Genomic DNA, 288,358 nt, shown 5'->3' with positions numbered 1-288,358 from the left:
ATTGTACCCCCATGATGTTCATACGCTTACTTATTACCAGAGTATAGGCACACAACCTGTGTGCCAGATGACATATGAGTCGCGAGCTGGATGGCCTAGGTATATACATATATATATATGTATGTGCCCTCTCCTCCCCCTTTTTCCTCTCTCTCCTTTCTTCCTTTTCCTCTTCTCCCCTTTAGTCTGTCTTCCCCTCCTCTATAGGGTTCCTTCTCACCCTGCAAATAGTAGGAACTCATTAAGCACATCTCATCACCCTGCCCAAATATGGTACCGTCCACTTGTGTCAATAGAAATGCCCACATGCCCACACCTTAGCACATCTGTCGGTGTGGGATATTTTTACCATCAGCTGCTGTCAATGGAATAGAGGTCCCAATTAAATGAGAGACGGATGTATGATCCCAATTGGGCTCCGTCTCTCCATTTAAGCACTTACCACAACTCCTCCGCTCCAGCGTTGACAACATACCCCTTTAGCCCCTTGTCAATTTCACATATCCCACACTGCGGTTATATTGCCCATTGGGCCTTACAACAATACCAGTCTTTGTATTGCTCTTTTTGGGGTGGAGCTGGCTTTCCACCCCATATATCTACATCCTTAAATATGCAAATAATTGTTGCAAGTTATACTATCTACATTTTTTCTATCACTTCTGTTGTGACCTTATCACTTATTCTCCAATTGTTATGTACCGCTTGTACTACTGTTTTTGAATCTTAAAACAAAATAAAAGAATCTTTAAAAAAAACGCACACTCACTGCAGTGCAACGCATATCAAAATGCATTAAAACGCATACAGCAAAACGTATGCTTTGAGTGTTCTCCAACGCAAGCTCTGATGTGAAAGAGCCCTAAATGTCCCTCTTTGTTTTTTGCTTCTGAATTCTTCCTGGTATCAGTGACAAGGGGTGTGGCAGGGTGCCTCTCTTAAAGTGTCTCTAAAGTGTCTCTCTTTCTTATCTCAAAAAGTCACAGAGGTGCTCTGCTTGCTGTAACTGAATTGCTGTTGTTTATCCCCTGCTTATTGCCTGAAGAAGTGGGCTGTGCTCGCGAAACGCGTTGCATCTTTGGGGTATTTTCAATAAATGTGTATATCTATATATTTACAGTCCTTGGTGTCTGCTTTAACGGAGGCGATTCCACCACTTCCTCCCAGCAATTTTTTTAAAATTTTATGTACTTTTATCCTTCTGGCGCCTCTGTTCACCTACCAATACAAAAAGTTAGGAGGTATGTGCTTATTACCCCCCCTCCCCCCAGCAGTAATCCTGAGTGTGACTCTCACTACCTATACTAAAGTGGGGGAGACTCTCTGGCTACCTATACAGGGGGGCAATCTATAGCTACTCATAATGTGGGTGGCAGTCTTTGGGTTATTGTACTGAAAGGGGGAGTGCAACTTCTTGCTACTTATAAAAATAGTAAAAAAATCATAGTAATACTTATAGGGAGGGGCACACTCCAGCTACTTATATTGCGTGGGGGCCTATGTGGATACCTATACTGGATATCTATACTGTGCAGAGGGACTAAAGACAAAGCAGAGAATCTCAATCGGTCATTAGTACATGCAGCTAAGAATCCCGACTGGTCAGTAAATCCAGGTGTGATAGAAGGTGCAGATCACTGCACCATGCTGCACTAACACTGGCCTCCACTGGCGTAACAATAGGGGAGGCAACCCCTGCCGTTGCGGGGGGGCCCAGGGCCCGCTCAGGGACTTTTGGGGGCAGGAGGGGTCGCAGCATAAGAGGAGAGTTTAGCAGATCGGTGGGGAGGGGGGAAATTCCCCCCCTCTCACCTCGGGCTCTCCTCTCAGCGCTCCCCCTCCTGCAATCATTGGTGGCAGCAGGCAGCGGCGGTGGCGGCAGGCAGGCTGAATACATTACCTCCTTCTCGCTGGAGGTCTTTCCATCGCTAAGAGCTTCATGCAACTTCCTGTGTAAACAGGAAGTTGCTCTTAGAGAACAGAAGAGCTCCGGCGAGAAGGAGGTAATGTATTCAGCCTGCCGCCGATGCTGCCGCTCGCTGCCACCAATGATTGCAGAAGGGGGAGCGCTGAGAGGAGAGCCCGAGGTGAGGGGGGGGGGGAATGTCCCCCCTCCCCACCGATCTGCCACACTCTCCTCTTATGCTGCGACCCCTCCTGCCCCCAAAAGTCCCTGAGCGAGGGCCCTGGGGGGGGGGGGGGAGGCCCGGATTTTTTTTTTTTGCAGGGGGGCCCGGGGATTTCTAGGTATGCTCCTGCTGGCCTCAATTATCCAGCATCTGCTGTGAGGGTTATTGTGTCCTGATGAAGTTCTGCAATGCACAGGGATACACAGGAGAATGTATGTATAAGAAGTAAATTATATTCTCTTATTAATATGTCACTAATATTCACTTCATTTTCCATTTCAGCAGATTACACTCCTACAAGCTCGGGTAAGGAAATTGAAGGGTTTTTCTTCATAAAAGCAGAATTGACATAATTTCTGTGTGTTGTGGAGACTTGTATGGATTGTGAACCTTTTCTAATGAGGCTGGTTGTAATAATGTGATCATGGAACCTGAAACAGCCCACCTGAAGGAGTTAGGAGCGGTTCACCTTTGTGCGGTCTGCTGACATCAATGGAAGGCAATCTGTCTCCTGCATTCCAGACCATTGCTTACGAGGTTCAGGGCATAACTACAATTTGGCGATCCCTCCAGCAAAACCATGTATACCCCCCTTCCCCCACCTCCCTGATATAGCAGAACAGAGGCGGAGTGGTGGAGCGTGAGACTTTACCTACTTCCAGCGGCAGGACAGGTCCACACTTTTCCCCTCAGTTCAGCTGCACATCATGCAGCCTATCTCCTTCTGGCTCCTATCTGTCAGGAACCTTGTGCTGGAGCTTCCTGCCTGCTGCTGGCAGCATGAATCGGGACTTTGATGAAATTACATCATTCCACCAGCAGAGGGCTCTGAGGACTTTGCATTGTCCTGAACCTTCATCATCCACCAGCAAGGGGCCTGTTAATGCTATTATAAGGACTTGCAGTTCCCTGTTTGGACTCCGGATAGCTTCAAGTGAACTCTCACCACAAGCTGCTTCCTGTGTTCAGCTAATTGCCAGAACTTTCTGTTTTGCAGTATACAGACACTGGAACCAGAGAATAAGGTGCAAAAATAAAGATTTATTGCAAATGCAGGCATACATACAAACGTGAATGCAAATCTCATGCAAACCTATCCACAGCACACAATATATATACAGAATATAACAACATACAAATATATACAATCACAAGGGATCAAGGGATCAGGCAGAGTATCAGAGTCAAACAGGAGTGCAAGGTCAGTAACACGTAATCATATAAAGCACAGTATCAGGGATAAGGCAAAATCAAGATCTCAGACAGAATAAACAGGGTTCGGCAACAGGAAGGCATATACAGAAATATAGGAACCGGAATCAGGAATCAGGGTGTCCAGAGGCTCAGGCCTGGAAGCTCACAGTTCTTGCAATTAGTTGTAGGAAGAGGCAGTCCTTAAAGCGGTATTGTCACCATAAAAATCAAATTTCAACAGCAACTGGTCTGAGTGTATTAAGACCATGCATGGCAGCTATCATACCTATTTAAACGCTGCAAGAAGGTCACTTGTGGCCTAGGTCATTTGGTGCCATTTAATTCCTAAGTGCCATTTATTACAAAGTGCTTTGCAACAACTTACCAAGAATTTACCAAGAATTGTAGTACTGCTATATCTACAAGCTGCTTCTTGCATCACCTAACCTGCATTATTTTCATCTTCCTCATCAGGTACGCTGGCTGATTCCTTGCAACAGTCTGCCTTACAATTTGTGACTGCAATCATTATCTTCACGTTTAATTGGTACGCTTGCTGATTCCTTGAAAAAGTCTGCCTTACAATTTGTGACTGCAATCATTATCTTCACGTTTAATCAGTACGCTTGCTGATTCCTTGGAAAAGTCTGCCTTACAATTTGTGACTGCAATCATTATCTTCACGTTTAATTGGTACGCTTGCTGATTCCTTGCAAAAGTCTGCCTTACAGTTTGTGACTGCAATCATTATCTTCACGTTTAATTGGTACGCTTGCTGATTCCTTGCAAAGGTCTGCCTTACAATTTGTGACTGCAATCATTATCTTCACGTTGAATTGGTACGCTTGCTGATTCCTTGCAAAAGTCTGCCTTACAATTAGTGACTGCAATCATTATCTTCACATTTAATTGGTACGCTTGCTGATTCCTTGCAAAAGTCTGCCTTACAATTTGTGACTGCAATCATTATCTTCACGTTTAATTGGTACGCTTGCTGATTCCTTGCAAAATCTACCTTACAATTTGTGACTGCAATCATTATCTTCACGTTTAATTGGTACGCTTGCTAATTCCTTGCAAAAGTCTGCCTTACAATTTGTGACTGCAATCATTATCTTCACGTTTAATTGGTACGCTTGCTGATTCCTTGCTAAAGTCTGCCTTACAATTTGTGACTGCAATCATTATCTTCACATTTAATCAGTACGCTTGCTGATTCCTTGCAAAAGTCTGCCTTACAATTTGTGACTGCAATCATTATCTTCACGTTTAATTGGTACGCTTGCTGATTCCTTGCAAAAGTCTGCCTTACAATTTGTGACTGCAATCATTATCTTCACGTTTAATTGGTACGCTTGCTGATTCCTTGCAAAAGTCTGCCTTATAATTTGTGACTGCAATCATTATCTTCACGTTTAATTGGTACGCTTGCTGATTCCTTGCTAAAGTCTGCCTTACAATTTGTGACTGCAATCATTATCTTCACATTTAATCAGTACGCTTGCTGATTCCTTGGAAAAGTCTGCCTTACAATTTGTGACTGCAATCATTATCTTCACGTTTAATTGGTACGCTTGCTGATTCCTTGTAAAAGTCTGCCTTACAATTTGTGACTGCAATCATTATCTTCACGTTTAATTGGTACTTTTGCTGATTCCTTGCAAAAGTCTGCCTTATAATTTGTGACTGCAATCATTATCTTCACGTTTAATTGGTACGCTTGCTGATTCCTTGCAAAAGTCTGCCTCACAATTTGTGACTGCAATCATTATTTTCACGTTTAATTGGTACGCTTGCTGCATACATTGCTACTAAGATTGTTTAATATAAATTTAAGTAGTTCAGGAATGTTTGTAAATTCCCATATTACATCCTGTGAATCCTTGTGTTCCAGCCCAGTGACCACTAATTATTTATTACAGGCTGTAACGATTGTGGAATTCTCTCCGAGATCAGCGCACAAGACGTGCGCTGACACTGCGGAAATCCTCCACAAGCGTATAATTTGAGGAAACCCAGCAGAAGGTGCAATGCACCTGTAGAGGGAAATTCCTGTCGACAGATGGAGCTGTGGAGTGCAGAGGAACAGCTCCTCTGCCCTACCACACACGCCAGACAGGAATTGCACGAGGGGCAGAAACGCAGGGCAAGATAGCCCTGAAAGGGAGATTGAGCAAAGGGACAGATTGTATGTGTGTGCACCAAACTAGTCGCCAACCCGCGACGGTGCATACACAACAGCGGATATGAAGCAGGAACGCAATCGCGAGAGAGGCGATTGCCAGAGGTGACACAAGGCTACAGCAAGGCAGAGCACGAGAGTAGCAAAGGCACAGCAATCATACAATGAGAAGATAAGGAAAATAACAAACGCTAGCTAAACGTGAACACCGCACTCATTCGCAACAGTGCACGCGTTTATGCGCGGTCTCCACGTGATAAGCACAATAGAGACAAGCACGCCTAACTAACCACCGACAGACAAACATGAAACAGAGGACGCGAGCGCTTGCTTAACGGTTACCTCACCGAGCCTCCAGCAAGCGTTCGTAGCGGACAAGACAGACACACGAAAACAGGAACAAGCGAGAGATAGGATCAACAGCACTAGCGAAAGGCGAGTGCGATCCAAGTATAGAAAGAAAGATGGAGATCAGACGGATCCACAGCACTAGCGCTAGGCGAGTGCGATCCAGGCAAAACAGATAGAGGAGATAGAACAGAAGGATCCACAGCACTAGCGAAAGAGGCTAGTGCGATCCAGGAAGACAGAACAGAAGGGGCTACCAGTAACAACCGCTGTTCAGGTTAGCACCCAGACACACAGGACGATTTCCTGTCGACCACCGCTGGGACAGGACAATCGCAACAGACAAACAAAACAGATAAACAATCCTAACTGCACTAGGGAAACCTGCCTAGTGCAGTCCCAGGAATTACTCTAAGCTAATCTTCAAACAATGAGCAAGGCTGACACTCTCCAGAGTGTTTCACAGGAACTAACGCTTATGACCAGCAACTTACTGTGGGAAACATAGCTCTTTATAGAGCAAGCTCACAAAGGATGTGGCTAGGCAATCTGCATGACAAACGTATGCAAATTCCTCAGCAGCAAGCTGCACAACTGACAAAAGGTCTCTCTTCCAGAGACCTGCAGAATGCAGACCTGAACAGTGGTCAAAAGGCTGCCTGCCTGCGCAGGCAGCCGCGCGGATCCTCACACAGGCCTGGTTTTTGGTAGCCACTCCCATCCCCAGCTGAACTGTTTTCTCAATTTCTAATTGAGAATCACTTCCATTCAGCCATGGCAGCTATCATACCTATTTAAACACTGCAAGAAGGTCACTTGTGGCCTAGGTCATTTGGTGCCATTTAATTCCTAAGTGCCATTTATTACAAAGTGCTTTGCAACAACTTACCAAGAATTTACCAAGAATTGTAGTACTGCTATATCTACAAGCTGCTTCTTGCATCACCTAACCTGCATTATTTTCATCTTCCTCATCAGGTACGCTTGCTGATTCCTTGCAAAAGTCTGCCTTACAATTTGTGACTGCAATCATTATCTTCACGTTTAATTGGTACGCTTGCTGATTCCTTGCAAAGTCTGCTTAACAATTTGTGACTGCTACACTGCAGCAAATACGCACCTGTGAGGACTGTCCACTTCCAGAGACTCTCCGCCCACATCCAGGATTGTACCTCCACAGATGAGGAGAGGAAACTCTACATCCTACTGGGGGAAGAGGAAAAAACTGTGCAAATAGCTGCCCGATATGTCACTGCCTGCCACCAACTGAGAGGACCATGATACCACATGGACTGTATTCCCCCAATACCCCCTATGGACTGTATATCCCAGTCCCCCATACTGTCCCTTACATCCTCCACACACCTATGGACTATATACCCCAACCCCCTATACCCTTCCCTTATTCCCACAATCCCCCCTCCCATGTTAAGTCTTTGTTTTGCTTTGGCAATGCTAATTGTATTTGGTCCTGCCAATAAAGCTTTTTTGGATTTGGATTTGGACTGCAATCATTATCTTCACGTTTAATTGGTACGTTTGCTGATTCCTTGCAAGAGTCTGCCTTACAATTTGTAACTGCAATCATTATCTTCACGTTTAATTGGTACGCTTGCTGATTCCTTGCAAAAGCCTGCCTTACAATTTGTGACTGCAATCATCTTCACGTTTAATTGGTACGCTTGCTGATTCCTTGCTAAAGTCTGCCTTACAATTTGTGACTGCAATCATTATCTTCACGTTTAATTGGTATGCTTGCTGATTCCTTGCAAAAGTCTGCCTTACAATTTGTGACTGCAATCATTATCTTCACGTTTAATTGGTACGCTTGCTGATTCCTTGCTAAAGTCTGCCTTACAATTTGTGACTGCAATCATTATCTTCACGTTTAATTGGTACGCTTGCTGATTCCTTGCAAAAGTCTGCCTTACAATTTGTGACTGCAATCATTACCTTCACGTTTAATTGGTACGCTTGCTGATTCCTTGCAAAAGTCTGCCTTACAATTTGTGACTGCAATCATTATCTTCACATTTAATTGGTACGCTTGCTGATTCCTTGCAAAAGTCTGCCTTACAATTTGTGACTGCAATCATTATCTTCACGTTTAATTGGTACGCTTGCTGATTCCTTGCAAAAGTCTGCCTTACAATTTGTGACTGCAATCATTATCTTCACGTTTAATTGGTACTTTTGCTGATTCCTTGCAAAAGTCTGCCTTACAATTTGTGACTGCAATCATTATCTTCACGTTTAATCAGTACGCTTGCTGATTCCTTGGAAAAGTCTGCCTTACAATTTGTGACTGCAATCATTATCTTCACGTTTAATTGGTACGCTTGCTGATTCCTTGCAAAAGTCTGCCTTACAATTTGTGACTGCAATCATTATCTTCACGTTTAATTGGTACGCTTGCTGATTCCTTGCAAAAGTCTGCCTTACAATATGTGACTGCAATCATTATCTTCACGTTGAATTGGTACGCTTGCTGATTCCTTGCAAAAGTCTGCCTTACAATTTGTGACTGCAATCATTATCTTCATGTTTAATTGGTACGCTTGCTGATTCCTTGCAAAAGTCTGCATCACAATTTGTGACTGCAATCATTATCTTGACGTTTAATTGGTACGCTTGCTGCATACATTGCTACTAAGATTGTTTAATATAAATTTAAGTTGTTCAGGAATGTTTGTAAATTCCCATATTACATCCTGTGAATCCTTGTGTTCCAGCCCAGTGACCACTAATTATTTATTACAGGCTGTAACGATTGTGGAATTCTCTCCGAGATCAGCGCACAAGACGTGCGCTGACACTGCGGAAATCCTCCACAAGCGTATAATTTGAGGAAACCCAGCAGAAGGTGCAATGCACCTGTAGAGGGAAATTCCTGTCGACAGGTGGAGCTGTGGAGTGCAGAGGAACAGCTCCTCTGCCCTACCACACACGCCAGACAGGAATTGCACGAGGGGCAGAAACGCAGGGCAAGATAGCCCTGAAAGGGAGATTGAGCAAAGGGACAGATTGTATGTGTGTGCACCAAACTAGTCGCCAACCCGCGACGGTGCATACACAACAGCGGATATGAAGCAGGAACGCAATCGCGAGAGAGGCGATTGCCAGAGGTGACACAAGGCTACAGCAAGGCAGAGCACGAGAGTAGCAAAGGCACAGCAATCATACAATGAGAAGATAAGGAAAATAACAAACGCTAGCTAAACGTGAACACCGCACTCATTCTCAACAGTGCACGCGTTTATGCGCGGTCTCCACGTGATAAGCACAATAGAGACAAGCACGCCTAACTAACCACCGACAGACAAACATGAAACAGAGGACGCGAGCGCTTGCTTAACGGTTACCTCACCGAGCCTCCAGCAAGCATTCGTAGCGGACAAGACAGACACACGAAAACAGGAACAAGCGAGAGATAGGATCCACAGCACTAGCGAAAGGCGAGTGCGATCCAAGTATAGAAAGAGAGATGGAGATCAGACGGATCCACAGCACTAGCACTAGGCGAGTGCGATCCAGGCAAAACAGATAGAGGAGATAGAACAGAAGGATCCACAGCACTAGCGAAAGAGGCTAGTGCGATCCAGGAAGACAGAACAGAAGGGGCTACCAGTAACAACCGCTGTTCAGGTTAGCACCCAGACACACAGGACGATTTCCTGTCGACCACCGCTGGGACAGGACAATCGCAACAGACAAACAAAACAGATAAACAATCCTAACTGCACTAGGAAAACCTGCCTAGTGCAGTCCCAGGAATTACTCTAAGCTAATCTTCAAACAATGAGTAAGGCTGACACTCTCCAGAGTGTTTCACAGGAACTAACCCTTATGACCAGCAACTTACTGTGGGAAACATAGCTCTTTATAGAGCAAGCTCACAAAGGATGTGGCTAGGCAATCTGCATGACAAACGTATGCAAATTCCTCAGCAGCAAGCTGCACAACTGACAAAAGGTCTCTCTTCCAGAGACCTGCAGAATGCAGACCTGAACAGTGGTCAAAAGGCTGCCTGCCTGCGCCGGCAGCCGCTCGGATCCTCACACAGGCCTGTTTTTTGGTAGCCACTCCCATCCCCAGCTGAACTGTTTTCTCAATTTCTAATTGAGAATCACTTCCATTCAGCCATGGCAGCTATCATACCTATTTAAACACTGCAAGAAGGTCACTTGTGGCCTAGGTCATTTGGTGCCATTTAATTCCTAAGTGCCATTTATTACAAAGTGCTTTGCAACAACTTACCAAGAATTTACCAAGAATTGTAGTACTGCTATATCTACAAGCTGCTTCTTGCATCACCTAACCTGCATTATTTTCATCTTCCTCATCAGGTACGCTTGCTGATTCCTTGCAAAAGTCTGCCTTACAATCTGTGACTGCAATCATTATCTTCACGTTTAATTGGTACGCTTGCTGATTCCTTGCAAAGTCTGCTTAACAATTTGTGACTGCTACACAGCAGCAAATACGCACCTGTGAGGACTGTCCACTTCCAGAGACTCTCCGCCCACATCCAGGATTGTACCTCCACAGATGAGGAGAGGAAACTCTACATTCTACTGGGGGAAGAGGAAAAAACTGTGCAAATAGCTGCCCGATATGTCACTGCCTGCCACCAACTGAGAGGAACATGATACCACGTGGACTGTATAACCCCAATACCCCCTATGGACTGTATATCCCAGTCCCCCATACTGTCCCTTACATCCTCCACACACCTATGGACTATATACCCCAACCTCCTATACTCTTCCCTTATTCCCACAATCCCCCTCCCATGTTAATTCTTTGTTTTGCTTTGGCAATGCTAAATGTATTTGGTCCTGCCAATAAAGCTTTTTTGGATTTGGATTTGGACTGCAATCATTATCTTCACGTTTAATTGGTTCGCTTGCTGATTCCTTGCAAAAGTCTGCCTTACAGTTTGTGACTGCAATCATTATCTTCACGTTTAATTGGTACGCTTGCTGATTCCTTGCAAAAGTCTGCCTTACAATTTGTGACTGCAATCATTATCTTCACGTTTAATTGGTGCGCTTGCTGATTCCTTGCAAAAGTCTGCCTTACAATTTGTGACTGCAATCATTATCTTCACGTTTAATTGGTACGCTGGCTGATTCCTTGCAAAAGTCTGCCTTACAATTTGTGACTGCAATCATTATCTTCACGTTGAATTGGTACGCTTGCTGATTCCTTGCTAAAGTCTGCCTTACAATTTGTGACTGCAATCATTATCTTCACGTTTAATTGGTACGCTTGCTGATTCCTTGCTAAAGTCTGCCTTACAATTTGTGACTGCAATCATTATCTTCATGTTTAATTGGTACGCTTGCTCATTCCTTGCAAAAGTCTGCCTTACAATTTGTGACTGCAATCATTATCTTCACATTTAATTGGTACGCTTGCTGATTCCTTGCAAAAGTCTGCCTTACAATTTGTGACTGCAATCATTATCTTCACATTTAATTGGTACGCTTGCTGATTCCTTGCAAAATCTTCCTTACAATTTGTGACTGCAATCATTATCTTCACGTTTAATTGGTACGCTTGCTAATTCCTTGCAAAAGTCTGCCTTACAATTTGTGACTGCAATCATTATCTTCACGTTTAATTGGTACGCTTGCTGATTCCTTGCTAAAGTCTGCCTTACAATTTGTGACTGCAATCATTATCTTCACGTTTAATTGGTACGCTTGCTGATTCCTTGCAAAAGTCTGCCTTACAATTTGTGACTGCAATCATTATCTTCACGTTTAATTGGTATGCTTGCTGATTCCTTGCAAAAGTCTGCCTTACAATTTGTGACTGCAATCATTATCTTCACGTTTAATCAGTACGCTTGCTGGTTCCTTGGAAAAGTCTGCCTTACAATTTGTGACTGCAATCATTATCTTCACGTTTAATTGGTACGCTTGCTGATTCCTTGCAAAAGTCTGCCTTACAATTTGTGACTGCAATCATTATCTTCACGTTTAATTGGTATGCTTGCTGATTCCTTGCAAAAGTCTGCCTTACAATTTGTGACTGCAATCATTATCTTCACGTTTAATTGGTATGCTTGCTGATTCCTTGCAAAAGTCTGCCTTACAATATGTGACTACAATCATTATCTTCACGTTGAATTAGTACGCTTGCTGATTCCTTGCAAAAGTCTGCCTTACAATTTGTGACTGCAATCATTATCTTCATGTTTAATTGGTACGCTTGCTGATTCCTTGCAAAAGTCTGCCTCACAATTTGTGACTGCAATCATTATCTTCACGTTTAATTGGTACGCTTGCTGCATACATTGCTACTAAGATTGTTTAATATAAATTTAAGTAGTTCAGGAATGTTTGTAAATTCCCATATTACATCCTGTGAATCCTTGTGTTCCAGCCCAGTGACCACTAATTATTTATTACAGGCTGTAACGATTGTGGAATTCTCTCCGAGATCAGCGCACAAGATGTGCGCTGACACTGCGGAAATCCTCCACAAGTGTATAATTTGAGGAAACCCAACAGAAGGTGCAATGCACCTGTAGAGGGAAATTCCTGTCGACAGGTGGAGCTGTGGAGTGCAGAGGAACAGCTCCTCTGCCCTACCACACACGCCAGACAGGAATTGCACGAGGGGCAGAAACACAGGGCAAGATAGCCCTGAAAGGGAGATTGAGCAAAGGGACAGATTGTATGTGTGTGCACCAAACTAGTCGCCAACCCGCGACGGTGCATACACAACAGCGGATATGAAGCAGGAACGCAATCGCGAGAGAGGCGATTGCCAGAGGTGACACAAGGCTACAGCAAGGCAGAGCACGAGAGTAGCAAAGGCACAGCAATCATACAATGAGAAGATAAGGAAAATAACAAACGCTAGCTAAACGTGAACACCGCACTCATTCGCAACAGTGCACGCATTTATGCGCGGTCTCCACGTGATAAGCACAATAGAGACAAGCACGCCTAACTAACCACCGACAGACAAACATGAAACAGAGGACGCGAGCGCTTGCTTAACGGTTACCTCACCGAGCCTCCAGCAAGCGTTCGTAGCGGACAAGACAGACACACGAAAACAGGAACAAGCGAGAGATAGGATCCACAGCACTAGCGAAAGGCGAGTGCGATCCAAGTATAGAAAGAGAGATGGAGATCAGACGGATCCACAGCACTAGCGCTAGGCGAGTGCGATCCAGGCAAAACAGATAGAGGAGATAGAACAGAAGGATCTACAGCACTAGCGAAAGAGGCTAGTGCGATCCAGGAAGACAGAACAGAAGGGGCTACCAGTAACAACCGCTGTTCAGGTTAGCACCCAGACACACAGGACGATTTCCTGTCAACCACCGCTGGGACAGGACAATCGCAACAGACAAACAAAACAGATAAACAATCCTAACTGTACTAGGGAAACCTGCCTAGTGCAGTCCCAGGAATTACTCTAAGCTAATCTTCAAACAATGAGCAAGGCTGACACTCTCCAGAGTGTTTCACAGGAACTAACCCTTATGACCAGCAACTTACTGTGGGAAACATAGCTCTTTATAGAGCAAGCTCACAAAAGATGTGGCTAGGCAATCTGCATGACAAACGTATGCAAATTCCTCAGCAGCAAGCTGCACAACTGACAAAAGGTCTCTCTTCCAGAGACCTGCAGAATGCAGACCTGAACAGTGGTCAAAAGGCTGCCTGCCTGCGCAGGCAGCTGCGCGGATCCTCACACAGGCCTGTTTTTTGGTAGCCACTCCCATCCCCAGCTGAACTGTTTTCTCAATTTCTAATTGAGAATCACTTCCATTCAGCCATGGCAGCTATCATACCTATTTAAACACTGCAAGAAGGTCACTTGTGGCCTAGGTCATTTGGTGCCATTTAATTCCTAAGTGCCATTTATTACAAAGTGCTTTGCAACAACTTACCAAGAATTTACCAAGAATTGTAGTACTGCTATATCTACAAGCTGCTTCTTGCATCACCTAACCTGCATTCTTTTCATCTTCCTCATCAGGTACGCTTGCTGATTCCTTGCAAAAGTCTGCCTTACAATTTGTAACTGCAATCATTATCTTCACGTTTAATTGGTACGCTTGCTGATTCCTTGCAACAGTCTGCCTTACAATTTGTGACTGCTACACTGCAGCAAATACGCACCTGTGAGTAGGGCTGAGCGGAACAGCTGAATTCCGATTTCGTCGAAATTTCGTGTACCGCATGCGAAAACCGAGTTTCGTGTTCCGAATTTTCGTGTTCCGAGTGCATTTCTATTGAATTAAATAGTGTTAACTTCTGCGGTTAATTGTAAAGCCTCCGTACATGCTATCATCACCATTTGGCATGTATATTAAGCAGATGAGTAGGAACATGGTAAAAAAAAAATTTGTGAAAAGAGCTTATAGTTTTTGAGCAAATCGATTTCAAAGTTTCATAAGAAAAATGTTTTTTAAACTGTGTAAAATGACACTGCTGCAGAACAGGTTACTACATTCCGAGTTCTGTATACATATTGTATACATTTCATGAAAACAGACAGCCTGGGGTCCCCCCTCCCAAGCCTCCTTAACCCCTTGTCCCCCATGCAGGCTGGGATAGCCAGAATGCGGAGCCCCGGCCACGTGGGGCTTCGCACCCTGAGCTATACCAGCCCGCATGGTCCATGGTATGGGGGGGCTCTGGAGGAGAGGGGCGGCCAACCTCCCCCTCTCCCCCAGAGCCCTTGTCCAATCCATGGACAAGGGGCTCTTCCCCACCTCCGGTGCCCCAGGAGGAGGTGGGGGCCGCCGACGTCCTGGGGGGTTCATGGTGCCATCCGGGGTTCCCCTTTAACAAGCGGACCCCGGAAGCCGCCCCCTCCCCAGGAGAAATGAGTATAGGGGTACACGGTACCCCTTACCCATTTCAGCAGAGTTAAAAAAAGAAATAAAAACACGACAACGAAAAAAGTCCTTTATTGTTCTAAATTAACCAGGGATACTTACCTTGGGATAATCTCATGCCAGTAACCTCAGGAGTCGCCAGTATCCTCTTAGGACATCTTCCCCCCCTCCCCGCCGCTCTGTGCCCACTTTCCCACCTTCCTGCGCTGTGCCCCCCTCTATTCTCTTAGGAGGTCCCGCGCACCTGCCGATCCTGCAGAACTCCTGGGGATGAATGGCTGTAGACAGCCTCTGCAATCTGTATTGCATAAACTAGAAACACGAAAATTGTTTGCTAAAACAACAATTTTCAACAAACAGTGTCATAAACAAAATGGCTGCTGGGGAATCCCCGTTCCCCGGAGGCCACCTCAGAGTGTCAGAATACGCGTTATTTCACATGAATGGGTGGGTCCAGGGGATTAGGGCACCTCCTGCTCTGGTCACCTGGACCCACCATCTATGTGAAAAATCACTGGTTTCGCCACTCTAGTGTGGCCTCCAGCGATCGGGGATTTCCCAGTGGCCATTTTGATTGCATCACTGTTTGCCGAAATTTCTTGTTTTAAAGGCAAAATTTTCGTGTTCTCAGCCTCTGCTATACAGATGCAGAGGCTGACTGTGACCATTCAGTGGTGGGAGTTAGTCAGTGTGGGAGGGTGGTGAGATGTCCTAAGAGGATACTGGCGACTCCTGAGGTTACTGGTGTGAGATTATCCCAAGGTAAGTATCCCTGGTTAATTTAGAACAATAAAGGACTTTTTTCGTTGTCGTGTTTTTATTTCTTTTTTTAACTCTGCTGAAATGGGTAAGGGGTACCGTGTACCCCTATACTCATTTCTCCTGGGGAGGGGGCGGCTTCCGGGGTCCGCTTGTTAAAGGGGAACCCCGGATGGCACCATGAACCCCCCAGGACGTCGGCGGCCCCCACCTCCTCCTGGGGCACCGGAGGTGGGGAAGAGCCCATTGTCCATGGAATGGACAAGGGCTCTGGGGGAGAGGGGGAGGTTGGCCGCCCCTCTCCTCCAGAGCCCCCCCCCATGCCATGGACCATGCGGGCTGGTATAGCTCAGGGTGCGAAGCCCCACGTGGCCGGGGCTCCGCATTCTGGCTATCCCAGCCTGCATGGGGGACAAGGGGTTAAGGAGGCTTGGGAGGGGGGACCCCAGGCTGTCTGTTTTCATGAAATGTATACAATATGTATACAGAACTCGGAATGCAGTAACCTGCTCTGCAGCAGTGTCATTTTACACAGTTTAAAAAACATTTTTCCTATGAAACTTTAAAATCGTTTATTTCAAAAACTATAAGCTCTTTTCACAAAATTTTTTTTTTACCATGTTCCTACTCATCTGCTTAATATACATGCCAAATGGTGATGATAGCATGTAAGGGGGCTTCACAATTCACCACGGAATTTAGCACAATTGACTTCAATGTAAACACGAAATCGGTACTCGGAATTGCAGAATTTTCGAGTTTCGAGTGCTTACTCGGAACTGCCAAATTCCGATGGCAAACTCGAAATTCGGAATCCGAGAGCTCAGCCCTGCCTGTGAGGACTGTCCACTTCCAGAGACTCTCCGCCCACATCCAGGATTTTACCTCCACAGATGAGGAGAGGAAACTCTACATCCTACTGGGGGAAGAGGAAAAAACTGTGCAAATAGCTGCCCAATATGTCACTGCCTGCCACCAACTGAGAGGAACATGATACCACATGGACTGTACACCCCCAATACCCCCTATGGACTGTATATCCCAGTCCCCCATACTGTCCCTTACATCCTCCACACACCTATGGAATATATACCCCAACCTCCTATACCCTTCCCTTATTCCCACAATCCCCCCTCCCATGTTAATTCTTTGTTTTGCTTTGGCAATGCTAAATGTATTTGGTCCTGCCAATAAAGCTTTTTTGGATTTGGATTTGGACTGCAATCATTATCTTTATGTTTAATTGGTACGCTTGTTGATTCTTTGCAAAAGTCTGCCTTACAATTTGTAACTGCAATCATTATCTTCACGTTTAATTGGTACGCTTGCTGATTCCTTGCAAAAGTCTGCCTTACAATTTGTGACTGCAATCATTATCTTCACGTTTAATTGGTACGCTTGCTGATTCCTTGCAAAAGTCTGCCTTACAATTTGTGACTGCAATCATTATCTTCACGTTTAATTGGTACGCTTGCTGATTCCTTGCTAAAGTCTGCCTTACAATTTGTGACTCCAATCATTATCTTCACGTTTAATTGGTATGCTTGCTGCTTCCTTGCAAAAGTCTTCCTTACAATTTGTGACTGCAATCATTATCTTCACGTTTAATTGATACGCTTGCTGATTCCTTGCAAAAGTCTGCCTTACAATTTGTAACTGCAATCATTATCTTCACGTTTAATTGGTACGCTTGCTGATTCCTTGCAAAAGTCTGCCTTACCATTTGTGACTGCAATCATTATCTTCACGTTTAATTGGTACGCTTGCTGATTCCTTGCAAAAGTCTGCCTTACAATTTGTGACTGCAATCATTATCTTCACGTTTAATTGGTACGCTTGCTGATTCCTTTCAAAAGTCTGTCTTACAATTTGTGACTGCAATCATTATCTTCACGTTTAATTGGTACGCTTGCTGATTCCTTGCAAAAGTCTGCCTTACAGTTTGTGACTGCAATCATTATCTTCACGTTTAATTGGTACGCTTGCTGATTCCTTGCAACAGTCTGCCTTACAATTTGTGACTGCAATCATTATCTTCACGTTTAATTGGTATGCTTGCTGCATACATTGCTACTAAGATTGTTTAATATAAATGTAAGTAGTTCAGGAATGTTTGTAAATTCCCATATTACATCCTGTGAATCCTTGTGTTCCAGCCCAGTGACCACCAATTATTTATTACAGGCCTGTTTTGTGGTAGCCACTCCCATCCCCAGCTGAACTGTTTTCTCAATTTCTAATAGAGAATCACTTCCATTTCAGCCATGGCAGCTATCATACCTATTTAAACCCTGCAAGAAGGTCACTTGTGGCCTAGGTCATTTGCTGCCATTTAATTCCTAAGTGCCATTTATTACAAAGTGCTTTGCAACAACTTACCAAGAATTTACCAAGAATTCAAACAGGATTCACCAGCCACAGGACTCTGCTGGAAACTACTACTCTGCATCCACAACTGCCTCCAATGCTGTTGCTCAAAATGCCACTGCTGGACATATGTTGCACTTCCAAGTAGACTCTTTATGTACACAGGTTTGCTTGCACTAACGGCATACTCATATAAACTGTTTAGGGGTTGGAAATTTCCTCATGATAATCATTGACACTTACCATGTTTACTGCACTTTTTCTTATGTTCTGCCTTTCTGCAAATATCTACAAGTTGCATTGCAATATGCATCCTCCCAGTGTACCTCACTCCATATTCATTTCACCTGCTCTGCTTTCCTCACCTTACTCAGCTTCTCATGAACTGTTAGCTCTCCTGAAATCTCTCTCTCCCTCCAGCAGCTCAAAAACCTCACAAACATTTAAATCCCATTCACATTTGCTCACTCTTTCCCTCCTACTCTTACTTGCTGCTGGTGATGTATCACCCAATCCTGGGCCACAGCCTGCTGCCAGACAAGGATCCCCTGCTGACCTGCTCCATACACTTCACAGCCCTCTGTCCACAAATAACCTCAACACCCATCCTCGCTCCAACCTTATTTCCATCCATCCCACCCACAAACACATACTCCCCCTACCCTGCGGTCTCTGGAATGCCAGATCCGTCCGCAACAAACTTACAGCAGTCCACGACCTCTTCCTCTCCAAATCCCTCACCATCCTTGCACTCACTGAGACATGGCTCACCCCCTCTGACTCACCCTCTCCTACGGGGGGGCTTCACCTCAGTCACACCCCCAGACCAGTCAACAGGCCAGGGGGAGGGGTGGGTCTGCTCCTCTCCCCATCCTGCACATTCCGTGTCCTCACTCCACCTTCCTCCCTACAATTCACATCATTGAGGCCCACACTATCCACCTCTAGAATCCCCTCCCAGTCATTGTTGCAGTCTTATACCGCCCTCCGGGCTCCACATGACAATTTCTCGATAACCTTTCCTCCTGGCTCCCACACATCCTCTCCTCTGACCTCCCCACCATCATCCTCTGGGATTTCAATATTCCCATCAATGAACCCAAGAACTCTGTTGTGACCCGGCTACTCACCATAGCCAACTCACATGGCCTAGTACAACACACCAACGCCCCCACTCTCACTGCACGTCACACTCTCGACCTTATATTCACTAAATCCACCACCATTGCAGACCTCGACATCGCACCATTTCCACCCTCAGACCATTACCTTCTCACCTTCAACCTCCTCACGGAAGGCACCTCCAAACTACCCGCCCACCCACCTGGTCGATGGCAGCGGGACCTACGCAAGCTCAACCCTGGCGTCCTTGCTGACTCCCTCCATGGCCTCTCCTCCACTCTCCCCACCCTAACCTGTCCTAATGTTGCTGCAGCTCAGTATCACCAAACTCTCTCATCAGCCCTAGAGAAAGCTGCTCCACCAATATTCCACCGCAACCGACCCCCTAACCCCCAGCCCTGGCGCACTACCCATACTCGCAACCTCCAGAGGGAAACACGTGCGAATGAACGAAAATGGAGGAAAACTTGACTAAACCAGGATTTCTTACAGTACAAGCCTAACCTGCTGCAGTTCCACACTGTTCTTACTCATGCGAAGCAGGAATACTTTACCAAGCTCATCGGAGCACAAGCTTCCAATCCCCGGCGTCTTTTTGGCACCTTCAACTCCCTGCCTAAACCCACCCCCCCCACACCTTCTGTTTCCTCCCTCTCTGCCACAGATTTAGCCACCCACTTCACCAACAAAATAGTCTCCATCCGTCAGGAAATATACAATCTTCAATCTTCACCTCCCACCCGCTCACAACCAACTCCTCCTCCACCCTATCCTCCCCTCGCCTCCTTCACTCCTACTACCACTGAGGAAGTCAACCACCTACTGCAGACTTACCATACCACTACCTCCCCCCTTGAACCTTTCCGTTCTGATCTACTTCAACCTCACTTCACGGATCTGGCCCCAGTCCTCACTACCCTGTTTAACCTCTCCCTATCCACAGGCACCTTCCCCTCAGACTTCAAGCAGGCCACAGTACTGCCCCTGCTCAAGAAACCCTCCCTCGACCCCTCGCTACCCTCCAACTACCGCCCGATCTCCCTCCTCCCCTTCGCCTCAAAATTCCTTGAGCGTCTGGTTCACAAACGCCTGACCCAGTACCTCAATGCCAACTCACTACTAGACCCACTGCAATCTGGATTTCGGCCTGCCCACTCAACCGAAACATCTCTTACCAAAGTGGTCAATGACCTTGCCTTAGCTAAAGCTGAAGGTAAATACTCCATTCTCCTCCTCCTTGACCTTTCAGCAGCTTTTAATACAGTAGATCATCCCCTACTCCTCCAGTCCCTCCAATCCATGGGCATTTACGATCTCGCCCTGACCTGGCTTTCATCCTACCTCTCCAACCGCTCCTTCACGACCTCCTTCAATGAGTCCTCATCCACCCCCAACCACCCCTCAGTGGGAGTCCCCCAAGGCTCGGTCCTTGGCCCCCTACTGTTCTCCCTATACACATCCTCCATTGGCAAGGTTATCTCCTCCATGGGTTTTAACTATCATCTGTATGCAGATGACACCCAAATCTGCATACCTCCACACCCCTGACATATCCACCACTACCATGGACAAGGTCTCCTCCTGCCTATCTGCCATCGCCTCCTGGATGTCCGCTTGGTTCCTGAAACTAAATCTAGACAAAACGGAATTGATGATCTTCCCACCCCAGTCATCCCTGGACCTCCCGGATGTGCAAGTCACTGTTAACCACACTACCACACTACACTACCACACTACCATTCGCCCTACCTCTCAAGCCCGCTGTCTCTGTGTCACCCTGGACTCCGCACTCTCCTTCACTCCCTACATTCAAAACCTCACAAAGTCCTGCAGCTTTCACCTTCGTAACATCTGTAAGATTTCGCCCTTTCCTGACCTCTGCCACCACCAAACTCCTCATCCCTGCCCTCATAATTTCCCGCCTCGACTACTGCAATGCCCTTCTGTCTGGTCTCCCTATGACCCGAATAGCCCCACTGCAGTCCATCATGAATGCGGCAGCCAGAATTATCCACTGCTCCCATCACTCCACCACGGCGGATCTCCTCCGTGAATCCCTCCACTGGCTTCCTATCCAGTCCAGAATCATATTCAAGATATTGTGTCTGACCTACAAATCCGTCCACAAAACCTGTCCAACCTACATTTCTGATCTTACTCAGAGATACACACCTAGCCGCTCACTCCGCTCCTCCAATGAACTTCGCCTGACCGTCCCTCGCATCACCCAGTCCCATGCACGCCTCCAAGACTTCTCAAGAGCCGCTCCAACACTATGGATCTCCCTACCTCCACCCATTAGAGCAGCCCCCTCCTTCAACACCTTCAAGAAGGCCTTCAAAACTCACCTTTTCACTCTGGCCTACCCACCCCTCACAATTGCTCTAAACCCACAGCTGAACTCTGGTCCCCTACCTCTCGTGTCCCTACCTCTCCCTCTAGATTGTAAGCCTTTTGGGCAGGGTCCTCCTCCTTTTGTGTCCTACCTGATCATGCACTTCCATTACTGTGCACCCATGCTATGCATTTGAGTGAACCTAACTTGCCTAATCTCCATGCTCCCCTCCAGTGACTGACTAAGCATTACCTTGTACTCATACTGTGCTGTGTGATCTCCATGCTCCCATCCAGTGACTAAGCATTACCCTGTACTCATACTGTGCTGTGTGATCTCCATGCTCCCATCCAGTGACTAAGCATTACCTTGTACTCATACTGTGCTGTGTGATCTCCATGCTCCATCCAGTGACTAAGCATTACCTTGTACTCATACTGTGCTGTGTGATCTCCATGCTCCATCCAGTGACTAAGCATTACCTTGTACTCATACTGTGCTGTGTGATCTCCATGCTGCATCCAGTGACTAAGCATTACCTTGTACTCATACTGTGCTGTGTGATCTCCATGCTCCATCCAGTGACTAAGCATTACCTTGTACTCATACTGTGCTGCGTGATCTCCATGCTCCCCTCCAGTGACTAAGCATTACCTTGTACTCATACTGTGCTGTGTGATCTCCATGCTCCCCTCCAGTGACTAAGCATTACCTTGTACTCATACTGTGCTGTGTGATCTCCATGCTCCATCCAGTGACTAAGCATTACCTTGTACTCATACTGTGCTGTGTGATCTCCATGCCCCATCCAGTGACTAAGCATTACCTTGTACTCATACTGTGCTGTGTGATCTCCATGCTCCATCCAGTGACTAAGCATTACCTTGTACTCATACTGTGCTGTGTGATCTCCATGCTCCCATCCAGTGACTGACTAAGCATTACCTGGTACTCATACTGTGCTGCGTGATCTGGTTTTCTTGTATTCCTGTATTGTCATATTGCTGTTTGTCACCCCTAAATATTGTCTGTAACCTAAATTAATGTCCAGCGCTGCGTAATATGTTGGCGCTTTATAAATACAATAAATAATATTAATAATAATAAAGATGCTAATCCTGCATTCAAAACTTTTTCTGCTGTTATGGTTTGGGGTTATCACATACTTTAGGAGCACTGGCCCTAGTGCCAAAGAGTTGAATGCTGGGAGTTCTTTTGAATGCTGGGAGTTCTTTTTATCTATAATATATTCCTCCTCTTCCAGTTTATTTCCCTGCCTAGCTGATCACTTGTGTTTACAAGCAAGGCTGAGGTGACTCAGTGATTGGATGTGTAAATAAAAAAAGACTCTGGGAGGAGGGCAGCTAATGAATACACAATGAGCAAGAGAAGGGGGCTTTTAGGACCATTGTAGTCCCTTACACACTCCAATGAGTTCTGAGTCACCATGAGCTTGCTGGTTAGTCTGTACCTCTCGGTGTTACAAGCCCTATTGCATAGAGCCAATTTAATCCATGCCATGCACTGATGAGGATCAAACAATCCAAACAGTCTGTATGCATGTTGGATTATTATGGCTCTGTACAAATGAACAAGCTGACACATCATTGCATTCCAGCGGTTCTGGAGGTGTGTTTAGCTTCTAAGGGTACAATGGTTAATTTGCATATATTCAGCAGTGGTGCTCTGGGAGACATCTCGAGCTCACTCCAACCGGAATTATCACAAATTCTTTCTGTTTTAGGAAAGCAAATTTTTGTTTTTCTTAGCAAGAGAAGGGAGGGGGGGAAACAAGAGTCAGGGAGGATATGATGTCAGCATTAGCTTGGCAATATGGCCACTGCCTACAATAGGATTCTCTGCTTTTCCTTTATAAAATTCACAGGAATCAGTATGTGGATAGCACAATACATCTGTTGTGTAAGTAGAAGTAGTATTTTCCGGCTCAAATTGGTATTAAATTGGGTCCCAAATTCATAGGGCCATACCCTGTGACCAAAAGGGTCAACAATGTTACCTATGTTGTCTCGCTCCCACCCAGCTTCAGGGGTGGTAGAACGTTTCATGTATCATTCTTGAAACCTGCTGTGCATGTGGATTCCTCTCCCCCCCAAGTGGTGATTGATGGAGAAGCAGAGTACGAGATAGAGCAGATCTTGGATTTTCGGGTGGTGCATAACTCCATACAGTACCCACTGGAGAGGGTATGGTGCAGAGGAGAGATCTTGGGTACCACTTTCTCGCATGCATGCAGAAACTCAGGGAGGAGTTTCATAGATTGCACCCTGATAGGCCAGGTGGATCATGTCCGGAGTCCACGTCTAGAGGGGGGGGTACTGTAACATCTGAAACTATGGCGGCTGCGGATACGCAGGCTATACCCACAGCCACCTTTGTTCCCTGTTCACAGGCCTTATCCGTCCCGGCGGCGTCCAGCACACCGGGAACGGCATTGTCTCTTGCTCATAGGGTCTGTGTATCGCGCGGGCGCGCGCAGAGACAGGACCTTTATGCTGGAAGAAGGCGCGTCAGCTGACCTGCCGGTCAGCTGATGTCAAGAGTGACTCTCGCCGCTTGGATTGGCTGATTGCATGGCGCTGGGCTTTCCTCGGCTTCTTAAGCCTTCACAGATCATTGGCAACTGGTCTGCTGTTGCGAATACACTAGTGTTAGCGCTCAGACCTACTGAGGTTCCTGTTGATGATAGATGTATATGCAGTGTTTGTGATATACATCTATCTATAGTTAGTTATTATTACATTGGATTCTAATAACCTGTGTATGATTCTGGCTACCGTCTGACCTTGCTATTGCTAAATGATTCTGTACCTCTGCCTTTCTGATTTAAGTTGCTGAACCTCTGCCTGATATTAACTACTCTCTCGCCTGCCGATTTTGTACTATCTCTGCCTGCCTGTTATCGAACCTTGCCTGTCTGACTACTCTACTCACCAGTGGGCCCTAGCCACTGGTAAGGGGCGCTAGCTATTAGAACCTACTAGAGATGTAGCGAACGGTTCCCGAACCGTTCGCCGGCGAACATCTCTGAATACATGGGGCATTTACTACTTCCGGGTCGCTCTGACGCCTGCGCTGCCCGGCAAAGCGCGTCCTAGATCGCGCTCCTGTTGCCGGGCACTCTCTGCGCATGTGCGTGACGTCATGAACGACGTCACGCACATGCGCAGAGAGTGCCCGGCAACAGGAGCGCGATCTAGGACGCGCTTCGCCGGGCAGCGCAGGCGTACTATTCCGGGTCAGAGCGACCTGGAAGTAGTAAAAGCCCCAGAGATGTTCGCCGAGCGAACAGTTCGCAACATCTCTAGAACCTACCAGCCCCTCTGGTGAGGTTCAGACTTACTTGCATAGCTCCAGTGACTGATAGTACCTTACCAGCTCCTGGCAAGGTCTAGTTAAACTATTCAGTCATTTGTGCTGTTAGTTCCTTACCACCTCCTCTGGCAAGGTCTAGTTAAACTATTCCGTCATTTGTGCTGTTAGTACCTTACCAGCTCCTCTGGCAAGGTCTAGTTAAACTATTCAGTCATTTGTGCTGTTAGTACCTTACAATACAATAACATTTGTAAAGCGCTTTTCTCCCATAGGACTCAAAGCGCAGCTACTCTGGTAAGGTTTAGCCATACTTCTTTAATTCTTTCATTATTAGTACTTTGCCAGCTCCTCGGAGAACGTGCTATCCTCGGAGAGTACCGCTATTCTGCTGGGAAATGGACCAATCAGATAATTAGTTACATAGTTATTTGGGTTGAAAAAAGACATACGTCCATCGAGTTCAACCAGAGAACAAAGCACAACTCCAACACCAGCCTGCTCCCTCACATATCCCTGTTGATCCAGAGGAAGGCGAAAAACCCTTAGGGCTCGTTTCCACTATCGCGAATCTGCATGCGTCCAACGCATGCAGATTCGCACATGTAATGCAAGTGGATGGGCCTGTTTCCACTGTAGCGTTGTTGAGGTGCGTTTTTTTCAGCGGTAAAAAAACGCACAAAAGAGCCAACGAATTCGCCTGCGAGTGGAATGCATGCGAATCGCCGCTAATGTATTTAATAGGAAATTCGCATGCGGCTATGGTATGCGAATTTTCATGCGAATTCGCATGCGAATTCGCATGCGAATTCGCATAGGTACCAATGTAATTCAAACAGGCAGTGACATGGTTAATTTCGCATATACCCTCACCTATGCGAATTCGCATGCGAATTCGCGGCAAAAGACGCGCACAAATTCGCATCCGCATGCTAATTCATGGAATTTCAACAGCGGTGGAATCCAGGCGATTCTGCACCGCAATAGTGGAAACGAGCCCTTACAAGGCATTGTCCAATTAGCCCCAAAAGGGAAAAAATTCCATCCCGACTACAGATGGCAATCAGATAAAATCCCTGGATCAACATCATTGGGCATTACCTAGTAATTGTAGCCATGGATGTCTTTCAACGCAAGAAAAGCATCTAAGCCCCCTTTAAATGCAGGTATAGAATTTGCCATAACTACTTACTGTGGCAATGCATTCCATATCTTAATCACTCTTACTGTAAAGAACCCTTTCCTAAATAAATGGCTAAAACACTTTTCCTCTATGCGCAGATCATGTCCTCTAGTCCTTTGAGAAGGCCTAGAGACAAAAAGCTCATCCGCCAAGCTTTTATATTGCCCTCTGATGTATTTATACATGTTAATTAGATCCCCTCTAAGGCGTCTTTTCTCTAGACTAAATAAACCCAGTTTGTCTAACCTTTCTTGGTAAGTGAGACCTTCCATCCCACGTATCAATTTTGTTGCTGGTCTCTGCACCTGCTCTAAAACTGCAATATCTTTCCTGTAATGTGGTGCCCAGAACTGAATTCCATATTCCACATGTGGCCTTACTAGAGAGTTAAACAGGGGCTGTAGTTTATTGGTCCATTGCCAAGCTGGAGGAAATTACATAAAATTAGCATTAGTATTGAGCTCAAATTTTGCATAATTGTCATTTTGCATCAAAATTCGCAACTAGGATGCCAAATTACTTTGCGAAATTTCTGGCAAATTTGTAATTAATTTTGTAATTACGGTCTATAATTTTGCAATTATACGAAAATGATTCAAAAAGTTATTGTAGTTTTTAAACATATTCATTTAATAAAATTCAAAGAAAACATGTAAAGGTAAAATGACGAAACGATCTACATCTTGTTTTTTTCACCACCAATCAGCCTTTCTTTGGGGGGTACTTTTTGCTAAGAATTATTTTATTCCAAATGCATTTTAACAGGAAAATAAGAAAAAAACTGGAAAAAATTCATTATTTCTCAGTTTTCGGTCAGTATAGTTTTAAAATAATAGATGCTACCATAATTAAAACCCACACGTATTTGCCCGTTGGTCCTGGTTATTAAAACAGTTAAAATATTTCCCTAGTACAATGTTGGGCGCCAATATTTTATTTGGAAATAAAGGTGCATTTTTTCAATTTTGTGTCCATGACTAATTACCGACCCATAATTTCATAAATAACAGTAATATACCCTTTTGACATACATATTAAAAAAATTAAGTCCCTAAGGTAACTATTTATGTATTTTTTTTAATTGTCATTTTTTATGTATCCATAAAATGTATTTAGGTAACTATGGGAGAGTGTGGGAAGTAAGGGGTTAATTTGAAATGTATGTGTGGGTCTTTTTATTAACATACTGTAAATGTATGTAGGTGTAATTTTACTATTTTGCCAGAAGATGTCCTCGCACATTATTTCCTACTCGTGTACTATAAGTACGTGAACAGGAAGTAATGCGTGGACATGTTACTTTGTTACAATGACCATCTCATTGATGCTGGCAATCATTGGCACGGTGTCTTAGATTAAGAATGGGAACTGCATTCATTTATCTCCCCTCCAACAGGCAGCAACGAGAGCGCGCTGGGAGCGATTGGCAGTCATACACCGAAATAGACGAATATCTAGGTCCCTTTGCAGGAACTGAAGTCCTGCGAGATCTAGATATATCATCTTCAACCACATAAGTGAATAATGGCAGTGGGACAGCAGCTGCATGCAGCTTAGTGGCGGTGTGACAGCAGCTACATGCAGCATCCGCAGCAAATAAAGTCCAGGACTTCCTTCCTGCATGACACGGAGATCACACAACTGTCTGACTGACTTTTCAGCAATTCACAGTCCCTGACTCCCCATTACGCAAGCCATTGGATGAACACGACAGCCAGGGCACCAGCAGCTTCTAACTACAAGTCATCATTAATGACATCTATATTTGTATGGTGACAGGTTCGCATTGAAATCTGGCACAGAAATCTAAAAGTGTAAAGTACTGAAGAAGACATTTGCACCACACACCTGCATAACTTTATATAACAGTTCTGAACTTACTTTCCAGGCCAGTTTTTCCATGGAATTGATTATGAAATTTCCAATATTCGCAAAACCAAAAATGCTGAGGAGCCGGATGCCACAATGAAGGTGAAAAATAGGCTGCTTACAGTGACAAGGTAAGGAAAGACTAGCACCAAAACTTGCCAAGGTCAGCCGCAGTGGCAGAGAGGTGTAAGCAGGGGAGGGAACAGCCGCAGTGTCAGAGAGGCATAAGCAGGGGAGGGTACAGCTGCAGTGTCAGAGAGGTGTAAGCAGGGGAGGGGACAACCGCAGTATCAGAGAGGTGTAAGCAGGGGAGGGGACAGCTGCAGTGGCAGAGAGGTGTAAGCAGGGGAGGGAACAACTGCAGTATCAGAGAGGTGTAAGCAGGGGAGGGGACAGCTGCAGTGTCAGAGAGGTGTAAGCAGGGGAGGGGACAGCTGCAGTGTCAGAGAGGTGTAAGCAGGGGAGGGGACAGCCACAGTGTCAGAGAGGCATAAGCAGAGGAGGGAACAGCCGCAGTGTCAGAGAGGTGTAAGCAGGGGAGGGGACAGCCACAGTGTCAGAGAGGCATAAGCAGAGGAGGGAACAGCCGCAGTGTCAGAGTGCCGGTGTACACCTAAAAGGGCTAGCATAATCGAAAACGCTCAGTGCTTTTAGAAGTGATTTTTCAAGTTGATTCTAGGCTTGTGCCTAGCGATTTTCTATTTATACCTAGCGATTTCTGGAGCGTTTTTGTGTAGTTTTTGGTGTTTTTTTTTAGGTACAGTACAACTGCTAGTGTTCTGGCTTTGTAACAAAATTACTTGGAAAATCGCTCTGATCTAGCACTTTTCAGATTGATTTTCCACTTTCCTATACTTAACATTGAGGCTGAATCTCCTCAGAAATTCTGCAGGACCCGCGTTTGCTTTTTGTGAAAAATCACGTTGCTCTGGTGTGATCCATCCCAAAGAGAAACATTAAGTTTAGTGAATCAAGCCCTAGGTGTGCACCAGCCCAGAGAGGGATAAGCGGGAAGGGGACAGCCGCAGTGTCAGAGCAATGTAAGCAGGGGAGGTCACAGCCGCAGTGTCCGAGAGGTGTAAGCAGGGGAGGGAACAGCCACAGTGTCACAGAGGTGTAAGCAGGGGAGGGGGCAGCTGCAGTGTCAGAGAGGTATAAGCTGGGGAGGGAACAGCCACAGTGTCACAGAGGTGTAAGCAGGGAAGGGGACAGCTGCAGTGTCAGAGAGGTGTAAGCAGGGGAGGGGACAGCTGCAGTGTCAGAGAGGTGTAAGCAGGGGAGGGTACAACTGCAGTGTCAGAGAGGTGTAAGCAGGGGAGGTCACAGCCGCAGTGTCAGAGAGGTGTAAGCAGGGGAGGGGGCAGCTGCAGTGTCAGAGAGGTATAAGCTGGGGAGGGAACAGCCACAGTGTCACAGAGGTGTAAGCAGGGAAGGGGACAGCCACAGTGTCTGAAAGGTGAAAGCAGGGGATGGGGCAGCAGCAGTGTCAGAGAGGTGTAAGCAGGGAAGAGCACAGCCACAGCATCAGAGAGGTGTAAACAGGGGAGGGTACAGCCACAGTGTCAGAGCAATGTAAGTGGGTAGGGTACAACAACAGCATCAGAAAGATGTAAGCAGGGGAGGTGACAGCTGCAGTGTCAGAGAGGTGTAAGCAAGGGAGGGGACAGCTGCAGTGTCAGAGAGGTGTAAGCAGAGGAGGGGGCAGCTGCAGTGTCAGAGAGGTGTAAGCAAGGGAGGGGACACCTGCAGTATCAGAGAGGTGTAAGCAGGGGAGGGGACAGCCGCAGTGTCAGAGAGGTGTAAGCAGGGGAGGTGACAGCTGCAGTGTCAGATAGGTGTAAGCAAGGGAGGTGACAGCTGCAGTGTCAGAGAGATGTATGTAGGGGAGGGGAAAGCCGCAGTGTCAGAGAGGTGTAAGCTGAGGAGAGCACAGCTAAAGCATCAGAGAGCTATAAGCAGAGGAGGGTACAGCTGTAGTGTCAGAGCGATGTAAGCTGGGGAGGGGACAGCCACAGTTGAGAGAGGTGTAAGCAGGGGAGGGAACAGCAGCAGCATCAGAGAGGTGTAAGCAAGGAAGGGAACAGCATCAGAGAGGTGGAGGAAAGGGGAGGGGACAACAGCAGCATCAGAGAGGTGTAAGCATGAGAGAGTGCAGCCGCAGTGTCAGAGTGATTTAAGCGGGGGAGGGTACAGCAATAGCATCAGAGCGGTGTAAGCAGGCGTGGTGACAGCTGTAGTGTCAGACAGGTGTATGCAGGGACACACCCCCTTACAATTACAGCTTCCCTGGTGGTCTAGGGCTAAACCCCATTCTCTTCCCCATTACAGCTCACCTGGTGGTGTGTCGGCCTGTTCTGTGCTCCCAACCCTTTATAAATGTAGAGTAATATAGAGCAGATGGAAGCTGTCCTGCTCTCTCCTCTCTCCTGGAGTCCAGCAATGTGCGTCTTCCTCTCACCCTCACTGAACGCTCTAGTGCCCGACTCTCCACACATTTTGTGCAATTACGCAATGTAGGAGAAACCGTCACTAGGGGAGAGGAGAGTAGACAGAATGGGTACACATTGCTGGAATCCAGCGGGGAGGTGAGAGCGTCGATGTGATACTCTACATTTATACTGGCCCGGGGGAAACACAGAATGGCGCCAGGACAGAGGACACAGGAGAGACTGCATGAGTCACGGGATCATACCTACTCACCCGGGACAGTCCCGGTGAAATCGGGACGGTTGGGAGGTGTGGATAAATGACAGCTAGGCTGACTTTGGTAAATGTTATTTCCATATCCTGGCTTATATAACATGCTGCGTTGTTGTATTGTAGGGGAGTACAGAGAGATTACCGGAGAGACCCCAGGAATGGTGGGAAGGTGGCCTGCTGGTTCGCACACAACAATGGAGAAGGGCTGATTGACGGCACACATGAAGACTACATTGTACCCGATATCTTCAGCATTGCCTAGGAGTACAGCCTACCTATTGCTGCTGTATTACTGGAGTCACTGATTATTCATTCTGTGTTATTGAGTGTCTTTTATCAAATAAATAAGTGTTAATTAATATACTGAGTGTTTGTGCACAACGTATAACATAAAAACAAATGAGCCATATCTTGAATACATAACATGTTACAGAAAGTCTAAAACAAGACAGGACAGCATTCTTTGTTAATATAGACAAACTAAAGAAAAGATAAACTTCAGAAAAGGAACAAAAATAAAGATTTCTCTCCCTCTGCTGTAGCACACTGCCGCATAGTGCGCAAACTACACAATGCAATAGAAGTCAATTGCAACGCAAACATTTTTAAAGATGTGGTGGGGATCAGGTGACACACTTCCTGTCCGGTAGTGGACTCATAGCTGAGCGGTAAGACAATTCTGACATCTTGGCGTCACTGGGTAAGACAGTCGGGGGATGTGGTCACTGCAGTTTTCCTGTTGGCGCAGTCTGCCACAGAGACCAAACACCATATAAAGGTCCTATGCTGCGCGCAAATCATACCGCACAATACTGTATGTCAAGGGAGCCTGTATAGTGCTTACCTGATATTGGCAACCCTTAAAGGATACCCGAAGTGACATGTGACATGATGAGATAGACATGTGTATGTACAGTGCCAAGCACACAGATAACTAGGCTGTGTTCCTTTTTTTCTCTCTCTGCCTGAAAGAGTTACATATCAGGTATGTAAGTGGCTGACTCAGTCCTGACTCAGACAGGAAGTGATTACAGTGTGACCCTCATTGATAAGAAATTCCAACTATAAAAAACTTTCCTAGCAGAAAATGGCTTCTGAGAGCAAGAGAGAGATAAAAAGAGGAATTTCTTATCTGTGAGGGTCATGCTGTAGTCACTTCCTGTCTGAGTCAGGACTGAGTCAGCCACTTACATACTTGATATTTAACTTTTTCAGGCAGAGAAAGAAAAAAGGAACACAGCCTAGTTATTTGTGTGCTGGGCACTATACATACACATGTCTATCTCATCATGTCACATGCCACTTTGGGTATCCTTTAAAGTGTGAGTATATTTTACACCTGTGTTTCCCCCCATTACCTAATGCTGTACAGCTCCCATGGGTGCCTGTCTGTCCATGTGGTGATATATTGGGGTGCTGATAATGTTAAGGATAATAACGGAACATATTTCTGTCTTTTTTCTGTCTACTGGGTAAAACCTCAGATGTGTATTGTGCTTGGTAGTAATTGGCCACCTGGCCAGAGTAATCTGAAGGATAATGTAAGTCTGCATGTAAATGTACATTACCTCTGCCCTCATTGTCCAGCCGGGGAAACTGTGTGTACTGCTAATTAGCGGCCAATTGAGGAAGAATAGGCTGGTCGGCATGGCTTTTGAACTGGAATCAGCCATTGTCCCATCATACAAAGCAAGCCTGCCAGAGTGTTGGGGATGGGAAGCGGACACCTGAAGGGGTTGGAAATTTCTACAGACTTTAAAAACGGAAGTGGAATTGCTTTGAAATCTGTAAGTGTAAACAGGATTACAGGCCAACTGCTACCTGTAACCAAAATTCGATCTTTTCATGGATGTGCTAAAATACACTTTAACCAAGGAAATAATGTGGAGGAAGCTTTTTGATGTCTGCAGAGTTCAATGGGTGAGATTGTATCCTGCCAAACTTCAAGAAGCTAAAACAGGAACCCCCTTTGAAGTGCATATCACAAGAAGGATTATGACAAGCGTTCGGTGATGTCACAAACGTGGAAACTGCATTAGTTCCTGGGGGCTGGACATTAAATGCCCCAGGGGACACTTCGGACTATTTAAGGTGGCCCAGGACAGCCACCGGGATCTTCTCTCGGAGGTAGCGAATAGCTAGGGAGGATCGCGACTCCTGGTCGAAACGGCGTCCTCCCGTCAAACAACGTTCTAACCTAAGCTGGTAACGTTCTTTTTTCCCCCGTTTATTTTTACGCAAATATCCGTGTGTGGTATCTTTGTAACCTCTTATTTTTGTAACTTTTATCTTGTAACATTTTTACTTTACTTTTTGTATATATTAAGTTCTGCATTGTTCTATGTTTTTCTAGAATATTAAATTATAATTTAATAAGCTTGACTTCTGCCGTACTAAACTAACACTCATAGCCTAGAAGAGACTGAAGTGTAACCGTGTATAAGTTTCATGCCTAATTGTACGCTTGAGCAACACTACCGTATGAAATTGTAATTGCATTGTGTGTGGGGGCGTTTGTCATACGTTGGCCTAAGCGCGCAGCTGACCCAACGTACGAACAACGCCAGTGCGAGTAGCGACAGCAGAGTGGCTAACAGTATCGTTCGGAATGACTGTTAGTGGGTCTTTGCTTCACGACAGAGTAAGATTGCAACTGTGTGTGTGTGTGTGTGTGTGGGTGCGTGGCGTTCCCGTATTTGGCCTAAGCGCAAAGCTGACCCAAATACGAAAACGCGGAGTGCGCGCTGAGGACTCGACAGCAGAGTGGAAGTGTCTAGCGAACCGCTAGTGGTGGCAGTGAGAGGTGTTCTGAGGGGTCCCAGCCTTGTTTTAGCTTGACTAAGGCTGCTTCCCCTCTCAATCTGGTCAAACCCGCAGTCGGGAACCGTATACGCAGGCGTGCCGCGGGCCGGTTCCTGACAGTCCACTCTCACAATAGCTGCATAATACTGAGGGGGCAAAAAGGAACCTTACCAAAAGATTGTTGTGGGGAGAAAAAAAAATCAAGACACTACATAAATGAGAAGTCAAAAAACAGAGGCTAGATCAAGAGATGATAATCACTGTGTAATTTGTTCTTCTTGTTTCATCTTTAGTGCTGGCGGACATGACGAGAAAATGGGCGGCACCAATTGGCATTGTATATAAACGCTGCCCAGTAAGACCCGGTTCACATTCGCTTTTAGCTGCGGATCCAGCCGTACGGTTCCGATTTCCGTTCCGCTGAATAGACAAAAAATGCTGCAGGCCCTAATTTTGCGGACCATGTTGCCCAGCGGACCGGAAACGGAAGGTTTTTCAGCACAATTGGAGCCGATGGAAAACGGACGTTTTACAGCACAGTTTTCCCGGATCCAGATGGCTGGATCCGTAAGGCCGGATCCGCGAAAAAACGCTAATGTGAACCGGCCTAACAATGCGATAGGCTGAAAGGTAACATTCCTTTCACACAACATAAATGTGTAAGTAAATATTACAGACAGTGTCTAACAAAGCATACAGTCATTTCAGGAAACAATAGGGAAGAGAGCCCTGCTGCCCGTCTATCATACCAGTAAAGTTTAATCTCTGTAATATTTTATAATTCGGAGGTGATTAAACTATCTCTGGTTTACGGAGTACAACCAATCCTAGCTCACGCAGCACACAGAAAGACAAGAAAACTGGCCTTATGCACAATTACTGGCAGCTCGAGACTCTCTCTCCCCTACAGACTGCCAGTGATTGCTGCTGGATTGTGTAAACATCTCTCCCCATACATGCGAGGTGTGGGAATTACAGGAAGCAAGTACATAGGAAACATTATACAACTGCTCTTTATTTCAGCAGGAGGGAAGCTGGGTGAGTTGCTGCCAATATTATGCAACAGGGAACCTCTGTGAGCGTTTATATAGGCATCTGTGGAACATAAAATGCCTTGTTTCATTAGAACAGGAATGATCCGGCGACAGCTAAAGTTCGCTGGTAACTGTGCAGAAGTATATCAGCGAAAGCAGCCAATCACCACCACGTCTGACTCCATACAATGCCCACTACACTATGTGCAGCATCCATCTCCTCTGAAAACATCAATATTTACTGCAAAGAGCTCATAATGGTGCAATTATTATTGTTTTTTTATTTAGTACTTATATAGCGCTGACCAGAGCTGGATTAAGGCTAAGTGGGGTCCTAAGCAAAGTAACTGATTTGGGCCCCCCCATCATAGAATCGGAAGATGCAGCTGCACAGCTGCACACACTGGGGCAGCCGAGCTACTGGTTGCTATGGGCAACAGCCCGCTTTCCTCTGTGGGTGCACAATGCAGGGAATAGCAGCAGCAAAATGCAGAGTGAGAGATGAATGGCTGGGACATTTGCACTCAGGGGCTGGGGCACCCCTGTGAAGAGGGCGCCAGATATCACAGCAGCAGCACTTTCCCCCTGCATCTCCAGCCTGGCAATAGCAGAAAGCTCTGGACACCGCCAACTCGGAAGCTGTTCCCCAGACAGAATTACATAACCACTCCCACCACTGAACAACCGATTTCCTCCCAAACTAGACAGCCACCATGCAGCCTCCATCCCAGTGAATACGATAGTCCAGCAGAGAAGGCAGCCGCAGTGGGGGAGAATGACAGCACCAGATGAATCACATTCACCTATGGCGATCCAAGCAATAGAGGTCCCGTCATCCGGAGCCCATCTGTTTCCTTGTAATGATTGCGGAACTATTTCCATGGTCAGCGCACAGGACGCGCGCTGCCGCTGACACTGCGGAAATCCTCCACAAGCATGTAATTTGATAGAACCCAGCTTGGGTGCGATGCACCTGTAGAGGGCAATTCCCACCGGCAGATGGAGCTGTGGAGTGCAGACGAGCAGAGCCTCTGCACGGCCACAGATGCCAGTTGGGAATTGTACGAGTTGAAGCAATGCAGGGCAAGATAGCCCTTAAAGAGAGAGAACACAGAGACAGAATGTATGTGTGTCCACCAATCTAGTCGCCACCCAGCGACGGTGAACACACAACAACGGAAACGAAGTGGGAACGCAATCGCAAGAGTAGCGATTGCCAATAGTGACACAAGACCGAACTAGACAGAGCACAAGTGTACAGAAAGAGCACAGAGACAGAATGAATGTGTGTCCACCAATCTAGTCGCCACCCAGCAACGGTGAACACACATCCGCAGAAACAAAGTACGAACGCAATCGCAAGACTGGCGATTGCCAACAGACACAAGACCGAGCAGGACAGAACACGAGAGTAGCAAAAGGCACAGCAAGCAAGAACAATCAGAACATCAAGGAAAATAACGAACGCTAGCTAAACGCGAACACCGCACTCATTCGCAACAGCGAACGCGTTTACGACACGATCACCGCGCGTTAGGCACCCACTGATAAGCGTGCCACCCTAACTAACCAATGAAACACAAACACGAAATAGAGAAAGCGAACGCTTGCTAAATGGTTACCTCACCGAGCCTACAGCAAGCATTTGTAACAGACAAGACAGACAGATGGGGCTACCAGTAGCACCCGCTGCTCTGGCTAGCACCCCTAAGGCAGAATACAGAAGGAACCACCGCTGCTACCGCTAGAGCGGATGCGATCCAAACAGACAAACAGATGGGGCTGTCAGTAGCAACCGCTGCTCTGGTTAGCACCCCTAAGGCAGAATACAGAAGGAAGCACTGCCACTACCACTAGGGCGAATGCAATCCAGACAGATGGAGCAGCCAGTAGCAACTGCAGCTCTGGCCTACACTCCCAGACAGACAGAACGATTTCCAGTCAACCGCCGCTGGCGATAAGACAATCGAGACAGAGAGACAGAACAAGGCAATACAGATAATACAACCTGACTGCACTAGAAGGGATGCCTAGTGCAGTCCCAAGGAATTACTTTAAGATAATCTTAGCAAACGACAGCAAGGCTGATACTCCAGGAGAGTTTGCAGGAACAAACCATCATGACCAGCAAGAGATTCTGGGAGAAAATGGTATTTATACTGCAAGCCATCAGAGGAGGCAGCTAGGCAATTTGCATGACAAGTGTATGCAAATTCCTCAGCAGAGCAACTCTGAAACTTGCAAAGCGAAGACAGGTCTCTTTTCCAGAGACCTGTAGCATTCAGACCTAAAGAATGGACAAACAGCTGTCTGCCCGTGCAGACAGCTGAGCAGATCGTTACACTCCTCTAGAGTGCTGCCGCTCTGTTACTACTACTATTACTACTTCCTACTTCCTGTCTGTTTTGAGAATCAGGAAGTTCAGAGCGAGCGGCTGCACTGTAGAAGAGACAGATGGGTTTCAGATGACGGGATCTCTATCGCTTGGATCATGGATAGGTGAGTGAGCGTTTGCCATCTGCTGCTATCATTGTTGCTGCAGCTGTGGTTCTCTGTGGTAAGGGAGGGAGGAGTGTGCAGCGGCAGAGCGCACAGTAGCAGGAGGGGGATCTAGGAGGAGAGCCTGGCTCTGAAGACAATCAGCAGCGCACGGCATCATTTGACAAGAGAAGACAAATAACATTTATATCGCGCTTTTCTCCTGGCGGACTCAAAGCGCCAGAGCTGCAGCCACTAGGACGTGCCCTATAGGCAGTAGCAGTGTTAGAGAGACTTGCCTAAGGTCTCCTACTGAATAGGTGCTGGCTTACTGAACAGGCAGAGCCAAGATTCGAACCCTGGTCTCCAGTGTCAGAGGCAGAGCCCTTAAAGGGACTCCGAGCAGTGCCTGTGGGTATGCCTTTAAGCATACCCACAACTAATTAATTACATCCTCACACCTACCAGCATGATGTTTGTAATTATATCCCCCTGGGTTCCTTATATTTCATTGCATTGTGCTGAATCGAGCTGCCGACGTTGGAGAAAAGTCGTCCTGTGTAATACAATGTAACTATGGAAAGATGCATATCATTTTGAAGCTCTCTTTCTCCTCTTTCCAATGATAGATAAACTACCACCCTATGCCTTTTAGTTTTCGCTATTTTCGCAATCGAAATTGCTGTGGCCGCGATTTGAATCGCGAAAATAGCTATGCATGTTTCCATAGTTACTGCACTACTCAGAGTCCCTTTAACCATTATACCATCCAGCCACTGCTGACAGGATGGCGAGGGCTGGTTTAGGTGCTGATGGGGCCCCTTTGACTCTGAATGGGGCCCCAAGCGACTGCTTTTGTTGCCTGGTTGGTAATCTGGCCCTGGCGCTGACATCTTCTGCAGCGCTGTACAGAGTATATTGTCTTGTCACTTAACTGTCCCTCAGAGGAGCTCACAATCTAATCCCTACCATAGTCGCATGTCTATGTCTGTATTGTGTAGTGTATGTATCGTAGTCTAGGGCCAGTTTAGGGGGAAGCCAATTAACTTACGTATCAGTACATTTTTGGGATGTGAGAGGAAACTGGAGTGCCAGGAGGAAATCCATGCCGGGGCAGGGAGAACATACAAACTCTGTGCAGGTAGTGCCCTGGCTGGGATCTGAACCGGGGACCCAGCGCTGCAAGGGAAGAGCGCTCTGCTATAGTAATAAAACAGTTTTTGAAATAACCATTTTTTATCCTAGATGCATTCCCTTGGGAGCAGGGATGGCACTTACATGGGGCAAACTTAGCAATCACTCAGGGCCACAGAGCCTATAGGGGTCCCCAAGTCTCCCACCTTAAAGGGGCGTCACTATGGGGGGTGCAGAGGTGTGGTGGACACCAGTTGTCACCTGCTATATGGGTCGTGAGGTGGGACAAAGGCCACCTAATGCTGCTATTTGGAGGTCATGTTCAGTTTTGCCCAAGGCCAAATTTCATCTGCTTGGAAGAGTGACATCATCGCCCATGTCATACTAACATACCTCCCAACTTTTTGAGATGAGAAAAGGGGACACTTAAGCCATGCCCCTGGCCACACCCTCACCACGCCTCTAGTCACGCACACCATAAATATTTCATAAGAAAAATATGTTGTTTTATAATTCAAACCACACTGATCCTTCCTATCCTGGTTCATTTTCCTTCATAGTAACATTTTAAAATTAGTAATATATCAATTTAAAGGTTGGGAATAACGTTTAGAGTCAATCAAACACATTTTTAGTATAGAAATATATGTATTTACATAGAAAGAGGGACAAAGTCCTGAAAGAGGGACAAATAAGGGTGAAAGAGGGACAGAGGGACAGGGCTCCCAAAGAGGGACTGTCCCTCCGAAAAAGGGACAGTTGGGAGCTATGATACTAATCAATGATGTCACACTTCACCCCTTAATTTTATTTTTTCATTTGAATAAGAACTATTTATATTTTAATTCAGGGAGACCACACCCCTCAAACACACAGGGGCAGAAGCTGGCCAGTTCCCAACAGACCTGCAAAATCATTTCTGTCTCTAATGCCTGGAGCAGACCATACAATTTCACGTCTGATAGATTGGTCTAATAGATTATTTCCGACAGGTCCGATCTGATTTCCGATCATTTTGCTGATTGATTTTGTATAGAAGGGATCGGAAAAACGATTGGAAATCAGATCAGACCTGTTGGAAATAATCGATTCGACCCATCTATCTGATTGGAAATTGCATAATGTGTACCAGGCATAACTGTCATTAAATAACTGGGTAAGTATCACCATGGGCGTAACTAGAAATCACCGGGGCCCCCTGCAAAAATTTGGATGCCCCCCCTGGGCCCACTCAGGGCCGTTTTGGGGGGCAGCAGGAGTCGCAGCATGAGGGGAAAGCGTGGACCCCCCCTCACCTCAGACTCTCCCCTCAGCACGCTCCCCTCAAGCATCTATCACTGGCAGGGGTGGAGGCATGCAGAACACACACCTCCATCCACCGCGGAGGCCCGATCTCTAACTGCTTCACGCTACTTCCTGTTTAAACAGGAAGTAGCATCAGACACTTAGAGAGTGGAACCTCCGGCGCGTGGAACGCATGAAGGTATGTGTTTCTGCCCGCCGCCTGCTGCCACTGATTGATGCTGGAGGGGAGAGCCCGAGGTGAGGGAGGGGGGGGGGGATTGTCCCCCTTTCCTGCCGATGTGTGGCCATGCTCTCCCCTCATGCTGCGACCCCTCCGGCCCTGAGCGGGCCCCAGAGGGGTTCCAGGCCTCCCCCGTGGGTGCATTGCTGCAGCTCCTATTGTTACACCACTGAGTATCACATATTTGCACAAACACAACAAGCCTCCTTTCCCACCCATGGGATCTGCTGTAATGTCTAGAAGCAGGCCACGCCTTGCAATAGATAAGCAAGCTATTTAGCTCCTCACTGGAAACTAGCACTGCCGCTGCTTGCCACAGAATCCAGGCCAGGTGCCATCCAGGCCCAATGACGTCAGAAACAAAACCTATGCTATTGTGAAGAGACACGTTTAATAATGCAAATTGGAGACAACATTGGCCACAATTCACTAAAATCATACTAGTGATAATAATAAGGCTGGTGAAAACGTATTACCACACATCCATCAGTATTTTAAGTGTTAATTCAGTAAAGAAGCTTGCCCTATTAACATGTAGTTATAAGCTTTCACGGTGAGAGTGTTGACTTATCACGCCAGTCCTTAAGTTATCACCTTTGTAGTTATTCTGACATGCAGTATATAGGGAGGGGAGAAGCACATGCAGGCAGGATGTAGCTCCACCCTTCCTGCTGCCAGGAAGAGGCCAATTCCTCCTACACCTTTATAGTTGTTATTACTTGCATTCCTCTCTGTGAATTAACATCTTGTCTTGATTCTTGATTGAAACCTTAACTTTAGAAATCACTCCTTAACTTAAGGACAGAATCCTTATTTTAAGGTTTGCCTGAGGTAAATTGCTTAGTGAATAATATAAATGTATTATTACTGATGATGTAATAAAAATGTAATAATCACTGATGATGTAATTTTCAACCATGAGGAGTCCATGAGGAGTCCCATCTCCAACAGTATCTAGAAGCTCGATAATGGTGGCTTCTGTAGCAAACTGAGATGACAGGCTGAGGTCAGGGCTAACATCTGGCAGGACATGGTCAGGGTAACAAAGGGAGCTTTATAGAGTAAACAGCAATGACACCAATCACTCACTTTCCAAACTTTCCATGTGGACCATTATTGTTAGGGACTTCTGCATGACCCAAGGTCAGCGAGGAAGCAATGTATACGCATGCTGAGAAGTCTTCTGCTGGATGACACCAACAAGATCCGTAAATGGAACAAGACAGCAATTAAAAAAAAAAACATCTTGATGTTGATGATTGCTGATAATTCAGGACCTTATGTGTAGCAGGGTAATCTACATGAAGCACTTTCCATGCGGATGGACTTCGTCTTGGTGGCTGACGATTCTGTGATGTTTTTCTGTTGAAGTTTTTCAGTACGAGTGCTCACTTGTGTCATCTACTCTGAAGACAGCTTGCTGACTGCTGTGACTCTGAGAAAAGTCACATGATCTGTTGAGCCACCACTAGAAACATTGAGGGAAGGGGCGGGGCCTTTACCTCAGACAGCAGAAAGTGGTTGTCATTTTGAAAAAGATGGTAGAATTACTCCTCTACAAACATCTGGACACCAGTTCCTAATTTGCCAAAAAGAAGATGTAGACCATGGAATGAGGTCCCTCTGGGTAGTGCAGATCTTGGTTCATTTTGGTAGATTTGTGGTCTGGTCTGTTTATCGTGGCCACTAATGATCCAATCTTTTTCATAAAATCTTACCATTTCTATGTAATATATGGAACTGCCGAAATTAACCATTTAATATATGCACTCGGTTTACCATTATACTGCATAGATTTGGTACAATTGGATTAAAAAGATTGGATCATTAGTGGCCACCTAAAGACAGATACTGACTGCTACCCCGGTGTTAAATCCACACCTCTGGAGGGAAAATGTTGGGCATAATGGGCAAACAATGATTGGGAGGAGTAAGTAAGTTGGACACAATGGGGGTACACATGACAAGGAGGGCACAGTAGGGGTACAATGACTGGAGGTAGCAAGTTTGACACAATGAGCATACAATGACAAGGTGGAGTAAATTGGGGGCAAAATGGGAGTACAATGCCTGTGGGAGGAAGTTGGGCACATTGAGTACATCATGACTGGGAGGAGAACACAAAGGAGAGGACAAATTACCTGGGAAGGAAATTGGGTACAGTAGGGATCCAATAATGTGGGTTGGGATAAGTTGGGAGGACACAGCGAGGGTACAATGAGAAGCAGCACACTGTGGTAAAGAGTCACCCAGGTTTAAACAAAACTAGGTTAAAAACATGAAGAAAATCTGAAGGAGGGGGTGAGGTGGCTTACAATGAGAAGGGGAGATCATGTGACTAAAGCTTGTCACATGTCACAGCCTCCTGACTTTACACTCATCGGTAAGAAAGTCTGCCAAGCTACTGCCAACGTTATGTAACAGGAACTCTCCGAAAGTTCAAAAAAAGTGCATCAACCGAAAAACAGCAATGATAAATCTCAGGATAAGCTTCCATATAACGGTATAATAAACCTGTATGTGGGATACAGAGGGGGGCTCTGGAGTCATTATATATCATTGTGACATCTGCACAACCATTTTTTATAGAGAAGTTTTCGTAGAACTGTACAACTCTTTTCTTATAAGGCTGTTATGGAAAAAGTCCCTGAAGGCTCAGAATGCAAAGAGCGTATTCATTCTGCCTCTCCGAATCATAAATCCCACATCTGTAAAGGTTTTATTCACCCTCCTGCTGCATTTATATCTCTCCGGTTTCTGTAACGTTTTCACCCTCCTCCCTCTCATACTTCTGCTCACAAAGCAGCCTTCACTGGGCCAGCAACAATCATTGGTCCAAGGAGGATTTGCCAGCATCCAATGGGAGGCATCGGTGACAATGCGACTGCTATCTTATTAATAGTGGAGACTGATAAATTATTTGCCACTGTTTGCCTGCAAGTCATCCAGGAGGACACCAAGGGGTGAGGGTAAGTGCGCATGATTGTTTTTCTAGATCAAATTTAAAGCAAAGCTGTAGCAAATATAAACGTATGATATTATAGATTGTATGTATAGTACAGCTAAGAAATAGAACATTAGTAGCAAAGAGAAGATTCTCATATTGTTTCCAGTACAGGAAGAGTTAAGAAACCTCAGTTGTTATCTATGCAAAAGAGCTTCTCTGAGCTCTCCACCCATCATGAGTCCAATGCAGTCCTGTTTTCTGAAGCACTTATCTCAATCTGTCTCTCCTGTTTTTTTCAAGGTTTTACCACAAGAAAGTTCAAAGGGATATTAGCTCTGCTCTGTTTGATAGTTTAAAATACAGAGTGTGCTTTGTAAACTGCTATGACGGAATGATGGTGCAATATTATACAAATGTTTTGTTGTTGAAGGTTGGAAATACGAGGGTTGTGACATTTAATGATGACGTCAAGGATGTTTACGGTGATACAAACTTGTACAATCTTACCACTACTATGTAACATGAGGGACTACCTCCAGTACCCATTGAAAGTCTATTCACTCAGTTTACCTTTCTACTACACAGATTTGGTAAGATTGAACAATCATGATTGTATCATTAGTGGGCACCTTTAGCCAGATGACTTTCAGACTTGTGTCTACTTTTGATTTTGTGTCATAGATAGCTTAGCTCATAGATGCCTCGTTTTAGTTTGAGGACATGGAGGCAAAGAGTCAAAGTTTTGGGGATATGCAAGGCATCACACCTCTATGAAAACTTCTGGTAGTTTGTTCTGGACTCTGGAGGGCTACGAAACAGCATGCGAAGCCCACCACATATCTGCGGACCATGCTGCTATTTAGAAGAAAGGAAGGGGGGAAGGGTAATGAGTAGAGAGGTGGTGAGGAGACATTTTTTGGGGTGTGAAGGGCAACATGGGAAATACACAAAATGTATTGAATACCATTGTTTGGACACAACATCAGAGCCACAGAAAAATCTAAGAAAAGTTTATAAAATTAATAAACTTTTCTCTTATAGTCCAAGACACAAGAGGTGGCAGTTAGCAGACAGTATTGCTCTGCTCCCCACAAGTTCCTGATTTCTAATTCAAACTTTTTAATGAAACTTTAGTTTTACATACAAAGTACAGTGCAGACTGCAAATAGTGAATATTGACATAGACAATCTATGTATCACAAAAACGATAGCCAAGCAACATACGTCATGGCCCACGCACTACCATCAATATCACAGTCTGTGACAGGATCAGTTTATATGTAACATAAAATGTAATGGTTGCCAAAGGCACTACAATATGCATAACCAGAGATCCACATTCCACCCATATCAATGTGAAAGGAGGAAGAGTTAAGAAAGAGAAAAGAAAAAGGGAAAATGGAAGAATAAAAGAAACCAAAAAGATGAAGCCTTCACCTGAGACCATTCACTCCAACTGGCCCCACACCCACCTCCCCCAAGTTCCTGATTTTAAAATGGGCTAGCGGATCCGCAAACGCTAGTGGTTTTTTGAAGCTGTTTTTCAGAGCGATTCTAGGGATGTTTGGAGAGATTTTCTAAACATGCCTAGCATTTTTTGGAGCGTTTTTGTGTAGCAGATTTCATATATTGTTACAGTAGAGTTGTTACTGAACAGCTTCTGTGACAAAACTGCCCGGAAAACCGCTCTGATGTAGCATTTCAGAGCATTTTCCACTTTCCTATACTTTACATTGAGGCAGAAACGCCTCCGAAATCTTAAAAATGCTACAAGACCCAAGTTTGCGTTTGGGGGAAAAACGAGCCGCTCTGGTGTGCACCAGCCCATTGAATAACATTAGCCAAGTGGTTTCCCCCCCCCCCCCAAAAGCGTTTAAAAAAATGCTCAGAACCGCTCTTGGTGTGCACCAGCTCTAGAAGGATAGCAAAGTTAAAGCTGAAATGAACTCTATTCTGGGCAGTTGTCGCAATAACCAGGAGTTGTTGATTTTGAGGTCATAAAAAGCATTGCATGACGTCCTACTTGCATGGATTGACATTTAAAAGCTCAATCCGCTGTCTTGGTAACAAAATAATCAATTAGGGCCCATTTCCACTATCGCGAATTCGCATGCATTTTTTCCGCATGCAAATTCGCATAGCAATACAAGTGAATGGGACTGTTTCAACTTGTCAGGATTCCTTTGCGTTTTTCTGTGCAGAACAAATTCGCATGGCAGAGCCATCAGAATTTGCATACCGCATACCGCTATGCGAATCGCATACAATGTATTTAATAGGAAATTCGAATGAGGTTTGGGTATGCGAACTTTCCTCGGATTTTTATGCGAATTCGCATAGAAACAATGGAAAAGCACACCAGCACTGCCATGGTTAAATTCGCATGCATCGTCATCCATGCGAATTCGCATGGGCCCGCTGGCGATTCGCACCGCACAAGTGGAAATGCAGCCTTAGAGTGTCAGCCCTTGTGTGTATTTGAGTATATATTTTTAATGGTACCATATATAGACTTCATCACCGCCAGTCCTGAAAGATCAGACATGAGAAACTTGGAGAGATAATGCTGAAATACAAATGAGTAAATTGGGGCATTAGCTCTTCCCTGGTATTTATGTATTTGTTTGTTTTTTGTGGGAGGGCTGGAAGGGTAGTGGGCTGGAATGGGGAGGTGCTATGATGATATGAACATTTTGCTGTCCGCCTGGTAAGCTTGGAGGGTGGATCTTCACAGGGCTACTGCAGAGCTCTAAACTGTCCTTCTTTTGGAGGGACAGTCCCTCTTTTGGAACCGTGTCCCTCTGTCCCTCTTTCTTCCTCATTTTATCCCTCTTTCAGGACTGATGTAAAAATCAATACAAATATGTGTTTTTTCTACTGATAAATGTGTTTAATTGACTCTAAACTTTATTCTCGTCTGTTAAATTGATAAATTTCTTTTTTTCAAATGTAAACATGAAGGAAAAGTAGTGATGATAAAAAGCACCAGAGTGGGTTGAATTATAAAATGTCATCTTTTGTTTATGAATTCTTTATTATATGCCTGTCGTGACTAGGGGATGTGGCAGGGGTGTCTTAAAGAGAACCCAAGGTGGGTTTTAATAATGCTATTAGGACACAGAGGCTGGTTGTGCATTCTATCACCAGCCTCTGTTACTATACCGTGCCCCCCCCCCCAGTCTCCCCCTGCGCCCTGCTGTCCCCCCAAAAAAAACCTGCCATGCTAGCGACATGCAGTGTGTCACTAGCAGGCTGTTTACATCCAGGATGTCACTCTCCGCCACTTCCCGCCTCCTCTATAGCGCTGCTCCCCGCCCGTGTCCCCTCCCCGCCTCTGTAAGCTGATTGGAGGGAAGGGACGCAGGCAGGGTGCGGCACTATAGAAGAGGCGGGGGAGCTGCGGTAAATGACAGCCTGGATGTAAACAGCCTGCTAGCGACACGCTGCGTGACACTAGCACAGCGGTTTTTTTCCCTGGGGGACAGCAGAGCGCAGGGGGGGCACTGTACAGACACAGAGGCTGGTGATAGTATGCACAACCAGCCTCTGTGTCCTAATAGCATTCTTAAAACCTACCTGGGGTTCTCTTTAAAGGTGTCCCTCTTTGTTACCTGAAAATGTTGGGAGGCACAGTTCCCAAACCCTGTCCTCAAGGCCCAACAACAGTACATAATTTGCAGGAAACCACAAATATGCACAGGTGAGATAATTAGCTTCTCAGCAGAGCTTATAAACTGCCTCTCTGGATTTCCACAAAACATGCATTGTTGGTGGGCCTTGAGGACAGGGTTGGGGAACACTGTTGGGAGGTATGCTTACTCATGTGTGGTGGTTAATACCTCTGCTAACCAATGAGCTAACGTGGGTATAAAGTGATGGTTGCTCGCTGCAGTGACATAGCAAAAGGGGATGTAAGGGCCCGTTCTCACCTGAGCGGGAATCGCGCGATTCCCGCTCACGGCAAACCGCTAGCGGTTTAGCAAAACCCGCTACACAATGTAGCGAGTAGCAGTGTTCTCACTGCCGCGGTTGCAGTTAGCGATAACTGCAACCGTGCTGCATGCAGCGGTTTGCCGGTGACGAGCGTTCCGCGATTAGCGATCGTGATTAGCGTGCAAAGCACGCTAATCGCGATAGTTCCAAAACCGCCGCAGTGTCCAGTGATTTTTCCGCGCTAATCACGGGAAAATCACTCCCGCAAAACGCCAGCGGTAATCGCCGGTGTTCTGCGATTCTAAGTGTGAATGGGCCCTAAAGCAGTGGAGGTGCCCAAAAGGTATAAATCAATTAAAACAATATTAAAAGGGGAGGTATGGTAATCTTACCTCTCATGTGGTGAAGTAGCACATGGAGCTATCAAAGACTCAAATGAAATTTTCAAGAGTTTACCTGATCTTTATTGACCTGATGAAGCGGGAGATACCTGTGAAACGTGTTGCCTGAACCTTTTGTGCAATTAACTCTTGAAAATATCAATTGGGTTTTGGATTGCTACTTTATCACAGGAGAGGTAAGCTTACCATGCTTCTCCTTTTTATAGTATTGTAATTATTTGATACCTTCTGAGCGCCTGCACCATTTTATGTCTATACTTACCAAACCTCTGTTTGGAGATTGTAGGTTTTGAGTAGCTCTTATCCATAGAAACTACCATATCTACCAGGAGGGCGAGCTCTGTAGAAGGTCGTGTAAAGGTGGGTTCTCCTCTGTAAGCCATATCCGTTGTTGCTTTTCCTGCAGCCCGAAATCTGTAAGTGTATTATTTTACACATATTTATCTTGGTGTGTAGACATATTATTATTATTTAGTATTTATATAGCGCCGACATATTACGCAGCGCTGTACAGTGCATATATATATATCTTGTCACTAACTGTCCCTCAAAGGAGCTCACAATCTAATCCCTACCATTGCCATATGTCTACACTATGTAGTGTAAGCACTGTAGTCTTGGGCCAATTTTTAGGGGGAGCCAATTAACTTATCCGTATGTTTTTGGAATGTGGGAGGAAACCGGAATGCCCTCCACTGCTTACACATCTCTGACACTGCAGCTGTCCCCTCCCCTGCTTACACCTCTCTGACACTGCAGCTGTCCCCTTCCCTGCTTACACCACTATGACACTGCAGCTGCCCCCTCCTCAGCTTACACCTCTCTGACACTGCAGCTGTCCCCTCCCCTGCTTACACCTCTCTGACACTGCACCTGTCCCCACCCCTGCTTACACCTCTCTGACACTGCAGCTGTCCCTCCGAACTGCTCTCACCTCTCTGACACCGCAGCTGTCCGCTCCCCTACTTACACCTCTCTGACACTGCACCTGTCCCCACCCCTGCTTACACCTCTCTGACACTGCAGCGGTTCCCTCCCCTGCTTACACCTCTCTGGCACTGCAGCTGTCCCTCCGAACTGCTCTCACCTCTCTGACACCGCAGCTGTACTTACACCTCTCTGACACTGCAGCTGTCCCCACCCCTGCTTACACCTCTCTGACACTGCAGCGGTTCCCTCCCCTGCTCACACCTCTCTGACACTGCAGCTGTCCCCTCCCCTGCTTACACCTCTCTGACACTGCAGCTGTACCCTCCCCTTGCTTATCCCTCTCTGACACTGCAACTGTACCCTCCACTGCTTACACCTCTCTGACACCGCAGCTGTCCCCTCCCCTGCTTATACCTCTCTGATACTACAGCTGTACGCTCCCCTGCTTACACCTCTCTGACACCGCAGCTGTACCCTCCCCTGCTTGCACCTCTCTGACACTACAGCTGTACCCTCCCCTGCTTACACCTCTCTGATACTGCGGCTGTCCGCTCCCCTGCTTACACCTCTCTGACACTGCAGCTGTCCCCTTCCCCTGCTTGCACCTCTCTGATACTGCAGCTGTCCCCTCCCCTGCTTATACCTCTCTGACACTGCAGCTGTCCCTTCCCCTGCTTACACCTCTCTGACACTACGGCTGTCCCCTCATCTGCTTACACCTCTCTGACACTGCAGCTGTCCCTTCCCATGCGTACATCCCTCTGACACTGGGCCTGTTCCCTCTCCTGCTTACACATCTCTGACACTGCAGCTGTCCCCTCCCCTGCTTACACCTCACTGACACTGCAGCTGTTCCCTCCCCTGCTTACACCTCTCTGACACTGCAGCTGTACCCTCCCCTGCTTACACCTCTCTGACACTGCAGCTGTCCCCTCCCCTGCTTACACCTCTCTGACACTGCAGCTGTCCCCTCCCCTGCTTACACGCAGCTGTCCCCTCCCCTGCATACACCTCTCTGACACTGCAGCTTTCCCCTCCCCTGCTTACACCTCTCTGACACTGCAGCTGTCCCCTCACCTGCTTACATCTCTCTGATACTGCAGCTGTCCCCTCACCTGCTTACACCTCTCTGACACTGCAGCTGTCCCCTCCCCTGCTTACACCTCTCTGACACTGCAGCTGTACCCTCCCCTGCTTACACCTCTCTGACACTGCAGCTTTCCCCTCCCCTACATACATCTCTCTGATACTGCAGCTTTCCCCTCCTCTGCTTACACCTCTCTGACACTGCAGCTGTCCCCTCCCCTGCTTACACCTCTATGACACTGCAGCTGTCCCCTCCCCTGCGTACATCCCTCTGACACTGGGCCTTTTCCCTCTCCTGCTTACACATCTCTGACAATGCAGCTGTCCTTGGCAAGTTTTGGTGCTCCATATCGATTGTTATGTACAAAATGCTTGTGGGGCCCCATGTAAAGTCTGCACTGAGGCCCATAGTTCACACAACACCACGGGGTTGCTGCATTCTGACTCTGACTCTGATGTTGTTTTTGGGCACACTGTTGCTGCTGTGCAATTTCCACCTTGTCCTCGTCCTGACCGTCAGTCGGCTGGTTACTAGCTTCAGCCCGTGTTGGGTAACACAGCCACCTCCTCTCAGTGACAGTTTCTCTCCGGTCAGGACTGTAAACCTCATTGAGATGGAATTTAAGCCATTAAACTCTTTCCTGAAGAGTGAAGACAACAGCTTCTGAGTGCAGGAGATAGATTAAAAAGGTCAATAGGTCATATATTGTAGCTCTGGGACACTGAAAGACTGTGTGGAAGCCTGTGCTATTCAGTTTAGACAATACAACATCAGAACCCTACAAATCTATAATATGATAAAACTGATCACATGCTTCTCCATGAGTTCTCCCAAGCATTGCCATCCCTATATACCCTCTAAGCCTTCTAGAAATTCTTTATATAACTAGCTCCTCAGCATTATTGATCTGGAGAGGTTTGGACAGTGTATGTACATGTTTTATGATGTGAAGATATTAAAAGCATTTTGATGAATTTTGTGTAGTTATGCGAGTCTGGGCAATGACTTCATACGGTTCAACCACTTCCCTTGCCCTCCATTGCCACCACCCTGCCTGTCCTAGAGACTGATTATTGAGGGGGGGGGGGGTTGTTAGTAACAATCAGATCTTATGATATGTAGCCTTGTAGGAATGCAGTAGATGGATGCTTTGATTGATTCAGTTTAATCCCTGTCCTGGGTGAGTAGGGAGCGTGTTTTGATATTACTACTACAGCTACCCTTGTGTTTCTGTTTCAGCCAGACATACGTCTTGGACCAGGTGATCCAGATATCCATTCCCAACATGGGACATCTCCTGCCGATCTCCATCTTGTTCTGTGTTCTGTCTGCCATAAATGGGGACTTCCTGATTGAAGGACTGAGAAACATTCAGGTCATTGTTTTTTTGCTTATTCGTACCTAAATACCAATATGATGAATCATGATGACATTTGGAGACCTGAACAATAATGTATGTATTAAAGTGTACCTGTGGCAGAGCAAGGGGCCTCTCAGTGCTGCTTTCTGTCACCCCCCACCCCCCCTACACACTCTACTGACAAGCAGCTAGTCGGTAGACGGAGATGGGAAGGGACGCCCCTTGCAGGAGAGGCACAACTGCAGAATGCCCCCTCTGGTATTAGGAATGCTGCTTTACCAGCTCTCAATAGCCCAGCTCTGCCACTCCTCCGCCCATTCCCCGCCTCTCCCCGCCTCTCCCCGCCTCCCTGCACAGGGATAAAAAGCGCAGAGCCAGAGCTGCAACGGCATGACATTTGTTTTTAACAAATCGAAACTCATCCATTGTGGGGCAGCAACGATAATGTACACCACCCGATCCGGCTAGCCCCCCCCATCAGGCAGTGTGGGTTTTTCATGAAAGTTTGCCGTCTCGGGTACACTTTAACCACTTGAGGACCTAGGGCTTTCTACCCCTTAAGGACCGGCCACTTTTTTTCCATTCAGACCACTGCAGCTTTCACGGTTTATTGCTCGCTCATACAACCTACCACCTAAATGAATTTTGGCTCCTTTTCTTGTCACTAATAAAGCTTTCTTTTGATGCTATTTGATTGCTCCTGCGATTTTTACTTTTTATTATATTCATCAAAAAAGACATGAATTTTGGCAAAAAAATGATTTTTTTAACTTTCTGTGCTGACATTTTTCAAATAAAGTAAAATTTCTGTATACATGCAGCGCGAAAAATGTGGACAAACATGTTTTTGATAAAAAAAAACCCATTCAGTGTATATTTATTGGTTTGGGTAAAAGTTATAGCGTTTACAAACTATGGTGCCAAAAGTGAATTTTCCCATTTTCAAGCATCTCTGACTTTTCTGACCCCCTGTCATGTTTCATGAGGGGCTAGAATTCCAGGATAGTATAAATACCCCCCAAATGACCCCATTTTGGAAAGAAGACATCCCAAAGTATTCACTGAGAGGCATAGTGAGTTCATAGAAGATATTATTTTTTGTCACAAGTAAGCGGAAAATGACACTTTGTGAGGAAAAAAAAAAAAAAAAAAAAGTTTCCATTTCTTCTAACTTGCGACAAAAAAAAATGAAATCTGCCACGGACTCACCATGCCCCTCTCTGAATACCTTGAAGGGTCTACTTTCCAAAATGGGATCATTTGTGGGGTGTGTTTACTGTCCTGACATTTTGGGGGGTGCTAAATTGTAAGCACCCCTGTAAAGCCTAAAGGTGCTCATTGGACTTTGGACCCCTTAGCGCAGTTAGGCTGCAAAAAAGTGCCACACATGTGGTATTGCCGTACTCAGGAGAAGTAGTATAATGTGTTTTGGGGTGTATTTTTACACATACCCATGCTGGGTGGGAGAAATATCTCTGTAAATGACAATTTGTTAATTTTTTTTACACACAATTGTCCATTTACAGAGATATTTCTCCCACTCAGCATGGGTATGTGTAAAAATACACCACAAAACACATTATACTACTTCTCCTGAGTACGGCGATACCACATGTGTGGCACTTTTTTGCACCCTAACTGCGCTAAAGGGCCCAAAGTCCAATGAGTACCTTTAGGATTTCACAGGTCATTTTGAGAAATTTCGTTTCAAGACTACTCCTCACGGTTTAGGGCCCCTAAAATGCCAGGGCAGTATAGGAACCCCACAAATGACCCCATTTTAGAAAGAAGACACCCCAAGGTATTCCGTTAGTAGTATGGTGAGTTCATAGAAGATTTTATTTTTTGTCACAAGTTAGCGGAAAATGACACTTTGTGAAAAAACACAATTAAAATCAATTTCCGCTAACTTTTGACAAAAAATAAAATCTTCTATGAACTCACCATACTCCTAACGGAATACCTTGGGGTGTCTTCTTTCTAAAATGGGGTCATTTGTGGGGTTCCTATACTGCCCTGGCATTTTAGGGGCCCTAAACCGTGAGGAGTAGTCTTGAAACGAAATTTCTCAAAATGACCTGTGAAATCCTAAAGGTACTCATTGGACTTTGGGCCCTTTAGCGCAGTTAGGGTGCAAAAAAGTGCCACACATGTGGTATCGCCATACTCGGGAGAAGTAGTACAATGTGTTTTGGGGTGTATTTTTACACATACCCATGCTGGGTGGGAGAAATACCTCTGTAAATGGACAATTGTGTGTAAAAAAATCAAAAGATTGTCATTTACAGAGGTATTTCTCCCACCCAGCATGGGTATGTGTAAAAATACACCCCAAAACACATTGTACTACTTCTCCCGAGTACGGCGATACCACATGTGTGGCACTTTTTTGCACCCTAACTGCACTAAGGGGCCCAAAGTCCAATGAGTACCTTTAGGATTTCACAGGTCATTTTTGTTTCAAGACTACTCCTCACGGTTTAGGGCCCCTAAAATGCCAGGGCAGTATAGGAACCCCACTAATGACCCCATTTTAGAAAGAAGACACCCCAAGGTATTCCGTTAGGAGTATGGTGAGTTCATAGAAGTTTTTATTTTTTTGTCACAAGTTAGCGGAAATTGATTTTAATAGTTTTTTTTCACAAAGTGTCATTTTCCGCTAACTTGTGACAAAAAATAAAATCTTCTATGAACTCACCATACTCCGTACGGAATACCTTTGGGTGTCTTCTTTCTAGAATGGGGTCATTTGTGGGGTTCCTATACTGCCCTGGCATTTTAGGGGCCCTAAACCGTGAGGAGTAGTCTTGAAACCAAATGTCGCAAAATGACCTGTGAAATCCTAAAGGTACTCATTGGACTTTGGGCCCCTTAGCGTACTTAGGGTGTAAAAAAGTGCCACACATGTGGTACCGCTGTACTCAGGAGAAGTAGTATAATGCGTTTTGGGGTGTATTTTTACACATACCCATGCTAAGTGGGAGAAATATCTCTGTAAATGACAATTGTTTGATTTTTTTACACACAATTGTCCATTTACATAGAAATTTCTCCCACCCAGCATGGGTATGTGTAAAAATACACCCCAAAACACATTATACTACTTTTCCTGAGTACGGCGGTACCACATGTGTGACACTTTTTTGCAGCCTAGGTGCGCTAAGGGGCCCAACGTCCTATTCACAGGTCATTTTGAAGCATTTGTTTTCTAGACTACTCCTCGCGGTTTAGGGCCCCTAAAATGCCAGGGCAGTATAGGAACCCCACAAGTGACCCCATTTTAGAAAGAAGACACCCCAAGGTATTCCGTTAGGTGTATGGCGAGTTCATAGAAGATTTTATTTTTTGTCACAAGTTAGTGAAAAATGACACTTTGTGAAAAAAAACCAATAAAAATTAATTTCCGCTAACTTTTGACAAAAAATTAAATCTTCTATGAACTCGTCATACACCTAACATAATACCTTGGGGTGTCTTTTTTTTCTAAAATGGGGTCACTTGTGGGGTTCCTATACCGCCCTGGCATTTTACAGGCCCAAAACCGTGAGTAGTCTGGAAACCAAATGTCTCAAAATGACTGTTCAGGGGTATAAGCATCTGCAAATTTTGATGACAGGTGGTCTATGAGGGGGCGAATTTTGTGGAACCGGTCATAAGCAGGGTGGCCTTTTAGATGACAGGTTGTATTGGGCCTGATCTGATGGATAGGAGTGCTAGGGGGGTGACAGGAGGTGATTGATGGGTGTCTCAGGGGGTGGTTAGAGGGGAAAATAGATGCAATCCATGCACTGGGGAGGTGATCGGAAGGGGGTCTGAGGGTTTGGCCGAGTGATCAGGAGCCCACACGGGGCAAATTGGGGCCTGATCTGATGGGTAGGTGTGCTAGGGGGTGACAGGAGGTGATTGATGGGTGTCTCAAGGTGTGATTAGAGGGGGGAATGGATGCAAGCAATGCACTATCGAGGTGATCAGGGCTGGGGTCTGAGGGCATTCTGAGGGTGTGGGCGGGTGATTGAGTGCCCTAGGGGCAGATAGGGGTCTAATCTGATAGGTAGCAGTGACAGGGGGTGATTGATGGGTAATTAGTGGGTGTTTAGGGTAGAGAATAGATGGAAACACTGCGCTTGGGTGGTGATCTGATGTCGGATCTGCGGGCGATCTATTGGTGTGGGTGGGTGATCAGTTTGCCCGCAAGGGGCAGGTTAGGGGCTGATTGATGGGTGGCAGTGACAGCGGGTGATTGATGGGTGGCAGTGACAGGGGGTGATTGATGGGTGGCAGTGACAGGGGGTGATTGATGGGTGATTGATAGGTGATTGACAGGTAATCAGTGGGTTATTACAGGGGAGAACAGATGTAAATATTGCACTGGCGAATTGATAAGGGGGGGTCTGAGGGCAATCTGAGCGTGTAGGCGGTCGATTGGGTGCCCGCAAGGGGCAGATTAGGGTCTGATCTGATAGGTAACAGTGACAGGTGGTGATAGGGAGTGATTGATGGGTGATTGATGGGTAATTAGTGGGTGTTTAGAGGAGAGAATAGATGGAAACACTGCGCTTGGGTGGTGATCTGATGTCGGATCTGCGGGCGATCTATTGGTGTGGGTGGGTGATCAGATTGCCCGCAAGGGGCAGGTTAGGGGCTGATTGTTGGGTGGCAGTGACAGGGGGTGATTGATGGGTGATAGGTGATTGGCAGGTGATTGACAGGTGATCAGTGGGTTATTACAGGGAAGGACAGATGTAATTAATGCACTGGCGAATTGATAAGGGGGGGGGGGGGGGGGTCTGAGGGCAATCTGAGCGTGTGGGCGGGTGATTGGGTGCCCGCAAGGGGCAGATTAGGGTCTGATCTGATAGGTAACAGTGACAGGTGGTGATAGGGGGTGATTGATGGGTAATTAGTGGGTGTTTAGAGAAGATAACAGATGTAAACGATACATTTGGGAGGTAATCTGACGGCGGGTTTGCGGGCGATCTAATGGTGTGGGTGGGTGATCAGATTGCCCGCAAGGGGCAGGTTAGGGGCTGATTGATGGGTGGCAGTGACAGGGGGTGATTGATGGGTGATAGGTGATTGGCAGGTGATTGACAGGTGATCAGTGGGTTATTACAGGGAAGAACAGATGTAATTAATGCACTGGTGAATTGATAAGGGGGGGGTCAGAGGGCAATCTGAGCGTGTGGGCGGGTGATTGGGTGCCCGCAAGGGGCAGATTAGGGTCTGATCTGATAGGTAACAGTGACAGGTGGTGATAGGGGGTGATTGATGGGTAATTAGTGGGTGTTTAGAGAAGATAACAGATGTAAACGATACATTTGGGAGGTAATCTGACGGCGGGTTTGCGGGCGATCTAATGGTGTGGGTGGGTGATCAGATTGCCCGCAAGGGGCAGGTTAGGGGCTGATTGATGGGTGGCAGTGACAGGGGGTGATTGATGGGTGATAGGTGATTGGCAGGTGATTGACAGGTGATCAGTGGGTTATTACAGGGAAGAACAGATGTAATTAATGCACTGGTGAATTGATAAGGGGGGGTCAGAGGGCAATCTGAGCGTGTGGGCGGGTGATTGGGTGCCCGCAAGGGGCAGATTAGGGTCTGATCTGATAGGTAAAAGTGACAAGTGGTGATAGGGGGTGATTGATGGGTGATTGATGGGTAATTAGTGGGTGTTTACAGGAGAGAATAGATGTAAACAATGGATTTGGGAGGTGATCTGATGTCGGATCTGTGGGCGATCTATTGGTGTGGGGGGGTGATCAGATTGCCCGCAAGGGGCAGGTTAGGGGCTGATTGATGGGTGGCAGTGACAGGGGGTGATTGACGGGCGATTGATGGGTGATTGACGGGTGATTGACAGGTGATTGACAGGTGATCAGGGGGATAGATGCATACAGTAAACAGGGGGGGGTGGTCTGGGGGGGGGGGTCTGGGGAGAATCTGAGGGGTGGGGGGTGATCAGGAGGGGGCAGGGAGCAGGGGGGGGGGGGATAAAAAAAAAATAGCGTTGACAGATAGTGACAGGGAGTGATTGATGGGTGATTAGGGGGGTGATTGGGTGCAAACAGGGGTCTGGGGGGTGGGCAGGGGGGGGTCTGATGGGTGCTGTGGGCGATCTGGGGCAGGGGGGGGAGAAATCAGTGTGCTTGGGTGCAGACTAGGGTGGCTGCAGCCTGCCCTGGTGGTCCCTCGGACACTGGGACCACCAGGGCAGGAGGCAGCCTGTATAATACACTTTGTAAACATTACAAAGTGTATTATACACTTTGTATGCGGCGATCGCGGGGTTAACATCCCGCCGGCGCTTCCGTATAGCCGGCGGGATGTTGCGGCGAGCGAGCGGTGACAGGCGCCGGCGGAGGATCGCGTCACGGATGACGCGATCGCTCCGCCCATGCCCTTAAATGGACCGCCGCCTCTGTGGGTGAGGCCGTCCTGCAGGGCTCCACTTCCCCGCCGCCCCTGTGTAGTGGGCGGTCAGGAAGTGGTTAAGCATCAGTATTCTGTGCGAAACCAAGTTTTTTTATATAAAGATTGTTTTTACTTTGGAGATCATTTTCGATGTGTTTAGCCAAGGCAATTGTTAAGTGCTCCTCCCACTCCTCGGGGGCTGTAGGGACTGACATCCCCCCCATGCTTGGGAATGATGTGTCTCAGAGGCCCTGGAGACCAGCTCTCTGTGATTGAGTTAGCAGGTCTATACATTTGTCCAGGCAGTTATGTTGGCAGTTAAGTAGTTATTTGATTTATGCCATATTAAGTAGAAGGCAACGGGAGATTCCATAACAATTAGGAATGCTTTTAATAAGCAAGAGGAAGGAGACTCTAGGGTAGCAGGTGGAGAGACGAGATACGTTTTGTGAATTAACCCCAAGCTGAGATAATTCATAAGACAAAACAATTAAAGCAAACCTGTATTGTGTTAAAAAAAATGATAGTAAACAGGGGCGTAACCAGAAATCACTGGGCCCTCCTGCAATACTTCGGATGAGGCCCCCTCCCCCTGCACACTGAATAGAGACTGTCTACAAATATTTGTCTACAAAACATTGTATAATTCCTTATCAGTGGCTGAGCAGATGCAGTCATTAGAACAACAGTGTGGAGAGCAGAAAGCTTTTAGTCTCCATGCCCTTAATTGTCAGTCTCTCAAGACGGGGCCCTCTGTGACTTCTGGGCCCCCCTGTGGATGCATCCCTTGCAGGGTCTGTTGTTACACCCCTGATAGTAAAGGCCCATACCCACCCCAAAGATTTTTCCAACAACGAGTGAGGGGTGGTCGTTTCTGCGATCTTACCGTGTGGGTACAAGCACAGGATCACGCAAATGATGTTAAGCGACACACGCCGATAACAACAGTCACGGTCAGATCTTAAAGTACCACGATTGCTCGACTTCCCATTCGTGCCCATTGTGTGATGTCGTGTAAGGTTATGTGATGTCACGAGCAGGAAGAGGAGTCACTGAACGCTCGTCCTCAAGGGGACGTCGCTGGACCCGTCAGATGGTGACTAGTCAGCTTTAGCAGAAAGCCTACAAGCTCCAGAGGATTTCCATGTCCTCGTCAACTCTAACGCCACTGGCCGGGACTCTCTTCTTCTTCCCGGCACCCTCCCCTTCGTGTACCACAAAGCCACTAATGAACAAGCGGCTTTGGCTTGCTGTACCCGTGTATGCACAATATGCCTTCACTCTTACATGGAGGGGAGTGCGCCTATGAGAACATGTCCCACAAGCTCTTGTGTGATATGTTCAGAGAGTCCCTGGGCTGCAACAGTGGGGTCAAGGAGAATCAGCTAGAGCAGTGGTCCTCAAACTAAGGCCCGCGAGCCGAATGTGGCCCCCTGAGGCTTTTTTACCGCCCCCCACACACACACAAAATGTATTACTTATAGATGCGGTCAGCTACATCTTTAAATATTGGTGGTCTGCATACAGAATAGCAGTGCTGGCACCACCCATCCACATGGAAGCAAGAAAGCAGTAATTCGCTGGTTTCCAATCAAATTCCACATCAGGTGACACTGCTGTCCACTGCCGGTTGTCATCTGGGTATGCTTCACTGTCTGGCCCGCAAAGACTTCTACATCATTTTATGTATACTCCGGACCCCCAGCAGTCTGAAGTATGTTGACCCGGCCCTCGACCCAAAACGTTTGGGGACCCCTGCCCTAGAGGCTTCCCTCTACTTACATAAGAATCTCATTTTTTTTTCCTAGGGGGGAGAGCGGGCTGTTATTTTTTTAAGAAGGGATAGTTTGTTAGAAGTTTTGTGAATCTGCTACATTGTTTTTCTTCTATAAAATTTCAGCAGATTGTGATCTCAGTCTGTTTTTGTTTTCCTACAGAAAAGAAGCCCAGCCACGGTAAGGAGTTCAACTCCTCGTTACAATATAAGTATTCTACTTCTATTATTATTATTACGTGTTTATATAGCACTGACATCTTCTGCAGCACATTACAGAGTACATAGTCATGTCACTGACTGTCCTCAGAGGAGCTCACAATCCAATCCTACCATAGTCATAGTCTAATGTGCTACCATATTATTATTATGTATTTATATAGCACTGACATCTCCTGCAGCACATTACAGAGTACATAGTCATGTCACTGACTGTCCTCAGAGGAGCTCACACTCTAATCCTACCATAGCCATAGTCTAATGTCCTACCATATTATTATTATGTATTTATATAGCACTGACATCTTCTGCAGCACATTACAGAGTACATAGTCATGTCACTGACTGTCCTCAGAGGAGCTCACACTCTAATCCTACCATAGTCATAGTCTAATGTCCTACCATATTATTATTATGTATTTATATAGCACTGACATCTCCTGCAGCACATTACAGAGTACATAGTCATGTCACTGACTGTCATCAGAGGAGCTCACACTCTAATCCTACCATAGTCATAGTCTAATGTCCTACCATATTATTATTATGTATTTATATAGCACTGACATCTTCTGCAGCACATTACAGAGTACATAGTCATGTCACTGACTGTCCTCAGAGGAGCTCACACTCTAATCTTACCATAGTCATAGTCTAATGTCCTACCATATTATTATTATGTATTTATATAGCACTGACATCTTCTGCAGCACATTACAGAGTACATAGTCATGTCACTGACTGTCCTCAGAGGAGCTCACACTCTAATCTTACCATAGTCATAGTCTAATGTCCTACCATATCATTACGTATTTATATAGCACTGACATCTTCTGCAGCACTTTACAGAGTACATAGTCATGTCACTGACTGTCCTCAGAGGAGCTCACACTCTAATCCTATCATAGTCATAATCTAATGTCCTACCGTATTATTATTCTGTATTTATATAGCACTGACATCTTCTGCAGCACATTACAGAGTACATAGTCATGTCACTGACTGTCCTCAGAGGAGCTTGCACTCTAATCCTACCATAGTCATAGTCTAATGTCCTACCATATTATTATTATGTATTTATAGCACTGACATCTTCTGCAGCACATTACAGAGTACATAGTCATGTCACTGACTGTCCTCAAAGGAGCTCACTATCTAATCCTACCATAGTCATAGTGTAATGTCCTACCATATTATTATTATGTATTTATATAGCACTGACATCTTCTGCAGCACATTACAGAGTGCATAGTCATGTCACTGACTGTCCTCAGAGGAGCTCACACTCTAACCCTACCATAGTCCTAGTCTAATGTCCTACCATATTATTATTATGTATTTATATAGCACTGACATCTTCTGCGGCACATTACAGAGTGCATAGTCATGTCACTGACTGTCCTCAAAGGAGCTCACTATCTAATCCTACCATACTCATAGTCTAATGTCCTACCATATTATTATTATGTATTTATATAGCACTGACATCTTCTGCAGCACTGTACAGAGTACATAGTCATGTCACTGACTGTCCTCAGAGGAGCTCACAATCTAATCCTTACCATAGTCATAGTCTAATGTCCTACCATATTATTATTATGTATTTATATAGCACTGACATCTTCTGCACCACATTACAGGGTACATAGTCATGTCACTGACTGTCCTCAGAGGAGCTTGCACTCTAATCCTACCATAGTCATAGTCTAATGTCCTACCATATTATTATTATGTATTTATATAGCACTGACATCTTCTGCAGCACATTACAGAGTACATAGTCATGTCACTGACTGTCCTCAGAGGAGCTTGCACTCTAATCCTACCATAGTCATAGTCTAATGTCCTACCATATTATTATTATGTATTTATAGCACTGACATCTTCTGCAGCACATTACAGAGTACATAGTCATGTCACTGACTGTCCTCAAAGGAGCTCACTATCTAATCCTACCATAGTCATAGTGTAATGTCCTACCATATTATTATTATGTATTTATATAGCACTGACATCTTCTGCGGCACATTACAGAGTGCATAGTCATGTCACTGACTGTCCTCAGAGGAGCTCACACTCTAACCCTACCATAGTCCTAGTCTAATGTCCTACCATATTATTATTATGTATTTATATAGCACTGACATCTTCTGCGGCACATTACAGAGTGCATAGTCATGTCACTGACTGTCCTCAAAGGAGCTCACTATCTAATCCTACCATAGTCATAGTGTAATGTCCTACCATATTATTATTATGTATTTATATAGCACTGACATCTTCTGCAGCACTGTACAGAGTACATAGTCATGTCACTGACTGTCCTCAGAGGAGCTCACAATCTAATCCTACCATAGTCATAGTCTAATGTCCTACCATATTATTATTATGTATTTATATAGCACTGACATCTTCTGCAGCACATTACAGAGCACATAGTCATGTCACTGACTGTCCTCAGAGGAGCTCACAATCTAATCCTACCATAGTCATAGTCTAATGTCCTACCATATTATTATTATGTATTTATATAGCACTGACATCTTCTGCAGCACTTTACAGAGTACATAGTCATGTCACTGACTGTCCTCAGAGGAGCTCACACTCTAATCCTATCATAGTCATAATCTAATGTCCTACCGTATTATTATTCTGTATTTATATAGCACTGACATCTTCTGCAGCACATTACAGAGTACATAGTCATGTCACTGACTGTCCTCAGAGGAGCTTGCACTCTAATCCTACCATAGTCATAGTCTTATGTCCTACCATATTATTATTATGTATTTATAGCACTGACATCTTCTGCAGCACATTACAGAGTACATAGTCATGTCACTGACTGTCCTCAAAGGAGCTCACTATCTAATCCTACCATAGTCATAGTGTAATGTCCTACCATATTATTATTATGTATTTATATAGCACTGACATCTTCTGCAGCACTTTACAGAGTACATAGTCATGTCACTGACTGTCCTCAGAGGAGCTCACACTCTAATCTTACCATAGTCATAGTCTAATGTCCTACCATATTATTATTATGTATTTATATAGCACTGACATCTTCTGCAGCACTTTACAGAGTACATAGTCATGTCACTGACTGTCCTCAGAGGAGCTCACACTCTAATCCTATCATAGTCATAATCTAATGTCCTACCGTATTATTATTCTGTATTTATATAGCACTGACATCTTCTGCAGCACATTACAGAGTACATAGTCATGTCACTGACTGTCCTCAGAGGAGCTTGCACTCTAATCCTACCATAGTCATAGTCTTATGTCCTACCATATTATTATTATGTATTTATAGCACTGACATCTTCTGCAGCACATTACAGAGTACATAGTCATGTCACTGACTGTCCTCAAAGGAGCTCACTATCTAATCCTACCATAGTCATAGTGTAATGTCCTACCATATTATTATTATGTATTTATATAGCACTGACATCTTCTGCGGCACATTACAGAGTGCATAGTCATGTCACTGACTGTCCTCAAAGGAGCTCACTATCTAATCCTACCATACTCATAGTCTAATGTCCTACCATATTATTATTATGTATTTATATAGCACTGACATCTTCTGCAGCACTGTACAGAGTACATAGTCATGTCACTGACTGTCCTCAGAGGAGGTCACAATCTAATCCTACCATAGTCATAGTGTAATGTCCTACCATATTATTATTATGTATTTATATAGCACTGACATCTTCTGCAGCACTTTACAGAGTACATAGTCATGTCACTGACTGTCCTCAAAGGAGCTCACACTCTAATCCTACCATAGTCATAGTCTAATGTCCTACCATATTATTATTATGTATTTATATAGCACTGACATCTTCTGCAGCACTTTACAGAGTACATAGTCATGTCACTGACTGTCCTCAAAGGAGCTCACACTCTAACCCTACCATAGTCATAGTCTAATGTCCTACCATATTATTATGTATGTATTTATATAGCACTGACATCTTCTGCAGCACATTACAGAGTACATAGTCATGTCACTGACTGTCCTCAGAGGAGCTCACACTCTAATCCTACCATAGTCATAGTCTAATGTCCTACCATATTATTATGTATGTATTTATATTGCACTGACATCTTCTGCAGCACTTTACAGAGTACATAGTCATGTCACTGACTGTCCTCAAAGGAGCTCACAATCTAATCCTGCCATAGTCATAGTGTAATGTCCTACCATATTATTATGTATGTATTTATATAGCACTGACATCTTCTGCAGCACATTACAGAGTACATAGTCATGTCACTGACTGTCCTCAGAGGAGCTCACACTCTAATCCGACCATAGTCATAGCCCAATGTCCTACCATATTATTATTATGTATTTATATAGCACTGACATCTCCTGCAGCACTTTACAGAGTACATAGTCATGTCACTGACTGTCCTCAGAGGAGCTCCCAATCTAATCCTACCATAGTCATAGTCTAATGTCCTACCATATTATTATTATGTATTTATATAGCACTGACATCTTCTGCGGCACATTACAGAGTACATAGTCATGTCACTGACTGTCCTCAGAGGAGCTCCCAATCTAATCCTACCATAGTCATAGTCTAATGTCCTACCATATTATTATTATGTATTTATATAGCACTGACATCTTCTGCGGCACCTTACAGAGTACATAATCATGTCACTGACTGTCCTCAGAGGAGCTCCCAATCTAATCCTACCATAGTCATAGTCTAATGTCCTACCATATTATTATTATGTATTTATATAGCACTGACATCTTCTGCAGCACCTTACAGAGTACATAGTCATGACACTGACTGTCCTCAGAGGAGCTCCCAATCTAATCCTACCATAGTCATAGTCTAATGTCCTACCATATTATTATTATGTATTTATATAGCACTGACATCTTCTGCAGCACTGTATAGAGTACATAGTCATGTCACTGGCTGTCCTCAGAGGAGCTCACACTCTAATCCTACCATAGTCATAGTCTAATGTCCTACCCTATTATTATTATGTATTTATATTGCACTGGCATCTTCTGCAGCACATTACAGAGTACATAGTCATGTCACTGACTGTCCTCAGAGGAGCTCACACTCTAATCCTACCATAGTCATAGTCTAATGTCCTACCATATTATAATTATGTATTTATATAGCACTGACATCTTCTGCAGCACTATACAGAGTACATAGTCATGTCACTGACTGTCCTCAGAGGAGCTCACACTCTAATCCTACCATAGTCATAGTGTAATGTCCTACCATATTATTATTATTATGTATTTATATAGCACTGACATCTTCTGCGGCACATTACAAAGTACATAGTCATGTCACTGACTGTCCTCAGAGAAGCACACAATGTAGTTCCTACCATAGTCATATGTGTATGTATGTATCGTGTAGTGTATGCATTGTAGTCTAGGGCCAATTTAGGGGAAGCCAATTAACTTATCTGTATGTTTTTGGGATGTGGGAGGAAACCGGAGCGCCTGGAGGAAACCTACGCAGACACGGGGAGAACATACAAACTCCATGCAGATAGTGGGATTTGATCTGGGAACCCAGTGCTCAAGGCGAGAATATTAATCACTATGCCCCATACTGCCTGGTGCTTTCTATTCTATTTACGCTTCTTAAAGATCACAGATAATTTCAAAGTATGATTTTCAGCTGAACTGTTCAATGACTATAGAAGATGTCACAGTCATTCTACCTGTGCTGTTTGATTTTACAACTGCTAGGTTTTTCTCCCATTATTGGGTTTGTTCACACTTCACAGCGTTGGGAGTCGGGACTTGCTTGGTGGACTCTCAGATGTCAGACCTTAAATTTCTTTTTTCCCCTTATTATAAATGTGAATATATTCAGTGATCAGAAACTTTGGTGCAGAAACCAGTGATTAGCCCATCCCATTGTAAACATACTGTATGTGCTGAATGGCTAAAATGACTGGCCAATCAGAGCATGACTTATCAAGTTATGCCCTCTGTCAGAGAAGAGATTGGCTATTGGAGATTCCAGAGATCTAGTAAATACATTCCTTAACTTTTTAAAGAAGCACTCCAGAATGTGTTAAAGAGGAACTCCCGTGAAAACAATGTAATAAAAAAAATGCTTCATTTTTACAATAATTATGTATAAATGATTTAGTCAGTGTTTGCCCATTGTAAAAGCTTTCCTCTCCCTGATTTACATTCTGATATTTATCACATGGTGACATTTTTACTGCTGGCAGGTATTGTCAGTGGAAGGAGATGCTGCTTGCTTTTTTTGGCAGTTGGAAACAGTTGTTATTTCCCACAATGCAACAAGGCTCCTACAGTGTGATGTCAGAACCATGGTCCTGACATCACACTGTGGGAGGGCTTTCACCACAATATCAGCCATACAGAGCCCCCTGATGGTCTGTTTGAGAAAAGGAAAGATTTCTCATGTAAAAGGGGTATCAGCTACTGATCGGGATGAAGTTCAATTCTTGGTTACGGTTTCTTTTTAGGTGAAATATCTCCCCTCCCCCCATCAGACATGTAAAGGCCCATACACACACGTGACAAATGTTGCCCTTCGTGTGCCCCTCCTACACTGCGCCCTGAGGCTGGAGCCTCTGCTGCCTCTGCCTCAACCCTAATGAGGATCCGATTCCCTGGGTGACATTTCTAGGCCAATGCTATACACATGTACATGCTATACAGATGGGAGGGGAGTGAGCCACCTTTCCACCATGAAGCGCCTGCAGACATGTGCCTACAGTGCCTTCTGGGAAATCCGGCCCTGGGCAAGAGTCACCAGATTCCCTACCAGCCTTCTGAGGTGCATAGGAAGAAGATTAAATTTCCAGGATTTACCACATCCATACAATGGTTTTATTTTTCAGCCTCGGGATGATATAGAAGTCTACAACATCAGCATCACCAGTAAGGTGGCATCTCGCTTTGCCCATAATGTCATCACAAGCAGAGCCGTTAATCATGCCAACATATCAAAAGAAGCCGTTTTTGATGTGGATCTGCCGAAAACCGCTTTTATCACCAATTTCACCATGTAAGTGTTTCATCAGTTACAAATGTGTGACAGATCTCTGTGCCTGAGGAGATCTCAGCAGCAGATCGCTGTGTCTGTGCAGATCTCAGCTGCAGATCTCTGTGTCTGTGCAGATCTCAGCTGCAGATCTCTGTGTCTGTGCAGATCTCAGCTGCAGATCTCTGTGTCTGTGCAGATCCCAGCTGCAGATCTCTGTGTCTGTGCAGATCTCAGCTGTAGATCTCTGAGTCTGCGCAGATCTCAGCTGCAGATCTCTGTGTCTGTGCAGATCTCAGCTGTAGATCTCTGTGTCTGTGCAGGTCTCAGCTGCAGATCTCTGAGTCTGCGCAGATCTCGGCTGCAGATCTCTGTGTCTGGGCAGAACTCAGCTGCAGATTTCTGTGTCTGTACAGATCTCAGCTGCAGATCTCTGTGTCTGTGCAGATCTCAGCTGCAGATCTCTGTGTCTGTGCAGATCTCAGCTGCAGATCTCGGTGTCTGTGCAGAACTCAGCTGCAGATCTCTGTGTCTGTGCAGATCTCAGCTGTAGATCTCTGTGTCTGTGCAGATCTCAGCTGCAGATCTCTGTGTCTGTACAGATCTCAGCTGCAGATCTCGGTGTCTGTGCAGAACTCAGCTGCAGATCTCTGTGTCTGTGCAGATCTCAGCTGCAGATCTCTGTGTCTGTGCAGATTTCAGCTGCAGATCTCTGTATCTGTGCAGAACTCGACTGCAGATCTCTGTGTCTGTGCGGATCTCAGCTGCAGATCTCTGTGTCTGTGCAGAACTCAGCTGCATATCTTTGTGTCTGTGCAGAACTCAGCTGCAGATCTCTGTGTCTGTGCAGAACTCAGCTGCAGATCTCTGTGTCTGTGCAGATCTCAGCTGCAGATCTCTGTGTCTGTGCAGATCTCAGCTGTAGATCTCTGTGTCTGTGCAGATCTCAGCTGAAGATCTCTGTGTCTGGACAGAACTCAGCTGCAGATCTCTGTGTCTGGGCAGAACTCAGCTGCAGATTTCTGTGTCTGTACAGATCTCAGCTGCAGATCTCTGTGTCTGTGCAGATCTCAGCTGCCTCGGGATGATATAGAAGTCTACAACATCAGCATCACCAGTAAGGTGGCATCTCGCTTTGCCCATAATGTCATCACAAGCAGAGCCGTTAATCATGCCAACATATCAACAGAAGCCGTTTTTGATGTGGATCTGCCGAAAACCGCTTTTATCACCAATTTCACCATGTAAGTGTTTCATCAGTTACAAATGTGTGACAGATCTCTGTGCCTGAGGAGATCTCAGCAGCAGATCGCTGTGTCTGTGCAGATCTCAGCTGCAGATCTCTGTGTCTGTGCAGATCTCAGCTGCAGATCTCTGTGTCTGTGCAGATCTCAACTGAAGATCTCTGTGTCTGTGCAGATTTCAGCTGCAGATCTCTGTATCTGTGCAGAACTCGGCTGCAGATCTCTGTGTTTATGGAGATCTCAGCTGCAGATCTCTGTGTCTGGGCAGATCTCAGCTGTAGATCTCTGTGTCTGGGCAGAACTCAGCTGCAGATCTCTGTGTCTGTGCAAAACTCAGCTGCAGATCTCTGTGTCTGTGCAGATCTCAGCTGCAGATCTCTGTGTCTGTGCAGGACTCAGCTGCAGATCTCTGTCTCTGTGCATAACTCGGCTGCAGATCTCTGTGTCTGTGCAGAACTCGGCTGCAGATCTCTGTGTCTGTGCAGGACTCAGCTGCAGATCTCTGTGTCTGTGCATAACTCGGCTGCAGATCTCTGTGTCTGTGCAGAACTCGGCTGCAGATCTCTGTGTCTGTGCAGAACTCAGCTGCAGATCTCTGTGTCTGTGCAGAACTCAGCTGCAGATCTCTGTGTCTGTGCAGATCTCAGCTGCAGATCTCTGTGTCTGTGCAGATCTCAGCTGTAGATCTCTGTGTCTGTGCAGATCTCAGCTGAAGATCTCTGTGTCTGGACAGAACTCAGCTGCAGATCTCTGTGTCTGGGATGAACTCGGCTGCAGATCTCTGTGTCTGTGAAGATCTCAGCTGTAGATCTCTGTGTCTGCGCAGATCTCAGCTGCAGATCTCTGTGTCTGGGCAGAACTCGGCTGCAGATCTCTGTGTCTGTGCAGATCTCAGCTGCAGATCTCTGTGTCTGGGCAGAACTCAGCTGCAGATCTCTGTGTCTGTACAGAACTCAGCTGCAGATCTCTGTGTCTGTGCAGATCTCAGCTGTCGATCTCTGTGTCTGCGCAGATCTCAGCTGCAGATCTCTGTGTCTGCGCAGAACTCAGCTGCAGATCTCTGTGTCTGCGCAGAACTCAGCTGCAAATCTCTGTGTCTGTGCAGATCTCAGCTGTAGACCTCTGTGTATGTGCAGATCTCAGCTGCAGATCTCTGTGTCTGGGCAGAACTCTGCTGCAGATCTCTGTGTCTGTGGAGAACTCAGCTACAGATCTCTGTGTATGTGCAGAACTCAGCTGCAGATCTCTGTGTATGTGCAGATCTCAGCTGTAGATCTCTGTGTCTGGGCAGAACTCTGCTTCAGATCTCTGTTTCTGTGGAGAACTCAGCTACAGATCTCTGTGTCTGTGCAGAACTCAGCTGCAGATCTCTGTGTATGTGCAGATCTCAGCTGTAGATCTCTGTGTCTGCACAGATCTTAGCTTCAGATCTCTGTGTCTGTGCAGAACTCAGCTACAGATTTCTGTGTCTGTAGATCTCAGCTGCATATCTCTGTGTCTGTCCAGAATTCAGCTGCAGATCTCTGTGTCTGTGCAGATCTCAGCTGTAGATCTCTGTGTCTGCACAGATCTTAGCTGCAGATCTCTGTGTCTGTGCAGAACTCGGCTGCAGATTTCTGTGTCTGTAGATCTCAGCTGCAGATCTCTGTGTCTGTCCAGAACTCAGCTGCAGATCTCTGTGTCTGTGCAGATCTCAGCTGCATATCTCTGTGTCTGTCCAGAACTCAGATGCAGATCTCTGTGCAGAAGTCGGCTGACTCTGAACTGCTTGCAGTCTATAACTTTGCTTTGCTGTTTATGTTGAAGGACAATTGATGGGAAAACGTACCCTGGAGTGATAAAGGAGAAAGAAAAAGCCAGGAAACAATACGAAACAGCTGTATCTAAAGGACAGACTGCAGGAATTGTGAGGTAAATGTTGATTTTCTAAATAACACAAAGAAACTCAAGAAATGCATAAACTGCAGCTACAGACACTAAGCAAGCCATTCTAAACGTGGAGAGAGGAGCCCCCCCCCCCCCAAAAAAAAAGAATCATAGGTACTTATCCGTTAGCCGGGCGCATCCTCTAGGTGGCGACAAAACTCCACCAGAGATACATCTTTCCCTACTATCCATGTCGGCCTGGAGGGGGAATAGTAATTAGCGCCACTGCCGGATGCGCCCGGCTAACGGATAAGTACCAAATCATATATATATACTGTATATATATATATATATATATATATATATATATATATATATATATATATACAGTACAGACCAAAAATTTGGACACACCTTCTCATCAAAAGAGTTTTCATTATTTTCATGACTTTGAACATTGTAGATTCACACTGAAAGCATCCAGACTATGAATTAACACGTGGCAGTATAGTACATAACCAAAATGTGTGATACAACTGAGAATATGTCATATTCTAGGTTCTGCAAAGTAGCCACCTTTTGCTTTGATTACTGCTTTGCACACTCTTGGCATTCTCTTGATGAGCTTCAAGAGGTAGTCACCTGAAATGGTTTTCACTTCACAGGTGTGCCCTGTCAGGTTTAATAAGTGGGATTTCTTGCCTTATAAATTTGGTTGGGACCATCAGTTGCATTGTGGAGAAGTCAGGTGGATACACAGCTGATAGTCCTACTGAATAGACTGTTAGAATTTGTATTATTGCAAGAAAAAAGCAGCTAAGTAAAGAAAAACGAGTGTCCATCATTACTTTAAGAAATAAAAGTCAGTCAGTCTGAAAAATTTGGAAAACTTTGAAAGTGTCCCCAAGTGCAGTCTCAAAAACCATCAAATGCTACAAAAAAATTGACTCACATGCGGACTGCCCCAGGAAAGGAAGACCAAGAGTCACCTCTGCTGCGGAGGATAAGTTCATCTGAGTCACCAGCCTCAGAAATCGCAGGTTAACAGCAGCTCAGATTAGAGACCAGGTCAATGCCACACAGAGTTCTAGCAGCAGACACATCTCTAGAACAACTGTTAAGAGGAGACTGTGTGATTCAGGCCTTCATGGTAGAATATCTGCTAGGAAACCACTGCTAAGGACAGGCAACAAGCAGAAGAGAATTGTTTGGGCTAAAGAACACAAGGAATGGACATTAGACAAGTGGAAATCTGTGCTTTGGTCTGATGAGTCCAAATTTGAGATCTTTGGTTCCAACCACCGTGTCTTTGTGCGATGCAGAAAAGGTGAACGGATGGTCTCTACATGCCTGGTTCCCACCATGAAGCATGGAGGAGGAGGTGTGATGGTGTGGGGGTGCTTTGCTGGTGACATGGTTGGGGATTTATTCAAAATTGAAGGCATGCTGAACCGGCATGGCTACCACAGCATCTTGCAGCAGCATGCTATTCCATCCGGTTTGCGTTTAGTTGGACCATCATTTATTTTTCAACAGGACAATGACCCCAAACACACCTCCAGGCTGTGTAAGGGCTATTTGACTAGGAAGGAGAGTGATGGGGTGCTGCGCCAGATGACCTCACCTCCACAATAACCAGACCTGAACCCAATCGAGATGGTTTGGGGTGAGCTGGACCGCAGAGTGAAGGCAAAAGGGCCAACAAGTGCTAAGCATCTCTGGGAACTCCTTCAAGACTGTTGGAAGACCATTTCAGGTGACTACCTCTTGAAGCTCATCAAGAGAATGCCAAGAGTGTGCAAAGCAGTAATCAAAGCAAAAGGTGGCTACTTTGAAGAACCTAGAATATGACATATTCTCAGTTGTTTCACACTTTTTGGTTATGTACTCTACTTCCACATGTGCTAATTCATAGTTTGGATGCCTTCAGTGTGACTCTACAATGTTCATAGTCATGAAAATAAAGAGAACTCTCTGAATGAGAAGGTGTGTCCAAACTTCTGGTCTGTACTGTATCTATATATATAAAATCGGATGTATGTATGTATGTGTGTGTGTGTGTGTGTGTATGTGTGTGTGTATGTGTGTGTGTATGTGCCGCGATCACGCGAAAACGGCTTGACCGATTTGAACGAAACTTGGTATATAGATCCCTTACTACCTGGGATGATATGTTCTGGGGGTCTCGCGGCCCCCCTGCACACCTGGGCGGAGCTACAAACAGCTAATCAGATTCTACCCATTCAAGTCAATGGAAAAAATGGAAAAGGCTGCCATTCTCACAGTAATCAAGCCAGAGTCCCCACACTTGGCACAGTTGGTCACTTGGTGACCGAGGTTACAAATCCAGGAAAAGTGGGCGGAGCATAAAACAGCCAATCAAATTTCAGCCATTTATTTTAAATGGGAAAATGTAAACTGCATTCATTCTTATACTGTTAATCGCAGGGTTCTCAAACTTGCCACAGTTGGTCACTGGATGAATGTGATTAAGATTCAAGAAAGTGGGTGGAGCCTACAACAGCCAATCAAAATTCACCTATTGATTTTCAAGGGGAATATTTAAACTGCTGCCATTCTTACAACTGTTAATGGCAGAGGCTTCAAACTTGCTACAGTCGGTCTTTGGGTGACTGGGGTCAAAATTCACAAAAGGGGCGGGGCCAAAAACAGCCAATCAGATTTCCTTGGTGGATAAACTGCTTCCATTCACACATTTTTGATGCCAGGAACCTGAAAGCTCACAAACTTGGTCATTGAGTGACTGTGTGTCCAGGTTACAAAAAGTGGGCGGAGCCAAAAACAAATTTTACTAGAAAAATATAAACTGTAGCCATTCTTACACCGTTAATGGCAGTGTTCTCAAATTTTGCACAGTTGGTCACTGGGTGAATGAGATTAAGAATTTGGAAGGTAGGTGGAGCCTACAACAGCCAATAAAAATTCACCTTCCGGTTTTCAAAGGGAATATTGCTACTACCATTCTTATACTGTTAATAGCAGATGCCTCAAACCTGGTACAGTTGGTCACTGGGTGATTAGGGTTCAAATTCAGAAAGGGGGCGGAGCCACAAAAAGCCAATCAGATTTGTTTATTTTTCAATGGGAATATACAAAGTATTTATACCAAGGACCCCAAAGCTGATAAACTTGACAATTGAGTGACTGTATGTCAATGTTAGAAAACGTGTGCGGCGCCAACAACTTAATTTTTTACATGGCAGGGTTCCCAAACTTGACACAATTGGCCACTGGGTGACTGGGATTAATATTCAGAATATTCAGAAATGTGGGTGGAGCCTAAAAACAGCCAATCAAAATGTACCTATTGATTTTCAAGGGGGAACATTTACATTGCTACCATTCTTACACTGTTAATGGCAGAGTTCTCAAACCTGATACAGTCAGTTATTGGGGTCCGAATTCACAAAGTGGGTGGAGCCACAAACAGCCAATCTGATGTTTTAGATTGATTTCAGCCATTCTGTTATTGGCAGGGTTCTCAAACTTGACACAGTTGGCCTCTGGGTGACTGGGATTAATATTCAGGAAAGTGGGTGGAGCCTACAGCAGCCAATCAAAATTAACCTTTTGATTTTCAAGGGGAATATTTACATTGCTCCTATTCATACACTCTTAATGGCAGAGGCCTCAAATCTGGTATAGTCAGTCACTGGGAGACTGGCTGTTTTGGCCCACTCCCTTTTCAGAATTTAAACCCCAATCAGATTTGTTTAATTTCAATGGTAAAATGCAACTTATTGATGCCAAAGACCCCACAGCTCATAAACTTGGTAATTGAGTGACTGTATGTCAAGGTTAGAAATAGTGGGCAGAAAAACAACTAACTTTTTACATGGGAAAATATAAATTGCAGCTATTCTTACACTGTTAATGGCAGGGTTCTCAAACTTGACACAGTTGGTCACTGGGGGACTAGGATTAATATTCGGAAAAGTAGGTGGAGCCTACAAGAGCCAATCAAAATTCACCTATTGATTTTCAGGGGGAATATTGAAACTGCTGTCATTCTTACACTGTTAATGGCAGAGGCCTCAAACCTGCTACAGTCGGTCATCAAGTGACTAGGGTTCAAATTCACTAAAGGGGTGGAGCCACAGCCAATCAGATTTGCTTTTTTTGGATAAACTGCTTCCATTCACACAATTTTGAAGCCAGGAACCCAAAAGCTCACAAAATTGGTCATTGAGTAGTGACTGTGTGTCAAGGTTACAAAAAGTTACAAAAAGTGGGTGGAGTCAAAACAGATTTTTCTGGGAAATTGTAAACTGCAGCCCTTCTTCGCTGTTAATGGCTGGGTTCTCAAACTTTGCACAGCTGATTACTGGGTGACTGAGATTAATATTCAGAAAAGTGGGTGGAGCCTAAAAAAGCCAATCAAAATCACCTGTTGATTTTCAAGGGGAATATTAAAAATGCTACCATTCATTGCACTGTTAATGGCACAAGCCTCAAACCTGGTACAGTTAGTCATTGGGGTTCAAATTTAGAAAAGGGGACAAAGCCACAAACAGTTTCATTTCTTGGGAAAATACAAATTATTGATGCCAAGGACCCCAAAGCTCACAAACTTGGTCATTGAGTGACTGTATGTCCAGGTTACAAAAAGTAGGCGGAGCAAAACCCAAATTTCACTGGGAAAATGTAGACTGCGGGCCTTCTTACACTGTTAATGGCAGGGTTCCCAAACTTTGCCCAGATGGTCACTGGGTGACTGAGATTAATATTCAGGGAAGTGGGTGGAGCCTATAATAGCCAATCAAAATTCACCTGTTGATTTTCAAGGGGAATATTTAAGTTGCTGCCATTTTTATACTGGTAATAGCAGATGCCTCAAACCTGCTACAGTTGGTCATTGGGAGACTGGGGTTCAAATGCTGCAGAGGGGCAGAGCCACAAACAGCCAATCTGATTTGTTTAATTTCTATGGGAATATACAAATTATTGATGCCAAGGACCCCAAAGCTCACAAACATGGTCATTGAGTGTTTGTGCGTTAGGGTTAGAAGAAGTGGGCGGAATCAACAAAGTCAAATACATATCCGGGCAACGCCGGGCAATCAGTGGGTGGAGACAAATACAAATTTCACTGGGAAAATGTAAACTGCAGCCATTCTTACACTGTTAATGGGAGGGTTCTTAAACTTTGCACAGTTGGTCACTCAGTGAATGGGATTAATATTCAGAAAAGTGGGTGGAGCCTACAAAAGTGTATTAAGCTTCACCTATTGCTTTTCAAGGGAATATTTAATTGCTGCCATTCTTGCACTGTTAATGGCACAGGCCTCAAACCTGGTACAGTTGGTTATTGGGTGACTGGGGTTCAAATTCAGAAATGGGGTGGAGCCACAAACAACCCATCAGATTTTTTTCATTTCAATGCAAATTATTGATGCCAAAGACTGCAAAGCTCACAAACTTGGTCATTGAGTAATTGTGTGTTAGGGTTAGAAAAAGTGGGTGGAGCCGACACCAGCCAAATACATACCCGGGCAACGCCGGGCAAACAGCTAGTATATATATATATATATTTATTGCTGCCCATAATTATTCATACCCCTGGCAAATTTTGACTTAAAGTTACTTTTATTCAACCAGCAACCAGGGAATAAATTGAGTGTAAACACCAGAAACAAAAGAAAATAAGGAAGGAGATTGGCGCTGCTGCTGCTTGAATTTTGAATCCAGAGTGTTGTATACAGTTTGTCCAACATGCAAATAGACATACATTTCTAAGGTGAAACATCACATGAATCTTGAGAGGACGTATTGTGGAAACATACCATGACTTCAGAGAGTGGTGCAATGCGGTGGGTGCTCGGCACAGATGCCCAGAAACAGCAGCAAGGGAGTGGGAGGGAGTTTATATCAACATACAGCAGTACCCTCTTTCCCTGAAAATAAGACCTACCCTGAAAATAAGCCCTAGTTGGAATTTTGAGCATGCTTGAAATATAAGCCCTAGCGGAAGCTAAAGAGGAGGAAGAGGCAGCCAGTAAGTGGAGACACAGTGGTGCAGTGCCAATCGGGCACTGATCCTGTCATCTCAGCACAGAGCAAGGTTATCAGCTGTGTGCAGGGAAGACAGGGCAGGTGCCTGATCAGTACAGTGCCATACTTTCAAATCCATGAACATCACAATACAAAAGAACAGGAAATGTTCCGCTGAGAGACACTTCCTAATAGAAATATAAGACATCCCCTGAAAATAAGCCCCAGCACATCTTTTAGAGCAAAAATTAATATAAGACACTGTCTTATTTTCGGGGAAAGACGGTAGTAATGCAAATGAGGTAGGAGGTAATGAGGTAGATGGACAAAGTTATATACAGCAGGTAGTAACTATTGCTTATCAATAGATGGTCCCACAATAGGACAGACAGGCGCCCTCTAAGGGCCGATCACCTCCCGAGTATTGCGGTGCTATGCCGCCTCATCAGAGGTCAGACTTTTCTGGTGTTTACTCACTATTATAGACTGGTTTGCCCATTTGCAGTTGGTGTTGATGCATTGTTGGGCCTGCTTAGTTCTTCTCAGTTTTTGGACATTATAGTAGGATGCTACCATTTCTATCAGAGCTGATCTGAGGGGTAATTGTGATTTCAGGGCCTCCTCCGGAAGAAAAACAGAGAAATTTACTGTGTCTGTCAATGTGGCAGCAAAGAGTAAAGTCACCTTTGAGCTGGTCTACGAGGAAATGCTGAAACGACGCTTGGGGAAATATGAGATGTCCATCAAAGTTCAGCCAAAGACACTGGTGAAAGACTTCCAGGTAGTTCCCTGGTTTTCATAGATTTCCATTTTTGGTTTTCTATTGTTTAATGAGCATTTTGGATCAATTCCATTATTCTGATCGGATTGGATAGCAGCTTTTCTCTTGTTAGTGGACCCTAACAATCGTTTCTGAAGATTAGAAGAATCGTATCATTAATGGCCACCTTCATATCTATCCATTATTATTATCTATCTATCTGATATGTATTGGCTGTGTACACTCTTCCCATATGTGTTTGGGGAATTGTAGTGGATGTGAGAAGTGTCACCGCTTGACTAAGTCAGAGTGTTTTGTCTCCTTTCCTCCGCAATCTCAGATTGTTGTAGATCTACAGGAACCTCAAGGCATAAACTTTCTAGATGCGGAAGCCTCCTTTATAACAAATGATCTGCTGGACACCATCAAGAAATCCTATACAGGAGAAAAGGTACAGAAGGACTATTACCATCATGGGAATTTTCTTATAAAATGACTTTTCTGGATTCATCTGGTTATCATCTGGATTCATCTGGTTATCATCTGGATTCATCTGGTTGTTAAATTGCTGCTATTTCTCAGCCGGCCCCTCCTCCTTCCTAATATTTCTTTATTACAAAGCTACGAACTCTAGATATTATTATTATTATCAATATTGCTATTCTTATTATTAGTATTACGCTGCATCTGAGGAGACGTCTCATCTTTGCTGGGAGACTCCATTCCTCTCTTCTCTATAATGAAGAGAAGTTGCAGTTCTGATACAGGAAATGATTGCATCTCTGCACTTTTATGTTTAACTACAATTAGTGTTGTTGTTGGTATTTGGCATTATGGTGTATGGGACCTGAACACGCATTCAGCACTGAACAGCAGGAAGGGGTGCATTGCTCCGATACTTCCTGATTCTAAGCTGGACAGTGGACCATTGTGGTCTTACAGTAATATCCTCCAAGAACCAGAGCAACACGGTTAGACATAACATTTTACATGAGAATGGGAGAAATAGATATCTCAAAGATCAATAATAGGGCTTTTCTAATTTCTTTTCAGGGCCACGTTTCCTTTCAGCCCACGATAGTCCAGCAGCGCTCTTGTGCCTATTGTACGACGACATTACTGAATGGAGATTTCACTGTGACCTATGACGTCAACAGAGACTCCCCGGGAGACATACAGGTAAGTTGTGCCGTATCATGCTGCTGGCCTATAGCTGCTAGCTTCATCTGCTTAGCTGGAGGGACCTGTTGGCCTATAGCTGCTAGCTTCATCTGTTTAGCTGGAGGGACCTGTTGGCCTACAGCTGCTAGCTTCATCTGCTTAGCTGGAGGGATCTGTTGGCCTGTAGCTGCTAGCTTCATCTGTTTAGCTGGAAGAGTCTGTTGGCCTATAGCTGCTAGCTTCATCAGTTTAGCTGGAGGGATCTGTTGGCCTATATCTGCTAGCTTCATCTGTTTAGCTGGAGGGATCTGTTGGCCTATAGCTGCTAGCTTCATCTGTTTAGCTGGAGGGATCTGTTGGCCTATATCTGCTAGCTTCATCTGCTTAGCTGGAGGGATCTGTTGGCCTATAGCTGCTAGCTTCATCTGTTTAGCTGGAGGGATCTGCTGGCCTATAGCTGCTAGCTTCATCTGTTTAGCTGGAGGGATCTGTTGGCCTGTAGCTGCTAGCTTCATCTGTTTAGCTGGAGGGATCTGTTGGCCTGTAGCTGCTAGCTTCATCTGTTTAGCTGGAGCGACCTGTTGGCCTATAGCTGCTAGCTTCATCTGTTTAGCTGGAGGGACCTGTTAGCCTATAGCTGCTAGCTTCATCTGTTTAGCTGGAGGGATATGTTGGCCTATAGCTGCTAGCTTCATCTGTGTAGCTGGAGGGACCTGTTGGCCTATAGCTACTAGCTTCATCTGTGTAGCTGGAGGGACCTGTTGGCCTATAGCTGCTAGCTTCATCTGTTTAGCTGAAGCCTGGAGGGATCTGTTGGCCTATAGCTGCTAGCTTCATCTGTTTAGCTGGAGGCACCTGCTGGCCTATAGCTGCTAGCTTCATCTGTTTAGCTGGAGGGATCTGTTGGTCTATAGCTGCTAGCTTCATCTGTTTAGCTGGAGGGATCTGTTGGCCTATAGCTGCTAGCTTCATGTGATAATCTGGAGGGATCTGTTGGCCTGTAGCTGCTAGCTTCATCTGTTTAGCTGGAAGAGTCTGTTGGCCTATAGCTGCTAGCTTCATCTGTTTAGCTGGAGGGATCTGTTGGCCTATATCTGCTAGCTTCATCTGTTTAGCTGGAGGGATCTGTTGGCCTATAGCTGCTAGCTTCATCTGTTTAGCTGGAGGGATCTGTTGGCCTATATCTGCTAGCTTCATCTGCTTAGCTGGAGGGATCTGTTGGCCTATAGCTGCTAGCTTCATCTGTTTAGCTGGAGGGATCTGCTGGCCTATAGCTGCTAGCTTCATCTGTTTAGCTGGAGGGATCTGCTGGCCTATAGCTGCTAGCTTCATCTGTTTAGCTGGAGGGATCTGTTGGCCTGTAGCTGCTAGCTTCATCTGTTTAGCTGGAGGGATCTGTTGGCCTGTAGCTGCTAGCTTCATCTGTTTAGCTGGAGCGACCTGTTGGCCTATAGCTGCTAGCTTCATCTGTTTAGCTGGAGGGACCTGTTAGCCTATAGCTGCTAGCTTCATCTGTTTAGCTGGAGGGATATGTTGGCCTATAGCTGCTAGCTTCATCTGTGTAGCTGGAGGGACCTGTTGGCCTATAGCTACTAGCTTCATCTGTGTAGCTGGAGGGACCTGTCGGCCTATAGCTGCTAGCTTCATCTGTTTAGCTGAAGCCTGGAGGGATCTGTTGGCCTATAGCTGCTAGCTTCATCTGTTTAGCTGGAGGCACCTGCTGGCCTATAGCTGCTAGCTTCATCTGTTTAGCTGGAGGGATCTGTTGGTCTATAGCTGCTAGCTTCATCTGTTTAGCTGGAGGGATCTGTTGGCCTATAGCTGCTAGCTTCATGTGATAAGCTGGAGGGATCTGTTGGCCTATAGCTGCTAGCTTCATCTGTTTAGCTGGAGGGATCTGTTGGCCTATAGCTGCTAGCTTCATCTGTTTAGCTGGAGGGACCTGTTGACCTATAGCTGCTAGCTTCATCTGTTTAGCTGGAGGGACCTGTTTGTCTATAGCTGCTAGCTTCATCTGTTTAGCTGGAGGGAGTTGTTTGCCTATAGCTGCTAGCTTATTCTGTTGAGCTAGATTGATATGTTGGCCTGTAACTGCTAGCTTCACCTGTTAAGCTAGAGAGATCTGTTGGCCTATAGCTGCTAGCTTTATCTGTTAAGCTAGAGGGATCTGTTGGCCTATATCTGCTAGCTTCATCTGTTTAGCTGGAGGGACCTGTTGGCCTATAGCTGCTAGCTTCATCTGTTTAGCTGGAGGGACCTGTTGGCCTATAGCTGCTAGCTTCATCTGCTTAGCTGGAGGGACCTGTTGGCATATATCTGCTAGCTTCATCTGTTTAGCTGGGGGACCTGTTGGCCTATAGCTGCTAGCTTCATCTGTTTAGCTGGAGGGACCTGTTGGCCTATAGCTGCTAGCTTCATCTGTGTAGCTGGAGGGACCTGTTGGCCTATAGCTGCTAGCTTCATCTACTTAGCTGGAGGGACCTGTTGGCCGATAGCTGCTAGCTTCATCTGTTTAGCTGGAAGGGATCTGTTTGCCTATAGCTGCTAGCTTCATCTGTTTAGCTGGAGGGACCTGTTGCACCTACATGCAAACACACAATCTGCTTATCGTAAATAACTCAAAAACATTTTAGTGACATTTATGGGCGTTAATAAAAAATGCTTTATGCGCTCTTTCCATGTTCTGTTATATTTCACTCTTAAAAACATCAATGTATATTAGCAAGATAAAAAAACAGCCTCCTTGTGATATATAAAAAGTTGTGCTTTTTAAGATTTTGTTCAGTTCACAGGATGGTAGTCTGAAGAAGTTAATACTATAAACTAAATGCTTAGCATGTGAATCTTGAAAGGTGTTCAACAAACAGTAGCCCTGTAGTTTCAGATGTCTGCCTGAAAAATTCATTAAAAAAAGAATCCCACCTCGTTCAATGACTTGTTGATAGAGCTATGATATTGGGGAAGGCCAAGCAAGGTGGAGTGCAGGGGAGGAGCTTAGGAAGTGGGTGGGGATGTGGGCAGGAGCATGATGAGAGTGAGGCTCTATAGCTTTGTAGTGCAGCAGTACAAAGGGGTAGTGCAGGGAGAGGGATATTATATTGCACCGCTGTTGAGATCTGATCTAAATGTAACACAACATGGTGGAAGGTGGTCGGTATGCTGTAGATATTGTTGACCATACCTGCTGTATGGATGTCCAGCATTACAATGCATTATTTGCTCTATCTTGTACTAAGAAGCAGGAAGCTTATGGATTGTAGAAAAAAAAATGTCTGCCTTCTTATGTATGTTACTGCACTTAATGTCTATAATTACAAAATATACATGGCAATAATTCAATGTATTTATCAGCAGAAACTGATAAAATGATGAAGATTAAAAGGCTATATTTCCCTCTATGAGACACATGTCTGTATCCATTGCAGTGGTCCATCTAATATTTGTCCTTTTTTAATTTTCAGGTCGTCAATGGATATTTTGTTCATTTCTTTGCTCCTAAACTAGATGGCGTGCCCAAAAATGTTATCTATGTCATAGATAGAAGTGGCTCAATGTTGGGTACAAAAATGATTCAGGTAAGGTACAACATACAACTAAACATAGAGTTCCGCCCAAAATGTTTAACCGCTTGCCACCCGCGTCACGCCAGTAGGCGTGGCCGCGGCGGCAGCCCCAGGACCAGCTAACGCCAATTGGCGGAAAGTCCTGGGGCAGCAGTTTACGGGAGATCGCGCACACTGTGCGCGTGCATCTCCCGCTTGGTGGGCGGAGCTGAGCTCCGCCTTCAGTCTCCGAGCTGCAATCGCCGCTCGGGAGACTGTTACACGGCGAAAGCGCCGTGTATTTACATGTGCAGCGCTGCGATCAGCAGCAGCGCTGCACTGGGGACAGCCGTGTGACACGGCTGTCCCCCTGGGGGACAAGAGAGCGATCGGCTCTCATAGGCAGAAGCCTATGACAGCCGATCACCGTGATTGGCCGGCTGGGGGGAGGGAGGGGATTTAGAATTAAAAAAAAAATGAAAATGGCAAAAAAATATAAAAAAAACAAACAAACAAATATTTATAAAAAAAAAAATAAACACAGGGGGGGGGGGGCGATCAGACCTCACCAACAGAGAGCTCTGTTGGTGGGGAGAAAAGGGGGGGGGGGGGAATCACTTGTGTGCAGAGGTATACGGCCCTGCAGCTTGGCCTTAAAGCTGCAGTGGCCAATTATGGTAAAATTAGGCTGGTCACTAGGGGGGTTTACCACCATGGTCCTCAAGAGGTTAACAAAGGAAATAATTAGAAACGTAGTCTAGTGTTTATCGCTGTTGTGGTTCCCTGGATTCAGGAAGTGAAAATAATCTCTCAAATGAAAGCTTGTTGTAGCCACACTTGTTTTGGGTGGGTGGAATCTTGGTGGCCGCACTTGATAAATTGACAGCTGTAGTGAGAGGTATATGGAGCCTGCCATATTTATTTCCTTTTAAGCAATACGCAATAAGCAATTGCCTGGCTGTCCTGCTGATCCCCTGCCTCCAATACGTTTAGCCATAGCCCCTGAACAAGCATGCAGCAGATCAGGTGTTTTTGACACTGGCCTTGTCATGCTGCTTGAATTCCTGCTGGTGGCAGCATTATGGACTTTACAGGAACTTCCGCTGTCCACCAGCAGAGGTCTCACCTCCTGTCTGGAACTCTTTGAACAGTCACCTGACCATTGTGCAGGATTTAAAGTGAACCAGAGATGAAGCACCTTCATGTATTTTACCATATATATCAGTGGGAACATTAGAGAAAACACCTACCCTGCTCTCTGTTTCATTCTGCATTGCCCAGCTTGTTTCTTATCAGACCTGATAAAATCTCCAACTGATCATTCAGTCTGGCTTTACTATAATGACTCAGCTATAATGATTCCTGAGCAGAGCCAGCAGGGGGCAGGCTTGGACTTGAAAATACATGAGAGAAGTAGAGATGTCGCGAACCTCCGATTTTCGGTTCGCGAACCCCGTTCGCGAACCTTCACTGAAGGTTCGGTTCGCGTAAAAGTTTGCGAACCACAATAGACTTCAATGGGGAGGCGAACTTTGAAAAATAAAAAAAATTATGCTGGCCACAAAAGTGATGGAAAAGATGTTTCAAGGGGTCTAACACCTGGAGGGGGCATGGCGGAGTGGGATACACGACAAAAGTCCCGGGAAAAAATCTGGATTTGATGCAAAGCAGCGTTTTAAGGGCAGAAATCACATTGCATGCTAAATTGCATATATATATACAGTGCTATATATACAGTGCTGCCCATAATTATTCATACCCCTGGCAAATTTTGACTGAAAGTTATTTTAATTCAACCAGCAAGTAATTTTTCGACTGGAAATTACATAGGTGTCTCCTAAAATATAATACGACGATGTACAAGAGGCCAAAAAAAAAAACATTTCTCAGTTTTTATTTACATTTGAGCAAAAAGTATCCAGTACAAAATTATTCATACCCTCCACAAATTATTACAGATTACCCTGATTAATTGGGAACAGCTGGTTTAATCAACTCAGCAGATGAAAAACAGCAGCTCTCAGCAGTTGGTTTGTGGACAGTCATGGCTAAGACAAAGGAGCTCAGTGAGGAGGACCTGCAGCTGCACATTGTGGCTGCTCACAAGTCAGGAAAGGGCTACAAAGCCATTTCTAAATGTTTTCAAGTTCCAGTGGCGACAGTGCAAAGTGTTATTAAAAAATACAAGATGTTCCTGTCAGGCTCGGCCGTGCTCTGTGCAGTGGTAACACCCAAATATATGCAGATGTCCAGGATTTGATGCAAGTGATGTTTATTTACAGTGAAAGGTACATGCAATGTTTGAGGCAGGGTTTCCAAACATAATCCAAGAACAGGTATGCAACACAAGTTCAGGAACAGTATGCAGGAATATTACCCAGAGGCTGGCAAATAGATACAAAGTCCAGGAACAGATATACAGGCTTTCAAGGAACAAACATGCAGGTTTAGCCAGGAACAGGTATACAGGTTTAACCAGGAACATGCATACAGGCAAGGAATCCAGGAACTCAGGACAGGAACAGGTATACAGGCATGGAATCCAGGTAACAGGCATCAGTAGTGCTCAAATACCCCTTTTTAAAATTCGAGTTTGGTCGAATTCGAATAGTAAATTATTCGAGGTCAGTCGAATATTCGAGTCGAATAATTTTTACTATTCGATTCGACCTCGGACTTCGAGCTCACTATTCGAGTCGGTATTCGAGCTCACTATTCGAGCTGACTATTCGAATTGGCCTTAAATAGCTTCCAACACTTGTTTTGAGGGTGAATGATGCAAGAAACATCTTTTTTTCCAAGTAACAACAGCAAGTGATTATGTGGGGATGTTCCTTTAAAAAAAAATGTGGAAAGAGAAGTTGTGTCCTTAATTTTGTTCAGTAGTGTTACTGTATATACTTGTTCTTCTTCTTCTTTATCTTTCTTCTTCTTCTTCTAGATCTTCTTCTTCTATATCTTCTTCTTCTTCTTCTATATTGTCTTCTTCTTCTTCTTCTTCTTCTTTATCATCTTCTTCTTCTTCTTCATCATCTTCTTCTTCTTCTTCTTCTTCTTCATCATCTTCTTCTTCTTCTTCATCATCTTCTTCTTCTTCTTCATCATCATCTTCTTCTTCTTCTTCATCTTCATCTTCTTCTTCTTCTTCATCTTCATCTTCTTCATCTTCTTCTTCTTCATCTTCTTCTTCTTCATCATCTTCTTCTTCTTCTTCTTCATCTTCTTCTTCTTCTTCTTCATCTTCTTCTTCTTCTTCTTCATCTTCTTCATCATCTTCTTCATCATCTTCTTCATCTTCTTCTTCTTCTTCATCTTCTTCTTCTTCTTCATCATCTTCTTCATCTTCTTCTTCATCTTCTTCTTCATCTTCTTCTTCATCTTCATCTTCTCTTTCTCCTTCTTTTTCAATATCGTCTTCTTCTTCTTCACGTATTTCTCTTTTCAATTTTTTTTTTAAAGAAATGCAGCTATTTTTGAGCGTAACAAATAGCTGGTGGGCGCACGCATGTTGGAAGCGCCATTGTATGTGCTCCCTGGCAGTGGAAACACAAAGACAGCAGGAGGTAAATTCAGCAGCAGGAGGAGGAGGATGAGTGTGTGGCAGCAGGCAGTCAATGAGGCAGGCAGCTCGCCGTGACATAATAGCCCTGGTACCTAGCGGTGATACCAGGGCTGTAAATAAACACAACAGGAGGTCCCAGACAGCGGTCGTGCAGCCCACATTGTGTCCAATACACAACTGGGACAACACAGTTTTCAACCCGGGCACCTCAGAAAAATTAAACCTTTTTTTTTTTTTTTTTTTTTAATGGTTTGTTTGGTTTTGGTTTTGCAACCAATATAGCTATTGTTTGACGTAATAGCTGGTGGCAGAGTGGCAGCAGAAGGTAATTCTGTGTACCCTGGCAGTGGGAAACACAGACAGACAGCAACAGCAGCAGGAGGAATGGAGGAGTAATGTGAGCAGCTATTGTTTGACGTAATAGCTGGTGGCAGAGTGGCAGCAGAAGGTAAATCATCTGTGTAGTGTACCCTGGCAGTGGGAAACACAGACAGACAGCAGCAGCAGCAGCAGGAGGAGGTATGGAGGAGTAGTGTGAGTGTGGCAGCAGGTAGGCAGCGTGACATAATAGCCCTGGTACCTAGCGGTGATACCAGGGCTGTAAATAAACACAACAGGAGGTCCCAGACAGCGGTCGTGCAGCCCACATTGTGTCCAATACACAACTGGGACAACACAGTTTTCAACCCGGGCACCTCAGAAAAATTAAACCTTTTTTTTTTTTTTAATGGTTTGTTTGGTTTTGGTTTTGCAACCAATATAGCTATTGTTTGACGTAATAGCTGGTGGCAGAGTGGCAGCAGAAGGTAATTCTGTGTACCCTGGCAGTGGGAAACACAGACAGACAGCAACAGCAGCAGGAGGAATGGAGGAGTAATGTGAGCAGCTATTGTTTGACGTAATAGCTGGTGGCAGAGTGGCAGCAGAAGGTAAATCCTCTGTGTAGTGTACCCTGGCAGTGGGAAACACAGACAGACAGCAGCAGCAGCAGCAGCAGGAGGAGGTATGGAGGAGTAGTGTGAGTGTGGCAGCAGGTAGGCAGCGTGACATAATAGCCCTGGTACCTAGCGGTGATACCAGGGCTGTAAATAAACACAACAGGAGATCCCAGACAGCGGTCGTGCAGCCCACATTGTGTCCAATACACAACTGGGACAACACAGTTTTCAACCCGGGCACCTCAGAAAAATTAAACCTTTTTTTTTTTTTTTAATGGTTTGTTTGGTTTTGGTTTTGCAACCAATATAGCTATTGTTTGACGTAATAGCTGGTGGCAGAGTGGCAGCAGAAGGTAATTCTGTGTACCCTGGCAGTGGGAAACACAGACAGACAGCAACAGCAGCAGGAGGAATGGAGGAGTAATGTGAGCAGCTATTGTTTGACGTAATAGCTGGTGGCAGAGTGGCAGCAGAAGGTAAATCATCTGTGTAGTGTACCCTGGCAGTGGGAAACACAGACAGACAGCAGCAGCAGCAGCAGGAGGAGGTATGGAGGAGTAGTGTGAGTGTGGCAGCAGGTAGGCAGCGTGACATAATAGCCCTGGTACCTAGCGGTGATACCAGGGCTGTAAATAAACACAACAGGAGGTCCCAGACAGCGGTCGTGCAGCCCACATTGTGTCCAATACACAACTGGGACAACACAGTTTTCAACCCGGGCACCTCAGAAAAATTAAACCTTTTTTTTTTTTTTAATGGTTTGTTTGGTTTTGGTTTTGCAACCAATATAGCTATTGTTTGACGTAATAGCTGGTGGCAGAGTGGCAGCAGAAGGTAATTCTGTGTACCCTGGCAGTGGGAAACACAGACAGACAGCAACAGCAGCAGGAGGAATGGAGGAGTAATGTGAGCAGCTATTGTTTGACGTAATAGCTGGTGGCAGAGTGGCAGCAGAAGGTAAATCATCTGTGTACCCTGGCAGTGGGAAACACAGACAGACAGCAGCAGCAGCAGCAGGAGGAGGTATGGAGGAGCAGTGTGAGTGTGGCAGCAGGTAGGCAGCGTGACATAATAGCCCTGGTACCTAGCGGTGATACCAGGGCTGTAAATAAACACAACAGGAGGTCCCAGACATTGTGTCCAATACACAACTGGAACAACACAGTTTTCAACCCGGGCACCTCAGAAAATTTAAACCTTTTTTTTTTTAATGGTTTGTTTGGTTTTGGTTTTGCAACCAATATAGCTATTGTTTGACGTAATAGCTGGTGGCAGAGTGGCAGCAGAAGGTAATTCTGTGTACCCTGGCAGTGGGAAACACAGACAGACAGCAACAGCAGCAGGAGGAATGGAGGAGTAATGTGAGCAGCTATTGTTTGACGTAATAGCTGGTGGCAGAGTGGCAGCAGAAGGTAAATCATCTGTGTAGTGTACCCTGGCAGTGGGAAACACAGACAGACAGCAGCAGCAGCAGCAGGAGGAGGTATGGAGGAGTAGTGTGAGTGTGGCAGCAGGTAGGCAGCGTGACATAATAGCCCTGGTACCTAGCGGTGATACCAGGGCTGTAAATAAACACAACAGGAGGTCCCAGACAGCGGTCGTGCAGCCCACATTGTGTCCAATACACAACTGGGAACACACAGTTTTCAACCCGGGCACCTCAGAAAAATTAAACCTTTTTTTTTTTTTTAATGGTTTGTTTGGTTTTGGTTTTGCAACCAATATAGCTATTGTTTGACGTAATAGCTGGTGGCAGAGTGGCAGCAGAAGGTAATTCTGTGTACCCTGGCAGTGGGAAACACAGACAGACAGCAACAGCAGCAGGAGGAATGGAGGAGTAATGTGAGCAGCTATTGTTTGACGTAATAGCTGGTGGCTGAGTGGCAGCAGAAGGTAAATCATCTGTGTACCCTGGCAGTGGGAAACACAGACAGACAGCAGCAGCAGCAGCAGGAGGAGGTATGGAGGAGCAGTGTGAGTGTGGCAGCAGGTAGGCAGCGTGACATAATAGCCCTGGTACCTAGCGGTGATACCAGGGCTGTAAATAAACACAACAGGAGGTCCCAGACAGCGGTCGTGCAGCCCACATTGTGTCCAATACACAACTGGAACAACACAGTTTTCAACCCGGGCACCTCAGAAAATTTAAACCTTTTTTTTTTTAATGGTTTGTTTGGTTTTGGTTTTGCAACCAATATAGCTATTGTTTGACGTAATAGCTGGTGGCAGAGTGGCAGCAGAAGAAGGTAATTCTGTGTACCCTGGCAGTGGGAAACACAGACAGACAGCAGAAGGGCAGTACACAGCAGCCCACTGTAGGTGTAAAATGTGTGGCTGCAGGCGACGTAATAGTCAAAGTGAACCAGGCTGGCTTAGTGAGCAGGAGCCAGGAGGTGGTAAAGGGTGGTAAGGCACATTAACGATGGTTCCGGCAGCCAGTTCATGTCCCCCTCTCGCCGACAACAGGGGCCAGGAACTCGCCTTCCACCCACGCCTGGTTCATCTTGAGAAACGTCAGTCTGTCCACAGACTTGTGAGACAGACGTGAGCGTTTCTCGGTGACCACGCCACCAGCTGCACTGAAGCAGCGCTCGGACAGCACGCTGGAAGGGGGGCAGGACAGCACTTCCAGGGCGTACTGCGCCAGCTCGCTCCAGATCTCCATGCGCTTGACCCAATACTCCATGGGATCAACAGGGGCATAGCTGTCAAGCCCGCTGTACGACCCCATGTAGTCAGCCACCATGCGGGTCAGGCGCTGGCTGTGACCGGAGGAGGATGCTGCTGCATGCATCTCCTCTCTAGTCACTGCTGCCGGAGCCTCTACAGTCCTGTAGAGCTTGTGGCTGAGAGACAGCAGGTCTGTGGGGCGCTTGCTGCTGCTGGATGCAGGCACCTGCTGCTGCCTCTGTGCTGGCTGCTGGACAGTGGGGGTGGAAGGCTGGGGGAAGGCTTCCTCCAAGCGCTCAACAAGGGCCTGCTGCAAGCTCCTTATTTGTTGCGCTGGGTCTCCTCCTGCAGGCGGCAGGAACTGGCTCAACTTCCCCTTGAGGCGTGGGTCCAACATCATGCTGATCCAGATGTCCTCCCTCTGCTTCATCTGGATCACCCTGGGGTCCCTGCGCAGGCACGTCAGCATGTGCGCTGCCATTGGGAAGAGGCGGGCCACGTCTGCTGGCACATCGACGTCAGTGCTGTCCTCATCCTCCTCCTCTGCCGCCTCATCCTCTCTCCACCCCCGCACCAACTCAGCTGCGCTGTGCTGATCCCCCTCATCAGCAGCCAGGTCAGGGACCTCCACCAAGTCCTCCTCCTCCTCCCCCTCAGAGGTGGACTGCGCAGCTGGTTGCCGCTCCTGCTGGTCCAAGGCTGCCGCTCCCTGTTCCAGCAAAGCATCGAGGGCCCTGTTCAGCAGAGAAACCAGGGGCACCCACTCGCAGACCATAGCATGGTCCCTGCTCACCATGTTTGTGGCCTGCAGGAAGGGAGCCAGCACAAAGCACACCTGCTGCATGTGCCTCCAGTCATCATCGGGGACGATGGACGGGATGTTGCTGGTCTTGTCCCTTCTCTGAGCTGCGGAAACAGTGGCCAGGGCAAGGTACTGTTTGACAGCGTGCCTCTGTTCAACCAGACGCTCCAACATCGCCAGGGTGGAGTTCCAGCGAGTCGGAACGTCAAGGATCAGCCGATGGCGTGGCAGATCCAGCTCCTTTTGCACGTCTTCCAGGCTCGCACAGGCTGCAGCCGAGCGCCGGAAGTGACGCACAACATTCCTTGCCGTTTCCAGCAGTTCGCCCATCCCCTGGTAGTTGCGCAGGAACTTCTGCACTAGAGTTGGGCCGAACGGTTCGCCGGCGAACGTGGTTCGCGCGAACTTAGGTGGTTCGCGTGCGGGTGTCGCACGCGAACGTTTTGCGGCAAAAGTTCGCAAAAAATCGGTTCGCCCCATAATGCACCTGAGGGTCAACTTTGACCCTCTACATCACAGTCAGCAGGCCCAGTGTAGCCAATTAGGCTACACTAGCCCCTGGAGCCCCACCCCCCCTTATATAAGGCAGGCAGCGGCGGCCGTTATGGCCACTCGTGTGCCTGCATTAGTGAGAGTAGGGCGAGCTGCTGCAGTCTCTCATAGGGAAAGATTAGTTAGGCTTAACTTCTTCCTGGCTGCATACCTGTTCTGTTCAGTGAGCCCTCAGCCCACTGCATACCTGTACTGTGATCCTGCCACTGCATACCTGTTCAGTGATCCTGCCACTGCATACCTGTTCATTGATCCTGCCACTGCATACCTGTTCAGTGATCCTGCCAGTGCATACCTGTTCATTGATCCTGCCACTACATACCTGTTCAGTGATCCTGCCAGTGCATACCTGTTCATTGATCCTGCCACTGCATACCTGTTCAGTGATCCTGCCAGTGCATACCTGTTCATTGATCCTGCCACTGCATACCTGTTCAGTGATCCTGCCAGTGCATACCTGTTCATTGATCCTGCCACTGCATACCTGTTCATTGATCCTGCCACTGCATACCTGTTCATTGATCCTGCCACTGCATACCTGTTCAGTGATCCTGCCAGTGCATACCTGTTCATTGATCCTGCCACTGCATACCTGTTCATTGATCCTGCCACTGCGTACCTGTTCAGTGATCCTGCCACTGCATACCTGTTCATTGATCCTGCCACTGCATACCTGTTCAGTGAACCCGCCACTGCATACCTGTTCTGTTCAGTGAACAGTTTGGTGTGTCAGTGTGAAGCAGTACCTTAATTACACTACCTGATTGATGTATACACATGCAAGATGTTTTAAAGCACTTTAGGCCTGTCATTTAGCATTCAATGTGATTTCTGCCCTTAAAACGCTGCTTTGCGTCAAATCCAGATTTTTCCCGGGACTTTTGGCATCTATCCCACTCCGCCATGCCCCCCTCCAGGTGTTAGACCCCTTGAAACATCTTTTCCATCACTTTTGTGGCCAGCATAATTTTTTTTTTTTTCAAAGTTCGCATCCCCATTGAAGTCTATTGCGGTTCGCTAACTTTAACGCGAACCGAACCTTCCGCGAAAGTTCGCGAACCCGGTTCGCGAACCTAAAATCGGAGGTTCGGCCCAACTCTATTCTGCACCACCAGGTTCAGCACGTGGGCAAGACAGGGGATGTGGGTCAGGTTTCCCCTGTCTATTGCGGCAACCAGATTGGCCCCATTGTCGGCCACCACCTCTCCGACTCTGAGGCCTCTGGGGGTCAGCCAAATCCTCTCCTGCTCCTGGAGTTTGGCCAACACATGGGTTGCCGTCAGCTTGGTCTTCCCAAGGCTGACCAAGTGCAGCAGCGCTTGGCAGTGGCGGGCCTTCACGCTGCTGCTGAGGCGGGGGGTTTGGCCAGGTGTGCCGGAGGATGGCAGAGGATCGGAGGAACCTGCTGCAGTTCCCCTGACCCTGCGGGGTGGCACCACCCACTGTGTTGCTGCTGCTGCTGTGCCCGCTGCTGCTCTCCCATCCTCACCCCCTTCCACCAAGCTGACCCAGTGGACAGTGAAGGACAGGTAGCGGCCTGTCCCGAAGTGGCTGCTCCAGGAGTCCATGGTGACGTGGACCCTTTCACCAACCGCGTGCTCCAGCCCTCGCTCCACATTGGCCATCACAAAGCGGTGCAGTGCAGGAATGGCCTTGCGGGCAAAGAAGTGTCTGCTGGGGAGCTGCCAGTCTGGGGCTGCGCAAGCAAGCAGCGCACGAATGTCGCTCCCCTCCTGCACGAGCGTGTACGGCAGGAGTTGGGAGCACATGGCCCGTGCCAGCAAGCCGTTCAGCTGCCGCACGCGACGGCTGCTGGGAGGCAGAGCCCTAACCACCCCCTGGAAGGACTCGCTCAAAAGGCTCTGGCGTGGCATTTTGCTGACACGGGAATCAGCAGACACAGCAGAGGAGGCCACTGAGGACTGGCTGCCAGAACAGGCCTCAGTGTCGGCGGCAGGAGTTGCAGAGGGGGGAGGAGCAGTGCGTTTCCGCACTCCTGCTGGTGCTGCTGGAGGAGCAGGAGGGCGGGTGGCTGCTGTTGCCGCTGCTGCTGCTGAAGGCTGTGCAGTGATGGGTGTGGTGCCACTGCCAGCACCAGATGCCTTCAGCCTCTGGAACTCCTCATGCTGGTGGAAATGTTTAGCCGCAAGGTGGTTGATGAGCGAGCTGGTGCTGAACTTTAAGGGGTCTGCACCTCTGCTCAACTTCCGCTGACAGTGGTTGCAAGTGGCGTACTTGCTGTACACAGTGGGCATGGTGAAAAACCGCCAGATTGGTGACAGAAACATCCCCCTACGGCATGGAAGCGCTGCTGCCTGTCTCCCTGTGGTGGTTGGGGGGGGGGGCTTGGGTGCGGCTGGTGGTGGTACTGGCTGATGCTGCTGCTGCTGCTGCTGAGCCTGAGACACCAGCAGGCTGTGGGACGCTGCCAATGCTTGCAATGATGCGCCTCCTTGCAAGGCCCACAAGCGCATCCTCCTCCTCCTCCTCAGAGCTGCTGAGGACGACATCCCCTGGAGGTGGTGGCACCCAGTCTCTGTCTGTCACCGGGTCATCATCATCATGCCCCTCCTGAAACATGTCCTGCTGGGATGATGACCCCCCAAACTCCTCTCCTGATGCATGGATGGGACGCTTGACTGTCGCCACAGTCTTGCTGTCCAATCCCTCCTCCCCCAAAGTGCCCATCAGCATCTCCTCCTCAAAATCGCCAACAACAGCAGACAATACCCTGATGGTGCCTGGGGTAAAAAGACTGCTGAGTGACAGGTCGGCGACTGATGGTGAACTGGCCTCCTCCCCAGGCCCTGCTGGGCGGCTGCTGCGAACAGGGGTGGTGGTGGTGGTGGTGGTGGTGGTGGTGGTGAGGGTGGAGGCCTCGGATGCAGAGCTGATGGCGGGCTGCTCATCCTCCGTCATGAGTTGCACCACAGTGTCTGCATCCTTTTCCTCAATGGGACGTTTCCGACCCGGCTGGAGGAAAATGGGAGCAGGTGCTACACGCTGCTGCTGCTGTGTCTCTGCAGCGTGAGTTGCAGATGCTCCTGCTGGGCGGCGCCCAAGGCGTCCACGGCCAGTGGCTATGGGAGGAATGTTAGCCACTGACGCTACTGCTGCTGCTGCGGAACTGTGCATGGTGGCGCGCCCGCGGCCGCGGCTTGCCACAATGCTGCTCCCTCTCCTCCTGATTCCCTTGCTGCCCTTCCCCTTGCCCAAACCGCGCTGGCTGCCACTTCCAGACATCTTCAATGTTTTGGGCGTATAGACAACAGTTTTTTAAAAGGGCGGGTGAAAAGTGGGGTACTTTAATGGAGTGGGTTGGTTGGTGAGGTGACTGAGTGAGTGTCCCCTAGTACAGTAAGTAAGTAGTAACAGTCAGGAAGTACAACTAGCAGTTACAATAATCAGTAGTAATCACAAGTAAATTTAGTGTGTGTACACTCAGACAGTGAGTGCATGCACGCAGGAGCTAGTAGCCTATGAACACAGTGACTGAGTGTCCTAGACTCCTAGTACAGTAAGAGTAAGTAGTAACAGTAAGTACAACTAACTAATTACGATAATCAATCAGCGATCCGAAGGAAATAGAGTGTGTGTTGTGTGTGTACACTCAGACAGTGAGTGCACGCACGCAGGAGCTAGTAGCCTATGAACACAGTGACTGAGTGTCCTAGACTCCTAGTACAGTAAGAGTAAGTAGTAACAGTAAGTAGAACTAACTAATTACAATAATCAATCAGCGATCAGAAGGAAATGGAGTGTGGGTGTGTGTACACTCAGACAGTGAGTGCACGCACGCAGGAGCTAGTAGCCTATGAACACAGTGACTGAGTGTCCTAGACTCCTAGTACAGTAAGAGTAAGTAGTAACAGTAAGTAGAACTAACTAATTACAATAATCAATCAGCGATCAGAAGGAAATGGAGTGTGGGTGTGTGTACACTCAGACAGTGAGTGCACGCACGCAGGAGCTAGTAGCCTATGAACACAGTGACTGAGTGTCCTAGACTCCTAGTACAGTAAGAGTAAGTAGTAACAGTAAGTACAACTAACTAATTACGAGACAGTGAGTGCACGCACGCAGGAGCTAGTAGCCTATGGACAGTGACTGAGTGTCCTAGACTCCTAGTACAGTAAGAGTAAGTAGTAACAGTAAGTACAACTAACTAATTACGATAATCAATCAGCGATCAGAAGGAAATGGAGTGTGGGTGTGTGTACACTCAGACAGTGAGTGCACGCACGCAGGAGCTAGTAGCCTATGAACACAGTGACTGAGTGTCCTAGACTCCTAGTACAGTAAGAGTAAGTAGTAACAGTAAGTAGAACTAACTAATTACAATAATCAATCAGCGATCAGAAGGAAATGGAGTGTGGGTGTGTGTACACTCAGACAGTGAGTGCACGCACGCAGGAGCTAGTAGCCTATGAACACAGTGACTGAGTGTCCTAGACTCCTAGTACAGTAAGAGTAAGTAGTAACAGTAAGTAGAACTAACTAATTACAATAATCAATCAGCGATCAGAAGGAAATGGAGTGTGGGTGTGTGTACACTCAGACAGTGAGTGCACGCACGCAGGAGCTAGTAGCCTATGAACACAGTGACTGAGTGTCCTAGACTCCTAGTACAGTAAGAGTAAGTAGTAACAGTAAGTAGAACTAACTAATTACAATAATCAATCAGCGATCAGAAGGAAATGGAGTGTGGGTGTGTGTACACTCAGACAGTGAGTGCACGCACGCAGGAGCTAGTAGCCTATGAACACAGTGACTGAGTGTCCTAGACTCCTAGTACAGTAAGAGTAAGTAGTAACAGTAAGTACAACTAATTACGATAATCAATCAGCGATCAGAAGGAAATAGAGTGTGGGTGGTGTGTGTACACTCAGACAGTGAGTGCACGCACGCAGGAGCTAGTAGCCTATGGACAGTGACTGAGTGTCCTAGACTCCTAGTACAGTAAGAGTAAGTAGTAACAGTAAGTACAACTAACTAATTACGATAATCAATCAGCGATCAGAAGGAAATGGAGTGTGGGTGTGTGTACACTCAGACAGTGAGTGCACGCACGCAGGAGCTAGTAGCCTATGGACAGTGACTGAGTGTCCTAGACTCCTAGTACAGTAAGAGTAAGTAGTAACACTAAGTACAACTAACTAATTACGATAATCAATCAGCGATCAGAAGGAAATAGAGTGTGTGTTGTGTGTGTACACTCAGACAGTGAGTGCAGTGCGCACACGCAGGAGCTAGTAGCCTATATGAACAGTGACAGTGAGTGTCCCTACGGGTACAGTAAGAGTAAGTAGTAAGTAAGTACAACTAACTAACAATAATCTATCAGTAATCAGAAGGAAATAGAGTGTGTGTACACACAGACAGTGAGTGAGTGCACACACGCAGGAGCTAGCTAGTAGCCTATAAACAGTGACAGTCAGTGAGTGTCCTACTCCTAGTACAGTATAACTACAATACTATTAGTAAAGGACAGCAGAAATACTGGTATAGATGAGAGAAATAAACAGAGGACAGCTGCCCACAGAGGCAAGGCCCCCCTGAGGCCTAAACCTGTAAGCTTGCAGCAGCTGCCTGTCTCTAATGTAACACACAAGCTACTAACTAAAATACAATGTCTAAATAACTAACAACAATATAGGTGTGTATAGGAGGTGTATGTGAGCAAAAACGCTAGGTAAATGACCACAATAGAGCTCTTGCTAAGCCAAAGCACAAAGGAGCAACTCTCTCTCTGTACAAGTCTCAGGCAAGCACGGAGAAACGGAACATGGCGGCCGCTATTTATAGGGTAGGGGCTGGCCAGGGTCCCCCTCTGTGATTGGCTGCCGTCAGAGGGCCTGGGAGCCCTCTGATTGGCTCTAAGGACATCAATCTGGGCTATGACGCTATTCGAGCTCGGTACCGAGCTCGAATAGCGCCGGGTTGCTCGAATAGCTCGAATAGTGAATGGGCTATTCGAGTGTACTCGGATAGCCCATTCGAATAGCTCCAGCTATTCGGAGCTCGAATACCGAGCTCGAATAGCTGAAAAAGAGCTCGAATATTCGAGCTACTCGAATATTCGAGCTCTGCTGAGCACCACTAACAGGCATACAGACATGGAATCCAGGAACTCAGGACATACATGAACCGGTATACAGGTATGGAGTCCAGGTAATCAGAACAGGAACAAGCATACAGGGATGGAATCCAGGAACTCAGGATATAACACTAGATACACAAGACAGCGATCAGGAGCTGAGAACCAGCTGCGCTAGAGCTTGGCTAGACAACTCAATGCAACAGCAAAGCCTGCTGGGAACTCAGGATCCTAAATGCTTCCACTAATGGAGCAATTAGCCTGCAGGTGATGGAACACTCCCATGCATATGCAAATTGGATCAGATCCACTGCTAGCTCATCGCTGCAGTGACAGACAGACCGAGAGTCCTGACAGTTCCGCACTATGGAAAATCTCAGAGGACGTGGTCGGAAGCCAAATTGACACCCGTGCTGGCCAGGAGGATAGTGAGAGCGGTGAAAAAGAATGCAAGGATCACTACCATGGCCATCCTGGTGAATCTGGGCTCTGCTGATGGCAATGTCTCAAGGCAGAATCTAACAGACACTGCACACTGCTGGTTTCCACAGATGCAGGCCAAGGAGGACGCCACTTCTCCAGATAAGGCACACAAAAGCTCGCTTGGCCTTTGCAAATCCTCATCTGGACTAAGAAGAAGACTTCTGGTCTTCTGTGTTTTGGTCAGATGAAACAAAAATTGAATTGTTTGGTTTGATGTTTCCTTCATTTGGCGTAAAAAGGAGAAGCCTTCAACCCAAAGAACACCATCCCCACTGCCAAACATGGTGGTGGGAACCTAATGCTTGGGGGTGTTTTTCAGCCAATGGACCAGGAATATATATACTGCTTAAAAAAATAAAGGGAACACAAAAATAAGACATCCTAGATCTGAATGAATGAAATATTCTTATTAAATTGTTCTTTACATAGTTGAATGTGCTGACAACAAAATCACAAAAATTATCAATGAAAATCAAATGTATCAACCCATGGAGGTCTGGATTGGGAGTCGCACTCAAAATTCAAGTGGACTTATCCAACTTTGATGTAATGTTCTTAAAACAAGTCAAAACAAGGCTTAGTAGTGTGTGGCCTCCACGTACCTGTATGACCTCCCTACAACGCCTGGGCATGCTCCTGATGAGTTGGCGGATGGTCTCCTGAGGGATCTCCTCCCAGACCTAGACTAAAGCACCCACTAACTCCTGGACTCTGTGGTGCAGCGTGGCATTGGTGGATGATGTCAGGATATACGCAGTGGGATGGTATACAGGACAGGGAAGCCATCTTGTGCCCTAATGGAGTAATCCATTTTGACTATGCTGTTTTTGTAAAATCCCATCTTATGTAAACGTGATACATTGTATTTACCTTCTCCGATGCAAAGGGACAAGCGTTTGCATCCCCTCTGAAGCCTGCCTATAAGGACATTTAAATATATTACCCAGCCAGCAGCCGCCATTCACATAGCCCACTAGAATTAGGAAGCCGGCAATTAGGCTAGGGTCAATGCAAAACACAGCATTGTCATATGTAAACATAGTATAGGGCAGCGGTGGCGAACCTATGGCACGCGTGCCGGGCCCGGCACGCGTAGCCTAATCTGCTTATGAACTGGCCGCAGCGTCTACTAGACGCCGCCGCACCAGTTCATATCCCGCAGCCCCGCAGTCTGCCGGGAGGCAGACCAGAGCTACAGCAAGATGGCTGCCGAAGCCCTGTACTGGAGACTATTTGTGTCTCCAGTACAGGGCTTCAGGCGCCATCTTCCCGTAGCCCTGCACTCTGCCTGTCAGCGGCAGCGCGGGAGACTGGAGGAGGAACGTCCGGGGGAAATGCGCGCCAGAGCCCAGCCGAGAGAGAAGACTTCTGTCAGGTGAGTACATTACTTTTTTTTTTCAGGTAAAATGCGGCCCACTGTGTTATTTTCTGGTAAAATGTTTTGTCACATTGTGTTTATGTCCTGTGACATGCTGCCCACTGTGTTTGTTTTCTGGTGAAATGTGGCCCACTGCGTTTTTCTGATGAAATGTGGCCCACTGTGTTTGTGTTCTGGTGAAATGCTGCCCGCTGCGTTTGTTTTCTGGTGAAATGTGGCCCACTGCGTTTGTTTTCTGTTGAAATGTGGCCCACTGCGTTTGTTTTCTGTTGAAATGTGTCCCACTGCGTTTGTTTGCTGGTGAAATGCTACCCTCTGCGTTTGTTTTCTGGTGAAATGTGGCCCACTGCGTTTGTTTGCTGGTGAAATGCTACCCTCTGCGTTTGTTTTCTGGTGAAATGCTGCCCGCTGCATTTGTTTTCTGGTGAAATGTGGCCCGCTGCGTTTGTTTTCTGGTGAAATGTGGCCCGCTGCGTTTGTTTTCTGGTGAAATGTGGCCCGCTGCGTTTGTTTTCTGGTGAAATGTGGCCCACTGCGTTTGTTTTCTGGTGAAATGCTGCCCACTGTGTTTGTTTTCTGGTGAAATGTGGCCCACTGCGTTTGTTTTCTGGTGAAATGTGGCCCACTGCGTTTGTTTTCTGGTGAAATGCTGCCCGCTGCGTTTGTTTTCTGGTGAAATGTGGCCCACTGCGTTTGTTTTCTGGTGAAATGTGGCCCACTGCGTTTATTTTCTGGTGCAATGTGGCCCACTGCGTTTGTTTTCTGGTGCAATGTGGCCCACATTGCATTATTTTCTGCTGAAATGTTGCACACATTGCGTTTATTTTCTGGTGTCTGGGGTAACTTGCTGCATTTATTATTAAGGGCTCATTCACACTACAGAACGTATGCACGAATGCGATTTCATGCATGCGCTGCCAACGCACAGTGATCGCACGGAATGCACGTTGTGGTGCGCTAAAGCGTGGACGTCGGCAGCTGTACCCATCGGGGAAACGTAAGCGTTGTGCGTTAAAATGTTCCCAGATTCGTTACAACGTAACGCATGGGAACGCACACCTGTAGTGTGAATGGTAACATGGAAGTCTATTGACTTTCATGTTACCATATGAATCTTACATTATGTGCGTTGCGTCAAAACTGACAGTGCAGCAAATAGTGTGAATGAGCCCTTAATGGTCATAGTTGGCTATATTTGCTGCTTTGGGGTTACGGCGGGTATAAATAGCATCATAGTTTCTGCACACCCATGATGCGAATCCTCGTTTCACCACATCATGGCGGAAAACACTGCTTTCTTATGCCTCTCTGTTACATCAATTTGTTAGCTCCGCCCATACAATATCATGACCACCCCCATTTTTCGCCCCCCACCCCCACCCCTGCGGCAGTAAATCAGCGCATGCGCAGTACGTCCAGACAGACGCGCGCGGGGCAGGACGGACCTTATAGGCTAAGGAGGTGTGTCTGATGGGGTGTCAGCTGTGATGTCATCGGTTGACACCCTTTGCAGGAGGTGCTGTCAAATTCTGGGGGTGGGCTTATGGCTTGTCTTCTGAGTACTTAAAGGGAAGGTTCAGGGAGGTGTTTAAAAAAATAAAAATACTAATCCTCCCCGTGGCAGGCAGGACGTGCCCTCAACGCTGCTCCGGAGGCTCTCGGTCTTCTCCAGTGGCTCACCCGACCTGACCAGGCCGGCTTCCAGGTCAGGCTGTTGTGCGCTCCAACGTGCGTCTCACGCGGTCGCGCTGATGTCATCGGACATCCTCCAGGCTGTACTGTGCAGGTGCAGTAGTTCTGCGCCTGCGCAGTACAGTCTGTAGGATGTCCGATGGTGTCAGCGCGACCGCGTGATACGCACGTTGGAACGCAAGGAGAAGCCCGACCAGGAAGCCGGCCTGGCCACTGGCCAGGTCGGGTGAGCCACCGGAGAAGACCGGGAGCCTCCGGAGCGGCGTCGAGGGCACATCCTGCCTGCCACGGGTTGGAGGAAGCCCCAGGTAAGTGAATTAGTATTTTTATTTTTTTTAAACACCTCCCTGAACCTTCCCTTTAAGGCCAGAGCATTCACTTGCTCACTGGCCTTGATACTAATCAGTTCACTGGTTCCTGGCCCTTAGCTAGTGAGATTTTGAGAGCTACATTTCATATATTGTGCATCAGCATGATATATATGTACTCTAGTCAGTCAGTATTATATTACGTCATGTGTAATATTATATTGTATATTGTATATTATTTCTGTGTACCGACCCATGCCTGCCTCTCGACCTCGTTCCTGCTTAGACCCTTTGTAACACTGCCTTCTGATATCTGTGTATGACTCGGCCTGTCCCTGACTTTGCTACTGTTTGATCTTTCCAATACAACTGACATCTGACTTATGTGTATGACCCTGCCTGTTATTTTGACTACGATTTTGCCTAGCCCTTCTGTACTTCAGTCATCTGATCTCGTGAATGACCTCGGCCTGACTCTGACTAAGCTTTTCTTACTAGAACTGTGATTTGCACTAGTTACGCTAGATCTCTTCACGTATCAGCGTGATATTATCAAGGCCCCAATATAATGGATGAGCTGCGAGACCAGATTTTGACACTCGCGGGAGCTGTCAATCACCTCACTGAGCAGGTTGCCAATCAGCAAACACAGTTAGTGTTGGGCGAACACCTAGATGTTCGGGTTCGAGAACGTTCGCTGAACATCACCTCGATGTTCGGGTGTTCGCGCCGAACTCCGAACATAATGGAAGTCAATGGGGACCCGAACTTTCGTGCTTTGTAAAGCTTCCTTACATGCTACATACCCCAAATTAGCAGGGTATGTGCACCTTGGGAGTGGGTACAAGAGGAAAAAAAATATTTGAAAAAGAGCTTATAGTTTTTGAGAAAATTGATTGTAAAGTTTCAAAGGAAAAACTGTCTTTTAAATGCTTCCAGGAAAAGGGACCGGTAACGCTAACCCAGCCAGCACCAGCAGCAGCACACGTAATGGAACAGGAGGAGGCGCAGGAGGAGAAGGCCACGCTTTTAGAGACACAACAACCCAGGCCTTGCATAAGGACAAGAAGCGTGCGGATAGCATGCTTTGTACCGCCATGCAGTCATAAATGTAATAAAGATAAGAGGTTCAATAAACAGGGACCACGCGGCAACGCTAACCCAGCAGCAGCAGACGTGATGGAACAGGAGGAGGCGCTGGAGGAGAAGGCCATGCTTTTTGAGACACAGCAACCCAGGCCTTGCATGAGGACAAGAAGCGTGCGGATAGCATGCTTTTTACCGCCATGCAGTCATAAATGTAATAAAGATAAGAGGTTCCATAAACAGGGACCGGTAACGCTAACCCAGCAGCAGCAGCAGCAGCAGCAGCACACGTGATGGAACAGGAGGAGGCGCAGGAGGAGAAGGCCACGCTTTTTGAGACACAACAACCCAGGCCTTGAATGAGGACAAGAAGCGTGCGGATAGCATGCTTTTTACCGCCATGCAGTCATAAATGTAATAAAGATAAGAGGTTCCATAAACAGGGACCGGTAACGCTAACCCAGCAGCAGCAGCACACGTGATGGAACAGGAGGAGGCGCAGGAGGAGAAGGCCACGCTTTGAGACACAACAACCCAGGCCTTGCATGAGGACAAGAAGCGTGCGGATAGCATGCTTTTTACCGCCATGCAGTCATAAATGTAATAAAGATAAGAGGTTCCATAAACAGGGACCGGTAACGCTAACCCAGCAGCAGCAGCAGCAGCACACATGATGGAACAGGAGGAGGCGCAGGAGGAGTAGGCCAAGCTTTTTGAGACACAACAACCCAGGCCTTGCATGAGGACAAGAATCATGCGGATAGCATGCTTTTTACCGCCATGCAGTCATAAATGTAATAAAGATAAGAGGTTCCATAAACAGGGACCGGTAACGCTAACCCAGCAGCAGCAGCAGCAGCAGCACACGTGATGGAACAGGAGGAGGCGCAGGAGGAGAAGGCCACGCTTTGAGACACAACAACCCAGGCCTTGCATGAGGACAAGAAGCGTGCGGATAGCATGCTTTTTACCGCCATGCAGTCATAAATGTAATAAAGATAAGAGGTTCCATAAACAGGGACCGGTAACGCTAACCCAGCAGCAGCAGCAGCACACGTGATGGAACAGGAGGAGGCGCAGGAGGAGAAGGCCACGCTTTGAGACACAACAACCCAGGCCTTGCATGAGGACAAGAAGCGTGCGGATAGCATGCTTTTTACCGCCATGCAGTCATAAATGTAATAAAGATAAGAGGTTCCATAAACAGGGACCGGTAACGCTAACCCAGCAGCAGCAGCAGCAGCAGCACACGTGATGGAACAGGAGGAGGCGCAGGAGGAGAAGGCCACGCTTTTTAAAACACAACAACCCAGGCCTTGCATGAGGACAAGAAGCGTGCGGATAGCATGCTTTTTACCGCCATGCAGTCATAAATGTAATAAAGATAAGAGGTTCCATAAACAGGGACCGGTAACGCTAACCCAGCAGCAGCAGCACACGTGATGGAACAGGAGGAGGCGCAGGAGGAGAAGGCCACGCTTTGAGACACAACAACCCAGGCCTTGCATGAGGACAAGAAGCGTGCGGATAGCATGCTTTTTACCGCCATGCAGTCATAAATGTAATAAAGATAAGAGGTTCCATAAACAGGGACCGGTAACGCTAACCCAGCAGCAGCAGCAGCAGCACACGTGATGGAACAGGAGGAGGCGCAGGAGGAGTAGGCCACGCTTTTTGAGACACAACAACCCAGGCCTTGCATGAGGACAAGAATCATGCGGATAGCATGCTTTTTACCGCCATGCAGTCATAAATGTAATAAAGATAAGAGGTTCCATAAACAGGGACCGGTAACGCTAACCCAGCAGCAGCAGCAGCAGCAGCACACGTGATGGAACAGGAGGAGGCGCAGGAGGAGAAGGCCACGCTTTGAGACACAACAACCCAGGCCTTGCATGAGGACAAGAAGCGTGCGGATAGCATGCTTTTTACCGCCATGCAGTCATAAATGTAATAAAGATAAGAGGTTCCATAAACAGGGACCGGTAACGCTAACCCAGCAGCAGCAGCAGCAGCAGCACACGTGATGGAACAGGAGGAGGCGCAGGAGGAGAAGGCCACGCTTTGAGACACAACAACCCAGGCCTTGCATGAGGACAAGAAGCGTGCGGATAGCATGCTTTTTACCGCCATGAAGTCATAAATGTAATAAAGAGAAGAGGTTCCATAAACAGGGACCGGTAACGCTAACCCAGCAGCAGCAGCAGCACACGTGATGGAACAGGAGGAGGGTGGCGCAGGAGGAGAAGGCCACGCTTTGAGACACAACAACCCAGGCCTTGCATGAGGACAAGAAGCGTGCGGATAGCATGCTTTGTACCGCCATGCAGTCATAAATGTAATAAAGATAAGAGGTTCAATAAACAGGGACCACGCGGCAACGCTAACCCAGCAGCAGCAGACGTGATGGAACAGGAGGAGGCGCAGGAGGAGAAGGCCACGCTTTGAGACACAACAACCCAGGCCTTGCATGAGGACAAGAAGCGTGCGGATAGCATGCTTTGTACCGCCATGCAGTCATAAATGTAATAAAGATAAGAGGTTCCATAAACAGGGACCGGCAACGCTAACCCAGCAGCAGCAGCACACGTGATGGAACAGGAGGAGGCGCAGGAGGAGAAGGCCATGCTTTTTGAGACACAACAACCCAGGCCTTGCATGAGGACAAAAAGCGTGCGGATATAGCAGCAATGCTTTTTGCCGCCATGCAGTCATAAATGTAATACAGGTGAGAGGTTCAATAAACAGGGACCGGAAACGCTAAACCATCCCAGATGTTCATTGGTCATGTTACTTGGTTGGGGTCCTGGAGTGTTGCGTAGTCATTTCCAATTTAGGATTGATTCATTTTAATTTGAGTCAGACGGTCTGCATTTTCTGTGGAGAGGCGGATACGCCGATCTGTGACGATGCCTCCGGCAGCACTGAAACAGCGTTCCGACATAACGCTGGCTGCCGGGCAAGCCAGCACCTCTATTGCGTACATTGCCAGTTCGTGCCAGGTGTCTAGCTTCGATACCCAATAGTTGAAGGGTGCAGATGGATTGTTCAACACAGCTACGCCATCTGACATGTAGTCCTCCTTGACCATCTTCTCCGGGCGATCGGTGTTGGAGGTGGATCTGCACGCTTGCTGTTCAGTGGGCTGGTGCTGCATGGGTGTCAGAAAATTTTCCCACTCCAAGGACACTGCCGATACCATTCCCTTTTGGGCACTAGCTGCGGCTTGTGTTGTTTGCTGCCCTCCTGGTCGTCCTGGGTTTGCGGAAGTCAGTCTGTCGGCGTACAACTGGCTAGAGGAGGGGGAGGATGTCAATCTCCTCTCTAAAGTCTCCACAAGGGCCTGCTGGTATTCTTCCATTTTGACCTGTCTGACTCTTTCTTCAAGCAGTTTTGGAACATTGTGTTTGTACCGTGGATCCAGAAGGGTATAAACCCAGTAATTGGTGTTGTCCAGAATGCGCACAATGCGTGGGTCGCGTTCAATGCAGTCTAGCATGAATTGAGCCATGTGTGCCAGAGTCCTACCAGAATCCTCATCATCCTCTTGTGAGCGTTGTGATAGTTGTTGTGATGCATCATAGTCGTCACCTTCTTCCTGGTCTGCTTCTGCTGACCATTCGCGCTGAATTGTGGAAGTCCAACGTGCACCGCTCTGGCCCTCGTCAGTGGTGGCAGGAAATTCCTGCTCCAACTCCAGCTGTTCCTCCTCCTCTTCTTCGTCATAGCTGCTGGGGCCAGCGTTTCCTGAGGCGGATGGCCTGATGTTGGTACCATCACACTGATCGTTTTCTCCTTCAGATTCCCCCAGTTGCATCATGACAGCTGTTTCCTTGATTTTCAACATTGACCTCTTCAGAAAACACAGCAGTGGTATGGTAATGCTGACTGAAGAGTTGTCACTGCTCACAAGCAACGTGGATTGCTCAAAATTTTGGAGGACTTGGCAGAGGTCCAACATGTTGGCCCAATCGGATCCACAGAAGCTTGGCAGCTGGCCGGATGCGCCTCGGTACTGCGCCGTCATGTACTGGACCACTGCACTCTTCTGCTCGCAAAAGCGGGCTAGCATGTGCAGCGTAGAATTCCAGCGCGTAGGGACATCACACAGCAAACGATGGTGGGGGAGATTGAAGCGCTCCTGCATCTTGGCGAGTGCCCCCGAAGCAGTACTTGAAGTTCTACAATGTTTGGCCACTCGTCGCACCTTCAACAGAAGATCGGCCACGCCTGGGTATGTCTTCAGGAACCGCTGAACTACTAGGTTCATCACGTGCGCCAGGCAAGGGATGTGTGTCAGCTTAGCCAACCTTAAAGCGCGAATGAGATTACTCCCATTATCACACACAACCATGCCCGGTTTCAGGTCCAGCGGTGCCAGCCACAAATCTGTCCTTTCCTTTATTCCCCTCCAAATTTCCTCCCCTGTGTGCTGCTTATCCCCAAGGCAGATCAGCTTCAGCAACGCTTGCTGACGCATGCCAACAGCTGTGCTGCACTGCTTCCACAATCCTACTGCTGCTGGTGCTGGGTTCACGTTTCCGGATGAGGTACAGCTTTGAGATGCGTTGGAGGAGAAGGAGTCAGAGAGGTAGGTGCTGCTGTTGTTATCCAGTGGGAGGGACGGCGGTGCAGCTGTTTGCGGTGTGGGCAACACCCGCGCCGTAGCAGGTGAGGAATCGCTGCCAGGCTCCACAAGGTTCACCCAGTGCGCGGTAAGGGAGATGTATCGACCCTGGCCGAACGCACTCGTCCAGGTGTCAGTGGTGAGGTGAACCTTGCAGGCAACGGCATTCTTCAAGCTTCGGGTTATTTTGCTGACCACGTGCTCATGCAACTCAGGCACTGCAGAGCGCGCAAAGTGGTAGCGGCTGGGAACCACGTAACGTGGGATGGCCACTGACATCATGCCCTTGAAGCTGTTTGTCTCCACCACTCGATATGGCAGCATTTCGCAGGCCAGAAGCTTGGCTATGCTGGCTGTTACTGCCACGGCCCGGGGGTCATTTGCTGGCAATTTCCTCTTGCGCTCAAACATCTCCGAGACAGACAACTGAACCGTAGGGCTGCACACTGAAGGGCTGTTGGTTGTTGTGTTTGATGAACACTGGGAGACCTCAAGAGCACTACTCCTGAAAGTGACAGTGTCAGCGTCGTCTGATGTTTGTGAATGTTGTGAACCACGCAATGGCTGGGCTACTGCTGCTGCTGAGGCAGGTCCGGTGGTGAGTCTGGTGAACCCAAGGGAGGCAGTGTTGCTGGTACCCTGTCCTGTCGAGTTTGCCCACAGAGTGGGATGTTTGGATAGCATGTGGCGGCTCATGCTGGTGGTGGAGAGGTTGTTAATACTTTTCCCCCTGCTCAGGCGGGTCTTGCACACCTTGCAAATCGCCATGGTAACATCCTCAGTGCAGTCTTCAAAGAAAGCCCAGACTTTGGAGCACCTGCCTTGCTGGCGATTTCTGTTTGCGCCTCTTTTGCCTCTCACTTGAACTTCCACGCTTGTGGTGCCTGAAATTGCGCGCCGCCTACCTTGTGGCACAAGGCGATCTCGTGCAGCAGTGGGTTCTTCAACAGACTCATCTGTGCTGCTGCTACGACGGCGATGTTCTCGTTCACAAACAAAATCTGGGTCTATGTCCACATTGTCCATACCCTCCTCTTCCATCTCCTCAAACTCGTCATATGTCATTGTGGGGGGGCCGCCGCCGTGGAGTAGAGCTCCCCAGAACAACCTCTGCGCAGCTCACTCCAACGTCGTCTTCCAGAGCTTCTCGGCCGACCTCCTGCAATTGCAACCCCTCCTGCCCAACTTGCTCTGGGATTTGGGTTTCAAAGTCCTCGGACTCGCCTTGTATTTCATTGCCCGGTGCATTTCCCACAGTTAATGGTTGTGAATCCGGGCACAACATTTCTGGCTGTTCCTCCATTGACCTTTCAAAGGTGGAAGTTTGTTGGCCTGGGAATAGCTCCTGCGAATACCCCATTGTGTCCTGAGGTAATTCATCGGACTGGTTATCTGGCAGTTGTGTGCGTGGTGTCGCTGCCGGTTGTGTCAGCTTTGTGCCCACTGGCTCCTTGTAACTGGCTGAGGACTCGGACCTCGTGCGTGATGTGCTGGTGCTGCTTAACCCACTGCTGGACGCTTGAGAGGTCATCCAAGTAATTATCTGGTCCTGTTCTTTTGGATCTGTGAGGGTTGTTGTCCTGGACAACATGGGCGGTATTGAGTGGGTTTTCTTGGGTGCTCCCCTGTGGCCTGTACGTGAACCGTCAGGGGAAACACCTCTTCCCTTGCCCCTCCCTCTTTCACCGGATTTCTTCCTCATTTCACTTATCCTTAAAGTACACGCTGACTGGCAGCAGTACAGTGGCAGTACAGAAATGCTATACAGTGGTGGGTGAGCGGTGTACCACTATTGCCAGCAGCGACACAGAGCACAATGCTATACAGTGGCGGGTGAGCGGTGTACTACTGTTCCCAGCAGACACAGAGTGGCAGTAAACACAATGCTATATAGTGTGGCTGAGCCGTGTACACAGAGTGGCAGTAAACACAATGCTATATAGTCTGGCTGAGCCGTGTACACACAGTGGCAGTAAACAATGCTATATAGTCTGGCTGAGCCGTGTACACAGAGTGGCAGTACACACAATGCTATATAGTCTGGATGAGCGGTGTACACAGAGTGGCAGTACACACAATGCTATATAGTCTGGCTGAGCCGTGTACACAGAGTGGCAGTAAACAATGCTATATAGTCTGTCTGAGCGGTGTACACAGAGTGGCAGTAAACAATGCTATATAGTCTGGCTGAGCGGTGTACACAGAGTGGCAGTAAACAATGCTATATAGTCTGGCTGAGCGGTGTACACAGAGTGGCAGTAAACAATGCTATATAGTCTGGCTGAGCGGTGTACACAGAGTGGCAGTACACACAATGCTATATAGTCTGGCTGAGCCGTGTACACAGAGTGGCAGTAAACAATGCTATATAGTCTGGCTGAGCGGTGTACACAGAGTGGCAGTACACACAATGCTATATAGTCTGGCTGAGCCGTGTACACACAGTGGCAGTAAACAATGCTATATAGTCTGGCTGAGCGGTGCACACACAGTGGCAGTACACACAATCATATGGAGAGACAAGAAAAGATCTGGCACTATAGCTTTAATTGTAGCAAAAATGGACAAGTGCTAAAGTGCTGTCGTGCAGTAATACATTAAGCAATGCAGGATCGTGATTGATCAAAAAACATTGAAAAATAGCAATAGCACAAGGTGGTTTGCTAACCTGAGTGTCAGGGAGGTAGCAGGTGTGGGTGCCAATAGGTGCACGGCCTTACGCCGTTTCGCAGGGCAAACGCCAAGCTTCTTCCGAGGAGTGCACAAAGTTACTGGGTGGAAATCGGGGATAAAAGCGCATCTATCAATGACGCACTTCCGGTCCGCTATGCTCGTCCCGCCCCCATAGTCTGATTGGCTTGCAGTCTCGCTGTTGGCTAGGGGCAAAATACTATACTGCTGTGCAAGTAGGTCGCGTATGCGCGTCATATGACGCCGCATTAACGCGGCCAATAGCAGGGCAAATGCGCTATAGATGGTGTGATTGAAATATGCTGTAAACAGCAGCGTATACAAAGTAGCTGCTATGGCAACATGAGATGTCCCAGCCTGGCTAACCAGGTGCTGGGGCAGCCTCAGTGCACAAAGGCAACCAATGGGAGTATTCTCCCATATAAAAGCTTATTAGCTATTTAAATCCCATGCCTAAAGCGGAGCAAGGAAATAGCATAAAGGGGCAGGATAAAGCAATAGTGCAAATGAGTGTAAGTGAGAGAAAAGGGGATAGGGGAACAGTGCGTGAAAAAAAAGGGGTGTGTGAAAAGCACTAGAAGTAGAGGACCCCCACAAAAGAGAGAGGAGAGGAAATGAGCCAGTGGATTAAAGACCAAAGCCCAGAGATACATATAAAATTGAAAATAGGTTCCATCATGGCGCATCTGGGCTGTACACGTATTAGTAGTTTAAAATCGTCTCGTCCCCTTACCCACGCCCATGTTAAAACCTATGCCTTTTGGGGGGTCTTTTTGGGGAGGCTCTTTAATTACAAGGACGATTTTAAACTACTAATACGTGTACAGCCCAGATGCGCCATGATGGAACCTATTTTCAATTTTATATGTATCTCTGGGCTTTGGTCTTTAATCCACTGGCTCATTTCCTCTCCTCTCTCTTTTGTGGGGGTCCTCTACTTCTAGTGCTTTTCACACACCCCTTTTTTTTCACGCACTGTTCCCCTATCCCCTTTTCTCTCACTTACACTCATTTGCACTATTGCTTTATCCTGCCCCTTTATGCTATTTCCTTGCTCCGCTTTAGGCATGGGATTTAAATAGCTAATAAGCTTTTATATGGGAGAATACTCCCATTGGTTGCCTTTGTGCACTGAGGCTGCCCCAGCACCTGGTTAGCCAGGCTGGGACATCTCATGTTGCCATAGCAGCTACTTTGTATACGCTGCTGTTTACAGCATATTTCAATCACACCATCTATAGCGCATTTGCCCTGCTATTGGCCGCGTTAATGCGGCGTCATATGACGCGCATACGCGACCTACTTGCACAGCAGTATAGTATTTTGCCCCTAGCCAACAGCGAGACTGCAAGCCAATCAGACTATGGGGGCGGGACGAGCATAGCGGACCGGAAGTGCGTCATTGATAGATGCGCTTTTATCCCCGATTTCCACCCAGTAACTTTGTGCACTCCTCGGAAGAAGCTTGGCGTTTGCCCTGCGAAACGGCGTAAGGCCGTGCACCTATTGGCACCCACACCTGCTACCTCCCTGACACTCAGGTTAGCAAACCACCTTGTGCTATTGCTATTTTTCAATGTTTTTTGATCAATCACGATCCTGCATTGCTTAATGTATTACTGCACGACAGCACTTTAGCACTTGTCCATTTTTGCTACAATTAAAGCTATAGTGCCAGATCTTTTCTTGTCTCTCCATATGTTTGCATATACTACTCCTTTTTTGATCTTGAGCACATAGCTTGCCTGAGTGAATGTTGTCTGGTTCTTCTGCAGCAAACCCTGAGTGCCTGCCAAACTCTCTGAACATTTTTGCATCATCTTTATTCCTTTTACGGCATTGAGCACCGGATATGTCTGCTTCTGAAGACGATAGTCCCCCTGAAGATTCAGACATCACTGATCAGCCAGACAACGTGCATGGTGATCATGTCACAGCAGGGAGGTCTGATCTGACCAGCTTTTTTACCAATGCTGGTGGATCTAGCAGTTCCAACAGCTTAGTGGGTGCCAAGGTGCTGGAACAAAATCTGGGGAGACTCTGCGAAAGAGAGGTGGGAGTCTTTTGGACGGTGACCGCCCTAGAGAGATACAAGGGAGAGCAATTGGTGGCCAGGGGCTTTAGGAGATATCAAGATCCATCCGAATATAGGCAAGATCCCAAGTTTATTGAAATTTGGAAGCAGGAGTTCCTTGAGCACTCTGCACGCCTTCAAGACATCGTGTTGAACAGAAGTAGAGTGGAATTGGAGTTGCTAACTGCGGCCATTTCTGAGAATAAAGCCGAGTTTAAGAAACTTGTCACTGAGGAACATTTTAAAACCACCATTGATAAAATCGATAAAAAGCTAGCACCTGTTCAAGACAACATAAAAGCACGCAAGCTACATAAATTCCTTCGTGATAAGGAGGACTACAAATTTGGCAGAATCTTCTCCTGGGTGCAGGTCCCTGGTTCTAAGCCGAGGGGAAACCCAGTGACACCTAGGAAACCTAAAGGTTATTGGACCACCGATTCAGATTCCAGTGGAGAGGATACTCCCAAACCACGCCCAAAACAGAACCCCAAAAAACCAGCCCCCATAAATCCTACTGACGCCCCTTTAGGCGGCGCATCAGGCGCGGAAGGAGGAGAGGGAAGAGAGAGAAGGGTTACCTGGGAAGACAAACCGAGAGGGAGAGGAAAGAAGAGGAAAGCAATTTAACCGCAACCATGCCTTCCAACTTAAAGTCAAGCCTTGTTAATTTAACTTCAGTCGAGTTACCTGAAGGAGTGGAAAGTCTATTAAACAAAGGACTAAATTACTCTTTAACCCAGCAATTCAGCTATTCACAATTCAAGGTGGATCTTTACAAGGGAGTGAGGAAATTAAATATCCAACATTATTTTGGAAAGAAAGAAATGGAAGAGACTGAACCTTTGCTACGCCCCCAGGGGGTTGAAACAACATATGTGGGCGCACTGGGATTTAGTCCATCAGGATCCTGGAATGATAGAGAACTTGGAGAGATCACAGCCCTGAATGAACTCATGGCTGAGTCAGCCTTGGTTGAAGTACCATCGCATGACAATGCAAGGTTTAAACCTTGCAGATCCATATTGCCTTTTCCCACACAAGCAGGTTCCTGCATTGATCTATTTGAAAAACAGATAGACAGTGAATTGAAGGCCTTAGTCTATCCAGACACAATTCAAAATCTTACCCCTGCTGAAAATAGAGCTTTGCATTGGCTTAAGAATCGCCCTGATTTAACAATTCGTAAGGCAGACAAAGGGGGATCTGTTGTCCTCCTTTCAACAGAGAAATATAAAGCGGAGGCCCTGAGACAGCTATCAGACACCACTACCTACAGACCCCTCAAAGGAGACCCCACAGTTAGCTATCACTCTGCCCTGAGGTCACTCCTTCGAAAAGGGGCAGAACAAGGCTTTCTTACACACGATCTGGCTAACAACCTCTTACCTTCCTTTCCAGTTAAACCAGTCTGGTATTGTTTGCCTAAAATACACAAGTCCGTGACCGATCCTCCGGGTCGACCGATTGTGTCGGGCCTGGGATCGGTCACGGAAAGATTGTCCAGGTACCTGGACCACGTCCTCCGACCGCTTCTGTCCTTTATACCTTCCCACTTGAGTGACACAATTGATGTGTTGGGGGGCCTGGGGTCCCCGTCGTGGTATAAAGGGGACCTGTTGGTGACCATAGATGTCGCCAGCCTCTACAGTAGAATACCACATACTGACGGCATTTGTGCCGTGAGGATGTACTTGGATAGAGGCAATACAGATACACTTTACAATACCTTCATATGTGAATGTTTGGAGTTTGTCCTCACACACAATGCCTTTCTCTTTGGCGATGCATGGTACCAGCAGGTCTCGGGTACCGCGATGGGAACCCCAGTAGCCTGTACATATGCTAATCTGTTTTTGGGTGCATGGGAAGAAGTATACATTCACTCCCCTAGAAATCCATACCATTCAGCTTTGAGGATGTGGTCCAGGTACGTGGACGACGTCCTGGCCTTTTGGTCAGGAGGAGTTCCACTCCTTGAGGATTTTCTAATTTACCTGAACCAAAATGAAGTTAACATGCAGTTCACCATGGAATGGTCCACAGAAAATGTGTTCTTTTTGGATCTAGAGTTATGTATCACCCCACAAGGAATCATGACGAAGGGCTATCGGAAGCCAACAGCGTCTAATACTATCTTACATTCAAACAGCTACCACCCTAAACATGTCACGGAATCCCTCCCCTATGGCCAATTCCTGCGCCTTCGCAGGAACAACACCAGATTGGAGGATTTTCTCCATCAGTCTGGTGAATTGAAGCAGAGACTCTTGGCTAGAGGTTATAATGAGCACAGTTTAGATCTTGCCATTAGGAGGGCCACCGATAGAGATAGGACGGACCTAGTCATAAGAAGAAAAAAACGTAGGGAACCCCCAAAGGAAATGAGTGTCTTCTCTTTTGAATTTTCCCCTATGGCAAAACAGATTCAGTGGGCCTTTAGCAAGAATTGGTCTCTTTTGCTGGAAGACCCCATCCTAAAAGATAGATTACCTGCCAAACCTACAATAGCTTTCAAAAGAGCACCCACTATTGGTGACATTTTGGTGCACAGCGATTTTCGCGAAAACCCACGGCGTACTTGGCTGAGCGAACTAGCACCAAGTGGCAACTATAGATGTGGCTTTTGTAAAGCATGCCCCCTCATGAAAACTGGCACATTTTTTCAGCTTGGCCCCATACAATGCAAAGTTCCGTTTTTTTGTACTTGTAGAACCAAATTCGTGGTATATGCACTATGGTGCCCATGCCAGCGATTTTACATTGGCAAGACCACTAGAATGGTCAAAGAACGAATTTTGGAACATGCTCGATTGTTGCCTAAGGGTAAAGGTTGCCCGAGGATAGTCGAGCATATGTCCACAGTTCATCATAGCGACCCCAGTTCACTCTCTTTTGCGTGCATTGATGTTTGTAATACTCCACGCAGAGGTGGAGACAAAAAGAAACTTTTGCTCAGACAAGAAGCACATTGGATTTTGCGCACCCATGCTATGGGAGCCTTAGGCCTCAACGATTACGTTGACCTAGCTTGCTTCTTAGATCCATAGCTATTTATAGGGATCTTTTCCTCCATTTTATGCCTATCAAACCACCGATTGTTGCCCGGTAGCTTCCATCATGGCGTTTGTCCTTAAAAATATTAAAATTATATCCTTTTTTTCCCCCTTTTTTCCCCTTACCCACGCCCATGTTAAAACCTATGCCTTTTGGGGGGTCTTTTTGGGGAGGCTCTTTAATTACAAGGACGATTTTAAACTACTAATACGTGTACAGCCCAGATGCGCCATGATGGAACCTATTTTCAATTTTATATGTATCTCTGGGCTTTGGTCTTTAATCCACTGGCTCATTTCCTCTCCTCTCTCTTTTGTGGGGGTCCTCTACTTCTAGTGCTTTTCACACACCCCTTTTTTTTTCACGCACTGTTCCCCTATCCCCTTTTCTCTCACTTACACTCATTTGCACTATTGCTTTATCCTGCCCCTTTATGCTATTTCCTTGCTCCGCTTTAGGCATGGGATTTAAATAGCTAATAAGCTTTTATATGGGAGAATACTCCCATTGGTTGCCTTTGTGCACTGAGGCTGCCCCAGCACCTGGTTAGCCAGGCTGGGACATCTCATGTTGCCATAGCAGCTACTTTGTATACGCTGCTGTTTACAGCATATTTCAATCACACCATCTATAGCGCATTTGCCCTGCTATTGGCCGCGTTAATGCGGCGTCATATGACGCGCATACGCGACCTACTTGCACAGCAGTATAGTATTTTGCCCCTAGCCAACAGCGAGACTGCAAGCCAATCAGACTATGGGGGCGGGACGAGCATAGCGGACCGGAAGTGCGTCATTGATAGATGCGCTTTTATCCCCGATTTCCACCCAGTAACTTTGTGCACTCCTCGGAAGAAGCTTGGCGTTTGCCCTGCGAAACGGCGTAAGGCCGTGCACCTATTGGCACCCACACCTGCTACCTCCCTGACACTCAGGTTAGCAAACCACCTTGTGCTATTGCTATTTTTCAATGTTTTTTGATCAATCACGATCCTGCATTGCTTAATGTATTACTGCACGACAGCACTTTAGCACTTGTCCATTTTTGCTACAATTAAAGCTATAGTGCCAGATCTTTTCTTGTCTCTCCATATGTTTGCATATACTACTCCTTTTTTGATCTTGAGCACATAGCTTGCCTGAGTGAATGTTGTCTGGTTCTTCTGCAGCAAACCCTGAGTGCCTGCCAAACTCTCTGAACATTTTTGCAGTACACACAATGCTATATAGTCTGGCTGAGCGGTGTACACAGAGTGGCAGTACACACAATGCTATATAGTCTGGCTGAGCGGTGTACACAGAGTGGCAGTACACACAATGCTATATAGTCTGGCTGAGCGGTGTACACAGAGTGGCAGTAAACAATGCTATATAGTCTGGCTGAGCGGTGTACACAGAGTGGCAGTAAACAATGCTATATAGTCTGGCTGAGCGGTGTACACAGAGTGGCAGTACACACAATGCTATATAGTCTGGCTGAGCGGTGTACACAGAGTGGCAGTACACACAATGCTATATAGTCTGGCTGAGCGGTGTACACAAAGTGGCAGTACACACAATGCTATATAGTCTGGCTGAGCGGTGTACACAGAGTGGCAGTACACACAATGCTATATAGTCTGGCTGAGCGGTGTACACAGAGTGGCAGTACACACAATGCTATATAGTCTGGCTGAGCGGTGTACACAGAGTGGCAGTAAACAATGCTATATAGTCTGGCTGAGCGGTGTACACAGAGTGGCAGTAAACAATGCTATATAGTCTGGCTGAGCGGTGTACACAGAGTGGCAGTACACACAATGCTATATAGTCTGGCTGAGCCGTGTACACAGAGTGGCAGTAAACAATGCTATATATAGCGTGGCTGAGTGAGGTACACAGTGGCAGTACACACAATGCTATATAGTGTGGTTGAGCGAGCGGTGTACTACTGTTCCCAGCAGCGACACACAATGACTGGGGGGACCCTGGCTAGCGTGGCTGGAGCGCGAACTACCCTGCCTGCCTACCCAAAGCTAAACCCACAGACAAATGGCGGAGATATGACGTGGTTCGGGTATTTATTTACCCGAACCACGTGACCGTTCGGCCAATCAGAGCGCGTTCGGGCCGAACCACGTGACCTGTTCGGCCAATCAGAGCGCGTTCGGGGTCCGAACCACGTGACCCGTTCGGCCAATCACAGCGCTAGCCGAACGTTCGGGGAACATTCGGCCATGCGCTCTTAGTTCGGCCATGTGGCCGAACGGTTTGGCCGAGCACCATCAGGTGTTCGGCCGAACTCGAACATCACCCGAACAGGGTGATGTTCTGCAGAACCCGAACAGTGGCGAACACTGTTCGCCCAACACTAAACACAGTTGACTCAACTGTCTAACACGCTCGCTCAGATGAATCTTTCTGCTTATGCCAATAATCAACAGGCTCTTCCAAGCGCTCCTATTCCACCTATCATGACTAAGCATTACCTTGAACTCACACTGTGGTCTTTCTTGTATTCCTGTATTGTCATATTGCTGTATGTCACCCCTAAATATTGTCTGTAACCTAAACTAATGTCCAGCGCTGCGTAATATGTTGGCGCTTTATAAATACAATAAATAAATAAATCATGGAGCCTAAAATGCCTTTACCATAGAAATTTACAGGCTCACGGTCCGATTTTAGTAATTTTGGTAATTGCTGTATGTCATACTTTGAGGTCAGATCTAGATCTTCTGGAACAGAATCACAGAAGATTACTCTGATTAAGACCTTACTGCAGGGTGACTCTCAAACCTGGGCCTAATAATGTAGTGCTCACCTCTTTTGAAATTTTTTTTCGATGCCATGGCAACTATCTATGCTATCCCGATATCTCAGCCACAGCTGCTCGTAAATTGAGACCTCCGTCAGGGTCAACATACAGTCGAGGAGTACGCAGCTGAGTTTAGGAGATGGTCTGTTTCCGTTAAATGGGGTGGGGCAGCACTCTTAGACCAATTTTTGTTCTAGTAAGTCATCCTGAACCCAGGCATTTAGAGGATGCTATCGCCTTGGCTAGAAAGGTTGACAGACGGATTAGGCACTGACGCCAGGGTAGAGTCTATTCTGCCTCAGGGAATGTCAGGCTGAGTAGCTCTTTTTCTAGTGAAGAGCCTATGCAACTGGGGTTTTCTAAACTCTCACCCCCTGAGAAACTTAGGAGAAGGCAGGAAGGGCTTTGTATGTATTGTGGCGAGAAGGGTCATTTTGCACAAACGTGTTCTGCAAAGAAGGCTCCGGAGAACTCCAGCGCCTAGGTGGAGTTGGGAAACTTCCCTTGTGCGAGCCATTGCTTCCCCTTAAAACGAAAAAAAAAAATGTATTTCCAGTTACTATCCATTGGGGCGATAAGTCATTCCACTCTGAAGCTTTTGTTGATTCTGGAGCGGCTAGTAACTTCATTGATACTGCCCTGGCCGCTGATTTGGGTATTCCTGCCGTATCTTTGCAGAACAAGCTCTATGTCACAGCCATTGATGATACTCCTTTACAGACTAAGATACCCATTTCTATTACGCCTGAGGTCTCTTTGCAAGTTGGGGCTATGCACTTTGAAAAAATCCAGTTTTATATGCTCAGGATGCCATCTAGTCCTTTGCTACTAGGTCTGCCTTGGTTACAGATTCACAACCCCCGTATAGATTGGGGTTCAGGACAACTTACCAGTTGGTCACATCATTGTCAGGGGATATGTTTAAGGAGTGTTCCTCTTCTAAGTTTAGGGGTAAAGCACATTGACATACCACAACCGTACCTAGGTTTCTGTGATATTTTCTCTCCTCTGTCGGCAGATAAGTTACCACCCCATAGACCTAATGACTGTCCCGTTGATTTGTTGCCTGGCACCATGCCCCCGCGAGGTCACCTTTATAACCTCACTGGGCCTAAAAAATTGACAATGAAAGAATACATAAAACAGAATCTCGAGAATTTATTAGACCTTCCACATCTCCAGCCGGCACCGGCTTTTTCTTTGCAGAGAAAAAAGATGGGGAACTGCACCCCTGTATTGATTACAAAGGACTAAATAAAATTACTGTAAAAAAAAAAATCGATACCCTTTACCTCTGATCGATGATCTTTTTTCTCAGGTTTCAGGAGCCAGATTTTTTTCTAAATTAGATTTGCGGGGTGCATAGAATTTGATTAGAATTCGCCAGGGGGACGAATAGAAGACAGCTTTTAACACTCAGGACGGGCACTATGAATACCTGGTGATGCCCTTTGGTCTGTGCAATGCCCCAGCTGTCTTACAGGACTTTGTGAATGATGTTTTCAGGGATGTATTAGGTAAATTTGTGGTAGTTTACCTAGATGATATTTTAATCTATTCTAATACCTTGTCTGAGCATCGAAGCCATGTAAGATTTGTATTACAGAAACTGAGAGAAAATTTGTTATTTTCTAAATTCTAAAAATGTCTTTTTGAAGTCACACAAGTTGAAGTCAAACTGTCAGCAGTTTTAGACTGGCCATCACCCAAAGGTCTCAAGGCTATTCAGCGGTTCTTAGGCTTCGCCAATTACTACTGTAGATTTATTTTAAAAAATTCTTCCTTGGTTGCTCCCCTAACTGACTTAACTAAAAAGAACGCAGATCCTGCCAACTGGTCCTCACAGGCCTATACGGCTTTTTCTGACCTCAAAGCAGCCTTCTGTTCTGCCCCATCCTTATCCATCCTGATGTTAATTTGCCTTTCATTGTCGAGGTTGATGCCTCTGAGTTGGGTGTGGGAGCAGTTCTCTCACAGTTTTCTGGCTGTCCTGAGCGGTTACATCCATGTGCCTTCTTCTCCAAGAAAGAGTGCAATTACGATATGGGGAACCGAGAACTTTTGGCTGTTATGATGGCTTTCGAGGAGTGGAGGAACCGGTTGGAGGGGGCTGCTCATCCAATTACAGTTTATACAAATCACAAAAATTTGGAATATATTGAGGGGGCCAAAAGGCTCAATCCCAGGCAGGCACGGTGGGCAATGTTCTTTTCCCGATTCAATTTTGTGATCCCGTGCAAACCCGAATCCAAGAATGTAAAGGCTGATGCCCTATCCAGAACCTTTGAACCTGAAACATCTCAATTTGCAACTCCTAAAATTATTGTACCCTCACATTGTGTTCTCGCAGCCACCCTGTAATACACGAGGCAGCTGCGGCGAACAGCACCGCTGCCACAGCTGCCTCTGTGCGGCCATCCGTCCGTTCGGCGTCTAGGACGCCGAGGACGGAACGTTCTCTGGTGCAGGGGGTCGCCGTCTAGCGCGGGCGCGCGCGCACAGACGGGACCTTTATGCGGGGAGGAAGCCAGTCAGCTGACCTGCAGGTCGGCTGACGTCAGAGGAGTCCCACGGCGCCCAGGATTGGCTGATGGAAGGGGGGTGTGCCAGTGGGGTCTCCTCTGCTTCTTAAGCCTCCGGGCTTCATTCACACATTGTCTGTTGTCGTGAATACTCTGCGTGTTAGCGCTCAGACCTTAGACTAGATCCCAGGTGTTGATGCTAAGGATTTCACACCTAGTCTAGGATATTGCTACCTTGTTACTGTTTATTTGATTAGACTAGTTCCCGGGTGTTGATGCCAAGGACTTCACACCTAGACTAGGATATTGCATTGTATTGATCTCCTGTGTATGACTCTTAGCTTTCCCCCCGACTCTGATCCTGCTTTCCGTTCTTGTACCTTTGCCCATCTGCCTTGTTGTTGCTGAACCTTTGCCTGATTACCGACTACTTTTCTGTTCATGATTCTGTACCGATACTTACCTCTCTGTTGCTGAACCTCTGCCTGATTACCGATTATTCTCCTGTCTCACGATTCTGTACTGATACTTACCTCTCTGTTGCCGAAATTTGCCTGTCAGACCATTCTACTCACCAGTGGGCCCTCGCCACTGGTGAGGTGCTAGTTTCACCAGCGCCTCTGGTGAAGTTATTATTTTGTGCAGTCCTGGTTGTGTCTCACCTGCTCCATGGGGGATCACTCGGCTGCAGTACAGTCTGACTTGCCTGTTCCCAGTTAATCACTAGTTCAGTACTAGTTGTATCTCATAGGCTGTAGTACCGTCTGAGTCACCCGCTCCACGGGTGATCACTTGGCTGCAGTACTTCCTGAATCACAGGCTCCACGGGAGATTCGGCCTCTTTGATATTGTTTTCTCCAGCCTGCTGGAGCTTGTACTCTAGTGCATGCTCAGTGTACTGATAGTACCTCACCAGCCCCTCTGGTGAGGTCTCATTAAACTATTAAAGTTACGGTTGCACCTAATCACTACACACTCAGCTCATTGTCTGCTATACTGGTATTATTGGTGATTCTGCAGATCACACATAATCAGGTATAGCGTCTGCATTATTGGTGATTCTGCAGATCACCACATAATCAGACATCTGAGCTACGACACAAGACCGTTACACACCCACACTCAAGAATTTCCTGACCTATATGATTCTCTGCAGTCGTTTCAACAAGAGAGTCCTCCTGGAAAACCTCCTAACGTAAATTATGTTCCATTACATCTTCGTCTCTAAATACTTCAGTTATTTCATGAATCCAAACTGGCAGGGCACCCTTGGGAGACCAAGACTTTGGAACTTCTGTCTCGTCGTATATGCAGAGCAGGGACAAGGTCCTCCAGCACCCAAGGCTGAGACACCAAAGTGCGCCCCTCCATCCCTCCCACCCCAGCTGTCACGCACTGATTGCTATTAGACTAAGAGGGCCACAGGGCCCACAACCTCCCAAACACCTTAATATCTAGTTATTGTCATACTCACCAGCCTGCCTGTCATCCCGTCCAGCATGCCCGTCCTCTTCGTCGGCTCCGGGGTCCGTCTCGCGCAAATGCGCACACGCGTAGCCGACATGTTTGTCTGTCACATGGCATCACGCCGTTCGGTGTGTTGGCCACTTCCTGTTTTGGTTCCTGCGGGCAACGCGCCTGCGCGGGTGTACGCAGTCATTTGTCCGCATGTACGCATGCGCGGCAGATAGTTACTGACTGTTGTACGCATGCGCGGCAAGTTGTTCCTGCTAAAAGTACGCATGCGCAGGGGGTTAATGCGGACATTAGTACGCATGCGCAGCGTCATCAATTGGCGCCAAAAAGCCCTATATAAGCCAGTCTGCCCTGCAAGTCAGTGCTGTCTGTTCGTACAGCTTGCCAGCAGTGTACCGTGTGCTCTGTCAGCTACTACCTAATTGCCTTCTTGTTGCCGACCTTAGCCTGTTCCTGTTTCTGCCTGACTGCCGCCTGCCCCGACCTTCTGCCTGTTTGCTCGTTCCTGATTGTACTCCGCCTGCCTCGACCTCTGCCTGGTTTACCGTTTATGATTGAACTCTGCCTGCCCTGAACCCGGATTGCCTGACCATTCTGTACTTCGATATCTCTCCTCCACAACGCAGCGTTAACTGTTCTCCTTCGTCTCCAGTGGGGCAATCCTAAGGGTCGTGACCTGTGGCTACCAGGCAGCAAAGTAGTCCGTTGCCCACTAGGGGTAGCGGCCCATCAACCCTTGCGGGGTGCTCTGGTGAAGACCCGTAGCTACATAGACTCCACGCCTTGGGAGAGCCCACGCCAACCACTGGTGACAGGGTCAACAGCACCTGCTCAGAACGTGACAGTTATCTGGCTTGCAGTCACTGCTATGTATCCCCTTTTCTTATTTATTTCTGCTTCGAACACAATTAGGAATGACAGCTGAATGAATTGTGCGCCCCCTCCTACCCTGCGCCCTGAGGCTGGAGCCTCTCCAGCCTATGCCTTGGCCCGGCCCTGCGTATATGGTGGCCTTCTAAAAACAAAGACTGAAGGCATTTGTGGCAACCTGTGCCACGTGTGCCAGAAACAAGGTATCTCAGGTTGCCCCCGAGGTCACCTTAGGCCCTTACCTATTCTATCTAGACCATGGACTCATCAATCGATGGATTTTGTGGTAGATTTACCCTCCTCTGGGGGTAAAAGAGTAATCTGGGTTATCATTGATCATTTCAGTAAAATGGCACATTTTGTACCCCTCTCTAGTCTGCTCTCAGCTCAAGAACTGGCCAAATTGTTTGTGATTCATGTATTCCGCTTACATGGAATTCCAGAAAACATAGTGTGAGACCCGGGGGTCCAATTTGTTTCTTTCTTTTGGCGTGCTTTCCAGGGGCAAACGCAGGATTTTTAAAGGGGGGATTCCTGAAAGGTCCAGAAGCACTTATGTCCCCGAGTGCTTCTGAATACAGGTGGCTCCATACTGCCCATGCACAAAAGTGCGCTGGCGTATTACGGAGCTGCCTATCTTTGGAAGTACTCAACGACACAAGTGTTTCTGAGGGTTTCTGGAAGCAGCAAATTTGAACAGGGTACAGCGCTGGAACAACTCCCTGAGAGAGGAACGGGAGATAGACTTTTAGTTTGTACAATTCAGTGGAATATGTCACATGTCACATAGTGCAAGTGATACCCATATGATGCAGGGATATATGCATCTGCGGAAGATGGCGGCGCTATATAAATACTAATAATTTGCCTCACCAGGATTGCACTTTTATTTAGCTTTCCTGTATGACAAGAAGACACAGCCAGCCAGCTCTAGGGGAAGAGGGAAACAAAGGTGAATGAAGGAGGCTGGTGCACACCAAGAGGGCTTCTGAGCGTTTTTCAAATCAACATTGATTTGAAAAGCGCTTGGCTAATGTTACCCTATGAGGGTGTTCCCACAGCAGCGTTGTGATTTTTTCAAAATCGCAGATATACCGCATGTAGCTTTTTTTTTGAGTGATTCATTCAGAAATCGCTCTGAAAATCGCACTCACTAATTGCTAGCGATTGCTATTGTGATTTTGGCGTGCACTAGCCCAGAGAGAAGAGGAGTGGAGAGAAATTGAGAATAGCCTGAGATGGAGCATTATCTGTATTGCAGTCCTACATCACACAGAGGCTACTAGCCTGTAATAGGACTCCTGTCCCTGCCAGTCTCTCACACAAGTCAGAAAGCAGCCCTCCTGGAGTCTAGCGACTGTCAAAAAATGTTCACCTTGTTTAACACCTTATCCACACATGCAGTCATTATAACATAGGGGAGAGACAGATTTTTGCCCACGGACCCTCCAGGCAAGCTCTGCATCATACTGTGTATATTTACCAGCTTGCCTGCCCTTTAATTGCACTTTTATCAGCTAGCCTAGTATTTTGCATTGCCTTACAACAACAAACCTGAATACACCAGGCACCAGCCCTGAATGAAAGGGGACCTGGGGGGAGATTGCCCCCCAGGTGGAGTGGAGAGACTGAGAAAGAGCAGATAGCGTATCTGTATTGCAGTCCCACATCACACAGAGGCTACTTGCATGTACTGTGTCTCCTGTCCCTGCCAGCCAAATCCAAAAAAGCTTTATTGGCAGGACCAAATACATTTAGCATTGCCAAAGCAAAAACAAAACATTAACAACATGGTGGTGGGGGGGGGTTGTGGGAATAGGGGAAGGATATAGGTGTACCGTCCATAGGGGTGTGGAGAATGTAAGGGATGGTCAGCCTCTCACACAAGCTGCAGGCAGCCCTCCTGGAGTTTAGGGACTGTCAAAAACTTTTCAACCTGTGACATACCTTATGTAGCGGTCTACATGCAGTCTTTACAATAGGGAAAGAGCTGAGTTTTTCCCACAGACCCTGCAGGCAAGCCTGTCTGCTTCAGCGATTTCAGGGAATTTTTTTTAAAGGTACAGGAGTCTCAGGGGGGTGTTCCATACATCCAGAACCCCCGTCTGGATACGCCAGTGCTTTCAGTACTCTTTTGGGCATTACCCTGTCCTTTTCTTCCGGATTCCACCCTGAAACCAATGGACAAACAGAAAGGACTAATCAATCATTAGAGCAGTACCTCCGTTGTTTTGTATCAGATTGTCAGGAATCATGGTTAGACTTCCTACCTTTTGCTGATTTCGCCTTCAACAACCTTCCTAGTTCTTTTACTAAGTTGTCTCCTTTCTAGATTGTTACTGGTCAAAATCCTAAGTTCACTTTTTTCCCATCCTCTCCTTCTCCTTTTCCGGCTTTGGAGGATTGGAGTACTCACATCCAGCAAATCTGGCTTCAAGTTCAGCAAAATCTACAGAATGCTGTTTCCCGTCAAAAACTCTATGCTGATGCCCGACGTTCACCTGAATTTAAATTTTCTCCAGGAGATCTTGTGTGGGTTTCCACCCATAACATCCCTTTACGTCAACCTTCTGTGAAGTTTGGTCCTAGGTTTATTGGTCCCTATCCCATTCAGGAAAACATTAATGACGTAGTATATCGGGTGACATTACCTCAGTCCATCAGAGGAGTCCCCATTCATTTCACGTCTCTCTTTTGAAACCTGCTACTAACAATGTCATCTTCAGTTTCTCCACCTCTTGTCGAAAGTTTGTGGTTCCTTACAATATTTGGTGGATTGGAAGGAATATGGCCCCGAAGAAAGATGTTGGGTTCCAGCATGTTAGGTTCATGCTGATCAATTGGTTCACGACTTTCATCTTGAATTCCCTGATAGACCAGGTGGAGAGTGTTCGGAGACAACTCCTCAAGGAAGGGGGGGGGGGGAATGTAACAATCTTACCTTCCAGCGGTAGTTCCTGCGGCGTCTCAGGCACTGTCCGTGCACGTGGTGGAACTTCCGCGCTGACATCCTCCAGCACCATCCCCGGCACCCCTGCGGCGGTGAATCAGCGTGCACGCGCGTGCGCAGTATGTCCAGACGGACGCGCTCGGGGCAGGACGGACCTTATAGGCTAAGAAGGCGTGTCTGATGGGTTGTCAGCTGTGATGTCATCAGCTGACACCCTTTGCAGGAGGTGCTGTCAAATTCTGGGGGTGGGCTTATGGCTTGTCTTCTGAGTACTTAAAGAGAACCAGAGACGAAGCACCCTCATGTATTTTACCTTATAAATCAGTGAGAAAATGACAGTAAACACCTAATCTGCTCTTTGTTTCATTGTTCTCTGTTTAATCTGACTGTTATCACCTCTGATAAGAATCCCCGACTGAGCATTCAGTCTGACTTTGCTACGGAATGATTATAGCTGAGTCTGTCTTCTCTGGTGTCTTTTCAAGCCCAAGCCTGCCCCCTTGTGGCTCTGCTATAATGACTCGGCTATAATTATTCCCTGCAAAGCCAGACTGAATGCTCAGTCCGGGATTCTTATCACAGCTGATAAGACACTTTTAGCAGTGAGAATGAAACAGAGAGCATGGTAGGTGTTTCCTCTAATGTTCCCACTGATATATATGGTAAAATACATGAGGGTGCTTCGTCTCTGGTTCACTTTAAGGCCAGAGCATTCACTTGCTCACTGGCCTTGATACTAATCAGTTTGTTGGTTCTTGGCCCTTAGCTAGTGAGATGTACATTTCATATATTGCGCATCAGCACAATATATATGTACTCTAGTCAGTCAGTATTATATTACTTGTAATATTATATTGTATATTGTATATTATTTCTGTCTGTGTACCAACCCTTACCTGCCTCTCGACCTCGTTCCTGCTTAGACCCTTTGTACCACTGCCTTCTGATATCTGTGTATGACTCAGCCTGTCCCTGTCTTTGCTACTGTTTGATCCTTCCAATACGACCAGTGTTGGCAACCGCCCGTAAATTTACAGGCAGGCCGTAAATGTTGTTACAAATTAAGCTGCCCGTGAATTCCGTAAGGAATTCAGCAGCGTCCGTAAGGGCGGCCAATCGCCCGCCCGCCCTGTGAGCAGAAGAAGAGCAGTGTAGTGGAGGGAGAGCTGTGGCATTAGCGGCGGAGAAGGGGGGCCATCTCCCCCCCCCTTCCCTTACCTTAGTGCTCTCCCTCCCTTGCTCTCTCCTCCGGAACTAAGTGCTGAGTGGCGTTTGGCAGCGGGCGGAACTCAACTCCGTCTCGCTCCAAGCGCCAGAAGTTCTGGTGCCGTAGCCGATGCTTTGGTCTGGACCAGACCAGAGTAGCAGCAAATCATCCCGCGCCTGCAACGAGACGCAGGTAAGTTCTGCTCGCTGCCAGCCACTCAGCACTTAGTTCCGGAGGGGAGAGCGAGGGAGGCAGAGCACTAAGGTGAGGGAAGGGGGGGAGATTGCCCCCCTTCTCCACCGCTGATCCCACACAGCTCTCCCTGCACTGCGCTGCTCCCCTCCTGCTGGGGGGTCACCTGGCTACCTCTTGTGGGCACATATACCTCTGGCTACATATACTGGGGACATATACCCCTGGCTACATATACTGGGGACATATACCCCTGGCTACATATACTGGGGACATATACCCCTGGCTACATATACTGGGGACATATACCCCTGGCTACATATACTGGGCACATATACCCCTGGCTACATATATTGGGCACATATACCCCTGCCTACATATACTGGGCACATATACCCCTGCCTACATATACTGGGCAGTGGGCACATATACCCCTGGCTACATTTACTGGGCACATATACCTCTGGCTACATATACTGGGCACATATACCTCTGGCTACATATACTGGGCACATATACCCCTGGCTACATATACTGGGCACATATACCCCTGGCTACATATACTGGGCACATATACCCCTTGCTATATATACTGGGCACATATACCTCTGGCTACATATACTAGGCACATATACCCCTGCCTACATATACTGGGCACATATACCCCTGCCTACATATACTGGGCACATATACCCCTTGCTATATATACTGGGCACATATACCTCTGACTACATATACTGGGCACATATACCCCTGCCTACATATACTGGGCACATATACCCCTGCCTACATATACTGGGCACATATACCCCCGACTACATATACTGGGGACATATACCCCTGGCTACATATACAGGGCACATATACCCCTGGCTACATATACTGGTCACATATACCTCTGGCTACATACTGTATACTGGGCACATATACCCCTGCATACATATACTGGGGACATATACCCTTGGCTACATATACTGGGGACATATACCTCTGGCTACATATATAGTTGCACAGGTATTTTGGTTGAAAAAAGACATACGTCCATCGAGTTCAACCAGAGAACAAAGACTAGCCTACTCCCTCACATATCCCTGTTGATCCAGAGGAAGGCGAAAAAACCCTTACAAGGCATGGTCCAATTACCCCCAAAAGGGAAAAAAAATTCCTTCCCGACTCCAGATGGCAATCAGATAAAATCCCTGGATCAACATCATTAGGCATTACCTAGTAATTGTAGCCATGGATGTCTTTCAACGCAAGGAAAGCATTTATGCCCCCTTTAAATGCAGGTATAGAGTTTGCCATATACCCTTGGCTACATATACTGGGAACATATACCTCTGGCTACATATACTGGGCACATATACCCCTGGATACATATACTGGGCACATATACCCTTGGCTACATATACTGGGCACATATACCTCTGGCTACATATACTGGGGACATATACCCTTGGCTACATAAACTGGGGACATATACCTCTGGCTACATATACTGGGCACATATACCCCTGGCTACATATACTGGGCACATATACCCTTGGCTACATATACTGGGGACATATACCTCTGGCTACATATACTGGGCACATATACCCCTGCCTACATATACTGGGGACATATACCTCTGGCTACATATACTGGGCACATATACCCCTGCCTACATATACTGGGGACATATACCTTTGGGTACATATACTGGGCACATATATCTGTTGGCCTACATATACTGAGGACACTGGCTGTTTGTCATTATGTGCATTTACTAGTGAAAAGCTGTCTCTTATTATGTGCATTTACTGGTGAAAAGCTGTCTCTTATGTGCATTTACTGGTGAAAAGCTGTCTGTCATTACGTGCATTTACTGGTGAAACGCTGTCTCATGTGCATTTAGTGGGGAAACGCTGTCTTTCATTACATGCATTTACTGGGGAAACGCTGTCTGTCATTATGTGCATTTACTTGCCACGCCCACTATCCCACTTTGCGCGCCGCAAATTTCCTCGAACATGTTGAACACTACCCATTTTTTGACTGCCCCCTCATATGTGCCAGTCTAGAACCGGCCCTGTACCCCTGCCTACATATCCTGGCACATATACCCCTGGCTACCTGTTCTGGGGACATCTCTCCCCCTGGCTACCTGTTCTGGGGACATCTATACCCCTGGCCACCTATTCTGGGGACACCTATAGACCTGGGGCTACCTATTTTTGGGGAACCACTGCTGTCAGATTTAATGTATTTTGGGGAACTGCTGCCAGATTATGTGTATGTTGGGGGAATCGCTGCTGCCAGATTACATCTATTTTTTGGGAACCACTGCCATATTATCTGTATTTTGGACCTCTGCCAGATTACGTGGATTTTTGGTGAAATACTGTAAGATTACATGTATTTTGGGGGAACGGGGGGAAACACTATGGCAGAGGTCAAACTTCCCTGGCAGACCTTTTACAGCAATACTAAAATCATGTATATTTGGCCCCACCCATGACCACACCCACATTCTGTTGCGTGACCACACCCATTTTTTTCAGCGCGGCGCAGGGGATTTTGTCAGTAACAAAAATCTTTTGTCAGTAAATTTTTAGGTATTTGTCAGTAAAAAATAACGTGAAAGGTTGGCAACACTGAACACGACTGACATCTGACTTATGTGTATGACCCTGCCTGTTATTTTGACTACAATTTTGCCTAGCCCTTCTGTACTTCAGTCATTTGATCTCGTAAACAACCTCGGCCTGACTCTGACTACGCTTTTCTCACTAGAACTGTGATTTGCACTAGTTACGCTAGATCTCTTCACGTATCAGCGTGATAGTGCATAACTGGGTTAAGATCTGGTGAACTCGGATGCTAGAAAAGTAACTGGATGTCTTGGTCAGGCTCTGTGAACCACTAGTGAACAATTCTGTTGATAGGAATTCTAACATTGTCCAGCTGAAAGATCCTATCGGCCATTTGCATTTACAAGTATGAGTTTACAGCAAGGATGGAGAAATGCTCATATTGGTTGAGTGTGGTCCAGGTATCAAGGGATCCAGTCCATACCATCAAAACATTCTCCAGACCATAAAGCAGCTATCACCAGCAGGGCCGAGCCTGGGCGGGTGCTGCGGGTGCAAGGCACCAGGCGCCTGCCTCTGAGAGGCGCCGCCCGGCCGTCGCTCTCCCCCTGTGACCGAAGCTCCCTCCCTCTAGCCGCCGGCGCCGCCGCATCAGACCTCGATCAGGCGGGCGGGCGCTAGGACCTAGCACGCCGCACTGATATGCGAAAGTGTCATCACTTCCGCATGTCGGGTCGCCCGCTGATTGAGGTCTGACTGAAGCTGCTGCAAGGTGAGGGGGGAGCGGAGGAGGGAGCGGCGGCGGGGCGCGCTCCTGTCACTCACTACCTAAACGGGGACCCTATACCTCTGCCTACCTATCCTGGTCACATATACCCCCTGGCTACTTATCCTGGGCACATATACCCCCTGGGTACCTATCCTGGTCACATATACCCCCTGGCTACCTATCCTGGGCACATATACCCCCTGGCTACCTATCCTGGTCACATATACCCCATGGCTACCTATCCTGGTCACATATACCCCCTGGCTACCTATCATGGGCACATATACCCCCTGGCTACCTATCCTGGGCACATATACCCCCTGGCTACCTATCCTGGGCACATATACCCCCTGGCTACCTATCCTGGGCACATATACCCCCTGGCTACCTATCCTGGGCACATATACCCCCTGGCTACCTATCCTGGGCACATATACCCCCTGGCTACCTATCCTGAGCACATATACCCCTGGCTACCTATCCTCGGCACATATACCCCCTGGCTACCTATCCTGGGCACATATACCCCCTGGCTACCTATCCTGGGCACATATACCCCCTGGCTACCTATCCTGGGCACATATACCCCCTGGCTACCTATCCTGGGCACATATACCCCCTGGCTACCTATCCTGGGCACATATACCCCCTGGCTATCTATCCTGGGCACATATACCCCCTGGCTACCTATCCTGGGCACATATACCCCCTGGCTACCTATCCTGGGCACATATACCCCCTGGCTACCTATCCTGGGCACATATACCCCTTGGCTACCTATCCTGGGCACATATACCCCCTGGCTACCTATCCTGGGCACATATATCCCTGGCTATATATTCTGGGGACACTGTCTGTTTGTCATTATGTGCATTTGCTGGTGAAAAGCTGTCTTATTATGTGCATTTGCTGGTGAAAAGCTGTCTTGTTATGTGCATTTGCTGGTGAAAAGCGGTCTCTTGTTATGTGCATTTGCTGGTGAAAAGCGGTCTCTTGTTATGTGCATTTGCTGGTGAAAAGCGGTCTCTTGTTATGTGCATTTACATGGGGAAAAGCTGTCTCTTATGTGCATTTAGTGGGGAAATTTTGTCAGTAAAAATAATCTTTTGTCAGTAAATTTTAGGTATTTGTCAGTAAAAAATAACGTGAAAGGTTGGCAACACTGGCAGGCTGCGCGGCGCAACGGGAAAGATACAGGCAGCCCACCTTGGGCTTGGCGGGGGGAGGAGCCGACGACAGCGAGCGAGAGTAGGGTGGCCGCAGGCAGCCATAAATAAGCAGTGTGTGACTGTGTCGCACTCGCAGAGCCTCTCAGCCTGAGTCAGTCCAGAGACTAGCAGACTTGCAGGAAGCCAAAGCCAGCCAGGAGCAAGCCCATGGAAGAGGGGTAGGAATGGGGTATCACATGCATGCGGAAAGAGGTGGAAGGTGTGGGTGTGATTAGGCAGGACACGGGTGTGGTTATGTGGTTGGGCGCGGTTAATTTAAAGAAAACCTGAACTGAAAATTAATGTAACGATTGTGGAATCGTCTCCGTGGTCAGCGCACCAGACGTGCGCTGACGCGGCGGATTTCCTCCACAAGCGTATTATTGCAGACACCCAGGCTAGGTGCTATGCACCCGCAGAGGGCAATTCCCACCGGCAGATGGCGCTGTGGAGTGCAGGCGAACACAGCCGCTGCACAGCCACAGATGCCAAATGGGAATTGTACAGATCCGGGACAAAGTACAATCAGGCAGGGCTGGATAGCACACAGGGAACAGAGAAAAAGGACAGAACCAATGTGTGCCCACCAAATTAATCGCCACCCAGCGACGGCGAACACACAACGGCGGAAACGAAGTAGGAAACGCAATCGCAAGAATGGCGATTGCCAACAGCGACACAAGACTGAGCAGGACAGAGCACAAGGGTAGCAAAGGCACAGCAAATAATACAAAGAGAAAGATAAAGAAAATAACAAACGCTAGCTGAACGCGAACACCGCACTCATTCGCAACAGTGCACGCGTTCGTGCGCGGTCTCCGCGTGTTACGCACAACAGAGACAAGCACGCCTAACTAACCAAAGACAGACAAACACGAAACAGAGAACGCGAGCGCTTGCTTAACGGTTACCTCACCGAGCCTACAGCAAGCGTTCGAATCAGACAAGACAGACACACGTGAAACAGGAACTGGGCAGAAAGGATCCACCGCTCTTCCGTCAGAGCAAGTGTGATCCAAGCAGAAACACAGATCAGAAAGATCCACAGCCGCTACTGCTAGCGGTTAGTGCGATACAGGAAGACAGAATAGCAGAACAGAAGGATCCACAGCGCTAGCGAAAAGTGGCCAGCGCGATCCCAGGAGACAGAACAGAAGGATCCACAGCGCTAGCGAAAAGTGGCTAGCGCGATCCCAGGAGACAGAACAGAAGGATCCACAGCGCTAGCGAAAAGTGGCTAGCGCGATCCCAGGAGACAGAACAGAAGGATCCACAGCGCTAGCGAAAAGTGGCTAGCGCGATCCCAGGAGACAGAACAGAAGGATCCACAGCGCTAGCGAAAAGTGGCTAGCGCGATCCCAGGAGACAGAACAGAAGGGCCTACCAGTAGCAACCGCTGCTCTGGTTAGCACCCCACAGACAGACAGAACAGGCAATACAAATAATACAATCCTAACTAAACTAGGGAATCTGCCTAGCGCAGTCCCACAAATTACTCTAAACTAATCTTCAACGAGAAGTAGCATGGCTGACACTCACAAGGAGTGTAAACTACAAACCCTGAAGGAATGACCAGCCAAGGACTATGGGTAATCCCAACCTTTATATTGCCAGTCATCACAGGAGGCAGGTAGGGGATTTGCATAACGAATGTATGCAAATTCCTCAGGAGCAAGCTGCAGAACTGACAAAATGTCTCTCTTAAAGAGACCCGCAGAATGCAGACATGAACAGTGATCAAAACGCTGCCTGTCTGCACAGGCAGCTGAGCAGATTCTCACAATTAAAAGTCAATATAAGCATACACAACAAGTCATACTTACCTTCCATGTAGTCTACTCCTCAGTGTCTTTCTCCTGTCCTGCGTCCTGTTTGTTCACGGTGATCAAAGGAATTTTCTGTCCTCCATTTTGAAAATGGCCATTACCCATAACAGCTTTCTGGTCAGCACACAGTTAAACTGTAACTTCACCCACTTGAGCCATAGGGAAACATGGACATTACCTGGTACATCAGTTAGCTATAACTGACAGCAACTGATATTTTACTGACAGCAACTGATATATTTCAGATCTGACAAAATGTTGTCAGAACTGGAGGGATCGCTGTCAGAAGAAAATGGTGAGCTTATGAGAGGAACTGATGGCAAGGTAACTATGTAATGTTCATTTGAAGTTACCTCATGTGTTTATTTTAAATATTTTTACTCAGTACAGGTTCTCTTTAACCACTCCCATAGGCGCCAGAGGAAATCTTGCACCCAGGTGCCAGGCACCCCAGGCTCACCCCTGATCACCAGCTTGTCAGAGGTGGTTGTCATGGTGTGACTTGTCAGTTATGTTTGTCCTTCACATAACAATAAAACACAACGAAGGTGATTACCCACCTCAAACTGTTGGAAAAAAATGTTGTTTTTTTTATGGAGCGCTGTGCTGTACATATCTCATTATTTGTCTATTTGTCTTATAATTATCTCAATATTCAGACAAAAGAGGCCCTTCTTCAGATTTTGGGCGATACAGCAGAGCAAGACTATTTTAATTTTATACCGTTCAGCGGTTCGGGTTCTGCATGGAGGGACACCATGGTGAAAGCAACACCTACAAACTTAGCAGCAGCCGGAACATTTGTCAGATCCATCATTGCAGACGGAGGTAAGTGAAACCAGAAGACCCTTCAGGCAGGGAACACACTTCGCAGAAACGCTAGCGTTGCGGAAAATTCAGCTTTTATGCATATAATGTTACTCAATAGGCCGCATTAAAAACCGCATATACGCTTTGTATGCGTTTTATAATATGCATTTTTAAAAACGCTGGTTTTGTTGCATGTTTTTCAAAAACACAAAAAACGCACATAATGAAAGTCAATGGTGATGCAACATAATGCGTTTTGTATCTGTTTTTCATGTGTTTTTTATATGCGTTTTTTTTTTTAAACTATGTTTTCTAATGTATTTCCACTTACTGTTAATTTTCTAGTGATTTGCATAAAACGCAATACAAAAATGCATGCAAAACGCATACAAAACGCATATATGTTTTCAATATGCGAACCGTAAACGCATTCAAATGCAAGAAAAACGCATGTGCAGGAAAAGAACGTACACCGCAAACACACTAAAATTGCAAAAACGCACATGACCGAAAACGCAAACTTTCACGCACTGACATGTGTGCACCCAGCCTTAAAGGAAACCTTAACCATGGGGGAAAAAAAGTTTCAGGCGCAAGCGTACTGTGCCTGCGCATGATGCGCTTGACGGTGGGGAAGGCGAAGAAGAGGACGCGTTACCGTGGGCCGACTGTAAGTCGGCCGAAAACGAAACTAAGCCATGGCAGGGGACCAGAGGACGCTCAAGGAGCTGCGAGGGCACAGGGCGGCCGCAGGGGGCTTGGAGAAGCCCCAGGTGAGTGAAACTTTTCTCCCCCCTAGGGTTAAGGTTCCCTTTAAGAAGATCTTTCAAAACCTGGGGAGCAACTCTAATAATGGACAATACACGATCAGAACCAGGGCTGCCATCAGAAATTTTTGGGCCCCTCACACATCATCAGGCCTGGCCCCCCCCCTCCCTGGGCCCACCCACTGGTTGCTGTACCCACCCACTAGCCACCCCACCCCCGTGTCTGTGAGCGTAGTGCGCAGTGGCGAAAAATGTGCATGGCCGCCACTGAAGAAAGCAACATGCACAGCGTGATGCGGCAAAAAGTGGGGGAGGACCATGACATGTTGTGGGTGGAGCCAAATACTAGCAAAATACAGGTAGTCCCCGGTTAAAAAATGAGATCTGGACTTGTAAGTACGCTATTATCCTTCATCCATTCTCTTTTGTCCCCTCTTTTCTTCCTGTGCCTCTTTTGTCCCCCTCTGTCTCACCTCAGTTTGTGTCTCTTTTGTGCCCCTCTGTGTGACCTCATGTTCCCATCTCATCTCTTTTCTCTCTTTGCCTCTTTTGTCCGCCTCTGTTCCCCCTGGGCCTCTTATATCCCCCCGTGTTACCTCTTGTCCCCTTCTGTCTCAGCTTGTCCCCCTGCCCTGGCCAGGTATAGGTGCCCCTATAGTGCTGGAACGCGGTGTGCTGGTTAGTGAGCCACAGGCCTGCAGCCAGCACATGCGGCCTTTCCAGCGCTTTGGGGGGGCTCAGGGCCCCCAGAAGCCCTGGGCCCCTCACTGCAGTGTCAGTTGTCCCCCCCTGATCAGAACTTACTGTAAGTGAAAACTGCATGTATAACAAACAATTCAGAAATCCAAGAATAATGATTGCTGAAGTAAGAATGAAGAAAGATTTATACTGCACTTTCCTTTTTAGCTAAGCAGTAGCAGTAGGGTGTTGTTAGCCATCAGTAAAAGCAAGGAGTTTTGAATCAGGATGATACCATTTATTGTCTTATGTAAGAGAAACAGAATACGTTTTCGACTAATAACCCTTCTTCAGACTCAATTCCTGTATTCTGACAAAATGTTAGACACACAGCTTCTACATATCGAACATCAAAAGGACTTTTTTGCACATACAGTAGTTATCTAGCAGCAATGGGGCATAAATGTTCTTTCTGGTTGCTTGAGACTCTGTTAAAAATAGGCCTAACTAATATGGTACTATAACCCCACTCTACACACCATGGGGCTGATTCACGAAGCTGCGGTGGTATGGCAGCACGAGCTCCATGACAAGCTAAATCTAAGACTGCACACTACGCGAGGCGTGCCTTCCTTAGGGAGTAGGGCCTCCCTCCTCGCCGCTGTGTGCCCAGTGCCCACTGTCCCCCTCCGAGGCTCCGACCCTGCACCCCCTCCTGTTGCTAAAACCGTCCCTGTGTGTGCCCCCAACCATGCTTCACCCCCACGGGCCCCCCTGCACCTGCATCCCTTGCAGGGGCTACTGTTATGCCGGCGGAGGCTCGGGATTTTCCCCGGTTGGCCTTTTAATTGCAGTGACGTCAGTGGGCCCAGGGGCCCCGAGCACTACGGCAGGAGCAGGAAGGTGGAGCAGCGGCGGGAATAGAGCGGCGGTGAGGAGGGAAGGCAGTCTCCCTCCCTCTCCCTCACCTGGGCCCCCCCTTCCACGTTTCCCCCTCCAGTCCAGAAAGGAATCAATGTCTCACAGCAGCAGCGAGCTTGGAACAACTTACTACTTCCTGCTTCCAGTTCTGCGTGCCGCTGCTCTGGTCTCCTCTTCTCTGACTGTTGTCCAATCACGCTCTCACTGTGCTTCCTGTGAGAGCGTGATTGGACAACAGAGAAGACCAGACCAGAGCAGCCGCACGCAGAGCTGAAATCAGGAAGAAGTAAGTTGTTCCAAGCCCGCTGTGATACATTGATTCTGGTCTGGAGAATCGTGGAATTGGGGGAAGCGTGTAAGGGGGGGGCCCAGGTGAGGGGGAGACTGTCCCCCCTCCCCTCCTCTCCGCACTATGCCCGCAGCTGCTCCACCTTCCTGCGCTGTGCCCCCTGTAGATCTGGCTAACTAAATTGGGGACACCTATATACCTGTCTACCTATACTAAGGACACTTATAGACCTGTCTATCTATACTGAGGACACCTATACTGTAGACCTGGCTAACTAAACTGGGGACACCTATAGATCTGTCTATCTATACTGGCTAACTAAACTGGGGACCAGGCTATCTAAACTGGGGACACCTATAGACCTGGCTACCTATACCGAGTACACCTGTAGACCTGGCTACCTATACTGAGTACACCTGTAGACCTGGCTAACTAAACTGGGACACCTATAGACCGACCTGCCTACCTATACTGGGAGCGCCTATACCTTGTTACCTATACTGGTGTCACCTATAGCTAACTACATACACTGGGGACACCTATAACTTGCTACCTATACTGGGGACATCTATAACTTTCTACCTATACTGGGGGTGCCTATAGCTAACTACCTATAACGGGGACACCTATAACTTGCTACCTATACTGGGAGCACCTATAGTTAACTACCTATACTGGGGACACCTATAGTTGGCTACCTATACTGGGGGCAGCTATACTCAGGCTCTAGGCCCTTCATATTACATTTGCCTTGGGCCCTGCATACTCTCCAATAAATAACTAACTCCAATACGGCCACCCAGCATTGCAGGCAGTATCACCCAGCAAAGCACCCAGCTCTCCCCAGCCAGCACTGACTACCTAATACTGATATATATGGGCACATGGCTACTTAATTCTGTTTTCTGGGGAACATGGCTACTCAATTTATGTATACAGGGCCCACTTGGTTACTAAATAGGGATTACCTTGCTTAGGAGAAGTCATGGAGAAGCATGTGATCAGTTTGATCAGCTGATAGATTTGTAAGGTTCTGATTTGCTGTGATGACTTCCTGGTATAACATATGATCAGGACCAGCAAATCAGAACTTTACAAATCTATCAGCTGATCAAACTGATCACATGCTTCTCCATGACTTCTCCTAAGCAGCACCATCCCTACTACTAAATTATTTTATTTTGGTGCACCTGGCTATTTATTGTAAAGCACTTACATTGTATGGCACTTGGCTACTTAATTATTTTATCTGGAAGTGTGTGACTGACTGTCTGTTCAGTAAGCCAGCACCTATTCAGTAGGAGACCTTAGGCAAGTCTCCCTAACACTGCTACTGCCTATAGAGCGCGCCCTAGTGGCTGCAGCTCTGGCGCTTTGAGTCCGCCAGGAGAAAAGCGCAATATAAATGTTATTTGTCTTGTCTTGTCTGCTTAATATTTTTATTTAGCGGCATTTGACTACGGAATGAATTATCGTGTGTGTGCAGGTGGCGGGCAGCGGCAGACATACATACCTTACTTGGGTTCCACCACGGATGTTCTTCACTCTAGTGTCTGGCACTCGGGGCCGGATTTACCATAAGGCACTGTAGGCACATGCCTACAGGCGCCTAATGCTGAAAAGACGGCTCACTCCCTTCCCCAAGTCCCTCCCTCTTTTCCTATACAGAGTCTCAAGCAGAGCTTAAATGAGAAGTTATTCACCCAGTTCTCGGCATTCCACTGATGAGATTTAAGTTGGGGGCACCTCTAGCTACTTAAGACTGAGGGTTTATCTGCCTACCTAATATTAAAAGGCACCTGTAGCTACCTATGACAGGCAAGGGAAGTAAGGGAGGAGTGACAGCTAGGGCAGCCAGCACACTTGCGGTGCAGTTCAGCGGTTGTTTGTAGGTTCATGGAGGGCGGAGTCTAGGGTGCCAGGACATCTGTGCCTATAGGCTCCTGTGATGTAAATCCGGGCCTGCATGCATGGAGGGTGGAGTCTGGGGTGCCAGGACATCTGTGCCTATAGGCTCCTGTGATGTAAATCCGGGCCTGCTGATGCTACTTCCTGGTTATACAGGAAGGTGTGGCCATGGCTTTTCCCTCATACTGTGACCCCTCCATCCCCCTAAAATGGCCCTGAGCGACCCCCCCCCCCCCGCGGGTGCAAGGGCTGCAGCCCCTATTGATATGCCCCTAAGTTACGGGGACCAGACGTCCAGCTTCATCCGGGACGCGTCCTCTGTCACAGGATGCTTTGCGGCCAGGGAAAGTCCCGCTTTTAGCCCCGGGACGTCCCGGCCTCGGGACTCTGGCCACCGTACGATTCCATGAACTGGCTGCGGCGTCTAATAGACGCCGTGCCATTTCATAGCCCGCTGCCCCGCTCCAGCAGCCTGCATAGTCTTCCGGCAGGCAGAGCAGGGCTACGGGAAGATGGCGTCCGAAGAATTAGAGACTATTTTTGTCTCCAGTACAGGCTCTCTGCTTGTCAGCGCGGGAGATATGCAGGAGCAATATCTCCAGGGGAGCTGTGCGCCAGAGGCCGGCCGGGAGAGGAGACTTCTGTCAGATGAGTAAATTCTTTTTTTTGCAGGTGAAATGTTGCCCGCATTGCGTTATTTTCTGCTGAAATGTTGCCCGCATTGCGTTTTTTTCTGCTGAAATGTTGCCCAAATTGTGTTTGTTTTCTGCTGAAATGTTGCCCAAATTGCGTTTGTTTCCCAGTACGTCTGCTTAGACAGCACCTCTAATGAGAATTGTCGCCCTCCAACCAACGGACAGGAAGCTGCAAAAGATTCAAATTTGCATAACAGGCAGCCATCAGTATAAATAGGCATGATATCTCCATTACCTTCAGTTCTAGTTTAGTATCCGGACGTGAAGAATTGGGGAGGTCTCCAAGGAGCCATCTGGTCAGGCGGCTGGGGCTGTGTTGTGTGGACTCCTGCGCAGTCCGCTTCAGGGGAGAGCGTTATGGAGTCCAGCAGCAGTATGGAGGCTTCTCCTGGCAGGGCGGCAGATTTATGGGTGCAGACGCACGCTACAGGAACTTCCGTTGCAAAAACCGGAAGTCGTCACGCGGTGGTGTCCCACGTGACCAGGAAGCGCAGCAGCGTTCGTTAGCGGCAGGGGCACTCATACGTTGCTCGGGGTGCTCGGAGAACCGCCGTGCGGCCAAACGGTCGGCAACTGGGTATTCCGAGATCGACAGCGAGTGTCCGATGGATAGGGATTCCAGGAATGCTGTGGAGTAAGGTGTTGTCAGAGGTCCAGAGGTTCTTTGCATTGGATAGAGCTCTGGATGTCTTGGTTATCCATGCCGGAGGCAATGATCTGGCCTCCAAAACAACGAGGCAGATTATACAAGATATCAAATGTGACTTTATGAGGATTCGGTCCACTTTTCCCCGCACAGTAGTCATGTGGTCGGAGATCATCGTGAGGAATTGTTGGCAAATGGCACAGTCTGTTGATAAGGTCAACAGGGCCCGGAAGAAATTGAACAGGGAGGTGTCTCGATTTGTGGTAAGGAATGGAGGGGTGGCAGTAAGGCACGAGGAGTTAGAGGATGATACAGCAATGTTCTTGAGTCGGGATGGGGTGCATCTCAATGATATAGGCATTGACCTTTGGGCTCTAGCTTTAGAAGAAGGGATTCAGAGTGGCCTATTTTTGTGGGCGGCACAAGGGTAAGGTTTCACCCTTGTTGGCTGGTGGCGGGGCAAGGTTTCCGGGGGACGGTGGTTAAAGGTTTTGGAGGAGTTCACACGTGTGAACTCCTCGCAGTAAAGAGACGTCTGCAACGAGTTTTTAGGGGCATGCAGCTGTCCCCGAGTCGGTGTATGCGGCTGGGGGCCGGTTCTTATAGCTGCATTCCCAAGGTTCTTGTTTATAACCTCCGGTTTCCTTGCTCCAATGTTACTGATTGGTTTACTGTTATTTGGTACAAGTTGTTATGTTTTATATTAAAATAAATTGGGCTGCATTGGCCTATATTCTCCATCGTCAATTGCAGTCCTGGTTTTTGTTTAAACAATGTGGGTTTTTGATTTATGGTTACAATTAAGGGGACAGTAGTAGGAGATGCCATATCAAGTCAAGTTCTTTGGACAAAAAAAGTGATGATTCCACACAATGTCAAGGTGTCGTTGCTATGGTGTCAGGATCAGAGGCATCTTTCCAAGGGTCGTCTCTGGCAATATCCAACTCAAACTAAGATAACTACGGATGCCAGTACGTGGGGGTGGGGAGCCCACCTGGACCTTCTTCCAGCCCAAGGTCAATGGTCAGGCAAGATAAGGTCACGATCATCAAACAGCAGGGAACTCGAAGCAGTATGGCAGGCCTTACAGTCTTTCAGCAGACACATCAGGGGACATCATGTTCTGATAAGGTCAGACAACAGCAGTGTGGTGGCATATATAAATCGTCAAGGAGGGACAAGGAGTCATTTCTTGTGGTGCCAGTCATCTCGAATTCTCAACTGGGCAAAGACAAATCTGGACTCTTTGTGAGCAAGTCATTTGAAGGGGACCTCGAATCAACTGGCCGACTTCTTGAGCCGAAGAACTCTGGACCAGAACGAGTGGACACTCAAGCAGGAGGTACTTCAGGAAATTACAGATCTGTGGGGATGTCCGAAAGTAGATTTAATCGCCAGGAGAGCAAATGCGAAGTATCAGAAGTTCTGTTCACTCCATCTACAGGACAACCCTTGGGCAGTGGACACCTTCTCAGTAAACTGGGGATGTCATCTGATGTATGCGTTTCCACCAATACCTCTCTTATCCAGGGTCTTGAACAAGATCATACAGGACCAAACTTGGGTAATACTGATTGCACCATTCTGGCCAAAAAGACCCTGGTTCACGTTACTACAGACTTTAACGAGATCAGAGCCGAGTTCAGATCTTCTTCATCTTACAACATGGAACCTGAATGGAAATTGTTAAAGGTAAGGGGTCTCTCGGATGGTCTAGCTGAAACTCTAATCCAGAGTAGGAAAAAGGCAGACGCGTATTTACAAGGGTGCAGCTATGGCTTGAGCCATGGGCGACAAAGCTCTGATGGGCGCTATGCCTGCTCTCAGTGTGACAAATTTCACCCACCCGATCGCCTGCACAATCTGTTGACACAGCGCAGTGCCGTTACCAAGGCACCACGCCGCTATGTTCAGCCTGCAGTCTGTTTGCAGCACAGCTGTAGTCTACGGCTGCCTGTAAGTGAGAGTCACCCAGCATTCAATCCTCTCCTGTTGTGCTGGTGACGTCCTCTATCTCTGCCCCACCCTCTGCTAGGCGTGGATATTCACTCAGAAGTAGAGATGGGAAGTTCGGATCTTTTCAATGATCCGGATGATTCGAATCGGATCATTGAAAAGATCCGGATCTTTGATCCGAATCTCGGATCATTTTACTACCGAAGCATTCGGGGTGAAATGACTAGCAGGACAGGAGAAGGGGAGGGGGGTGGACACACAGAGAAGGGGAGAAGATGGACAGAGGGCAGGGAGTGGACAGAGAAGGGAGGAGGGACGAGCAGAGAGCAGAAATGTTTGTTTGCACACAATACCCTCATGCTGCAATCATATACTTTACATGTATTTCACATATATACTCATCTGTACACTTTGACTGCAAACGTTGCACAGTGAAGGAAAGCATTCCCAGAAGATAAGTGCAGCTGTTTAGAGCGAGTGCAGGAGGATCATTTTGCGCTGCAATCACAGTCCCTGCAAAGTTACTGAGCTGTGCTGAGCTGAGCCAAAAGCTTCCAATGTGATCACTTTGCACAACTACGGAACAGCCAGCCTATAATGAGCAGCACATTGCAGCCAGTATGTGTGCTCTACACATATCTGGCAGTGGCACCCATGTCCCCTCTCTCTCATCTACCTGTCTCCCTGCAAGGCTGGCTCCCCTTCTACAGAGCGATCCATCTGTGCTCTCCTTCCTTCCAGGACCCCGCTGCCCGCTGAGAGGGGGCGTGTCGCTTCTGGCCCCGCCCCTTTTGCGATCCGAATCACTCATTTTGATGATTCGGATGATCGACTCACAAAATAGATTCGGATCAAAGATCCGAATCGTTCATGATCCGGACAACACTACTCAGAAGGAAGATCAGGCTGGGGAGGATTGATTATGCAGAGCTTGGCTTTTGATTTGCAGTTGCCGGGTCAGTAAATGTCAGGACTGTTATTTATTCTGTGTTGGGTGTTCGTGTGGAATGTGGAGATCCACGCTAAAGTTGCTCTGAAGAATTGTCTGCTTAGACTCCACTTGTTTCTGAAAGTACTTGCATGGAGACTAGAGACAGCCTAGCTGACAGCTCATGCATGACATTTGGTGTGGAGGGACACAGCCTTGAAAATCACAATTATTTTTCCCAAATATGAAAATAGGATTTGGCATGGTATATAATTGCAACAAAATGCTGCTGAGGTCTAGCTGGCTGTAGTAACATAGGAACAATTTTTCTGCAATATATATATATATATATATATATATATATATATATATATATATATATATATATATATATATATACAGTGGTGTGAATAACTATTTGCCCCCTTCCTGATTTCTTATTCTTTTGCATGTTTGTCACACTTAAATGTTTCTGCTCATTAAAAACCGTTAACTATTAGTCAAAGATAACATAATTGAACACAAAATGCAGTTTTAAATGATGGTTTTTATTATTTAGTGAGAAAAAAACTCAAAACCTACATGGCCTTGCGTGAAAAAGAAATTGCCCCCTGAACCTAATAACTGGTTGGGCCACCCTTAGCAGCAATAACTGCAATCAAGCGTTTGCGATAACTTGCAACGAGTCTTTTACAGCGCTCTGGAGGAATTTTGGCCCACTCATCTTTGCAGAATTGTTGTAATTCAGCTTTATCTGAGGGTTTTCTAGCATGAACCGCCTTTTTAGGGTCATGCCACAACATCTCAATAGGATTCAGGTCAGGACTTTGACTAGGCCACTCCAAAGTCTTCATTTTGTTTTTCTTCAGCCATTCAGAGGTGGATTTGCTGGTGTGTTTTGGGTCATTGTCCTGCTGCAGCACCCAAGATCGCTTCAGCTTGAGTTGATGAACAGATGGCTGGACATTCTCCTTCAGGATTTTTTGATAGACAGTAGAATTCATGGTTCCATCTATCACAGCAAGCCTTCCAGGTCCTGAAGCAGCAAAACAACCCCAGACCATCACACTACCACCACCATATTTTACTGTTGGTATGATGTTCTTTTGCTGAAATGCTGTGGTACTTCTACGCCAAATGTAATGGGACACGCACCTTCCAAAAAGTTCAACTTTTGTCTTGTCGGTCCACAAGGTATTTTCCTAAAAGTCTTGGCAATCATTGAGATGTTTTTTAGCAAAATTGAGACGAGTCTTAATGTTCTTTTTGCTTAAAAGTGGTTTGCGCCTTGGATATCTGCCATGCAAGCCGTTTTTGCCCAGTCTCTTTCTTATGGTGGAGTCATGAACACTGACCTTAATTGAGGCAAGTGAGGCCTGCAGTTCTTTAGATGTTGTCCTGGGGTCTCTTGTGGCCTCTCGGATGAGTTTTCTCTGCGCTCTTGGGGTAATTATGGTCAGCCAGCCACTCCTGGGAAGGTTCATCACTGTTCCATGTTTATGCCATTTGTGGATAATGGCTCTCACTGTGGTTCGCTGGAGTCTCAAAGCTTTAGAAATGGCTTTATAACCTTTACCAGACTGATAGATCTCAATTACAGTACTTTTGTTCTCATTTGTTCCTGAATTTCTTTGGATCTTGGCATGATGTCTAGCTTTTGAGGTGCTTTTGGTCTACTTCTTTGTGTCAGATACCTCCTATTTAAGTGATTTCTTGATTGAAACAGGTGTAGCAGTAATCAGGCCTGGGGGTGACTACAGAAATTGAACTCAGGTGTGATAAACCGCAGTTAAGTTATTTTTTAACAAGGGGGGCAATCACTTTTTCACACAGGGCCATGTAGATTTGGAGTTTTTTTTCTTACTAAATAATAAAAACCATCATTTAAAACTGCATTTTGTGTTCAATTATGTTATCTTTGACTAATAGTTAATGGTTTTTCATGAGCAGAAACATTTAAGTGTGACAAACATGCAAAAGAATAAGAAATCAGGAAGGGGGCAAATAGTTTTTCACACCACTGTATAGCTCCAGGGAACTACTGCTCACCCCAACATGCTGTGTGACTTGGAGGGAGGGTGGGCTGCCCTCATTATCAACTTCTGTTACTGTATGTCTATCTATCCTTTTTTTCCCTCTCCCATTCCCCGTTGGACTAATGCTGGGTACACGTTGCAATTTCACGCTTGATCCGTGGGATCGATCGATTATTTCTGACATGTTCCATCGGGTTTCGTTCGATACAGCCGTCGATTTTGCATGTTAAGTATGCAAAATCGACGGCTGTATCGATCGAAACCCAATCGAACAGAAATAATCGATCGATCCCGCGTATCGAGCGGGAAATCACAACGTGTGTACCCAGCATAAGACTTTTTAACATGAGCACTTTTTCAATTAATAGGGAGGGAGGGGCCCCAAATTTATTGGTTTGCCTGGACCCCTTTATGGTCCATATCTGCATCTGGTGCTCTGTCTGTGGCAGGTGATTTTGTGTGTGTGTTGGGGGAGTGGATGGGGTGTTAGGGAGCTCTAATGCAATCATGTGCCGAGTGAAGGCTCTATGGGAGAAGAGGCACCCTGATTGTATTTGAGCTATGAAGTAGAGTGCTGCTATTCTGATGGGGGGGGGGGGGGCACAATTTCAGGGTTTGCAATGGGCGCAATTTTGCCTAGATACGCCACTGGAAAAAGGTGACTCGTCAGATTTATCAAAAGGCCTGGAGAGTCTTTAATGAGTAGTGTAATGAGAGATCTATGGCCAATAATTCTGTAACATCTGTTCTGGAGTTTCTACAGGCTGGGTTCCAGAAGGGTCTCAGTATCCGCACTCTCAAGGTACAGACTTCTGCTCTGAGCGTATTCTTGGAGAGGAAATTGGCTCAGGAGGAAATTGTTATTCCTTTTCTTTGAAGCTTTGAAGAGAATAAAGCCAGTTATAAGAACGAGAGTACCTAGCCAGGACTTAAATACGGTACTACAAGGTTTATGCAGACCTCCGTTTGAGCCCTTGGAGCAAGCATCCGATAAGGTTCTACCCATTAAGACAGCATTTCTATTAGCAATCACAACCGCTAGAAGGTTGGGAGAATTACGGGCTCTTTCCATTAAGGAGCCATATTGTGTGATTTCAGATGACAGGATCACATTACGATTGGACATTGCATTTCTTCCCAAGGTTGAATCTAAGTTCCATAAATCTCAGGAGTTGTTTATTCCTTTTTGTGCTAATCCAGCAAATGGTAGGGAGAAAGAGTTACATTGTCTGGATGTGAGGAGATGTCTGCTTCATTACCTGGAGAGAACTAAGTCATGGAGAAAGACTGAGGCAATGTTTGTCATCTTTTCAGGTAGATCCAGATTAGGTACAGCTTCCAAAAGCACTCTGGCCAGATGGATAAAACAGGCTATTGCTACAGCTTATCAAGTTCAAGGCAAGCAGCTCTCTTCACCAGTAAGAGCACATTCTACAAGGGCCGTTTCAACCTCGTGGGCAGAGAGGGCTGGAGCCTGGAGCCGCAATCGAACAGATATGCAGGGCAGCAACCTGGTCCAGCCAGAACACCTTTGTAAAACACTATAGACTTAAAGAGACACTGAAGCGAAAAAAAAAACTATGATATTATGATTTATATGTGTAGTACAGCTAAGAAATAAAACATTAAGATCAGATACATCAGTCTAATTGTTTCCAGTACAGGAAGAGTTAAGAAACTCCAGTTGTTATCTCTATACATAAAAAGCCATTATCTCTACGACTTTCAAAAGTGGAGAGGGCTGTTTTCTGACTTTTATTATCTCAACTGTAATTGAACTATTTACTTTTCCTCTGCCAGAGGAGAGGTCATTACTTCACAGACTGCTCTGAAAGAATCATTTTGAATGCTGAGTGTTGTGTAATCTGCACATATTAAAGAATCATGCAATGTTAGAAAACACTATATACCTGAAAATAAAAGTATGAGAATATTTTCTTTGCTGCTAATCTTCTAGTAATTATTCATGGTACACAACCAATTCACTATATCATATATTTTTTTTCGCTTCAGTGTCTCTATAAGGTGGGTACACACATCAGATAAAGGTCTTTGGAAAATGAAAGATCACAGACCAATCTTACCACCCTTCATGTAGTATGAGAGCCATACCTACACAGTCTATTCTATGGAGCTGCACTCCCCATCAGACAGAAATCTTACCACCTTCCATGTAGTATGAGAGCCACACCTACACAGTCTATTCTATGGAGCTGCCATCCCCATCAGACAGAAATCTTACCCCCTTCCATGTAGTATGAGAGCCACACCTACACAGTCTATTCTATGGAGCTGCACTCCCCATCAGACAGAGATCTTACCCCCTTCCATGTAGTATGAGAGCCATACCTACACAGTCTATTCTATGGAGCTGCACTCCCCAACAGACAGAAATCTTACCCCCTTCCATGTAGTATGAGAGCCATACCTACACAGTCTATTCTATGGAGCTGCACTCCCCATCAGACAGAGATCTTACCCCCTTCCATGTAGTATGAGAGCCATACCTACACAGTCTATTCTATGGAGCTGCACTCCCCAACAGACAGAAATCTTACCCCCTTCCATGTAGTATGAGAGCCACACCTACACAGTCTATTCTATGGAGCTGCACTCCCCATCAGACAGAAATCTTACCCCCTTCCATGTAGTATGAGAGCCACACCTACACAGTCTATTCTATGGAGCTGCACTCCCCATCAGACAGAAATCTTACCCCCTTCCATGTAGTATGAGAGCCATACCTACACAGTCTATTCTATGGAGCTGCACTCCCCATCAGACAGAAATCTTACCCCCTTCCATGTAGTATGAGAGCCATACCTACACAGTCTATTCTATGGAGCTGCACTCCCCATCAGACAGAAATCTTACCCCCTTCCATGTAGTATGAGAGCCACACCTACACAGTCTATTCTATGGAGCTGCACTCCCCATCAGACAGAAATCTTACCCCCTTCCATGTAGTATGAGAGCCATACCTACACAGTCTATTCTATGGAGCTGAACTCCCCATCAGACAGAAATCTTTGCAAGATGCTGCACACAAAGATGCTGTACACATGCAACAGATCAGTATCTGCAAAAGATCTGTTCCTGCAAAAGATCCGTTCCTGCAAAATGCATTCATAGTCTATGAGATCTGCAGATCCTCATACACACCTTGTTTAATGGACATTCATCTGCAGATCAGACAATTATCTGCCGATCTGAAGATCCATCCTGGTGGATCTGATCTGCAGATAATTGTCCGTTAAACAAGGTGTGTATGAGATCTGCAGATATAGACTATGAATGTATTTTGCAGGAACGGATCTTTTGCAGGAACTGTTCTTTTGCAGATACTGATCTGTTGCATGTGTACAGCATCTGTGTGAGCAGCATCTTGCAAAGATTTCTGTCTGATGGGGAGTTCAGCTCCATAGAATAGACTGTAGAGTATGGCTCTTATACTACATGGAAGGGGGTAAAATTGGTCTGTGATCTTTCATTTTCCAAAGACTTTTATCTGATGTGTGTACCCACCTTTAATGTGTTAGCTAACACTGATTTGTCTTTTGGCAGAAAAGTTCTGCAGGCTGTTGTCCCTCCCTGAATTTATATATATCGTGTATATCGTCTCATTAGGGGTGCTGTCTGAGCAGACATACTGGGAAAGGTCAAAATTACTTACGGTAACATCTTTTCCAGTAGTCGCGAAGACAGCACCCCTACAACCCACCCTGGGTAAAAGAAAAAAAAAAGTGTATATTAAAAGCATTATAGTAAGCATCATTTGGTGTCTGTGTCTTTTGTATAGAACTTAAGGTAATGGAGATATCATGCCTATTTATACTGATGGCCACCTGTTATGCAAATTTGAATCTTTTGTAGCTTCCTGTCCGTTGGTTGGAGGGAGACAAGTCTCATTAGGGGTGCTGTCTTCCCGACTACTGGAAAAGACGTTACCGTAAGTAATTTTGGTCTTTTCTGCTGAAATGTTGCCCAAATTGCGTTTGTTTTCTGCTGAAATGTTGCCCAAATTGCGTTTTTTTTCTGGTGAAATGTTGCCTACATTGCACTTACTTTCTGGAGAAATCATGCCCACATTGCGTTTATTTTCTGGTGTCTGGGGAAACTGTTGCTGCATTAATTATTTAATGGTCATAGTTGGCTATATTTGCTGCTTTGGGGTTACGGTAACACTACGCCCATACAATGTCATGGCCACGCCCATTTTTTGGTGCAGTGCGAGCAAAGCCCCGCCCCCCAGCCCCAGAATATATTTGAAGAGGGGATTCCAACCAGCAGATGGAGCTGTGGAGTACAGAGGAAACTATCCTCTGCACATCCACAGATGCAGATTGAAATTGCAACACCAGGTAATCTAAACAAGTAGCAGCTCAAAAGGAGACAAGAAAAGAGACAGGTTATATGAATGTCCACCAATCTAGTCGCCACCCAGCGACGGTAGACATATCACATCAGAACAGACCAGAGTAAGAATTGCACGAGAGACGATTGCTATCAGCAACACAAGACTGAGCAAAGACAGAGCATGAACTGAGTGAGGAAGACACAGCAAATAACTACAATCTGAACGCCAAAGAAAATAACAAACAAACTAGCTAAACGCGGTCACCGCACGTTATGCGCAACAGTGACAAGCGTGTTAATAGTACGGTCACGTTAATCGTAACAGTGACAAAACGTACCAACCCTAACTAACACCTAAACACAAAGGAGAACAACAAACAGATAACGGGTACGTTTGCCAATCGGTTGCCTAACACCAGACAACCGTAAGCATTTGCTCCAGACAAAACAAACTGAAGGTGTAACCAGTAGCAACCGCTGCTAAGGTTATACTTCAAGACACATACATGGAAGACCCAGCGCCTCTAACGCTAGGGCGAATGCGATCTAGAAACAAGACTAAACTATTCACTATCAGACCACCATAGGTGAAAGTGCAATCGCAAAGGCAGGACTAGACAAGACTAAGCAGTACAAATGATACACCAACCTGTCTGCACTAATAGGAGTGCAAGATGCACTCCCCAAGAATTAACTACACTAGAATGTTAACAACAGGATACAAAGAGGCTGAGGCTCTAAAGTTAGTCTCACTAAACAAACACCATGACAAGCCAGGAATTCTGGGAGGAAGTGAAACCTTCAAAGGAAGCAGACAAGCAGATTGCCAGATAAGTAGATGCAAATCAGTCAGCCTTGCAAACTGACAAAAGACCTCTTTTCCCTGGACTGCACTATGCAACCTGCACAGCAAACAAAACTGTCCAGGGAATCAAGGCCAGCAGAGCGGATTCTGACAGTGTGCCAGTCAGACCCTGGCCCCTGCTGCCTGGAGATACTTGCTTCCAGTTGATTGCCACGTTTTTATATGTTTGGTTCTATACAAGACATTTCCTTCCTCCTCTCCACCTGTTCTGTAATTTATGTTGTTATCTTGATTGTCATACTTTGATTTTCTTTCAGTGAACACCCTTGAAACAAGATACACGTTCACATGTAGAGTATACTTTTTACTTATTTTAGATTTGGGTGCATTTCAGTGGTATTATTTTTATTTATTATTTTAGGAACCAACATTAATGACCCCCTGATGAGTGCCGTCAGGCTATTGGACAGAGCGCACCAGCTGAAGCAGGTTCCGGATAGAAGCGTGTCTTTCATAGTTCTACTGACGGACGGGGAGGCTAATGTTGGTGAGTTCATTCCGAATGTTAACCACTTCCCCTCCAAGGGTTTTTCCCCTTAAAGGGAACCATAGATGAACAGCAGAAAGATTTTATACATACCTGAGGCTTCCTCCAGGCCCATACGCTCTGATCGATCCCACGTCGCCGTCCTCCGCTGCCCGCAGCTATGAGAACCGGTGACCCTGCTCTGCCGTCAGTTGGAGCCAGTCTAAGCGTAAGGGAAGTGCACTGTTTGCGTATATCTGCAGCAGTCGCTGGAGAGATACGTAGAGGGCGCACTTCTCCAGCGTAGCTGGCCCTGATGACGTCAGTGACGAAAGCCGGTTCTCGTAGATGCGGGCAGCGGAGGACGGCGGCGTGGGATCGATCAGAGCGTATGGGGCTGGAGGAAGCCTCAGGTATGTATAAAAACTTTTTCATTTTCCCGTCTGGGTTCATCTCTGGTTCCCTTTAAAAAACCAAAGCAATTTTCACCTGTCAGCATTCCTCCAATTAATTCACCTATAACTTTATTACTACTTATCAGAACAAAATGATCTATATCTTGTTTGTTCACCACCAATTAGGCTTTCTTTGGGGGGTACTTTTTGCTATGAATTATTTTATTCTAACTGCATTTTAGCCGGAAAAATAAGAAAAAAATGAAAAAATTCATTGTTTCTCAGTTTTCAGCCATTACAGATTTAAAATAATACATGCTACCGTAATTAAAACCCACACATTTTATTTGCCAATTTGTCCCAGTTATTGCAACATTTAAAAATTTTCCCTAGTACAATGTATGGCGCCCATATTTTTCTTAAAAATAAAGGTGCATTTGTTCAGTTTTGCGTCCGTCACTATTTACAAGCCCATTATTTTTAAAAGTAACAGTAATATACCCTCTTGACATACATATTAAAAAAAATTCAGTCCCAAAGGTAACTATTTATGTATTTAAATTGTAAGTTGTTTTGTTTTTTTTAGAAAAAAAAATGTTGTTAGGTGGGAGTGTGGGAAGTAAGGGGTTGATGTGTGGGAAGTAAGGGGTTAATCTACATATATAAAATCGGATGTATGTATGTATGTATGTGTGTGTGTATGTATGTGCCGCGATCACTCGAAAACGGCTTGACCGATTTGAACGAAACTTGGTATACAGATCCCTTACTACCTGGGATGATATGTTCTGGGGGTCTCGTGGCCCCCCTGCACACTTGGGCGGAGCTACAAACAGCAAATCAGATTTCACCCATTCATGTCAATGGAAAAAAATGTAAAAGGCTGCCATTTTCACAGTAATCAAGCCAGAGTCCCCACACTGGCTAAAAATCTAGGATATGTGGGCGGAGCATAAAACAGCCAATCGAATTTCAGCCAATTATTTTTAATGGGAAAATGTAAATTGCAGCCATTCTTAGACTGTTAATGGCAGGATTCTCAAACTTGGCACAGTTGGTCACTGGGTGAATGAGATTAAGAATCAAGAAAGTGGGTGGAGCCTACAATACCTAACCAAAATTCACCTATTGGGTTTTCTAGGGTAATATTTAAACTGCTGCCATTCTTACACTGTAATGGCAGCAGCTTCAAACTTGCTGCAGTCGGTCTTTGGGTGACTGGGGTTCAAATTCACTAAAGGGGAGGGGCCACAAACAGCCAATCAGATTTATTTGCTGGATAAACTGCTTCCATTCACACATTTTTGATGCCAGGAAAATGAAAGCTCACAAACTTGGTCATTGAGTGACTGTGTGTCCAGGTTACAAAAAAGTGGGCGGAGCCAAAAACAAATTTCACTGGTGAAATATAAACTGCAGCCATTCTTACACTGTTAATGGTAGGGTTCTCAAAGTTTGCACAGTTGGTCACTGGGTGACTGGGATTAATATTCAGGAAAATGGGTGGAGCCTATAATAGCCAATCAAAATTCACCTATTGATTTTCAAGGGGAATATTTAAATTGCTGCTATTCTTACACTGTTAATAGCAGATGCCTCAAACCTGGTACAGTTGGTCAATGGGTGACTGGGGTTCAAATTCAGAAAGGGGGCAGAGCCACAAACAGCCAATCAGATTTGATTCATTTCAATGGGAATATACAAATGATTGATACCAAGGACCCCAAAGCTCATAAACTTGGTAATTTTGTGACTATATGTCAAGGTTAGAAAAAGTGGGTGGCACCAACAACTACATTTTTTACATGGTAAAATATAAACTGCAACCATTCTTACACTGTTAATGGCAGGGTTCCCAAATTTGACATGGGTGGCCACTGGGTGACTGGTATTAATATGTAGAAATATGATTAATATGTAGAAATATGTAGAAATTGGGTGGAGCCTACAACAGCCAATCAAAATTTTCAAAGGTAATATTTACATTGCTACCATTCTTACACTGATACAGTAAGTCATTGGGTGACTGGGGTCCAAATTCACTAAAGGGGGTGGAGCCACAAACAGCTAATCAGATTTCTCAGATTGATTTCAGCCATTCTGTTATTGGATGGGTTCTCAAACTTGACACAGTTTGTCACTGGATGACTGGGATTAATATTCAGGGAAGTGGGTGGAGCGTACAACAGCCAATCAAAATTCACCTATTGATTTTCAAGGGGAATATTTACATTTCTGCCATTCTTACTCTCTTAATGGCAGATGCCTCAAATCGGGTACAGTCAGTCACTGAGAGACTTGGGTTTAAATTCTGAAAAGGGGGCGGGCTACAAACAGACAATCAGATTTGTTTAATTTCAATGGAAAAATGCAACTTATTGATGCCAAAGACCCCAAAGCTCATAAACTTGGTTATTGAGTGACTGTATGTCAAGGTTAGAAACATCCAAAAACAACTAACTTTTTACATGGGAAAAAATAAACTCAGAATCAGAATCAGAATTTATTTTTCGCCAAGCACGACTGGGTCGTGCCCGGGATTGGGCTTGGCACAAGCAGGGCATAGTAACAGTAAATGGCACACACCAGAGATAGCAATACATCAAAACAAATACAATACGGTAACAGTAATTACATAACAACCATTTTCAAAAGAAGAGTACTTCAGTGCAGGCATGCTTAGAAAGACTATTCCAGTTAGTAAAGCAAGCGGCCTAAGGAGGGTCCGCTCTTCCTTTAATGGTGGGGGATGGGAGTGAGTCTAGAGAGTTCAGTGATTTGACAGCTGAGGTGAAGAAGCTGTTCCTGTGTCTTGAGGTCCTGGTGTAGATGGCCCGATACCTCTGGCCTGAACGGAGACGACAGAAAAAGCGGGAGCCTGGGTGCGAAGGATCATTTGCGATCCGCAAGGCTCTGGAGCGCAGTCTAGTGTTCAAGAGTAGGTCCAGTGGGGGAAGTGGTTTTCCGATGATCCTTTCCGCTGATCTAATTACTCTCTGTAGCTTGTGTCTGTCGCTGACAGAGGAGCCAGTGTACCAGACAAGGATAGAAGAACAGAAGACGGATTCGATGGTGGCTGAGTAGAAGCTCGTCAGAAGTTTTTCTGGTCCATGCCGAACTTCCTCAGTTGGCGGAGGAAGAATAGTCTCTGCTGGGCTTTCCTCTGGGTGGAGGTGGTGTTGGCCTTCCACCTCAGATCGTTTGAGATGGTTTTGCCCAGGAGACGAGCGCAGCAACTTCCGTGCCGTCTATGTGGATTGGGGATGGTTTGGGTGCACACTTCCTAAAATCGATGATCATCTCAGCAGTTTTTGCAGTATTGAGGACTAGAGATGGGCCGAACCTCTGATTTTCGGTTCGCGAACTTTCGCGGAAGGTTCGGTTTGCGCAAACTTTCGCGAACTGCAATAGACTTCAATGGGGAGGCGAACTTCAAAATTTTAAAAAATTTCTGCTGACTGTAAAAATGATAGAAAAGATGTTCCATGGGGTCTAATACCTGGCGGAAGACATGGTTGAGTAAAATAGTCCCAGAAAAAAATGGATTTAATACAAAGTAGTGTTTTAAGGTCTGAAATCTCATAGAATTCAATTGCAGGCCTACACTGCTTTATGACATCAGGGATCTCTCCCTCTCTTCCGGAAGGAGAAGGGTCTCATCTTTCAGGAAATTGTAGTATTTCAAAAGCCAGCTTACATACCGTGGCTGGGAATTGAACCCAGGCTGGGCTGGGAATTGAACCCAGGTCTCAGTGTGCAGTAGGTAACTCATTTAACCACTATACCACCAACCACACTACATGCTGAAGCCAGCCTAGCATGTACCATTATGATCAATCCAAGAGAAAAATTAGCTTGCTTAATCCACAGAATTGTACTATATCAAAAGCCAGCTTACATACCATGGCTGGGAATTGAACCCAGGCTGGGCTGGGAATTGAACCCAGGTCTCAGTGTGTGGTAGGTAACTCATTTAACCACTATACCACCAACAACACTACATACTGAAGCCAGCCTAGCATGTACCATTGTGATATACCCAAGAGAAAAATAATCTCTCTCGCTCTCTCTCTCTAGGACTTGATGCCATTTAAGTGAATTTTCAGCTTAAAACCATCAACAGATAGGGGCAGAATTTCACAGGCAATTTCGGAATTCCGCCACATTGAAAAAACAATTCCGTTCCAACCAAACGGAATGGAATGACCAATTTCCGCCTAAAATTGCGGAAAATACAATTCCGCAGAAAGCGGTGATCATCCCTACTAGAGAGAGAGAGAGATGAATCTACCTGGCTATCTGGGGTTCTCTTCGGACAACTGTTGAACACAAACGGCAAGTGTGAGGAAACGCGGAAAAGCCGCCGCGTGTACTGATGGCAGGGCGGCTGAGTCCGCGTCCAGCGCAGCGGCTGGCATACGGAGATGTACGCCTGGCACCACGAGAGGACGCGGAAAGGTCGCCGCATGTGCCGACAACAAGGCAGCTGTTTCCGCGTCCAACGCGGCGGTTTGTATGCTGCAGCGTGCGGTTGATGTAGCTGGGTCTGTTAGTTCACATAAGCGGATGGAGTGCTACGCGCGCACGGCCCAGAAGTCAGGACCTTTATACCAGCAGGGGAAGTGTCAGCTGATCAGGACGATCAGCTGATTCCTGCTGGACTCATGATTGGCTGAGTGGTTCGGGCGGGGCGGCAGACTCCAGCAACTATATATTCAGGTTGCTTGTCAGTTGCTGGTTGTCTGCCATTGCGAATGCTTTATGTACACAGACCTCAGTCAGATCCCACAGTGTGTTAGAACCAGGAGGACCCGGGAATTCACACTGAGCCAGATTACCTTTGTATTGTCATTTCTATGTTATGCTATAGACTAGTTCCAGGGTGTTGTGACTACGGACCTCACACCCAAGCCTAGGAAACTGTGTCAATGCTATGTTATGCTATAGACTAGTTCCAGGGTGTTGTGACTACGGACCTCACACCCAAGCCTAGGAAACTGTGTCAATGCTATGTTATGTTATAGACTAGTTCCAGGGTGTTGTGACTACGGACCTCACACTCAAGCCTAGGATACTGTGTCAATGCTATGTTATGCTACAGGCTAGTTCCAGGGTGTGGTGACTACGGACTGCACACCCAAGACTAGCATTGTGTACTTGTATTTCATTAGCCCGGTTCCAGGGTGTAGAGAGCTAGGATCTCACACCCAGTTAGGGCAAGACTGTTCTCCTTAGCAGCAGGGCATCCTGCAACCTAGCCTAGGTCCCTCTCCTAGGGAGCTTTGGCTACAGGGATTCACCCACAGTCTAGGGTGAATTCCCTTCATTTCTACCTCCAGCCCCTCTGGTGGTTCTTACTTAAAGTGGTACTGTTACATCATACTCTCATATCTCAGGTGTCCAGAGGTTAGACATACCTGGATTATTGGTGATGCTGCAGATCATCCATAATCTGGTGTATATTTGTATTACTGGTGATTCTGCAGATCGCCAATAATCGGATTCTCTCTGCGTGTTGACACCAATCGTTACAGCAAGGCCATGCCTGCGTGGGCTTGAACTACCAACCTTGCAGTTAACAGTTAAACGCACTAACCAATTGTGCCACACAGACTGTGTACCACAAAGACTGTGCATGCAGTTGCTGTTGAATGATTTTATGGGGATGTATGTGTGTCTTTTGGAGGGAAGAAGTAAGTCTGCTCCAAGAAGTTTCAGCATGTAGTGTTGTTGGTGGTATAGTGGTTAAATGAGTTACCTACCACACACTGAGACCAGGGTTCTATTCCCAGCCCAGCCTGGGTTCAATTCCCAGCCACGGTATGTAAGCTGGCTTTTGATATAGTACAATTCCGTGGATTAAGCAAGCTAATTTTTCTATGCCATGCTAGGCTGGCTTCAGCATGTAGTGTGGTTGGTGGTATAGTGGTTAAATGAGTTACCTACCGCACACTGAGACTAGTGTTGGGCGAACAGTGTTCGCCACTGTTCGGGTTCTGCAGAACATCACCCTGTTCAGGTGATGTTCGAGTTCGGCCGAACACCTGATGGTGCTCGGCCAAACCGTTCGGCCACATGGCCGAACTAAGAGCGCATGGCCGAACGTTCCCCGAATGTTCGGCTAGCGCTGTGATTGGCCGAACGGGTCACGTGGTTCGGACCCCGAACGCGCTCTGATTGGCCGAACGGGTCACGTGGTTCGGCCCGAACGCGCTCTGATTGGCCGAACGGTCATGTGGTTCGGGTAAATAAATACCCGAACCACGTCATATCTCCGCCATTTGTCCGTGGGTTTAGCTTTGGGTAGGCAGGCAGGGTAGTTCGCGCTCCAGCCACGCTAGCCAGGGTCCCCCCAGTCATTGTGTGTCGCTGCTGGGAACAGTAGTACACCGCTCGCTCAGCCACACTATATAGCATTGTGTGTACTGCCACTGTGTACCTCGCTCAGCCACGCTATATATAGCATTGTTTACTGCCACTCTGTGTACACGGCTCAGCCAGACTATATATCATTGTTTACTGCCACTCTGTGTACACGGCTCAGCCAGACTATATAGCATTGTTTACTGCCACTCTGTGTACACGGCTCAGCCAGACTTTATAGCATTGTTCACTGCCACTCTGTGTACACCGCTCAGCCAGACTATATAGCATTGTTTACTGCCACTCTGTGTACACCGCTCAGCCAGACTATATAGCATTGTTTACTGCCACTCTGTGTACACCGCTCAGCCAGACTATATAGCATTGTGTGTACTGCCACTCTGTGTACACCGCTCAGCCAGACTATATAGCATTGTTTACTGCCACTCTGTGTACACCGCTCATCCAGACTATATAGCATTGTTTACTGCCACTCTGTGTACACGGCTCAGCCACACTATATAGCATTGTTTACTGCCACTCTGTGTACACCGCTCAGCCAGACTATATAGCATTGTGTGTACTGCCACTCTGTGTACACCGCTCAGCCAGACTATATAGCATTGTGTGTACTGCCACTCTGTGTACACCGCTCAGCCAGACTATATAGCATTGTTTACTGCCACTCTGTGTACACCGCTCAGCCAGACTATATAGCATTGTGTGTACTGCCACTGTGTGTACACCGCTCAGCCAGACTATATAGCATTGTGTGTACTGCCACTGTGTGTACACCGCTCAGCCAGACTATATAGCATTGTTTACTGCCACTCTGTGTACACCGCTCAGCCAGACTATATAGCATTGTGTGTACTGCCACTCTGTGTACACGGCTCAGCCAGACTATATAGCATTGTTTACTGCCACTCTGTGTACACCGCTCAGCCAGACTATATAGCATTGTGTGAACTGCCACTCTGTGTACACCGCTCAGCCAGACTATATAGCATTGTTTACTGCCACTCTGTGTACACCGCTCAGCCAGACTATATAGCATTGTTTACTGCCACTCTGTGTACACCGCTCAGCCAGACTATATAGCATTGTTTACTGCCACTCTGTGTACACCGCTCAGCCAGACTATATAGCATTGTGTGTACTGCCACTCTGTGTACACCGCTCAGCCAGACTATATAGCATTGTTTACTGCCACTCTGTGTACACCGCTCATCCAGACTATATAGCATTGTTTACTGCCACTCTGTGTACACGGCTCAGCCACACTATATAGCATTGTTTACTGCCACTCTGTGTACACCGCTCAGCCAGACTATATAGCATTGTGTGTACTGCCACTCTGTGTACACCGCTCAGCCAGACTATATAGCATTGTGTGTACTGCCACTCTGTGTACACCGCTCAGCCAGACTATATAGCATTGTTTACTGCCACTCTGTGTACACCGCTCAGCCAGACTATATAGCATTGTTTACTGCCACTCTGTGTACACCGCTCAGCCAGACTATATAGCATTGTGTGTACTGCCACTGTGTGTACACCGCTCAGCCAGACTATATAGCATTGTGTGTACTGCCACTGTGTGTACACCGCTCAGCCAGACTATATAGCATTGTTTACTGCCACTCTGTGTACACCGCTCAGCCAGACTATATAGCATTGTGTGTACTGCCACTCTGTGTACACGGCTCAGCCAGACTATATAGCATTGTTTACTGCCACTCTGTGTACACCACTCAGCCAGACTATATAGCATTGTGTGAACTGCCACTCTGTGTACACCGCTCAGCCAGACTATATAGCATTGTTTACTGCCACTCTGTGTACACCGCTCAGCCAGACTATATAGCATTGTTTACTGCCACTCTGTGTACACCGCTCAGCCAGACTATATAGCATTGTGTGTACTGCCACTCTGTGTACACCGCTCAGCCAGACTATATAGCATTGTTTACTGCCACTCTGTGTACACCGCTCAGCCAGACTATATAGCATTGTGTGTACTGCCACTCTGTGTACACCGCTCAGCCAGACTATATAGCATTGTTTACTGCCACTCTGTGTACACCGCTCAGCCAGACTATATAGCATTGTGTGTACTGCCACTCTGTGTACATCGCTCAGCCAGACTATATAGCATTGTTTACTGCCACTCTGTGTACACCGCTCAGCCAGACTATATAGCATTGTGTGTACTGCCACTCTGTGTACACGGCTCAGCCAGACTATATAGCATTGTTTACTGCCACTCTGTGTCTGCTGGGAACAGTAGTACACCGCTCACCCGCCACTGTATAGCATTGTGCTCTGTGTCGCTGCTGGCAATAGTGGTACACCGCTTACCCACCACTGTATAGCATTTCTGTACTGCCACTGTACTGCTGCCAGTCAGCGTGTACTTTAAGGATAAGTGAAATGAGGAAGAAATCCAGTGAAAGAGGGAGGGGCAAGGGAAGAGGTGTTTCCCCTGACGGTTCACGTACAGGCCACAGGGTAACACCCAAGAAAACCCACTCAATACCGCCCATGTTGTCCAGGACAACAACCCTCACAGATCCAAAAGAACAGGACCAGATAATTACTTGGATGACCTCTCAAGCGTCCAGCAGTGGGTTAAGCAGCACCAGCACATCACGCACGAGGTCCGAGTCCTCAGCCAGTTACAAGGAGCCAGTGGGCACAAAGCTGACACAACCGGCAGCGACACCACGCACACAACTGCCAGATAACCAGTCCGATGAATTACCTCAGGACACAATGGGGTATTCGCAGGAGCTATTCCCAGGCCAACAAACTTCCACCTTTGAAAGGTCAATGGAGGAACAGCCAGAAATGTTGTGCCCGGATTCACAACCATTAACTGTGGGAAATGCACCGAGCACTGAAATACAACAAGGCGAGTCCGAGGACTTTGAAACCCAAATCCCAGAGCAAGTTGGGCAGGAGGGGTTGCAATTGCAGGAGGTCGGCCGAGAAGCTCTGGAAGACGACGTTGGAGTGAGCTGCGCAGAGGTTGTTCTGGAGAGCTCTACTCCACGGCGGCGGCCCCCCACAATGACATATGACGAGTTTGAGGAGATGGAAGAGGAGGGTATGGACAATGTGGACATAGACCCAGATTTTGTTTGTGAACGAGAACATCGCCGTCGTAGCAGCAGCACAGATGAGTCTGTTGAGGAACCCACTGCTGCACGAGTTCGCCTTGTGCCACAAGGTAGGCGGCGCGCAATTTCAGGCACCACAAGCGTGGAAGTTCAAGTGAGAGGCAAAAGAGGCGCAAACAGAAATCGCCAGCAAGGCAGGTGCTCCAAAGTCTGGGCTTTCTTTGAAGACTGCACTGAGGATGTTACCATGGCGATTTGCAAGGTGTGCAAGACTCGCCTGAGCAGGGGGAAAAGTATTAACAACCTCTCCACCACCAGCATGAGCCGCCACATGCTATCCAAACATCCCACTCTGTGGGCAAACGCGGCAGGACAGGGTACCAGCAACACTGCCTCCCTTGGGTTCACCAGACTCACCACCAGACCCGCCTCAGCAGCAGCAGTAGCCCAGCCATTGCGTGGTTCACAACATTCACAAACATCAGACGACGCTGACACTGTCACTTTCCGGAGTAGTGCTCTTGAGGTCTCCCAGTCTTCATCAAACACAACAACCAACAGCCCTTCAGTGTGCAGCCCCACGGTTCAGTTGTCTGTCTCAGAGATGTTTGAGCGCAAGAGGAAATTGCCAGCAAATGACCCCCGGGCCGTGGCAGTAACAGCCAGCATAGCCAAGCTTCTGGCCTGCGAAATGCTGCCATATCGAGTGGTGGAGACAAACAGCTTCAAGGGCATGATGTCAGTGGCCATCCCACGTTATGTGGTTCCCAGCCGCTACCACTTTGCGCGCTCTGCAGTGCCTGAGTTGCATGAGCACGTGGTCAGCAAAATAACCCGAAGCTTGAAGAATGCCGTTGCCTGCAAGGTTCACCTCACCACTGACACCTGGACGAGTGCGTTCGGCCAGGGTCGATACATCTCCCTTACCGCGCACTGGGTGAACCTTGTGGAGCCTGGCAGCGATTCCTCACCTGCTACGGCGCGGGTGTTGCCCACGCCGCAAACAGCTGCACCGCCGTCCCTCCCACTGGATAACAACAGCAGCACCTACCTCTCTGACTCCTTCTCCTCCAACGCATCTCAAAGCTGTACCTCATCCGGAAACGCTAACCCAGCAGCAGTAGGATCGTGGAAGCAGTGCAGCACAGCTGTTGGCATGCGTCAGCAAGCGTTGCTGAAGCTGATCTGCCTTGGGGATAAGCAGCACACGGGAGGAAATTTGGAGGGGAATAAAGGAACAGACGGATTTGTGGCTGGCACCGCTGGACCTGAAACCGGGCATGGTTGTGTGTGATAATGGGAGTAATCTCATTCGCGCTTTAAGGTTGGCTAAGCTGACACACATCCCTTGCCTGGCGCACGTGATGAACCTAGTAGTTCAGCGGTTCCTGAAGACATACCCAGGCGTGGCCGATCTTTTGTTGAAGGTGCGACGAGTGGCCAAACATTGTAGAAATTCAAGTACTGCTTCGGGGGCACTCGCCAAGATGCAGGAGCGCTTCAATCTCCCCCACCATCGCTTGCTGTGTGATGTCCCTACGCGCTGGAATTCTACGCTGCACATGCTAGCCCGCTTTTGCGAGCAGAAGAGTGCAGTGGTCCAGTACATGACGGCGCAGTACCGAGGCGCATCCGGACAGCTGCCAAGCTTCTGTGGATCCGATTGGGCCAACATGTTGGACCTCTGCCAAGTCCTCCAAAATTTTGAGCAATCCACGTTGCTTGTGAGCAGTGACAACTCTTCAGTCAGCATTACCATACCACTGCTGTGTTTACTGAAGAGGTCAATGTTGAAAATCAAGGAAACAGCTGTCATGATGCAACTGGGGGAATCTGAAGGAGAAAACGATCAGCGTGATGGTACCAACATCAGGCCATCCGCCTCAGGAAACGCTGGCCCCAGCAGCTATGACGAAGAAGAGGAGGAGGAACAGCTGGAGTTGGAGCAGGAATTTCCTGCCACCACTGACGAGGGCCAGAGCGGTGCACGTTGGACTTCCACAATTCAGCGCGAATGGTCAGCAGAAGCAGACCAGGAAGAAGGTGACGACTATGATGCATCACAACAACTATCACAACGCTCACAAGAGGATGATGAGGATTCTGGTAGGACTCTGGCACACATGGCTCAATTCATGCTAGACTGCATTGAACGCGACCCACGCATTGTGCGCATTCTGGACAACACCAATTACTGGGTTTATACCCTTCTGGATCCACGGTACAAACACAATGTTCCAAAACTGCTTGAAGAAAGAGTCAGACAGGTCAAAATGGAAGAATACCAGCAGGCCCTTGTGGAGACTTTAGAGAGGAGATTGACATCCTCCCCCTCCTCTAGCCAGTTGTACGCCGACAGACTGACTTCCGCAAACCCAGGACGACCAGGAGGGCAGCAAACAACACAAGCCGCAGCTAGTGCCCAAAAGGGAATGGTATCGGCAGTGTCCTTGGAGTGGGAAAATTTTCTGACACCCATGCAGCAGCAGCCCACAGAACAGCAAGCGTGCAGATCCACCTCCAACACCGATCGCCTGGAGAAGATGGTCAAGGACTACATGTCAGATGGCGTAGCTGTGTCTAACAATCCATCTGCACCCTTCAACTATTGGGTATCGAAGCTAGACACCTGGCACGAACTGGCAATGTACGCAATAGAGGTGCTGGCTTGCCCGGCAGCCAGCGTTATGTCGGAACGCTGTTTCAGTGCTGCCGGAGGCATCGTCACAGATCGGCGTATCCGCCTCTCCACAGAAAATGCAGACCGTCTGACTCAAATTAAAATGAATCAATCCTGGATTGGAAACGACTATGCAACACTCCAGGACCCCAACCAAGTAACATGACCAATGAACATCTGGGATGGTTTAGCGTTTCCGGTCCCTGTTTATTGAACCTCTCATCTGTATTACACTTATGACTGCATGGCGGCAAAAAGCATTGCTATATCCGCACGCTTTTTGTCCTCATGCAAGGCCTGGGTTGTTGTGTCTCAAAAAGCATGGCCTTCTCCTCCTGCGCCTGCTCCTGTTCCATCACGTGTGCTGCTGCTGCTGGGTCAGCGTTGCCGGTCCCTGTTTATGGAACCTCTCATCTGTATTACACTTATGACTGCATGGCGGCAAAAAGCATTGCTATATCCGCACACTTTTTGTCCTCATGCAAGGCCTGTGTTGTTGTGTCTCAAAAAGCTTGGCCTTCTCCTCCTGCGCCTGCTCCTGTTCCATCACGTCTGCTGCTGCTGGGTTAGCGTTGCCGCGTGGTCCCTGTTTATTGAACATCTTATCTTTATTACATTTATGACTGCATGGCGGTAAAAAGCATGCTATCCGCACGCTTCTTGTCCTCATGCAAGGCCTGGGTTGTTGTGTCTCAAAAAGCGTGGCCTTCTCCTCCTGCGCCTCCTCCTGTTCCATCACGTGTGCTGCGGCTGCTGCTGGGTTAGCGTTACCGGTCCCTGTTTATGGAACCTCTTCTCTTTATTACATTTATGACTGCATGGCGGTAAAAAGCATGCTATCCGCACGCTTCTTGTCCTCATGCAAGGCCTGGGTTGTTGTGTCTCAAAGCGTGGCCTTCTCCTCCTGCGCCTCCTCCTGTTCCATCACGTGTGCTGCTGCTGGGTTAGTGTTACCGGTCCCTGTTTATGGAACCTCTTCTCTTTATTACATTTATGACTGCATGGCGGTAAAAAGCATGCTATCCGCACGCTTCTTGTCCTCATGCAAGGCCTGGGTTGTTGTGTCTCAAAAAGCGTGGCCTTCTCCTCCTGCGCCTCCTCCTGTTCCATCACGTGTGCTGCTGCTGCTGCTGGGTTAGCGTTACCGGTCCCTGTTTATGGAACCTCTTCTCTTTATTACATTTATGACTGCATGGCGGTAAAAAGCATGCTATCCGCACGCTTCTTGTCCTCATGCAAGGCATGGGTTGTTGTGTCTCAAAGCGTGGCCTTCTCCTCCTGCGCCTCCTCCTGTTCCATCACGTGTGCTGCTGCTGCTGCTGCTGGGTTAGCGTTACCGGTCCCTGTTTATGGAACCTCTTCTCTTTATTACATTTATGACTGCATGGCGGTAAAAAGCATGCTATCTGCACGCTTCTTGTCCTCATGCAAGGCCTGGGTTGTTGTGTCTCAAAAAGCGTGGCCTTCTCCTCCTGCGCCTCCTCCTGTTCCATCACGTGTGCTGCTGCTGCTGGGTTAGCGTTACCGGTCCCTGTTTATGGAACCTCTTCTCTTTATTACATTTATGACTGCATGGCGGTAAAAAGCATGCTATCCGCACGCTTCTTGTCCTCATGCAAGGCATGGGTTGTTGTGTCTCAAAGCGTGGCCTTCTCCTCCTGCGCCTTCTCCTGTTCCATCACGTGTGCTGCTGCTGCTGCTGGGTTAGCGTTACCGGTCCCTGTTTATGGAACCTCTTCTCTTTATTACATTTATGACTGCATGGCGGTAAAAAGCATGTTACCTGTGCAAAGAAACATGACATTTTCAGCATTTAAAAGACAGTTTTTCCTTTGAAACTTTACAATCTATTTTCTCAAAAAATATAAGCTCTTTTTCAAATATTTTTTTTTTCCTCTTGTACCCACTCCCAAGGTGCACATACCCTGCTAATTTGGGGTATGTAGCATGTAAGGAAGCTTTACAAAGCACGAAAGTTCGGGTCCCCATTGACTTCCATTATGTTCGGAGTTCGGCGCGAACACCCGAACATCGCGGCGATGTTCGGCGAACGTTCTTGAACCCGAACATCTAGGTGTTCACCCAACACTAACTGAGACCTGGGTTCAATTCCCAGCCCAGCCTGGGTTCAATTCCCAGCCACGGTATGTAAGCTGGCTTTTGATATAGTACAATTCCGTGGATTAAGCAAGCTAATTTTTCTCTTGGATTGATCCTAATGGTACATGCTAGGCTGGCTTCAGCATGTAGTGTGGTTGGTGGTATAGTGGTTAAATGAGTTACCTACCACACACTGAGACCTTGTTTCAATTCCCAGCCCAGCCTGGGTTCAATTCCCAGCCACGGTATGTAAGCTGGCTTTTGATATAGTACAATTCCGTGGATTAAGCAAGCGAATTTTCTCTTGGATTGATCATAATGGTACATGCTAGGCTGGATTCAGCATGTAGTGTGGTTGGTGGTATAGTGGTTAAATGAGTTACCTACCGCACACTGAGACCTGGGTTCAATTCCCATCCAAGCCTGGGTTCAATTCCCAGCCATGGAATGTAAGCTGGCTTTCGAAATACTACAATTCCCTGGAAGATGAGAACCTCCTCCCTCCGGGAGAGAGGGAGAGATTCCTGATGTCATAGGAAGGGAGGAGCAAGAGAGAGAGAGAATAACAATCAGCTAGGAACAAACCTACAAGATCCTAACTAAACTCTCCGTAGCAGAGTCTGTCAGCAGCTGTCCCTTAACTAATTACTCGAGGCAGACGAGTGAGTAAAACGACTGCACAACCTTGCCTTTTATAAGGGGGGGGGGGGCTCCAAGAGTGTGTGCAGTCTGATTGGTGACAATGTGCCTGCTGACTGTGATGTAGAGGGTCAAAGTTCTGCTTAATAGAGCGTTATGGGGCGAATCGAACTTCCCGGAAAGTTCGCCTTCGCCACCCGAAGTTCGCCTGGAACCGTTCGCCGGCGAACCGTTTGGGCCATCTCTATTGAGGACCAGCCGGTCTCCTTGCACCAGTTGCAGATTCTCTCAACCTGATGACTGTATGCCTGCTCATCGTTATTGGTGATGAGGCCCACAATGGTGGTATCATCTGCAAATTTGATAACTTTGCAGCCATTCTTACACTTTTAATGGCAGGGTTCTCAAAAGTGACACAGTTGGTCACTGGGTGACTGGGATTAATATTCAGAAAAGTAGGTGGAGCCTACAAGAGCCAATCAAAATGCACTTATTGATTTTCAAGTGGAATATTGAAACTGCTGCCATTCTTACACTGTTAATGGCAGAGGCCTCAAACTTGCTACAGTCAGTCACTAAGTGACTGGGGCTCAAATTCACTAAAGGGGCGGAGCCACAAACAGCCAATCAGATTTCTTTGCTGGATAAACTGCTTCCATTCAAACCATTTTGATGCCAGGAACTTGAAAGCTCACAAACTTGGTCATTGAGTGACTGTGTGTCCAGGTTACAAAAACTGGGTGGGGCCAAAAACAAATTTCACTGGGAAAATATAAACTGCAGCCCTTCTTCACTGTTAATGGCAGGGTTTGCAAACTTTGCCCAGATAGTCACTGGGTGACTGAGATTAATATTCAGGGAAGTGGGTGGAACCTTTTATAGCCAATCAATATTCACCTGTTGATTTTCAAGAGGAATATTAAAATTGCTACTATTCTTGCGTTGTTAATGGCACAAGCCTCAAGCCTGGTACAGTTGGTCATTGGGTCACTGGGGTTCAAACTAAGAAAAGGGGGCGAAGCCACAAACAGCCAATCAGATTTGTTTTTATTGGTGCCAAGGACCCGAAAGCTCACATACTTGGTCATTGAGTGACTGTGTGTCCAGGTTACAAAACGTGGGAAGAGTCAAAGATGGTCACTAGGTGACTGAGATTAATATTCAGGGAAGTGGGTGGAGCCTATTATAGCCAATCAACATTCACCTGTTGATTTTCAAGGGAAATATTTAAATTGCTGCCATTATTACACTGTTAATAGCAGATGCCTCAAACCTGCTATAGTTGGTCAGTGGGTGACTGGGGTCCAAACGCTGGAGAAAGGTGGAGTCACAAACCATTAATCTGATTTATTTAATTTCTATGGGAATATACAAATTATTGATGCCAAATCTCACAAACTTGGTCTTTGAGTAATTGTGTGTTAGGGTTAGAAAAAGTGGGTGGAGCCGACATCAGCCAAATATATATGCTGTCCATCCATGCATCTGTGTAAGGACAATTCAGTCTACACAGGCCCTTTGATCTCTGCAGGATACCTTTCAGAACACCTGCATTACTTGGGATGGCAAAGATTTAAGTTGGAGCTGAGAAAGTTCACACCTTGACTCTAAATAGGGTCTTTCGCAGCAGGAGCCCTGAGCTGTCTCTTTTTGTCCATCCTAATGTGTAAACATCAATATTCAGCAGAGACACTTCTCGCTGTATACCACCCAAGAAATATTTATCCAATTGACAAATCAACAATAATTCTACTTAAGTCTGTTGGAATCCTCAGAAAGACTCGAAGAGGGTCCAGGGGACGTGGGAAAAGACGTTCTTCACTGCAGAAATTAAAATAACTCTGTGACAAAATCTACAGAGTACACCCAGCCAACAACCCTAATAGCTCCAGCACAATCCAGCAGAAATGACAGTTACACATCTGGAGACTGTTCCCTCCTGGAGTCATCAATCTCAGACCTCAGCCCCCAGGGTAGCCCCATCAAGGCTGTCCTCTGTAACGTTGATAAACAACAAAACAGCAATCATACATGATCTAATAGTCTTATGATCTGGCCTGCCTGACTGAAACCTGGCTGTAATGAGCGCAGCCGCGGCGGACTGCATCGCCAACGCGGCTGCCTCTGGGCCCCTGCCCGTCGCTCCGGCGTCTAGGACGCCGGGGACGGGACTGCCTTTCCCCTGCAAGGTCTCTGTCTCGCGCGGGCGCGCGCACAGACAGGACCTTTATGTGAGGAGGAGGCTCGTAGCTGACCTGCTGGTCAGCTGACATCAGAGGAGACTCACGGCGCCCCGGATTGGCTGGTGGCAGGGGGCGTGCCAGTGAGGTCTCCTCTGCTTCTTAAGCCCTTGGGCTGCAGTCTGGCGCTGTCTGCTGTCATGAATACTTGCGTGTTAGCGCTCAGACCTTGATGTTGATGCTAAGGATTTCGCACCTAGTCTAGGATATTGCTACATTGCTACTGTTTATTTGTTAGACTAGTTCCCGGGTGTTGATGCTAAGGACTTCACACCTAGACTAGGATATTGTTTATTGTATTGATCTTGTCATGATCGGTGTCAGCACGCAGAGAGAATCTGATTATTGTCGATCTGCAGTATCACCAAGAATGCAGATATATATCCGATTATTGATGATCTGCAGTATCACTGATAATCCGATATATTGCTAACCTCTGGACACCAGCAAAAGAACACAATAAAGACAGTAATATATCAGAAAGTGTGGAAATGTCCACCACACGGCAATTCCTCAGAGGTGTGGTTACCTCTGAATGGGAACCCCGTGAGTGAGAGACTCTAACCAGGCTGAGTGAGGAATCTCGACCCCCAGCAGTAATCGTCTGCTTGGGGCAGGCGTCTCGGAGAGGCAAGCCTCAGAGATAACCCTCCACTGGGAGACGTTCCACTGAAGGGAGAAAGGTCAGACAGGCAAGGGTTCGGCAACAGAGATGACGGCGGCAGTACAGGAACGGAAGGCAGAAGAGTAATCAGTAAACAGGCAGAGGTGGGCAACAAGGATCAGATAGGCAAAGGTACAAGATCAGCAAGAGATAGAGTAGTCAGGGATAGCAAGAGTCAAAACACAGATCAATATACAATAATATTCCTAAGCTAAGGTGTGAAATCCTTACTATCAACACCAGGGCACTGTACTAAGGTCTGAGCGCTAACACAGAAGTGTATTCCCGACGGCAGACAACTTGCTACTGAGTAGCAAGTCCTATTTGTAGCAAGTGATCTGCCCTGCACTGCCCTGGAGCCCCAGCCAATCCCCAGTGAAGATGGAGTCAGCTGGCTAGCCTGGTCAGCTGACTCCCCGTCTTGAGGCATAAAGATCCTGCCTCCTTGCGCGCGCACGCGTTATGCGCCGGGTAAGTGCCGGCGAAAGAGACCCCACAGGAGGCAACTGCGCGGCGGAGTCCGCCGAGCATACGGACTCCGCCGACCGCACAGCCCCGCTCGGCGGCACGCCGGCGGTGAGAAACCGGGAAGCGGAGCCCGCTGCCTCATGCCTGCTGGCAGCGGGTCCGCTATCCCTTACAGATCTCCTGTGTATGACTCTTAGCTAATACTCTGACTCTGTTCCTGCTTTCTGATCCTGTACTTTCGCCTATCTGCCTTACTAGTTGCTGAACCTCTGCCTGATTACCAATTACTCTCTTGTCTCACGATTCTGTACCGATATTTACCTCTCTGTTGCTGAACCTCTGCCTGATTACCGATTACTCTTCTGTCTCACGATTCTGCTCTGATACTGTCCTCTCTGTTGCCGACCCTTGCCCGTCTGACCATTCTACTCACCAGTGGGCCCTCGCCACTGGTGAGGTATCAGCTTCACCAGTGCCTCTGGAGAAGTGGTTCTCTAGGCTGCAGTTCAGCCTTAATCGCCTCCTCAGGTGATTAGTAATTTCAGTATTGTTTGTAACGTCTGCTTCTCGGGTGATCACTAGGTTGCAGTACTGTCTGAATCACCCGCTCCTCGGGCGATTCTATATCTCAGTTCCAGTTTCCCCAGCTTGCTGAGGTTTGTACTTGTTTATACGGGCAGTACACTGATAATATCTCACCAGCCCCCTGGTGAGGCCTTGCTATGCTATTATAGTTATGAACTCTGTTATTACGGTCAGTGTATCTATAGTACCTCCCCAGCACCTCTGGTGAGGTCTTGTCTAACTATACAGTTACCGTGTCTGTTAGTACGTTCCCAGAACCCTCGGAGGTCTGGCCGTATTTAGTAGTACCGTTCAGCTAGTGCCAGCCAGCACCTCTGAAGGGGCCTAGCCTGTGTGGTATCTGAGGCTCATCAGCTCCACTGATGAGCACCCGTGATCTATTCATTATTCTCACCCACACCACTGGTGAGGTGTTGTTTAGTGATTGATAGTACCTTCCCAGCTTCTCTGGAAGGTTTAGCCAAGAACTATCTTAGTCACTTGTGTCACCTTTCCAGTTCTACTGGAAAAGTCTGGTGTAGCTTCTTGCTGCCTGTTTAGCTAGTTCCTTGCCAGCTTCCCTGGTAAGGACTAGTTGCTCTATTTCTGTATGTCTCCCAGTAGACTTTCCAGGCCATCTGGAAAGGGTCTGTTATTACCTGTCTAATTGGTACTTGTCTCTTGCCAGCTCCCCTGGCAGAGACCAGCTTTAGTATTTCTGTATTCTCTGTCTGTACCTTTCCCAGCCCCATTGGGGAGGTTTGATCTAATCAGTCCTGTTGGTGTACTGATTGTACCTTGCCAGGTCCTCTGGTATGGCCTCGCATATTACTGGAGTTACGGTTGCACCAAGCATTACATTCTCAGCTCATTTTGTTGCTATATGGGAATTATTGGTGATTCTGCAGATCACACATAATCCGGTATAGCGTCTGCATTGTTTGGTGATTCTGCAGATCACCAAATAATCGGACATCTGAGTTGCGGCACAAGACCGTTACACTGGCTTTCTGAACCAGTTGGCCCCACCCTGGAGGCCGCCAACCGCCAACAAACTATTCTGTGATATACTGCAACAGGAAAGAACGCAGGGGTGGAGGGGTTGCACTTTGCTTTAGATCAGCTTTGAAAATCAGACCACTTACTGTAGGACCTACAAACTCGTTTGAATGCTTGTGGGTGCAACTTTCAGCTGAGAAAAACATTAACATATTGCTGATCTACCGCCCACCAGAAAAGGATGCGGACTTCCTTAAGGAACTTGTAGATCTCCTATGCAACCTAACACTGGAACACCCCAGATGGATTGTTCTTGGAGATTTCAATACATGGGTGGACGACTCCTCTTCACAATTTGGAATAGAGCTACCTTGTGCCTTACATGAACTGGGCTTCTTCCAATCAATCAGCTCTGCTGCTCACAGGAAAGGTCACACTCTGGACCTTCTATTCCATACTGGGCTGTCAATAGCCAATGTGGAAATTAATCCTGTTGCCTGGTCAGACCATCACACTGTCCACTTCTCCCTCTCAATACCAGCTGTCAAACACCAGTTCAAGAATCAAATAAAATATCGCCACTTAAAAGGGCTAACACCTCAACATATCCGAGATAACCTTAGCTTTGATTAATTGACTGACTCCAGCTTGGACCCTGATACTCTGGTGTTTAAATATAACAAATGTGTGTCCTCCACCTTTGAGACCATTGCTCCTCTGTGCACCAAATATCTTACTCCACAGTGGTTTGATAACTCTATAAAAAAGCTGAAAAGACAAGGCCGAAAACTTGAAAGACTGTGGCGCAAATCTCAGTCCCCAGAAGACAAACATGCCTTAATCCTCCACTTGAAGAATTACCAAAAGGTAATCACGGGGAAAAAAATCATCCTTTCTATCACAAGAGATTACAAATGCAGTTAACAAACCAGCTCAACTGTTCCGCACAGTGGAAAAATTCTGCAACCAGGCATGTCAAAAACTTAATATCGAGTCTTCAAAGGACCTCTGTGACCAATTTGCCCATTTCTTCACAGACAAAGTCTCCGCTATAAGGTCCGTCATCCAACTTACAGCATCTGAGCCTAACATAGCACCGAAGACCATTAGCAGAGACAACCTAACACCTTGGTTGAACTTCAAAGAAATTGATGAAGAAGTCACATCAAGCATCCTCCTTCACCTCCGCCTAAATACCTGTGACCTGGATCCTGGCCCAACACAGTTCATGTTGAACTGCCCCGACCTGTTTGTACCGATATGCCTCAAAATTGTTAACTGTTCCTTACAATCAGGGATATTTCCTGCTTTACTGAAGGAAGCAATCATCAGTCCTCTTTTCAAAAAACCCTCCCTGGACCAAGATGCAATGACCAGCTACAGACCTGTCTCTAACCTTCCCGTTCTGGGTAAGCTAATAGAAAAAGCTGTATACCTCCAGCTAGAAGCCAAAATCCTACAAAACAACAGTTAGGACCCATTACAGTCTGGCTTCAGGAAACACCACAGCACTGAAACGCGTGTATCAAAAAAGGGTGCCTGGAAAAAAGGGCGCGGGGTATAGCCGAAATTTTAAGTTTTAATGCAAAACCATATTTTTCTTTTAAGGGGTTATAAACGAAAATTTAGCGCTAAATAGGTTAAATAAACAGAAATGAAATGGCAAAATACCGTCTATAACAACAAACGAATTCTGAAAAGAAACGTCAAATATTGTCTATAAAAAAACGATATTTACACTTGTATTAAGCACAGCAATGCAATGGTAGGTTTTACAGATATTTTACTGTAATTATACCAAACTGTAGGCTCACACAGATCTATCCCTATCCCTAACCCCTAGACCCCTCTTTGTTTAAATATATATAATTTAATAAATTGTATATATTACATATATTGTGCTGTAACTATATCTAACCTTACTCTCACACAGAGCCCTCCCTGTACCTATCCCTAACCCCTAGACCCCCCTGATGGTGCCTAACCCTAAGACCCCCCTGGTGGTGCCTAACCCTAAGACCCCCCTGGTGGTGCCTAACCCTAAGACCCCCCTGGAGCTGCCTAACCCTAACCACCCCCCTGGTGGTGCCTAACCCTAACCACCCCCTGATTGCATATATTATACTGTAACTATACCTAACCCTCCCTGTACCTATCCCTAACCCCTAGACCCCCCCTGGTAATGCCTAAACCTAACCATCCCCACAGCACAAACACCCTAAACACATATAAACAATAATATATTTAATCCTTAAAATACTTCTCTACAAATAACATGAATAAAATAATTTATATATTTGTAATAGAATAAATAGCCTTAAAATAGCCTTAAAATAATTAATACATTAATATTATAAATAGAGAAAAGTATATATAAATATATACAATATAATAGATAGCCTTACAAGCATTAGAAATCTTAAAACAACAGTAACATTAAAAGCGATATTTTAGTAACTATAATCAATGCATTATAAGTGTAAAAGCAACCTTAAAATAACAGTAATATTAAAAGCGATATTTTAGTAACGATAATCAACGCATTATAAGTGTAAAAACAAAGTTAATACCAAAAGCGATGTATTTCTAATACAATAAGGTTGAAAACGGTATTTACGCATTATACATATGAAAACAAATTTTTAAATGATCAAAGAAGTGTAAACGAAAATGTAGTTGTTATACTTTTGTATTGTTTTGTAATTTTTAAACTAAATAATAATTAAAAACTGATATAAGCGAAATTTAAAAACAAAAAAATAAGTATAACACAAACTCAAAACGAACTTGTAAACGATATTTGTTATAAACCTTATTCTGTAAACGAAAAATTTTGATAACATGATCCCTGTAACCGCTATTTCTCGGGCGCCCTTTTTTCCTGTCGGGCGCCGAATAGCCGATATTTTGCATTGCAGTCTATGGCGGCGCCCTTTTTGTCCACTATCCCTGTGCGCCCTTTTTTACTAGCACCCACTTAAACTGCCCTCATCCAAATATGCAACCGGGTCTACATGAAAAGGGCGCCGGTAAAAAAGGGCGCCTGGTGGAGCCCATATATACTAACTTCGGCTACAAAAAAAGGCGCCTGGTGTAGCCCATATAAACTTCGGCTACAAAAAAGGCACCTGGTGTAGCCCATATAAAAACTTCGGCTACAAAAAAGGCGCCTGGTGTAGCCCATATAAACTTCGGCTACAAAAAAGGCACCTGGTGTAGCCCATATAAAAACTTCGGCTACAAAAAAGGCGCCTGGTGTAGCCCATATAAAAACTTTGGCTACAAAAAAACTCCGGGATGTGTTAATTACTATTCCCCCTCCAGGCCGCCATGGATAGTGGGGGAATGAAATAATTTGGCTTCCAGCACTTGTAGCCCATATAAAAACATAGGCTACAAAAAAACTCTGGGATGTGTAAATTACTATTCCCCCTCCAGGGCGCCATGGATAGTGGGGGAATGAAATAATTCGGCTTACAGTGCTTGTAGCCCATATAAAAACATAGGCTACACAAAATGCAATAATATGGGCTACAAAGGGGCGCCCTACTGTAGCCGAAAAAAATACAGTCTACAAAGGGGAGCCTGCTTGTAGCCGAAAACCTTGTAGCCGAAAAAATATGGGCTACAAAGGGGAGCCCGCTTGTAGCCTATATCAAAACTCGGGCGCCCTTTTCTACACCTTGTAGCCCATATTTCCAGAAATAACATTGATGTCTATGGCGGCGCCCTTTTCATACAGGCAGCTCGGGCGCCCTTTTCAACCGATCCCATGCAACCACCTGCTCATGGCAAGAGACAGAGGAGAGTGCTCGATCCTCATACTGCTAGATCTTTCTGCAGCCTTTGATACAGTTGACCATGACATCTTGATAAACAGGCTACAGGAATATAGTAGACAATATTACAGAGGCGCCAGAAGTATAAAAAGGAATAAAACGTTTAAAAGAATGGGAGGCAGTTGGTGGACTTACCTCCCCGATGCAGACACAAGGAAATATCGGACTTTTTACCGAAAAAGGTTTTTAATAAATAACATACTCCAATTAAATTGCAACGCGTTTCGCGGGCCAAACCCACTTCATTAGGCTATAGGTAGGAGCAATATAACACTTGTGAACAGTTTCAGTCAGCTTAGCGCCTAGACAAAGGCGCTAAGCTGACTGAAACTGTTCACAAGTGTTATATTGCTCCTACCTATAGCCTGATGAAGTGGGTTTGGCCCGCGAAACGCGTTGCAATTTAATTGGAGTATGTTATTTATTAAAAACCTTTTTTCGGTAAAAAGTCCGATATTTCCTTGTGTCTGCATCGGGGAGGTAAGTCCACCAACTGCCTCCCATTCTTTTAAACGTTTTATTCCTTTTTATACTTCTGGCGCCTCTGTAATATTGTCTACAATACGTGTCCACCCCTGGTGGAGGGGAATTGGCCCCTTTTTTCCTGTCTACAGAGAGCGACTTCTTAGCCCTGAGTGGGGACAGGCTTGTTCTCCCCACCTGCCTATACAGTGGTTACCTGGAAGGTAACCCAGACTTGTGAGTATCACTCCATTTTTCATACATTTACACCCAACTACCATTACATACTGCACCATAGCGGGCTCTCGGTGTCTCCCTCCCCTTATTAGGCTACAGGAATACTGCGGCATTGATGGCATAATTCTTTAGTGGTTCCAATCCTTCTTGAGTGGCAGAACCCAAAAAGTGTCTATGGGGCCCTTCCTGTCCACCCCTGTATCACTTAAATATGGGGTGCCCCAGGGCTCAATCCTTTCTCCCCTGCTTTTTACAATTTACATGTTACCGCTTGGAAAACTAATCCAAAAACATGGCTCGACATACCACTGCTATGCTGACGACACCCAACTATATCTTTCCTTCAAGCCTGGTGTGACAGAACCAACTCTAACTATAAACGCCTGCTTACGTGAACTACAGCAATGGATGAATGACAACTGGCTGAAACTAAATGCAGACAAAACTGAAGTCCTTCTGATTGGAGGGCAGCGCATGATAACAAAACAACTTGCAGTCTCACTGGGAATAGGAGGCACAGATCTACGCAGCTCTGATCATGTGCGTAGCCTGGGAGTTCTAATTGATGGGGATTTAAACTTCAGAACTCACATCTCTGCTGTGGTGAAATCATCCTATTTTCACCTTAAGAACATTGCAAAAATCAAGCACCTCATCCCCCCAGAAGATCTACCAACTTTAGTTCATGCCTTCATTACCTCCCGACTGGCCTACTGCAATGCTCTCTACACTGGTCTTCCCTAAGACCCCCCCGATGGTGCCTAACCCTAACATTGACAATGAGAAAAAGAGAGAACACCAAGAGCCCAATATAGTGTAGTATGTACTGGTAAGGTATAATTGATAGAGTAATAATATTAATTTAATACTCACAAACCAGGGTTACCAAGTAGGCAACCACTGTCAAAGCAGGTGGGGAGATTGTCCTGACCCCACTCAGGATTAAAAAGTCGCTCTCTGTAGTTGAAGAAGGAAGGGTACAACCCTCCACCAAGGGTGGACTTGTAGATAATAGGATAACAGAGGCGCCAATAGGATAAAAAAACACTAAAAGAACTTAAAAACCCATCTTGGTAATAGAGGAGGCAGTGGTGGACTCACCCCCTCCAAGCAGAACACACGACTGTGGATTTTCAGTCAAAACAATTTTATTGGATACTCCAAATAAAGTGCAACGCGTTTCACGGGATACAAACCCGCCTCATCAGGCAATAACAGATAGGAGTAAACAGCATCTGCCAGTATCATCAACGTCAACGTCAATCATCTGTTCACAGAGGCGCTCAGTGTTGATGATACTGGCAGATGCTGTTTACTCCTATCTGTTATTGCCTGATGAGGCGGGTTTGTATCCCGTGAAACGCGTTGCACTTTATTTGGAGTATCCAATAAAATTGTTTTGACTGAAAATCCACAGTCGTGTGTTCTGCTTGGAGGGGGTGAGTCCACCACTGCCTCCTCTATTACCAAGATGGGTTTTTAAGTTCTTTTAGTGTTTTTTATCCTATTGGCGCCTCTGTTATCCTATTATCTAACATTGACAATGTTACATTAAATCCATTCAACGTTTTGCAGTTAAATAACGACTGCAGTTTGGCTTATGTAGGACGCTATTGATAAATAACGTTACTGTGGGCAATAACGTCTGCTGTTTGGCAAATGAACAGCACTATTGATAAATAACGTTAGTGTGTGCCACTATTGATAAATAACGTTAGTGTGTGCCACTATTGATAAATAACGTTAGTGTGTGCCGTTTTTCTTTTTTTTTCCCCTGTGCGCCATTATTATGCAGTACTAACGATAAATAGCGATAAGCGTATCTTTTTAATGCGGCGCCATTTTTATGCATAGGCGCTGTGCGCCACTATTAACTACTTGCCGACCGCGCACTCATACCGCGCGTCGGCAAAGTGGCAGCTGCAGGACCAGCGATGCAGATCTACGTCGCCGGCTGCAGGCTAATTAATCAGGAAACTGCCGCTCGCGCGAGCGGCTGTTTCCTGCCATTTCACAGCTGGGGGGCTCCGTGAATAGCCTGCGGGGAAATAATCCGCTTTGTTTACATTTTTACAACGCTGCTAACAGTAGCAGCGTTGTAGTAGATCAGCGATCCCCGGCCAATCAGCGGCCGGGGATCGCTGTCACATGACAGCTGGGAGCCTGTTAGAGGCTGCAAAGGACAAATCCGTTCCTGTGCAGCCTCCGATCTCTCGGGGAAGGGAGGGAGGGAGGAGAGGGAGAGGGGGAATCCTGCGGTGGAGGGGGCTTTGAGGTGCCCCCCCCCCCCCACCCACAGCATGCAGGAGCGATCAGACCCCCACAGCACATCATCCCCCTCGTGGGGAAAAATGGGGGGCGGTCTGGTCGCTCTGCCTGTCATTTGATCTGTGCTGGGGGCTGTAGAGCCCACCCAGCACAGATCTGAAAAAACAGCGCTGGTCCTTAAGGGGGGGTAAATGCTAGGTCCTCAAGTGGTTAACTGATCCGCACTGTAATGGCAGGGTTCTCAAACTTTGCACAGTTGGTCACTGGGTGACTGGGATTATTATTCAGGAAAGTGGGTGGAGCCTACAACAGCCAATTCAAATTCACTGTTGATTTTCAAGGGGAGTATTTAACCACTTGCCGACCAAGTGGTTTCCTATTGATCTGTGCTGGGTGGGCTCTTCAGCCCCCAGCACAGATCGTATTGCAGACAGGGCGATCAGACTTCCGCCCTTTTTTCCCCACTAGGGGGATGTCCTGCTGGGGGGGGTCTGATCGCCGCCACTCTGCTGTGCCTTGTGGGGGGGCTCCTCAAAGCCCCCCTCCGCAGCGCTATTTCCCCTCCCTCTCCTTCCCTCCCTCTCCCTGGCTCTGTAGGCGGTACAGGACGGCGATACGTCTTCCGATACGTCTTCAGCCTGTCAGACGGCGGCGATCCCCGGCCTATCAGAGGCCGACGATCGCCGATCTTCTTTACGGCGCTGCTGCAGCTGCAGCGCCGTGCCGTGTAAACACTGGGGATTTCTTCCTCGCGTGTTTACATTTCACCTGCGAGCCGCGATTGGAGGCTCGCAGGCAGTTCACGGAGACACCCTCCGTGAACTGACATGGAACGTTTCCATGGAAACCCGCAGACAGCCAGTTTACGCCAATCGGCGTTAGCTGGTCATCAAGAGGTTAAATTGCTGCCATTCTTACACTGTTAATAGCAGATGCCTCACACCTGGTGCAGTTGGTCACTGGGTGACTGGGGGTTCAAATTCAGAAAGGGGACCGAGCAACAAACAGCCAATCTGATTTGTTTAATTTTAATGGAAAACAAAAGTTTGCTTTCTTAAAACAGAAAGAATTTGCAATAATTCAGGTTGGAGTAAGCTTGAGATGTCTCCCAGTGTATCACTGCTGAATATATGCAAATTACAATGGTTAATTTGCATATATTCAGCAGTGATGCACTGGGAAACATCTCAAGCTCACTCCAACCTGAATTATCACAAATTCTTTCTGTTTTAAGAAAGCAAACTTTTGTTTTCCATGCATTTTAGTAAGGGGGCTTTTAGGACCATTCTAGCCCCTCACACACTCCAATGAGTTCTGGTTCACCATGCGCACTGCTGGTTAGTTTTCATTTTAATGAGAATATACAAATTATTGATACCAAGGACCCCAAAGCTGATAAACTTGGTAATTGAGTGACTGTATGTCAAGTTTACAAAAAGTGGACGGCGCCAACAACAACATTTTTTACATGGGAAAATATAAACTGAAGCCATTCTTACACTGTTAATGGCAGGGTTCCCAAACTTGACACAGTTGGCCACTGGGTGACAGGAATTAATACTTAGAAAGTGGGTGGAGCCTACAACAGCCAATCAAAATTCACCACCTGATTTTTCAAGGGGAATATTTCCATTGCTACTATTCTTACACTGTTAATGGCAGAGGCCTCAAACCTGATACAGTTAGTCATTGACTGGGGTCTAGATTCACGAAAGGGGGTGGAGCTACAAACAGCCAATCAGATTTGTTAGATTGATTTTAGCCATTCTGTTATTGACAGGGTTCTCAAACTTGACACAGTTGGTCACTGGATGACTGGGATTAATATTCAGGAAAGTAAGTGGAGCCTACAACAGCCAATCAAAATTGATTTTCAAGGGAAATATTTACATTGCTGCCATTCTTACACTCTTAATGGCAGATGCCTCAAATCTGGTACAGTCAGTCAATGGGAGACTGGGGTTTAAATTCTGAAAAGGGGGCAGGCTACAAACAGTCAATCAGAGTTGTTTAATTTCAACGGAAAAATGCAATTTATTGATGCTAAGGATCCCAAAGCTCATAAACTTGGCCATTGAGTGACTGTATGTCAAGGTTAAAAACAGTGGGCGGAGCCAAAAACAACTAACTGTTTGCATAGGAAAATATAAACTGCAGCCATTCTTACACTGTTAATGGCAGGATTCTCAAACTTGATACAGTTGGTCACTGGGTGACTGGGATTAATATTCAGAAAAGTAGGTGGAGCCTATAACAGCCAATAAAAATTAACCTATTGATTTTCAAGGGGAATATTGAAACTGCTGCCATTCTTACACTGTTAATAGCAGAGACCTCAAACCTGCTACAGTCGGTCATTACGTGACTGGGGATCAAATTTACTAAAGGGGCGGAGCCACAAATAGCCAATCAGATTCCCTTGCTGAATAAACTGCTTCCATTCACACAATTTTGATGCACTGGAATCCACTTTGGCTCCCAAATTTGGTCACTGAGTGACTGTGTGTCAAGGTTACAAAAAGTGGGTGGAGTAAAAAACAGATTTCCCTGGGAAAATGTAAACTGCAGCCTTTCTTCGCTGTTAATGGCAGGGTTCTCAAACTTTGCACAGTTGGTTACTGGGTGACTGGGATTAGTATTCAGAAAAGTGGGTGGAGCTTAAAGAAGCCAATCAATATCACCATTTTCAAGGAGAATATTAAAATTGCTGCCATTCTTGCACTGTTAATGGCAAAAGCTTCAAACCTGGTACAGTTGGTCATTGGGTCACTGGGGTTCAAGTTCAGAAAAGGGGGTGGAGCCACAAACAGTGAATCAGATTTGTTTTTATTGATGCCTAGGACCGAAAGCTTACAAACTCAGTCATTGAGTGACTGTGTGTCCAGGTTACAAAAAGTGGGCGGAGCCAAAAACACATTTCACTGGAAAAATATGAACTGCAGCCATTCTTACACTGTTAATGGCAGGGTTCTCAAACTTTGCCCAGATCGTCACTGGGTGACTGGGATTAATATTCAGGGAAGTGGGTGAAGCCTACAAAATTCACCTGTTGATTTTTAAGTGGAATATTTAAATTGCTGCCATTTTTACACTGTTAATAGCAGAGTCCTCAACCCTGCTACAGTTGGTCATTGAGTGACTGGGGTTCAAATGCTGGAGAGGGGCGGAGTCACAAACAGCCAATCAGATTTGTTTAATTTCTATGGGAATATACAAATTATTGATGCAAAAGGCAACAAAGCTCACAAACTTGGTCAGTGAGTAATTGTGTGTTAGGGTTAGAAAAAGTGGGTGGAGAAAACACCAGCCAAATACATACCCGGGCAACGCCGGGCTATCAGCTAGTCTATATATATATAAAATCGTATGTATGTATGTATGTGTGTGTGTGTATGTGCCGCGATCACTCAAAAACGCTTTTACCGATTTGAATAAAACTTGGTACACAGATCCCTTACTACCTGGGATGATATGTTCTGGGGGTCTCGCGGCCCCCCTGCACACCTGGGCGGAGCTACAAACAGCAAATCAGATTCCACCCATTGATATCAATGGAAAAAATGTAAAAGGCTGCCATTCTCACAGTAATCAAGCCAGAGTCCCCACACTTGGCACAGTTGGCCACTTGGGGACCGAGGCTACAAATCCAGGAATATTGGGCGGTGCATAAAACAGCCAATCAAATTTCAGCCATTCACTTTAAATGGGAAGATGTAAACTGCAGTCATTCTTACCACGTTTATCGCAGGGTTTTGAAACTTTGCACACTTGGTCAATGGGTGACTGGGATTAAGATTCAGGAAAGTGGGTGGAGCCTCCAATAGCCAATCAAAATCGACCTATTGATTTTCAAGGGGAATATTAAAACTTCTGCCATTCTTACACTGTTAATGGCAGAGGCTTCAAACTTGCTACAGTCAGTCATTTGGTGACTGGGGTCCAAATTCACTAAAGAGACGGGGCCACAAACAGCCAATCAGATTTCCTTGGTGGATAAACCGCTTCCATTCACACGTTTTATGCCAGGAACCTGAAAGCTCACAAACTTGGTCATTGAGTGACTGTGTGTCCAGGTTACAAAAGGTGGGCGGAGCCAAAAACAAATTTCACTGGGAAAATATAAACTGCAGCCATTCTTACACTGTTAATGGCAGGGTTCTCAAACTTTGCCCAGATCATCACTGGGTGACTGAGATTAATATTCAGGAACGTGGGTGGAGCCTATAATAGCCAATCAAAATTCACCTGTTGATTTTCAAGGGGAATATTTACATTGCTGCCATTTTTACACTGTTAAAAGTGGGCGGATCGCTAAAAACCAGTCTTATCACCCGAACGATAGTCTGTACATACGCCAGATTTGACGTGCGAACGACGGAACGTTCAAACGACGGGTCGTTCGCAAAAATCTGACGTGTGTATGGGCCTTTAAAGAGAACCAGAGATGAAGCACCCTCTTGTATTTTACCTTATAAATCAGTGGGAACATGACAGTAAACACCTAATCTGCTCTTTGTTTCATTGTTCTCTGTTTAATCTGACTGTTATCACCTCTGATAAGAATCCCCGACTGAGCACTCAGTCTAGCTTTGCTACGGAAAGATTATAGCTGAGTCTGTCTTCTCTGGTGTCTTTTCAAGCCCAAGCCTGCCCCCTTGTGGCTCTGCTATAATGACTCAGCTATAATTATTCCCAGCCAGACTGAATGATCAGTCCGGGATTCTAATCACAGCTGATAACAGACACTTTTAGCAGTGAGGATGAAACAGAGGGCAGGTTAAGTGTTTTCTCTAATGTTCTTATTGATATATATGCTAAAATACACAAGGGTTCTTCCTCTCTGGTTCCCTTTAAACCTGCTACAGTTGGTCATTGGGTGAATGGGGTTCAAATGCTGGAGAGGGGCAGAGCCACAAACAGATAATATTTGTTGAATTTCTATGGGAATATACAAATTATTGATGCCAAAGACCCCAAAGCTCACAAACTTGGTCATTGAGTGTTTGTGTGTTAGGGTTAGAAAAAGTGGGTGAAGCAAACACCAGCCAAATACATACCCGAGCAACGCCGGGTCATCAGCTAGTTTATAAATAAAACAAAGATTTTAACCACTTAAGCCTATCAGGATGGATATACAGGGAGTGCAGAATTATTAGGCAAATGAGTATTTTGACCACATCATCCTCTTTATGCATGTTGTCTTACTCCAAGCTGTATAGGCTCGAAAGCCTACTACCAATTAAGCATATTAGGTGATGTGCATCTCTGTAATGAGAAGGGGTGTGGTCTAATGACATCAACACCCTATATCCGGTGTGCATAATTATTAGGCAACTTCCTTTCCTTTGGCAAAATGGGTCAAAAGAACTTGACAGGCTCAGAAAAGTCAAAACTAGTGAGATATCTTGCAGAGGAATGCATCACTCTTAAAATTGCAAAGCTTCTGAAGCGTGATCATCGAACAATCAAGCGTTTCATTCAAAATAGTCAACAGGGTCGCAAGAAGCGTGTGGAAAAACCAAGGCGCAAAATAACTGCCCATGAACTGAGAAAAGTCAAGAGTGCAGCTGCCAAGATACCACTTGCCACCAGTTTGGCCATATTTCAGAGCTGCAACATCACTGGAGTGCCCAAAAGCACAAGGTGTGCAATACTCAGAGACATGGCCAAGGTAAGAAAGGCTGAAAGACGACCACCACTGAACAAGACACACAAGCTGAAACGTCAAGACTGATTTTTCTAAGGTTTTATGGACTGATGAAATGAGAGTGAGTCTTGATGGGCCGAATGGATGGGCCCGTGGCTGGATTGGTAAAGGGCAGAGAGCTCCAGTCCGACTCAGAAGCCAGCAAGGTGGAGGTGGAGTATTGGTTTGGGCTGGTATCATCAAAGATGAGCTTGTGGGGCCTTTTCAGGTTGAGGATGGAGTCAAGCTCAACTCCCAGTCCTACTGCCAGTTTCTGGAAGACACCTTCTTCAAGCAGTGGTACAGGAAGAAGTCTGCATCCTTCAACAAAAACATGATTTTCATGCAGGACAATGCTCCATCACACGCGTCCAAGTACTCCACAGCGTGGCTGGCAAGAAAGGGTATAAAAGAAGAAAAACTAATGACATGGCCTCCTTGTTCACCTGATCTGAACCCCATTGAGAACCTGTGGTCCATCATAAAATGTGAGATTTACAAGGAGGGAAAACAGTACACCTCTCTGAACAGTGTCTGGGAGGCTGTGGTTGCTGCTGCATGCAATGTTGATGGTGAACAGATCAAAACACTGACAGAATCCATGGATGGCAGGCTTTTGAGTGTCCTTGCAAAGAAAGGTGGCTATATTGGTCACGGATTTGTTTTTTGTTTTGTTTTTGAATGTCAGAAATGTATATTTGTGAATGTTGAGATGTTATATTGGTTTCACTGGTAAAAATAAATAATTGAAATGGGTATATATTTGTTTTTTGTTAAGTTGCCTAATAATTATGCACAGTAATAGTCACCTGCACACACAGATATCCCCCTAAAATAGCTAAAACTAAAAACAAACTAAAAACTACTTTCAAAAATATTCAGCTTTGATATGAATGAGTGTTTTGGGTTCATTGAGAACATGGATGTTGTTCAATAATAAAATTATTCCTCAAAAATACAACTTGCCTAATAATTCTGCACTCCCTGTAAACGTCCAGTGTAGTTGTGGACATTGCACCACCAGTTTGCTACTAAATGAGGCACATGTGGTATCATTTTAATCATGACGAGTGGCAGAATACATTTAGGTGTGTCTTAAAGAGGAACTCCAGTGAAAATAATGTAATAAAAAAAGTGCTTCATTTTTACCATAATTATGTATACATGATTTTTTCAGTGTTTGCTCATTGTAAAATCTTTCCTCTCCCCGATTTACATTCTGACATTTACTACATGGTGACATTTTTACTGTAGGCAGGTTATGTAGCTGCTCCTTGCTGTTTTGGCTGTTAGAGACAGCTGTAAGCAGCTATTTCCTGTCTGTGAACATTGTTACATTGTGGCAGTTTGCCCAGAGTACAGCGGTCCCAGAGCTTCTTGCGGGAGGGGTTTCAGCACAATATCAGTCATACAGCACCCCCTGATGGTCTGTTTGTGAAATGCAATATATTTCTCATGTAAAAGGGGGTATCAGCTACTGATTGGGATAAAGTTAAATTCTTGGTCTGAGTTTCTCTTTAAAGCTTGGGCGCACGTTACATAAAAAATGGGTGGGGATAAACTCAATCCAACATAAAAAAAGTAATTTTCAAAATTATGATCAAACTTGGGAAAGTCTTGGCAAAACTACAAGAGACATATGTGGTAACATTTTAACCCTGATCAGTTGTAGAATGGAGTTTAGAAAGTTTTAGGGTTGAGGCCCATGTCTTGTGTATTCTTTTTAGTCACAAACTGAATCAAAAGGAATTCAGTACCAGAATAAAAAGACTTGTAAAATGAAAACAAAGCAACAGAATATAGGAGAAAAAACATGTATTGTTACCTTAGGAACTTGGCTTTTTAAATATGTATACCATGAGGGTATATTACTGTTATTTTTGCAAATAAGGTCTCGTAATCAATGGTACAATGAGAAATCAAAAAACACAAAAAGGCTTTGCTTTAGAATACATAGAAAATAAGGTATTTACGAAACAAAATTTGCACACCTTAAGGCTGCTTACACACTAAGACGTTACAGGCGCACGTTAGTGCAGCCTGTAACGCTCCCCCAACGCACAGCAATGTAACACAAGTGGGCTGTTCACACAGCCCACATTGCGTTACATGTAACGCTGCACGTTCTCCCGAAAGTGCAGCATGCTACGGCGTTGAGCGGCTTAAGCCGCGTTAGACTGTCTGCACATGCGCAGTCATGTTGGGGAGGAGCGGAGAGCGGCCAGGCACATGGCTAATTAATATTCACTGCACGTTGTGACGTGCAGTGTTTACTTCCTGGAGCGGCCGCTCTGTGCGGTGATTGGCCGGCGGGACCACGTGATGCCGCATGCGCGCAAGAGTACGCATCACGGACGCCAGAGGGAGCTGAACAACGCGGCTCACTCTGACGTCCACATAGAAGAGCACCAGGCGTCGTGTTAGGTGCACGTTATGCGACCTTAACGTGGCACCTAACGCAACGTCTTAGTGTGCAAGTAGCCTAAAAGCCTAATTTGTACTAAAAAAACAGTATATAGATCATTTAGCTGTGATAAGGAGTAATTATAAGTTATTGGCGAATGAATGGGAGCAATGCTGATATATGAAAATTGCTCTCGTCCTGAAGTGGTTAAAAAAAGTCATAATTCTCTTTATACTGTAGAAAATATTAGATGCTCGGTAAAGTCCACTGAGGGATAAAACTGAGTAGTATGTCATATTAATGACTCCTCTTATATTTCTTTGCTAAGGTGAATCAAACACAGCAAGAATTCAGGAAAACACAAAGCGCGCCATCAGCGGACGATACACGCTGTACTGTCTGGGATTCGGCTATGGAGTGGATTATCCATTCCTGGAGAAGATGGCCCTGGAGAATTCTGGGATTGCAAGAAAAATTTATGAGGACTCTGATGCAAAATTGCAGTTGCGGGTAAATGGTTTTTAATAATAATAATAAAAAAAAAACCACAAGTGGTCCCCCGATATAAATAGCAAGTTTGGCGACAGTAGGCCGGATGCAGCATCCGTATTAATACCAGCAGAGCACTGCACATCGGTAATGTGAACGTTGCTATAGTAGTGCACATTGCATTACTTGCTTAACACATTACCATAGCCAAATTTGCGCTACCCAAGTACCGTAGGCTGTGCCAATTGTGCAATGCATGCTTCTCTGCTACCTTTAGTACCGATAACATTGCCCTGCACTGCCTGCACATGCCAATACTACTGATGGTTCATGCATGCGCTATGTTTGCCGGCCTTTGCAATTTCTTTCGGCACCATAGACTGGAATAGACAAAACTTGGACTGGAGCAATGTTCAGGTTTCTTGTTGCAATTTGGAAATGCTGATTTCTGAGTATAAACTGAAAGCATTTTCAAAGCATTTTCTGATGTTTTTGAAGCAATTTGGAATTGAATGCAAAAGATTTTTACAGCGATTACAATTTATGATTTCCATAGTGATTTGTGATTTCCATAGGTTTGGTAGTAACAGCTCTGTACCAATTGAAAAGCGATTTTGCAGTCACCATGATTGCGAATTTGGAAAATCGCTACTGTATCACTATCTATTACTCATAGTAGGTGCGCAGTTTCAGAGCACATAAAAATAACTCAAAGACAGCTCTCAATTGTAAAATATATAACATTTAAAAAAAATAAATACTTACACAATGATGGTCAAACATCCAGATGTCTTTCAGCTCCATCACATAAGTTCACCAATACTCCTGTGGGGCCACATATGCCTTAACCACTTCCCTGCCACAGGTTTTTTTTTCCCCCTTCAAAACCTGAGCAATTTTCACATCACGTTCCTCCCATTCATTCACCAATAACTTTATCGATACTTATCACACTGAAATGATCTATATCTTATTTTTTGAGAGACAACTAGGCTTTCCTTGGGCAGAACGTTTTGCTAAGAATTATTTTATTTTTTATACATTTTACAGGGAAGAAGAATAATAAAAAAAAAATTGCAAAAATTCATTATTTCTCAACTTTCAGCCATTGTAGTTTAAAAATAAGATGTGCTATTGCCGATAAAAAGACACATTTTATTTGCACATTTGTCCCAGTTATTACAACATTTAATTTGTGTCTCTAGTACAGAGTATGGTGATAATATTTTATTTTGAAATAAAGGTGTATTTTTCCGACAGTAATATACCCTCATGACATGCATATTAAAAAAAAGTCCAAGGTAACTATATATGTAGGTTTTTTTTTAAAAGATCTAGTGGTTTTTTTTTAGAAGTGTTTTATTATGGGAACTTTGGGGTAGGGTGTAAGGGGTTAAAAAATAGTCATAGTTTATTCAGTTTTTCTATGTAAAAATGTATTAGAGGTGCCGAGTGTTGTTTGTTTTGGTAGATGCTGTAACTCCTTTTTGTATTGCCTGAGGAAGCGGGCGCTGACCCGTGAAACGCGTTGCTTTGTTTTAACTGGAGTTCGTTAATAAATAGACTGAATGTACAGTCGTGTTGTGTCTGCTTGGAGGAGGTAAGTCCATCACTGCCTCCTCTAATTACCAAGTTTTGGCTTTTAAGCTCCTTTAAAACCCCTTTTATCCTTTTGGCGCCTCTGTTCTCTCCTATATAATATTGTATCCACCCTGGGTGAAGGGTTGCGACCCTTTCTACTATCTACAGAGAGCGACTTGTTATTCCTGAGTGGGGTCAGGATAATCTCCCCACCTGCCTTTACAGTGGTTGCCTATTGGTGACCCATGTTTGTGAGTATAACAACTATTACTCTTTGTCATTATCCACTTTGTCAATACATACTACACTATTGGGGCTCTTGGTGTTCCTCTGTTTAAAAATGTATTATGGTGTATTTGGGTTTATTTTACTTTTTGGCCACAAGATGGCACTACACTTAGTCCCTCTCTGCTGTTAACAGTAGATAGGAACTGATGTGTGAGTAACAGTTTCCTTTCAATTCTGCATGAAAGCTGCAAGCTCCCATTTATCACAGGCACGGAGATCAGGTTTAGGCCTCTTGCACACTGCACGCGTTTCAGATTCCGATTCCGCTTTTTAATCAGTTTTTACATCCGATTCAGATTCAGATTTGCAGTTTTCTCCCTGCACACTGCAAATCGGAATCTGAATCTGATGTAAAAACTGATTAAAAAGCGGAATCTGAATCGGAATCGCGTGGAGTGTGCAAGAGGCCTTAAGAACATCTATTTCTCATTCCCCTATCACGGAGAGAGAGGACTGCGGCGAATGCGATAGACGTGACGATTGTGAGCGGCGGCGTTAAAGTAAACAGACACGCTTATCTACGCCCCCAGGGACGTAGCTAAACGTGGCAAAAGTACGGAAGTGGTTAATAGGCATCTTAGGTTCGGGGACCTGGGCAAAGTTTGCTATTGACAAAACCATCCCATCATGAAGCTGGTGATATAGGGTGCTGGCCTGTCTTTTATACCCCTACAGACAAAGACACGCTGCCAGCCAATCCTAAGTGGTCTTCACACACCTTTCCTTATAATGCTTTGGTCATCTGCCCAACAAGGTATATTACATGTATTTAAAAGAATGTATATATATAAAATCGGATGTGTGTGTGTGTATGTATGTGCCGCGATCACTCGAAAACGGCTTGACCGATTTGAACGAAACTTGGCATACAGATCCCTTACTACCTGGGATGATATGTTCTGGGGGTCTCGCGGCCCCCCCTGCACACCTGGGCGGAGCTACAAACAGCATATCAGATTTCACCCATTCAAGTCAATGGAAAAAATGTAAAAGGCTGCCATTCTCACAGTAATCAAGCTAGAGTCCCCACACTTGGCACAGTTGGTCACTTGGTGACTGAGGCTACAAATCCAGGAAAAGTGGGCGGAGCATAAATCAGCCAATCAAATTTCAGCCGTTCATTTTAAATGGGAAAATGTAAACTGCAGCCATTCTTACACTGTTAATCGCAGGGTTCTCAAACTTGGCACATTTGGTCACTGGGTGAATGCAATTAAGATTCAAGAAAGTGGGTGGAGCCTACAACAGCCAATCAAAATTCACCTACTGATTTTCAAGGGGAATATTTAAATTGCTGCTCTTCTTACACTTTTAATGGCAGAGGCTTCAAACTTGCTACAGTCGGTCATTGGGTGACTGGGGTCCAAATTCACTAAAGGGGCGGGGCCACATACAGCCAATCAGATTTCCTTGGTGGATAAACTGCTTCCATTCACACATTTTTGATGCCAGGAACCTGAAAGCTCACACACTTGGCCATTGAGTGACTGTGTGTCAATGTTACAAAAAGTGGGCGGAGCCAAAACAACTTTTACTGGGAAAATATAAACTGCAGCCATTCTTACACCGTTAATGGCAGGGTTCTCAAACTTTGCACAGTTGGTCATTGGGTGACTGAGATTAAGATTTTGGAAGGTGGGTGGAGCCTACAACAGCCAATAAAAATTCACCTTTTGATTTTCAAAGGGAATATTTCATCTGCTACCATTCTCTTATACTGTTAAAAGCAGACTCCTCAAACCTGGTACAGTTGGTCACTGGGTGATTAGGGTCCAAATTCAGAAAGGGGGCGAGCCACAAACAGCCAGATTTGTTTATTTTTCAATGGGAATATACAAAGTATTGATACCAAGGACCCCAAAGCTGATAAACTTGATAATTGAGTGACTGTATGTCAAGGTTTGAAAAAGTGGGCGGTGCCAAAAACTACATTTTTAACATGGCAGGGTTCCCAAACTTTACACAATTGGCCACTGGGTGACTGGGATGAATATTCAGAAATGTGGGTTGAGCCTACAACAGCCAATCAAAATGTACCTATTGATTTTCAAGGGGAATATTCACACTGCTACCATTTTTACACTGTTAGTGTCAGAGGCCTCAAACCTGATACAGTCAGTCACTGGGTAACTGGGGTCCAAATTCACTAAAGGGGTGGAGCCACAAACAGCCAATCAGATTTGTTAGATTGATTTCAGCCATTCTGTTATTGGCAGGGCTCTCAAACGTGACACAGTTGGCCACTGGGTGACTGGGACTAATATTCAGAAAAGTGGGTGGAGCCTACAGCAGCCAATCAAAATTCACCTTTTGATTTTCAAGGGGAATATTTACATTGCTGCCATTCATGCACTCTTAATGGCAGAGGCCTAAAATCTGCTACAGTCAGTCACTGGGAGACTGGGGTTTAAATTCTGAAGGAAGCGGGCCAAAAACAGCCAATCAGATTTGTTTAATTTCAGTGGTAAAATGCAACTTATTGATGCCAAGGACACCAAAGCTCATAAAGTTGGTCATTAAGTGACTGTATGTCAAGATTAGAAATAGTGGGCGGAGCCAAAAACAACTAACTTTTTACATGGGAAAATGTAAACTGCAGCTTTTTTTACACTGTTAATGGCAGGGTTCTCAAACTTCACACAGTTGGTCACTAGGTGACTAGGATTAATATTCGGAAAAGTAGGTGGAGCCTACAAGAGCCAATCAAAATTCACCTATTGATTTTCAAGGGGAATATTGAAACTGCAGCCATTCTCACACTGTTAATAGCAGAGGCCTCAAACCTGCTGCAGTCGGTCGTTAAGTGTCTGGGGTTCAAATTCAGAAAAGGGGCGGAGCCAAAAACAGCCAGATTTATTTGCTGTATAAACTGCTTCCATTAGCACAATTTTGATGCCAGGAACCCAAAAGCTCACAAACTTGGTCATTGAGTAGTGACTGTGTGTCCAGGTTACAAAAAGTGGGTGGAGTTAAAAACAGATTTTTCTGGGAAATTGTAAACTGCAGCCCTTCTTCACTGTTAATGGCAGGATTCTCAAACTTAGCTGGTTACTGGGTGACTGGGATTAATATTCAGAAAAGTGTGTGGAGCCTAAAAATGCCAATCAAAAATCACATGTCACTTTTCAAGGAGAATATTAAAATTGCTGCCATTCTTGCGCTGTTAATGGCACAAGCCTCAAACCTGGTACAGTTGGTCATTGGGTCACTGGCGTTCAAATTCAGAAAAGGGGACAGAGCCACAAACATTGAATCAGATTTGTTTCATTTCATGAGAAAATACAAATTATTGTTGCCAAGGACCCCAAAGCTCACAAACTTGGGCATTGAGTAGTGACTTTGTGTCCAGGTTGCAAAAAGTGGGCGGAGCCAAAAACAAATTTCACTGGGAAAGTGTAAACTGCAGCCCTTCTTACACTGTTTATGGCAGGGTTCTCAAACTTTGCCCAGATGGTCACTGAGTGACTGAGATTAATATTCAGGGAAGTGGGTGGAGCCTATAATAGCCAATCAAAATTCACCTGTTGATTTTCAAGTGGAATATTTAATTATTTTTTACACTGTTAATAGCAGATGCCTCAAACCTGCTACAGTTGGTCATTGGGTGACTGGGGTTCAAATGCTGGAGAGGGGTGGAGCCACAAACAGCGTATCTGATTTAATTTCTATGGGAATATACAAATTATTGATGCCAAGGACCCCAAAGCTCACAAACTTGGTCATTGAGTGTGCGTTAGTGTTAGAACATGGGCGGAGCCAACACCAGTCAAATACATATCCGGGCAACACCGGGTCATCAGTGGGTGGAGACAAATACAAATTTCACTGGGAAAATGTAAACTGCAGCCATTCTTATACTGTTAATGGCAGGGTTTTTAAACTTTGCGCAGTTGGTCACTGGGATTAATATTCAGAAAAGTGGGTGGAGCCTACAAAAGTGAATCAAACTTCACCTATTGCTTTTCAAGGGCACGGGCCTCAAACCTGGTACAGTTGGTTATTGGGTCACTGGGGTTCAAATTCAGAAATGGGGTGGAGCCACAAACAGCCAATCAGATTTGTTTCATTTCAATGCAAATTACTGATGCCAAAGACCCCAAAAGCTCACAAACTTGGTCATTGAGTAATTGTATGTTAGGGTTAGAAAAAGTGGGCGGAGCCAACACCAGCCAAATACATTCCCGGGCAACGCCGGGCAATCAGCTAGTGTTCTATATAAGGAAATGGTCAGTAGTAAAGGAAATGGCTGAAGTAAATATTAACCATTCACATACTGGTAATGGGCGATATACTATATGCATTAACATGTACATACAATATCAATGGTAATTGGATGAGGCATGATTACATCACTAATTAAACGACATCGTCCGACAAGAAGTAATGATGTAAATATTTTGCATTTTGAGAAGCTGCACATGGCGGTATTTCTTTGGAGGGCTTTCCGCTCTTTTTGTCGCACGTTTCTATGAACTGACTGGATGTTGTATCTGTTTCAGGGATTTTACAATGAAATCGCAAAACTGTCCTTGGTGAATGTTGAAATGGAATATCCTGCGAATGTCACGTCTGACCTCACTCAGAACAGCTTCAAAAATTACTTTGATGGAAGTGAGATTGTCGTCGCCGGACGTGTAACTGACAACAACCTGGATATATTTACAGCAAATGTGAAGGCAGAAGGCGTAAGTACTCTTCACCAGAATCCACGAGTATTGGCTCTCATTCAATCCACTTCTTCTCTTACATTTTCTCCTAGATAACATTTTTACACCTTATCCATAAAATGCTTTTTAACCTCTTGAGGACCACAGTGCTAAACCCCCCTAAAGACCAGGCAATTTTTTTTTTAAATAGGCCACTGCAGCTTTGAGGCCATGCTGCAGGGCCGCACAACACAGCACACTAGTGATTCCCCCCCCCCCCTTTTCTCCCCACCAACAGAGCTTTCTGTGCTCTGTTGGTGGGGTCTGATCCCCCTCCAGTTGTTGTTTTTGTTTTTGTTTTTTTACAAATATTTATAGTAATTTTTTTTAATACATTTATGGCCTTGATTCACACAGCGCTGCGTAATATGTTGGCGCTTTATAAATACAATAAATAAATAAATTAAATAAATAAGCGGTGCTAACTATTAGCACGCCTGTGAAAAGCCCCTTAGCACGTCTAAAAGAGGATTCCGCGCGCTAACTTGCTTACAAAACACATCGCGCGCAAAGTTAGGCGCGCAAAGTTTTGTGCACGCACTGCACAGAGCGCAGGGCGCTCCGTGCGAAGTGCCCATTAAAGCCTATAGGACTTAGCGCGCGCACTTACCGCGTGATCTGATTGAGAAAACCGGTGCTAACCTACTTAGCACCCTGGTTAGTGCGCCTAAAGACTTTAGATGTGCTAAGTAGGTTAGCACCGCTTTGTAAATCAAGCCCTATGTATTTATTTTTTCCTCCCTCAGCCTCTCCCCCCCTCCCCCCACCAGCCAATCACAGCAATTGGCTGTCATAGGCTTCAACCTATGTGAGCCGATCGCTCTCTTGTACCCCAGGGGCGCAGCCGTGTGACACGGCTGTCCCCAGTACAGAGCTGCTGCTGATCGCATCGCTGTACTGAGTAAAAAGACGTCGGTTTTGCCGTCTAACAGTCTACCAAGCAGGAGATGCGCGCGAAGCCTGCGCACAATCTCCTGCAAACTGAAGCCCCAGGACTTTGTGTGTGTGTGTGGACTTTGTGTGTGTGTGTGTGTGTGTGTGTGTGTGTGTGTGTGTGTGTGTGTGTGTGTGTGTGTGTGTGTGTGTGTGTGTGTGTGTGTGTGTGTGTGTGTGTCGATTCCGTGAAAACGGTACACAGATCCCTTACTACCTGGGATGATGTGTTCTGGGGGTCTCATGTCCCCCCTGCACACCTGGGCGGAGCTACAAACAGCCAATCAGATTCCACCCATTAAAGTGAATGGAAAAATGGAAAAGTCTGCCATTCTCACAGTAATCAAGCCAGAGTCCCCACACTTGGCACAGATGGTCACTTGGTGACCGAGGTTACAAATCCAGGAAAAGTGGGCGGAGCATAAAACAGCCAATCAAATTTCAGCCGTTCATTTTAAATGGGAAAATGTAAACTGCAGCCATTCTGAGACTGTTAATCGCTGGGGTCTCAAACATGACACAGTTGGTCACTGGGTGACTAGGATTAAGATTCAAGAAAGTGGGTGGAGCCTACAACAGCCAATCAAAATTCACCTATTGATTTTCAAGGGGAATATTTAAACTGCTGCTATTCTTACACTTTTAATGGCAGAGGCTTCAAACTTGCTACAGTCGGTCATTGGGTGACTGGGGTCCAAATTCACTAAAGGGGCGGGGCCACATACAGCCAATCAGATTTCCTTGGTGGATAAACTGCTTCCATTCACACATTATTGATGCCGGGAACCTGAAAGCTCATACACTTGGTCATTGAGTGTCTGTGTGTCAAGGTTACAAAAAAAGGGCGGAGCTGGGAAAATATAAACTGCAGCCATTCTTACACCGTTAATGGCAGGGATCTCAAACTTTGCACAGTTGGTCATTGGGTGACTGAGATTAAGATTTTGGAAAGTGGGTGGAGCCTGCAACAGCCAATAAAAATTCACCTTTTGATTTTCAAAGGGAATATTTAAGCTGCTACCATTCTCTTATACTGTTAATAGCAGATGCCTCAAACCTGATACAGTCAGTCATTGGGTGACTAGGGTTCAAATTCAGAAAGGGGGCGGAACCACAAACAGCCAGATTGGTTTATTTTTCAATGGGAATATACAAAGTATTGATACCAAGGACCCCAAAGCTGATAAACTTGATAATTGAGTGACTGTATGTCAAAGTTAGAAAAAGTGGTGGTGCCAACTAAATTTTTAACATGACAGGGTTCCCAAACTTTACACAATTGGCCACTGGGTGACTGGGATGAATATTCAGAAATGTGGGTGGAGCCTACAACAGCTAATCAAAATGTACCTATTGATTTTCAAGGGGAATATTCGCATTGCTACCATTCTTACACTGTTAATGGCAGAGGCCTCAAACCTGATACAGTCAGTCATTGGGTGACTGGGGTCCAAATTCACTAAAAGGGTGGAGCCACAAACAGCCAATCAGATTTGTTAGATTGATTTCAGAAATTCTGTTATTGGCAGGGTTCTCAAACGTGACACAGTTGGCCACTGGGTGACTGGGACTAACATTCAGGAAAGTGGGTGGAGCCTACAAGAGCCAATCAAAATTCACATTTTGATTTTCAAGGGGAATATTTACATTGCTGCCATTCATGCACTCTTAATGGCAGAGGCCTCAAATCTGCTACACTCAGTCACTGGGAGACTGGGGTTTAAATTCTGAAGGGAGCGGGCCAAAAACAGCCAATCAGATTTGTTTAATTTCAATGGTAAACTGCCACTTATTGATGCCAAGGACCCCAAAGCTCATAAACTTGGTAATTAAGTGACTGTATGTCAAGATTAGAAATAGTGGGTGGAGCCAAAAACATCATGGGAAAATGTAAACTGCAGCTTTTCTTACACTGTTAATGGCAGGGTTCTCAATGGCAGGGTTCTCAAACTTCTCAAACTTCACACAGTTGGTCACTGGGTGACTAGGGTTAATATTCGGAAAAGTAGGTGGAGCCTACAAGAGCCAAACAAAATTCACCTATTGATTTTCAAGGGGAATATAGAAACTGCAGCCATTCTCACACTGTTAATAGCAGAGGCCTCGAACCTGCTACAGTCAGTCATTAAGTGACTGGGGTTCAAATTCAGTAAAAAGGCAGAGCCAAAAAAAGCCAGATTTCTTTGCTGGATAAACTGCTTCCATTAGCACAATTTTGATGCCAGGAACCCAAAAGCTCATAAACATGGCCATTGAGTGACTGTGTGTCCAGGTTACAAAAACTGGGTGGAGTTAAAAACTAATTTCACTGGGAAAATGTAAACTGCAGTCCTTCTTGCACTGTTAATGGCAGGGTTCCCAAACGTTGCCCAGATGGTCACTGGGTGACTGAGATTAATAGTCAGAGAAGTGGGTGGAGCCTATAATAGCCAATCAAAATTCACCTGTTAATTTTCAAGTGGAATATTTTGCTGCCATTTTTACACTGTTAATAGCAGATGCCTCAAACCTGCTACAGTTGGCTATTGGGTCACTTGGGTTCAAATGCTGGAGAGGGGTGGAGTCACAAACAGCCAATCTGATTTGTTTAATTTTTATGGGAATATACAAATTTTTGATGCCAAAGCTCACAAACTTGGTCATTGAGTGTTAGGGTTAGAAAAAGTGGGTGGAGCCAACACCAGCCAAATACATACCCGGGCAACCAGCTAGTATAGGATTAAGAAGTGATTTGTACATCTTGTGAGGTCATTAATGCCAAGGACCCCAAAGCTCACAAACTTGGTCATTGAGTGTTTGTGTGTTAGGGTTAGAAAGTGGGCGGAGCCAACACCAGTCAAACACATACACAATGCCGGGTCATCAGTGGGTGGAGACAAATGCAAATTTCACTGGGAAAATGTAAACTGCAGCCATTTTTACACTGTTAGTGGCAGGGTTTTTAAACTTTGCACAGTTGGTCACTCAGTGAATGGGATTAATATTCAGAAAAGTGGGTGGAGCCTACAACAGCCAATCAAACTTCACCTATTGCTTTTCAAGGGGAATATTTAATTGCTGCCATTCTTGCACTGTTAATGGCACAAGCCTCAAACCTGGTACAGTTGGTCATTGGGTGACTGGGGTTCAAATTCAGAAAAGGGGGTGGAGCCACAAACAGCCAATCAGATTTTTTAATTTGAATGCAAATTATTGATTTCAAAGACCACAAACCTCACAAACTTGGTCAGTGAGTAATTGTGTGTTAGGGTTAGAAAAAGTGGGTGGAGCCAACACCAGCCAAATACATTCCCGGGCAACGCCGGGCAATCAGCTAGTTTTTAATAAAGTTAAAAAAAAATTTGCCTCCATATCAAGAGGAAAACCAACTCCTCATCCAGCCATGCAAGCTGGGGCCAACACAAAAAGAGAATTTGTCCTTTCCTCTCTTATCCTTTTGTGTGTTGGAATTTGTAGTGAATTTCACAGCTTGCTTTCTGTTATACATTTTATTTATCATCTGTCAGGGTAACCACCAGTTGTGTATTTAGTACCAGTGTCCATATTTGATGTATATCATTTTCTGTATCATTATGTATCCCTTGTTTGTTTCCTACTTTGTACAGCGCCACGGAATATGTTGGCGCTTTATAAATAAAAAAATAATAATAATTTACTCCTCACCCTGATAAGCCGAGCAACCCACATAGCAAACTTTATACCACTTTCCACAAATGATGGCCATACGCTAGTGGATCAAGGAATCAATTAGTATCTCTCTGAGGTAGTAATCAATATCTCTCTGACATAATAAAGAAAAGAAAAAAAATCAAATGTAAATTCTTACAAAAGGTATTTTCAATAATTCAGCTTTAAAGGACAACTGTCATGAGAGTGATATGGAGGCTGCCATATTTATTTCCTGTTAAACAATACCAGTTGCCTGGCAGCCCTGCTGATCTCTCTGGCTGCAGTAGTGTCTTAATCACACACCAGAAACAAGCATGCAGCTAATGCAGTCACACTTCAGTCAGAGCACCTGATTTCCATGCTTGTTCAGGGGCTGTGGCTAAACGTATTAGAGGCAGAGGATCAGCAGGACAACCAGAGCAACTAGTATTGCTTAAAGTGAAATAAATATGGCAGCCTCCACGTACCTCTTGCTTCAGGTGTCCTTACCTTTACTTCCAGCAGTGTTTACGGCGAGTTACGCTAATAAGGCATCCTGCAGTACTTGAGTATCGAGACCGTTGCTATGATAACGCAAGTTACTAACAAGCATTACACTTGGTAACAGTCATTACCATAGCAATGGTCGCGCTACGGCAGGTCGGGCTAATAGCGTAACTCGCGGTACACAGCGCTATAACAGTAATATTGATGTGGCTCTGTAAACTGTATTAGCAGCTCTGTAAACTGTATTAGCTGTAGGCTTGCTATACACCAGCAGCTCTGGATGTAAGCCTGGCTTCAGCAGCATAAAGAGATAATTTGCATATTTTGGAGTGATGTATTGTGGGAAACAACAGTTGCTCACTTACAGCTGAATTATCACAAATTATTTCTGTTTCATGAAACTGCATTTGGCATTGCTTTTTGATAGAGGGCTTTTTGGACTCTTTTAGGCCCTTATACTTTCTGTACCTTCCAAGTGGTTCTGGGCCACCATAAGCTGTCTGGGTATTCCTCCATCTATTAATCAAGACATTGACAATCTATCCTACACCATTCCATTTTCTGAAAAATTGATCAGAAAAATCAGCCACTCCCAGTCCACTTACGGTATATGGATAAAGCTGGGAAATTCAATCAGATTTCTTGCTCGAATAAAAAAAAAAAAAACAAATAAAAAAGACTTCTATAAAACCACTCAATTTTAGTGAATTTCTGCAAAACAATTCACTCTAGACCTGCGTGGGAGTGTCAGACCCCTGCAGGGACGCCACTTTTGCACACCAATAGAGATGGCCTTTACAGTTCGCCGGCGAAAAGCGAAGTTCGCATTCGCGGTGAACATTAGGCATGTTAAAAAATAAAAACAGGAATTAAACGTTACCAGCATACAGGACAGAGTTGTTTGCAATAGCACACAGTTCCGACCAGTAGCCTGGGCACCTCTAGCATGTTGCTAGCTCCTGAGAAGTACAACTTTGAATCTTCCAAGGCGATTTTTTATAGCAAACTGCGTATGCCGGGGGTACAAGTCCAGATATAATTTAATTTCCTTCAGAAGGTTTGCACAGATCTCTTGTAATATCCTTGCTGGCTGTGATATGCAAACTTCAAAGGTTCCCCATCCCACTTAGACTCCAGACAGTATATTTGAACAACAGGTGGCTGTTTACATGCATACAGAGTTCAAAGCAATGCAGACATTGACAATCTATCCTACACCATTCCATTTTCTGAAAAAATGATCAGAAAAATCAGCCACTCCCAGTCCACTTACGGTATATGGATAAAACTGGGATATTCAATCAGATTTCTTGCTCGAATAAAAAAAAATAAAAATAAAAAAGACTTCTATAAAACCACTCAATTTTAGCGAATTTCTGTAAAACAATTTACTCTAGACCTGCGTGGCAGTGTCAGACCCCTGCAGGGACGCCACTTTTGCACACCAAGAGATGGCATCAGGAGATTCAGGACAAATGGGTGGGCCATTATCTAATTAACTGTTTCCCTGCTGGAGGCCAGTTAGATATTTCCTAATTCAATGTCCAGGTGTCTTTGGGCTATTCAACTTAGCTGGTCTGTTTAAAATGAGATTTACAGCCCTTTCTGAGAGGTGCAAATCCACAACCTCCAGGTGATCATTCTTTCAAAGTCAGGAGCCAGGCTGTCTCCAACAGACCCACACACATGACACAGTACACAGCAGACATAAAATGAAAAAAATATGGCTTCTGTATTATATACAATATCACAAATAGCTGCTATATTATCACACTCGTGCCCGCCACTCGTTCTCGGCGGCACTAACAGGGGATCAATTGGTGAAGGGGAACAAGGGCTCCCCTGAGCCAACAGAAGCCCCTGTGAATTAATCAATATGCCTCGAATCATGAGGAATGTTAATTCATAAAACTGAAAGTAAAAAAGTAGAAAAAAAAGTGAAAAAAACAAGATATAGTTCATTTAGGTGTGATAAGTAGTGTAAGGCTACTTACACACTAAGACGTTGCGTTTTAGGGGACGTTATGGTCGCATAACGTGCCCCTAACGCAACGCATGGTTGTGCGGGAGAGGACGTTAGAGTGAGCTGTGTTAGGCGGCTCTATCCGTATAAGGTCTCCCAGAGTGGCGCTGATTGGCCGGCGGGACACGTGATGCGGAGCGAGACACTCCGCATCACGTGGTCCCGCCGGCCAATCAGCGGCCGCTAGTACAGTGCATATTAAGTAGCCATGTGCACGGCTACTGTAGCGGCATCTCCCCGCCTCCTCTCCGCCCCCCACTGAGCATGTGCAAACAGTCTAAAATTGCTAAGGCCGCGTAGAACGCACAGCATGCTGCACTTTCACTACAACGTGCAGCGTTACATGTAACGCAACGTGGGCTGTGTGAACAGCCCACTTGTGTTACATTGCTGTGCGTTGGGGGAGCGTTACAGGCTGCACTAACGTGCGCCTGTAACGTCCCTGTGTGCAAGAAGCCTTATAGTTATTGGAGAGTGAATGGGAGGAGGCCTACAGGGTAAAGGACCACTGTCGCAAAAATCTTAAAAGTTAAAATATACGTAAACACATACAAATAAGAATTAAGTTTCTTTCTCAGTACAATGAGCCATAAATTACTTTTCTCCTACTTCACTTACAGAAGGTAGTAAAAATATAACAGAACCGATTGGTTTTGAACTAGCTCATCTCCTCATGGGGGATTCTCAGGGCTTTATTTATTTTCAAAAGCACTTAAGGTGGCCACACACCATACAATTTTTTTATCTGTTCAATTTAAGAATTGCAATACATTTTTCTGATTGATTGTAACATTTTAAAAATATGACCAATGTACCACACACACCTATGTTAAATTTTTCCCCAATTATGATAAAAATGATTGGAAACTCTGACAAAATTGCTAGGGTATGTATATTAATAAATGGACAATCCAACACACACCATACAATGTTTAGAAAGATTGAAGAAAAATATCTGGAATTCTGGATCGATTAAAATCGAAGAAAACGGGAAATCCGATCGGATTTTTCAGTCGAATGAAAAAACGCTTTCGATTTTTTTCGGGAGAGACGATCGTTTTTATTGAATTAAAGTAAAATTTGATCATTTTATTGTATCGTGTGTGGTCACCTTTAGTGAATGGCAGTTGCTTAGTCCAACTGCCCAAAAAAAGTGTGCAGCGAGCAGGGAGGCTAGTAGCCAGCATATTTTTATAAATGTTTTTCAATGAGTGTCTTTATAAAGAATAAAGGCCATGCTGAGAATCCCCTATGGAGAGATGGACTAGCCTAAAACCTGAATTCTCTGGCACAAAAACATTGCTTTGTGGGTACGGACAGTAAGAGGATACCTCTTTACAATGTATTTTTATTGTTTCTTGAACAGGCAAAAGAGTTAGTGAATTACAGAGAGAATGTCCGGCTTGGAGATGCAGCGAGCAAGCAGCAAGAATACATATTTGGTGACTTTACGGAGAGACTCTGGGCCTATCTGACCATACAGCAGCTGCTGGAGAAAGTGTATGTGGCTATGTGATCACTCTCTGATGTACCACTGTAGTGTGCAGAAATGGCAATACTTACCTATATCTACAGGCCATACCCGGGTCTGACCAGTCTATGCTAGTGTCCTGCATGTTATTAATCCTCCCCAGTGTCACCTACAAAAGGCCTAATTTGTGGCAAAAAACAAGATATAGATTATTTAGGCATGATCAGTAGTGATAAAGTTATTGGTGAATGATTGGGAGGAGCACTGACAGGGGAAAATTGCTTCCATCCATGAGGTGGAAACACATGCGAGTTAAAGTGGTTAATGTGATGTATTGCAGAGTGTCTGCGGAGCCGTCAGAGAAGGAGCAGCTGAAGAAGAAGGCCTTGGACCTCTCTCTGAAATATAAGTTTGTGACTCCGCTAACGTCGATGGTTGTGACCAAACCTAAAGCGGAAGAGGACAAGGCAAGAACGATGGTTGCTGAGAAATATGTTGAAGGTGAGAAGCCCTGATTATTTCTATAAGCAGAGCCCGATTGTCACGACCAAACCGTGGGTTAAACCGTTATCGAATTTCTCTTTAATCAAGTTGATATTAACCTCCCTGGCGGTAAGTCCAAACTATGCTTGGGCTAGCCGCCGGGAGCTCAATGCAGAGTATAATAGCGGGCATTTTTACTCACCTCCCAGGGGATCCAGACGTTGGTAGCCGTTCTCCTTCCAGTCCTCCAAGGCTCTAAATCACTCTGGTGAGATCGCCGTCAGTGATCTCACTACAGAGTTACAGTGCCACCCGGAGGACGAAGGGAAAATTGCAGCGCTAGAACCAAGGGAGGTAACTGCAGGGGCTGCTGCAGGCATTCTGGGGGCAGGATTTTTTCCTAATTTTAGGGTCTGAAACGGGCTAAAACGACCCTAAATCTGGAAATAATCATACCACCAGGGAGGTTAAAAAAGGCATTATATTTTATTCAGTCTGGGTTCTGTGTGTTGACTATCACTTTGTATGTCAGAAGGCTTCTGCTTCCTAGCAGTCACTGAAAAGACTTCACACCTCCAAGTAAGGCTGGGTGTCAAACCAAAAGGCTGCCTACATCAAAGGAAGACAAGGAGGCCAGCTCCACCGGAGGGCGGGCTAAAGCCAGTCTCCTCAGCTTTACGGGTCATGAACACGCAACATGTCCTCCTGATCAGCATAGATTGGACATGGTGGACAACCTTGCTCCTACAGCACACCTCAAATTTAGGGTTCTTTACTAAAGACACAGGGAGCTATGTGGGGACACTGACGTTGGCAGTCAGAAAAGATTTTCTACTTAATTGTAATTAGGTCTTTTGCACTTACATCTCCATTCTTAGGACCCACTTCATGACACCAAGAATGTAAGAGTCTATCTCGTTACATGCAAAGAACTAACTGCTTTTAGTACATATATCATATTTGTACAGGCCTGGAGTAAGAACACAGAGACACACACACACAAGTGTCTAACAGTGCTTTTACTAACATCATAGCAGAGCTGGGACAAGGTCCTCCAGCACCCAAGGCTGAGACACCAAAGTGCGCCCCTCCATCCCTGCCACCCCAGCCGTCACACACTGATTGCTATTAGACTAAGAGGTGCCACAGGGCCCACAACCTCCCCAACACCTTAATATCTAGTTATCTGGCTTGCAGTCACTGCTATGTAACCCCTTTTCTTATTTCTTTCTGCTTCAAACACAATTAGGAATGACAGCTGAATGAATTGTGCGCCCCCTCCTACACTGCGCCCTGAGGCTGGAGCCTCTCCAGCCTATGCCTCGGCCCGGCCCTGCATCATAGAGTACGATACACAGCTTTATACACTTCATTGCCAGAGCCTACGTGACAGCTAAAAATACAGAACCTAGAGCATTACCATATGGAAAAGACCACTACTCAGCTTTCTAATGTCACCTTGGAGAACCAGCTGTCCTCTCAGGTCCTCCTGTCACCACAAAGTATATATATCCTGTAGGACATTACAATCTACTATAACTTATAAAATACATCTTAATTTATGTATACAAACTCTGACTATATAAAATACAATACAATACAATAACATTTCTATAGCGCTTTTCTCCCATAGGACTCAAAAATAAATCTATAACACGTACTCAATCTGGTGCGATATCGGCACAACCAACGTACATGTCAGACCTCCGGCTGCTGTCCCCCCAAAATGTTAAATGTCCACCCCCCAGGTGCTCTGTAAAATGTCCACTCCCGGCCTTGTCTGGCCATCACCCCTGTAACCGCCATTACCGTGAACGTCCATATCACGTGGCACCAGGCGGGTGAGTGACACGTCACGCATGCGCCACGTGATACAGGCACTCACGGACTGGGCGGAGGAGGTAATGAGTTACGCCAGTGGATAGGTGAGAATTTACATCGCATGGGCACCCGGGGGGGGGGGGGGGAGGGGGGGTGTCAGGAACCGGCCCTATGGCATGCCTGCAGAGACGGCTCTTGATGGGGTTTTGACCACATCGAGAGGAGCAGCCGTATTTAAGCTAACACAAAGCTGATACCCTCAGCCACACCCTGCAAGACTCAGCCACCACTAGCAGTCGTCAGCGACGTTACTGCCACACACCATACACACACAGATTCCTGTACTGGGAGCAGATCTGTCCCTGTCTATGGCACATATGACAATTTCATCCACCGCTGTCGAGCTGCTCACACTCAGGCTGGCGTCACGTATCTTGGGTCAGCACCGAGCTTCAGGCCGAAACTAGGCCCCACACACAATGCAATCTCACACGGGTAGCAATGAACAATCCGAGCATACATTACGGCACTGAACTGTAACAAAATACACTACAGTCTCTCTCTAGGAGATGTAAATCTCTGCTTAAAACCCAGAAGACCAACTTATTGAATAAGGATTTAATATTCCAAAAAGTGGAACAAATGCAGAAAGAATATGTAAAAAAAAATATTTACAAAAACAAAAGTAAAAATGACCAAGATACACAACAAGAGATTTGCTTGTAAAATAAAAGGGAATATAATAGAAGGAAACCCTGTGCAATGCTTAATTCCTGGTGCGAGAGAATGCAGTTCTGACGATAGATCAGGGTGTTACTAGCTTAGTGCCGTCTCCGAGGAAAATACACCTACTCATCCTGGGAGCATCTATTTTATAGCCCAGAATGTAGCTCTAGGCTAGAAAAACAATTTCTTGTGGAAATGTTTGCAAGTTATTGAAATACAGCCTAGTAACTACAGACTCACAGCTCTCTGTCTCCAACACACCAGTCACTCCATTCATAGGCTTATGCTGCTTCCTTATTCCACACTGTTCAAGGTGTTTGCATGACACTAGCTTAAAGGACTTTCGAACTGAATTGTTTAAAAAAAGTTTAGTACCTGTGCCTATTTTGACTCCACAGAGGACGCCATCCGCGCCCTCCGTTTACTTCCGCCGGGTCCCCGCACTGTTAATCCCCCCCATCGGCTCCCGACCCCACCGCCTGGGTTGGGCTCTCTTTCCACCAGTAACATGGCTGCCGGAGCTTGCCGCGGCTGCACAGTTCACATAGACGCAGGGACGGATCTAGACCAAGTTGTGCCGGGTGCAAGGTCAGGTTTTGGCGCCTAAACTGCCATTCCCCATCCAGTTTTGGCGCCTAAAGGTCAGGTTTTGACACCTAAACTGCCATTTCCCATCCAGTTTTGGCGCCTAAAGTTCAGGTTTTGGCACCTAAACTGCCATTTCCCATCCAGTTTTGGCGCCTAAAGTTCAGGTTTTGGCACCTAAACTGCCATTTCCCATCCAGTTTTGGCGCCTAAAGGTCAGGTTTTGGCACCTAAACTGCCATTCCCCATCCAAATTTTGCCGCCTTTTTAAGAATTCAACAAACTGCGCCTGGGGCAAGAGACCCGTCTGCCCCCCTCTAGATCCGTCCCTGCATAGACACGAGAGCGGCTGCGCAGCTCTAGGGCTCCTCCCGCCCCATCCCCGCTACAGGCTGTCTCCTGTGCGTGGATCGGGGGGGAGGCCCTAGAGCTGCGCAGCCGCACTCCCCTCTATGTGGACTGCGCAGCCGCGGCAAGCTCCGGCGGCCATGTTACTGGTGGAAAGAGAGCCCGACGGGCGGTGGGGTCGGGAACCAAAGGGTGGGGGGGTTCTGGGGGGGGGGGGTATAGGCGCGGATGGCGTCCTCCGTGGAGTCAAAATAGGCACAGGTACTAAACTTTTTTTAAACAATTCAGCTCCTAAGTTATTTAAAGGAGCACTGTTAAACCAAGTGTTCTAAAATGATAATGTACAGATAATCTCTACGTAGCTGTGTAAACAATTTTCTACTTTTCATGTTAAATAGAGGCAAAAGCTGTAATTAATTGTGTGTAGATTTTAGCTACGTTTGGAATGTCTTATTTGCAGAGGTGAATCTCTGCAGTCTGACATGCTAAGAACAGTGGAATATTGAAGATAATTGAGATATATTAAAAGCTTGTCCGGTATCAGGTTTCACACACACAATTACAAATGTTTATGTTGCACATAAGTTACATTTCCTCTGCTCTCTGCAGAGAGCTCAGTCAAAGACAGGCAGAGCTTTCTCTATCTCACACACACAGAGTTAACAAATGCACTGTGAGGGAATTCCCCTTCCACTCATGGCTCAGTCTGCCGTCAGAATTGCCATCAGAAAAGTGCAAAAGGAATTTGATAACAGTAAACAAAGAGATAAGGATTCAAATGTATACACCAGTACTTAGCAGCACTTCCCAAACATTTCTTATCTCAATTGAAAAAAAAACATGTTAATTGATAGTGTGCCTTTAACAATGACTAATTGCCCACTTCCTCGTTTCTAGTGGGCTAATGAATGGCAGCTGCCTAGGTGTTATGTTTAACCTGTTTAGAGGTAATCCCAAGTCAGGCTTGAGACGGAAAGCCGCAGCTCAGAGCGGTAATGCCGTGAGTTACATGCAGGAGCTGCTGCAGATCTCTCTGTAGTATGTTTTTTTTTTAGGGTCTAAAAGCTTGTGAAAAAATTGCACGACTTTTAGAGCCTGGATTTGGAAATTAATATTAATTAACCTTTTCGGGACCGGCCACCTACCCCCCCTTAAGGACCAGGCATTTTGCGCGGGAAGGGGGTGCGCGCGTTTGGGGGGGTCAGGCGGCCGGATCCCGTCTGTGGCTGCCTGGATTTGTGTCCCCCCATGGTGGCCTGGGCCCCCCCTTCTGCCAGCAGCCTTCACTTACCTTCCAGGCTCCAGCAATGAGCCGCACGGGACCCTCTTCTCCGGCCGGCATCTCCATTCTGTCTGACGATCAGTTCCGGGTCGCGGCTTGATGACGTCATCAAGCCGGGACCCGGCGCTGACGGCAGATGGAGCGGAGATGCCGGCCAGAGCGGAGGGGGGCGCCGATCGTCGCTGGAACGGCAGGGAGGTGAGTAGATCCTCCTCTTTCCCCCCTGACGCCGCAGCTGTCAAACTGATCACTACGATCCGACGGCGATCGTAGTGATCATGTGATCAGCAGCCATACGCGATGGCTGCTGATCACTCGGGGGAGATGTCGGCTGTCATATGACAGCTTAATCTCCCCCTCCGGGTGCGCACGATTGCGTCGGGAGCGGAAATTGCGGGCCGGCGTAGATTCTACGCCGCATCAGGCTAGAACAGCCACAAGTGCGGTGTAGAATCTAATGCACGTGGTCCCGAAATGGTTAATAAACGCCAGAGAGGTTAAATGTCATTATAGGCAAGTTTCAAAAGGAGATGCAAAAGTTTACTTGTCTAGCGCTGTCTCCAAATGAAGTGCAATGCCTAACACACACAGCAGACATAATGTGTAACCAAAATGGATTCCACATGAGGTCACACAACATGGCTTCCATGTCCTGTATGCCATCCCACTGCGTATACTATTACAGTATGCCATCACACTGCATATACCATTACAGTATGCCATCACACTGCGTATACCATTACAGTATGCAATCACACTGCATATACCATTACAGTATGCCATCACACTGCATATACCATTACAGTATGCCATCACACTGCATATACCATTACAGTATGCAATCCCACTGCGTATACCATTACAGTATGCCATCCCACTGCGTATACCATTACAGTATGCCATCACACTGCATATACCATTACAGTATGCCATCACACTGCGTATACCATTACAGTATGCCATCCCACTGCGTATACCATTACAGGGGGACATTTATACACTCGGGGGTGACCAGGCAGGAAGCAGAGGCAGTGTTGCTAGGCCGACTCCTGATAAATGTTATGCTGAAATCGGAACTCAGTCTGTGGTGTATGGGCAGGCCACAGATCCCTCTCAGATCATATTCGATCAGAAAAGTCTGTCTCATGGTCGCTCTTCCCATATATTGCCTGATATATGGGCGCCTTAACTCTTACATTAACCTCCCCCCACCTACTACTAACGCTAACCTACCCTCTACCTACACCTCACACTAACCCTCCCTCTACCTACTCCTAACATTAACCTCTCCCCACCAACTCTTAACACTAACCTACCCCTTCTTACCTAACTCTAACCTACCCCCTACTCCTAACAGTAACCCTCTCTCTACCTACTCCTAACACTAACCCTTACCTACTCCTAACACTAACCTAATCCCTACCTACTCCTAACTCTAACCTACCCCTTACCTACTCCTAACACTAACCTACCCCCTACCTACTCCTAACACTAACCTACCCCCTACCTACTCCTAACTCTAACCTACCCCCTACCTACTCCTAACACTAACCTACCCCCTACCTACTCCCAACACTAACCTACCCTTACCTACTCCTAACACTAACCTACCCCCTACCTACTCCTAACTCTAACCTACCCCCTACCTACTCCTAACACTAACCTACCTCCTACCTACTCCTAACACTAACCTTCCCCCATCTACGCCTAACACTAACCTACCCCCTACCTACTCCTAACACTAACCTACCCCCTACCTACTCCTAACACTAACCTACCTCCTACCTAGACCTAACACTAACCTACCCCTTCTTACCTAACTCTAACCTACCCCCTACTCCTAACAGTAACCCTCTCTCTACCTGCTCCTAACACTAACCCTTACCTACTCCTAACACTAACCTACCCCCTACCTACTCCCAACACTAACCTACCCTTACCTACTCCTAACACTAACCTACCCCCTACCTACTCCTAACACTAACCTAGCTCCTTACCTACTCCTAACACTAACCTACCCCCTACCTACTCCTAACACTAACCTACCCCTTCTTACCTAACTCTAACCTACCCCCTACTCCTAACAGTAACCCTCTCTCTACCTGCTCCTAACACTAACCCTTACCTACTCCTAACACTAACCTACCCCCTACCTACTCCCAACACTAACCTACCCTTACCTACTCCTAACACTAACCTACCCCCTACCTACTCCTAACACTAACATACCCCCTACCTACTCCCAACACTAACCTACCCTTACCTACTCCTAACACTAACCTACCCCCTACTACTCCTAACTCTAACTTACCCCCTACCTACTCCTAACACTAACCTACCCCCTACCTACTCCCAACACTAACCTACCCTTACCTACTCCTAACACTAACCTACCCCCTACCTACTCCTAACTCTAACCTACCCCCTACCTACTCCTAACACTAACCTACCCCCTACCTACTCCCAACACTAACCTACCCTTACCTACTCCTAACACTAACCTACCCCCTACCTACTCCTAACACTAACCCACCCCTACCTACTCCTAACACTAACCTATCCCCTACCTACTCCTAACACTAACCTACCCCTTCTTACCTAACTCTAACCTACCCCCTACTCCTAACAGTAACCCTCTCTCTACCTGCTCCTAACACTAACCCTTACCTACTCCTAACACTAACCTACCCCCTACCTACTCCCAACACTAACCTACCCTTACCTACTCCTAACACTAACCTACCCCCTACCTGCTCCTAACACTAACCCTTACCTACTCCTAACACTAACCTACCCCCTACCTACTCCTAACACTAACCCTTACCTACTCCTAACACTAACCTACCCCCTACCTACACCTCACACTAACCTACCCCCACCTACTCCTAACACTAACCCTCCCTATACCTACTCCTAACACTAACCTACCCCTTCTTACCTAACTCTAACCTACCCCCTACTCCTAACACTAACCTACCCCTACCTACTCCTAACACTAACCCTTACCTACTCCTAACACTAACCTACCCTCTACCTACACCTCACACTAACCCTCCCTCTACCTACTCCTAACATTAACCTCTCCTCACCTACTCCTAACCAGTGGCGTAGCAATGGGGAAAGCAGGCATAGCGGTGCTACGGGGCCCCGCGGCAGCCCTAAGTCACAGGGGGCCCGCAGCTGCCTGAGAGTACTTTTTTTTTTTTTTTTTTTTTTATTATGCTGCCGTGCCGGGCCCCCGCCCCCTTCCCTCCCTCCCTCACCTCGCTCTCCCCCCCCCCCGTCCTTTTACGAGCGGCGGCAGGAGGTGCGGCATATTCAGCAGGCTCCGGCGGGGTAATCAGCCGCTAGAGGTCCAGCTGCCTCCAGGCTACGGTGTCTCCTCTGTATGCCGCGCGCACTGCTTCCTGGTTTATTGCGCGCGGCATTCAGAGGAGACACCGTAGCCTGGAGGCAGCTGGACCTCTAGCGGCTGATTACCCCGCCGGAGCCTGCTGAATATGCCGCACTTCCCGCCGCCGCTCGTAAAAGGAGGGGGGACCCCGGACCCCAGGTGAGGCAGGGGGGGATAGGAGTCGGGCCCCTACCCCACTAGCCACCCACCCGCCTAATTAGCCACCCACCCAGCTGCCTAATTAGCCACCCACCCAGCCGCCTAATTACCCACCCAGCTGCCTAACCCACCCAGCTGCCTAATTACCCACCCACCCAGCTGCCTAATTACCAGCACCCACCCAGCTGCCTAATTACCCACCCAGCTGCCTAATTACCAGCACCCACCCACCCAGCTGCCTAATTACCCACCCAGCTGCCTAATTACCAGCACCCACCCACCCAGCTGCCTAATTACCCACCCAGCTGCCTAATTACCAGCACCCACCCAGCTGCCTAATTACCCACCCGCCTAATTACACACCCACCCGCCTAATTACCCACCCAGCTGCCTAATTACCCACCCACCCAGCTGCCTAATTACCCACCCACCCAGCTGCCTAATTACCCACCCACCCAGCTGCCTAATTACCAGCACAAAGCCCACCCACCCAGCTGCCTAATTACCCACCCAGCTGCCTAATTACCCACCAACCCAGTTGCCTAATTACCCACCCACCCAGCTGCCTAATTACCCACCCACCCAGCTGCCTAATTACCCACCCAGCTGCCTAATTACCAGCACAAAGCCCACCCACCCAGCTGCCTAATTACCCACCCAGCCACAGGCTGCCTAATTATCCATCCACCCACCCAGCTGCCTAATTATCCACCCACCCACCTGCCTAATCACCCACCCACCCATCCAGCTGCCTAACCACCCACCCACCTACCCACCCAGCTGCCTAACCGCCCACCCAGCAACCCACCCAGCTGCCTAACCGCCCACCCAGCCACCCACCCGCTGCCTAACCGACCCACCCAGCCACCCACCCCGCTGCCTAACCGACCCACCCAGCCACCCACCCCGCTGCCTAACCGACCCACCCAGCCCTAACCGACCACCCAGCTGCCTAACCGAGGCTACCTAACTGCCCACCCTCCTACCTAACTGCCCACCCTTCCACCCAGCTACCTAACTGCCCACCCTTCCACCCAACTACCTAACTGCCTACCCTGCCACCCAGCGACCTATCTGCCTACCCTTCCACCCAGCTACCTAATTGCCTACCCTGCCACACAGCTAGCTATCTGCCTACCCTGTCACACAGCTACCTAACTGCCTACCCTGCCACCCAGCTACCTATCTGCCTACCCTTCTACCTAACTGCCTACCCATCTACTTATCTGCCTACCCTGCCACCTAGCTACCTATCTGCCTACCCGGCTACCTAACTGCCTACCCTCCCACCCAGCTACCTAACTGCCTACCCAGTGCAGTGCCTGCACCGCAAATAGCGTGCCAGCCTGCCCAACCACCCTCCCTCCAGGTAATTAATGTTATCCCACTATAGACCTGGCTACATATACTGCATTTTGTGGGGAAATCTGGCGACAATCTGGTTGCATATTGTGTGGAAATCTGCCGACAATCTGGTTGCGTTTTGTGGGGAAATCAGATTTCCCCACAAAATGTTTGGGTGGGAGGTCCGAGGTCTGTGGGGTTGGAAGGTCGGGGGGGGGGGGGCCCATAATTTTTTTTTGCTATGGGGCCCAGTCATTTCTAGCTACGCCCCTGCTCCTAACACTAACCTACCCCTTCTTACCTAACTCTAACCTACCCCCTACTCCTAACAGTAACCCTTACCTACTCCTAACACTAACCCTTACCTACTCCTAACACTAACCTACCCCCTACCTACTCCTAACACTAACCTACCCCCTACCTACTCCTAACACTAACCTACCCCCTACCTACTCCTAACACTAACTTACCCCCACCTACTCCTAACACTAACTTACCCCCACCTACTCCTAACACTAACCTACCCCCTACCTACTCCTAACACTAACCTACCCCCTACCTACTCCCAACACTAACCTACCCTTACCTACTCCTAACACTAACCTACCCCCTACCTACTCCTAACACTAACCTACCCTTACCTACTCCTAACACTAACCTACCCCCTACCTAGACCTAACACTAACCTACCCCCTACCTAGACCTAACACTAACCTACCCCCTACCTACTCCTAACACTAACCTACCTCCTACCTACTCCTAACACTAACCTACCCCCTACCTACTCCCAACACTAACCTACCCCCTACCTACTCCTAACACTAACCTACCCCCTACCTACTCCTAACACTAACCTACCTCCTACCTACTCCTAACACTAACCTACCCCCTACCTACTCCTAACACTAACTTACCCCCACCTACTCCTAACACTAACCCTCCCCCTACCTACTCCTAACACTAACCTATCCAATACCTACACCTCACACTAACCTCCCCCCACCTACTCCTAACACTAACCTACCCCCTTCCTACCTAACCGACAGGCAAGGTGGGGCTTCAGCTACATAATAGCCAAACCCACGATGCCTGGTTACTTCCATCCCCTTCCCCCACCCCGCTGCTTCCTCTGCTGATATCCTGGATTACTATAGCTGAACACCCACTTGGGTCTCACAAAGTCCAAGTCAGCTGGCTTGTGGGTAATGCAGCCCAGTGGCCAGAGGCTGTACACTGCAACAGCCGATTGGACTATGGTGCTACTTGTGTCAGCAGAAGTGGGTGGGGCACAGAGGGGGTGGCATTGAACAGTACGCAGTCATCTGCCCGGAGGAACATCAGTCTGGGATCTAGAACAGCCTCCACAGTGACAGATGCCAGGCTGGCCATTTATATGAAACCAGTGATTAGCTTCTACTACATGCTTCTAAATGAATATGTGATGTTTTTGATTTACAGGAGCCGGTAGTCCTCCGAGTTATGGAGTACCGACCACAAGTAACTGGGGTACGTTTATCCTCAAGTCACCTCTATATAAATATAGACATTAGGCAGATTCTTAAAGGATACCCGAACTGACATGTGACATGATAAGATAGACATGTGTATGTACAGTGCCTAGCACACAAATAACTATGCTGTGTTCCTTTTTTTCCCCTCTGTCTGAAAGAGTTAAACATCAGGTATGTAAGTGACAGTTTCTGCCCGGGTCGGACTGGGTCGGACTATAGCATAGCCCTCACTGATAAGTAATTACAGCTATAAAACACTTTCCTGTCAGTAAATGGCTTCTGAGAACAGGAAAGGGATAAAAAAGGTCAATAATTCATAGATTTGAGCTCTGACATACCTTACCATACATTCAATGAAGGTGTCATTGAGCAGAGACAAAGAAACAGTAAACACTTAAAAACTAAATTTAAATAATAAATAAAACTGTGGAATATCTTTAAAAAAGTCATTTTTAGGAGAAGAAGGATAGAAACAATTGTTTTTTCATCAGTTTATTTTCACCTCAGGTGTCCTTTAAACTCTGGAAACGAAAAAACAAGAGGGGCGAGTTTGTAAGATAAAGAGACAGCGTATAGCCTATGCTAAAATATTCATTAGTAAACAGTCACCTATAAAGTAATGCCTAGTACACACAATGCAAATTTCTGTCAGATTGACAGTTCATTTATTTATTTATGTACTATAAGTACTTATATAGTGCCGACATATTACGCAGCACTGTACAGAGTATATTGTCTTATCACTAACTGTCCCTCAGATGGGCTTACACTCTAGTCCCTACCATAGTCCTATGTCTATGTATGTATCACATAGTGTAGTCTAGGGCCAATTTTAGGGGGAAGCCAATTAACTTATCTGTATGTTTTTGGAATGTGGGAGGAAACCGGAGTGCCCGGAGGAAACCCACACAGACATTCAGAGAACATACAAACTCCTTGCAGACCTTGACCTGGCTGGGATTTGAATCGGGGACCCAGCGCTGCAAGGTGAGAGGGCTCTTCCAAATACTTTTATACAAAATCGATCAGAAAAACGATCGGAAATCAGATCGGACCTGTCAGAAATAATGAATTAGACAGTCAATCTGACGGTAAATTGCATCATGTGTACCAGGCATGAGAAACATCAGACAGTAAAGCACCTGAGATCTCTGCCAAGCAATAATGCTACACGTACAAGCTAAGATAATGTGGCCACAGCAGCTGCAGTAACACGCTTATCTCAGCATGCAAATAACAGAAAGCTTCCTATTGTGGATAAGATAAGGACACCGTGAGCAAAAGGTAATTGAATCCCCCTCCCTTTGAAGAGTTTCCACAGTGATGAAAGCCTGTTGTCTGGGCTTCCCAACCCTGTCCTCAAGTACCTCCAACAGTGCATGTTTTGTGGAAGTCCACAGAGGCAGTTAAAGGACAACTGAAGTGAGAGGGATATGGAGGCTGCCATATGTATTTCCTTTTAAGCAATGCCAGTTGCCTGGCTGTCCTGCTGATCCTCTGCCTCTTATACTTTCAGCCACAGAGACCCTAAACAAGCATGCAGCAGATCAGGTGTTTCTGACATTATTGTCAGATCTGACAAGATTAGCTGCATGCTTGATTCTGGTGTGATTCAGACACTACTGCAGCCAAATAGATCAGCAGGGCTGCCAGGCAACTGGTATTATTTAACAGGAAATAAATATGGCAGCCTTCATATACCTCTCACTACAGTTTTCCTTTAAGCTTTTGCCAACTGGCGTAGGGTCCTGCGGGCCTGTTTTGCAGGAGATCACATGCGCTGATGCGCGCGTATCTCCGCTTGGTACAGTCTCCCAGCGGCGATCGCCGCTAGGAGACTGTTAGACGGTCTTTTAGCAGGGTACAGCGCTGTGATCTATGGCAGCGATCTATGTACAGGGGACAGCCGTGTGACACGGGAGACAGAAGTGATCAGCTGTCATAGGCTGAACCCTATGACAGCTGATCATGGGGATTGGCTGACTGAGGGAGGGAGGGAGGGTTTTTGAAAATAAAAGAAGGAAAGAAATAAGGAAATGTATTTTAAAAAAATAATAAAATAAATATTTAAAAAAATAAACAAATAAACAACCTGGGAGCGATCAGACCACCCAGCAGGAAGCTCTGTTGGTGGGGAGAAAAGGGGGGGGGGAGCACTTGTGTGCTGATTTGTGTGGCCCTGCAGCGAGCCCTTAAAGCTGCAGTGGCCCTTTTTGTGAAAAAGGGCCTGGTCTTTAGGGGGGTTTAACACTGCGGTCCTCAAGCGGTTAATCAGCTCTACTGAGACACTAATTCCCTCACCTGTTAATTCAAAACCAGTACTGTTGGTGGTACTTGAGGACAGGATTGGGAAGCGCTGGTCTAAGTGACGTAAGCTGAGGCACTAGGGAGGGAAAATTAGCGCTTAACTGGGTTGAACATAAAAAACTAATGGGATGTCACTTTTAGCATCCCAGAGAAACAGTAAAGATGGGAACCAGTAGAAATATAAGAAACATAATTTCCTTTTTCTCAAACCACATTTCTCCTAAATCTGACAGTGACCACATACAGCACCATATATACAATCAAGATTGTATCATTAGTGAACAGCCTAATTGAATATTGTATTATGCTACAACGACAAGCTTGTATTACTCTACCAGGAGGTACCTTAGTTTGTGATCTAAAATAGTCTCCACGGTAACAGATGTCAGCCTGGTCTGTTTATTATATATGTATGAAATCAGTGACTAGTTTCTGCTGTACGCTTCTAAATTAAAGAGGCCCTGTAGTGACATATAGCAGAATGCAGTAAAGAGGCCCTGTAGTGACATATAGCAGAATGCAGTAAAGAGGCCCTGTAGTGATATATAGCAGAATGTAGTAAAGAGGCCCTGTAGTGACATATAGCAGAATGCAGTAAAGAGGACCTGTAGTGACATGTAGTAGAATGCAGTAAAGAGGCCCTGTAGTGACATATAGTAGAATGCAGTAAAGAGGCCCTGTAGTGACATATAGCAGAATGCAGTAAAGAGGCCCTGTAGTGACATATAGCAGAATGCAGTAAAGAGGCCCTGTAGTGACATATAGCAGAATGCAGTAAAGAGGCTCTGTAGTGACATATAGCAGAATGCAGTAAAGAGGCTCTGTAGTGACATATAGCAGAATGCAGTGAAGAGGCCCTGTAGTGACATATAGCAGAATGCAGTAAAGAGGTCCTGTAGTGACATATAGCAGAATGCAGTAAAGAGGCCCTGTAGTGACATATAGCAGAATGCAGTAAAGAGGCCCTGTAGTGACATATAGCAGAATACAGTAAAGAGGCCCTGTAGTGACATATAGCAGAATGCAGTAAAGAGGCCCTGTAGTGACATATAGCAGAATGCAGTAAAGAGGCCCTGTAGTGACATATAGCAGAATGCAGTAAAGAGGCCCTGTAGTGACATATAGCAGAATGTAGTAAATTATTCAGGATACCCACTTGTATGGTAATTATTATCCAAAAACTTTTTTATTTATTACATTATTTTCAGTACAGTTCTTATGTGATATGTGATGCTTTCTAAACAGTAAATAATAATAAAGTTTTTATCTACAGTACCCAGTCCTCCTGGCGCAGCGTCTAGAAGCTTGGGTATGTTTTGTTTCTTCTTCATAAATCAGCAATCTGTCTACTTTTCAATAATCTGCATTGTGCTAAGTGTTCCACTTACCCACACAATGGTCTAACTACCTATAGACAGGAGTCAAGAAGCTCTGTTGGTGGGGAGAAAAGGGGGGGGGGGAGGGGAAATCACTTGTGTGCTGATTTGTGTGGCTCTGCAGCGAGCCCTTAAAGCTGCAGTGGCCCTTTTTGTGAAAAATGGCCTGGTCTTTAGGGGGGTTTAACACTGTGGTCCTCAAGCGCTTAATCAGCTCTACTGAGACACTAATTCCCTCACCTGTTCATTAAAAACCAGTACTGTTGGTGGTACTTGAGGACAGGATTGGGAAGCGCTGATCTAAGTGACGTAAGCTGTGGAAATAGGGAAGGAAAATTAGCGCTTAACTGGGTTGAACATAAAAAACAAATGGGATGTCACTTTTCCCATAACATGGTTATTTAACATAATTTCCTTTTTCTCATACCACATTTCTCCTAAATCTGACAGTGACCACATACAGCACCGTATATGTATACTGTTTACAGTGTGTGTGTGTGCGTGCATGATAGATTTGATAAGATTATACAGTCAAGATTGTATCATTAGTGAACAGCCTAATTGAATATTGTATTATGCTACAACGACAAGCTTGTATTACTCTACCAGGAGGTACCTTAGTTTGTGATCTAAAATGGTCTCCACGGTCACAGATGTCAGCCTGGTCTGTTTATTATATATGTATGAAATCAGTGACTAGTTTCTGCTGTACGCTTCTAAATTAAAGAGGCCCTGTAGTGACCTATAGCAGAATGCAGTAAAGAGGCCCAGTAGTGACATATAGCAGAATACAGTAAAGAGGCCCTGTAGTGACATATAGCAGAATGCAGTAAAGAGGCCCTGTAGTGACATATAGCAGAATGCAGTAAAGAGGCCCTGTAGTGACATATAGCAGAATGCAGTAAAGAGGCCCTGTAGTGACATATAGCAGAATGCAGTAAAGAGGCCCTGTAGTGACATATAGCAGAATGCAGTAAAGAAGCCCTGTAGTGACATATAGCAGAATGCAGTAAAGAGGCCCTGTAGTGGTCTAGTGGTCGGGTGGTCCGTGCCCCCCCTCTCCGCTCCCCGCTCCCCCCGCGGCCGCCGCTGCTATTACCTGCTTAGGCAGCGGCCGCTTCCTAATCCGCGTTCCCCTCTGAAGTTGCAGAGTGTATCACAGCAGCGCGCCTGGCGCTGCTGCTGTGACGATGCAGGGGGCAGGAAAGAGCGGTTCCCCTGGTAACGGCGATACAGATCGCCACTATAGGGAGCCGCGCTATTTCCTGCCCCCTGCATCGTCACAGCAGCAGCGCCGGGCGCCCTGCTGTGATACACTCTGCAACTTCAGAAGGGGAACGCGGATTAGGAAGCGGCCGCTGCCTAAGCAGGTGATAGCAGCGGCGGCCGTGGGGGAGCGGGGAGCGGGGGGAGCGCTATACTGGGGCACTACCTACCTATACTGGGCACTATACTGGCTAAACTGGGCACTATACTGGCTAAACTGGGCACTTTACTAGCCATACTGGGGCACTATACTAGCCATACTGGGGTACTATACTAGCTAAACTGGGCACTATACTAGCTAAACTGGGCACTATACTAGCTATACTGAGGCACTACCTACCCATACTGGGCACTATACTAGCTATACTGGGACACACTGGGGGGCTGCACCAATCCAGCATTTCCTACCCCCGGCTTATATGGGGGTCAATCATTTTTCCCTGGTTTTTCAGGGAAAAGTTGGGGGGGGGGGGCTTATATGCGGGTCGGCTTATATGCGAGTATATACGGTAAATTATTCAGGATCCCCGCTTTTATGGTAATTATCCTGGTTTCAGCATCAGAAACACTTCCTATATCTATATATTGCTGTATGTAACCCTGCTCCCCCAGTGATGTCACAGCCTAGGCTGTTTAGTTATGCAGAATTATCCTCTCAGAGCAACGTAATATTAGGAGAAGGAAAGAGGGCCAGGTGTGTGCATCAATAAATATTTCAATGAGAATAATTTATAAAAATATCAAAATCTTTATTATATTAATCAGCAAACATATGATGGACATTTAAAAGCATAACCCATGTGAAGCGGCCGTCCACCACATCAAAACCTCCTCGCACACGAACATGCACACCTACTATCGATCACCTAGCGTGATCATGGGCCCACATATAGAGTACCAATGTAAGGCTAGGAAGAGACAGATGAAATTCCACTGATGTGTGGTAATTAGGGTTGCCACCCAGCCGGTATCTGGGCGGCCCTACCGGGAATTTCACTAAAAAGCCGGCGCCGGAATAAAAGTTTTACCGACACGTTATCTGCCGGAAAATTAACACGGGCTCCTTGCTGCTGAGTATTTGGAGACAGTTCTCCCTCCTCTGTTCTTGGATTGGCTGGCCAGGCACTGCCAGCCAATCACTAGTGAGGATTCTCGGGGAAGGAGGAGCCGAGCAGACAGTCTGTGAGCCTGAGCAGCGTTCCGTGCAATGCATCCTGTGAATTGTCCTCCTGGTCGGATTGTTTGGAGTGAGCTGCTCAGTCACCGGCTCACAGTCTGTGAGTGGAGGTAAAGAAATGAGAGAGGTACAGAGACACGTGTCTTGAGCAGAGGCAGCACATAATTACTGTGCTTCTGTGTGAGCTGGAATGTGTCTGCCGTTTTTTCTGTGTGATGTGTGCAGTGCAGTGAGCCAGCCCAGCCCCCCAGGCAGCAGAATCAGAACAGTCTATGGTCACATTGGAAACATCAAGCATGCTGTCAGCTCTTTACACAAATGCAAAAATCCATTCAATTTGAATAAGTCCAGTGAATGATTAACCCTGATAAGCAGCAGTGATAAGAGTGGAGAGAGGTCCCCCAGACCACTTGTCACAACTGAAGTGCTGTGTTACAGCAAGGAAGCAGGTTCCAGAGTCACAGTGACACAGCTTCACACACAGTGTGCCTCTCTCTCCCCTCTCTTTCTCTCCCCCCCCCCCCTCTTTCTTCCCCCTCTCTCTCTCGACCCCATCCCCCCAACCCTCTATCAGCCCATATCCCCCCTTTCAGACTCTTATGGCCCATACTCACGGGCTACAATTGTCGCCGCAACACGCGGCACGCGCGTGTTGCGGCGACAGGTCGCCCGTGAGTATGAGGCGCTGCACGGGCGCGCACCCCGAACTGTCGCTCGCCGCTGATGTCGCCAGGTGATTGAACCGCTCAATCGCCTGGTGACAGTTGCCGCCGCAACTATCGCTAGTCCGCGTGAGTACGCGGACTAGCGACAGCAACCTACATAAAGATTACGGAGCTTCCAGCGGGGGGAGGAGGAACGTCGGCGACAGCTTCCGTCGCACCGCTGGTCCCTCTTCCGCGTGCGTACGCGGAGGGACCTGGCGAGGAGCTGTCGCCTGCCTGTCGAGCACACGCTCACGTGTGCTGGCGACAGGCCCAAAAAGTTGCCCGTGAGTATGGGCCATTAAGGGGGCTATACTTTAGGCGACTTGGTGGCCAATTGACCATCCGATTTGATTATTATAATCAAATTGGATGAAATCCTGACCCACCAAGTTCATGCCTGACTGACAAAGCAACCAATTTGGGGGCTAAAATTGGTCGTATCGATGATCGCGCAAGATGTCGGGCCGAAATTGGTTTGTCAAGTGTGCAGTGGTACGGCGGCTGATTTCAAAATGAACGACGAAACCCCCGCCGCTGTCTGCGTAATGTAGTGTGTGCATTTATACAATCCTGTAGCAACCTTCCGCGTGGTGTCCGTCCATCTCTCCGGTTCTAACAGCTACATACACGCTGGCGGTGCATAGCGTCTGACATCACAAGCTATGCACTGCCAGTGTGTATGCGGCTGATAGACTCCAGGGAGATGGACAGACACCACGCAGAGGCTGCTACAGGATAGGTAATATAAATGCACACACACGGGGGAGGTCACATTTATACATTGGGGGGGGGGGGGGGGGCAGCGGCAGGGCAGACTCGGCAGCTCAGCCGATTCCCTGAAGATTTCATGTGGAAATCGGACGGGAATCGCCCTGCAGTAAATGAGCAGCTACAACTAGAGACAAAGTTATCTCTAATCAGATTCGAGTAGAGATACATTTGTCTCTTTGTCTAATCTGCCCATAATCTGCTGATGTATGGCTACCTTTAAGGTGCCCATTAATGATACAATTCTGTGGCTGATCATTTCTGTGGTAATCAGACAGAAACGATCAGTCATACCGATTAATGGCCCAATTCCTGCTAGCCAATTCGATGGGATCGATACGAAATATAGGTCAATTCCAGTAATCTGATCGACTTCGCTACCAGTTATTCGGTCATTAATGGGGCAGGACCAGTTGCATCCGATCGATTACCGCAGTGATTGGAAATTATCTATCGATCGTGGAATTGTATCATTAATGGACACCTGTAGGAAAGAAGTGCCCCTAGGGGGAACTTACCTTGGGAGGGAAAAGCCTCTGGATGTTAAAGAGACTTCCCCCATCCTCCGCAGTAGAGGGGATCCAGCACTGGGACCCCCCCAAGAGCTCCTTGTGGCTGCTTGTTGGCATGGGCACTAGTGGCTTCCTTCTCAGGTTCTGGCAGAAATAGCTGAGCCCGATTGGGTCTGACCTACTTTGTAGGCACCTGTGCAGTAGAGCAGACCTGATCGGGCTCGGCTATTTTTGTCAGAGCCCAAGTGGAAAGCTGATACGGCGCGCAGCAACAACGGGGGTCCCAGCATAGTATCAGACTTACCAAGGAGGATGGAGGAAGCCTCATTAGGAGTCAGAGGCTTCCCCTTCCCCAGGTAAGTACCAACCAGGGGCGATGTTTTTTCCTTTAACGGTGTTCTTTAAACTATTTAACATTAATGTTTATTTTTGTAATTTTCTGGTTTACTTTTTGAAAAAGGGCCGTAACAAATCCCTCCCACTTTTAGGCCACACCCTCCAGGCCACACCCCAAAGCCGGTATTTTCTCATTCAAAAGGTGGCAACCCTAGTGGTAATCCACAGCAATAATCAGGCTAGTAAGATCCGGCCAAGCCTCCAAGAATAATATATATATGTATGCACAGTCTATAACACCATAGGCACATTCCAAGGGATCATATTGCATGCATCAAAATCTGATATAGCAAGCCATGCAGGAATGAACAAAAGCAGGCAAAGTTCATGCAATAATTCACATGGAGACAGATGAAAGAAGGCCTGGAAGCTGCTATTAGGGCCGGTTCAAGTAACAATTGGGCCCTAGGGCAAAATTAGCCTGGGGGCTCCCCAACAGACCCCCCCCCCCCCCCCCTGACCAAAAAGCGTCATTAGAGGCCCTTTGTTGCAGCCAAATTTTCCTCCTGGGCCCCTGAGCTGGCTGCTGACCCTCCCCCAATCACCTCCCAACTTGGAGCAACAGTTAAGATGGGGGAGGACACCTTGGGGGCCCCTACAGGCTATGGGGCCCTGGGGCAATTGCCCATTTTTTCCTATGGTAGCTCCGGCCCTGGCTGCTATAATCATAAGTCTCATACTATACCAGTCCAGTCCCTGGCGCATCTGATATATGCAGATGTATAAATTTCAATCCTGTCGCAGCATTATTCAGGTCCTTGCATGGAGGTGCGCAGGCAAGCGGCAAGGTGGTATCAATCCCCTCAGCGTGAGTCTCCTCGGCAGTGATGTAATGCTGGCAGGCACTCGGATAGAGTGTCTGGTGACGTCTAGCGCCAGTCGCTCCCAGCAGGGGCTCCAGCTAGTCCCGGATGGAGACACGTTTGCCCACAACAAGGGGGGGGGGAGATGGAAAGCAGCGGTGAGGCCGCACACAGCGGGGTTGAAGTTCAGACACGCCGGGAGGGTCCCAACATGTTTCGCCGGCAACGTCCAGCTTTCTCAAGGGGGCGTGGCTGAGGGTCAGAAGCAGCTGCCCTACACTAAATACACACGCACCAGCCAATCACACTGGTGCCCGTGTGTTGCGGCCAGCCTCCCCTACACCCAGACGCACCAAGGCATGGTGGCCGAAAAACAGACCACAAAGGTGAATAACAATATATTAAACAAATATAAAATTGATAAACAATGTTTCCAAGGTAACGTCAATGGGGGAAGGGGGGGGGCGGGCCGGAACAGGAGGGCAGCAACTATATATCCTGCAAAAGTAAAGCACGGGGTAATTTGCAAGACCCCTTAATATTTTACGAGTGCATAATGTAATCCATACACTCAACAGAAATATCTAGATTACAGAATACAGTCAATTACTATAGAACCTTAGTAAGAACTTTTCTCCCAGAGCAATCCTGGGAGAAAAGTTATTATTTCTACTGGCTTCAGAACACATAGTAAACAAACATTCTGCAGAGATCACCTGATAGGACTAAAGATTTCGCCAGTCGCCACCTGTGATAAATGTCAGAATATAAACCACGGTGAGGCAAGATATTACAATGGGAAAACACTGACCAAAGAATGTAAAAAGTAATATTGCAAAAAACAAACTTTTTTATTTATTTCATTATTTTCAGTACAGTTCCTGTATGATGTGTGACGCTATCTAAACAGTAAATAATAATAAAGTTTTTATTTACAGTACCCAGTCCTCCTGGCGCAGCGTCTAGAAGCCGGGGTATGTTTCTTCTTCATGCATCAGCAATATGTCTACTTTTCAATAATCTGCATTGTGCTAAGTGTTCCACTGACCCACACAATGGTCTAACTACCTATAGACAGGGGGCAGGCTGTAAAGGACACCTGAAGAGAGGGGGATATGGAGGCTGCCATATATATTTCTTTTTAGAAAATGCACTCTAAATTACCTTCCTCATATATGGCTGTCACTTGCAGTGTAGGTAGTAATAATCTGACAGGTTTTGAACTAGTCAATCTCCTCACGGGGGATTCTCGGTAGATCAAAGTCCCCAATATCCAGCACCAGCGAGGATACATACTGTATGAATTGTGTAGGGCATGTAACATAGTCCATGGTCAAATTGGGGGGGGGGGGGGTGCTTTGGGGAGGAATAAGAAGAATAGGTTTGGTTTTTTTTCAAAAACGTTCATTCTTTTTTCATGAATAGAAAAAAAATTGCAGCAACAATCAAATGGCACCATAAGAAAGCTCTATTTGTGAGACGAAAAGGGGGTAAAATTCATTTGGGTGAGTTGTATGACGGAGCAATAAATCGTTAACCACTTAAGTACCAACGGTCTCTGCCCCCTTAAGGATCAGAGACCGCTGGTACAAGAAACGGCGGAATAATGACAAATACTGACGAATCGCCGCACATACCCGCCGCAATCACCGTCCACGCCGCACGCCGGGAACCTGGGCCACCCACTCTGCCCTCTATGACGGCAGAGTTCCTGTGAGCCGGTCGGGAGCTGCTTTCATTGGTTCACAATCCTGCCTATCAATGTAAGCCAATGGGAGCGGCTCCTGACCGACTCACAGGAACTCTGCCGTCATAGAGACAGCAGAGCGAGTGAGCTGCGGCGAGGAGACAGCGGAAAGATTGTCGGGAGCGATGAAAGCAGCGAGAACGCGCGGCGTGTATTGAAATCTACGCCCTGCAAGCCAGCTAGCCATAGAAACAGGGTGTAGATTTTAATTAGCGCAGTCCTTATCTAGTTGTGAAGTGGCAAATTGTAAAGAAATGGCCTGATCACTAGGGGGGGGGGGGGATATAAACCTCTGGTCCTCAAAAGGTTAAACAGACATAAAGGACCCAGGCTTTCCATTTCAGTATCAAAAACATTTCCCATACCTATATATTGCTGTCTGTAGCCCCACCCTCCCAGTGATGTCACAGCCTAGGCTATTTGGAATTCTCCTCCCAGAGAAATCCTGGGAGACCAGGTATTATTTCTGCTGGCTTCGGAACACAGAAATAAACAAACAGTGATGCACCTGCTAGCAGTAAAGATATTGCCACCTGTGATAAATGTTAGAATGTAAATCAGAGAGAGGAAAGATTTTATAATGGGCAAACACTGACTAAACAATATAAAAAGTAATATTGGAAAAGATAAACAATTGTATGTATTACATTATTTTCAGTACAGTTCCTATGTAATATTTGATGCTATCTAAATACTAAACAATAATAATGTTTTTATTTACAGCACCAAGTCCTCCGAACTTTGGCATAACGACTAGAAGCTGGGGTATGTTTATCCTAAAGTAACTCATGTATAAGTCTACCCAGCAAGTTAATGGCTGCACTTGGAGACCAGGAAGAATTAAAGAGAAACCATAACCAAGGAATGAACTTCATCCCAGTCAGTAGCTGATACCCCCTTTCCCATGAGAAATCTATTCCTTTTCACAAATGGACCATCAGGGGGCGCTGTATGGCTGATATTGTGGTGAAACCCCTCCCACAGTGTGATGTCAGGACCATGGTGCTTACATCACACTGTAGGAGTCTTGTTGCAAAGTGGGAAATCTAAAATCGCAATTCCTGATGCTAGCGATTTTCAATTTTTGGGGGAGTTTTTTTTCCCCTCCCGGCGATCCACTGCGCGCTACGATTTTGTGTCAAGTGCTTTTTCAAAGCGTTTTTGCAGAGCGATTTGTTTTTTCACTTCTTGACACAAGTCAGGAAGTGAACTCTTTGACCCGGAAAAGAATAAATACAATGTATTTATTCATAACAGCACAAATGCAATTGGTGAATAAAGCGATTTGTGAGCGTTTTGCGCATTTCCTACACCTTCCATTGTAACAAAATCGCCACAAAAATGGTGCAGGCAGCGCTTTGCTGAGAGGAGCGGAAATGAACTGCTCAAATGTGAACTCTCTCATAGAGAATCATTGCACAAGCGTTTTTAATAAAATCACCGGTGCTTAAAAAAAAAAAAATTGCAAAACACCCTGGGTGTGAATAAGCCCTAACATCTGTTTACAACTGCCAAAAAATGCAACATCATCTCCTTCCAGTGACATCACCTGCCAGCCGTTAAAATGTCACCATGTGATAAATGTCAGAATGTAAATAAGGGAGAGGAAAGATTTTACAATGGGCAAACACTGACTCAATCATTTATACAAAACTAGTAAAAAAAGCCGGGCCGTTAAGGGCGCTGGGCCACAGCCACTAAACCCCGGCAATGTGCATACCGATGTGTCCTGCTCACCCGTCTCCCGAAGTATATGCACACAGGGAGATGTCGCTTGCTTGGCAGTTGGAAAAAGCTGTTATTTCCCACAATGCAATGAGGTTCACAGACAGGAAACTGCCAAGTCTGGAAGCAGGGGCACACACACACACGGGGACAGGACGCAGAGACACAGGGGTTTTATTATGTGTGATTATTGTAAAAATTAAGCACTTTTTTCATTACATTATTTTCTCTGGAGTTCCTCCTTAAAGGGAACCAGAGACGTTGGGGGAAAGGTTTTATACATACCTGGGGCTTCCTCCAGCCCCATCCGCCTGGATCGCTCCCACGCCACCGTCCTCCGCTGCCTGGATCCGCCGGTACCGGGTCCCGTCATTTCCGCCAGTCGGCCGGCGGACGCGGCCAATTGTCCACATCACAGGGGCTCCCTTCATATACCTACGCGTGCGGCTGCATACTGCGCAGCCGCATGCGTACGGGTATGGAGGGAGCCCCTGTGCATGCGGACAATTGGTCGCGTCCGCCGGAAGTGACGGGACCCGGTACCGGCGATACAGGAAGCGGAGGATTGCGGCGTGGGAGCGACCCGTGCTTATGGGGCTGGAGGAAGCCCCAGGTATGTATAAAACCTTTTCCTATTTTTCCCTATCCTTCCTCTCTGGTTCCCTTTAACAGCTGCACTTGGAGCCCAGGAGGGTTTTATGAATGCACTGCATACAGTATTGCAGCCATTAACCTCTCCTGTCCATAAAGTACGGTCAACAACTCCTCCAGGCCCCCAAGTGCAGCAATTATTCACCCCCTTCCTGCAGCCCAGTATTCCCCCCCCCCCCCCCCCCGCCTCTTTCCTTGTTAATTGTTGTGACCAGGACTTTCACACTTGGCATTTCCTTAATCAAGAAACTGTCACCTCTGGGTAAATTGCTGCAACTGGGAATGTCACTATTAGTACACACATTACTCAGTGTGCTCAGTGTTGCCTGTGACTCATGTATAAGCTGACTACTATACTTTTATCTAGTGAGTCAGAACTAAATTTCTAGACTTATAGTCGAGTATCTATGGTAGTTTTGTGCATTGCGGCTGCATGCAAGTCAGGAATCTTTGCATCACACTGGGCAGTTCTATTCACGGGGCACAAGGCTGACAATCAATCTTCTCTGAAAGTTTCAGGCCAGTTTGGAGTGAAGGCAGTTTAGCTACAGGTCTGTTGTTTCAGACACCTCATAATGTTTCTTCTTGTGAAATGACTCCATGCTTTCTGCAGGAGTCAGGAGGACATTCCTGTAGATTACATTCTAATAAAGTTGTGGTCGCTTGTTACCAAAACTGATTATTACAAATGATGGAAGATCAGAAACTTGGCTTTAGAGGACAACTATAAAAGTTAGCTAAAATTCTAAATGCCACATATATTTTCACTAATTACTGGCAAATAGCAATACAAAGGCTTTTTTTCATGTTTTCATTTGTGAGGAAAAAAAATGACAGAGAAGAGTCACTGTGGACATTACAATGGAGGACTGTGCCCAGCACATCCAGCATACAGAGACAGTCCTCAATAACAATAAGGCCCGGTTCACATTAGCGGTGGCCGTCCGGAATCGCCGTGCCGGAGCCGGACCGCTTGCAGAACGGACGGAACGGACGCACGGCATAGCAATGAAAGCCTATGCGTCCGTTCACATGCGTCCGTTCTGCCGGACCGGAGCCGGACCGGATCCGGACCGGATCCGGACTCCGGCGTCCGTTCCAACATGCGCTATTTTTTGGTCCGGCTCCTCCGGCAGCCGTATCCGGGGCGGAGCCGGACTGCACCATCCGGCCAATACAAAGCTATGAGAACCGGAGAGCGCACAACACACTGGCTAAAAATCCGGATGTTCTACCCCACTTCCTATGCGTATTGAAGCGGCGATTTTGGATGGGGACACATGGGCAAGCATTTTGGAGTGGAGCAGCAGTGATTTTAAACGTGCTGGAGATGTTGGCAGTATGTCGGAGGTGGAGGTGAGTGCTAAACAGCGGAGGGCCTGATTCCACAGGTCCACCTTCTGCTGACCTCCCAGACCCCAACATTTTTATTCCTTTTCTACTATCTTTTGCCAAACGGATCCGGATCGCATCCTGATGAACACCTGACGCAAACTGACCGGATCCGGATCGGATCCGGATCAGAACCGTACGGTTGCGATCCGGATCCGGTCCAGATCCGGTCAGGTCATCTGGTCCGTTTGGCAGAGAACCGCAAGTGTGAACGGGGCCTAAAACAGTAAGGAAATGTGTTCAGAATGATATAAAGAAGAAATATAGCTTCAAATGTGTGTAAATAATCATCAGCTGCAGTTCTGTGTTCCTGTCTATGTGTCTCTCTCTGCCACTCAGTCTAAAGTAAACAGTTTACGGCCAGGGAGAAGTGTAACCTAGCTACATATTATAGCTCTGCCTCCCCTCCCCTCCCACCGATGCCGATACAATTGTTACATACAGCTGATAAACAAAGTTATGTTTTCACTCAGGCTGAGCTGAGAGACCTCTGAAAAGCATTTTAATGTTGCTGGGTAAAATCTCTATAGGAATGAGGGGTTTTACAGAAAACTGATTCTTTGATAGTTCTTTAATGTATTGTTTTATTTGTGGTCATAGGTGATGGGGATCCTCATTTTGTCATCACCGTCCCACAGAAGAACGATGCTCTGTGCTTTAACATACAAGAGGAACCAGGCGTGGTGCTGAATCTCATTGTGGACCAGAAACTAGGTGACAAATATGCCTGTCTTTTCAGAAACCCATCTAACATGATTCTAATGGAAACCGCGCATAGTACCGGGGGCACATCTGGCTACCTATACTAGGGGGAACCCACCTAATACTGGGTGCACATCTGGCTACCTATACTAGGGGGGAATCTACCTAATACTGGGGGAATGGGGAACATCTGGCTACCTATACTAGGGGAGAACCTACCTAATACTGGGGCACATCTGGCTATCTATACTAGGGGGGAATCTACCTAATACTGGGGAGGGGGAACATCTGGCTACCTATACTGGGGAGGTGGGCTACCTAATCCTGGGGCACATCTGGCTATCTATACTAGGGGGGAATCTACCTAATACTGAGGGAGGGGGAACATCTGGCTACCTATACTGGGGAGGTGGGCTACCTAATCCTGGTGACACATCTGGCTAGCTATACTAGAAAGGAACCTACCTAATACCAGGGGCACATCTGGCTAGCTATACTGAGGCGGGGCCCTACATAAAAATTGGGGCACATCTGTCTATCTATACTTGGGCGGGCAGAATTTGGTAGGTACACTTTGGAGTCTCCGCCTCTAGTACTGGAGAACCCCGCCCCATCCCTGGAGAACATACTGTAAATACAAATATTAGGTCACGAAGGAGCCATGGCAGACGTACATTGGTGGCTACCCTGCGTGGATTATGAACATCCTCAGTGTGCTTATCAAACCGTTCAAAAACACAACAACTCCACACTGTGTGTAACTTAAAATACACTTTATTGAAGCCGTCAGTAACATCCAGCAGAGATATGTGGAGACGCCCACACATGTACAGATCTTGAGATAGCACACGTTATCGTAAGGCAGACTTATCAGTAACATCCTATCTCCCACCAATCAGCTGACCGCAAACCACAGCGCATATAATCAGCTAGACGTCTGCCTGACATATTTTACACAATAAAGAAGTTAAACTTATGCTGGGAATACACCATGAGATATTTTGGCAGAAAGATGGTTCAATAGGTAATTTCTGACAGATCCGATCTTATTTTCGATCGTTTTTCTGATCGATTTATCATAGAAGTGAATGGAAGCCGATCAGAAAAAGGATCGGACAGTAAATCTGCTGAGAAATCTCATTGTGTATTCCCAGCATTACATTTTTATATACAGTAGGGAGAAATGGCAGCACATCCAAAGCCAGGCTGCATCTGAATGAGCTGTGTAGAGACTCTTATGCTGGGAATACACGGCTCGATTCTGAGCTGATAAGATGGCTCGATGGATAATTTCCCACATGTCCGATCTCCTGCCTGATCGTTTCGACACTCGATTTGTCATTGAAGTTAATTGAAAAAAGATAACAAAAATGAGCGGAAGATCAGAGAATTGAGCGGGCAAAACGATTTGGTGCAGAATCGAGCGCCAGCATCGACCCGTGTATTCCCAGCATTAAAGGCATAAATGCATCTGAAACCAGTGCTACAATTTACATTAAGGGCAGGATGTTGGCTTCCAAAACAGTTTGCATGCAAAAATTCCGTACTAGACCCTTTCTCCACACTGCCAGGGCCGGATTTACTGTAAGGCACTGTAGGCATGTGCCTACAGGCGCCTGATGATAGAAAGGCGGCTCACTCCCCTCCCCGAGCTCCTCCCTCCCACCTTCCCTATGCAGAGTGATGATGAGTGTAAATGAGAGGTTACTCACCCAGCTCTCTGCATTCCACTGACAAGATCTCCCTTCAGTCAGGGCACCTCTAGTTACCTAATACTGAGGGTACCTGTAGCTACCTATGATGGGCAAGGGAGGTAGGGGAGAAGTTCAAGCTGGGACAGCCAGCACACTTGTAGGTTCATGGAGGGCGGAGGACATCCGTGCCTATGGGCTCCTGTGAGGTAAACCTGGGCCTGCACACCGCTGATGTATTTTGTTTTTTAACAAAAAATCCAACAAATCTATTAAGTCTTTCTAATAACCTGCAAAAATAGTTCTCGTACAGACGATTAAAGAGATGCTAATATTTGCAGCTGGCATGAACAGTTCATGCAAATTCTATGCTTCTCAGAACCGAGCTACAAAAACATCAAAAGGAAGTACTTAGTTAGTGGCCTAACTTCAAACTGCATAAAATTTGCAGGCTTCATCAGAAAGTGCTATACATATATACAGTTGTTACATAAACATCCTACACCATATTTACAATTTACATAAAAAAACCCATCATAGCTAGCCCCAGACAGAGATGAAGCGCCTCGTTTGGCACGGCCATATATAGGTAGGGAGGGGGCAGGGTTTCCTCTATGGTGGGGGGCGTGTCATCCTCCACCAACTTGCTCATTGAATACAGGTTGCGGGTGTAACGTTTGCGGAATCGTTTTCGTGGTCAGCGCACAAAATGCGCACTGACACAACGAAAACCCTCCACAAGCATATAATTAAGTAAACCCAGGCTAGGTGCAATGCACCAGCAGAGGGCAATTCCCACCGGCAGATGGCGCTGTGGAGTGCACACGAGTACAATCGCTGCACGGCCACAGATGCTAGATGGGGATTGTACAGATCAAGACAATGCGGGGCTGAATAGCCCTTGAAGAGAAAGAGCACAGGTACAGGACGAATGTATGTTCACCAATCTAGTCGCGACCCTGCGACGGTGAACACACATCAGCAGAAACAAAAGTAGGAACGCGATTGCGAGAAAGGCGATCGCCAGAAGTGACAGAAGACAGATTAGAACAGAACACAAGAGGAGCAAAGGCACAGCAAATAATACAATGAGAATGATAAAAAAAATAACAAACGCTAACTAAACGGGAACACCGCACTCATTCGCAACAGCGAACGCATTTACAGCGCGATCTCCGCACGTTAAGCACAACAGAGACAAGCACGCCTAACTAACCACCGACAGACAAACACGAAACAAAGAACACGAGCGCTTGCTTAACGGCTACCTCACCGAACCCACAGCAAGCGTTCGTATCAGACAAGACAGACAAACGGAAAACAGGAATAAGAGAGGAAAGATCCACTGCTCTTTCCGCCAGAGCTAGTGCGATCCGGGTTCAAGAACAGGCTAGGGAAGATCCACTGCTCTTTCCGTCAGAGCGAGTGCGATCCGGGTTCAAGAACAGGCTAGGGAAGATCCACTGCTCTTTCCGTCAGAGCGAGTGCGATCCGAGCTCAGGAACAAGAAAGCAGATCAGATGGATCCACAGCCGCTACCGCCAGGGGCTAGTGCGATCCAAGCAAGACAGGCAGATGAGATAGCTGGTAGCAACCGCTGCTCTAGCTATACTCCAAGAAAGCAGATCAGAAGGATCCACAGCCACTACCGCTAGAGGCTAGTGCGATCTAAACACGACAGACAGATGAGGTAGCAACCGCTGCTCCAGCTTACACTCCAAGAACATAGATCAGAAGGATCCACAGCCGCTACCGCTAGAGGCTAGTGTGATCCAAGCAAGATAAACAGAAATGGCTACCAGTAGCAACCGCTGCTCTGGTTAGCACCCCCAGACAGACAGAACGACTTCCTGACGCCCACCGTTGGCGACAGGACAATCGCAGCAGAGAGGCAATACAGACAAACAGATAACAATCTAACTGCACTAGGGAAACTGCCTAGTGCAGTCCCAAGAATTACTCTAAGATAACTTTGACAAGAAATAGCATGGCTGACACTCTAAGAGTGTTTCAACAAACCCTGAAGGATGACCAGCAAAGGACTCTGGGAAACATAGCTTCTTATACTGCCAGCCTACAAAGGAGACAACTAGATGATTTGCATAACCAATGTATGCAAATTCCTCAGCAGCAGAGCAGTTTAGAAACTTGCAAAGGAAAGACAGGTCTCTCTTCCAGAGACCTGCAGACCACAGACTAGAGGAATGGTCAAACAGCTGTCTGCCTGTGCAGCCAGCTGAGCGGATCATTACAGCGGGGTATCCATTGGTGATATTCTCACCTGTGCATAATTTTCTCTGTTAGTCTAAAGGCAATTAATAAAACATGAATTAATAATAAAGGTAGTCAATAATCAGTCTATGCTATGTTATATTTTTTTCTGCTTGTCTTCTATCGTCAGGCATCGCTGTGAACGGGGAAATTATCGGAGATAAAGTAACAAATAACATCTCGTCCAACACATCCTATTTCGGGAGACTGGGGATTGTAAACGAGAAGGTGAATCTGCGACTTGAAGTAACGACAGACGCAATCACAATCCTGACGCCGCACAACCAGACGACGTTCTCATGGCTGGATGAGGTGACAATAGACCGAGAGGGGTATGTATTCTGATCAAAACTAATCTCTGAAATCACCGCTTAAAGGACACCTGAACTGAGAGGGAGATGGCTGACCTATTTATAGCCTTCTAAACTATGCAGATTGCCTGGCTGTCCTGCTGATCCTCTGTGTCTAAGGCCTGGTTCACAGCATGCAATCCCGTCAGAAAGATGGGTCGATAGATCATTTCAGACAGGTCTGATCTGATTCCCGATCCGATCAGAAAATCATGTCACATGTCACCTCGGATGTCCTTTAAAATGAAAAAAGAGGCAGCACTCAACTGGCTGTAAAGATGCTGCATTATGGAACAAACACTACATGTTACGGACACAGGTGTATAACAGGGCTGGAACCCACTAGGAATGATTCCTAGGGCGATTGTGATCGCATTTTTCTCTGGTTTGAAGCGATGTACAGTAACTGCACAGTGCTTCCAATTAGCATTTTGCTTTTTTTTAAAATAAACTTTATTATACTTACCAGGTGTTGCGATGTCTGGCCTCCATCCATAGCCCCTCCCCCTAAAGTAAGAGGTCATAGGGGCTTCTCTAGGACCAATCAGAGCAGCACCTGTGACCTCTTCTGCTAGGGGGCGGGGCTACAGACAGAAGCCAGACATTGAGACACCCGGTAAGTATAATTCACGTTATTTAAAATTTAAATCGCTTGGCCCCCAATCATTGCAAAATTTCTTTTCTGGGTCGGTTACAGTGCTGTTTTCTGAAGCAATTAAAGAAACAGTGAGAGACAGCTTGAGAGAAGGTTTTACTGCAGAGAAGTTCATAAGTTTATTTTCACTTCAGATTCCCTTTAAGGGAAACAGGAAAAAAGGGCGCAGGCAGCTAGTGGACAAAAAGGGCGCCGCCATTCACTCCCATAATAAATATCGTATTTATATGGGAGTAAATATACTCCCATATAAATATCAGAGGAACATGATACCACATGGACTGCATACCCCCAATACCCCCCTATGGACTGTATATCCCAGTCCCCCATGCTGTCCCTTACACCCTCCACACACCTATGGACTATATACCCCAACTCCCTATATCCTTCCCTTATTCCCACAATCCCCCCTCCCCATGTTAAGGTTTTGCTTTGGCAATGCTAAATGTATTTGGTCCTGCCAATAAAGCTTTTTTGGATTTGGATTGGGTGGTTAGGGTTAGGCACCACCAGGGGGGTGGTTAGGGTTAGGCACCACCAGGGGGGTGGTTAGGGTTAGGCATCACCAGGGGGGGTGGTTAGGGTTAGGCACCACCAGGGGGGTGGTTAGGGATAGGCACCACCAGGGGGGGTTAGGGTTAGGCACAACCAGGGGAGTGGTTAGGGTTAGGCACCACCAGGTGGGGTGGTTAGGGTTAGGCACCACCAGTGGGGGTTAGGGTTAGGCACCACCAGGGGGGGTTAGGGTTAGGCACCACCAAGGGGGTCTTAGGGTTAGGCACCACTAGGGGGGGTGGTTAGGTTTAGGCTCCACCAGTGGAGATTTAGGCTTAGGCACCACCAGGGGGGTGGTTAGGGTTAGGCACCACCAGGGGGTGGTTAGGGTTAGGCACCACCAGGGGGGGTGATCAGGGTTAGGCACCACCAGGGGGGGTGGTTAGGGTTAGGCACCACCAGGGGGGGTGTCAGGAACCGGCGCGCGGCACGCCTGCGTATACGGTTCCCGACTGCGGGTTTGACCAGATCAAGCGGGGAGCAGCCTTATTCGAGCTAAAACAAGGCTGGGACCCCTCAGAACACCTCTCACTGCCACCACTAGCGGTTCGCTAGACACTTCCACTCTGCTGTCGAGTCCTCAGTGCGCACTCCGCGTTTTCGTATTCGGGTCAGCTTTGCGCTTAGGCCGAATACGGGAACGCCACGCACCCACACACACACACACACACAGTTGCAATCTTACACTGTAGTGAAGCAGAAACCCACTAACAGTCGTTCCGAACGATACTGTTAGCCACTCTGCTGTCGCTACTCGCACTGGCGTTTTTCGTACGTTGGGTCAGCTGCGTGCTTTAGGCCAACGTATGACAAACGCCCCCACACAATGCAATTACAATTTCATATGGTAGTGTTGCTCAAGCATACAAATAGGCATGGACTTATACACACTTCAATCTCTTCTAGGCTATGAGTGTTAGTTTAGTACGGCAGAAGTCAAGCTTATTAAATAATGATTTAATATTCCAGGGAAAAAGGTGGAACAATGCAGAACAGAATATATACAAAAGATTACAAAAACAAAGTAAAAAGTTACAAGGATAAAAGTCCAAAAATACACACAAAGCGATTTTGCTTACCAAAATAAACGGGAAAATAAACGTACCAGCGTATCGATCTGGCGTTGTTGCGGGGGTACGCACTTCTGGTCAGGAACCAGGTTAGTTCTAGCCGTGTTGACTACCTCCAAGAACTACAAGTTGTGGCTATCCTAGCTGCGATTTTATACTGTGAGATACGCCTGGAGGCTGCAACTTCCTTGGGGAGGGGAGGAACTAGTTTTTAATTAAATCTCAGACATAAATGGGATTTCCAGAGATCCACATGTGAAAAATGTACTATAGCCCACATACATGAAAAGATTTCCCTAGTCCAAGTTACAGGTGACAACCCCATTGTTGACAGTATTTCCTAGCTGATCAAAGATAAGGATATTAAAGTTGAAGAGAAATCGAGAGCCCAATATGGTGTAGTATGTCAAAATTGATTGGATAAATGAAACAGTGAGATGGTAATACTCACAAACACGGGTTACCACCTAGGTAACCACTCATTAGGCAGGTGAGGAGATTAGACCTGTCCTCACTCAGGATTAAGAAGTCGCTCTCTGTAGATAGGAAGAAAGGGGGTAGATCACCCCTCCACCTGGGGTGGACTCAAATATATTGGTAGGTGAACAGAGGCGCCAGAAGGATAAAAGTACATAAAATTTTTAAAAAATTGCTGGGAGGAAGTGGTGGACTCGCCTCCGTTAAAGCAGACACCAAGGACTGTAAATGTATAGATATACACATTTATTGAAAATACCCCAAAGATGCAACGCGTTTCGCGGGCACAGCCCACTTCTTCAGGCAATAAGCAGGGGATAAACAACAGCAATTCAGTTATAGCAAGCAGAGCACCTCTGTGGCTGTGACAGAGGTGCTCTGCTTGCTATAACTGAATTGCTGTTGTTTATCCCCTGCTTATTGCCTCCACCAATAATTTAATTTCCTCACAACGAAATAGTGTGTAACACACAGGAGGCTCTTCCTCAACAGAAGTGTAAATGTTTCAAGTGTCAATGACTTCCACACTTCATCTCTGCCATTGTCTGATTACCCCAGCTCTATTCACTGAAGTCCCTTTAGATGCAAATGTAGTACAGCCAGATGACCATCGCTTCAAAGCAGAATACACATGTGAGATATAGCAGACGAAGTAGACAGAAAAATGACAAATATGATCGTGTATTCCCTAACATCATCAGCACCTCAATATATCACCACAGGGGGTGGTTAGGGTTAGGCACCACCAAGGGGGTCTTAGGGTTAGGCACCACCAGGGGGGTGGTTAGGTTTAGGCTCCACCAGGGGAGATTTAGGCTTAGGCACCACCAGGGGGGTCTTAGGGTTAGGCACCACCAGGGGGGTGGTTAAGGATAGGCATCACCAGGGGGGTCTTAGGGTTAGGCACCACCAGGGGGGGTCTTAGGGTTAGGCACCACCAGGGGGGTCTTAGGGTTAGGCACCACCAGGGGGGTGGTTAGGGATAGGCACCACCAGGGGGGTCTTAGGATTAGGCACCACCAGGGGGGGTCTTAGGGTTAGGCACCACCAGGGGGGGTGGTTAGGGTTAGGAACCACCAGGGGGACTGGGGGTGTGGATAGGCACAGGGAGGGTTCTGTGTGAGAGTAGGGTTAGGTATCGTTTTAGTAAAATTTTAGTAATACTTACTAATGTTTTACAACACTTATTAGGAATGTAGTTATATTTATATCATCGTTATAAACAATATTTTCAGATTTTATTATAAGAAGAAACGATAAATGAAGGTTATTCCCAATGATATACAATTATAACGATTAAACAAATATTATCGTTTTTTAACAAATGTAATTATAAGTTTCACTTTTGAAACAGAGAAGATTAACGTTTTCACAATTTGCGATTTAATACACATTATTTAATGATTTGGGAGGATTTAGTTAGTGAGCAGCTGCGGGGATGCAGCGTATTAGTTAGGGATTTGATATTAAAGATAAACAGTTTTTCTTAATCTGCGCTTCAACCTCAATAGTTATAGTAATAATTCAATACAAATCTTTGCATATGAACAAATGAACATTAATTAAAATAGCATAAACATATTATTACTATAACTATTGAGGTTGAAGCGCAGATTAAGAAAAACTGTTTATCATTGACTTTCTTGACAAGGAAGGGGCTAACCTTGTGGGCCCGTTTCCACTTGTGCGGCGGGAATCGCCGAGGAAAAAATTTGCATGCAGATGTATACGAATTTTCATGCGAATTCGGATACGATTTCGCATGGATGACGATGTATGCGAATTTAACCATGGCAGTGCCTGTGTGCTTTTCCATTGTTTCTATACGAAATCGCATGAAAATTCGCATACCAAAACCGCACGCAAATTTCCTATTAAATACATTGTATGCGAATCGCATAGCGGTGTGCGGTATGCGAATTCTGATGGCTCTGCCGTGCAGATTTTTTCTGCACAGAAAAACGCTCAGAAATCCTGACAAGTGGAAACAGTCCCACCTACTTGTATTGCCCATGCGAATTCGCGATAGTGGAAACGGGCCCTGTCTCTTTAATCTGCAGCTAATGGCTGGACGGCTGGATGGTGTAATGGTTAAGGGCTCTGCCTCTGACACAGGAGACCTGGGTTCGAATCTTGGCTCTGCCTGTTCAGTAAGCCAGCACCCATTCAGTAGGAGACCTTAGGCAAGTCTTCCTAACACTGCTATCTTGTCTAATTTTTCTCTTGACAACTGTTGAACACACAAGGCAAGGCCATGTCTGGCTACATATCCGTAAGCAGTGGCTGGAAGGTGTAATGGTCAAGGGCTCTGCCTCTGACACAGGAGACCAGAGTTCAAATCTCAGCTCTGTCTGTTCAGTAAGCCAGCACCTATTCAGTAGGAGACCTTAGGCAAGTCTTCCTAACACTGCTACTGCCTATAGAGCGCGCCCTAGTGGCTGCAGCTCTGGTGCTTTGAGTCCGCCAGGAGAAAAGCGCGATATAAATGTTCTTTGTTTGTTAATATAAGTGTCAATTGGGTGCAGACATCGTGAATCATTCACTATTGATATTAAAGAGATTTTAAAAATAAAAACCTGAATTTTGAGAAACTTCAGTCTCTCTTTAAATGCTGTAGCACATGACTACGGTAAGTACTCCCAATCAATTTCAGGCAGATTCAACCAACGTGACATCTTTTGAAACCCCTTAAATATCAATTGTAATGAACAGTGCTTTTTGTTTTTCTCATGTTGCAGATATAACCTGGTGCTGAGCGGGCTAAACTACCTCCAGCTGTGTTTCGGAGAAGGGGCAGCGTTTGTTGTGGTTTTGCATAGTGTTTGGAAAGATCATCCTCTTCACAGATCTTATTTGGGACTCTACACGGTGGATGATCAGAAATTTTCCGAGGGAGTCCATGGACTGTTAGGTGAGATTTCAGAATGTCTTCATATGAGACCTAATGTGTTTAATTCTTCATCTGATTCAATAAAGACGTGCTACGAAGAAACAACCACCAACCCACCTTCACTTATGTGAGAAGAAGATTATTGTACTGTTAGCCATCAGTTAAAACTGGAAGTTTTGAACCAGGCAGTCTACATGAGTTGAATTGGAAAACTACATATAAAATGGAGACCGAGAGCCCAATATAGTGTAGTATGTTGAGGAAAATGGATGAAAAATTAAATCGTAAGTATTATACTTACAAACCTGGGTTGCTCCAAGGCAACCACTGTATAGGCAGGTGGGGAGATTAGGCCTGACCCCACTCAGAGCTAAGATGTCGCTCTCTGTAGAAGGAAGAAAGGAGGGTTTGTCACCCTTCCACCAAGGGTGGTCGACTTGATGTATGGAAATACAGAGGCGCCAATAGGATAAAATACGATAAAAGGCTTAAAAATGTTTAGGTGGCGGTGGTGGACCAGCCACGCTAAAACAGACAAAATGCTGTTGATTGAAGAAACAACAATTTATTCACATACTCCTAAACAAAAACTGCAACGCGTTTCACGGGCAACATTCCACTTCATCAGGCAATGAATAACCGGAGTATCACACAGCTTGGAGTCCAATGATAGCTTGGCACCTCTGTATGTATTGGAAAACGTTTAATTAACCAAAAGCGTAACTACTTGCAGACCACACCTTAGCCACTTGAGGACCGCGGTGTTAAACCTCCCTTGTGACCAGGCCATTTTCCCCTAATTGGGCCACTGCAGCTTTAAGGCCTAGCTGCAGGGCCATCAAACTCAGCACACAAGTGATTTCCCCCCCCCCTTTTCTCCCCACCAACAGAGCTTTCTGTTGGTGGGGTCTGATCGCTCCCCCAATGTTTGTTTTTTTGTTTGGTTTTTTTACAAATATTTTGCTTCTTTTTTTCTTTAAATAAAATAATGTATTTTTTAATGAATTTTCCCTTCCTCCCCCAGTCAGCCTATCAGGGCCGGTTCAAGTAACAATTGGGCCCTAGGGCAAAATTAGCCTGGGGGCCCCCCAACAGACACCACCCTGACCAAAAAACGTCATTAGAGGCTCTTTGTTGCAGCCACATTTCCTCTCTCTGCAGAGTCCCTGGGGAGCAACAGTTAAGATGGGGGAGGGACAACTTGGGGGCCCCTACAGGCTCTGGGGCCCTGGGGCAATTGCCCATTTTTTTGGCCCTGCAGCCTATGACAGCGATCGGCTGTGATAGGCTTCAACCTATCACAGGGGATCGCTCCTATGTCCCCCAGGGGGACAGCCATGTCACACGGCTGTCCCCAGTACAGCGCAGCGATGTACAATGTTTACAGACGGAGGTTTCGCTGTCTAACAGTCTACGAGCGGCTATTGCTGATGGGAGACTGAGCTCCGTCATTCATCAGCGCGTGCGATCTCCTACAATCCCCGCCTGCAGCCATTCACGCCAATCGGTGAGGAGTGGCCCTGGAGCTGCCGCCGCGTTCGCGCCAATCAGCATGGAGCGGTCGGCTAGGGTTAAGGATCAGAGCCTTCTTTACATTCTTTAGTTTGTGATCACTGTGATTGGCTCACAGTGATCACCTGGTTAGAAGCCAATGAAAACGGCTCCTTACTGATCAGAAGACTCTCAGCTGCCTGTCACATGACAGAATCAGCGGCCACGCGAGGAAGTAATCAGCTTGGGACTGCGGGAACTGGTGGCGTAGACTCTGGGGATAGTAGAGCTGAGCCATACGCGGTCCCAACGCCGTTTAACGCAAGCCTGTGATGGTTGCAAACTAACAAGACAGTTGCTAACCTCGGGAAAGGGATGGTTTTGGGTCTTCCAGAGGCTCCGCCCATCTCCCTCTACCTCACCAGTCTGGTGTCCTCCTGAAGCTTGCCGACCTGTGCCTGCGCAGCAGCATAAAACCACTGGGGGTTCAGCAGAAAAAGCACAGCCCAATTGGGTCTGTGCTAGTACGTGAGCCATCGACAAGGGCCAGTCTGCAGTTTTGCAGAGGGGACAGCCAGGCGCAGACAGGCTAGGGGGGAAATTACCCCCTGGGCCGCTTCTCCTTTCATGATTTAGGGCCGCCAGCCGGTGCAGTGCTGTGCTGCATGTGTAGGGAGTCGGGACACTACACAAGTGCGCTGTGCATAGCTTTCCGTGGCTGCTCATTTGTAAGCCTTGCCCCACCCCCACCCTCCTCCGAGCTGTCAGTGTCAGCAAAGTGCTTCTTACATGCACAGCCGGACTAGGCCACCGCTGGAATCTGCAGTAGGCCCCTCCCTATGCTATGTTGCACGCTGTATCAGATGCAGTGGGGGTGCACAGATGACCTCCCACCTGCCCATTGCCCGGCAGCGCAGAAACAGGGTGATGGAGGAGGAGACAGGGAGAGCCGCTGGATTATCCACAGGTTTCCCTCTAGTGAGATAAGTGCCCACTTTTAAGGGATCCCAAGTCAAAAATGGAAGTAAAATTGAATACTTCAGACATTCAGATATACTGCGCCAACCGCATAAAGAGTCCAGTACCAGCAGAGCCAGTGCGCCCTGACGTCATTACACTTGAGGAATAGAGCGCTCAGGTAGCTTGCATGCTGATGCTCCTGGGAAAGTTCACTGGCGGGACGCCGCGGTGTTTAAACTTACAGTGCCCCGGAGATCTAACGTGCTGCGCACCTTACTTTCTATGGATCCTGGTGGATGCTTGCTGGAATAAGCTTTTATCTGTGGGCAGCCTATGCGCTATATGTACCTGGTGTATGAGGTGGCAACTATCCGATATTGATCACTGTGGAGTGTGCACTGGTACCTTTATAGACGAAACTGAATAGTCGCCTCAGTTGTAGGCTTCTGGATAGTCCAGGGGCCTCCGCCATCTTCCTCCTCCCCAGTGATCTAGCGCTGGAACCCTCTGACTGATATCTGACTAGAGCCTGTGGAATATGTTCATGCAGCTGAGCTCCTGTCCGTGTACGAATGCACTGCGCAGGCTCCGGAGTACTCTGCGCCTGTGCAGTAGCCGGGCTTTTCCTCCAGGCATGAGTGGCTCCCTGCTACAGCCCAGGCCATACTTACACCTGTGCAGTGCGCCAAGTTCACACACTGACAGAGAAGAAGACCCAGCAAGTAGCGGTGAGATCGAGGGTGACATGGGAAGCCTCTGGTTCATACAGGAGCTTCCCGTGACTTAGGTATTTTTTTTTTTTATACACTCACAGATTTGCTTTAAAGGACCACTGTAATGAGAGGGATATGTTAGCGGCCATATTTATTTCCAAAGCAATACCAGTTGCCTGGCTATCCTGCTGATTCTCTGCCTCTAATACTTTTAGCCATAGCCCCTGAACAAGCATGCAGCAGATCAGGTGTTTCTTACATTATTGTCAGATCTGGCAAGATTAGCTGCATGCTGGTTTCTGGTGTGTGATTCAGACACTACTGCAGCCATATAGATCAGCAGGGCTGCCAGGCAATTGGTATTGTTTAAAATGAAATAAATATGGCAGCCTCCATATACCGCTCACTACAGCTGTCCTTTAAGCAGGCCATACATGCATTCATTTTCCCCGGAAGATTCAAATGCTCTGAGGCCGGAGGATCACTGTGCGTGATTTGGATGCAAGCAGGTGCATCATGCAAAAACAAATGCTGCAAACTGTCAGTTTTTCCTGCAACACAAATGAAAGTTTGCGTGTAATGAAAACCAGAACATACTGTACACTTTCATTAACATGACAATTTTACCCAAATTTTCCTATGTTTACTTGTAGTGGAGATGGGCCCTTATAACAGCCAGCTACAAATCTCCCTAGTCATAGGAATTGGGAATCAACTGAGTCTTGATTCACGTGCAGCTGTTTATATGTGCTAATAATAGTGCAACAATGTAAATATATTGTTCCGCTGCTGAGCAGAGTTAACCATGAGAATAGTGGCAGACATGGACTCCCCTGGGGAACACTATCTAAGTCACTATTGGTCTTCACCCGACCGTCCCACAAGGGCTGTTGGGCTACCACCTCTAGTGGGTGACAGGCTACTTTACTGTAAAGAGCCACTAAGTCACAGCTCCCAGTATTGCCCTGTTGGTGAGAGGAGAACAGGTAAATTCACAGTGGAGAGATACTGGTTTAGAAGGTGTCAAGGACAAGCAGAGGGTCGGAACAGGTGGCAGGAAGAGTAAGGTCAGTAGACGGGCCAAAGATCGAGACTGATGACAATCTAGCAAGGTCAGAAGAGAGGCAGAACTCAGAGCCAGCTGAGAGCAAGCCAAAGCCAGAATCCAGGCAGAGGTCAGGGCAGGCTGGGAGGAAGCCAAAGTCAGAATCGAGGCAGAGGTCAGGACAGGCTGGGAGGAAACCAAAGTCAGAATCCAGGCAGAGGTCAGGACAGGCTGGGAGGAAGCCAAAGTCAGAATCCAGGCAGAGGTCAGGTCAGGGTGGGAGCAACTCAGTTAGAATCCAGGCAGAGGTCAGGACAGGATGAGTCGAAGCCAAAGTCAGAATGCAGGCAGAGGTCAGGTCAGGGTGGGAGGAAGCCAAAGCCAGAATCCAGACAGAGGTCAGGGCAGGTTGGGAGCAAGCCAACTATTGTTGTTCATCTTATTTTATGACCTTGTCTATTTTTCCCCAAAGGACAATTCTTCCATGGAATCGATTATGAAGTCTCTGATGTTCACATCACTGCTGACCCCGGCCGTCCAGAGGCAAAGATGACAGTAAAGAGCAGGACACTGACAGTGATAAGGTAAATCCTTGTGTATTTCCCGGTGTAAACAGGAGAGGCATTTCTGCAGCACGGTATGGTTGGATTCTGTCTTGTAATCTGACATTTGTTGAGGAATAATTATGCAATCCCTAAAGTTCAGCTCTGCTTATTGTTAGAAATGAATGGCATACATAAGGGCAGGGTCGGACTGGGACACTAAGGGCCCACCAAGGAAGTTTCAGATCCCCTCCTCCTCCCCCCCCCCCCCCATTTTGGGCTCACATACACATGTACTCTAGAAATTTTGCATGAGTTTATGGTAGGGAAAAGATCGTGAGCACTTCTGAGGACAGCCTCCAATAGGGATATGTCCACATGCGGCGCGCGCAGCAGTAAATGGGTGTCACCACGCACTGGAACATCGACGTGGTCACGATGAGTCATGGGCAGACTTAAAAAACAAACAAACACAACATAAGTAGCGGTGTTATTCACAGAGATTAGGTCCGGCCAGATACATTTTAGATAAAATATTCAAGTAGTTACATGCCTCATGATAATTCATCAAGTAGTCACATGGCAGCAGATTTTCTGACAAAATGCAATCAGGTTGGCGGCAGATACCCCCACAACATGCAATCAGGTTGGCGGCAGATACCCCCACAAAATGCAATCAGGTTGGCGGCAGATACCCCCACAAAATGCAATCAGGTTGGTGGCAGATACCCCCCCCCCCCCAAAAGTGGGCAGCAGTGACCAGAAAATCGTAATGTGGGCAGCAGACACCTGAAAATCGCAATGTGGGCAGCAGTGACCAGAAAATTGTAATGTGGGCAGCAGACACCTGAAAATCGTAATGTGGGCAGCAGACACCAGAAAATCGTAATGTGGGCAGCAGACACCTGAAAATCGTAATGTGGGCAGCAGTCACCAGAAAATCCTAATGTGGGCAGCAGACACCTGAAAATCCTAATGTGGGCAGCATACACCTGAAAATCGTAATGTGTGCAGCAGACACCAGAAAATCACAATGTGGGCAGCAGACACCTGAAAATCGTAATGTGGGCAGCAGAAACCTGAAAATCGTAATGTGGGCAGCAGACACCTGAAAATCGTAATGTGGGCAGCAGACACCTGAAAATCACAATGTGTGCAGCAGACACCTGAAAATCACAATGTGTGCAGCAGACACCAGAAAATCACAATGTGTGCAGCAGACACCAGAAAATCGTAATGTGGGCAGCAGACACCTGAAAATCGTAATGTGTGCAGCAGACACCAGAAAATCACAATGTGGGCAGCAGACACCTGAAAATCGTAATGTAGGCAGCAGAAACCTGAAAATCGTAATGTGGGCAGCAGACACCAGAAAATCGTAATGTGGGCAGCAGACACCTGAAAATCACAATGTGGGCAGCAGTCACCAGAAAATCGTAATGTGGGCAGCAGACACCTGAAAATCGTAATGTGGGCAGCAGACACCTGAAAATCACAATGTGTGCAGCAGACACCTGAAAATCACAATGTGTGCAGCAGACACCAGAAAATTGCAATGTGGGCAGCAGACACCTGAAAATCGTAATGTGGGCAGCAGACACCTGAAAATTGTAACGTGGGCAGCAGTTACCAGAAAATCACAATGTGGGCAGCAGGCACCAGAAAATCGCAATGTGGGCAGCAGGCACCAGAAAATCGCAATGTGGGCAGCAGGCACCAGAAAATCGCAATGTGGGCAGCAGACACCAGAAAATCGTAATATGGGCAGCAGACACCTGAAAATCGTAATATGGGCAGCAGACACCTGAAAATCGTAATGTGGGCAGCAGACACCTGAAAATCGTAATGTGGGCAGCAGACACCTGAAAATCGTAATGTGGGCAGCAGACACCTGAAAATCGTAATGTGGGCAGCAGACACCTGAAAATCGCAATGTGGGCAGCAGACACCTGAAAATCGTAATGTGGGCAGCAGACACCTGAAAATCGTAATGTGGGCAGCAGACACCTGAAAATCGTAATGTGGGCAGCAGTGACCAGAAAATCGTAATGTGGGCAGGTTGGTGGCAGATACCCCCCCCTCCTCCCCCCCTCAAAATGCAATCAGGTTGGCAGCGGGCAAAGATCGGCGGGGTGGGGCGGAAGCCACCCCCCTCCCTCACCTAGGGGCAGGGTCGGACTGGGACACTAAGGGCCCACCAAGGAAGTTTCAGATCCCCTCCTCCTCCCCCCCTCATTTTGGGCTCACATACACATGTACTCTAGAAATTTTGCATGAGTTTATGGTAGGGAAAAGATCGTGAGCACTTCTGAGGACAGCCTCCAATAGGGATATGTCCACATGCGGCGCGCGCAGCAGTAAATGGGTGTCACCACGCACTGGAACATCGACGTGGTCACGATGAGTCATGGGCAGACTTAAAAAACAAACAAACACAACATAAGTAGCGGTGTTATTCACAGAGATTAGGTCCGGCCAGATACATTTTAGATAAAATATTCAAGTAGTTACATGCCTCATGATAATTCATCAAGTAGTCAAATCGCAGCAGATTTTCCGACAAAATGCAATCAGGTTGGCGGCAGATACCCCCACAACATGCAATCAGGTTGGCGGCAGATACCCCCACAAAATGCAATCAGGTTGGCGGCAGATACCCCCACAAAATGCAATCAGGTTGGTGGCAGATACCCCCCCCCCCCCCGTAATGTGGGCAGCAGACACCTGCAAATCGCAATGTGGGCAGCAGTGACCAGAAAATCGTAATGTGGGCAGCAGTGACCAGAAAATCGTAATGTGGGCAGCAGTCACCTGAAAATCGTAATGTGGGCAGCAGACACCTGAAAATCGTAATGTGGGCAGCAGACACCAGAAAATCGTAATGTGGGCAGCAGAAACCTGAAAATCGTAATGTAGGCAGCAGACACCTGAAAATCGTAATGTGGGCAGCAGACACCTGAAAATCGTAATGTGGGCAGCAGACACCTGAAAATCGTAATGTGGGCAGCAGAAACCTGAAAATCGTAATGTGGGCAGCAGACACCTGAAAATCGCAATGTGGGCAGCAGACACCTGAAAATCGTAATGTGGGCAGCAGTGACCAGAAAATCGTAATGTGGGCAGGTTGGTGGCAGATACCCCCCCCCCCCTCCCCCCCTCAAAATGCAATCAGGTTGGCAGCGGGCAAAGATCGGCGGGGTGGGGCGGAAGCCACCCCCCTCCCTCACCTAGGGGCCCCCCCTCCAGAATTGAAGCCAGCGGCAGCACCAGGGAAGAATCACTTACCAGCATGACAGAGAGATCCGTAGCTCTGCGAGCCGCTGGCTGGTCTCTGTCTCCTGAACTGACTGTCCAATCACGCTCTCGCAGTACTTCCTGCGAGAGCGTGATTGGACAGTCAGTTCAGGAGACAGAGAGACCAGCCAGCGGCACGCAGAGCTACGGATCTCTCTGTCATGCTGGTAAGTGATTCTTCCCCGGTGCTGCCGCTGGCTTCAATTCTGGAGGGGGGGAGCGCGGAAGGGGGGCCCCTAGGTGAGGGAGGGGGGGGGAGGCTTCCGCCCCTCCCCGCCGATCTGTGCACAATGTCCCCCCTTCCTGCGCTTAGCCCCCCTCCTTTTTAGCACTGGGGCCCCCAGGAGGCGGGACGGCCGGGGCCCACCGATGGGACCATCGGTGGTTCGGTGAGCCTGTCCGAGGCTGCATAAGGGGTCTGTTTAATAAGACTGCAGTGTATGCATTACCGCAGCTTTCTGCAGATCTGACTCGGGGTTTCCTCCCCTAACTCTAATCACCATCTCCTATAGCTGTCAGCAGTGGGGGGAAGGAATACTTTGCAAGAAAGGGCAGGTTAGACTCCTCTTCCATATAAAGCACTGTGGCCCCTGCTGATGGGCATGGAGCTCTTCAGACACCCCCTGGCCCAGCGATTATTGCCATCTGGCACCTTCTTTAAAGAGAACCAGAGATGAAGCAACCTCATGTATTTTACCTTATAAATCAGTGGGAACATGACAGTAAACACCTAATCTGCTCTTTGTTACATTGTTCTCTGTTTAATTTGCCTGTTATCACCTCTAAGATAAGAATCCCGACTAAGCAGTCGGTCTGGCTTTGCTACAGAATAATTATAGCTGAGACTGTGTTCTTTGCTGTCTTCAAGTCCAAGCCTGCCCCCTGCTGGCTTTGCTCAGGAATCATTATAGTTGAGTCATTATAGCAAAGCCAGACTCAATGCTCAGTCCGGGATTCTTATCTCAGCTAGATAACAGACACTTTTAGCAGTGAGGATGGAACAGAGAGCATGGTAAGTGTTTTCTCTAATGTTCCCACTGATTTCCATGGTAAAATACATGAGGATGCTTCGTCTCTGGTTCACTTTAAGTTTGGCTTTCTGCAAATTCTAAATATAACATTACCCGCATCTTGCACTCTTTTTGCACTCAGTTTACTCCTTCAAGTTTCTCTGGGGTGAAAACTTTTACATTAAAGGAACACTATTGTCTATGTGTTTTTTTTCAATTGAGAGTAGTTTGGGAAGTTCTGTTTAGTACAGATGTATACATTTCAATGCCTATCTGTTTGTTTACTGTTATCAAAGTCCTTTTCACACTTCACTGACAGCCAACTACTTAATCATGAGGGGAGGGGGGATTCCTTTACACTACATCTGTTAACCCTGTGTGTGAGAAAGCTCTCACTGGCAGCTGCCTGTGTCTCTGAGCTGTCTGCACTAAACCAGAAGAAATGTATCTTGTTTGTAATAGTGTGGGAAAGCTGATACCCGAGGCTTTTCATATATGGCAAACTCTGCAGTCTGACATGCAAAGAACAGTGCAATATTGAAGCAGAGATTCACATTTGCAAATTAAATATTCCAATGTAGCTAAAATCTACACAATGAATTACAGCTTTTACCTCTGATATTTAACATGAAAAGTAGGAAAATGTTTACACAGCTACTTAGATTTATTTGTACATTGTCATTTTAAAACACTTGGTTTGATAGCGTTCCTTTAAGCTACGTACAGATGGTAGGTTACCCAGCTGTTTGGAGCCTCCTATGCCTGCCAGGGTGTAGATTTAATCTCCTACCGCTGCACGCTCCCACCGATATCACCGCTCTACCCCCACTGTACTGCCAGTAATGACAGCTAAGCTCTGTGCGCTACCCTGGAGCCAAAGTGTTAACGCACTAATGATTAAGATATCAATATAAAATAGTTTACATTGATTTTTTAAATTTTTTATTTTAGGGGTGTACAAAAAGATTACAGAGATGGCGGGAAAGATGGCCTCCAGATTCCTTGTTGGTTTGTCCCGAACAATGGCGATGGGCTGATCGATGGAAATCATACAGATTATATTGTGAACGATGTTTTCAGCAATGTGCACCCCCACTTACTGGTATCTCCCGCTGAATAAGCTCTCTGCTATTATTGTGAACACAACTGTATGACGTCTGCAGGAGTCACTCCACACAAGAGCCAGTTTCCATCGCGAGCCGCGGACATTTACGATTGAGCTGCGGCTTCCGTTCTGCTCCGTAGCCGCAGCGCGAATCGCTCAGTCGTACCATACACAGCTATAGGGAATCGGCTGCGGGCTGCATAAATCTGAAGCATGTCTTCCAAATTCACACCGAAGTGTGATCTGGACGGCAAGCCATAGGATAGGCAGCGTGACCCCGCCCCTCTCGTACGTGAGGGAACGCGGCAAATTCAGGCTTAGTAGAAATAGGGCCTAAAGGCGGCAGCACGGTGGCCTATTGGTTAGCGCTCTTGCCTTGCAGCGCTGGGTCCACGGTTTGAATCCCAGCTAGGGCACTTTCTGCACAGAGTTTGTATGCTCTCCCCATGTCTACGTGGGTTTCCCCTGGGCACTCTGGTTTCCTCCCATATCCCCCCCCCCCCCCCCCCGCCAAAAAAAAAACCCCATACAGATAAGTTAATTGGCTTCCCCCTAAAAATTGGCCCTAGACTATGATACATCCATAGACATATGACTATGGTAGGGATTAGATTGTGAGCTCCTCTGAGGGACAGTTAGTGACAAGACAATACACTCTGTGCCTTGCTGTAGAAGATGTCAGCGCTATATAAATGCTAAATAATAAGAATACAGATGTATGCTCAGCTGGTTGAGCAATATTACGTTTTATATACTTCACCAAACATGTGCATAATAAATACTTTTGTTATAATTGTCGTGTCCGAGTGCTTCCTGTGAACATATTAGAAAGCGGATTGGGATATTTACTACAGATGGTGGATGAGAGGCCAGTAAGTCCAGCTTGCGTGTAAATTGTATGTGGCTTGAGACTGGACCAATCAAAAATGACAGGAAATGCACCTGATTGGTCCAATTCTAAGCTGCAAGCAGCCTGCATTAACCTTCCTGGCGGTAACCCCGAGTCTGGCTCGGGGTGGAAAAAAGCAGCCAGGAGGGGTGATCCCGGGCCTGACTCAGGGTAGCCGCCGGGAGGTATACGGAGACAGCGGCAGTGGGGCGGCATTTCAACTCACCTCCACCGGCATCCAGATGCCAGCAACCATTCTTTTTCCGGTCCTCGGAGGCTCTGGATCCCTCTGGTGGGAGAACAGTCTGTCGTCATTACGACAGCTGGAGATTTCACTATAGGGTTACAGCGCCACCCGGAGGAAGAACTGTAGCGATGGAGCCCAAGAAGGTAAGTGCAGGACTGTGGTGTGATTTTTTTTTTCTCTAGGTTTTAGGATCTAAAAGGTGGGGGAAGTTAAATCAAAGGTAAGCCATAATTATTTGCATCTCATTGACATTTACTTAAAGGAGACCTCCGCCCATACATCTGATGATGCAGTGGTAATCGCCATTCTCAGCGGGAAGCTGTCAGCCGGACGTACAGAGGCCAGATGCCCAACAGCAGAGATGGATTGGGGTAAAGGGACACTCTGCCCATACATCTGATGATGCAGTGGTAATCGCCATTCTCAGAGGATTGCTGGATCCAGGGGGAAGCTGTCAGCCGGACGTACAGAGGCCAGATGCCCAATAGCAGAGATGGATTGGGGTAAAGGGAAACTCCGCCCATACATCTGATGATGCAGTGGTAATCGCCATTCTCAGGATTGCTGGATCCAGCGGGAAGCTGTCAGCCGGACGTACAGAGGCCAGATGCCCAACAGCAGAGATGGATTGGGGTAAAGGGACACTCTGCCCATACATCTGATGATGCAGTGGTAATCGCCATTCTCAGAGGATTGCTAGATCCAGCGAGAAGCTGTCAGCTGGACGTACAGAGGCCAGATGCCCAATAGCAGAGATGGATTGGGGTAAAGGGAAACTCCGCCCATACATCTGATGATGCAGTGGTAATCGCCATTCTCAGAGGATTGCTGGATCCAGCGGGAAGCTGTCAGCCGGACGTACAGAGGCCAGATGCCCAACAGCAGAGATGGATTGGGGTAAAGGGACACTCTGCCCATACATCTGATGATGCAGTGGTAATCGCCATTCTCAGAGGATTGCTGGATCCAGGGGGAAGCTGTCAGCCGGACGTACAGAGGCCAGATGCCCAATAGCAGAGATGGATTGGGGTAAAGGGAAACTCCGCCCATACATCTGATGATGCAGTGGTAATCGCCATTCTCAGGATTGCTGGATCCAGCGGGAAGCTGTCAGCCGGACGTACAGAGGCCAGATGCCCAACAGCAGAGATGGATTGGGGTAAATGGGGGGGGGGGGGGGGGGCTCTAGGGAAAGTGCCAGCTTAGCCTCTCCTGCTTGCCACCTGACATTTTTTGGCTTACATAAAAAGTAAAACATACGTTTCTGGGAATTCCGGAAGCATTCTAATGATGGTTTAGGGTTCCGGTACGTGCGCAGTGGGCCCTCTGCACGTCACATGCTTCTGATAGCCAATAGCAAGATGTGATGTCAAGCTGTAAGCCTTGGTAAGCTGGTGGTTTTTCTGTATACAGTATTACGGCCCGTTTCCACTACATTACCCCACAGTGTGGGGGTATAGTACTGTTTTTTTATCTAGGCCAATTTTTAAAAACCAGAAACTACACTTACCCGGCATCAGCCAATCCCCATTAGTGTCAGGTAATTGGAGTTTTACTGTAGTATGATGAGGGCCAAGAAATGTTGAATACTATGAACAGGTTGTGTAGGTAACCTCCCCTACTACATGGAGGGGGTAAAATTGACCAAATAATTACAATTATTTTTTTCAGAATGGATTGTAACATTTAAAAACCTGACCAATGTATAACACACCTGCGTTCGCTTTCTCCCATATTACGAATACAAATGATTGAAAACTCTGAAAAAATGGAATAGGTCCAAGAAATCGACAATCTATCCTACGGTACACCATTTAACTTTCATAAAAAGTGATCTGGAAAAATACACCACTCCATCTTTTATTTACAAAAATGCGAAATACAAATTTAAAAAAATAAAGCCTTCAATTTTCCTGTACAGCGAGAGGTATATGGAGGCTGCCATATTTATTTCCTTTTAAGCAATACCAGTTGCCTGCCTCTTCCTCTAATACTTCTAGCCATAGCCCCTGAACAAGCATGCAGCAGATCAGGGGTTTCTGACATTATTGTCAGATCTGACAAGATTAGCCGCATGCTTGTTTCTGGTGTGGTTCAGACACTACTGCAGCCAAATATAGTAGATCAGCAGGGCTGCCAGTCAACTAGTATTGTTTAAAATGAAATAAAAAATGGCATGCTCCATATCCCTCTCACTTCAGTTGTCCTTTAATTTAATTGCTGTAAAATTGGATCATTTTTTTGTATCATGTGTGGCCAACTTTATTCTGGAAAAAGACAAAGTACACTGATCAGATTTCATCAAACGTTTATTAAAATAAACATCAGTAGTAGGATTACCAGTAATAAATAATCACAGTTGGTGTACAGTGTTAGCAGCTACACGCACAGCAGTGGTGTCAGTTACACTCGCAGCAGTGTTGTCAGTTACAATCGTAGCAGTGGTGTCAGTTAACACTCACAGCAGTGTTGTCAGTTGCACTCGCAATAGTGAGTAGTGCTGGTGATTCAAACACAGATTTGTAGTATATATAAGTTTACTGCCCATTCATATAAAAAACTAAAATATAAAAAACAAGATTTTCTGTTGGTGAAATTCCACCTCTGTTCAGAAATAAGCATTCCCTACAGTTCAGATCTACATGTTGTTCTTTGGATTAAAGAACATTACTATTTGAAAAATGTTTTATGCAAATTAATTAAAATGCTCAGGTACAAAAAAACTGCCAATACTGGGAGTGTCAGCACTTCCTGCCAGGACCGGGAGTGTCAGCACTTCCTGCCAGGACCGGGAGTGTCAGCACTTCCTGCCAGGACCGGGAGTGTCAGCACTTCCTGCCAGGACCGGGAGTGTCAAAGCTTCCTGCCAGGACTGGGAGTGTCAAAGCTTCCTGCCAGGACTGGGAGTGTCAAAGCTTCCTGCCAGGACCAGCAGTGACAGACCTTCCTGTCAGGACCGGGAGTGTCAGACCTTCCTGCCACTCAGTTAGTGCAGATGTGGGAAACAAGCAACAATTATTGCTACTCCTGCAGGAAGAGGCATGTGCCTGGGCTGTGTGTGTAACGAAAGCAGAGTACAGACTCCAGACTAGAAAAGTCATGCAACTTAAGCTTACTGTAAAGTTTTGGAAAATGGGATTGGTCTGTGATTTGTAGCGAGAGAAGAATTTCACTGGAAGACGACCTTGTCTGCAAGGAAAGTCTTTCACCCGGAACGCCAGAAATAAAAGGCCACTTTAAAAAAAAAACACACACACAAAAAAAAACAACTTTATAATATCTATCATTTCCCATTATTAAAAAAGCCATATGCTGCTCCTTCTCCCCATATTTCTCCCTTGTTTCACAGACTGTTTGGCACAACAAGAAACATTTTTCAAAAAGGTGCCCATTAATGGGACTAAATTTTTATGATCGAATTGTACAAAAAAAAAAAAAAAAAAAACCACACACTACGTGGAGGAAATTGATGTAAAGAGATTCTATAGTCGATTGTTGATCAGAATGTTAGATTTTGTAATCATATGTGAAGGAAGAAAGTGTTATTGTCCAGTTTATGCCAACAATCAATAATTATCTCCCAATACTTTCAATCCCGCAAATCTAATCGAGGCTTGCATCTGATGAAGATATTGTACCCTTAATGGCCACTTGAGAATATTGACATCAAAGCATGGCAACATTTCTAGGGCTTCTTTCCACTGCTAAAAACAAGATCTTATTGCTGTCTGCCCCCCTGAATTCCCTTCACAGGTAGAGGGCGCTCTTTCCAAACTGGTCACAAACCGATTACAAATCTTACAGACGATTTAAGACTTATCAAACAAATGCATAACTATTATTATTTTTTATTTATACAGCGCCAACATCTTCTGTAGTGCTGCACATAGATTGCTATTATTATTGATTTATACAATATAGCGCCCGCATCTTCCATAGCGCTGCACATAGATTGCTGTTATTATTATTGATTTATATCTTCCGTAGCACTGCACATAGATTGTTATTATTGATTTGCTCCTTTGCTGTGATGACACCACATAGTGAAGTAGATCAGAGTCAGGAGATACTTTTGTACCATTAGAGGAATTCCGTGACTTCCTGCAAAGTCGCTGATCAAACATTATTTTAATACTAGTTGACCTAAGCCCTTTAAAAACAGACTTTACGTCTCTGTCACACCGCCGCCACCACTACGTCAGTGCGCATGCGCGGGCACGACCGCCCGGCTCCCTGGCCCCGTCCTTCTGTCCCAACGGCTGTCCGTGCTGCACATGCGCAGTAGCGCAAACGCATGGACACAGGGACAGGATGACGCAGGGACACTTAGGTTTTATTACATAGGATGGAGAAAGACAGTAATAAAATAATTCTAATCCTTACAGTGTACCCGAGGCGAAGCTGAGAGGAAGAAACATGCTTACCTAAGAGGGGAGTCAGAGGCTTCTTGTGTCCCTGTCCCCCCCCCACTCCCCCTGCCCACCAGTGAGGAGCACAAATGTCACAGAATCCTGATTTCTCATTGTTATTCACAATTACCATGCAAAGTCATAATGCGAAATTTTTTTGGGGAAAAAAACGCAATTTTGCTTGTAATCGTTATCTAAGAATAATGTGTAATTATGTGCTGACTTTAGCGGGTAATAGCAGAGACCTTGTACATGAGATTCTCACCAAAGATGCTCTGTATGTTAAAGAAAACCTGTAACACAAAAAAGTGCCCCTGGTGGGTACTCATCTCAGGTGGGGGAAGCTTCAGGATCCTATCAAGGCTTTCTCCGTCTTCCTGTGTCCCACGGCGGTCTTGCTGTGCCCCTCCGAGCAGCGGGGATGTACATATGTACCTTTCCTGCGCTGGAGCCGGGGGATGGTAAATAACATGACAAACTGTTGGCGGTGGTTTTGGAGAGGCACAGCGAGACCACCGTGGGACGGAGGAGGACGGGGGAAGCCTCGATAGGATCCGGAGGCTTCCCCCTGCCGAGGTAAGTACCCCCAGGGGCACTTTTTTACATTACAGTGTCTCTTCAATAACGGGAACAAGGTGTTTTACTCAGTTTAAAAAACATTTTTCCATTGCATTCGTAAAATCGATTTACTCAAAAACTACCAGGTCTTTTTAAAAAAATGTTTTAGACTTGTTCCCGCTGTTCCCTTGCTCTGGCTAACTGCACAGAAGCGGCCGGACTCGCGCAGGCACAGAACGGCCGCTCTCGGCAGGAAGAGGGGCGTGGTCGTGATTAGAAATCCAACAAGCTCTTGTCAGATTTCTTTCAGGGGGTCCGCGAGTGGCAATGATGGGTGCCAGGAGGACGCGGGACGCCTCTGCAGGATTCCTCTTCTTAGGCAAGTATCTGTTTTTACCCTTAGCTTTAATAACCTATTCAAATCTAGAAGAAAAAAAAAGTTGTGGTTTTAGTTCTCCTTTAAAGTGTACCTGAGAAAAAAAAAATCCTACACACCTGGGGCTTCCTCCAGCCTGATTGTTCCCTCAGCGCCATCCTGTGCCTCCTCAATCTTCTGTAAGGGGTCCCGGTATCTTTGGCAAGTTGGCGTATGCGCAATGCGGCTGCGTACGCTCCCAGTATAGCTCCCGTGGCCAGGAGAGTTTTGCACCTGCGCAATAGTGCTGCAACAGCACAGAGAGCTCCTGGGGACGACATTGCGGCAGGGCAGGCACGCATGCGCAGTGAGTACCGACTGACGAAGATACTGGGAGCCCGTCGGCCTGGGGCCAGTCTTTGCATGTGCAGTGCAGCTGTGCGTGCTCCCCCATCTCGCTCCTACGGCCAGGATAGTTCTGCACCAACAGAGAGCTCCTGGGGACGGGAGCGCGGCGGTGCGGGCGCATGCGGCCATGCACATGCAGTAAGCCCTGACTGCCAAAGATAACGGAAGCCCTTACAGAAGATCTGTGAGGCGGAGGACAGCGCTGAGGGAGGGATCAGGCCGGAGGGGGCAGGAGGAAGCCCCAGGTATGTATGAATTTTTATCTTCTTATCTCAGATTCCCTTTAAAAGTGGAATGGGGGGACCGGAGGAAGATGTTCAAGCCTTCTAACGGGACTTAGAACGGATGGAAGGAGGTGGATGGGGGACGCAGCCTGCCACAGGGTGCCATTACTAGCAGAATCGTGAACTGCATAACACATTGTTTTATAGTCTCGGATGTCCTTTAAAGAGAAACTCCGGTGAAAATAATGTAATAAAAAAGTGCTTCATTTTTACAATAATTACGTATAAATGATTTAGTCAGTGTTTGCCCATTGTAAAATCTTTCCTCTCCCCGATTTACATTCTGACATTTATCACATGGTGACATTTTTACTGCTGGCAGGTGATGTAGCTGCTGCATGCTTTTTTGGCAGCTGGAAACAGCTATTTCCCACAATGCAACAAGGTTCACAGACAGGAAACTGCCAGGAGTACCACGGGCCTCAGAGTTTCTTGTGGAAGGGAGTTTCTCTTTAAAAGCACCACCGCAATATCTACCCTCCACCTTCACAGCATTATTAGTTACACAAATCCCCGTTATAAATAATTAGTAGTTTCTGATTAAAAATAACCTCTTGGAAATTGCGTACCATAGAGAAGTATTGCTCAGTGTTACCAACCCACAAAAACACACCGGCTACAATTAATATAAATTAAGCTGGTCCAGGATCTGCTGGACTCTTTTTTTTTTTTACCCAATCAAATACACGGTATTTCTTAAGATCTGGTTACATTTTTTAAAACAAAAATGTAGCGCGCGAGTTATTGCCACAAGGAGTGAGTGACACGGCGCCGCTGATTGGCTCATATCCTCGGCAGGTCGGTCTCCGCCCACCTCTTATCGATCAGGCCGAGATTGTGCAGGTTGAGGATGGAATCTGCGATGATCCGGGCGGTTCTTTTCTGGTAGCCGCCGGACGTCACCATCAGGATGGGGATCGATCGGCTCCGGGCGACACTGAACACGATCTCGTCCCGCTTTATAATGCCCTGGATGTGAAGAAATACAGACGCCGTGATGTCATGTATCAGTCAGATGGTTTCCCATCGCTGCCCCCACAGGTCACCCCCGTTTAATCGGAGTCAGTTTGTCCCATTAAAGGGATACTGAGCAGGTGTAAAAAACAAAACAAAAAAAACAGAATGGGTACTTACCTGGGGCTTCCTCCAGCCCACCGTAGGCTGCGAGGTGTCACGATTCCGCGAACGCCATTGCGGCAAGCGCATGTAATTGCGCACAAAATCGGTTCTGGAGTACCCCTTTAAATGCATTAGCCTGCTTTTAGAAAAAATGAGTGTTCTTTCAGCTCACCAGCCCTGCAATGGGGAATGTGAGCTGCTTGATTGCACTTCCTGACGATCCCCAATAAAACCCAAGAAACCAGAGCATTCACATAGCTCACAGATCTACTACAAAGAATTGCTGATAAGAAGCAGGATACAGGAACGCATCGTAAAATCATTAGGTGACATTCCTGCCTGTCTTGAGAACACCCAGAGACATGTCTCTGGCTTAATGAGCTTTTGATATCTCATTTCATAGTAGTCCATAATTCGATGGATATTGCGGAACCGTTTGGGCCCAGCGGTCCACAACTCACAGTACGCCATGCGAATAGCGCAGCACACCTTCTGAGACGTTAACCGACCACCTAGTCATCTCACAGCCTGAGATATCTATTACATAGGCAGGGAAGGTGGCACTCCAAGCGAGTTTGATATCGATTGGTTCAGCGCATGCTGACGGAATGTAAAATGTTGGGTTTTATATGATATGTCAGATATCCGCTGAGTTATGGCATACTTGGAGAAACTGCCAATTCTGTCCCTCAGACAATAGGGGCGGACTTCAGCAGCCTGAGGTCAGATTGTTAAAGAGAACCAGAGATGAAGCACCCTCTTGTATTTTACCTTATAAATCAGTGGGAACATGACAGTAAACACCTAATCTGCCCTTTGTTTCATTGTTCTCTGTGTAATCTGACTGTTATCACGTCTGATAAGAATCCTCGACTGAGAAGTCAGGCTGCTCCGTCTAGCTTTGCTACAGAAAGATTATAGCTAAGTATGTATTCTGTGGTGTTATTTCAAGCCCAAGCCTGCCCCCTTGTGGCTTTGCTATAATGACTCAGCTATAATCAATCCCAGCAAAGCCAGATTTAATTGCTCAGTCTGGGATTCTTGTGACTGCTGTTAACAGACACTTTTAGCAGTGAGGAGGAAACAGAGAGCATGGTAAGTGTTTTCTCTAATGTTCTTACTGATATATATGGTAAAATACACAAGGGTGCTTCCTCTCTGGTTCCCTTTAAGGGGGGAAACATCTCCTTTTACAACTCCACCCCCTGGCAGAGAAAGAGCTAAAACTGACTGACACTCAGCCTGGAGAGAGAGTCTTTTGCCCAGCCATCCTGTACCATCACGGATTTGGGCTGGATGATAAAAGGATTAATACCTATTCCACAGAACTTTCCAGAATTGGACTATATATCTCTGTGGGACCTACCGCAAAGGACACGGTAACTTGACAAACTGCTCAGACTGTAATCAGCTATTATTTTCATATTGAACTCTTATTATTTCTGTATCAAATTGTTTCTATTGCTATATTTTGTTTTGCATTATTTCTTTAAATAAACGATTTAAAAATCGTTCGTCTAAGTGCTGTTCTGAAACAAATCTCCGCCAAAAGAATTCACATCTTCAGAGAGACATGTTACCATAACTGTTTTGATATTAAATATTGTTAGTTTTGCTATCTCTAGAAAGGTTGTCTAATTAACCCTTTTTCCTACAGGATTTAGCTAGAGTTAGAATTAGCGCATTCGCACGCTTTTATTGCGGATTGGTGGCAGCGACCTGGCCTCTATATGAGAGCACAGATTGTATCGATTGTATATACAATCGAAATTGGACTGTGTGTGGACTCACCAACCAATCCAAAAGGTTACTTTGCCTGCAGTTCTGACTGTCTTCAGGATTCCCTCAGGGTCTGAGGCTTTATGGTAAACTGCAGCAAAGGGAACAGGAATTGGTGGTTGACTGCGCATACGTCACATTGCCGGCAGCGGTGCGACCAATCTTTGGCGTCACTCTGTTCACCATATTACAAACCATCGGATGTGTCTATTCCCCGAATGGTAACGGTGTCAGATTAGACAAGATTGGCGCGCGTTGTCGCATTATTACCTGACGACCCAGCAACCGCTATTTTAACGTCAACTTGCTCACAGTCTTACAAGCCATCAGAGGCGATTAATCCCTGACGGTACTGGAGTAAGTTAGACGAGATTGCGGGGCTGTTCGTCACACGAGGTCCCCCAGCGTCCTCCTGGCTCCTCTCCCGGTCCCACTGGTGGCTCCGTTAATAGGCGACTTCCACCTGAAGTCACCACTATGACTCCCCGCCGTGCATGTTACGCGTCATCACACCGGCCAGCGTGAGAGTCCTGCGCATACGCGATTCTCTAACTCTGAACCGCGCATGCGCAGGACTCTCACGCCGAGTGGCGTGTTGACGCATAGCGGCCACCGTGATGCCGCGTAGCAGCCAGGACGACGCCGGGGTCCTTGTGACTTATGGTGGGCTGTAGGAAGCCCCAGGTAAGTTTTTTTTTTATACCTGCTCAATATCCCTTTAAGAAAAACAAAAGTTTGCTTTCCTAAAACAGAAAGAATTTGCGATAATTCAGGTTGGAGTGAGCTTGAGATGTCTCCCAGGCACCACTGCTGAATATATGCAAATTAACCATTGTACCCTTAGAAGCTAAACACACCTCCAGAACCGCTGGAATGCAATGATGTGTCAGCTTGTTAATAAGTACAGAGCCATAATAATCCAACATGCATACAGACTGTTTCGGATTGTTTGATCCTCATCAGTACATGGCATGGATTAATTTGGCTCTATGGAGTAGGGCTTGTAAATCCGAGAGGCACAGACTAACCAGCAAGCTCATGGTGACCCAGAACTCATTGGAGTGTGTAAGGGACTACAATGGTCCTAAAAGCCCCCTTACTAAGATGTTAAGAAAAACAAAAGTTTGCTTTCCTAAAACAGAAAGAATTTGCGATAATTCAGGTTGGAGTGAGCTTGAGATGTCTCCCAGGCACCACTGCTGAATATATGCAAATTAACCATTGTACCCTTAGAAGCTAAACACACCTCCAGAACCGCTGGAATGCAATGATGTGTCAGCTTGTTAATAAGTACAGAGCCATAATAATCCAACATGCATACAGACTGTTTCGGATTGTTTGATCCTCATCAGTACATGGCATGGATTAATTGGCATGGTTAATTTGCATATATTCAGCAGTGGTGCCTGGGAGACATCTCAAGCTCACTCCAACCTGAATTATCGCAAATTCTTTCTGTTTTAGGAAAGCAAACTTTTGTTTTTCTTAACATCTTAGTAAGGGGGCTTTTAGGACCATTGTAGTCCCTTACACACTCCAATGAGTTCTGGGTCACCATGAGCTTGCTGGTCAATATCCCTTTAAAGCATACATGTCAAACTCCGGCCCGCGGTCCAAATCTGGCCCTCAAAGCCATTTTGTTTGGCCCTCAAGTGGTTTCCCCACCTGGCATTATGTTTGGCCCACTCCAGATCACCAGGGACGCTATATTGGAGGTAAAGCCCTAGACCACCAGGGAAGCCATATGGTGGAGGGAGGGGGAAACCACTAAACACTAGAGAACTGGATAGGGGAGGTAGGGAGGACCACTAGACACCAGGGAACTTTATAAGGGAGGACTGTGACCACTAGACGTTGAGGTTGGCCCCAGTATACAATTTCGGCCCATTTTGCATTTGAGTTTGACACCGCTGCTTTAAACGAAACATCCAGCGATTAAATAAAAAAAAAATAAAGAAAAAAAAAAAAGTTTCCTCACCTGGTGCTTCTCCCAGCCCCTAGAAGTCTGTTTGGTCCCACCGGCACGGATCTGCTCTGAGCCAGGCCTCCACGCTTCCTGCCGGAAGATCGTGACCCGCGGCCAGGATCTCCTGCGCATGCCCGTGTGCCTCTCGTAATCGCGCTCCAGCCGCTGGGACCGCTCTGCGCTTGCACAGATCAATTCTCTCAGAACCACACAAATGCAGGGTGCTCTCTGTGACATCACGTAAGTGAAACTTTTTTTTTTATAAATCACCGGATGTATCCTTTAAGCATCAGTTTTTCATCCAGTTTTCTGTTCTGTTTTTGGGTCACCACTCGCTCCTCCTCCTCCTCCTCTGCTGGCACTGGCCATTCAGGTCTTCTACACGCTAAAACCGCTGTTAGAACAATGTCAGAGTCCCAACAGAAGCATTAGGCTACCACAGGCATGCAAAAGACAATGGGAATCCTCCAGGGAGGATTTTAATTGGTCTATTGCTTAGTGAACCAATGAGAATTCTTCCTGTGCAGGGACAATTCTCATCGGTCTATTGAAAACCAATGGTAACCTCTTGTAGACTACAGCAGCGCTCCCCTCTGTGCAGACATACAGCTCCTGTGCCATATGGGTGCACCTGTGCAGTACAGGTTCTTGCTGGATACGTTCTGGGGGTCCCCGTGCAGCAACAGTGGGGCAGGGAGGACACGCCTTTGCAGGAGCTTCCCTCTGTGCAGGCATACAGCTCCCGTGCAAGTATGGCCACGCCTGCACAGTGGCATGGAGCTGCTTGCATAAGCTCTTGCCGTAATAGTGGGGCGGGGAGGACACACCTCTGCAGGAGCAAGAACTTCCCTCTTCCTAAGAAGTAGCTACATTTTATATTTTGATCCCCCCTGCATACATTTTAAATGTTTTGACCGATTAAGGCATATCATTTTTAGATACTCACCTGGGGAGAAATGGACAGACCCCCGAGTGGATCTCCGTCCAGTATGTCTGTCCCCGCATTATATACAATCACATCTGGGGTGATCTCATTCAGAGCCCCCTTGACATGCGTCTCCACTTTCTCCAGGTATTCCTGGTCTTCTGTGCCCCAGTCCAGCTCTATCCTCCGTTTTATGGCCCCTGTACAAGGAAAGTGAAATAGTAAGGTGATCTCCTGCAGTAGTTACTGCTGGTAACAGAAAACTGGCACAGAACTGATACACTAAGGCCTCAATTCACTAAGGGTAATTCAGAAAATAATTTAGGTTGGTAAAATACCACATTTGGTCATTTATACTTTTTTTTTCCCCCCAAATTGACTAAGATTTCCTGCATGGCGTAAACATTCTGTAATTTCCCCAAACAAACATGCTTCATTTCCCTAAGCCCTGCTCGGCAAGTCTCACCAGCTGTGGAGCAGGGCAAACAGGAAGCTGTTTTCTGTCCAGCGCATCTACAACTTCACTTTAGATGTGCTGCAGCCACCAGGGGGAGCTCTTCTGTATAAGAGTATACAGATAGTCACATCTAAAGGGATGCAGAAAAGTCTTTTAAAAAGTCTCCTTCCCCTTCTCTGCCATTCTGAGGTCCCGCCCTCCAGGTTATCGGACCAATTAATGAGAAGCAGGACTGTGTGGCTCTCCCTGTTGACTGTCTACATCTGTCAATGTTACCGCATGAGATATCGGCTGGTCAGAGCTGGAGGTAGATATAACGAATACTTATGTATAATTTACCGAATGTGTTAATCTTTGTGCACTGCAATTTCTTGACATGTCTAGAAGTATTAACCACACAAGTTGGTAATTTGGGCATTTGGCAAGTTGGGCGGTAAAATCATCTGCTTTCTGCGTTGCATCTCATTGTCCGTCTCTAGTGAATACACCCGAACACTACTTGGGCCATGTGAGCACTACCCGGGCCATGTGAGCACTACCCGGGGTCAGGTGTAGGGCTGAACGATTTTCGGTTTTCAACGGAGAATTGTGATCATGCCCAAGACGATCTTCAGATCGTCAAAGCGGCGTTTTTTGCTGCCGTTGTTACCTACTTTGACCCTGGCCTTCCCCTCAGCTCCCGACACCTCCTCCGGTAAAGTTTTTCAATTCCAGTCGGCCGCATTGCATAGCCGCGGGGTGAGCCGCGGTGAAGAGGTGGCGAGCATTGCCTAGTAACGCTGGCCGCCAGGAAGTGATGTCACACTTCCTGGTACAGGCCCCGCGTTACTATGCAAGCACTCGTTCGCTCTTCACCGCGGCACCCCCTGCGGGTATGCAATGCAACACGGCTGATTGGAATTGAAAAAACTTTACCGGAGGAGGGGGCCGGGAGCGGAGGGGAAGGCCAGGAGCAAAGTATGTAACAGCCGAGGGGGGATCGGGATCTGCCTATACAGTATACACAAGGAGGATCTGCCTATATACAGGGAGGGGAATCTGCCTATATACACAAAGGGAAGGGGGATTTGGATGGCTAACCTGTACTACGGCACCTATACACTGGCTAACCTGTACTGCGGCACCTATACACTGGCTGACCTGTACTGCGGCACCTATACACTGGCTGACCTGTACTACGGCACCTATACAATGGCTAACCTGTACTGCGGCACCTATACACTGGCTGACCTGTACTGCGGCACCTATACACTGGCTGACCTGTACTACGGCACCTATACACTGGCTAACCTGTACTGCGGCACCTATACACTGGCTAACCTGTACTGTGGCACCTATACTGGCTAACCTGTACTGCGGCACCTATACTGGCTAACCTGTACTGTGGCACCTATACACTGGCTGACCTGTACTGCGGCACCTATATACTGGCTGACCTGTACTACGGCACCTATACACTGGCTGACCTGTACTGTGGCACCTATACACTGGCTGACCTGTACTGCGGCACCTATATACTGGCTAACCTGTACTGCGGCACCTATACACTGGCTAACCTGTACTACGGCACCTATACACTGGCTAACCTGTACTGCGGCACCTATACTGGCTAACCTGTACTGTGGCACCTATACACTGGCTGACCTATACTGCGGCACCTATACACTGGCTGACCTGTACTACGGCACCTATACACTGGCTAACCTGTACTGCGGCACCTATACACTGGCTAACCTGTACTACGGCACCTATACACTGGCTAACCTGCACTGCGGCACCTATACACTGGCTAACCTGTACTGCGGCACCTATACTGGCTAACCTGTACTGTGGCACCTATACACTGGCTGACCTGTACTGCGGCACCTATACACTGGCTAATCTGTACTGCGGCACCTATACACTGGCTAGCCTGTACTGCGGCACCTATGCTGACTAACCTGTACTGCGGCACCTATACACTGGCTAACCTGTACTGCGGCACCTATACTGGCTAACCTGTACTGCGGCACCTATACACTGGCTAACCTGTCCTTCGGCACCTATACACTGGCTAGCCTGTACTGCGGCACCTATACACTGGCTAACCTGTACTGCGGCACCTATACTGGCTAACCTGTACTACGGCACCTATACACTGGCTAACCTGTACTGCGGCACCTATATACTAGCTAACCTGTACTGCGGCACCTATACACTGGCTAACCTGTACTGCGGCACCTATACTGGCTAACCTGTACTGCGGTACCTATACTGGCTGACCTGTACTGTGGCACCTATACACTGGCTGACCTGTACTGCGGCACCTATATACTGGCTAACCTGTACTGCGGCACCTATACACTGGCTAACCTGTACTACGGCACCTATACACTGGCTAACCTGTACTGCGGCACCTATACTGGCTAACCTGTACTGTGGCACCTATACACTGGCTGACCTGTACTGCGGCACCTATACACTGGCTGACCTGTACTACGGCACCTATACACTGGCTAACCTGTACTGCGGCACCTATACACTGGCTAACCTGTACTACGGCACCTATACACTGGCTAACCTGCACTGCGGCACCTATACACTGGCTAACCTGTACTGCGGCACCTATACTGGCTAACCTGTACTGTGGCACCTATACACTGGCTGACCTGTACTGCGGCACCTATACACTGGCTAATCTGTACTGCGGCACCTATACACTGGCTAGCCTGTACTGCGGCACCTATGCTGACTAACCTGTACTGCGGCACCTATACACTGGCTAACCTGTACTGCGGCACCTATACTGGCTAACCTGTACTGCGGCACCTATACACTGGCTAACCTGTCCTTCGGCACCTATACACTGGCTAGCCTGTACTGCGGCACCTATACACTGGCTAACCTGTACTGCGGCACCTATACTGGCTAACCTGTACTACGGCACCTATACACTGGCTAACCTGTACTGCGGCACCTATATACTAGCTAACCTGTACTGCGGCACCTATACACTGGCTAACCTGTACTACGGCACCTATACACTGGCTAACCTGCACTGCGGCACCTATACACTGGCTAACCTGTACTGCGGCACCTATACTGGCTAACCTGTACTGTGGCACCTATACACTGGCTGACCTGTACTGCGGCACCTATACACTGGCTAATCTGTACTGCGGCACCTATACACTGGCTAGCCTGTACTGCGGCACCTATGCTGACTAACCTGTACTGCGGCACCTATACACTGGCTAACCTGTACTGCGGCACCTATACTGGCTAACCTGTACTGCGGCACCTATACACTGGCTAACCTGTCCTTCGGCACCTATACACTGGCTAGCCTGTACTGCGGCACCTATACACTGGCTAACCTGTACTGCGGCACCTATACTGGCTAACCTGTACTACGGCACCTATACACTGGCTAACCTGTACTGCGGCACCTATATACTAGCTAACCTGTACTGCGGCACCTATACACTGGCTAACCTGTACTGCGGCACCTATACTGGCTAACCTGTACTGCGGTACCTATACTGGCTAACCTGTACTGCGGCACCTATACACTGGCTAACCTGTACTGCGGCACCTATACTGGCTAACCTGTACTGCGGCACCTATACACTGGCTAACCTGTCCTTCGGCACCTATACACTGGCTAGCCTGTACTGCGGCACCTATACACTGGCTAACCTGTACTGCGGCACCTATACTGGCTAACCTGTACTACGGCACCTATACACTGGCTAACCTGTACTGCGGCACCTATACACTGGCTAACCTGTACTGCGGCACCTATACTGGCTAACCTGTACTGCGGTACCTATACTGGCTAACCTGTACTACGGCACCTATACACTGGCTAACCTGCACTGCGGCACCTATACTGGCTAACCTGTAGTGCGGCACCCTTACTAGCTAACCTGTACTGCACCTATAGCTGGCTTACCTATACTGGTGCACCTATAGCTAGCTAACCTTTCCTAGGGTACCTATAGTTGGCTAAGCTATCCTGGGGGCACATATATGTGGCTACCTATACTGGGGGAACTCATAGTTACCATCGTGTGTGCTGATCCATCGTTGTGTATTGAAAATCGTGAACAGAGATGGCCCGGTTCCAGGCGAACTTTGGGTGGTTCGCGATCGCATGCGAACTTTCCCGGAAGTTCGGTTCGATCCCATAGTGCACCATTAGGGTCAACTTTGACCCTCTACATCACAGTCAGCAGGCCTGTTGTAGCCAATCAGGCTACACTATCTCCTGGAACCACCCCACCCCTTATATAAGGCAGGCAGCGCTGGCCATTATAGTCGTTCGCGTCCCTGTGGTAATTAGTGAAGGGAAAGCTGCTGGCAGACTCTCATAGGGAAAGATTAGTTAGGCTCTTGTAAGCTTGTTCCTGGCTGATTCTTATTCCTAAAATAGCACCCCACAACAGCTCTTTTGAGAGCTAATCTTGTTCTTGTGCTTTTTTTTCCCCCTGACCCTTCCTCCCTCCTCCTCCTCCCTCCTCCTCTCTTGTCTTGTCTTCCAGGGATTTGTAGGATGTCAAAAGCCAGCTTACATACAATGGCCGGGAATCGAACCCAGGTCAACTACTTGGAAGGCAGCTATGCTCACCACTATACCACCAACGCTACATGCTAAAGCCAGCCTAGCATGTACCATTGCAATATACCCAAGAGAAAAATGAGCTTGCTTATTTGCCTACTTTGCTAGATTAAATCAGTGGGACACATGGTGATACTGCTTACAGACTTCAATTCAAGACTTCAGAAAGATCATGTGCCTCCCTGGATGATGCTGGTGCAACACACACAGCAAAGGACAGCAATTTGAAGTCTGGAAGATTCCAGGGCAAGGGTGGGAAGGATGAAAAGCTAGGTGGCCATGCAACCATTCCTGCTAACCTAAAGCTTACTTGTGTCTTACAACACATTGGCTTAAGACTTGACCAAATCCAATGCTCCAATATGGGGAAGCTTCTCTGTTTGCTGTTTTTTTTTTTATTTAAGTGCGGTGTCACAGTTCACCCATCTCTTCAACTACAAAAACGGCCCAGGAGTAGTCTTAGCTACCCTAATATATACGTTACAGCAGGGCCCTTATTACACTTTCTCTTACAGGGCAATGGAAACCGTTTTGCCCATGCGATAAAGCAAGGTGCAAAAATGAAATCATGCCTAGCAGAGGATGGTTTTGATCCATCGACCTCTGGGTTATGGGCCCAGCACCCTTCCGCTGCGCCACTCTGCTTCCATTTGTATATAACCTTCAAGTTTAAGAACGGTACATTAGTTGAAATAGTTACACTACTATCTATGTTACAGCAAGGCCCTAATGACACTTTCTCTTACGCGGCTATGGCCGACGATTGGCCCATATGGTAAAGCAAGGTGTAAAAACCAAAGTACACCTAGCAGAGGATGGTTTCGATCCATCAACCTCTGGGTTATGGGCCCAGCACACTTCCGCTGCGCCACTCTGCTGCTGTATAGCAGATGCTTCGTTGTAGGAAAAAGTGAGTGAGAACGCTTAGCCATACGGAAAAATGGGCATTCCTTTGCCTACTTCTTTCTGGCCTTTGTCATCATGAAAGGATCATAGAAATATATGTAGAAAATTGATATATATAGGTTTTGTTTAAAGTGGCGTTAAACTTCTTGGAGCAGACTTTTTTCCTCCCTCCACAAGACACACATACATCCCCATAAAATCGTTTAGCAATATAAATACTAAATAATAATAATAATAATAATAATAATAATAATAACTGTGTGCACAGTCTATGTGGTGCAATCAGCGTGTTCGGCTGTTAACCGAAAGGTTGGTGGTTCAAGCCCAGAGAGAGAAAGATGATTCTACATGGCTATCTGGGGTTCTCTTTGGACAACTGTTGAATGCAAAAGGCAAGGCTGTCCCTGGGTGGGCTTGAACCACCAACCCTTTGGTTAACAGCTGAATGCGCTAACAGATTGTGCCACAGTGACTGTGCATGCAGTTGCTGTTGAATTATTTTATGGGGATGTATGTGTGTCTTTTGGAGGGTGGAAGTAAGTCTGCTCCAAGAAGTTTCAGCATGTAGTGTTGGTGGTATAGTGGTGAGCATAGCTGCCTTCAAAGCAGCTGACCTGGGTTAGATTCCTGGCCAATGTATGTGAGTTGGCTTTTGACATCCTACAAATCCCTAAGCAAGCTCGTTTTTCTCTTGGGTATAGCACAATGGTACATGCTAGGCTGGCTTCAGCATGTAGCATTGGTGGTATATAGAGTTGGGCCGAACGGTTCGCCTGCGAACGGTTCCATGCGAACTTCAGTGGTTCGCGTTCGCGTCCCGCAGGCGAACCTTTGCGGAAGTTCGGTTCGCCCCATAATGCACATGGAGGGTCAACTTTGACCCTCTACATCACAGTCAGCAGGCCCAGTGTAGCCAATTAGGCTACACTAGCCCCTGGAGCCCCTCCCCCCCCTTATATAAGGCAGGCAGAATCAGAATCAGTTTTATTTCGCCAGGTACGGCAGAGCCATACTCGGAATTGTTTGTGGTACACATGGCATAGACAGAGTATAGACATACAACACATACAGTTGAATACAGTAGTCAGATAGTCTGATAGAGATGCTGGTAAAGTCCCCCCCTTCCGGATGGGAATCCAGACCGACCGCGACGGGGGCCAGCTGACCGACCTGGCAGTTAGAACTGCAGGCCGGACCGGGAAAGGTCAGAGTTCAGTGCCCGAACAGCTTGGGGGAAGAAGGTGTTCTTCCGCCTGGTGGTTTTGGATGGTATAGCCCTGTATCGGCGGCCCAACGGGAGGAGCTTGAAGTAGTGGCTGCCAGGGTGAGAGGGGTCACGGGAGATCATGGTGGCCCTCTTCCTCAACCTAGAGGAGTGGAGGAGATCAAGAGGTGGAAGGGGAGACCCGATGATTCTCTCTGCATCAGCTATGACTCTCTGCAGTTTGTGTTTATCACTGGCCGCTGCGCCCGCGTACCAGACAATGATTGAGGAGCAGAGGATGGATTCTATGGTGGCAGTATAGAAGCTGGTCAGTAGTTCCCTGGGCATGCCGAATCTCTTCAGTTGGCGCAGGAAGAACAACCTCTGCTGGGATTTCTTTTGAATTTTGGTGGTGTTTTGCCCCCATTTCAGGTTGTTGGTGAGAGTCGTGCCGAGGAACTGAACCGATGACACCGTAGAGACTTCTGCTCCTCCAATGAGGACAGGTGGGAGGGGGGGAGGGTTCCTCCTGAAGTCTACAACTAGTTCAACAGTCTTTGCTGTGTTGAGAACTAGGTTGTTTTCCCTGCACCAGCTACATATTCTCTCGACCTCGCTACGGTACTCATGCTCCCCGTTGCTACCAATTAGGCCAATAATAGTGGTGTCGTCTGCAAATTTGATGACCTTCACAGAGGCAGCGGATGAGATGCAGTTATTGGTATAAAGGGAGAACAGTAGAGGTGACAGAACACAGCCTTGTGGAGCCCCAGTATTGGTGGTTCGAACGCTGGAGTAGTAGTTGCCAAGCTTCACCTGTTGCGTTCTGTTTGTCAGGAAGTCTTTGATCCATGCTCGGAGAGTAGGATCAACTCCGAGATGCATCAGGTTGGTTGTCAGGATGTCAGGGCAGATCGTGTTGAACGCTGAGCTAAAGTCCAGGAACAGGATCCTGGCGTAGGAGGCCGGGCTGTCTAAGTGCTCAGTGATGTATGCCACACTGACATTGATGGCATCCTCCACGGATCTGTTTGCCCTGTATGCAAATTGGAGCGGGTCTAAGAGGGCATCCGTGGACCTCTTCAGGTGGGCAAGGACCAACCGCTCAAGGAGCTTCATGATGTTAGAGGTTAGGGCCACTGGTCGGAAGTTATTGTGCTCAGTGCTGCCTGTTTTTTTTGGGACTGGTACAATTATAGACCTCTTGAAACAGGAGGGGACTGTACCATCAGATAATGACTGCTTAAATAAGGAGGTGAGCACAGGGGCTAGCTGAACGGCACAGGTTCTCAGGCAGACAGACGATACTCCATCCGGGCCGGAGGATTTCCTGGGGTTCAGCTTCCGGAGGTGCCGGAGTACTTCTGATTCCAGAACAGCGTTTGGAGCCAGGGCTCCGAGTTCACCAGAGGTCGATGCTGATTGGCCCACAGGCTGGTTGGGTTGTTGCTCGAACCTGCAGTAGAACTCATTGAGCTCCTCCGCCAGTCGAGGGCTCGGGGTCGCCATATGGGATGCTGGTTTGAAGTCTGTGGCTGCTCTCAGGCCCTTCCATACCTCCCGTGTATTGGTGGACTGAAGGCAGAGCCCCAACTTTTCGGCGTAGGCCCTCTTTGCCGCTCGCAGTTCTCTTTTCAGGGCGAGCCTGGCCTCTCTGAAGTCCTCTGAGGAGCCAGACCTGTGCGCCTCCTCTTTGCGTTTCCGAAGTCGGCGTAGCCTGTCGTTGAACCAAGGCTTGTTGTTGGGGTAGACTCTGAAGGACTTGGACTTGATACACGCTTCTTCGCAGAAGCTGATGTAGGAGGTGATGTTCTCGGCCCATTCATCAAGGGTGGGTGCCTCCAGAGTCGTCCAGTCGGTGGTTTCAAAGCAAGCTTGGAGCTCTAGTTTGGCGTCTGCTGTCCATTTTTTAACGGTTTTGGTGATGGGCTTTGAAGTCTGCAGGCGCCTCTTGTAGGTGGGGATCAGGTGTATTGTGTTGTGGTCGGAGTTTCCCAGGGGGGCTCCTTGAGTGGCCTTGTAGGCGTTCTTGTGGACCGTGTAGCAGTGGTCCAGCGTGTTACAGTTCCTGGTAGGGCAGGTGATGTGCTGCTTGTAGTGGGGCCTCACGTGCCGCAGGTTCGCCTTGTTGAAATCGCCCAAGATGATGAACAGGGCCTCTGGGAGGGCTGTTTCCCACCGCGAGATGCAGTCACTGAGTACATGCAGGGCGGACTTGGAGCATGCATCGGGAGGAATATAGACCCCAACGAGGACAAGGGAGGAGAATTCCCGCGGGGAGTACCGGGGCCTGCAGTTTATGGCAAGGAGCTCAACGTCTGGGGTGCAGGCCTTGTGGAGAGTGGTGGTGTTGGAGCACCAGGAGGAGTTTATGTAAAAGCAGATACCGCCACCTCTCGTTTTCCCAGAGAGGGCTGCATCACGGTCTGCTCTAAAGAGGTTGAAGCCAGGTACCTGTAGAGCGTTGTCGGGGATGCTGTCGCACAGCCAGGTCTCGGTAAAACAGAGAACGGGGGTGTTCTTGCTGATCTGGGGTTTGCTGCCGAGAAGGAGGAGCAGCTCGTCCAGCTTGTTGGGGAGTGAGCAGACGTTTGCTAGTAGGATGGCAGGGACAGGCGAGCGTAGGCCTTTCCTTTTAAGTCGGACCTGGGCCCCCGCCCTCCTACCTCTGTGGCGGCGTTTATTTGATGTTCGCTTGGTGGAGAGGTATTCAATGTGTGCGATGACAGTATTCCACAGGGGAGAGCTCGGTGTTGGGTTGGGGCTGTCCGGGGGTTCCCATTTAAGAAGGGCTTCTCTGGAAAGGGTGGCAGTCCGTTTCGCGCCCATGACCCAATTCCTGGTGTGCGGCCCAGGTGGTGGGATAAAGCAGGCAGCACAGTGTGTGGGGCGACCGGAAGATGGTGGATGGAATGAGGCAGCGGCCTGGCACGAATCAAAAGGGCGTGGGGCCGCACAGCTCGGACTATGGCACAGGTACGGTGCGTGTGGTACGAAGCAGGAGGTACACCACAGTCTGTCACAGTTGGATGGCGTGGGACGGGCAGCACATCCCGGTATGGGGCACAGAGTAGGAGGGCTGGGGCAGGCGCGGTAGATGGTCTAGTGCGCGTAGCACAGTAAGTGGCCCAAGATGTCCCGATGGTATGGGGTGGGCAGTGTGTGGAGTAGGCAGCCTAGCACAAGCTCTGGCACAGTATCGGTGGTGCGGAGCAGGCAGCAGAACACAGTCCAGGGTATGGTATAGGTGGTATGGAGCAGGCAGGCACAGGTAGATGGTATAGAGCAGACAGAATGGCACAGTCTATGGCACAGGTAGATGAGAAGGGGCGGGCGGCACAGCACAGGAGATGTTATGGAGCAGGCGGGCAGCACAGCACAGGCTAAGCACAGGAGATGGTATGAAACAGACGCAGATGGCATGGAGCAGGCACAGGTGATATGGAGCAGGCACAGGTGATATGGAGCAGGCACAGGTGATATGGAGCAGTGGAGCAGGCACAGGTGATACGGAGCAGGCACACACAGCCCGTTGCAATCGAGCAGAGGATCACAGTAGGGAGTGGGGAGACAAGCAACAGAACTCACCCAGGAGCAGGGCAGGATATGCAGCAGTAGGGAGAGGATGCAGGTGTCCTAGCAGCGGTGAAGGGTCTGCAGCGTGGAGACCTCCTCATCAGGCGAGGTGATGCCCCCGAGGCCAGGATGGAGGAGTGCAGGCCGGCGGGGCTGAGACTTCCAAGAAAGGCAGGTGCAGTCCCAGGGGCCAGGTTGGTGGGACGCCGGCCGGGCAGAACGTTGTCCTCCTCTCCAGAAGTGGTGCTGGGACGCAGGCTGGGCAGAGCGCAGTCCTCCTCTCCAAAAGAGATGCTGTCCCCGGGGGCTGTGACCGCCCCAGGTTGCTACAAGGATGCAGGCCTGGACACGTGGGTGCAGGGCAGAGCGTAGCCGGTGATGCGGCCCCGTAGCCGGTGATGCGTCCAGGGCAGCGGCAGGCTGTATGTGGGCAATCCCCACAGGAGGAGCATCAGACAGCGGTCAGGAGACTGGGGTGTAGCGTCAGCCAGGAGGAGTTGCGGCCGGGTGAATCGCCGCTAGGAGCAGCGGCGGGCTGAGAACAGGAGCCGCAGTGTGTCCGGCAGCAGGAGCCCCGGTGGTAGTCAGCCCCAGCGGTGGTAGGAGGCGGCTGTAGGCAGAAGCACGAGACCTCGGGGCACAGGAAGCAGGAGCACGAACCTGTAGAGTTGCGGCCGGGTGATTCGTCCTTAGGTGCAGCAGGCTATCAGAGGCAGCAGGCACGAGAAGTGTGTCCGGAGGCAGGAGTCCCTGCCCAGCGATCGTCAGCCCCCGCGGTGATCAGAGGCGGCAAGCACGAGAAGCAAGTACACGGATCTGTGCCTAAAACTTATATATAACTAATTTCACTAACACTGAACTAAAAACTAAAGCTAAAACTAAACAAAAACAAGAGAGGAGTCGGAGCCATGTGACCGAGGCGACCTACGTGGGCGGCGGCGGCAGCGGCGGCCATTACGGTCACTCGTGTGCTGCCTGCGTTAGTGAGAGTAGGGCGAGCTGCTGCAGACTGTCTCTCAGGGAAAGATTAGTTAGGCTTAACTTGTTCCTGTCTGGCTGCATACCTGTTCTGTGAACCCACCACTGCATACCTGTGCTGTGAACCCACCACTGCATACCTGTGCTGTGAACCCACCACTGCATACCTGTGCTGTGAACCCACCACTGCATACCTGTGCTGTGAACCCACCACTGCATACCTGTTCAGTGAACCTGCCACTGCATACCTGTTCTGTTCAGTGGACCCGCCACTGTATACCTGTTCATTGAACCCACCACTGCATACCTGTGCTGTGAACCCACCACTGCATACCTGTGCTGTGAACCCACCACTGCATACCTGTGCTGTGAACCCACCACTGCATACCTGTGCTGTGAACCCACCACTGCATACCTGTGCTGTGAACCCACCACTGCATACCTGTGCTGTGAACCCACCACTGCATACCTGTGCTGTGAACCCACCACTGCATACCTGTTCAGTGAACCTGCCACTGCATACCTGTTCTGTTCAGTGGACCCGCCACTGTATACCTGTTCATTGAACCCACCACTGCATACCTGTGCTGTGAACCCCCCACTGCATACCTGTTCTGTGAACCCACCACTGCATACCTGTGCTGTGAACCCACCACTGCATACCTGTTCAGTGAACCTGCCACTGCATACCTGTTCTGTTCAGTGGACCCGCCACTGTATACCTGTTCATTGAACCCACCACTGCATACCTGTGCTGTGAACCCACCACTGCATACCTGTGCTGTGAACCCACCACTGCATACCTGTGCTGTGAACCCACCACTGCATACCTGTTCAGTGAACCCGCCACTGCATACCTGTTGTGTTCAGTGAACCTGCCACTGCATACCTGTTCTGTGAACCCACCACTGCATACCTGTTCAGTGAACCCGCCACTGCATACCTGTTGTGTTCAGTGAACCTGCCACTGCATACCTGTTCTGTGAACCCGCCACTGTATACCTGTTCTGTTTAGTGAACCCGCCACTGTATACCTGTTCTGTTTAGTGAACCCGCCACTGCATACCTGTTCTGTTCAGTGGACCCTGCGCACCAGTCCAGCACGGCCGTCACTACACAAACAGCTGTTTGTGGTGCGTTACACGGTGAGTTTGGTGTGTCAGTGTGAAGCAGTACCTTAATTACACTACCTGATTGATGTATACACATGCAAGATGTTTGAAAGCACTTTAGGCCTGTCATTTAGCATTCAATGTGATTTCTGCCCTTAAAACGCTGCTTTGCGTCAAATCCAGATTTTTCCCGGGGACTTTTGGCGTGTATCCCACTCCGCCATGCCCCCCTCCAGGTGTTAGACCCCTTGAAACATCTTTTCCATCACTTTTGTGGCCAGCATCATTTTTTTCTATTTTTCCAAGTTCGCCTCCTTATTGAAGTCTATTGCGGTTCGCGAAAGTTCGTGCGAACCGAACTTTTTGTAGAAGTTCGCGAACCGAAAATCGGAGGTTCGGGCCATCTCTAATCGTGAATCGAAATCACAATTTCTCACAGAAATCGTGCAATTCAATCTTTTCCTAAAATCGTTCAGGCCTAGTCAGGTGAGCACTATCCGGACCATGTGAACACTACCTGGGCCACATGAACGCACAGCGGGTCACGTGAGCACTACACAGGCCCCATGAACACTACCAGAGCAGCGTGAATACTATGCGAGCCACGTGAACACTACCTGGGTCACATGATCAGCGTTACGTACGTTTTGCTTGCGTGTCTCCGGGGTAAATGTGGCGGTTGTACACATCCATGATGTAGACCCGTTTATCTTCCATGAAGTCTCTCTCATGCCCGTTTCCCTGGATGGGATGACAAGTCACAGATTTACATCATGGAATACAGGAATTACAGTGGATAATCCAGACGTCTCAGCATCACAGTGTAGAATTCTCCAGAGGAAATGTAACTAGTAATCATCAATCCATTTGTACCTCATGCGGAACAACAGACATGACCGCTGTGCACGAAACATGCGCAATTATATAAACATTCTATCTACAAAACTGGAATTTCGATTTTTCTGCCCCTTTAAAGTGTAACTGTCGGGCATAAAATCAAAAAACAATTCTTTATTTTTATCTGGTAAATAACTTATTAGGAAGCTAACCAGGCAATCCAAAAGTTAAAATCACTTTTCCTTTTCTTGTTGATAAATGATCATTCCCCAGTTTACCTGACTCTTATATGGTACACAAAAAATTTGGTACACAAAAAGGAAGTTGCAGGGCATGCTGGGTTGTCCTTTTTTGCTTCTGTACTTCCCCTGCAACCTGATTGGCTGAAGCCTCTTTCCCTCCTGTTTTCCCCTCCCACACCTCTGTTCCTCTCTGATTGGCCAATATTTCTCATGCTGAGACAATGCACTTTCTGTAGTGAAGGGCGGGCAAATCAGGCAGAGGAGAGTAGGGGAGAAAATGACATCAGAATTGGCTTCAAAATAGCCACACTTAAAATTGGAAATGCTAAGAAGGATTTTCTCTTTTTTTTACTGTACAAAAATCACTAAAATCAAAACGTGGACAGTGCAATACATATGATATGTAAGTAGAGCAGGTATTAATCTACTTATATATGTGGTGTTTTTTCTGAGATAGTATGGCTGACAGCTCCTCTTTAATGGCATTTTCATTACTGCCTATATTCTTATTCTTCCAGACTACAATGAATTCCATACCTGATGAGCATCTAAGTCTATAATGGTCGCTTTGGTGATACCTTCAACACGTTCAAATAAGAACTGAAAAAAAGGATATAAACAGTAGTTTATACAACATATAAGAACATCATACTGTACATCTCATCCACAGGAGTACAGAGCATTCATCACCTCCTAGGCTAGGTCAGCATGTGCTGGAACTGCACTGAAAAGAATGCAATGTATAAAAATGTTTATTTTTTATAATATTCATTAAAAAATGATTTAGTCAGTGTTTGCCCATTGTAACATCTTCCCTCTTTACATACAGTGGCGACATGTTCACTACTGGCAGGTGCAGCTCTGCAGAATGTTTGTTTGAGAATTCCAAAGTCAGTAGAATCTCTAGTCTCCCAGAATGCACTGTGTGAATTCCGCATAATAAACAGCCTAGATTGCTTGTGACATCACTGGGAAGGCGGGGTTACATACCGATATACAGCAATATTTAGATATAAGAAGTGTTTCTGATGCTGAAAACAGGAAAATTACCATAAAGTGAGTATCCTGAATAATTTTCTGCACCCTACTATCAGGCCCGGGCCACCCATGACGCCGCTTCCTCAGGTGGATTTAGGGCGGTATCCCCCCCCCCCCCCCCTCTGGTTGCTGCTAGTTCGCCTTCCTTAAACAAGTGGAGGCCGCCACCGTGACCTGCAGCGCTGCAGCAAGGAAGGAGAGTGGTTACCATAGCAGCGCGTATACCGGAGGTAATTACTTCAGTATATGCATTGCTGTGAGCCGCTGTCCTCTGTTCACTACAGCGCTGCCTGCGGGTCGCGATCTCAGGTCTGTGAGGCAGGGGACCCGGGGAGAATTTGTCGCTCTAGGAGGCGGCCGCCGCTTGTTTCAGCAGGATACATTGGCAGCGCTTCCAAACAGAGGCTGCACCCGAATTGACTACCTGCAATAGATGTGCAGAGCTCCACAATGTGGACTAAAATACACAACTTGCATTCAAAACAGGTACAGCAAAGAAGGACGTTTGGAAGCGCTGCCAATGTCTCCTGCTGTACAAAACTCATGTAAGTATACCTATGGGTAGCTGCATCCATGTGCATCAATTTGCATTCAAATTATAGATTAGGACTAGTACATGATTTGCATCTGACTTGCATTCAAGGCATGTATTTAGCCCCTGCGGGGCTCTGCATGCCTCTGTTGGTCTACAATTCAGTTGCAGCTTATGAGCGCTGTCATTTGTTTGAAACCTGCCTACCCGCCTAACCTTCACTGGGGGAAACTTACCTTGCTAACCTGTACTGAGTGAACCTACCTTGCTAACCTATACTGGGGGAACCTACCTTGCAAACCTATACTGGGAGTACCTACCTGGCTAGCTTATACTGGGGGAACCTACCTGCCTAAACTATACTGGGGGAACCTACCTTTCTAACCGGCCGGTAAGAAGGGGAGGGTCCACAGGTCAATCCTGAGGCTTCCATCTACTGAGGTATCTAACATTACTTTTTATTTCCCCCACAGGTTTGTTTAAAAGTACAGAATTATTATTATTACTTTATGCAGAACCCACACAGTTCCCCAGGAAACGCAGAATTTGGAATTCATAAAGAAGCATTCCGATATATCCAGGGGCGAGCCTGGGGTGCCTGGCACCTGGGTGCAAGATTTTCTCTAGCGCCTATGGGAGTGGTTAAATTTACCGCGCCCAACCACATAACCACACCAGTGTCCTGCCTAATCACACCCACACCTTCCACCTCTTTCCGCATGCATGTGATACCCCATTCCTACCCCTCTTCCATGGGCTTGCTCCTGGCTGGCTTTGGCTGCCTGCGAGTCTGCTAGTCTCTGGACTGACTCAGGCTGAGAGGCTCTGCGAGTGCGACGCAGTCACACACTGCGTATTTATGGCTGCCTGCGGCCACCCTACTCTCGCTGTCGTAGGCTCCTCCCCCCGCCAAGCCCAAGCGTGAGGTGGGCTGCCTGTATCTTTCCCGTTGCGCCGCGCAGCCTGCCAGTGTTGCCAACCTTTCACGTTATTTTTTTACTGACAAATACCTAAAAATTTACTGACAAAAGATTATTTTTACTGACAAAATTTCCCCACTAAATGCACATAACAAGAGACCGCTTTTCACCAGCAAATGCACATAACAAGAGACCGCTTTTCACCAGCAAATGCACATAACAAGAGACCGCTTTTCACCAGCAAATGCACATAATAAGACAGCTTTTCACCAGCAAATGCACATAAGAGAGATTTTCACCAGTAAATGCACATAATGACAAACAGACAGTGTCCCCAGAATATATAGCCAGGGATATATGTCCCCAGGATAGGTAGCCAGGGGGTATGTGATGCGCCCAGGATAGGTAGCCAGGGGGTATGTGATGCGCCCAGGATAGGTAGCCAGGGGGTATGTGATGCGCCCAGGATAGGTAGCCAGGGGGTGTGTGATGCGCCCAGGATAGGTAGCCAGGGGGTATGTGATGCGCCCAGGATAGGTAGCCAGGGGGTATGTGATGCGCCCAGGATAGGTAGCCAGGGGGTATGTGATGCGCCCAGGATAGGTAGCCAGGGGGTATGTGATGCGCCCAGGATAGGTAGCCAGGGGGTATGTGATGCGCCCAGGATAGGTAGCCAGGGGGTATGTGATGCGCCCAGGATAGGTAGCCAGGGGGTATGTGATGCGCCCAGGATAGGTAGCCAGGGGGTATGTGATGCGCCCAGGATAGGTAGCCAGGGGGTATGTGATGCGCCCAGGATAGGTAGCCAGGGGGTATGTGATGCGCCCAGGATAGGTAGCCAGGGGGTATGTGATGCGCCCAGGATAGGTAGCCAGGGGGTATGTGATGCGCCCAGGATAGGTAGCCAGGGGGTATGTGATGCGCCCAGGATAGGTAGCCAGGGGGTATGTGATGCGCCCAGGATAGGTAGCCAGGGGGTATGTGATGCGCCCAGGATAGGTAGCCAGGGGGTATGTGATGCGCCCAGGATAGGTAGCCAAGGGGTATGTGCGCCCAGGATAGGTAGCCAGGGGGTATGTGCGCCCAGGATAGGTAGCCAGGGGGTATGTGCGCCCAGGATAGGTAGCCAGGGGGTATCTGTGCCCAGGATAGGTAGCCAGGGGGTATGTGCGCCCAGGATAGGTAGCCAGGTGGTATCTGTGCCCAGGATAGGTAGCCAGGTGGTATCTGTGCCCAGGATAGGTAGCCAGGGGGTATGTGCGCCCAGGATAGGTAGCCAGGGGGTATGTGCGCCCAGGATAGGTAGCCAGGGGGTATGTGCGCCCAGGATAGGTAGCCAGGGGGTATGTGCGCCCAGGATAGGTAGCCAGGGGGTATGTGCGCCCAGGATAGGTAGCCAGGGGGTATGTGCGCCCAGGATAGGTAGCCAGGGGGTATGTGCGCCCAGGATAGGTAGCCAGGGGGTATGTGCGCCCAGGATAGGTAGCCAGGGGGTATGTGCGCCCAGGATAGGTAGCCAGGGGGTATGTGCGCCCAGGATAGGTAGCCAGGGGGTATGTGCGCCCAGGATAGGTAGCCAGGGGGTATGTGCGCCCAGGATAGGTAGCCAGGGGGTATGTGCGCCCAGGATAGGTAGCCAGGGGGCATGTGCGCCCAGGATAGGTAGCCAGGGGGTATCTGTGCCCAGGATAGGTAGCCAGGGGGTATCTGTGCCCAGGATAGGTAGCCAGGGGGTATCTGTGCCCAGGATAGCTAGTGAGTGACAGGAGCGTGCCCCGCCGCTCCCTCCTCCGCTCCCCCCTCACCTTTCAGCAGCTTCAGTCAGACCTCAATCAGCGGGCGACCCGACCAGGAAAAGGGCGCCGGACGCACCCGCTCTATATGCGGAAGTGATGTCTATATGCGGAAGTGATGTCACTTCCGCATATCAGTGCGGCGTGCTAGGTCCTAGCGCCTGCCCGCCTGATCGAGGTCTGACGCGGCGGCTAGAGGGAGGGAGCTTGAAGCAGCGGCGGCGGCCACAGGGGGAGAGCGGGGCCGGGCGACGCCTCTCAGAGGCAGGCGCCTGGGTGCCTTGCACCCGCAGCACCCGCCCAGGCTCGGCCCTGGATATATCGGACTGCAATAGATAATTCACTCCTAATCGTACCTTTATAGCCAGTGTGATATCGGCGTACGCACAGAATCCTCCGCCTCTGTCGCTGGAGCAGTGATGAAATCCGCCGCCTGCAAAATATAAAACTTGCAGTCACACTTATTAAATAGAGAAAAAATCTCCACAAGAAACTAACTTTCCCTGAAGACAATATTACAACATGGAGGATGAACCGTACAAAAGGAGGGGGGGGGGGGGGTGAGCTGTACAAAGGGTGGGGGCGATCTATTATATTACTGTTCTGTGTGTTGATCAGCTCATGTATCCCCACTATTTGTATGTGGTTCCTCCAGTCGGGACGTACTGCGCATGTGTGGTCTGGCCACGCCCCCTTTGCGCTCCTGTTGCTGGGAGCGTCCTGCAGATGGGTGCGAAACGTAGGGAGCAGAACGCCCTGACTGGAGGAATTACCGGGGCAGCCAGCGGACTATTGGAGTGGCCCTGAAGGAAGTGTACAGGTTTACAGGTATGTATAGATCACAGGTATGTATACATTTTTTTTGTCCCCTGTCTCAGGTACACTTTAATTCTTCCTGAACGATTGACTCTCAATAGGTTGATCGACTAACAATAGACATCAATGCACAGACGCCCCCTAGTGTTAGCAGATGGAAGCTCTGACAGGCAGAAGCAGAGAAGTCAGGGTCAGAGGTCGCACACGGGAGGGGAGGAGACGGCACACCACTATGGGAAATGTCTTCTCTGACCTCTCAGCCGAGGATGTGCATCAATAATAAATAATATACAGATAATAACACACTCAGCATACAGCAAGTTTCAAACAGTCAGCTTTTATCCTATCATGCAACACGTTCAAAAAACCAGTAGTGGTGCATTGTGGGTAACCACAAATGTTCACTTATAGCTGAATTATTGCAGATTTCCTTCTGTTTTAAAAAGAAACTCTGACCAAGAATTTAAGTTTATCCCAATCAATAGCTGATACCCACTTTTACATGAGAAATCTATTCCTTTTCACAAACAGACCATCAGGGGGCGCTGTATGACTGAAATTGTGGTGAAACCCCTCCCACAAGAAATTCTGAGGACTGTGGTACTCCTGGCAGTTTCCTGTCTGTGAACCTCATTGCATTGTGGGAAATAACAGCTGTTTACAGCGGTTTCCAACTGCCAAAAAAGCAAGCAGCAGCGACATCATCTGCCAACAGTAAAAATGTCACCATGTGATAAATGTCAGAATGTAAATCAGGGATTTAAAAGTATTTATAATGGGCAAACACTGACTAAATCATTTATACATAATTATTGTAAAAATGAAGCACTTTTTATTACATAATTTTCACTGGAGTTCCTCTTTAAGAAGGCATATTTCCCCAAGCATTGCTTATTAGTAGGAGGGCTTTTCGGTCTCTTTTATCCCCCTATACATTCCTAGTGGTTTGGGTCACCCTGAGCTGCTTGGTTACTCTGTTGTCACTAAAGAAAACTTATATTAGAAAATACAAAACAACATTAACCACCCAGAAAACTTCATATAGTAAAACTAAATAAGCGTTATACTCACCTACATTAATAGCCCATCCTCTGTCAATGGCCAGTTTTCCAGCCTGAAGGAAAAAACACAGGTCAGCTGTATGGTAAACAGACACTGCTGGGCTCATGCTGTCCATTTCTACACTGCCCTTAAAGTGAATGGGAACCGCATTTAAAAAAAATGAGACAGATACTTACCCAAGGATAGGGAAGGCTCTGTGTCCTATAGAGCCTTCCGGCTCCTCTCCTGGTCCCCTCGTTCCAGTGCTGGCTCGCCCGGTAGCAGTATTTGACTAAATTAGTGAAATACTGCTTTATCTGAAGGAGGCTTCAGAAGTCTTCAGGAGGCCGAGTGCTCCTGAAGAAGGGCGGCCCTGTACTGCGCCTGCGCAAGCACACTCTCTAGCACGCTCACGCCTGTGCAGTATGGAGCTGCACGTCTACGGGGAGGACACGGCTCCCGAAGACTTCCAAATACCCTGTCGTGGGGGGACAGAAACGGGGGGGGGGGGAGCCAGCACAGGATAGAGAGCACAGAGAGAGGAGACGGAAGGCTCTATACGACCCAGAGCCTTCCCTCTCCTTAGGTAAGTATTTGCTTCTTTTTTTAAAAAATGTGGTTCCCATTCTCTTTAAAGAGAACCTGTACTGAAAAAAGGGCCCCCTGGGGAGGGGGGGGGGGGGGGGGGGAGGGGAGCTTCTGGATCCGATAGAGGCTTCCCCTGTCCTCCTCCATCCCACGGTGGTCTCATTAGGCCGCTCCGAACGGCGGCCATGTAAATATTTACCTTCCCCAGGCTTCAGCGCCGGCGTAGTAAAGCGGACCCGACTGAGATCGGCTAGTTCCGCCTGATCTCGAGCTGAGAGCTGCTACTGCGCCTGCGCTGGGGAAGGTAAACGCGCCTGCGCCACACCCTGACAATTTGTTGACTGTGGCTTCAGAGGGGCCTAGAGAGACCACCATGGGACTGAGGAGGATAGGGGGGGCCTCAATCGGATCCGGAGGCTTCCCCCTCCCAAGGTAAGTACCCCCCAGGGGCCTTTTTTCAGTACAGGTTCTCTTTGAAGTGGTATAAAACTCAAATTTCACATATGGTCTCAGGAATTAAACACAGCATAAACACAATAGGAACAAAATCATTATTGGCTTCCAAGTTACTGGAAGGGTTAATAATTTAAACTTCCACCTCACATAGAAGCTAATTGACAAGCAAGGCTATCTGGCGTATCCCTTATATTTTATACCAGTGTCAGTCCGCTTCCTTCATAATTCCCGTCCGTGGGTGACATACCATGATGGTGCCGCCTGTCTGGGTCCTCAGTGGCCTCAATACTCTCCTCTGAACCAGGAAGTTGGGGAGTACCACAAGGGGCGGGATCTCCGTTATTGTAGCCACCACAAATGACCACTAGAGGGAGAGGACAACATGTACATGGTTATTATTAGAGCATGCGAAACAATAAAGTAAAAATAATATAATTAAAGTTAGTGTACCTCGAGTGAGATTGCTATGTTTATTTATTTTGCCTTCCAATTATACTCATGACATTGTTTTACAAATAAATTGCAGCAGAAACCCCAGCAAATGAGGGGTTATGTGGCATAGGAGGGGTTATATGAAAATGGGAGGGGTTATGTGACATAGGAGGGGTTATATGACATGGGAGGGGTTATGTGGCATAGGAGGGGTTATATGGCATTATGTGGCATAGGAGGGGTTATATAACATGGGAGGGGTTATGTGGCATAGGAGGGGTTATATGACATGGGAGGGGTTATATAACATGGGAGGGGTTATGTGGCATAGGAGGGGTTATATGACATGGGAGGGGCTATGACTGCCATTTAAAGAAAGTCCAATCCTTGGTAAGAACAGTTATTCTAAAAATGATTTCCCCGGAGACCCTCTTTAATACTAGTCCATCAGTAGAGGTCATGCCTCCGCTATACAGCTGGGAAACCACGCGGTATTTATCAGCATTTAACGCAACCTTGCCTATCACTACTGACGTCCAGTACACACCTCTTGGTGGCCATGCAGTCTCGCAACCATGAAAATGTATTATAAACTCACAAACCTATTATCAGTATGCCCTGGTGGGAAGCTGCCGGTGGCTCCTTTACTGCTGGATTCCAGATTCCAGCACATGTATATTTTACATTCTATACAGAAGTATTGCCTGTTTGTTTAGATGAATCCACAGATACGCTTTAATAGCAAATGTACAGACACTACACTATAATTACTTACAAAAACCCTGTATTAGGGACGGTCATTAAGCTGCTGTATTTGATTGGTCCGTCTTCAAGATGCATAAATTTGAATACATTTATATTTTTTTACATCTAATTGACCATCCCTTGTCCTCAAGAAAGAAAAGCAAACACATATAAAGTATATTACAACACTGTCCTGCGGTAATGATAACTGTGTATTATACTGCATGTCAGAAACCCTTACAGTCCTCTAATAATGATACCTTTAATTTATTCAGGTAGCGCCTGGTGTGTACGACCAGCAAGTCCTCCTCCGTGGCCTCCTTAGCAGTAACGATGGTGTCATCTGTAATCAGCTTCTCCTCTGTAAAATGAGGAAATATCCCTGATTGGCTGAACAGAGAATGAAGTGATATAAATAACCCTGACCTCTAGTGGTAGGAGGTATGAGAGACATGCTAATGTTAAAGTGAAGCCAAGGTGAGAGGGATATGGAGGCTGCCATATTTATTTCCTGTTAAGCAATACCAGTTGCCTGGCAGCCCTGCTGATCCTCTCCCTCTAATACTTTCAGCCATAGACCCTGAACAAGCATGCAGCAGATCAGGTGACTGAAGTGTGACTGGATTGGCTGCATGCTTGTTTTCTGGTGTGATTCTGATGCTACTGCAGCCAAATAGATCAGCAGGACTGCCAGGCAACAAGGAAATAAATATGGCAGCCTCCATATCACTCTCACCTCAGGATCACTTTCGAGGTGAATTCCACTAAGGACCACTGGATTGGGAACTAAATCTGAAGAACATATGAAATGTATATTGACATATCTTTGTTAGCACACAGACGCTGACATGTACAGTTCAAGGCTGTTGTATTGCTCATGATAATATAGATTAGCAGAGCAGTACAAGAGGTGACAGACTACACACATACAAGGCTGGGGCATCGAATGAACCATACTAGTATGAGGGTGAAGAGTAGAGTCGGAAATTAGATCATTTTCAGTTCATACAGGATTATGCAGATTTTAAAATGGGCCAATCAAATTCCACCTTAGCAGGTTTCGATTGGTTCATTTTCAAGCTGCAGAAAGTTGCATTGAAGACTTGCATAATCCTGTATGAACGGTTTCCATCTCACTGACCATCACTATTAAAGGGCACAAGTTTATCCTCAGAACACAGATGCTGTTACACAGGAGGCGGGGCCAAGTTTTGCTAACTTCATTTTAATGATATTTTTACTATCGGGGGTGCCCGCCTCTTTGGGCATTAGATGCCATTTAGTCACTTGGTACCGTGACATCAGGTACTGGCACACCGAAGGTCCTATGTTCATGAGTGATCGTGTATACCATTTGTTGCCGCAATACTTAGGAGCCGACATAAACAATGCATGCATAAAAATAACCACTAGATGTCACCCACACACCACTGATCTCTATTAGTCCATTTACCTATCCAGGGAAAAATAACAATTAAATGTCCCCCCTTAAAAAACAATGTTTGGTTCAAACAGATGGTTGCAGCTGCTGATTGTCCCTGTTTGTTTAAAGGGATCCGAGCACCATTTTTAGTACCCAGGGCACATCAACAGCACATTACAAATGCATGCTAACAATGTGGCTCTTTTTACATTTAAAAGTTTAGCAGAGGGTTTTATTACCCTACTTTTGTGTAATGGGGCCTGTCCACTGCATACATTTCAGGCAGATAAGGACCGCTGTAATTGTTTTATTGCAAACATTAGCAGAGAACAAGCAAAAGCTTTCCCCAGCAGGGGGGGTGGGGAGATAGGACACTGCTTCACAGAGTTTAGAGAAGTCACAGATGCTATCTTCACACGTTCCCCTGGATAAATAAGGGTAACTAGAAGGGGAGGGGGGGGGGGACATGGCAGCTCCTACAGATAATAGAAACCATGAGAAACTGTAGGACAAAAGTGGTGCTTGGCTCCCCTTAAAGCTAGGCACCCACTGCATAGTGATTGAGATAAATGGGAGCGTTAATCTCCCAGCGTTCATCATTGTTTGTTCAATTGCCGCGGTCGATTGAGTTTTCCCAGGCGCTGTATGCAGCATCTTGGAGACTATTGCTTCACGGATAGCAGGGCGCTGTCCCTGTGAACCAATTATAATGCTGAGCACCAGGGCTGTGGAGTCGGTCCAAAAATCCACCGACTCCGACTCAGACTCCTCAGTTTAGGATTCCACCGACTCCGACTCCTCCTCCTCTAATTTGCATATTACAATTTTGTTGATTAAAAGTATGTAACATGAAATTCGTCTCTTAACTGCCAACGCTTAGGAATTTTACAAGACAACTGAAGTGAGAAGGATATGTAGACTACTATATTTATTCCCTTTAGACTAAAACTAGTCCTTGGTAAGAACATCTATCAGGCCCTAGGCAATGTAACTGTGGGTACATGTAAGAATGATGTGCAGGTACTCTGCAAGGGAATGAGGAGATTCTTCCTCTATTACACATTATTCATGCACAATCTGAACAAGGTTTATGGGTGACAGACAACACCTCTGTGTTCAATGTGCACAGCATTCTCAGTGGATTCCCTGCAGCTCTGTGGGGAGTGCATATGTAGAGAATAGTACTACTGTGTAACAAAGTAAACCTGAGACAGATGAAATTAAAGTTTTATACATACCTGGGGCTTCCTCCAGCCCCCTTCAGGCTAATCAGTCCATCACTGTCCTCCTCCGCCACCTGGATCTTCTGCTATGAGTCCAGGTACTTGAGCCAGTCGGGCGTAGTGCGCATGCACACACTCCGCCGCCAGGAGCATACTACACCTGTGCAGCACTATTGCGCAGGTGCAGAATGTTCCTGGCTGTGGGAGCGGCATGCGGCCAGACAGCGCTGACTGGCTGAATTACTAGGACTCATAGCAGAAGATCCGGGTGGTGGAGGACAGCGAGGGACTGATTAGCCTGAAGGGGGCTGGAGGAAGCCCCAGGTATGTATAAAACTTTACTTTTCATCCGTCTCAGGTACCCTTTAATTTGTAGTCACCAAACCAAATTTTAACAAAATATCAAATTATTTGATTTCATCAGCAAAGGGAGTGCATACATTTGCATAAATCAGCATCAGTGCAGAATTATTTCCATCTCATTGACCATCTCTATTAGTGACACAGCTACACATCAGGCTTTATTCTTACAGCATAGATGTTATTTAGTATATATAAGAGATTCCTGTGTACACATCATATATACAGTCACAATCAGATATGTATATCTGACCTTAAAAATATGGGGACTGCTTTATTGAAGCAGCACAAGTAACTAATTTTGATTGGTTTATTTCATTTTTGTGGACTAAGCACAGCTATTACTGTATATATACATTATTTTTAATGACTATTATCTGAGAAATAGAACATTTTATCATATTTTCTATTTTAATTACAGTTACAAATTCATTAGGAGTCGGAGTCGGAGTCGGTGCATTTTTTCCCGACTCCGACTCCAGGCACTCAAAATTGCCCGACTCCACGACTCCGACTCCACAGCCCTGCTGAGCACACACATTTCATTTTACCGACAGATCGATGGGTCGAAACGATTTCCATCATGTCCAGTCAGCTCCCGATCGATAACGAGATCACTTTGTACAATAGTGATCGGATAATTGATCCTGTTATCAATCAGGAGTTGAGCGGACATGTTGGAAATTATCAGTTCGACCGGTTGATCTGCCAGAAAATGTTATTGGCGAGTATCTAATATAAGGCTACAGGTTTGGCCATACAATACACAGCAGCTGACTTCACCACATAGCATTCAACAGGAGAGTTCTGTGGTGTATGGGCGCCCTCTACTGGTAAATTTTAGTAGTGTGTGAAGTGTTTCTTTAACTCTGAGGGCCCTTTCACACCAGAGGCTAGTTTCGGCGTTTTACAGCCAAGACCATAGTTGGCGTTTTCCAAGGTAAAATAAAAGTCCATAGACTTTCATTTTACCTTTCACACCTAAAGCAGCTTTTTTGGGCGTTGCGTTTTGAAGCTCCCCGGAGCTTTTTCAGGGCTGTTTACAGCCGAAGTTGGCTGTTGGCGTTTCAATGATAGTCAATGGAAAACGCCAACTTCAGCGTTTTCAAAGCGTTTTCAAAGCGTTTTACAGCTGACTTGTTCACTTATTTTTATAGGAAAAAAAAAAAAGGACGTTTTCATATGAGCTGTAGAATGCCTTGAAAACGCTATGTATTGGCGTTAAGCAAAAGGATGAGTTTCAGCCTTTTCTACCGCAGCCTCTAGTGTGAAAGAGCCCTAAAGGTAACTATACACTGGTCGATTTGCCATTAGATCGACCAACAGATAGATCCCTCTCTGATCAGAGAGGGATCGTATGGCTGCCTTTACTGCAAACAGATTGTGAATCAATTTCAGCCTGAAACCGATCACAATCTGTGGAGCCGCCACTGCCGCCTGTCCCCCCCCCCTCCGTATACATTACCTGAAGCTGGCTCCGGGTCCTCTTCTCCGCGCTGCACCGCATCCCAGCGTACACTGTGTAACTCTGTAACCAGGAAGTTCAAATAAAGCGCCCTCTATTTGAACTTCCTGGTCACTGTAGTGACACAGGAAGTTAATGTACGCTGGGATGGAGCAGGAACAGAGCGGTGCAGCGCGGAGAAGATGCCCGGGAGCCAGCGTCAGGTAATGTATACTTGTATCAGATCGGCCGCCGCTAGCGACGCGCTCCCTACCCGCGAGCGATCGACGGTATTTTTCCGCACGGCGCGATCGACGGACCGATCCGATTTCGGGAGGAAATCGGATCGGCGTGTGCGTTTAGCACGAACGATTGGCAGCAGATTCGATCCCAGTGATCGAATCTGCTGTCGAAAGGGCTGCAAATCGGGCCAGTGTATGGCCAACTTTACATTTATTTTTAGAGAGGTCAATGACTGAGATGGACATAATTCTGGCTTGTATGCAAGTTTAATTTATTTATTAAGCAGGCCTCTATTACTTTTTCATGCTTTTTAAAAGAATGAAGGTAAATGACAGGTTGAGAGTGATATGGAGGCTGCCATATTTATTTCCTTTTAAACAATGCAGATTGCCTGGCTGTCCTGCTAATCCTCTGCCTCTAATACATTTAGCCATAGCCCCTGAACAAGCATGCAGCAGATCAGGTGACTGGATTAGCTGCACGTTTGTTTCAGGTGTGTGATTCAGCCACTACTGCATCCAAAGAGATCAGCAGGACTGCCAGGCAACTGGCATTGTTTAACAGGAAACATCCATATCCCTCTCACTTCAGGAGGCTTTTAAATCATGTCATTAAAAAGCTAAAACAAAATTACCTCTGAGGAAGTTGATAACTTTTCCCCATTTCCCCGAGTCAAATGGATGAAGTTTCTCCATGCCCATAAATGTGATGTTGTAGCCAGCGGAATAGACGATTGGCCAGCAAGCTGTGGGGAGGTCGTCATACAGATGTGTGGGATGCGGCCTAGAGGAGGAGGCGGGGCAAAGAGAATATAAGCATAAGAGATAAGCCATACACACTCACACAGCATTCATACTGTCTATACCCGGGCTCTGAACACATGCTACACACCCCTGGGGGGGAAATATGGTTAGTCTCAGAGAGGACTCGAACTGTCATGGATAATCTATTATCAGACGGAGGTGAACAGAGGAGAGCAGTGGGCATAAGTTTGCCTCGGGTATCCTTTACAGAAAAGGATAACCCCGGGAGGCACTTACCTTAGGAGGGGGAGGCTCTGCATCCTGATGAGGCTTCCCCCGTCCTCCTCAGCGATCCAGCACTGGCAGCCCCAGAACAGCGCAGAGGTAAATATGTACCCACCCTCCATCCTATGCAGGCGCAGTAGAGCGGACTAGATTGGGCTGCTTGTGCCTGAGCCCGATCAGAGAGCCGCTCCTGCGCCTGTGCTGGAGCCGGGACGGTAAATATTGCAGGCGGTACTACACCTGTGCCAGAGCTGACAGCATGAACTGATGTGGTTTTGGGGGATAAAAGGAGACCGAGAGCCCAATATAGTGTAGCCTGTACTGGAAATGTGGGAATGAAAGGGTAAGTATATTGTTATACTCACAACGCTGGGGTACCATCCAGGCAACCACTATATATGGACGGTGGGGAGATTAGACCTGTCCTCACTCAGAATTAAGAAGTCGCTCTCTGTAGGTCGGAAAAATAGGGAGCCAAATCCCCTCCACCAGGCTGGACACGGTAATTGTACAGAGGCGCCAGAAGTACAAAATGAGATAAAACTTTTAGGCTGGTTTCACACCAGGACGTTGCGTTAGAGGGGGCGTTAAGGTCGCATAACGTCCCCCTAACGCAACGCCTGGTGGTGTTGGAGCAGGACGCTACCAAGAGCCGTGTTACAAGCAGCTCTTGGTGCGCCTGCTCTTGCAGAGTCACTGCGGAGACCACGTGAGCGGAGCTCTCCGCATCACGTGGTCCCGCCGGCTAATCGCCGCACAGAGCGGCCGCTCCAGGAAGTAAACACTGCACGTCACAACGTGCAGTGCATATTAATTAGCCATGTGCCTGGCCGCTCTCCGCTCCTCCCCAACATTACTGAGCATGTGCAAGCAGTCTAACGCGGCTCAGCCGCGTATAAAGTACTGCATGCAGTACGTTGTCTTGTGACGCAGCGTTACAATGTAACGCAACGTGGGCACTGTGAACAGCCCCATTGATTTTTCATTACTGTGCGGTGGGCTGCGTTACAGGCTGCTCTAACGCGCGCCTGTAACGTCCCACTGTGAAACCAGCCTTAAAAGGTTGCTGGGTGGGGAGGGGGGGTTAGTGGTGGACTGACCTCCCCAAGTTACACACAGGATGCTGTTGATTGTTTCGAAGCTTAATTTATTTCCATACTCCAGAGCAATGTAACGCGTTTCGTGGTTTTGGGGAAGCCAGTCCTGGATCTCTGAGGCCTAGAAGGACGAGGGAAGCCTCATTAGGATTCAGAGGCTTCTCCTTCCTGAGGTAAGTACCTCCCACAGGAGGGGGGGAGGAGTTGTTATTTCTCTTACAGAGTCTCTAAACAAAAGCATCAAGCATTGTTTCTTATACACAGTTAAAGTGGACCCAAATTAAAAATACAACATTTCAGAAATGAAATCTATATTCTAAATTATACTCATAAATAGCAGCCTTTTTTCAGCTGCATGATGACAAATATAAAATATTTTACATTTATTGGAGGAAACCCGTCCCTTCCTTTCATATTGCCGGGACAGAATCCGGCAGACTGGTGGAGAAGGAGGTGTCCAGCAATGGAGGAATTGCTA

At 46.8% G+C, this 288,358-nt stretch overlaps 3 protein-coding genes across 6 annotated transcripts in view; 2 read left to right on the top strand and 1 right to left on the bottom strand.

The window, feature by feature from the left end:
• LOC137532380 (inter-alpha-trypsin inhibitor heavy chain H3-like) overlaps positions 1 to 30,749 on the top strand; it is a 241,768-nt gene extending 211,019 nt beyond the window's left edge. Inside the window, exons 19-21 of the mRNA XM_068252813.1 lie at positions 2,412 to 2,435; positions 27,710 to 27,821; positions 30,514 to 30,749. Of these exons, the coding sequence (XP_068108914.1) occupies positions 2,412 to 2,435; positions 27,710 to 27,821; positions 30,514 to 30,652 (275 nt within the window). The 3' untranslated portion in view covers positions 30,653 to 30,749. The remainder of the gene's footprint in view (positions 1 to 2,411; positions 2,436 to 27,709; positions 27,822 to 30,513) is intronic.
• A 19,185-nt stretch (positions 30,750 to 49,934) lies between these two features.
• LOC137533671 (inter-alpha-trypsin inhibitor heavy chain H3-like) lies at positions 49,935 to 246,644 on the top strand. 2 transcript variants are annotated; one of them, XM_068255010.1, is made up of 23 exons: positions 49,935 to 50,036; positions 58,370 to 58,387; positions 65,320 to 65,486; positions 68,513 to 68,617; positions 75,200 to 75,365; positions 75,685 to 75,795; positions 76,398 to 76,523; positions 79,967 to 80,080; positions 131,113 to 131,281; positions 147,670 to 147,795; positions 183,233 to 183,414; positions 189,762 to 189,947; positions 198,446 to 198,579; positions 198,891 to 199,051; positions 210,151 to 210,198; positions 213,784 to 213,819; positions 220,454 to 220,489; positions 221,986 to 222,027; positions 225,631 to 225,744; positions 229,825 to 230,026; positions 235,540 to 235,712; positions 240,373 to 240,484; positions 245,698 to 246,644. In XM_068255010.1, exons 1-23 carry the CDS (start codon positions 49,947 to 49,949, stop codon positions 245,864 to 245,866), a joined length of 2,787 nt encoding a protein of 928 aa, XP_068111111.1. In that variant the 5' UTR covers positions 49,935 to 49,946; the 3' UTR covers positions 245,867 to 246,644. The 2 variants fall into 2 exon arrangements, with proteins under 2 accessions (XP_068111111.1, XP_068111112.1); XM_068255011.1 differs by lacking the exons at positions 49,935 to 50,036; positions 58,370 to 58,387; positions 65,320 to 65,486 and adding an exon at positions 66,640 to 66,706.
• A 5,169-nt stretch (positions 246,645 to 251,813) lies between these two features.
• The window catches only part of HDAC11 (histone deacetylase 11), a 70,486-nt gene continuing 33,941 nt past the window's right edge, over positions 251,814 to 288,358 (bottom strand). For all 3 annotated transcript variants that reach the window (XM_068251870.1, XM_068251868.1, XM_068251869.1), the window contains exons 2-10: positions 286,390 to 286,538; positions 281,323 to 281,423; positions 280,134 to 280,250; positions 278,873 to 278,915; positions 277,342 to 277,418; positions 273,240 to 273,302; positions 272,268 to 272,364; positions 258,812 to 258,990; positions 251,814 to 253,970 (exon numbers count right to left, since the gene is read on the bottom strand). In XM_068251870.1, coding sequence (XP_068107971.1) covers positions 253,785 to 253,970; positions 258,812 to 258,990; positions 272,268 to 272,364; positions 273,240 to 273,302; positions 277,342 to 277,418; positions 278,873 to 278,915; positions 280,134 to 280,250; positions 281,323 to 281,423; positions 286,390 to 286,456 — 930 coding nt within the window. In that variant the 5' untranslated portion in view covers positions 286,457 to 286,538 and the 3' untranslated portion in view covers positions 251,814 to 253,784. The remainder of the gene's footprint in view (positions 253,971 to 258,811; positions 258,991 to 272,267; positions 272,365 to 273,239; positions 273,303 to 277,341; positions 277,419 to 278,872; positions 278,916 to 280,133; positions 280,251 to 281,322; positions 281,424 to 286,389; positions 286,539 to 288,358) is intronic.

Source organism: Hyperolius riggenbachi, chromosome 9 (assembly GCF_040937935.1).
Source record: "Hyperolius riggenbachi isolate aHypRig1 chromosome 9, aHypRig1.pri, whole genome shotgun sequence".
In the NCBI taxonomy this organism is placed as follows: domain Eukaryota; kingdom Metazoa; phylum Chordata; class Amphibia; order Anura; family Hyperoliidae; genus Hyperolius; species Hyperolius riggenbachi.
Note: the sequence above shows the minus strand (reverse complement) of the source record. Positions and strands in the feature narration are given on the sequence as shown.

What these genes read in the sequence shown, in the direction of transcription:
- LOC137533671 (XM_068255010.1), top strand. Translation starts at nt 49,947, where the DNA reads ATGGGACATCTCCTGCCGATCTCCATCTTGTTCTGTGTTCTGTCTGCC. An exon ending in AATCCTATACAGGAGAAAAG is followed by an intron (nt 75,796 to 76,397) that starts GTACAGAAGGAC and finishes ATTTCTTTTCAG; the next exon opens with GGCCACGTTTCCTTTCAGCC. An exon ending in CGCAGCGTCTAGAAGCCGGG is followed by an intron (nt 220,490 to 221,985) that starts GTATGTTTCTTC and finishes TTTTATTTACAG; the next exon opens with CACCAAGTCCTCCGAACTTT.